This window comes from Thyridium curvatum (assembly GCF_004353045.1).
Source record: "Thyridium curvatum strain D216 chromosome Unknown NODE_71_length_214541_cov_85.463701, whole genome shotgun sequence".
Lineage (NCBI taxonomy): Eukaryota > Fungi > Ascomycota > Sordariomycetes > Thyridiales > Thyridiaceae > Thyridium > Thyridium curvatum.
This window is the reverse complement of record NW_022156826.1, coordinates 1-214,541: the sequence shown is the minus strand read 5'-3', so window position 1 is coordinate 214,541 and position 214,541 is coordinate 1. Positions and strand designations below refer to the sequence as shown.

The 214,541-nt window shown below is 56.2% G+C and overlaps 61 protein-coding genes across 61 annotated transcripts; 32 read left to right on the top strand and 29 right to left on the bottom strand.

Annotated features, from left to right (window-relative positions):
* Positions 1-1,140: 1,140 nt before the first annotated feature.
* On the bottom strand, positions 1,141-4,464 carry E0L32_009649 (uncharacterized protein; the record flags this gene model as incomplete). Its single annotated transcript, XM_031144637.1, has 1 exon — positions 1,141-4,464. The coding sequence occupies one exon, from the start codon at positions 4,462-4,464 to the stop codon at positions 1,141-1,143; it is 3,324 nt and encodes a 1,107-aa protein (XP_030990656.1).
* A 2,176-nt stretch (positions 4,465-6,640) lies between these two features.
* E0L32_009648 (uncharacterized protein) lies at positions 6,641-9,550 on the top strand (the record flags this gene model as incomplete). The annotated part of the gene is made up of 9 exons (XM_031144636.1): positions 6,641-6,710; positions 6,989-7,144; positions 7,661-7,756; positions 7,813-7,918; positions 7,978-8,088; positions 8,150-8,425; positions 8,480-8,729; positions 8,799-9,112; positions 9,175-9,550. 9 exons carry the CDS (start codon positions 6,641-6,643, stop codon positions 9,548-9,550), a joined length of 1,755 nt encoding a protein of 584 aa, XP_030990655.1.
* A 677-nt stretch (positions 9,551-10,227) lies between these two features.
* On the bottom strand, positions 10,228-10,966 carry E0L32_009647 (uncharacterized protein; the record flags this gene model as incomplete). Its single annotated transcript, XM_031144635.1, has 2 exons — positions 10,228-10,812; positions 10,922-10,966. 2 exons carry the CDS (start codon positions 10,964-10,966, stop codon positions 10,228-10,230), a joined length of 630 nt encoding a protein of 209 aa, XP_030990654.1.
* A 2,319-nt stretch (positions 10,967-13,285) lies between these two features.
* Positions 13,286-17,881, top strand: E0L32_009646 (uncharacterized protein; the record flags this gene model as incomplete). The annotated part of the gene is made up of 3 exons (XM_031144634.1): positions 13,286-13,477; positions 13,530-16,478; positions 16,538-17,881. The coding sequence occupies 3 exons, from the start codon at positions 13,286-13,288 to the stop codon at positions 17,879-17,881; spliced, it is 4,485 nt and encodes a 1,494-aa protein (XP_030990653.1).
* Positions 17,882-19,075: 1,194 nt separating this feature from the next.
* Positions 19,076-21,093, bottom strand: E0L32_009645 (uncharacterized protein; the record flags this gene model as incomplete). The annotated part of the gene is made up of 4 exons (XM_031144633.1): positions 19,076-19,708; positions 19,770-20,148; positions 20,207-20,233; positions 20,288-21,093. The coding sequence occupies 4 exons, from the start codon at positions 21,091-21,093 to the stop codon at positions 19,076-19,078; spliced, it is 1,845 nt and encodes a 614-aa protein (XP_030990652.1).
* Positions 21,094-22,872: 1,779 nt separating this feature from the next.
* Positions 22,873-24,175, top strand: E0L32_009644 (uncharacterized protein; the record flags this gene model as incomplete). The annotated part of the gene is made up of 2 exons (XM_031144631.1): positions 22,873-23,112; positions 23,186-24,175. The coding sequence occupies 2 exons, from the start codon at positions 22,873-22,875 to the stop codon at positions 24,173-24,175; spliced, it is 1,230 nt and encodes a 409-aa protein (XP_030990651.1).
* A 559-nt stretch (positions 24,176-24,734) lies between these two features.
* Positions 24,735-29,076, bottom strand: E0L32_009643 (uncharacterized protein; the record flags this gene model as incomplete). Its single annotated transcript, XM_031144630.1, has 5 exons — positions 24,735-24,761; positions 24,866-28,111; positions 28,176-28,511; positions 28,568-28,750; positions 28,801-29,076. 5 exons carry the CDS (start codon positions 29,074-29,076, stop codon positions 24,735-24,737), a joined length of 4,068 nt encoding a protein of 1,355 aa, XP_030990650.1.
* A 2,327-nt stretch (positions 29,077-31,403) lies between these two features.
* Positions 31,404-33,380, top strand: E0L32_009642 (uncharacterized protein; the record flags this gene model as incomplete). Its single annotated transcript, XM_031144629.1, has 4 exons — positions 31,404-32,417; positions 32,477-32,804; positions 32,862-32,932; positions 33,015-33,380. 4 exons carry the CDS (start codon positions 31,404-31,406, stop codon positions 33,378-33,380), a joined length of 1,779 nt encoding a protein of 592 aa, XP_030990649.1.
* A 3,252-nt stretch (positions 33,381-36,632) lies between these two features.
* E0L32_009641 (uncharacterized protein) lies at positions 36,633-37,727 on the top strand (the record flags this gene model as incomplete). Its single annotated transcript, XM_031144628.1, has 1 exon — positions 36,633-37,727. The coding sequence occupies one exon, from the start codon at positions 36,633-36,635 to the stop codon at positions 37,725-37,727; it is 1,095 nt and encodes a 364-aa protein (XP_030990648.1).
* A 975-nt stretch (positions 37,728-38,702) lies between these two features.
* E0L32_009640 (uncharacterized protein) lies at positions 38,703-40,128 on the bottom strand (the record flags this gene model as incomplete). Its single annotated transcript, XM_031144627.1, has 4 exons — positions 38,703-39,529; positions 39,599-39,755; positions 39,815-40,022; positions 40,085-40,128. The coding sequence occupies 4 exons, from the start codon at positions 40,126-40,128 to the stop codon at positions 38,703-38,705; spliced, it is 1,236 nt and encodes a 411-aa protein (XP_030990647.1).
* A 2,113-nt stretch (positions 40,129-42,241) lies between these two features.
* Positions 42,242-42,839, top strand: E0L32_009639 (uncharacterized protein; the record flags this gene model as incomplete). Its single annotated transcript, XM_031144626.1, has 3 exons — positions 42,242-42,283; positions 42,345-42,495; positions 42,571-42,839. The coding sequence occupies 3 exons, from the start codon at positions 42,242-42,244 to the stop codon at positions 42,837-42,839; spliced, it is 462 nt and encodes a 153-aa protein (XP_030990646.1).
* Positions 42,840-43,776: 937 nt separating this feature from the next.
* Positions 43,777-45,946, top strand: E0L32_009638 (uncharacterized protein; the record flags this gene model as incomplete). The annotated part of the gene is made up of 3 exons (XM_031144625.1): positions 43,777-43,854; positions 43,919-44,114; positions 44,337-45,946. 3 exons carry the CDS (start codon positions 43,777-43,779, stop codon positions 45,944-45,946), a joined length of 1,884 nt encoding a protein of 627 aa, XP_030990645.1.
* Positions 45,947-46,956: 1,010 nt separating this feature from the next.
* Positions 46,957-50,528, top strand: E0L32_009637 (uncharacterized protein; the record flags this gene model as incomplete). The annotated part of the gene is made up of 2 exons (XM_031144624.1): positions 46,957-47,273; positions 47,384-50,528. The coding sequence occupies 2 exons, from the start codon at positions 46,957-46,959 to the stop codon at positions 50,526-50,528; spliced, it is 3,462 nt and encodes a 1,153-aa protein (XP_030990644.1).
* A 614-nt stretch (positions 50,529-51,142) lies between these two features.
* On the bottom strand, positions 51,143-52,358 carry E0L32_009636 (uncharacterized protein; the record flags this gene model as incomplete). Its single annotated transcript, XM_031144623.1, has 4 exons — positions 51,143-51,271; positions 51,349-51,482; positions 51,560-52,149; positions 52,303-52,358. The coding sequence occupies 4 exons, from the start codon at positions 52,356-52,358 to the stop codon at positions 51,143-51,145; spliced, it is 909 nt and encodes a 302-aa protein (XP_030990643.1).
* Positions 52,359-53,629: 1,271 nt separating this feature from the next.
* E0L32_009635 (uncharacterized protein) lies at positions 53,630-56,652 on the top strand (the record flags this gene model as incomplete). Its single annotated transcript, XM_031144622.1, has 4 exons — positions 53,630-53,684; positions 53,866-54,092; positions 54,157-56,451; positions 56,512-56,652. 4 exons carry the CDS (start codon positions 53,630-53,632, stop codon positions 56,650-56,652), a joined length of 2,718 nt encoding a protein of 905 aa, XP_030990642.1.
* Positions 56,653-58,129: 1,477 nt separating this feature from the next.
* Positions 58,130-59,622, bottom strand: E0L32_009634 (uncharacterized protein; the record flags this gene model as incomplete). Its single annotated transcript, XM_031144620.1, has 2 exons — positions 58,130-58,519; positions 58,708-59,622. The coding sequence occupies 2 exons, from the start codon at positions 59,620-59,622 to the stop codon at positions 58,130-58,132; spliced, it is 1,305 nt and encodes a 434-aa protein (XP_030990641.1).
* Positions 59,623-61,549: 1,927 nt separating this feature from the next.
* Positions 61,550-63,481, top strand: E0L32_009633 (uncharacterized protein; the record flags this gene model as incomplete). The annotated part of the gene is made up of 2 exons (XM_031144619.1): positions 61,550-63,121; positions 63,227-63,481. 2 exons carry the CDS (start codon positions 61,550-61,552, stop codon positions 63,479-63,481), a joined length of 1,827 nt encoding a protein of 608 aa, XP_030990640.1.
* A 655-nt stretch (positions 63,482-64,136) lies between these two features.
* Positions 64,137-65,944, bottom strand: E0L32_009632 (uncharacterized protein; the record flags this gene model as incomplete). Its single annotated transcript, XM_031144618.1, has 3 exons — positions 64,137-65,061; positions 65,172-65,664; positions 65,779-65,944. 3 exons carry the CDS (start codon positions 65,942-65,944, stop codon positions 64,137-64,139), a joined length of 1,584 nt encoding a protein of 527 aa, XP_030990639.1.
* A 2,178-nt stretch (positions 65,945-68,122) lies between these two features.
* Positions 68,123-69,727, top strand: E0L32_009631 (uncharacterized protein; the record flags this gene model as incomplete). The annotated part of the gene is made up of 1 exon (XM_031144617.1): positions 68,123-69,727. One exon carries the CDS (start codon positions 68,123-68,125, stop codon positions 69,725-69,727), a length of 1,605 nt encoding a protein of 534 aa, XP_030990638.1.
* A 122-nt stretch (positions 69,728-69,849) lies between these two features.
* E0L32_009630 (uncharacterized protein) lies at positions 69,850-73,960 on the bottom strand (the record flags this gene model as incomplete). The annotated part of the gene is made up of 5 exons (XM_031144616.1): positions 69,850-69,875; positions 69,915-70,023; positions 70,768-70,999; positions 72,047-72,477; positions 72,566-73,960. 5 exons carry the CDS (start codon positions 73,958-73,960, stop codon positions 69,850-69,852), a joined length of 2,193 nt encoding a protein of 730 aa, XP_030990637.1.
* Positions 73,961-76,676: 2,716 nt separating this feature from the next.
* On the top strand, positions 76,677-78,242 carry E0L32_009629 (uncharacterized protein; the record flags this gene model as incomplete). Its single annotated transcript, XM_031144615.1, has 2 exons — positions 76,677-77,056; positions 77,114-78,242. 2 exons carry the CDS (start codon positions 76,677-76,679, stop codon positions 78,240-78,242), a joined length of 1,509 nt encoding a protein of 502 aa, XP_030990636.1.
* Positions 78,243-79,015: 773 nt separating this feature from the next.
* On the top strand, positions 79,016-81,251 carry E0L32_009628 (uncharacterized protein; the record flags this gene model as incomplete). The annotated part of the gene is made up of 3 exons (XM_031144614.1): positions 79,016-79,555; positions 79,649-80,335; positions 80,403-81,251. 3 exons carry the CDS (start codon positions 79,016-79,018, stop codon positions 81,249-81,251), a joined length of 2,076 nt encoding a protein of 691 aa, XP_030990635.1.
* A 915-nt stretch (positions 81,252-82,166) lies between these two features.
* On the bottom strand, positions 82,167-85,532 carry E0L32_009627 (uncharacterized protein; the record flags this gene model as incomplete). Its single annotated transcript, XM_031144613.1, has 2 exons — positions 82,167-83,559; positions 83,623-85,532. 2 exons carry the CDS (start codon positions 85,530-85,532, stop codon positions 82,167-82,169), a joined length of 3,303 nt encoding a protein of 1,100 aa, XP_030990634.1.
* Positions 85,533-86,783: 1,251 nt separating this feature from the next.
* On the bottom strand, positions 86,784-88,522 carry E0L32_009626 (uncharacterized protein; the record flags this gene model as incomplete). The annotated part of the gene is made up of 5 exons (XM_031144612.1): positions 86,784-86,899; positions 86,966-87,905; positions 87,967-88,311; positions 88,375-88,395; positions 88,454-88,522. 5 exons carry the CDS (start codon positions 88,520-88,522, stop codon positions 86,784-86,786), a joined length of 1,491 nt encoding a protein of 496 aa, XP_030990633.1.
* A 3,225-nt stretch (positions 88,523-91,747) lies between these two features.
* E0L32_009625 (uncharacterized protein) lies at positions 91,748-92,499 on the top strand (the record flags this gene model as incomplete). Its single annotated transcript, XM_031144611.1, has 5 exons — positions 91,748-91,772; positions 91,932-91,941; positions 92,090-92,185; positions 92,242-92,342; positions 92,402-92,499. 5 exons carry the CDS (start codon positions 91,748-91,750, stop codon positions 92,497-92,499), a joined length of 330 nt encoding a protein of 109 aa, XP_030990632.1.
* A 5,198-nt stretch (positions 92,500-97,697) lies between these two features.
* E0L32_009624 (uncharacterized protein) lies at positions 97,698-99,093 on the top strand (the record flags this gene model as incomplete). The annotated part of the gene is made up of 4 exons (XM_031144609.1): positions 97,698-98,016; positions 98,083-98,163; positions 98,234-98,401; positions 98,468-99,093. 4 exons carry the CDS (start codon positions 97,698-97,700, stop codon positions 99,091-99,093), a joined length of 1,194 nt encoding a protein of 397 aa, XP_030990631.1.
* A 792-nt stretch (positions 99,094-99,885) lies between these two features.
* On the bottom strand, positions 99,886-100,390 carry E0L32_009623 (uncharacterized protein; the record flags this gene model as incomplete). Its single annotated transcript, XM_031144608.1, has 3 exons — positions 99,886-100,025; positions 100,096-100,187; positions 100,278-100,390. The coding sequence occupies 3 exons, from the start codon at positions 100,388-100,390 to the stop codon at positions 99,886-99,888; spliced, it is 345 nt and encodes a 114-aa protein (XP_030990630.1).
* Positions 100,391-101,079: 689 nt separating this feature from the next.
* E0L32_009622 (uncharacterized protein) lies at positions 101,080-104,361 on the top strand (the record flags this gene model as incomplete). The annotated part of the gene is made up of 1 exon (XM_031144607.1): positions 101,080-104,361. The coding sequence occupies one exon, from the start codon at positions 101,080-101,082 to the stop codon at positions 104,359-104,361; it is 3,282 nt and encodes a 1,093-aa protein (XP_030990629.1).
* Positions 104,362-105,275: 914 nt separating this feature from the next.
* E0L32_009621 (uncharacterized protein) lies at positions 105,276-106,375 on the top strand (the record flags this gene model as incomplete). Its single annotated transcript, XM_031144606.1, has 3 exons — positions 105,276-105,304; positions 105,407-105,843; positions 105,963-106,375. The coding sequence occupies 3 exons, from the start codon at positions 105,276-105,278 to the stop codon at positions 106,373-106,375; spliced, it is 879 nt and encodes a 292-aa protein (XP_030990628.1).
* Positions 106,376-112,053: 5,678 nt separating this feature from the next.
* On the top strand, positions 112,054-113,381 carry E0L32_009620 (uncharacterized protein; the record flags this gene model as incomplete). Its single annotated transcript, XM_031144605.1, has 3 exons — positions 112,054-112,255; positions 112,384-112,684; positions 112,760-113,381. The coding sequence occupies 3 exons, from the start codon at positions 112,054-112,056 to the stop codon at positions 113,379-113,381; spliced, it is 1,125 nt and encodes a 374-aa protein (XP_030990627.1).
* Positions 113,382-115,171: 1,790 nt separating this feature from the next.
* On the top strand, positions 115,172-115,888 carry E0L32_009619 (uncharacterized protein; the record flags this gene model as incomplete). Its single annotated transcript, XM_031144604.1, has 2 exons — positions 115,172-115,225; positions 115,337-115,888. 2 exons carry the CDS (start codon positions 115,172-115,174, stop codon positions 115,886-115,888), a joined length of 606 nt encoding a protein of 201 aa, XP_030990626.1.
* A 565-nt stretch (positions 115,889-116,453) lies between these two features.
* On the bottom strand, positions 116,454-117,053 carry E0L32_009618 (uncharacterized protein; the record flags this gene model as incomplete). Its single annotated transcript, XM_031144603.1, has 2 exons — positions 116,454-116,873; positions 116,994-117,053. 2 exons carry the CDS (start codon positions 117,051-117,053, stop codon positions 116,454-116,456), a joined length of 480 nt encoding a protein of 159 aa, XP_030990625.1.
* A 1,400-nt stretch (positions 117,054-118,453) lies between these two features.
* On the top strand, positions 118,454-119,733 carry E0L32_009617 (uncharacterized protein; the record flags this gene model as incomplete). Its single annotated transcript, XM_031144602.1, has 3 exons — positions 118,454-118,732; positions 118,807-119,595; positions 119,668-119,733. 3 exons carry the CDS (start codon positions 118,454-118,456, stop codon positions 119,731-119,733), a joined length of 1,134 nt encoding a protein of 377 aa, XP_030990624.1.
* Positions 119,734-124,616: 4,883 nt separating this feature from the next.
* E0L32_009616 (uncharacterized protein) lies at positions 124,617-127,228 on the top strand (the record flags this gene model as incomplete). The annotated part of the gene is made up of 4 exons (XM_031144601.1): positions 124,617-124,652; positions 124,696-124,929; positions 125,019-125,032; positions 125,095-127,228. The coding sequence occupies 4 exons, from the start codon at positions 124,617-124,619 to the stop codon at positions 127,226-127,228; spliced, it is 2,418 nt and encodes an 805-aa protein (XP_030990623.1).
* Positions 127,229-129,258: 2,030 nt separating this feature from the next.
* Positions 129,259-131,363, top strand: E0L32_009615 (uncharacterized protein; the record flags this gene model as incomplete). Its single annotated transcript, XM_031144600.1, has 3 exons — positions 129,259-129,271; positions 129,384-129,845; positions 129,934-131,363. The coding sequence occupies 3 exons, from the start codon at positions 129,259-129,261 to the stop codon at positions 131,361-131,363; spliced, it is 1,905 nt and encodes a 634-aa protein (XP_030990622.1).
* Positions 131,364-132,785: 1,422 nt separating this feature from the next.
* Positions 132,786-134,309, bottom strand: E0L32_009614 (uncharacterized protein; the record flags this gene model as incomplete). Its single annotated transcript, XM_031144598.1, has 4 exons — positions 132,786-133,403; positions 133,490-133,599; positions 133,655-133,945; positions 134,024-134,309. 4 exons carry the CDS (start codon positions 134,307-134,309, stop codon positions 132,786-132,788), a joined length of 1,305 nt encoding a protein of 434 aa, XP_030990621.1.
* A 1,975-nt stretch (positions 134,310-136,284) lies between these two features.
* Positions 136,285-138,397, bottom strand: E0L32_009613 (uncharacterized protein; the record flags this gene model as incomplete). The annotated part of the gene is made up of 2 exons (XM_031144597.1): positions 136,285-138,005; positions 138,064-138,397. The coding sequence occupies 2 exons, from the start codon at positions 138,395-138,397 to the stop codon at positions 136,285-136,287; spliced, it is 2,055 nt and encodes a 684-aa protein (XP_030990620.1).
* A 1,716-nt stretch (positions 138,398-140,113) lies between these two features.
* E0L32_009612 (uncharacterized protein) lies at positions 140,114-140,919 on the bottom strand (the record flags this gene model as incomplete). The annotated part of the gene is made up of 2 exons (XM_031144596.1): positions 140,114-140,537; positions 140,660-140,919. 2 exons carry the CDS (start codon positions 140,917-140,919, stop codon positions 140,114-140,116), a joined length of 684 nt encoding a protein of 227 aa, XP_030990619.1.
* Positions 140,920-142,966: 2,047 nt separating this feature from the next.
* Positions 142,967-149,905, bottom strand: E0L32_009611 (uncharacterized protein; the record flags this gene model as incomplete). Its single annotated transcript, XM_031144595.1, has 3 exons — positions 142,967-148,600; positions 148,775-149,531; positions 149,682-149,905. The coding sequence occupies 3 exons, from the start codon at positions 149,903-149,905 to the stop codon at positions 142,967-142,969; spliced, it is 6,615 nt and encodes a 2,204-aa protein (XP_030990618.1).
* A 3,011-nt stretch (positions 149,906-152,916) lies between these two features.
* On the bottom strand, positions 152,917-154,554 carry E0L32_009610 (uncharacterized protein; the record flags this gene model as incomplete). Its single annotated transcript, XM_031144594.1, has 1 exon — positions 152,917-154,554. One exon carries the CDS (start codon positions 154,552-154,554, stop codon positions 152,917-152,919), a length of 1,638 nt encoding a protein of 545 aa, XP_030990617.1.
* Positions 154,555-156,020: 1,466 nt separating this feature from the next.
* On the top strand, positions 156,021-157,366 carry E0L32_009609 (uncharacterized protein; the record flags this gene model as incomplete). Its single annotated transcript, XM_031144593.1, has 2 exons — positions 156,021-156,986; positions 157,061-157,366. The coding sequence occupies 2 exons, from the start codon at positions 156,021-156,023 to the stop codon at positions 157,364-157,366; spliced, it is 1,272 nt and encodes a 423-aa protein (XP_030990616.1).
* A 636-nt stretch (positions 157,367-158,002) lies between these two features.
* E0L32_009608 (uncharacterized protein) lies at positions 158,003-159,352 on the bottom strand (the record flags this gene model as incomplete). Its single annotated transcript, XM_031144592.1, has 2 exons — positions 158,003-159,186; positions 159,262-159,352. 2 exons carry the CDS (start codon positions 159,350-159,352, stop codon positions 158,003-158,005), a joined length of 1,275 nt encoding a protein of 424 aa, XP_030990615.1.
* Positions 159,353-160,092: 740 nt separating this feature from the next.
* E0L32_009607 (uncharacterized protein) lies at positions 160,093-161,346 on the top strand (the record flags this gene model as incomplete). Its single annotated transcript, XM_031144591.1, has 1 exon — positions 160,093-161,346. One exon carries the CDS (start codon positions 160,093-160,095, stop codon positions 161,344-161,346), a length of 1,254 nt encoding a protein of 417 aa, XP_030990614.1.
* An 800-nt stretch (positions 161,347-162,146) lies between these two features.
* Positions 162,147-164,020, bottom strand: E0L32_009606 (uncharacterized protein; the record flags this gene model as incomplete). The annotated part of the gene is made up of 3 exons (XM_031144590.1): positions 162,147-163,253; positions 163,341-163,463; positions 164,000-164,020. The coding sequence occupies 3 exons, from the start codon at positions 164,018-164,020 to the stop codon at positions 162,147-162,149; spliced, it is 1,251 nt and encodes a 416-aa protein (XP_030990613.1).
* A 4,018-nt stretch (positions 164,021-168,038) lies between these two features.
* On the top strand, positions 168,039-168,985 carry E0L32_009605 (uncharacterized protein; the record flags this gene model as incomplete). The annotated part of the gene is made up of 2 exons (XM_031144589.1): positions 168,039-168,691; positions 168,811-168,985. The coding sequence occupies 2 exons, from the start codon at positions 168,039-168,041 to the stop codon at positions 168,983-168,985; spliced, it is 828 nt and encodes a 275-aa protein (XP_030990612.1).
* Positions 168,986-169,614: 629 nt separating this feature from the next.
* E0L32_009604 (uncharacterized protein) lies at positions 169,615-173,134 on the bottom strand (the record flags this gene model as incomplete). The annotated part of the gene is made up of 2 exons (XM_031144587.1): positions 169,615-171,271; positions 171,333-173,134. The coding sequence occupies 2 exons, from the start codon at positions 173,132-173,134 to the stop codon at positions 169,615-169,617; spliced, it is 3,459 nt and encodes a 1,152-aa protein (XP_030990611.1).
* A 1,390-nt stretch (positions 173,135-174,524) lies between these two features.
* Positions 174,525-176,672, top strand: E0L32_009603 (uncharacterized protein; the record flags this gene model as incomplete). Its single annotated transcript, XM_031144586.1, has 6 exons — positions 174,525-174,698; positions 174,765-175,075; positions 175,163-175,173; positions 175,233-175,317; positions 175,378-175,870; positions 175,932-176,672. 6 exons carry the CDS (start codon positions 174,525-174,527, stop codon positions 176,670-176,672), a joined length of 1,815 nt encoding a protein of 604 aa, XP_030990610.1.
* A 1,422-nt stretch (positions 176,673-178,094) lies between these two features.
* Positions 178,095-179,087, bottom strand: E0L32_009602 (uncharacterized protein; the record flags this gene model as incomplete). The annotated part of the gene is made up of 2 exons (XM_031144585.1): positions 178,095-178,982; positions 179,049-179,087. The coding sequence occupies 2 exons, from the start codon at positions 179,085-179,087 to the stop codon at positions 178,095-178,097; spliced, it is 927 nt and encodes a 308-aa protein (XP_030990609.1).
* Positions 179,088-179,678: 591 nt separating this feature from the next.
* Positions 179,679-181,739, bottom strand: E0L32_009601 (uncharacterized protein; the record flags this gene model as incomplete). The annotated part of the gene is made up of 1 exon (XM_031144584.1): positions 179,679-181,739. One exon carries the CDS (start codon positions 181,737-181,739, stop codon positions 179,679-179,681), a length of 2,061 nt encoding a protein of 686 aa, XP_030990608.1.
* A 1,235-nt stretch (positions 181,740-182,974) lies between these two features.
* Positions 182,975-184,009, bottom strand: E0L32_009600 (uncharacterized protein; the record flags this gene model as incomplete). The annotated part of the gene is made up of 3 exons (XM_031144583.1): positions 182,975-183,178; positions 183,263-183,579; positions 183,850-184,009. The coding sequence occupies 3 exons, from the start codon at positions 184,007-184,009 to the stop codon at positions 182,975-182,977; spliced, it is 681 nt and encodes a 226-aa protein (XP_030990607.1).
* Positions 184,010-186,855: 2,846 nt separating this feature from the next.
* On the bottom strand, positions 186,856-187,469 carry E0L32_009599 (uncharacterized protein; the record flags this gene model as incomplete). The annotated part of the gene is made up of 4 exons (XM_031144582.1): positions 186,856-186,888; positions 186,957-187,149; positions 187,281-187,371; positions 187,433-187,469. The coding sequence occupies 4 exons, from the start codon at positions 187,467-187,469 to the stop codon at positions 186,856-186,858; spliced, it is 354 nt and encodes a 117-aa protein (XP_030990606.1).
* Positions 187,470-187,865: 396 nt separating this feature from the next.
* E0L32_009598 (uncharacterized protein) lies at positions 187,866-188,168 on the top strand (the record flags this gene model as incomplete). The annotated part of the gene is made up of 2 exons (XM_031144581.1): positions 187,866-187,899; positions 187,960-188,168. The coding sequence occupies 2 exons, from the start codon at positions 187,866-187,868 to the stop codon at positions 188,166-188,168; spliced, it is 243 nt and encodes an 80-aa protein (XP_030990605.1).
* Positions 188,169-188,454: 286 nt separating this feature from the next.
* On the bottom strand, positions 188,455-188,877 carry E0L32_009597 (uncharacterized protein; the record flags this gene model as incomplete). The annotated part of the gene is made up of 2 exons (XM_031144580.1): positions 188,455-188,699; positions 188,748-188,877. The coding sequence occupies 2 exons, from the start codon at positions 188,875-188,877 to the stop codon at positions 188,455-188,457; spliced, it is 375 nt and encodes a 124-aa protein (XP_030990604.1).
* A 2,791-nt stretch (positions 188,878-191,668) lies between these two features.
* Positions 191,669-195,112, top strand: E0L32_009596 (uncharacterized protein; the record flags this gene model as incomplete). The annotated part of the gene is made up of 1 exon (XM_031144579.1): positions 191,669-195,112. The coding sequence occupies one exon, from the start codon at positions 191,669-191,671 to the stop codon at positions 195,110-195,112; it is 3,444 nt and encodes a 1,147-aa protein (XP_030990603.1).
* A 2,916-nt stretch (positions 195,113-198,028) lies between these two features.
* Positions 198,029-200,539, top strand: E0L32_009595 (uncharacterized protein; the record flags this gene model as incomplete). The annotated part of the gene is made up of 3 exons (XM_031144578.1): positions 198,029-198,341; positions 198,401-199,990; positions 200,091-200,539. 3 exons carry the CDS (start codon positions 198,029-198,031, stop codon positions 200,537-200,539), a joined length of 2,352 nt encoding a protein of 783 aa, XP_030990602.1.
* Positions 200,540-201,438: 899 nt separating this feature from the next.
* E0L32_009594 (uncharacterized protein) lies at positions 201,439-202,430 on the top strand (the record flags this gene model as incomplete). Its single annotated transcript, XM_031144576.1, has 2 exons — positions 201,439-202,146; positions 202,236-202,430. The coding sequence occupies 2 exons, from the start codon at positions 201,439-201,441 to the stop codon at positions 202,428-202,430; spliced, it is 903 nt and encodes a 300-aa protein (XP_030990601.1).
* Positions 202,431-202,704: 274 nt separating this feature from the next.
* Positions 202,705-203,295, bottom strand: E0L32_009593 (uncharacterized protein; the record flags this gene model as incomplete). The annotated part of the gene is made up of 1 exon (XM_031144575.1): positions 202,705-203,295. One exon carries the CDS (start codon positions 203,293-203,295, stop codon positions 202,705-202,707), a length of 591 nt encoding a protein of 196 aa, XP_030990600.1.
* A 2,759-nt stretch (positions 203,296-206,054) lies between these two features.
* On the top strand, positions 206,055-208,427 carry E0L32_009592 (uncharacterized protein; the record flags this gene model as incomplete). Its single annotated transcript, XM_031144574.1, has 4 exons — positions 206,055-206,177; positions 206,833-206,928; positions 206,991-207,067; positions 207,137-208,427. The coding sequence occupies 4 exons, from the start codon at positions 206,055-206,057 to the stop codon at positions 208,425-208,427; spliced, it is 1,587 nt and encodes a 528-aa protein (XP_030990599.1).
* A 978-nt stretch (positions 208,428-209,405) lies between these two features.
* E0L32_009591 (uncharacterized protein) lies at positions 209,406-210,785 on the bottom strand (the record flags this gene model as incomplete). The annotated part of the gene is made up of 1 exon (XM_031144573.1): positions 209,406-210,785. One exon carries the CDS (start codon positions 210,783-210,785, stop codon positions 209,406-209,408), a length of 1,380 nt encoding a protein of 459 aa, XP_030990598.1.
* Positions 210,786-212,080: 1,295 nt separating this feature from the next.
* E0L32_009590 (uncharacterized protein) lies at positions 212,081-213,580 on the top strand (the record flags this gene model as incomplete). Its single annotated transcript, XM_031144572.1, has 1 exon — positions 212,081-213,580. The coding sequence occupies one exon, from the start codon at positions 212,081-212,083 to the stop codon at positions 213,578-213,580; it is 1,500 nt and encodes a 499-aa protein (XP_030990597.1).
* A 306-nt stretch (positions 213,581-213,886) lies between these two features.
* Positions 213,887-214,471, bottom strand: E0L32_009589 (uncharacterized protein; the record flags this gene model as incomplete). Its single annotated transcript, XM_031144571.1, has 1 exon — positions 213,887-214,471. One exon carries the CDS (start codon positions 214,469-214,471, stop codon positions 213,887-213,889), a length of 585 nt encoding a protein of 194 aa, XP_030990596.1.
* Positions 214,472-214,541: the final 70 nt, after the last annotated feature.

The following is a 214,541-nucleotide window of genomic DNA, read 5'->3' as shown; positions in this document are numbered from 1 at the left end:
TGTTATTGTTGCTGCTTCTGGCTTCGTCTTCGCCGTCGAGGGCGTGGGCAGGCCGGTCTGTGGCGCCGGGCGCACGGGCGTGAAGCTGAGCATGTCGTTGCTGAGCGACTTGGGCTCCGTCGTGAGCTGCCGCGCGGCGCTGGCGGCGCGCGACGCCCGCATCGCGGCGCTGCAGGAGCGGGTGGCCATGCTCGAGAACGCGCGGCGGCTGGACCGGGAGCGCGTGCGCGAGGTGCGCAGCGGCCTGCGGGCGCTGGCGGACGGCGCTGGCGACGGTGGTGGCGGTGGTGATGCTGTAGCCGGAGGTGGCGGGTGAGAGTGGTGACGAGAGACAGGGAGAGGAGGAAGATGACCGGCGAGAGACCTGGGAAATGGGATATGGGAACTGAGAGAAAGTTATTGGGAGAGAACCTTGCGTGCATGTACGATGTATTTTCTGCTTTGTATTTCAGGGTTGCCTGGAAAGAGGCGGACCAAGATCAGATAGATACCCCGGGGGCTGCACAGACAAGCTCATTTGTTCTTATTAAACATCACGATGGACAACACGTTACATATCTCACATGAGGCCAGTCCTCAAAGGATAGAGATATGATATTTTATTCAATTCTCTAAGTCGCTACTCGGGTATTTCCTTCCTGGTTTCGTAGGGAGAGGAAGTCGTCGACATCGTCACGGCCGTCCCACTTCCCCCTTTTTTGTTTCCATCCCCCGTCCTCCTCCTCCCCCCTTTCCCAAGTTGCGTTGCATCTTCTTCTCGAGGATGCGCTGTTGCTGGATTCATGATAAAAAGATGGTCGACTGGGCGCGCAATTCGCAACCTTTCTGCACAGCGGGGGTATCTATGCTTTAACACACAATAATGAAGCAAGCCCTTCTCGTTTAGCCCCCTTTCGCTTCGGTTTTCAAACAACTGGCACTGATATACCTGCCTCCTCTACAGACACGCACCGTCGTCCTGCTGCTGCGGTGTTTCGTAGTTCGTCCACGGTTCACCCCCCTAGAACCTCTTTGAGAAGCGAGAACCTTTGACGGGAGCCGGCAGGCACGACGCAAATTGGTCTCGATCTGTGGAGAAAAGGACAGATCATGTCAGCTGGAAGTCCATATTCAACTAGAAATCCCGTCCTATTGTGCAAATCACTTACCCTTCTCACTTTCAAATATGATGGTGATGTCGTCGTGCTCTCCCGGCAGCTCCGGCATGTCGAGGCACACAAAGGCGGCATCGTTGTCTATGGGGCCGCCCTCCTCCGCCGCCTTCCTCGGCAGCGGGAACTTGGCGTCGTCGATCTTGAGGCCCGCCTTGCCGCTGCGCCCAAACGTCTCGAAGACGTCGGTGCCCTTGAGCACGAGGCCCATGCAGTGCCCGTGGTGAAAGTCCTCGAAGAAGGCGAGGAGCTGCACGACGTTGTCCTGCTCCACCAGCTGGAGGCGGGTCGCGCCCGCCTCCCACTTCTTGTAGATGGGGACCACCATGCGGCGGCGCGAGATGGCAAAGGTCGCGGCGATGCCGTCAAAGAGGACCTTGTGCCCAGTCAGGGCAGCTTCAAACGCGTGCAGGTCCTTCAAGGTGGCAAACTCGTACGTGCGGCACGTCTGGCTCTGCTGGATAAGGTTGAGGGCATCAGCGAGCTCGCCGGGTAGTTCCCGGGCCACTTGTGCCTCCGCAACTGCCATGGTCAGGTCCTTCTGTGGTTGGCGCAAGACGGTAAGTGACTGCGCATTGTTCACGTTCAGCCTGATCTTGAACTCGCCGGGGGCAACGTTGATTCTGTCGGTGATGGTGCCGTTCTTGAACTCCACGACCATACGAAGTCTGTCCGCCAGGACCACATTGGACTGCCCTGTGCCACTAGCTGCATTTACAACCCGGACTCGTTGTGTCGGGAGCTTCTGAAAGACGGGTATTCCGCTCTTCTCGTCAAAGTTCTTCGAGACGGTCATAGACACCAGGGGCACTTCTGTAACAACTTCTTCGCCGGGACGTAGCGCCGTACCTATCAGGAGGCTATGCAGTAGGACGCGTTCTTCGTCGTCGTGAAACGACAGGACCATGTTGCCATGAGCGCGCCCGTTATCGTAACCGAGCAGCAAGGCCGGGTCTCCCTTCTCACCCCTGAGAAATCCAAACTGGACCGGGGTTTGGGCAAGATAGGCATGATTTACGCCGCACATTGTTCTCGTTTTGGTGCCGGCGACAACAGCGACCCGGTATCCCCTATGAAACAACCGCGGGCCTGTTGCCGCTCCCTCCTTGTGTATTCTCTCGAAGATGCCAATCTGGCAGTCCGACACCGATTCCTTGGGAAATTGTCTCGAGCTTGGATCCGGGTCGAAATATTGAAAGGCTTTGAGAGTGGTGTTGAAAATTGGCTGTTCGTCGTTGCGCGGGTACAGTGTGGACTGGACCTTGTTGCCAAAGTCATACATGCTCCAGAGTAATTTGAAGTCGTGAGGAGTCAAGCGGATCGCGAGCATAAGGTTTCTCGGGAGCGCAATTTCGAGGCTAGACGCCTCTTTTCGCCACCGGACATCATCCCAGGTAGAGCCCTTGTTCTTCTTTGATTGTACTCGAAGCTGCACCGTGCCATCCTGACTGGAGAGGACGAGAACCAGGGTCGCCTGGTCTAGTGGACGGACCATGGACATCAAGCAGGGGAGATAGAAGTTTTGGGATTCAACGCCTTGTTCCATCAAGAAGACTTCGGCTGGCATGCGGCCAAAGTTGAATGCCTGCGGAGTGTCACCGAGCGGGAGAGCTTCCAAAATAGTCATCGGCGGGACGAGTGTCTGTGAGGAGGCCAGCGCGGAGACCCAGCTGCCCCAGAGCAAAGCAACGACATCCCTGCTGAGAGAAGGGTACTCGATCCAGATCGACTTTTCGATAGTCTGGGGTAAGAACGCCTCCTCGTCGGGCAGAAAGCCGTTTCTCTGCATGGACCCCGCCAGCTTCCGTAGATTCGAAGTGACTGCTCGGCGGACTTCTTGAACCTCACCATCGACAGGGGTCTGCTTGGTGTCCAGAGTCTCGGGGAGAATCTCTTCTGAAAGCCAGTAGCTCTTTGCAAGGTCTGCGTAAGCTTGTTGACGCGACATCTCAACAGCATTCTGCGCCTGCGGGCTGGCAGGCCGTTCCCTAATCACAGACTCGAGAGCCATTCGCCCTTTCAAAAACCACCACAATGCAGCTCGTGCCATCATTTCAGAGGTACAGGACGATAGGGGGACGCGAGTTTCGGAGTGTAGGCGGAAAAGCTCGAACAAGTGCCGGGTGCGCACCACAAAAGTATGGAAAGCGTCATCGTTAGGATCAGCCAGGGTCGCTTTCTGGGGTGAAGATGGCGATCCATTGCCCCTGTCCGAAATCTTGCTATTATTTCTGGACACACTGAAGGGGTGGCTGAAAGTGGATGCGGCGGATTGCACCGAAGCCGGACTGTGGTCCAGGGGGGAGATCCTCAGTCGGATATCCGGTTGGTTGGGTCGCGCAAGCTGGGCTGCGGGCATCATGGGAGAACGCTGAGGAGAGGGGAGAGGAGATATGTTCGCTGGTTGTACGACCTGCCTTTGAGGCGACGTTTGCAGATTTTGGGGTGGCTCTGCCGACAGGGAGCTGCGCGGCGCCGCATCCTCGACCATGATAGGAGGCGGTGATGCTCTCTGCGAAGGAGGCATGTCCTTCAAGGGCGAGACTGGCGGCTGTCTCGATTCGAGCTGCTCTTCCGCCCCAGTGCTCGCAGAACGCACCGCTTGCGCGAAAGCGAGACCCTCTGCCTCTCGCTGTTGCGCCTGGTGAACTTCGATAAAGGACCTTCGCTTTTCGTCCTTTGAGACGACAGGAGAGTCGAGAAAAGGCGCCGAGGCAGGCTGACCTGCCGGAACAGCCCTCTCCGGGGCATCTGAGATCGAGCTGTAGCCAGTCTGTGCTCGCCGTAGCATCCCAGGCCTGAAATCATCGTTGTCATCACCTTGTCTGACGTCTGAGTGGGCTCGGGATTGGAGGTCCGTTGGCCTATGTAGAGTCGCGATTGGGGCTGACTTTGCCCTCCTCCTGTTGCCTATCTCGACCACGGGGATCTCCGATTCATCGCCTCCTTCGCCGATGATCTCGGGGAATGTATCCACGAAGCGGACGACGAGGCCTTTGCGCCGTCTTGCGTGGGGGCTGTGTGTGCGAGGTCGCAGGGAGAGCCCTTGCTGGGCAGGATCCTGGACATTGAGGGCATTGGGATATCGGGTGGCACTGGTGATATCGAGCTTGGCTAGAGGCGGTGGAGCTGCATGGTTGACTTGTAGGACATCGCCAGGCCCGTGGAGGAAAGCGTCGAGCTCCCCTTGGCGCTGCTCGTTGGATACTTTTCGATCTCGGCTCCCCTTGAAGAGCTTCCCCATGGCCAGGCGGCCTTTCTTGAGTCGTCCTTCATCGTGGGTCGGCGCTGGAGCAAATGGGTCGTTTTCCATAATTTGGTGCAGGTCGAGACGTGCGTTTCAGTGTTGCATTCGGTGCGCTGCAAGTTGTCCTGCTGGAAGGTCAGCAAGCGCACACAGATATATGTAGGGCAGCTTTTAGGACCACGCCGACATGCCTATACACATGAATACGAGAAATGATCACGGCTATAGCCGTCTAGGCGGTCCTTCCACTTGACAGCCGGCCCACATGTGATGAAGGGGGCTTCGATCTCACGAGCTGGGAAATGGAGTTGGGCGTCTAACAAAGGTGGATAAGGAGCAGGATGCCTCCTTAGCAGGTAGGCGGGGTTAACTAGATACAGCGTCGCAGCTGCTGATGGCGTTGCTAGCAGGGAGATCTCGTGCGTCGACGATTGTCGCTCTGGCCGGTGCAGCAGGTCGGGTTCGGACAGGGGATTGTATCTGGCAGTAAAAATCGTCGAGGAGCCAGCTCAAGGATAATCAAACATGTGCTTTCGTCATCCTGCCAGGGCGGGCCTGAACCTGAATCCGAGTCGAAAGAGGGAGGAATAGCAACACGGTTCATCCATGTGTGGCTCCATAGAATTGGTTTCAGGGTCGCCCGCTCTCGGGAGGCCGTGTGGCACCTGTAAACAGCCTTAGCACCGGTGGCATTTGTGGGGAACCGCTAAGGAGCTGTGCTGTTGGAGCACCGAATGGGGATGGCCCCCTGGAAAGATAGGTACTCAGTAGATGATGTGAGAACAGGAACAAGAGACAACCACACACACCCTTGGACACCTCAACCGCTCTTTCTTCAGCCAAAGTCCACCCAATTCTAGGTTAGGCCACTGCTAGCCCGTCCATCCCCCTCCGCTTTGCCTGCACCAGTAGGGCTACAAGCAATCTCGTTAGCCAATCCGCTGGGCGTCAGAGAAGCACTTCCAAGACTTCCAAGACAGTGGTTTGCTACTACTAGGCATAAGGTAAAGTCCTTTAGGTAAGAGCGAGCATGCCAAAAGTTGCTTTTATTGAATACGCCTTTCCCTTCCCTGCCAGGGCATGGGATATCCCTACCTACCTACATACCCAACACCATGGATGAATGTAGTTATACTTTTCCAGCCCCTGTCGCGTGCTTAGAAGCCGGAACAGCACCTCCACCATTGGTAGATATCCAGTGAGGTAACAGAGGCAGAGGATGTTACAGGGATTGTCTGTCCCGGCTTTTGGAAGGGTTGTGAGCATCTTCAGAATTGACAGATTGAGTGGACATAACCAGAGAGAAACATCGGATTGGACGGCACCAAACCCTGCTCCAGGTCCTTTTGAAAAGATAGCTTTGTTACATTACAATACGACACTCACTAGGATGTCAACTCGTATTTGCTTCCCAACTTCTCAACCAACAACCCTGGACTGTCTGAATTTATGCTGGTTTATTCCGGAAGGATTTTTTGACAAGAAGCGCTAGCTACATTTGGCAGTCCAGATCACATACCGTTCTCAGTTGATGAATGTCGATCAGCCCCTGGTCTCATTTGCACAGAGCCGGTGTCACAAGAACATTCCAGCCCCTCAGGTCGGAGGAGGCGATTTAAATGGCAAGTGATGGTCAGATTAGTTGACGGACTGCTAACAGAAGTACTTGGCTATCCATCAAGCCCGTCGGATTTAGGTAGTGGGATAGCCCTTCCGAGTTCCAGGGCAAGGATGTGACAAGGATATTGATTGTTAAGATTGAGGTAGCTCCTGATGAACTTCCGCCAACTATTCAGACACCCACTTGAATGGTTAAGAGGTTACCTGCGTGCAAAATGTGCGCGGAAGTTCGTTGCAGGAAGAGCAAGCTTACGCCTCAACTATTTTGGAGATGAATGTCTTAGATATGGCCTTGGTGACCTCATGAATCGCCAAGAATGGACGCAACTATGCTCTGAGATTTGTGAATTGTGCATCCCACAGATGAACCCAGCATGCACAGTAACAATAGGTGTCTGACATGATGCTCATCTCGGAGTGTTAAGGTCAGCATTGATAACGAGATGGGTACTAAGAGAGTTATACATCTCATCTTGCCTAACGATAGCTCTCTGTTGGTATAAACAAAGATCATTCGACCACTCGCATCGCTCGCGTTCACAGTTTCCAGATGTTGCTTTGTCTGTGGATTGGCTGCATATGAATGACCTTTAAGCAAGGCTCTCTTTCCAGGCTCATCAATATGTTCAAGAGACGCCAAAGCCGAGGCATTGCAGCCGACCATTTGGGTGGAGGTACTAGCCTCTTTGAAAGTAATTCTGGAAACCTTGGTAGATGCTTCTTTCTTTTGTGCGGCTCTTTTCGGTGTGTATATCTGGACAAGGATTGATCTGTCTGCCGGGGCAAGGGTTAGGCTTTCGGGAAAACGAGGGCGTGACCACATCACGTCACCCCCGAACTGGCGGCGCATTGTGGTAGCTGAGCACGTCTGAGGTCCGAACGAGCCGTGCACCTTGTTCGTTCTGGGCTTGGCCTGGATTATCTCTCGGCCTGCAAGCGACGACAAGGTGCTTGAATGATTGGCCACCAGCGGCTGTACCTGCTGGGCCTGAAGGCGGCCTGGGCGGAAATCCCACTGGGCTGGGCGGACCCAACGTCATTACTTCCCGGGGTCTAACTAAAAAGCCCCTCTTCGCTCCCGAGCACCCCGCGCCCAAACACAGCTCGCGCAGCCCTTTGGCTACCTGTAAGCCTGTAGGCTCCCACCTGACAGCTTCATCGACGTAATCTCGAGGGCTCCAACCGACGATTAGCCTTTTATTTTTTCCCCCTACCACCACCCCTCAGCAAACCAGAGCTTTCCATGGGCGGCACGATCCTTAATAGCCCTGGTTGCAACCTCAACTCGCGCCCTCCCTTTCCCTTTTCCCCTTCCCTTACCTGCATTCTTATCTTTTGGGTCCCTCTAGTCTGGGGAAGGTACCGACGTTGAGGATATTCCCCACCTTTGCCGTGCATCATCTCATCTCAGGCGAGGCGCACCGACATGATATCGGGACTCGTGTCCGGCCGTCGCCGGACGATCTCCAATGCTAGTATGGCGACACAACTACCCTGGTTGTCTGCAAGGCACATGCTGTTTCCTCTTCTCTCTGGCGAGGCACTCTTTTGCCCGCTCGAGCTCGACGAGAAAATACAGATGTTGCTGTTGTTGAGACCTTGTACAGACCTGGCTGACCATGACTCTTACATTTTGCAATAGGCGCTCATTCCCACTCCCGTAAATCGTCCGTAGACGACAGCAAGGGCGAGATCGTCGACGATGACACGCTCGTAGTCGAGCCCGAGCAGGGCAATGGTAGGAGCACCTCCGATTCTCCCGGCGCATTTGTACAGACTGACCGATTTTCACAGTGCTCATGCATATCATCTCGCAGCTGCGGCCCGGAGCTGACCTCAGCCGTGTCGTCCTCCCAACGTTCATCCTCGAGCCCCGAAGCATGCTTGAGCGGATCACAAAGTAAGATGACCTCTGTCTGCTCGACCGTTGCAACCTTTACTAATGTAGCTTGCCCTCAGCTTCATGTGCCACCCCGAGATGCTCTTGCCCATCCCGCAAATAGAAGACCCTGTCGAGAGATTCGTCTCTGTTGTCAAATTCTACCTAAGTGGCTGGCATATCCGCCCACCGTAAGTACTCAACCTTTGAATCGGATGAAGTCCCGGGGGACGTGGGCTTACACTTGCGCAGAGGTGTCAAGAAACCCCTCAACCCCATTCTTGGCGAGATCTACACTTGCTACTGGGAGTTCGACGACAAGACAAAAGGTTACTACATCTCCGAACAGACCTCCCACCACCCTCCAAAGTCGAGCTACTTCTACATGGTCCCCGAACACAACATTCGCATCGATGGCACGCTGAAACCAAGAAGCAAGTTCCTCGGCAACTCTGCTGCGAGTATGATGGAGGGTACGGCCATCCTCAGCCTTCTGAACCGGGGAAAGCCTGGGCATCCTGAACGATAGTAAGATCAGTCACCCCCTTCCGGTCGGTACGGACTTACTAACACCACTCGTAGCATACTCACTCAGCCTAACATGTATGCGAGGGGAATCCTTTTCGGCAAGATGAAGTATGAGCTCGGAGACCACAGCTTCGTCCGATGCCCCGACCTGGGCCTAGCGGCCGACATCGAGTTCAAGACGAAGGGTTGGGTTAGCGGGACCTATAATGCCATTGGCGGCTTTATCAGGAACGAGCGGACCGGAGAGAACCTTTATGAATTCTCTGGCTTGTGGAGCAACGAGATGTATCTGAAGGATCTGAAGGTGAGTCTGCACCGTGCTGCGCCGTGGATCTGACACTGCGAGCTACGAATACTTATTCGGGAATCCTAGACTGGTCACAAGGAACTCTTCTTTGACGCTACCCATGCGAAACCCTCTTCTCCAATAGTCCGACCTATCGAGGAGCAGGAAGAGCGTGAGTCTGTCAGGCTGTGGCAGAAGACTGCCCAGGCGGTTAGGGACCGCAACCACGAGCTTGCGACCGACGAAAAGTCAAAAATTGAGGACATGCAGCGAGCAGAGGCGGCCAGGCGAGCGGAAGAGGGCGTTGAGTGGCACCCGCGACTCTTCCGGCGCGTCAAGGGCGGCCCAGGGGGTGTTGACGAGGGCGAGGAAGACCTGGAATGGATTATCAATGCTCAGATGTGAGTCGCCCCTCCTCGAAGGCTATCCCACCTCCATATATGTACTGACAAGACCAATGCAGAGACGGCACAACGCCAGAGAAACAAACCGAACAGATCCTGGCTATATACCCCATAGTGAAGGGACAAAAGGCCAGCCAGAAGAACTTCATCCCTCCCCACAGCTTCTCCCGCAAGTCCTCGCTCGTCGGAACCGAGGCCAAACCCCATGCCGCCGCCGACGATCTGATAGACTTTGGCCAGAATGATACCGCAGCGGCCCCGGCAGCCCCAAAACACGCAGGCGGTGAGATCGAGTCGCTCCTTGATGCGACCGCCACCTCCAAGCAGACGGGGCCGCTCGTGGACTTCCACGACGACCTCAAGAAGGACCTGCCGTCGGTGAAGCGCTCCGACACGGAGGAGTCGCACGACGAGTTCCATGATGCGCTGGAGTAGGGGTCTGCTCCTTGGCGCAGAGGCATTCTATCAGGAGGTCACGAGGCGCATTAGCATGAGACGCTTCTTTTGGCGGGACAGGTCCGGGGGGGTCGGGGGACGACAACTACTTTAGAAATGATACCTTGGCATATAATACGGCATGCTGCAGCTTGTTCCTTTCATTACCATGGCCGATAGGCTGTTCTCTTTCGTGTCTGAATGCTGCTACTCTATGTGGGTGACTACATGCAAGGAAATGCAATGTTTCGGCCAAACGGCTGTCTCAACAAGATGTCACGAAGAGTTTATTGATCATTTCATTTTGTGGACGCTCCAAGACTAAAATCCCATAAGCCAAGGCAACCCGAGCCCCCCAGAGACGGGCTATATATAATAATGACAATACAAAAGTTGGTGGTCATGGCTGGATGCCAGATACCATGGGTGCACAAGTATCCGGACTTTCGATCTCCGAATAATTCACCCAGGCAAACGATGTCGCCCGCTCTCTCTCTCACACGATGCATTCGGTTTCGTGACCGACGATGCTTTCGGTATCGTGATCGAGAGACTAGAGGTACAGAATGAAGCTGCTGAAGGGGCCCCTCTGTAGCCTCGTCTCCTTTACCCTCTTTAGTCGCTTGTTTCCGTGGCACAGTCTGGTTAGGTCCCATGCCTGCCTTGCCGTTGTCTCGCTAATACCGCCTCCTCGTCGGCTCGGGCGTGGGCGACCTGCTCGGGCTCCGCTCGTCCTTGCCGCGCATCTTGAGCCACTTCTTGGTGCTCAGCGTGAGCTCGCGGTCGAGCTCCTCGCTCGGGTTCTTGCGGTGGATGAAGTTGCAGAACCCGCCGCGGACGCAGCCCTCGCCGGAGTTGAGGCGGCAGCAGGCCTCGCGGAAGTCGGTGACGGGGCTGAGCTCGCAGTAGACGGGGCGGGCGGCGTACCAGCGCGAGTTGAGGTCGTCGCAGGCCTTCTGGGCCGAGTCCTCGTACTTGAAGCGCGCGTAGACGTTGCCGATGAGGTGGTCGTTGTTGTTGTCGCAGACGACGAGCTCCTCGAGCTCGCCGTACTTGCACATCTCGCACCAGACGTCCTCGTAGAAGGCGTCGAAGTGGTTCTGCAGCTGCGACGGGTTCATGCGGTTCTTGGCGTCGAAGGCCGGGTTCTGGTAGAGGTTGGGCATGAGGATCGTCTGCGAGTACGAGGGCTTGACGTGTTTCCGCGAGCAGCGGTCGCCGTGGCGGCAGGCGCCGATCTTGTAGTAGAATGAGCAGTTGACCTGTTTGGCAGATGAGGTCTGTTAGTATCTGGAGATCGCTTCTTGAGGGGCCTATAGTAGAAGGACTAGGAGGACGGGAGGGGTGGGTGGGATGAGGCTCGCTACATACCTTGTCTTGCTCCGTGCCGAAGATGGAGGCTAGGAAGTTCGCCATGGTGAAGGAGGAGTTGTTCGCCTGGTTCGGCGCAAAGCTGCTGGACCTTGTTTTCGATTCCTCGACAGGTATGAATACCGGATCTGCACCTGATTTGATTTTAAGAGCTGCGTGTACTGAGTTGGCGATCGCCTCGGGATGATATCCGTAGATTCGTGAAATGCTTGATGGGAGAGAACTATCGCGAAGAGGATGCGCGAAGGTGAGGCGAAATTTAGATATGGTCGATAAAGCGGGCGGGCAAGGCTGGCGAATCAAGGTCAGGATTGGGGATTGCTAGTGGGTAAGCGTGATTGGGTAGCATTGGATGGAAGCATCTGGAGGTGGAGCTTACAAAGAAGGAAAGACCAGGGTACTTACCTAGGTACCTCTAAGTGCTACTAATCAGAAGGTTTGGAGTCTTGTCTCGCTGAATTTCCACAAGCTGGCAAGTTGAAATAATCCTGTCTCTTGCGTACAGATTGACTCGCTGCTGATAGGTCTTCAGTATCGGATCGTTCTACCTGAAAGTTTAGTCTGTATGTCCTTGAGCGGCAAAGCTTCTGGCAATTTTGCTGGCCGAATAAAACGAAAGACTGGAGCTAATGGCAACTCCTTGCAAATGGATGCATTGCCGTCCCTTCAACGGATTGGAATAATGGGACTGACCCTGCCTGCCTGGCCATCAGTCACATCACTGCATTGAGGGATGGAGGTCCGCGGCCCGACCTTCAGGTACGGTTCCAGGGACCAAACCGGTACCTAGTTTCTGGTCAGCACGTTCCTCATTGAGATCCGCCTGCCGGGTGGGCTGAGGAATGGCTGTAGGTGACTGATCATCAGGCGGCCGTGCGCTAAAGGGCTGCTGATCCGGCCCCGTCAGTACCCAGCGCACCGGGCATTAGAGAAACGGCAATGACGATGCCGGTGAACTTAGGCGGGCGGGAAGACACTGCACTTTTGTATTCGGTGCTGGGCACTCACCAACAGAGCTGGCCGATGCGTTCAGTCCGATGTCATGAAGGTTTTTGGTCTGTACGGGGCACGGAACGTCTCCAGATCCACAACAGGGATTCATATCAAAGTGGGATGGGCAGAGGGACTGTACGGAGCACGACGTGTGAGTGGACGGACGGTGGCGCCTGCAAAGGTACGACCCGATCTTGGTAGTCCGATGTGATGCAACCTGGCTAGATTGCTTTGGTGCGTGCAATACCAGAAAAAACCAAGGCATGTGGCTGCCACTGATGATGAGAGCAAACAGGGACGTGTCCAACTGCATCTGGGAAATTTCCAAGATTCCGGCCTCGTGTCGGTTCCACCGTTTCAAGGTGTCCCCTCGACATAGGCTGAAGAACCAGAGTGACGCGTCGCAGGACTGCAACAGAGGGACGGACAACCACAGGCTCAGCTCTGCCCCCGTCGATGAGCACCAGCCAGTGGACCGCATTTCGTGCCTTTCTCTTGATACCTACCTATGGTTTTCTCTTGTCTCAACCAGCGCCGAGGAAATCTTGCCGGGAGGAGCACCCTTTAGCCTACTTGGGCACTAGCACAGATATGATGGGGCATTCTTAGCTGGTCGGACCCCTGTAGAGCTGGGTCTGCGAGGTGGGTGGAAGTCTCAACCCCACCCCAGCACCAGCTAACCAGCCATTAATAAATTGGACACGGGCGAGGGAACCTCCAAAGTACCGCCTGGCGGGGGATTGTGACCCTGATTTTGGTGGAGAGTGAAGTACAGAGCTGTGGCGTCGCAGGTACCTTTGCAAACGCCTTGCACCAGTGCTCCGATTTGGCGGCGTCGGTGCACCCGAGGCTGGGGGTGGCCCAGCGCCTGTTTGAAGCTGGAGTGGAGTGAAGCGATCTGACGTAGTGTTGCAAGGTACCTCCATACCATTGAGCACAGCGATCACCTCTTGGACAGAGCCACATTTTCCCTGCCATCCACCTCAACTTGGGTGCTAGAAGCTGCGTCACGCCCACCCTTTGGCCCTTAACCTTCTTTCTTGTCTGCTCTCCCTGCCCGGCACTTTATCCCGCGATCCTCTCATTGAATTTTCTTCCTCTTCCTTTTCGCCATTTTCTACACCCTTCGCGCATGCACTTGTGTTGACACAGTCGAGCTGCTGTTGGGTTCGGGCAGTTGGAGCTCTAGCTAGCTGTTTGCCGGCCATCAATCATCACCTCACAGCTCACTAGCGGCCCCGTCGAGCATATGCGAAGGCCTTATCTCGTCAACTTCGCTAACCCAAACACCACACTGGTCATATTTGCGCCAATTGGTTTCGTGGAGCTACCGCTGCCACCGCAGCAGCTACCATAGTGTTCCAAGACACCATGTCGACAGCGCAAGAAGCCCACGAGCTCAAGCAGCAGGGCGCCGAGGAGGCATCCCGGGACCCCAATAGCTCTGTCACCGCCGACGATGCCCAGCGCAAGATTATCGAGGAGAGCCGAAAGGTCGGCGTAGCAGCCTTCAACTTCGACCCGGACGCCACTCCCGAGGAGAAGAGGGCACAGGCCAAGGCTGTAGGTCACCCAAGTGATGCTGCACTCGCTCTCGAAACTAATCTCTGGTTAGGCTATCCCCGACAACTTTCACAACCCCAAGAGACAGAAGGGCTTCGCCATTGCTACCGACATCGATGACGGGGCCAAAGCTGCGTACGACCTGCCAGCTCCCTCAAAGGCCGGCGTTGTTGACGTTGCCAAAGACGAGGATGGGAAGCCGCTCAGTAAGGATGCGGCCGACGGAAAACCAGAGATGGGCGAGAAGACGGGTTGGGCGCCAAGGTTTGGTTGGCCCATGGAGTCGATCCAGGACGCCGAAAGCTTGCTAGATCATTCCACCTGGCTTGAGGGCCGCCTGCCGGACAAGTTCTACGGCGACTGGTACCACAACGCCGCCATCATCTTCTTCGCATGCATCACGTCTTGGCTGGTCGCAGTCTTCGGAGGTGGTATCGCCTGGGTGTTCATCATCATGGCAATCTGCTCTACTTACTACCGAACCTCCATTCGTCGCGTCCGTCGCAATTTCCGAGACGATCTGCGCCGGGAGATGTCCCTGAAGAAACTGGAGAGCGATAACGAATCTCTCGAGTGGATCAATTCGTTCATGTTCAAATTTTGGCCCATCTTCCAGCCGGTGCTTGCTCAGACCGTCATCAACTCGGTCGACCAGGTCTTGAGTTCGGCGACCCCTGCATTCCTGGACAGTCTCAAGTTGAAGACCTTCACCTTGGGCTCCAAGCCCCCGCGAATGGAGCATGTCAAGACTTACCCCAAGGCCGAAGACGACGTTGTGATCATGGACTGGAAATTCAGCTTCACCCCTAATGACACTGCCGATATGACCACGCGACAGATCAAGAACAAGATCAACCCCAAAGTGGTTCTCGAGATCCGGGTTGGCAAAGCAATGATCAGTAAAGGATTGGACGTCATCGTGGAGGACATGGCTTTTTCCGGCATTATGAGACTCAAGATTAAGCTTCAAATCCCCTTCCCTCACGTTGAGAAGGTGGAGATGTGCTTCCTGGAACGACCCACGATCGACTACGTCTGTAAACCTCTGGGCGGCGACACCTTTGGCTTCGATATCAACTTCATCCCCGGTTTGGAAAGCTTCATTCTTGAGCAGATCCACGGAAACCTCGCTCCTATGATGTACGCGCCCAACACGTTCCCCATCGAGGTGGCCAAGATGCTTGCTGGCACCCCTGTCGACCAGGCGATTGGCGTCGTCGCCATTACCCTGCATGGAGCAAATAGCCTCAAGAATCCAGACAACTTCTCCGGGACTACCGATCCCTACGCTATCGTCACTCTCAACAAGAGGCAGCCTCTGGCACAGACCAAGACTATCAAGGACACTCACAACCCGCGCTGGAACGAGACGCACTACATCATTGTTACCTCGTTCAGAGACTCGCTTGACACCATCATTTATGACTACAACGACTTCAGAAAGGACAAAGAATTGGGTGTTGCCTCTTTCCAGCTTGAGAACCTGGAGGAGCTCAACGAGTACGAGAATGAGACCCTCGAGGTCATTTCTGACGGCAAGGCTCGTGGATCTCTCTCCTGTGACATCCGCTTCTTCCCTGTCTTGCAGCCAGAGAAAGGCCCCGACGGCAAGGATGAGCCCCTGCCAGAGTCAAACACGGGTATCTTGCGATTCAATGTTGAGCAGGCCAAGGATCTCGACGGCACGAAGAGTCTCGTCGGTCTTCTCAACCCCTACGCCGTGCTATTGTTGAACGGCAAGGAGATTCACCAGACCAAGAAACTGAAGCGGACCAACAACCCTATCTGGGAGAACGGCTCCAAGGAAATCCTCATTACTGATCGGAAGCAGGCCAAGCTTGGTGTCGTCATCAAGGATGATCGTGATATCGCAGGCGATCAGGTTATTGGCACATACCAGATCAAGGTTGACGACATGCTAGAGCTCATGGAGAAGGGCAAAGATTGGTACAACCTTACCGGCGTCAAGACTGGGCGTGCCAAGATGCAGGCCCAGTGGAAGCCCGTCGCTATTCAGGGTGTCATCGGCGGCACTGGTGGTTACCAGACACCTATCGGCGTCATGCGGTTCCACTTCCAGAAGGCCAAGGATCTACGTAACTTTGAGACCATGGGCAAGTCGGACCCGTACACCCGAGTCCTTCTCTCGGGCGTGGAGAAGGCCCGTACGGTCACATTCAGGAACAACCTCAACCCCGAATGGGATGAGGTGCTGTATGTCCCTGTCCACTCTCCACGCGAACGCCTGCAACTCGAGGTTATGGATGCCGAGAAGATGGGTAGGGATCGCAGCCTCGGCTTGGTGGAGGTCTATGCTGGTGACTATATTGGCCAAGACGAGTCTGGGGAGTATCTTACCGACGATAAGAAGCATCTGCATGAGGATGGTCTCCGCATACACGGCAAGGGCATGGCCAAGGGCATTCTGACGTATACTGTGGCCTTCTACCCATGCCTCAACATCGCCGATCCGGAGGAAGAAGAGGAGGCCGAAGGCAAGGCGTCACTGGATGCTGCGCGAAACCCTGACGCGGGCAAGATCTCGTCGCTTGATAGAAAACCGCGCGAGAGCCTCGATGTTCAGGGGGCTGACAAAGTTCCACCAACGCCGACGAGCCCTACCATGCCCAAGTCACCGACCTCAACGGTTGCTCGGAAGTCTCGCGATGACCCCAAACCGCCAAAGGTGCATCTCACCCCTCAAGAGCTGCTCAAGTACGAGTCTGGCCTCATTGTCTTCAAGCTCATGGAAGCCGAGCTGCCCCGAAGCGACTGCTGTGTCGAGGTATACGTGGACGACATGGCATATCCTTCGTACATCTCAACTCGGGCCAGGAGCAGATCGCACAAGTATGATGAGATCGGAGACTGCTTCATTCGTGAGCTTGACTTTTCCAAACTCACCCTCAAGATCCGCGAAAAGGAGGAGAAACGCCACGAGGATCAGAGAGACTTGGCTCGACTGACCGGTAACACTCTGGATACCCTCAAGCAATGCTTGGTAAGTGATGACGCTTTACATTTCCGATTCGCAGCACAGATCCCACTAACTCAGCGTAGAACAACCCTACCACTCTTAAGATGAAGGACGAAGATGGAAGGGTCAGCACGGTCAAGATCTCGCTCAAGTACATCCCCGTCAAGATGCAGCTTGACCCAAGTGAGAGCATCAACAACATGGGTAATCTGCGTGTCGACGTCCTTGACGCCGCTGATCTGCCATCTGCCGATCGCAATGGCAAGAGTGATCCTTACTGCAAGTTTGAGCTCAACGGCCACGAAGTCTTCAAGACTAAGGTGCAAAAGAAGACTCTGCATCCGGCCTGGAACGAGTTCTTCGAGCTCCCTGTGCCATCTCGGACGGCGGCCAAGTTCAGGGTCCAAGTCCTCGACTGGGACTTTGCTGACAAACCCGACCTGCTGGGCTGTGCCGACATCAACCTGGAGCAGCTAGATCCGTTCAAGGCACAAGAGGTCCATCTCACCCTCGACGGCAAGTCTGGCGTCCTGCGGTTGAGACTATTATTCCGACCGGACTATGTTGTCAGAAGCAGACAGGGTAGTTCCACCTTCTCGGGCACCTTTGCAGCTCCAGGCAGGATTGTTACGGGCGTCGCCGGCGCTCCTATCAAGGGCGGTGTCGCAGTCGCGGGCGTCGTGGGTCACGGCGTCGGCAAGGGAGCTTCGTTCCTCAAGCGTGGCTTCAAGGGCAAGAAGGACGACGAGGGCAACGGTCTGGTCGTCCCCAGCGGTTCGAACACCGACCTGCCCACCATCACTACCACGGAGCCCGCGCCATCTGGCCTCCGGCGGTCGACCGGCTTGACCGACGGCGAGCCTACGTCCGAAGTCCCCCCCGGCCCTGCCAACGGCGCCACTTCCTCCCCGCACCAGCGGACCAAGAGCATCGGCGCCGCTTCCATCCACAGCCTCGCGCCGGGCGCTCCCGGCACCGGCGCCGCCAGCTTCACCGTCATCTCGGCGTCGGGCTACCCGCCCTCGTCGGACGTCTACGTCGTCGTCAACCAGCTGACGCCCAAGCCCAAGACGATCGGCAAGACCAAGGACCACAAGGCGCCGTCGGGCACCGTCAAGTTTGACGAGACGTTCCGGGCGGCGGCGTGCGCGCCCGACACGCAGTTCCAGATTCAGGTCAGGGAGCACCACACGTTCGGCAAGGACGGCGACCTCGGCGAGTCGGTCTTCTTCGTCGACGACAGCGGCTCCGGCGGCGAGAAGGAGATCAACGTCGGCTCGGGCACCGTCACGCTCAAGAGCAGCTTCGCGCCGGCGGCTGGCGAGGGCGGCAGCGTCATGGACAGCCCCAAGGCGTCGTCGCTGCGGAGGAGCTTCCTGAGCAAGAGGGAGAGCCGGCTGCCGAGCCGGGAGGGCACGCCTTCTTAGGGGAGAAGGGGCGGATGGGGACGCGCTGTGTGAGCCCGAAGTGAGGAAATCCGATGGTGGATGGGCAGAACAAAAGGGGTTGGTTGAGTTGCGCGCGCGCGTGCCTGCTTTGCTCTGATGCGGTGTCTTTTTTTCCCCCTCATTCTCCGAGATTACCTTTTCACTTGCCTGCGGGAAAGAGGCATGATACCCCTTCCACTTTCTTGCATGCATCCATCCCTTTTCCTGAATTTGTAATACTGGACTTATTCTCTTTTCTTCCTCTTCTGTCTTTTCTTTCTTTGTGGTTGGGGAAGCGGTTGGATATTGGGAGTCTGGAAGAGAATCAGCCGTCCGGGCTTCCCGTACATAGAGGTTTGGGAAGGAGTGGAGGGTTGAAACGGTGAATTCTGGGCAAAAAAGGAGGGGGGAGAGAGAAAGAGGGTGAGAGGATAGCGTTGTGATGGCACGACCTCGCCTTGGCAGATAGGATGTTAATTTTCTATTGTCTTTCAACACTTGCCTCTCTCACTCTCTCTGACTCTCTCTGAGTTGTATATCCTACAGTGCATTACACACAGTAGCTCTCCTAAGGGGCAGTTAAAATGCATATCTTAATATTGATTGGCCTTGTGATCGGTGACAAGATCCTTCAAAGAGAGATAGCTGGAGCCTCGCCAGAGGGCGCATCTATGCTGAAGGGTTACACTAGTGCATGAACAAAGACTCAAGGATCTGTAGCTTATATGTTGTATCTGGATTCAAATGCTATTCGCGATTCTAAGGATCGAATAATAAAAAGTCCGTATAAGAACGCCAAATGTTCAGATGTCGGCGAGTCGATGGAATTTCAAGCTGCTGGCTTCAAAGCGCTAGGTGATGGTGGAGAGATGGAACTGAGCAGAAAAACTTTCGAGGGGGTATATGTGCATGGGGACGGATTTGTTCCCGTTGTCGTGTGATCAGAGAATGGTTCAGATATCATGAGCTTTGAGAGCGAGGAAAGATCGGAAGAGAGGTCTTTTAAAAACCAATGATGCAAACAAGGAGGGAGCCGAGAGAAATCATCAGAGACTAGCTAGGGCGAGTCCATGGAAGAAAGGAAAGAAAGCAAGATCATCCGCTCCAATCCAAGTCTTTGAAAGTCGTAGAGAGAGAGAGAGAGAGAAGGTGAAAGAAAAGAAAAACCCGCAGACAGTTGTCCAGACGAGCCTTTCAATACCCGAAACTGTCATGCTGATGTACGGGGCATCTCCCGGGGTGGTTCACAAACCAAGCTCTGATGCACGCCCTGTGGAATCGGCAGAGGCACTCCAGCCTCGCCATCTGGACACCGACTTCGAACTCCTCGAGGCAGATAGTGCACTCGGCCGAGTCGACACAGTCCTTCTCCGTTGCCAGGTAGGGAAACATGCCAGTCCTCCTAGGCGGCGGAGGTGGCGAGTTAGATGTGTCCCGCTGGCCGGTGTTTGCGGCAGCGGTCGGCGTGGTACCGTAGGCGCTGTGCGAGGTGATACATATATTGATATGAGCTTCCCGCAGGGCCTCGAAATTTGGGAGGGTCCTAGACGGCAGCTCCCGATGGCAGACGGGGCATTCGTCCTCCTCGAGGATCTGGGGCGGGGGTGGCAGGCTGCGCTGCTGGAGAGCGGGAGTGGATGAGGAAGAGGACGAGCCGACATCAAGAAGGGAGCGATACCGCGAGTACATCGGGTTAGGCCCCTGAGACCCAGAGGCTGATGATGGATACGGCATGTAGGCGGGTGGCGTTCCCGCTAGAATTCGGGATTGTGTCGACAGATAGGGCATGTTGGGTGTCCTGCTAGAGGAAGCACCAGCGGCGGAATGCTGTATACTGTTGTCAGCGATCCTATCCAACGCCAGTCTTGACGTCGCACTTGACACTTACCATGGATACACTGCGACTCCTAGACAAGGCATCACTCCCACCGGGCCCCGGCCCGAAATACGCCCCATACCGTCGGCTTTCGTCACCAGGAAACACCCCACTAGCGTTGCTCTGGGACCTGGAATGCCCTCTTTGGGTCGCCGACTCCTGAGCCTGGTGTGGTGTGGTGTTGGGATCGGGGACGCAGGGATTGCAGAGCCTAACTCGCTCTCCGCCGCCGAGGGTCCTGAAGTCGGCGTAGCCGCCTTCGCTCCCCATGAAAGCGGTAGAGTATATCTGGGATAGAGGACGGACCGCGCCTGGAGGTTGCACGATGTACTGGTAAGGGATGGTGATGCGGTGAGGCGAGCAGCTGTTACAGACCACTCTTCCGCATTTTCTAGAATCATCGTTAGGAGCAGTTTGCATGAGCAAACCAGGACTTCGACTCGACTAACCTGCAATGATGCTTTCGCACGAATATACTAAATTGGGTGTGGCATATTGGGCAAAATGTGACCTCGGCATCTGGCTGCCACCTGGGTAATGACACCGACGAGGGCCTCCTCGGTTCCCTGGCCAACTGTTCAGTCGGAATGGGATTGCTAACGTCGCCCCGAGATCGTCTGTATGTGGGCGAGAGTGGCGGCGGCGTCGGGGGAGGCGGTGATCTTGGTAACTCTCTCGAGAGCCTCTCCGGAAGGTCTACGCTTCTTTGACTAGGCTGAGCGACTGGGTCCGGGGTTGATAGTGGTAGATCAGCCATGTCTCGCGGAGGAGCGGTGTCAAGACTCAAAGACTGTCGCCGACCCGAGCCAGCCTCGTCCGCCTCGGGACTTCCTTCCGTGTTCTCACCCACGGCCTCCTCTTCGTCTACAGCCTCGCCGGGAGACTGCTCTGCGCCATCTTGAGACATGTTATAGATATCTGATTCGGAATCATGACGGACGTCTTCTTCGGAGTCCCTGCCACTTTCGCCTGCGAGAGTGTCCAAGTCTTCCACCGGCCGCTGTGCACCACCACCATCACTGCTCAGCTCCCCAGTGGGAGGGCTATTTTGTGCCCCGTGATCCTCGCCATGCCCTTGATCGTGTGATTCGGCCGACTCTTCGGTCTCAGGATGATCGGCCTCAGGATGAGCCCTCTCGAGGTGGTGGGAAGGACAGTCGAAATATCGAGAGCATTCCTGGTCGTGATACTCGGAAGTCCGTAGAGGGCAGATGCTGGATCTCAAAACATCCACCGCAAAGGAGCCATGAGGGCTGTCTGCACGAGAGCTGCCTGGATCGGATTCGTCGTCATGGATCACGATCGCTCTTCCTGCACTCCCTTCAGGCTCTGCCATTGCGCTTCATGAGGCCTAAGCAGTCGTCGGTACGGTCCTCGTGTTGAGAGAGGGGTTGTCGTCGACTTGTGGCAAGATAGAGATTTGAAAGCCCGCGATAGGCTGGGCAGGCTTAAGTCGACAACGTATAGTCCTAAAGACCGTTTCTGAAAGGAATAGCCTGCAAAGTTATATCAAGCGGTTAGCTGCGCTCAACCATGATAACACCATCCACCCACCCGTTCTCCGCTCCCTACAAGGGGTTTGCTCGGCAGAGCCCGACCTAGGGCTGGCTCCCTTATGCTTGGGAGAGAAGGGAGACAACTGAACTCACACGGGAACTTTTCGTCAAGAGTTCCAGAACATGATCCTGGGTTACCCTGAAAGAGAGTGCAGCACCGCTTTCGAGTCGACCAGGATGGTCGGTTGTCGGGGCACGAGACACAACTGATATGACAACACCGCACGAGTCCAGAATCCTTATCACCGCTCACGGGCAACTCTTATCTGCCTGCTTACTCTCCCATTAATGGAGGCTCCTCGGCGGCGCCCGGAGGCGCTAAAACCAAGGTGAGGGACCGAGTTTGGCGCTATGCCGTCAGCCTAGCATGGGAGGCTCAGAGGGGACCACACAGGGGTTGTCGCGGCAAAAATGGTGGGGTTACAGTATGGAGGCTTGCATCATGCTTTCAGCCAGGAAGTGCAACCTAGGCATCTTTGGACTAGGCCCTAGGCATTCTCTTTGTCCCGCTTATATCAGTGTCTGGAGAGACCGAAAAGATTCGTGAGAGTCCTGTCATGTTAGTCTTGTATTAGTCTCTTGCATCAAGCATCAAAACTGCCCCGGCGCAAGCAGGCTCGAAGGCAGATGGGATGAGAGCTGCTGCAGGTACCCAAGACAGACCCGGGGTTTTGTTGTTAGGCATATCTACCTCCTTGAGTTGGGTACAAGTACCTACTTTACCTACCTAGGTACCGTAGGTACGTGTTGGGGCGACGAGTTTGATGAAACTCGTTCTGCCAGCAATCTACTAGGTATTGAGGATGTGGCACAACATGAGCAGCAGATAGGTACAGGTCAGCCACGGCATTGAATTTGCTCCCTCCCTTATGCCTTTCGGAGTCAAGTGGTGAGTAAATGAATGCCTGGCCACCTCTCCCAAGCAACAGCCCATCCATGCCGTACAGCCATCCATACCCGTACAGCCACCCTGCGCGCCACGTGTAAGACGCCCTGGCCCACCATTAGTTGGCCTTTGTTAGCTGACTTTGTGATCGCCCACACCCCAACACCAACACGCCTCGTCCCAACCCTTGCCCGTTTCGTGGGAAGCGCGATGGCATTCCCGAGGCTCCCACCACGGGAACTAGGCACAGCTGCTGCTAGGTAACAGACTGTTGGGTAGTGCAAGAACCCACCAGACCTCCTCTCAAAGAATGACGAACTGATAAGCACGCATCACCACCACCACCGCCCACACCTGCCTCTCCTCACCCTCTAGACTTGCCTTGCTTTGTGGCCTTGCTTTGTTTGATAGCCGCTACCTTGCTATGATAGGACCTGTCGTGAGACACATGCGATTCAAGGGATCACATGTGAGCCGTTCATGTTTCCTTCTTTCAAGATAAAGCCACAAAGCCATATCGCCAGCCCTTCCCTTCTTTCAAGATAAAAGCTATAAAGCCATATCGCCAGCCCTTTGCCTTCTTCATATCAACCCGTACCTTTTCTGGGCTAGAATCGCATCCTCACTCATTCGACTTGAGGGCACCATACCCAGATAATAGAGAGCCGTCGACATGGACTACCTCTCAGATGCCTGGGAGAGGCACAGTCACAGCACGGCCGTGATCGTAGCCACCACAGCGGTAGCTACCACAGCCATCATTACCATACTCCGACACGCCCTCTATCCAACCTGGCGGCAGAAGACCTTCCCGTCGCCCCTCCAAACCACCTTACCCAAGCTCGGCGATGAAGCCAGCAAGCTAGACTACAAGCCCGATGCCTTCCCAGGCGCCCGGGACGTGCCAACCCCGGTATGAGACAAGGCCTGCCCCTGCACTCCCTCAACTCAACTTGCTTCGCAGAATGACTAACATGCAACGCCAGTACGGCTCCATGCGCGTCTACGAGTTCGGCCCAGAGACGGGCCGCAAAGCCCTCTTCATCCACGGCATCTCCACGTCCTGCCAGACCCTGACCTACCTCGCCCGCGGCCTGGCCGAGTCGGGCCACCGCGTCATGCTCTTCGACCTCTGGGGCCGCGGCTTCTCGGACGGCGTCGGCGACCTCCCCCACGACGCGCGCCTGTACGCCTCGCAGGCCCTGCTGGCCCTGGCCTCGTCGCCGCTGCCCTGGACCGGCGCCGCCGGCTTCGACCTGGTCGGCTACTCGATGGGCGGCGGCGTCGCCGTGCACCTCGCCGCCGCCCTGCCGGCCACGGTCCGCTCGCTCGTCCTGCTGGCGCCCGCGGGCATGATCCGCGAGGTCAGCTTCGGCGCCGTCGCCCGCTTCGTCTTCCAGAGCGGCTACGTGCCCGACCGCCTGCTCTCGGCCGTCACGCGCCGCCGGCTGCGCAAGCCCATCGCCAGCAGCGTCAGGAAGAACCGCGGCATCGTCGAGGCCGAGGAGGACGCCCTGGCCGGCGCCGTGCTGGACGCCAAGACGGCCGAGGCCGTCGAGCTCGCCGCCGCGGAGCTCTCGCACCAGGACGGCGACGGCAACAACGGCGACGGCGCCGAAGCTGACCCGACGCCCCTCAACGCCCGCGTCATGCGCTACGTCCACTGGATGATCGACAACCACGCCGGCTTCGTGCCCGCCTTCCTGAGCTGCGTGCGGCACGCGCCGCTCTTCGGCCAGCAGGACGTCTACAGCGCGCTGGCGGAGCGGCCGGCGCGCAGCGTGTGCGTCGTGCTGGGCCGCAGGGACGAGGTCGTGCACCCGGAGGACTTTGAGGCCGACGCGCTGCCCCTCATGGGCGGCAGGGAGAAAGTGCCCGACGTCACCGTCGTGGGTGGCGGCCACGACTTCCCCATGACGCACAGCAAGGAGACGCTCAAGGCGATGCAGCAGTTCTGGGGTGAGGGTGGGGGATAGACGACAAACGCGGCTCGGGGCGGAGTTGTACCTTTGGCACGGGTGTAAAGTAACTTTTGTTTATAGACTTTGCAGCGATTTGAATAGGGACAAATATTGCTTTTGATATTGTTTCTGCAGCAAAGCTGTGTAATGACAATGAGGGAATTTCAACTCCCGGCGAGTAATTAGCCAGTCAAGCAACTCATGCTAACACTTGAGAGGAAATCTTCAACACGTTTGATACGGACAAGTTTTGTTCTTTCTATACTATCCCTATGGAGGAGGGGTGTTGCTTCAACTCCATCATAGCAAGAGATGGATGGGTATCTATCAAACCATATAAAATAGGAGAAGGGTGCGTCGTATGATGGTGTTGTACTGTAAATGAGTGGGTAAATGCTCGCCAAATGTCTATCCGAAGATGCCGGCCAGTAGAGGGAGGATGATTGCCGAAAAGCACGTATGGATCCAAGTAGTGATCCCGAAGAAACAAGAAAAGATTTGTATATATTATACAGGTCCTCGCGTGCCCGTTTGTGGCTCCTCCGTCTCTCTGTGCGCTGGGGGTGAAGTAGGTCTACCTGTCGAGGGCTTGGCTCTGGCACTGTTTTCAAGAATAGCAATTGTCAGCAAGATCCATCTCATCTTCATACACTTCCAAGGCTCAACAAGCCCAGGGCAAAGCAGAGGCAAGGAATAGAAACATACCATGTTCCAGTACACCCCCCTCTGCCGCAGCAGCTCGGCGTGGCTGCCCTTCTCCAGCACCCTGCCCTCGCCCAGCACGTAGATGACGTCGGCCCGCTGGATCGTGCTGAGCCGGTGCGCGACGGCGACCGTCGTGCGGCCCTTGGCCACGCGCTCGAACGTCGCCTGGATCAGCTTCTCCGTGTCCGAGTCGAGGCTCGACGTCGCCTCGTCGAGCAGCAGGACGCGCGGGTCGCGCACGAGGGCGCGCGCGATGGCGATGCGCTGCTTCTGCCCGCCCGACAGCGACACGCCCTTGCTGCCGATGTCCGTGTCGTAGCCCTCGGGCAGCGAGACGACAAAGTCGTGGATCGACGCGTCGCGGCACGCCTGGTGCAGCCGCGCCTCCGTCACGCTGCCCTCCTCGACGCCCAGCAGCACGTTGTCGCGGATCGAGCCCTGGAAGAGCGTCGCCTCCTGCGCGACGAGCGAGATGAGGCGGCGGTACTCGTGCAGGTCGATGCCCGCCACGTCGGTGCCGTTGAAGAGGATGCGGCCGCGCCGGGGCTCGTAGAAGCGCTCCAGCAGGGAGACGATCGACGTCTTGCCCGAGCCCGAGGCCCCGACCAGGGCCGCGTACTGGCCCTTCTCGATGGTGATGTTGAGGCCCTTGAAGATGGAGACGTTGCGCGTGGGGTACTTGAAGTGCACGTCCTCGAGATCGATCCGGATGCCGCCTTCGGTCTCCCTGATCGTCTCGCCCGACAGGACCTCCTTCTCGCCCGACTCGCGGATGCTAAGGATCCGGTTGGCAGCGCCGGTCGCCTGGGCGGCATTGGGCCCAAAGGAAAGGCCCTGGCCGGCGGCCTCAGCGCCTTGGATGACGGCCATGTAGCACACAAAAAAGTTGAAGATGTCGTACTCGCCCTTCGCCACAAGATGGCCGCCGTACCAGAAGATGAGGGCCTGGCAGGCCAGACTGATGGAGTCCGCGAGAGCGAAGACCAAAGTCTTGAATCGGGCACTGCGCAGCGCTGTCGACAGGTGGCCGGCGAGGAGGACATTGTAGCGGGTGCTGATGAAGTCCTCGAGCGTCAATGCAGTCACAGTCCGGAAGGCACCGATGCTCTCGGCTGCCCACTTTGAACTCTCGGCGAAGACAGCGGCGTTCATCTGGTCGAACTCGAGTTCGTACTTGACACGCCAGTAGCCCGAGCCGAGGCCCATGGGCACAGTCACGCAGAGCGCAACGAGGGCAAGCTTCCAGCCATAGATAAAGGAGATGATCAACGACCCGATGATCTGGAAGATGGCGGTCAGCACCATGGTCATGTTGATACCTAACAATTCTTCGAGTTGCTTAGGATCACCACCGACACGCGACGTGAGGGTTCCGGCTGAATGGTCTTCCTGATCAAAGAACAAAGTCCTCTGATTCAGGATGGAGACGAAGTATTGCTGGCGATAGGTGGCGCAGATAAAGTGCTGGAGGTAGTTGGCCACGAGACCCATGACGAAGTACGAGAATCCGACGCCAGCAGCCAACACTACCCACATCAGCGCCCAGAAACGGCTTTCATGCATGAGCTCCTCGCCCCTGAGTGTGAAGACTTTGATGAGCCTGGCAAACAAGTAAGCCTGGATGGGTGACGCAGTGGCGGCACCCATGGCGCCAACGACGGCGATCAGGTAGCTGGGGATCTTGGTCTTCTGCTCGAGAAGGAGCTTGCCGAAGCTGCCAAAGAGGCCTTTGTTTGTCCACCCCTCGATTATGGCCTGGTTTTCGCGCTCGGACACGGCTGCGCTCTTCTCCCGGGCAAGTATGTCGCCAATATTCTCCTCCTGGAGTTCGTCATCGCTCGAATCGTCACCCAGAGACAGCTGCTGCGCATGGACGAGGCCATAGTACACACCAGCTTCATTCTTCAGAAGCCCTTCGTGGGTGCCAGATTCGACGCAGCGACCTTTCTGCATGACTATGATCTTGTCGGCGGATTTGATAGTCGATAGACGATGCGCGATGGTGATGGTAGTCCGGTTCCTGGAAACTCTTTCGAGGGCGGCTTGCACGATGCGCTCGCCACGCACGTCAATAGCGGATGTGGCTTCATCGAGAATGAGTATCTTTGGTTGCTTCGCGATACTGCGCGCAATGGCGATGCGTTGGCGCTGGCCGCCGGAAAGCTTTGTGCCGGATTCGCCGACCATTGTCTGGTACCCATCGGGAAGACGGTCGATGAACTCGTCGGCAAACGCCTCTTTACAAGCTTCTTCGACCAGCTCCTTCTTGCGCTCGTCGCTCGCATTCTCGTTCTCGGAGCCAACTAGTCCGTACGCGACGTTGTTGAAAATCGTATCGTTGAAGAGGAAGGGCTCCTGCTGTACCAGACCGATCTGTGACCTCCACCACCTGATGTCTACCTCATCGATCGAGTGCCCAGACAAGGTGATGCTACCCTTGAGCTCGACGGGGGTCTCTTCATCTTCCACGATCAGTGGTCCAGCTGGATTGACGGTTTCCTCAGACTTGGTCTCGGAACTGTCCTGGCCCTTGCTATTCTTCTTTCCTTTCTTCTTCTTCTTCTCCTCCTTCTTCCTTTTCTTCTCTTCTGCCTCCTTCTCTTTGTCCTTCTCCACTGTCTTGGCAATGACATATTGGCCATTCTTGAGTGAGTACCATCTCTCAATCAGGCCGACTATGGTGCTTTTGCCGGAGCCGGAAGGTCCCACAATCGCTGTGACTTTGCCCGCCTCGATGTGTATGTCTAGACCGTCCAGGACCTTGACGTGCGGGCGGCTAGGATAGGCAAAGTCCACATCGGAAAAGACGATGTCGTCTGTAGCGGAAACGTCGGGTTCTTGGAGAGTGCCAGGGCTCGGAGGAGGAGCGTCGATGATGGCGAAGAACTCCGCAGCAGCGACCATCGCCTTGGAGGCCTGGATCAGCGGGCTCGATACCCGCTCGAGGGAAATGACCATGAGCATGACCGACATGAGGACAATCACAATTTCGCCCACGTTGTCGAGATAGCCCTCCACGAAGAGTTTGGTGCCGTACCAGAATGCCAGGGCGAAGGCGGCGTACATCCCAAAGAAGACCAGACCAAACTGGACCGCCATAAACGGAGCCATCGTCTGTCCATGCTTTTGGGCCTTTCGTACCCATTCCGCGTAACGTTTCGCCATTCTGGACTCGGCACCGCAAGCTGCGATCATTTTTATACTGCTGAATGCTTCATTAGCCACCGAGCCTGCCTTGGTCTCGGCCTGTCCTTGTGTGAGCATATAATTACTATTCTCGAGCTCGAAAGCACAACAATCTTGTCCATACCTTGGTAAGCAGCCCCTGGAGTTTGATGATAAAGGGGAGCAGGATACTGATGACTATCAAGATGAATATAATCATGGTTGAGGTAACGAGTGTCAGTCGCCAGTTCCGGGTAAAGGCGATGATGAGGGCCGAGATGATGGTGGCATTGAATTCGAAGTAGGTCCCCAGCTTCTCGCCAATGCCGCTCTGCAAAGTGTTGGCCGTTGTCGTGATGGTTCCCGCGGCCGCTCCAGATGGCATGGAGTCCAGCACATGGACTGTTTGACTGAACAGGCATTGCAAGTAGTGTGCCCGAATGGCAGCAGACATGCGTATACTGATCATGCGGAAGCAGAACTAGAACTTGTCAGCAAGCTTCGCCGCGCGAAACGGAGACAAGAGTGCGAAAGTACCTTGTTGAAGTAACCGAGGAAGAAGCGACCGATGAAGAGGGCGAAGATGTAGAGGGAAAGTTTGTCAAGACTTTTCTCGAAATCGCGGATCATGGCCGCCGCACCAGGACCTGCTTTGCTCGGGTCAAAGTCGGCGAAGTTGCCGACAAGTTGTCCAAAGACGACGTTCATCAAGGGTAGTGTCTGGTGGCTGTCAGTAGCTTCACAATACCAACCATACGGCCTCGACTTACAATGCCAGCGCCAATGGCTGATACAATTGCAATGGCCATCAACAAGAAGTCCCATTTTCTCGCATACGTAAATATCCGGATATAATCCTTGAAACTGGCTTGTCTCTCTGGGCGGGCCTTGCTTTGTTGTTGCGCTTTTGGCGTTCCTGTACTCTCGTCCACCTTTTCTTCACGTGTTGGTGGTTGATCCTCGTCCCTGGTGTGAAGAAGTGGCGGTTGAGGCTGTAACGGCGCTGGAGCAGCCGGCTCCATGGCCTGGACTTTCTCTGGATCCATGATTAACAGGCAATGACCGTGTTAGTCCGATGAATCTGCAGTCACGGCAGAGGAACGCAGATGTCCCCCGGCGAGTTGCCCGACGACAATATTCTGGACCGAGACGAAGCCGTTGGTGGTGCGGACGCACGATAGCTTCTGCCTACTTGGCGTGTTTACCACAGGACGTCATCCATTTGCTTGGTGAGCCGTCGACACAGAGAGAAGTAGTTAACGAAGGTCTACTGACAGCCGTCTAATATGGAGAACACGAGAGGATGGCTAACAAAGAAGCAAGCACTGAGTTTATCAATGGCCTGGTGACTGACAGGGTTTTATTAGTCTCTCCAGGAGTGCCAAGAGATCTAGGCATGAACCGGGGTCATTGCGCAGGACTGTTCTAGGTAAATGGTCAGGATGAGGCGCCACTGAGCTAGCATTCGACAACAGGTGTGCTGACCCCTTTGCGATGATCAAGATGGGGGGCGATTCGATGTAACTAATTACTTGCAATTCCTTAGTTAGACCGCATGTCTGAACAGAATTACGGCGGGGCATGGGGCACGGGAAGGCTAGGGCTTCCGGCCTGGAACTACAAGATACCTATCCTAGGGCGACTTAGGTAGGTAGTACCTGGTGCTGCATCATGTAACGAACGTTACTTCCTGAATGATGGATATCTCACGCCTCCGGGGAGTCGGGTTACGGAATCGCTTACTTCAGAGCAGACGCACTGGTAATTGAACCGAGCACCCCGACGAAGGCGGCCGGCTCCACCCCGGAACCCGTGGCCTAGCGGTGCGTCAAGCATTGATGTACTCCGTAGGGAAATCAATCGCATGCTGCGACAGCGGGTGCGAGTACAAAAACTAATCCAGGCGCCCTCATTGGAATATCGCACCAACGCCATACTTGCTTTGTAGACATAAGATTTCGTTGTGGGGCTGTCGGTCCCTAGCCGGCTTTCGAGGTCGGACGACGTAATCGTAATGCTTACCGCTTTGGGCATTTTACGACAATGCCAATGCGACGCAGCCGTAGTCAGCATCCCTTCAAACTTTAGTGCAAGCAAATGAAGCAATTGTACGAGAGATACGACGCCCTTTCCTTGGTGCAATCTATCTCGCCTGGGTAAGGTAAAGTGCAAAACCACGAGTCACCCGAGTCTACTTGACTTGGCAGAAAGACCACAAAGGAATCAAGGCCCCAGGAATTCGTGGTCGCGGTCGTCATCACGGCTGAACCATACGTCCGAGCTGACCAGGCAGCCAAATTTGTTGATGTTTCACCATGGTCCCTGAGCCTTTTCGGGCATCCACGAGCCACTTACAATCAGATGAGCTCGAGAATTAAGTTCAGGATAGTACCCAAGCTGAAGATCACGAAACTTGATGGGTGTACGTTCAGACGAGAGTCGACTCAACCCCATTCAATTCGTACCGAAACTAAATCCCCGCAATCTGGCCCCGTACAAGTGCCGATAGGTCGTCTGCAATGCCTGGCAATGGAATAGCCAAAGACTCGTGGATCTTCAAGTCACTTATCTACACAGTTTCAGTTGGAGTAAGTAAAGCTCAAGACCTGCCCAAATTTGGCACTTACAACAGCATTGCTACCTAGTGATTCGAGCACACATACAGTTCACAAGGTAACCAGTGTTCATCTCTAAATGGAACCATGAGACGTGGCGGCGACTGAAAGTAGCACTAAGGTGACTATGAAAAAGACAAGGTAATAGAAGGGACAGAGCTTGTGTGTCCAATTCCTCCAGACTTATGGGGAGAAGAAGAAGCTTGGGTTCTCACTTCTTGTCATCTACAGGTAGATTCATGTGAGTGGTGGAATTGCAAGGGGCACTCAAGAAAAAGGCTATTACGCTTTCATTATGTCCAACTGGGGTTTGGTTGTGCCATTTTCAACTATCGGATGATCAGTTCGACAGAGGAAGTAATAGAAACAAGACGCACCGGACTAGGAAAGAAGAGAAATCTTTGCCCTTGTGTTCTATTCTCAAAGCCTACTTGATGAAGTAAGTAGATGGATGACTGGAGGTGACCCTGTGCTGTCCAGTGTTGATTGCCCAAAACGGCAGGGTAAGGTAGTGGGGGTGGGGCCGTGCTTGGAGGGGCCGACCAACGGCGAGAGACATCTCGTCAGGCTGGCTGATTAGCCTTGCATTCTACACTTGTTTAGTGGCATGAAAAAAAATACCCTACCCAGAAAGCGTCAATTTACCCCGAAGAGTCACACAACCACACTTTCCTGGCCGAGGTGACTTGTTGCTGCTGCACCGAGTCCTTCCCCTCCGCTTGCCCTCCTCACCCACAAGTGACATCAGTCGCATCTGAATGCGGATACTAGTGTCAGCAGTTCTCAGGTCCGCCAGACCATCACCACGCCTACGACCCCTATCGAGTTTCTACATCAACCCCACCATCGTCGGACGAGACCTGTCGCGAAGCTTCACGTCCAGCACAGCCCGTCGCAGCCAGCTTGACGACGACGCAAGCATGGCTCCCAAATTCGAGCTCAAGACCCCCAAGGGCACGCGGGATTGGGCAGGGAAGGATCTGGTTGTCCGCGAGAAAATCTTTGCCAATATTGTCGACGTCTTCAAGCGTCACGGTGGTGTCTCTCTCGACACTCCCGTCTTCGAGCTCAAGGAGATCCTGTCGGGCAAGTACGGAGAGGACAGCAAGTTGATCTACGACTTGAAGGACCAAGGCGGCGAGCTGTGCTCTTTGCGATACGACCTGACGGTCCCCTTTGCGAGATGGCTCGCGTGCAACAAGGACGTCCAGAATATCAAGCGTTATCACCTCTCCAAGGTCTACAGACGTGATGCCCCCGCTGTCGCGAAAGGTCGCATGCGAGAGTTCTACCAGTGCGACTTCGATATCGCCGGCGCGTATGACGCCATGATCCCCGATGCTGAGATCATCCGGATCATTGTCGAGGTTTTTGACGGCCTTGGCTGGGGCGGAAACTACACAATCAAGCTGAACCACCGCAAGATCCTGGACGGTATCTTTCAAGTCTGCGGTGTCCCCGATGACAAGCTGAGGACGATATCCTCGGCCGTCGACAAGCTGGACAAGTCGCCGTGGGCTGAAGTGCGACGCGAGATGACCGAGGACAAGGGGCTGGCCGAGGACATCGCGGACAGGATAGGCGAATGGGTGGTGCTGAAGGGCAAGCGGGAGCTGCTGGAGAAGCTGCAGAAGGACGAGAAGCTCTCTGCCAACGAGTCGATGAAGCAGGGCATGGCTGATCTTGAGCTGTTGTTCACATACCTCGAGGACCTCGAGGCCCTCGGCCCGGTCTCGTTCGACCTGAGTCTTGCCCGTGGTCTTGACTACTACGTGGGTCATATCAGATCGACGGTACTCGATGTTGCGTTGATTGCTAACAATATTCGCAGACCGGCGTCATCTACGAGGTTGTTACCGAGGGCTCAGCACCCCCTGTTGCCTCTGCCACGGACGGCGAGAAGCCGGCAAAGAAGAAGAAGTCAAAGGCTAGCGAAGACGACGACCGTTCTGATGACCCCACCGTCGGTGTTGGCAGTGTTGCGGCGGGTGGCCGTTATGACAACCTCGTTGGCATGTTCTCCGGCAAGAACCAGGTCCCCTGTGTCGGTATCTCGTTCGGTGTGGATCGCATCTTCTCTATCACCAAGGCACGGATGGCAGCACAGAAGGCCGAGGTCCGGAATAACGAGACCGATGTCTACGTCATGGCATTTGGAGGTATGTGTAGCCGTTGCTTGGCCACCGCGGCGTTCTGGTAGCTAACAGCGAATACAGGCAAGGGCTTTAATGGCATGCTGAAGGAGCGCATGTCCGTGTGCTCCACTCTGTGGAAGGAGGGCATCAAGGTACGTTTTGGACGGCGATACATCCAATCATCTAGAGTTCTTGTCGTTTGTTCGATCCATGGCTGACTGATCATACTCGTAGGCCGAGTTTCTGTACAAGAACAAGCCCAAGCTGCAGAACCAGTTCAAGGCAGCGGAAACCAACAACGTTCCGTTCGCGGTCATCCTGGGCGAAGAGGAACTCGCGCAGGGCAAGGTCAAGATCAAGCAGATGGGCCTTTCGGATGGGCACCCCGAGAAGGACGGCGTGCTCGTCGACCTCAGCAACCTGGCAGCCGAGGTCAAGACCAGGCTGGAGAGGAGTCACGCGTTGGACGAGCTGGCCGTGCGGGCAGAGGGCCTCAAGGTTGTCCACGGCATCAAGGGCGATGACAGCAAGCCCGCCGACAGCAATGCCGAGGCGGCTGCTGTTGATGCCGCGCTCGCCGAGCCTGCGAAAACAGAGTGAAAAAGAAACAAAAAATATGAGAGCTGATAAAAATAGATAGCGGAACCCTCTATCTCAGGTAGGGTCGTGGGCTAACGCGGCCGATCGGGTTTCACAGTAGAAAAAAAAAAGGAAAAATGTATGTCATCCAAGACCAAAAAGCAAAGGCAGTGCTCTCACGGAATTACCGCCGCCGAAGCCCTTACACGAGTTTTCTACCGAGTCTCCGAGTGGCAGGTTTGCCAGTTGTCACTGGATCTCAAAAGCAACGGGCAGGAGGAGTGGCTTGTCCTATTGCACGTCTAGAAGGCCCATGTCAGCCACCTCGTGCGTTGCCGGATCCAACCGAGACCCAGATGCTGTGCTGGCAAAGGCACTAAAGTAAGAAGAGGCCCGTTGGTGGGCTATCGGCTCATGGGGATCCATCTCTGGGTCACAATCGAGAAATCCGATCCTTGCGAGCACGCAGCTCTGACGGGTGAGTACGACCATACGTTGTATGGGGCCCCGTTTTGGGGAGAGAGCACGCCAAAGTGCCTGAGCTCTATGCGAAGTAACATCGGTTGTATGCACTGGGGACTCGTTTCTTGCTGTGATAAGATCTAACTTGTGTATGATAACTAGTCCGTTTGTATAGCCATTACTTGGCAAGACGTTGCGAGGTCTGTGGGGTGGAAATGGTTCGGACGAGTTTTTGTGTGTTCTAGGTACGGAGCATCTGAAAGTGCCCCATCCATGGTGCTCATTGCTTCTTCACCGACAGTAGTTACTCCGTACTTGTAGTTCAATGGGGTCGACGCTGACTCCGGACACAGTCTTTCGAAGCTGACTACCTCCGGAGTATGGGTCTCTCGTGTCTCTGCTGGATACAAGATGCACCATGCTGATCAATAGCAGGCGTATCCAGGCTGACGGTCGATGCTAGGCCATGGGCCAGCGATGCCCGCGTTGCATTGGTAAATGTGACGGTTCGTGATCTGACGCAGGGGTGCGGAGAAAGGTGTGGAGCTGGCGGCATGCGGCGGCGCCCCGGCACGGACCAAGCCTGTTTGTCCGGCTCGTCTGCTACTGCAACCACTCAGAGGGCTAGCCGCCCCTTCTGACCCCGTCTCTCGGTCCTCGCGCACTCACCCAGGCCCAGACGAGCTTGGAACGGTGGTGAGGAGGCGGCTCTCAGACTCGAAGCACTGGCCGTGTGTCAGGTGCTGACGCAGGGTGTTCCTGCAGTGCGTTCTGTCAATTGTTTGTGTGTGTGCCTTGCAGGTTCTTTTCCAGAGCCTCTTCAGGAAGAGTGAGGGGGGGGGACTGGACCATGACCAGGTCTGCCGACGTTGAACCCACCATAGTACGCTGTATTAAGGGGGGTTTTGCTGTTGGACATACAAGTATTGTCAGGGAGGTTTTTTCTTTTGCAGAAGTGCGAGCCCCACACGCGCAAAGCAAACATCAAAGGTTGGACGAACCGATGGCTGGGACATTTCCCCCAATTTCGCTGCTCCCACCATACAGAGTGCCAGGCCAGCTCGTCGGTTTGCAGCCACCAAATGGCCGAATGGGTTTTCCTGTCTTCCCGCCTCATCTTTTGTTGCACCCCCGTTGGCATTGATCCCCTTTCCCCCCCTCCCATGCAGCATTTCATTACCAACGCGCCAGGAGCCAGCAGCTTGGGCCACCTGGTGTCATAGCAAGCCCTGGCCTTGACCAGCTCCCCCCCAGCTAGCCTCAACTCGGCTGCTCACCCGTGCCCCAATCTAACTCGTAATAGACCCAGGCATCCCAGCAAGCACATCCAATATTCCCCTGCCAGTCAGGGGATCATCCATGTTCCTTGCAGCTCAAGTGCTCTCGAGAGGATGCGGGCACCCAGCAGACCCAAAGGCAGGGCCGTCTGTGAATGGCTTTGCCCAAAATCGATCTGGATCCTTCATGCGAAAAGGAGGAGCCTCTACTGAACTCTGCTATCCACCTGTGCCCTCTCTCCCGGGACTGATGGTGCGTACTCCGTATGCATACATGGATGGATGGGCATTGTCGATGCTCGTCGGTATCTCGCGCTCTCTTTCTTTTTTTCCTGGCTCCTGTCGTGTGTCCCGTCATCTATCCATCCATCCATCCATCCTTTTCTCTCTTTCAAAGCAGTCGTCCTTTCGTCCACAGACACCTCTCGTCCTCCTCAACAGCAGGAAGCAGCAGACGTAGCTCTGCTCGGGAAATACATTCATTCTGCGGTGGCTTGCCATCACTCCGTTCTTTGCCGTGTTTGATTGCTTCTTCTCGTCCCATCTGCTTCTCTTTCTGCTTCGACAGAACCTTCCCTTCTAAAAGTGTGGTTACGGTACTCGACTTTCAGCCGTGCTCCCTCTCAGACAAACGTCCCGCTCCGTGTAAAAGTTGCCGAGCCGTGTTTGGTGGTTGTTTTTAACCCTCCTCGCTCTCCCTTCTTTCCTGGTTGCACTACTCGGTCGAGTGTGTTCCAGGTGTTTTGTCACTCGAAACTGTGAAGCACCACCAAGCCGCCGCCCTTGGAGGACGATCAGCCTAAAAACGGTCAAGACCATCTGGCACCTCCTGAACCAAGAATTGCGTTTCCCGCGGGACCGTCACATAGCTTACAAGTCGAAGCTCGTGCTGCTCAAAGGCGCCGGGCACTCTGCCGATCAGAAGGGGTGACAAACGTCACCTCCTTGCTTCATCCGAACACAGCCCTGGCTTGCTAGTGAGCTGTCACCACCAATCGAGCCTCCACTCCTCCCCCCAGATACCGACCACAAACACAGGTGCGACCCGTCAGACTATCTGGTCCTTGCTTTTTCAGTTCGATGCAGCTGTCGACTTAGACGGACCAATCGGTTGCTCCAAGAGGCCCTCCGTGCCTTGGGAACTCGGGTTGCCAGGTTATACATCATATTCGGAAGCCCGGGTGCCTGCATCTCATCCAGGCTACACCAGACTGCATAATTGGTGTGACGCCGCAGCGGACTGCTCATCCAACAAAAACCAATTGCTTCACCGATCTTGTTCAGCTGAACTTTCGCCACCTCTTTGCACACACACCGCACGTCCAAGTCGTCCAGCTCCTTCGTCATGCCTGGTCTAATACCCCTTATGCTGCAGCCCTCGGGGGCGGGCAGCCGGTCCAGCATCGCCTCCTTCCCTTCACCACCTCTTGGCCGGACGCACACTCGTCACCAAAGCGCAGGATCGATTCCGACAGCGATCCCGCTTAGGCCCAGGGTTCTGAGGTATTCTACGCAGCCAGCGCCGCCGCCGACCATGGTGAATCTTCCCTATACCCCTGCCGATTGGAGGCGGACGATGGCAGAGATCAAGAGGCAGCATCAGAGCAAGAGATATCGCGCTTGCTCCGCACGGTGCACCGAGATCCTGGACAACCTCAAGGATCTGACTCGGATCGAGCCTGCTCACCTCATCTATCTTCATTTCTATGCGGCTCACTCGATGGAGATGTGTGCTCGGGCGCTCTTCAACGCCTCGCCCTACAGAGCGCAGCTCCTGGATCAAGCACGCACGCACTACGACCGTGCTGCCGCATTGATTGAGAAGGCAGAAGACTCCGTGACGGCCAAGACGCGCTCAAGCTCTAGGGCGTCCAGCATCTCGAGCTGCCACTCTCCTTCCGGGTCTGTGAGCTCGCAGGCGTGGTCAGTAGACACTGGCATCTCTTCCCCTGCTCGGTCTGTCTGCTCCTTCGAGGACCTCGCTTCCAAGTCCCAGCCCCAGACGCCAGTCTCGCCCGTCCGCCCGATCAAGAAGAAGGTGTCCTTCTCGCTGCCCGAGCCAGAGAAGGAGGAGCCAGTGCCCGAGGCCCCCGTGGAGCCGTTCATCCGTCCCGATTCCCCTACGCTTGGAATCGAGGACGAGTACCTGATGTTTGCCTGCGGGCGCAAGGAGCTGCCCAAGCCACCAGAGCCGGCCGTCCAGGTCGTGCAGGAAGCCGAGGAGGAAGAAGAGGAGGAGACAACCCCGAGGGCGTCGGTCCTGCCGACGAACCCCTTCGACGACGCGCTCGACCAGTTCCACCAGTTCCGCGACTCGTTCGCCCTCCTGGGCTCGGTCAACCGCTACTGCGACCACCTGTCGACGCTCAAGTTCCAGCTGGCCTCGCACTCGTCCAACCTCAACACGCTCCTCGAGGACCCGCGCGCCGAGGACGAGCACCCGCCCCTCGCCGCCGCCGCCGGCACCAGCGCCAGCACCAGGGCCGCGACACCCGCCGGCGACGAGGCGCGCAGCCTCGACAAGCAGGCGCGCATCGAGCGCCTGCGCAGGAACGGCTGGCAGCGGAAGCGCTTCGACCCGCGCCGGTACGAGCAGCTGTGCAACTCCGTCATGGCCGAGATGTCCTGATCTGCCTCTTTCTTCTTCTTCTCTCTCTCCTTCTTTGGGCACCATGCAACGACAGCTGGCCCTTTGTTCATATTACAACTTTTGTCTTTTTTAGCGAACAAACTCACAAGGTACAAAAAAGCATAGCGTAGCATGGATCAAAAATTCCGGGTCCCTGGCCTAATGGCGTTGCATACACAGCACATTCGTATCACAATATTCTTACTGTTTTATAGTTATTTTTCATCTTTTCTTGATCGGATTGTTTAGCTCTTAGGTGGAAACGGAACCTGCTGGCGTTTTCATCTTGTACGGAAAAGTACCCTTCTTTTTGATATACATGTATCACCGGCGCTCTCTGTTTTGCAATCCTGCAAAAGCAAGAGACCTCCTCTTTTTTTCACTGTATGATAGTTGTCATGGTTGGACAGCTTTGAGATGGGGACATGGGCTTAATTTCAAGCTGGGCGTGTGAATCAAGACGATTGAAGAGTTTGACATGAGATCCAAGATGACAAGTGAGACAAGTGAGCATTATTTGTAGATTGTATATCACGATCCGATTTGCCCTTTCCTCGTCCCGAACCGTTCATAAAGTACGGGATGAAATGCCCAAGTCAGCAGAAGGACAATAACCCCTTCGTCCTACCAAGAAGTTACTTTCATTTCCAACATCAAGAACCCAGGAAAAAGGAATCTGAATAATCCGTAGATATATGAAGAGAGAAGCTCAGGCTAGATAGGAGTTCCCGACACACAAAGACGCACACATGAAACTGGTTTCTTTTTCTTCTGCCTTGACAGAACCCAAAAAACAAGCCCTTACAAGGCCACAAAACCGCATCTTCCCAACATGATGATGTAAAGAGATCCCCCCGGTATATCCTGCGCATTCCCCAAGCTTGTCGATGTGATAAAAGCATATGCCACTCAACTCACCTCCTCTCTCCTTGGGACGACATCACCACCCGTAAATGCACCCGACGAAAACCATCATCACCCGTGGAAGCTCCGCCGCTTGACCTCCTTCTCCACCTCCTCGGCGGCCTTGAGCGTCTGCTCCTGCTGCTTCATCTCGCGCACCTTGGCCAGCACGACCTCGCGGAAGATGGCGCCCTTGATCGCCTTGGACAGGTTGCGCTTGCCCGCGCCGCCGCCGCCCTCCTGGCCCGCCGCCGCCGCGTCCGCACCGGCCGATGACGACCCCGACCCCGCCGCCTTGCGCGACTGGTCGGCCGCCCACGTCGCGTCGCCGGGCAGGTCCGAGTGGTCGGCGTCCTCGTCCTCCTGCATCTTGAGCGCCTCGATGCGGTTCGTGAGCTTGACGAGCTCGATGCCGCGCTTGAGGCGCGCCTTGGCCATGAAGGCCTTGATCTCGGGCAGCAGGTTGTGGTCGGTGGCGCTCTCGCCGCGCAGCCAGGGGTGCGCGAGGGCCTGGCCCGACGACCAGCGGTCGTCCGGGTTGGGCTGCAGCAGGTGCATGATGAAGTCCTTGGCGTCCTGCGAGACGTCCTTCCAGTAGCGCTCGTGGAAGACGACCTGGGCCGAGGAGCACTCGTCGATGAGGTCCTGCAGGTTCTCGGAGCGGAAGGGCGAGTAGCCGCACAGCAGCGTGTAGGTGATGACGCCCATCGACCACATGTCGACGGGCTTGCCGTGGCCCTTCTTGAGCATCACCTCGGGCGCGGCGTAGCCGAAGGAGCCGGCCATGGTCGTCAGGACCTCGTCCTTGGAGTCGAGCATCTTTGCGATGCCAAAGTCGGCGAGGACGAGGTCCGAGTCCGGGTTCCGGTTGAGGTAGAGCAGGTTCTCTGGTTTCAGGTCTGGGGACCGGCGTTAGCTTTGTGGCACTTCCTGTGAAAGGGTATGTGTAGAACGTGTGAAGAGCATACCTCTGTGCACGACATTCTTGCTGTGTAGATAGTCGACAGCTTCGAGCACCTGTCTGATGGTTTGAGAAGCATCCTTCTCAGTAAATCGCCCCTGCTCGCAGATCCTGTCGAACAGCTCTCCGCCAGTCGCCAGCTCGGTGACGATGTAATATTTGTCCTACACGGCACAATCAGTCGCTGTGACCTTCGCGTATGCGTATGATCAGTTTCACTCACTCTCGACTCAAACCAGTCAACAAACTTGACAATGTGAGGGTGCTGGAGTCGCTGGAGCATATCCAGCTCGTCGTACACCATGCGCTCGTTGCCCTTGACATTTTTCTTGAGGATAATCTTAATAGCCACCTTGCTGTTAGGGCCGTCCGCCTCCCTGACGATACCGTATGTGCCTGCGCCTAGGGTTCTTCCGAATCGATATTTCGACCTGCGTTGTGTGCCTATGTCAGACTTGGGGATCAATGTGCGGCTGAAGAAGCACCAGCTTACTTCTTGTCGTAACTCTCGGGCTGCCCGTGGAGGCGGTTGAGCATATTGGCGACTAACAAGGCAGATAATGTTAGCCAATTTCCCGAACATTGGGCTATGGGAGCAAACAACGTCTGTAGAACAGCCTGTCTTTTGCAGAGCCTCGTGCGCCGGACTTAAGCCGAGTGCTGGTCGACTTACAACTCATATTGGGGACTCTGGTCGTCTCTCGGTAGGCCGCTAATGGGCTGAAGCTATCCGCCGATTGAAAGCGCGGCGCAACTCGAACTCGACTGAAAAGGCAGTCGGGTTGATAGGCGATGGATGTATGGAGAGACGAGGTAGTTGGTAAGATCGTCCGCGGAGGAGGGAGGTTGAAGAGCACAAAAGTAGTCGAGAAGGCTGCGGATCGGGTTCAGCTGTGCTTGGGCGTGGATGCGATGAGGGGTCGCTGTGCTGTAATACGCGGGGCCCGCTGGTTGGCGATAAGCCTGCCAGGAACGAAGCGACAAAGGGGGGGGGAGGGAGGGGGGAAGAATAAATGCCAATGATATCCGTGACAATGACCGCGATGCTGGCGGGCACAGGATAGAAATAGCAGCACGACCCAGGAAGTGAGGTAAGAAGAGGTAAGCTGGCGAATAAGCCTTATGAGTTTGACTCGGCCTGGTCCGTGAAGCTGTGCACTCCAATACTTGAACGGCATGCAGCAGCGCACCCGCCGACGTGATGATGGGAACCTTGGAAGGGGGGGAAGGTCAGGCCCTCCGCCCACCCAACTGTGACCCATGGGTGCCCCATTGTTCGTCATTCGCTCCCAGGCTAGGACCTAACCTGCCGGCGTCCAGTCCAGCTGGGTCCCGCTAGCATCTGGGCTCCGTCGGCTGGGAGGGCTCCTTTCCAGGGCTGAGGGGCCGGCTAAGAATTGCACAGCCTCGTGGCTGTATAAGGTACAATCTCTATCGTGTTCCTCTCCCCATCATAGGAGATGAACTGGCACAAACGGAGCCACTGGCATATTCTTACTTCATTGGGTAGTTACATGTGGCAGAATTCTCGGAGCTGCCCATGACATGTCAAACGGTGTGGCAAAGAGATGATGACTGCTCCCGACAAGGCGTAACTCTGGGCGGACGCTGGCTGGCAGTTTCATGCTATGGTGTCGGCACCTGTTATTCCTCTTTAAGCAGTGAGACCAACTAAGTAAACGGTACCTGGGCTTACCGATCTAGGTACCTCAAGGTCTCAGGGCATCTTGTTTGCTTGCCCAAGTAAGTACATGATTCGTCGCGCCATCTCTTTACGAGGACATACAGGCACGGAGCAGAGTAGTTCATCACTCACAGGCTCCTACGCCGTTCTTTTCAAGGGAAAGTATGATCACCACGTATGCACCCGCCACTTCGTCCACGACGAAGATGATACGATGCAGACAGACTCGACCTGTTATCGATACTCGCCAATGATGTTTGTGCTCCATACAAGTCCAGGTAGGTAGCTACCTAGGTATGTACTCGGAAACCGACTGAGCAAGCGTCTCTTCAGGCCAGTCACAATGGTTGTGGCGCTTCTCATACTCCTGTCTGCTGGTTGGGCGGACAGGCGAGGACCTTGTCGGGCACGGATCCTGTCGGAGCCTTACCCTGAAGAGGTGGGTTCAGCAGTGGCCCGTCCCAGTCATCCGTGATTGTCTCGACCAGTAAAACCTCTATGCACTCTAGGACCATTCCCAAACAGGCCCTAGCACTAGAGCACAGCGCCCCAACACCTGGGGATGTACTCGGTAGACGCTATCTGGCAGGTCACATCACCACACGGGACTGTGCCTAAAAGCTCCAGTACTTAGACCTGATAATCACAAGACATCTTCTTGTCCTGATTCTTAACCCAAGGCCCTTACCACCGGGAGCCGTGATCCCTGGCTGCATCGTCCTTTTATTTTATTTTCTGCATCTCTTCGCCTTTCCTTTGCACCTCAGTCTCCGTCGCTCAACCCACCTAGAGCCTTGAAAGATCAATCTTCTTCTTCTCGTCTGAGAGCTCCTTCTCGGCCAGCTAGCCCCGCCAACCCTCGATCTAGTTACCCCACAGTGTTCACGACATCCATCCTTCTCTTCTGCCTACTGCTGTTGATCCCTAAAGCACTTTCAGTGCGAACATCCTACCGGATATTGCGATATGGCCTTCGCTACCAAGAGGTTGCAGAAGGAACTTGTCAAGGTAGGAATCCCTTCTCTTGATGAGGACTGTGGATTTCTTCCGCTCACCCAAGTCGCGTTAGATTCACCATGGCCTCCCGCCAGGCATCGAGCTAGTTTCATCCGACAACCTCGAGGAGTGGCATCTTGATATTCGGGTTCTCGACCAGAACCCGTTGTATCTAAACCAGATATACAGACTGAAGTTCAAGTTCAGCTCGTCATACCCGATTGGTACGTCTCGAACCGGGGGCGTAGTCGATCTGTTGCGACGTTCGCCCGGGAAAAAGCTAACAACCGCCCCCCCAGAGCCGCCCGAAGTCGTGTTTGTGAAGCTGCCCGACCGTCCAATCCCTATGCACCCCCACATCTACTCCAACGGCATCATCTGCCTGGATCTTCTCGGCCAACAAGGATGGAGTCCAGTGCAGAACGTTGAGAGTGTCTGCATGAGCATCCAGAGCATGCTGACCGGCAATTCCAAGAACGAGCGGCCCCCCGGCGACGAAGAGTTCGTGCGCGGTAACCGGCAACGACCCAGAGACATCGACTTCTACTATCACGATAACACCGTCTGATACATGAGATGCTGGGGAGGCTCCCGCCTCTTTCACCAAATCCCTCGAGCTGGCGCTTAGCGAATTGGTTATTCTTGCACATAGAGGGTTGGTGTTTGTCAATGCATGTTTGGATTCAGACAAAAGGGTATTCACACAGGAGTTGCGGTCATTATGGGATCGGATATTACGACTTTTTTTTTTTTGCACCGCGGCGTCACCCGCGAACTACAACGGCAGCATCTTGGGAAAGCGAGTGGATTTCGGCATATTTCTTCTCCATTGAGCTGTTCGATTTGGTACTGATCGAAGAGCTATCACGACCCTGCCCAGGATTAGTCTCGAATGAATCGCCTCCTACTGAGCGGGAGAGACTTATCTGCTCCTGCATCTTCTGTGGCACCGTAATAAGTGGGATGTGGAATTGGAGTCATCTGCGGTTTTCTCTCTGGGCTAGGTTGTCTGACATATGTGGTGAATACAGGGACAAATGCGTGGTGTTTTACAAACTTGATGAAGTAGTCCAACGACAGAACTAGGATCGGGACGAGTTTACACAAACTCTGGTCTTTGACCATACGGTCGAGATGCAGCATGTCAGTAATTCATAAAGTCATACATCTAAGTTTCGACAGAACGGTCTATCCTGTAGTTATTAATCTTGATCTTTCGTATCCTTGCTTGATGGGTGCCTTGCTAGAGCACAGGGGCGCTTTGCGCGTACCTACATTACGCATTACGGAGTACCCTGAGGTGAGCGGGCGTGGAGATCGACACTAATTTAGTGCGACTTGCCAGGTAACTACCTAGGTACAATACTGAGCTGGTGACGTCCCCGCCTCGGAGCTCCAATTTCCAAATCCCCATTTCCAACTGCAACATCGACAAACACCTCAACAGCTAAGCGCTCCGTCCAGCTTTATTCGACGGCCCGCGCCATCCTCATGGAGAGCGCACAATGGCTCCTCATGTAGGGTTTGACAGTGGCCAGATCAGGGACAAGGCCCGAAAGGACCTCCTGTATCTCCTCGAGGGCGTAAGTACGGCTGCACTCACCGTTGCATGTTGCGCCCGCCACGGCTCTGACTAGGCTGCTGTAGGTGCGCGGAAAGAAGAACATAGTCCTTGAGAAGTGCCTTGCAGGCCCGGTAGGGACCTTTGTCAAGGTTTCGACTCTGCAAGACTACGGGGTCGACAAGTTCTTTTTCCTCGAGAACAAGAACGCCGACACCAGCCAGCGTAATGTAGTCTTCATCGCCCGCGGCGAATGCGGCCGCCATGCTCAGACAATTGCCGGTCAGTCATACAATAACCTGCCTCCGTCCATAATCATGCTATGTCTATGAGATATCATACCCCAGTTTCCCACACACACACAGATGGGCTTAAGGTTAAGCTCACTCATTGTCGTGGATCAACCCGTGCCTGACCTCACCAAAGCGATCCAACCTCCAGCACCATTCTAGTCGCTCAGTCATGCAACTGGTATGAGCATATCTCATGCTGACACTATCGTAGACCAGATTCGTCGACTCCAACGTGAGAGCCAAACTGGCCATGAGTTCCACATCTTCTGGGTGCCGAGACGGACGCTGGTGTCGGACAAGCTCTTAGAGGAGGCCGGCGTCCTCGGCGATGTCAATATTGCAGAGCTTCCACTATACTTTTTCCCCTTGGAGAACGATGTTCTCTCGCTCGAACTCGAGGATTCGTTCCAAGACCTATACCTGTCCAAGGATCCGACACCTACCTTTCTCCTTGCCAAAGCCCTGATGGAGGTCCAACAGAAGCACGGCCTGTTCCCACGCATGATCGGCAAAGGCGACAACGCGAAGCGTGTAGCTGAACTGCTTTCACGCATGAGGCAGGAACTCCTCGCTGGCGAGGATGCGCACGAAACCAACAGGGTCGGTCTGAGCCCAAGTACCACCATGGAGAGCGTCATCATAATCGACCGCGAGGTCGACCTCGTCACCCCGCTACTAACTCAATTAACATACGAAGGCTTGATAGATGAAGTATTCGGTATTCAGAACAACCAGACTGAGGTGGACTCAACTATCGTCAGCGCCTCATCTCAATCCGCTTCGCAGAGCACATCAAGCGCAGTCGACACCGATACGCAGTCAAGGAAGCGAAAAGTCCAGCTTTATTCTTCTGACAAGCTCTTTGAGCAGCTGCGAGATACAAATTTTGCCATTGTCGGAACCCTACTCAACAAGGTCGCTCGACGTCTGGCAAGCGATTACGAGAGCAGACACAACACAAAAACCACAGCCGAGCTGAAGGCTTTTGTACAAAAACTGCCCGGTTATCAAGCCGAGCAAGCGAGCCTACATATTCATACCGGATTGGCCGAAGCGATCATCAAGTACACGAGGACGGATGAGTTTAGCAGCCTCTTGGAGGTGCAACAGAATCTCGCTGCTGGTGCAGATCCGTCGACTCAATTTGAAGCGATTGAGGAGTTGATCGCTCGGGATACGCCCTTGCCAGAGGTTCTTCGCCTGCTTTGCGTTTACTCATGTATCTCTGGCGGGATTAAGACGAAGGAGTTTGACCACTTCCGGCGACTTGTCCTTGAAGGCTATGGCTACCAGCACCTCCTCACGCTTCAGAATCTGGAGAAGCTGCAGATGTTTCTTTCACGATCGTCGCCATTAGCATCGATGATTCCAATGGCGGGCTCTGCCGGCACTACGGGCACCAAGACCAACTACACCTACCTGCGGAAGCAACTGCGACTGATCGTGGACGAGGTGAACGAGCACGACCCGAACGACATTGCCTACGTATATAGCGGATACGCTCCCCTTTCTATACGTCTCGTCCAGTGCATCCTCCAGAAGCAATACCTCCTGACAATAACCAAAGGCAACGGTGTTACGGGGGGCACGCAGGGCTGGAGGGGGTTTGACGAAGCAGTCAAGCATGCCCGAGGCCAAACATTCGACGAGCTGCAGAAGGGTGAGGATAAGGCCGTCAAGGCGCGGGCACTTTTGTCTGGCAATGGCAACAAAAAGACCGTGTTTGTCGTTTTTGTTGGCGGCGTTACGTTCACGGAGATTGCGGCTCTTCGCTTCATTGCGAAGCAGGAGGAAGGTTGGTTCCCAAGCACGACTTTGTGAATCATATGAATTGCACAAGCTGACAGATTCCTAAACAGAAAAACGGAACATCGTCATCTGTACCACCTCGATCATTAGCGGAGGGAAGATTATCCAGGCAGCTATGGAGACTGGGTCATTTCAGAAAGAGAGGGGGAACCAAAGCTCATGACGAACCTTTACACCCTGGGAAGCTCGAGAAGAAAGGCGCAAGGATCATACGCCGGGACAATCTTTCCTGCTGTAGAGAATCTTCGTGGCAGCGGGCCCAAGCATATATATACCCACGGAGGAGGAAGAGGACTTGCTCATAGAGAATCATAGAGAATGGCGACGGGTTGTGTCCATTGCCAGGACTTACCGATTACTGAAGGCTTCCCGCCTTTCTCGCCGTTTGTCACGATAACTCAAGAGTAGTAATAGTAAACAGCCGCATGATATCGTAATATGAGCACAGATTCTTTTCGATTGCCATCATCAGTTCGGAGGCGGACGGGCTGTGGAGGGGGGTTCGGGTTGCTCGTCCGGGCACTCACGTGATACGCTCTTGAATCGTATCAGTTTTCTGGGCCGGGATGGCTCGACTTGAGTATCAACCTCAACAATTGAGTAAATATACCAAGGAAGGAACATTACTTTCCGGCCTCTATTTCACATTTTCGTCTGCTCGCTGCGACCTCTGCAATCGAACGATCCATAGGGGCCGGCACCCAGTCTTCATCTAGACTTCGTACAGGGCATATGTCCAGGTGAGTCTCATTCGCACTGTGCGGGTGATTGAAGCATGGCTCTCACAAGTCTTATATCCCGACTAAATGTAACAAAAGTGCCCAGGCTCTGAAGCTGACAGGCCGTATGCAGATCACCCCATATGGACTCATAAACATTGGACATGATACATCAATAATACGGGGTGGTGTGGGCTGTGATACTTTGCATGGAACCAGACAGTTGGCCGGCCTGTCGATGCCCGCCCCCTTCCTCTTATATCAACTGAACCGCTCCGATCCCACAAGCCGAAACTAGATACGATGAGATCCAGCTTGCGGGACCGACCCGGAAAAGACAGTGGACTTGGAAAGCGGCTTCTCAAACCCACGCATAGGACGAAATCTCACCCTTCAAAGATCCTGCCCTCCGCCATCAACGCTAGTCTCGCCAAACCTTTGTCCCCCGCAACTAGCATATCGGATATCTCGCCGACCCCCGAGTCCTTTCACAGTTCATGGGCCGATAACACGGAAGAAATAGTGCCCGAGATCATCGTTTGTACGGATGATATGGATATCATAGACATGGACAGCAGCCCGGAGCCTGAGCCCGCAGAGACCTTGCAGGAGCCTGCCCAGTAAGCCCTTCCAGTTGACTTACGCCATGTGTGATGTTGTCTTTATGAGACTTGAAATTTCTTGTGCCCCTTGATCATTTGGTTCTGAGTTGACACGGCTTAATGTGCAGTAACGCCACCGATGAGAAGCCGCCTGTGGTGGAGAAGCCGGCCGTCGAGGAACCGATGGTGGAAGAGTCTACTGTTGAGGAACCAGTGGTAGAAAAACCTGCTGTTAAAGAACCAGTGGTGGAAACGCTCCCTGCTGCGGAACCAATTCTGGAAACTCCTCAGCTGTCCGCCGTGGTTGGGGAGGCTGGGACATCACTTGACTCTTCCTTGTCGGTTTTGACAGAGCAATCCGAGCTGTCATCCATTCCGTCTACCAAGGCTACCACCCCTGTCGACGTCGACAGCTCGAAGGACAACGGAGCGCCTTCTACACCGCAGCCGATCCCCGCTCCTGTCCCCGTCTCCGTTGTCGAGAAGCGCCCTGTCGCCAGAAGACGCTTCAATGTGCGCCCCAGGGTATCCATCCCCGTGGACCTGACACCTCAGGACTATGCCATTCAATGCGTGGCTGCTGCTGAGTCGTCGAGGCTGAACCCATACGCTCTGCACAACGAGGAGTACACGCTCCTGCGCAATCATATCAGCCATGCACAAGTCACGACATACCTGAACATCAGAAACGGCATTTTGCGATTATGGATCTCGAATCCCCAAATGAGTGTCCGTCGAGAAGAGGCCGTCGGCTGTGCCCGTGACGTGAGGTGGTTTGACGTGGCAAGTGTCTGCTATGACTGGCTTGTCCGACGTGGATATATCAACTTTGGCTGTGTGGAGGTACGACAATCGCGCAAGAAGCCGTCCAAGGAAGGCCCACTGAAGAGAAGAAAGAGAATCGCTGTCATCGGTGCGGGTATGTCCGGCCTCGGTTGTGCCCGGCAGCTGGAAGGCCTCTTCAAGCAGTATTCCAGAAGACTTTCAGAGCTCGGGGAAGAGCCACCAGAGGTCATCGTCCTGGAAGGACGGAACCGAGTGGGTGGGAGGGTATACTCTCGAGCATTTCAGGCAAAGCCAGAGAAACCTGCCCCTGGATTCGAAGACAAGAGGTGTACTGCTGAGATGGGTGGAATGATTATAACAGGGTTCGATAGGGGTAACCCAATGGACATACTCGTGAGAGGCCAGCTTCACCTTGGATACCACGCCCTGCTTCCCGAGACTACCATTTACGACTCGAATGGCAAACCAGTGGATTCGGTCCGAGACCTCGCAGTGGAGAAGCTCTACAACGATTGCCTGGATCGTGTGAGTGAATACAAATTCAAGGCCGCACCTTCAAAAGTTATTGAGGGCAACAGGGATCTGATGGATGAGGGCAAGGACAGCTCTGCGGAAGTTGTGAAGAGCATCAGTTACGTTGAGGAGACCACGGCGGCGCAGCCATATGCCCCGTCAGTCGCTCAACAGAACGTTTCCTCTCCCGTGAGCCTCGTCCCAGTATCGTCAGACCGGGTTACGGGCCGGATGCACATGGAGCCTGGTACTCCGGGCAGCCTGAAAGCTGCCTACAAGGCGAAGCTGATGGGCTGGGCTCTGAAAGCTGGCGCAAGTGAGGATAAAGATCTGGACCTCGAATTTTCGACCAAGGCGCCCAATGCAACACTTGGGTCGGTAGTAGACGATGCTATCATGCAGTACAAAGACGTGGTGGATCTCAACTCCCAGGACTTTCGCCTCATGAACTGGCATATCGCAAATCTGGAGTACAGCAACGCCATTGATTACAGCCAATTAAGTCTCCAAGGATGGGATATCGATGCTGGCAATGAATGGGAAGGCAAGCACACCATGGTTGTCGGAGGCTACCAGACGGTACCTCGAGGCCTTGCGCTGTTGCCGTCCCCTCTTAAGATTCGGCAACGATCACCAGTCAAGAAGATCAAGTACAGCACAGACAGCTCGCATCAAGCTACTGTCGAGTGTGAGGACGGCTTCGCGGTAGAGGCCGATTATGTTGTGAACACAATACCGCTAGGCGTCCTCAAACACGGCAACGTCGAGTTCGATCCTCCGCTCCCCACATGGAAGTCGGATGTCGTTAACAGGCTTGGCTTCGGCGTGCTCAATAAGCTGGTACTCGTCTACAAGGAAGCGTTCTGGGACGAGGACAGAGACATTTTCGGAGTGCTGCGAAACCCGAAGAATCGTTCTAGTCTCAACCAGCGTGACTATGCATCTCAAAGGGGGCGTATGTTTCAATGGTTCAATGTCACGCACACCACGGGCATGCCCTGCCTCATTGCTTTGATGGCAGGCGAAGCTGGCTTCGACACTGAGCAGAGCTGCAACGATGACTTGCTCAATGAAGCCACGGACGTATTGCGCAGCGTCTTCGGGGCAAGAGTGCCAGCGCCGCTAGAGTTCGTTGTGACAAGATGGACTTCGGACAAGTTTGCTCGGGGCAGCTACTCTTCCGCCGGCCCCGATATGAAGGCCGACGACTACGATGTCATGGCGCGCCCGATCGGCAACCTGCACTTTGCCGGTGAGCACACCATCGGCACCCACCCGGCCACCGTGCACGGAGCCTACATGTCTGGCCTGCGAGCGGCCTCCGACGTCCTGGAAGCCATGCTGGGACCCATCGAGGTGCCCGAGCCCCTGATCCGGCCCCGGGAGTCCGCCTCGCTCTCCTCCCTCAAGCGCAAGGCCTCCGAGGACGCCGACCGCAAGGACCCGCGCCAGGCGCGCCTCGAGGCCTACGAGGCGGAGGTCTGGCAGCACATCCACGCCCGCCTCGGCGACCGGCCGCTCAAGCCGCCCAAGCTGGCCGGCAACGCGTACCTGCTCTTCAACAAGGCCAACTTTGACGCGGCGCGCCGGCGGTGCGAGGAGGGCCGCCGCCCGGGCAAGGGCAAGCCCGTGCCCAACGAGGTGCGCGTCATGACGTCCAAGATGTGGAGGGAGGCCGGGCCCGAGGAGCGCGCGCCGTACGAGCGCCAGGCCGAGGAGCAGAAGAGGAGCTACGCCGAGGCCGTGGCCGCGTTTGGCGCCGCGGCGGCCGAGTGGGACGCGCGGGCGCTCGAGGTCCGGGCCGAGTACGAGAGGGAGCGTCCTAGCGTGCCTGGCCCGGAGGAGGTCGCTGCTCTGGCTTCTGCCGCTGTTGCTGGTGCTGCGGATGCGGACAGGGGCGGCAGGAGGAGGACCAAGGCTGCGGTCGGGAGCTACGCGGAGAGCGATAGCGATGTCGAGATGGAGGAGGCGTAGAGCATGCCTCTACGTGTGTGTGTTTTCTTGTTCAGGTCTGACTTGTGTGTATGTGTGTACTTTTTTCTGTAATGATTGCTTTTTGAAGGTGGAAAAACAAAATGGCGTCTGTGTAGTGGTGGAGATGGCTTTGATACATGAGCTACTCTCTTCGTCGTGGGAGTCTCGAGGGATCGATTCTTGGTCAATGACTGGCATTGCCCACGCTTGGCGCACACAATGGACCAGGTTCATTGCATCAATACAGATGATGATAATTATTCTTAACCCGAATCACTGGACACATGCTCGAATGTATGTACCCGGGTGGGAAGTGTGCACACAAGAGGACGTTTTGAAATTCAAAAGTAAAAACGGCTTTATTCTACGGTTTCTTTGGTACAGATATGGACAAGATGGGAGAAAGCTATATGGATAGAACCTCTCTCATCTCCTGTCCAAAGAAGGGCCTTGAGGGATGTCTTTGATACAAAGGGAAGGTAGAACAAAGCTCTTCTTTTTTCCATCTTCGACCTCTCACCCACACTCGCTCGCATGCTCACGCCAGAAGCCTCCTTTTCTTCCACTGAGGCCCACCAACCAAACCACTGCGACTCAACCCGAAAAACTGTTTTTTACATGTCGGCCGAGGCGGTGGCACCAGTGATAATCTCCACCAGCTCGCCAGTAATGACGGCCTGGCGAGTACGGTTGAAGAGAATCTGGTACTTCTGGATCATGTCACCAGCGTTCTTGGAGGCGTTCTATATCGTACACATGTCAGTCTCCAGATACCAATACAACAGAACTCCTTAAGCACATCGTCGGTGTGAGCACTTACATCCATAGCGTTGCGGCGGGCAGACTGCTCGCAGGCGTGGCCCTCGGCCAGAGCCCAGTAGAGGGAGTTGGCAAGGGCGTACTCGCGCAGGTTGGAGAGGAGCTCCTCGTCGACCTCGAAGGCAGAGAAGTTGGCTATTGCGTAGAAAAATCGCGCATCAGTATCGCGTTCGAACATCATGTCCATTCACAGGGAAAGCGGTAGAACTCACGAGAAGCAGCGATGGCCTCCTCGGAAAATGCCTCAATGGTGGCAGCCTCGTAGGTCTGGGCGTTAATGAACTTGTTGTAGAGGATCTTGATGGAGGCGTACTCGGTGGGCAGCTGGACGACCTGGTCGGCGACGGCCTGGGCGTCGGCGAAGGTGGGGACGTCCTTGCCAACACCGGCGAAGTTGAGGACGATGTCGCGGGCGTTGGTGCGCTGGAGCTGGGATCGGCACTTCTCGCCGAGGATGACGAGGTCGGCGTTGGCGCCGTCGGCAAAGTGGCGGCGGATGTAGCGGGACAGACCGGAGTGAATACCGCCGCAGAGGCCCTTGTCGGAGGAGCAGACGATGTAGAGGGTCTTCTTCTCCTCGGCGGACTCGAGGGGCTTGGTCTCGGCGGACTCGAAGACCTCGTTGGAGGTCTGGCCGTACTTGCGGGAGTCGGTCATGGCGCGCTGGGCGCGGGTGAGCTTGGTCGAGGCGACGATCTTCATGGTGTTGGTGATCTTCTCGATGTTCTTGATGGACTTGAGGCGGCCCTCGATCTCACGGAGCGTGGCGTAGCCGGCGGCGGTGCTCGGGGCAGCCGCGACACTGTAGGACGGCACATCAGGTCAGTCACACACATTGCCCATCTCACGCATTGAATCTCCAGATATCCTGCAGTCCGTCTTTCTTCTTGTCTACCTCTGCAAGTTTCACGTTCCTCCTCTTCCCGATTGATCGCGGCGGCGGTGTTGGACGTACCGAGAAGGAACCGAAGCCCCAGCTCTCAGAGCTGGCCTGGCAGCTCGGGACAGCATCTTGGCGGTGGTGGAGGGTTAAGGGGGGGAGCGAGCGCGAGCCTCTGCCAACGGTGGCTCAATTGACCACGGTTATATCAGAATCAATTGAACTTGATCCTGACTGATGCGAAGGAGGGGGCCCGGTTGAGAGGGGATGCGTCGTTGGGGATTGAGGTCTATTGTCGCTTCTTGCTCCAGTCTCGCTATTTTCTTCAAATTGGCTCCTTGAGCCGCCGGCAAGAGTTCGGAACTGGGTTAGCGGATACCTCCGCGCCCCACGTGATCAGGCCGGATGGGATTCTAGAGGGGACAGCTGGCTGCCAGTTGTTCTTCCCAGCGCCTCCCCCCACCCGCTGTCGAAGCACTGTGCAGGGTGCACTCTCTGGCCTGGCCCGCTTCCTCGGAGCGATTTGATCAACGTACCACGGTGACAGGCTTTGCGTAGGTGTGCTCTCTAGCCTCTTCTTACATAGTAGATCCATGGAGCATCGGCCTTGGTTGTTTCCTCTGTGGCCATTGTCTGCCGCCCCCAGTCCCGATCGTCTTTGTCCTTTGCACCACTCTCTACTCTCTACTGTACGCACCACACGGCAATTGTCTCGCGTGCTGGGCTGGCCTTTGATTTGATAGCACCCAACCGTAACAATTAAGTGAAAAATAAGCCCGATAAGCCCTGCGTCGCTGCAGGTGGTTGACCACTTACCCGTTGGCGGTACTGGCTGTGCAGAGTATTGATGCCCTGCCCTGTAATACACCTACCTACCTGGCCAGCTCGGTGAATAGGCATTTGATGCAACAATAAGGAAGAAATAATACAAACAAAAAAAAACAGGCCGCCTTGTGATCTCCCGTCCAGTCGCCTCGTCACATCTGCACCCGCTCTCTCTTGGGTGTGTGTTGTTTCTATTATCATCCATCGATGCGGCTGTGGGGCACGTCGTCCTTCGCTAGCTCACTTGGAAGTTAGGCAAATCGAGCCATCGATTTTGACCAAGACACTTCGCCTTTCCTCTTCAAATCCCCCTTCTTCCTCGGTTTCTCACTCCCCAAATCTCTCAATCCTCTCATTTACCCGTGGAGTCTGGGAGGCAAGGCTTCGTCAACAACCCTGCATCGTGGTCTTCCCTTTTTTTCCCGCGTTCCGTGCGCGAAAGCCCTTTTCATTCTCACCAGCCCGCCACCTTAGGCAAATTCTTCCTCGTTCCATCGCCCATCACAACCACGGCTTCCACCACCACCACCACCCACCTTTCACTCGCCTATCACCGATCTCAACCCACGCCCTCACCATGAGCTCGAGCGGTTCTGACGACGATATGCCTCTGGCACGATCCAACGGCCACAGTATGTATTCAGACCCCCATGCATTTTCAGGCTCCTGCAACTTGACGCCACACTGAAGCGCACGCCTTGTTGACGTGGCGGCGGCGCTGGCTCGTGCTGCATTCCACCCTCGCATTCACATCGCACCTGGGCCTCTTCTGCTTGGGCTTTTTCTGAACACATCCTGACTTTTTGATCACAGAGTCAGCTACGAAGGTTTCCCCAGCCGACGACCGAGCCATGGCCAAGTCGCACTCGAAGAATGGCCCTCCTCCGGGTCTTTCTATCCGCAACGGTCCAGTCCATGGCGGCGAGCCTATGGATGTGGACTCGGCAGCCAACGGTACTGCCAAGCGCAAGTCGCGCGCTTCAATTGACAAACGCATTTCCTACAAGGATGAGTCAGACAGTGATGACGGTGCCCCTCTGGTACGCACCCCTTTCTCCCTCTTCCTGGACTCCTCGTTCCCGGTTTGCTGACATGCAGTTGCAGGCCAAGCGCCAGAAGCACAAAGTCGAGGACGATAGCGACGATGAGCCCATCTCGAGAAAGGCCTCGAAACTTCCTCCGTCCATCTACGAGACCGCTCTCCCCGACTCCTCAGATGACGATCAGCCCCTAGGTGCCAAGCTGGCCAAGAAGAAGGCCAGCATCGAGAAACAGGCGGCTCAGGAGGCCAAGGCCATCCGCGCCAACAAGCCTGCTCCCAAGGCGAGAAAGGTCGTCAAGGAAGAGTCTGACGATGACGAGCCGCTCGCAAAGCCCAAGGCCAAGCGGCAATCGAACGGCGTTGCCTCTGCAAAGAAGACCAACGGCGTCAAGAAGATCGAGTCAGACTCTGACGAGCCCATCTCGAAGAAGGCAAAGCCGGCTCCCAAAGGCAAAGCAACTCCTACGCCCAAGAAGGGTGCTAAGGCTGCTGCTAAGAAGGAGGAGAGCGCAGACCCCGGTGATGAGGAAGAGGAGGAAGAGGAGTACCGATGGTGGGATGCGCCCAAGAAAGAGGACGATTCAATCAAGTGGAACACTCTTGAGCACAGCGGTGTCCTCTTCCCCCCTCCTTATGAGCCGCTCCCGAAGCATGTCAGGCTTCACTACGACGGCAAGCCGGTTCATCTTCATCCTGAGGCTGAGGAGGTTGCCGTCTTCTTCGGTTCCATGCTTCACTCTACCCAGAACGTTGAAAACCCTGTCTTCCAGAAGAACTTCTTTGGCGACTTCCAAGAGTACCTGAAAACCACTGGCGGCGCCAAGGATCGTGATGGCAATAAGGTCACCATCAAAGCGTTTGAGAAACTCGACTTCAAGCACATCTTTGAGTACACCAAGGGCTTGAGCGAGGCCAAGAAGGCGCGTTCCAAAGAAGAGAAGAAAGCCGAGAAGGAGGCTAGAGAGAAGGCCGAGGCTCCCTACATGTACTGCAAGTGGGATGGCCGCAAAGAGAAGGTCGGCAACTTCCGCGTCGAGCCTCCAGGACTCTTCCGTGGTCGTGGAGATCATCCCAAGACCGGCAAGGTCAAGAAGCGCGTCATGCCCGAGCAGGTCACCATCAACATTGGCAAGGATGCCAAGGTCCCGACGCCTCCCGCTGGACACAAGTGGAAGACTGTGCAGCATGACAACAAGGCTACCTGGCTTGCCATGTGGCAAGAGAACATCAACGGCAACTACAAGTACGTCATGCTCGCGGCCAACAGCGCTGTTAAAGGTCAGGCCGATTTCAAGAAGTTCGAGAAGGCGCGCGCTCTCAAGAAGTACATCGATCGCATTCGAAAGGACTACACTCGGGAGCTCAAGAGCCAGCTGATGGCCGAGCGGCAAAGAGCGACGGCCATGTACCTCATCGACAGATTCGCGCTCAGAGCCGGCAACGAGAAGGATACCGACAACGAGGCCGACACTGCAGGCTGCTGCTCCCTCAAGTACGAGCACATCACGCTCAAGGAACCCGACATTGTCATCTTTGACTTCCTCGGTAAAGATAGCATTCGCTTCTACGACGAGGTCACTGTGGACAAGCAGGTCTTCAAGAACCTGAAGATGTTCAAGAAGGCTCCGAAGACGACGGGCGACGATATTTTCGACCGCCTGACTACTTCGCAGCTCAACAAGCACTTGTCGAGCTACATGCAGGGCCTGACTGCCAAGGTCTTCCGTACCTACAATGCTTCCTACACCATGTCCAAGCTTCTCCAGGAGCTGCCTCAACAGAACTTGACCATGGCCGAGAAGGTCAAGCTGTACAATGACTGCAACCGCAAGGTGGCCATTCTGTGCAACCACAAGCGTACAGTCGGTGCCTCTCACGAGGCTCAGATGGAGAAGCTCGGCGATCGCATCAAGGGCCTGAAGTACCAGAAATGGCGGACCAAGATGATGATGCTTGACGTCGACCCCAAGCAGAAGAAGCGCAAGGGTGCAGAGTACTTTGAGAAGGACGAAGACCTGACCGAGGAGTGGGTTCTCAAGCACCAAGCCTTCCTGGTCGAGGAGGAGCGCCTCAAGATCACCAAGAAGTTTGAGAAGGAGAACGAGAAGCGCCAGGCCGAAGGTGAGAAGCCCCATCCTGAGAAGGAGCTGAAGGAGCGCCTCAAGGCTGCCAATGAACTCGAGGCCAAGTTCAAGAAGGAGAACAAGTCCAAGAAGGTCGAGGCAGAGGGGAAGGGCCCTACCGTGGAGAAGTTCGAGGCCGCCGTCAAGAAGATCGAGGACCGCATCCACAACATGGAGCTTCAGGCGGCCGACAAGGATGGCAACAAGGAGGTTGCCCTGGGCACTTCGAAGATCGTAAGTTGCAAAAGTACTCTCCATCCGGAAAGAATGACGTCCGGCTAACATGGCTCGCAGAACTACATTGATCCTCGTCTGACTGTCGTCTTCTCCAAGAAGTTCGATGTCCCGATCGAGAAGTTCTTCTCGAAGACCCTGCGTGACAAATTCAACTGGGCCATCCACTCTGTTGGAGACGACTCCACCTGGGAGTTCTGATCCTTTCTCCTGCAATCGCTCGCCCATCAAACGTCTTCTGCACTCGAAACTGGAATCTTTGTGTCATAGTTTATATACTCTGTACAACATCTTACAAATTTCACCCGGGCGGACTCCATGGATATCTGATGCGCCTTGCAAAGGGACTGACCGCAGCGGATGTTGGCAGATCCTTGCAACAACAAATTTCCAGGTGCAGACGCGCGCGAACAACAGTTTTATCAGTTGAGCTATATCTTGCACCCATCATCATTATCACCAAACCCGGCGAACCCGATGCCGGCCGACGTGCGCAGCCTCATGGGCTTTCTTCGCCACATCGTGCTAGCTCCTGCTCGTGCGCAAGGTCAACGACTTTTGAGCTTCGCTGACCTGTACCGCCCGACGCACGATCGCCTCGTCAAGGTTGTTCAGTGACTTGATCAGACTTTGTGCGCTTCCGAGAGAGGGCCAGACGAGCTTGATCGACGGGGGCCGGTACAGGGCTTTTTTTTGGGCATATGGAGGACTAAGCGTTGCATTCAACAGGAGGGGGAGGACCGGCGGAAAAGAGAGGAGAAATTAGAAATTGGGAACCTCAAAAAACAACAGAAAGCATGCTAGATGGGAAGCGATGAGTTAGACCAGATCAATGAATTCGTTTTTCAAATATATCGGCCCTGCAACCTGTGAGGTAACATGTGTTTGTATCCCTTTTTTTCCCAGTTCAGAGGAGGTTCTTGTACACGACTGCGTAGCCGTGCTGTTCAGAGGGGGGGGTCTTGTACATGAGTGTGAAGTTGCATTCATTACTATCAGATGCTCTTATGCATACCTACCTGATATAGCTATCCTGCTGTAAAAGGCTCTTATCCATATATGTACAGACTTTCCTAGGTATAATTGTGGTATCCAGTATCACACTGACCCTACCCTCACTATCATCGTAAACGGCTTTCTTTTTCATCCTCGGGGCAATCTGAACTCGCCGGGACGGCCACATTTTACTCACTCGTGGCTGTGTGTGCTCTGGCCAAATCAGATTGACGATGTATGTTCTCTTGATTACTATTCATACTGCCTACGTACGTCCGTGCAGGAATCATGCTATCTACCACACCCTGTAATACCCAAATTCTATGTGTATGCGTTTGTGCCTCCGTCAGTCATGATCATCCGTCCTCCCGTCATCACAAGACGAAGTAAGGTCTCCGTCCCGATTAAAGAATAATCCCCTATCCATTCTTGCTGAAAAGAACAAGAAGAAGAAGAAGCAGCAAAAGAAACGCCAGCGATGCAAAACAATAAAAAAGTCGTTCATAACCCATCTTATCTCATGTTCTCCGTTGAAAAATAAAAAAAAGCCATTCCTTCTCCCTTCTTTGACGCTCTCTTTCCCCGCCAAGCCATCTTTTTTTTGGGGGGGAGGGGGGAATATGTAGCATGAGGCAAGCGCTTTCTTTCTTTATCGTATGAGGATGATGATGATGAATGGTAATCACACAAGAATATACAGACCCAGCACGCCAGCGGCCGCAGCCAGCGCCAGCCCAGAGACGCGAGCGGCGGCAGCAGCAGCAGCAGCGGAGCTACTCCCGCTCTTGGCGTCGGCCTTGACGGCCAGGCCGCCGACGCCGGCGTCGGGCATGGGCGGCGCGGCGGTGGCGGCCGGGGGCGCGACGAGGAAGCCCTTGCCGTCGTAGCTCTTGGGCAGGGTGGTCCAGCCCGCGGGCACGGTCATGGTGGTCGGGAAGCCCTTGCCGTCGAAGGCGGTGACGGTGACCTGGCCGCCTTGGCCGCCGCTACCGGCGCCGCTACCAGCGCCCGAGCCGGGCTGCGAGGAGGCAGAGGGCGATGGGCCCTGCGAGGAGGGCGGGGTGGGGAGGTCCTGTTCGGCGAGAGGAGAGATACCGGGTTAGTTTTATATTCTTCAATGCTGATTGATGGAGGAGCTTGAAAGCAAATGTGCAACGCACGCACGCAGACGCCATGTAAGTGGGGTGGGGAGGGGAGAGGGGAGGGGAAGAAAGACAGCAAGAAAAAAAAAGCCATTAATCGATTTTCAAACGTACTTACAACAGTCGAGCTGGCCGGCACGATCTTGCCGCTCGGGGTCATGACCCAGCCGCTGGGGATCGAGTTGGCGCCCGACGACGCCGTCGCCACCCACGGCCAGCCGGTCTGCGTCGTCGTGGTGGCGGAGCCGCCGCCCCTGCCGATGCCGCCGGCGGGCACCGAGGGCGACAGGGACGTGGCGGCGGCGGCGGTCGCGGTGACGGTCTGCTGCGCCGCCTTCCCCTTGTTGCCGTTGACCTGGCCGTCGACGGCCACGATGGACTGCCACGTGCCCGACTGGTCGCCGTACTTGTACTGCTTGCCCGTCGAGTAGTCCGACACGACGACCGACTTGACCGTCATGCTGAAGGGGCCCTTGCTGTAGTCGGTCGGGCCCCGGGCCCAGTCGATGGTGCCCGGCGGGTTGGACGGGTCGCCGCCGGACCAGGCGCCGAATTTCACCTGCATGGGCGTCTGCGGGTACTGGCCCTGGGCGTCGGCGAACTTGAGCTCGCGCACGACCGTCTCGCCGACGGACCAGACGATGCGGTCGGCCGTCCAGTCGATGGTGTACTTTGTGAACTGGGCCTGGTTGTTGGGCGCCGGGTTGAACTGGCCGCGGTTGTACGAGCCCGTCTGGCCCTTGCCGAAGTAGTTGGTCTGCATCTCGCCCGCGTCGGCGCCGAGCCACTCGATGTCGACCTCGTCGAGGTCGTCGGACTGCAGGACGAGGGAGCTGACGATCCCGGCCCCCGGGGCGCACTTCATGGTCATCTCGACGCGGCCGAACATGATGTAGAAGACGCTGGCGAGCTGGGGCGCGTCGCCGGGCCGGGCGACGGTGAAGGACACGCCGTCGGGCCCGTAGGTCGGGGCGCCGCCCGAGGGCACGAACGAGTTGACCTCGCCCTTGGTGAAGTCGACGTTGATGGTCATGCCGAGGGCCGTGTCGGCCGGGCAGGACGTTGCTGGGGAAGGGGAGAGATGAGTCAGCAGTTGTCATTCATTGTCTCTCTCTCTCTCTCTCTCTCTGTGTGTGTGTGTTTGATCGAGAGAGAGCTCAGTAAAGACTTACAGTGCAGCGGGTTACACGTCGTCCATGTCTGTGCGGCGACGGGGGCGGTGGTGAGCGCCAGGGCGGCCGCTGCGGCCGTCCGTATTTGCCTCGAGAAGATCATGTCTGTGTCTGCGGGATGGCCGCCAGGGAAAGGACAAGAAAAAAAGATATACAATCGCCCCCAAAAGACGAGAGAAAAAAATACTGTGGCCCTTTTTCTTCGAGGGCGACACAGACACACGCGGCCTCCTATGTATATATGCGGAGGACGGATGGACGGTTGGAGATGGTGGGAACAATGCCTTTGTCGTCGGGGATAGACAAGACTTGGACAGCCGGACCTTGGTCTCGAGGCGTCTAGTGTACCAGAAAGAACAATGGGGGAAAAAGTAACAATCAAGGTTGAGCGGGAAGTCGCATGGGAGAGCATTCCAGAGGAAAGGTTCTTTATGTGGTCTGGATAAATGCGCGGATGTGCTGCTGGGCGTCAGTCATCTCATCCCCAACCTTTCGATTTTACTGCAGACGGACAGCATGGATGCCAGCATGGATGCCAGCATGGATGCATCATCGTATTGTGTCGGGCATACACTCCACCCATTCCATCCGTGACGGGCGAATCCCTGCAGCCCAAGGGTTTGCCAAGATGGTGGGAAGGGGGCCATCTTGTTGCAGGCGTGGGATGATGAAGACATCAAGACTTGCTGGTTCTCCGTGGTGACGAAAGCGAGGAGGTTGGGCGGAGCGCGAAACGAGCCTTTTCCAGCGGGCATAGCAGGGCACGCAGGCCATTGGAGGCTCTGTAGTGGGCGGGCTTCCAGGGAGCGACCCCTGTTTCCCGGTGGGGCCGCTGTGGCTGGCAGAGGCGCCACGCTGGGGCCAAGGCCCTGCTGCAAGCGTAGCGCTGCTGGAGAAGGCGGGAGGCTGGTGCACCCTCTTCATCCATCCATCTTCAGGTGCTTTAGGAGCTCACTGGATGGAAAAAGCCCAAGAGATGCCGGTGCGAACAAACAGGGAGGCCATCATAGAGCGAGCAACCCGGCAGCCAGGAAGACCCAGTCTTGTGCCCACACCTCTCAGACCTCTCAGACATCTCGGTAGCCCTGCCGACCGGACACGCCCCGCGCCCCTCCCCCGATGCGCAGCCGAAAGAGCGGGTCTCAGCGCGGCCTAAGCCCGAGATTGACCTGCTCCTCCGGCACCGCGGAAGCGGGACAGCACAACCTGGTGATGGAAGGGGGCCGAGGGGGTGGCATGCTGGCCTAGATATGGCATGGCATTTCTAGAAGGGCTGCATCGCAACGAGCTAGGCGCAAAGCTTGTCGTGCCGAATTACGTACAGCAAACCAGACAAGCCCATACCGACACGCCTATTCCGGACAAGAGCCACGAATCCCGTGGTCAGCAGGTCCGGTGACGGGGTACGGTGTGAAACCAAGAATGGCCCCCATCGGCTACCCACGGCCAACCCCGCACACCGCTCCAGCGGGCAGCCCTGGAGCCCCCTTTTAAAAGCTGGAGGCATGCATGCTATCAGCTAACACTTATCTCATACCCAACCAGTCAACGATGCTCGCCTTCTAGCATCTCCACATATTACCTAGGTAGCTCCGGTACCTAGTCACTTACACGGCCTGCAGCCGCAGATAGCTGTGTCACATTGTCCTTCCCCCTTATCTCTCGACTCTCTCCCTTTCAACTCATCCCACAAACAATCGACTTGACATCATCTTCTCCTACTTCATAAACCTGACCCTCGAGATATTCCCATAAACACCCCCTACAAACATCACAAACCACCCAGGCATGGTTCGCTCGGCCGCATCCCGGACTCTCCGGGCATTCGCCGCAGCCCCGGAGCAAGGCCGGCTCCGCTGTCGGGCTGCGCCTTCCTCGCGCCGGTCCCTGCAGACCTCGGCCCACCGCCACGCCGTCGCCCTCGCCAGCAAGGCTCGGCACCCGGACGCCGACCCCGCGGAGGAGGAGGAGGAGCCCGCAAAACCCTCCTCCTCCTCTTCTTCTTCTTCTTCGCGCAGCGTCACCGTCCAGGACGTGCTCGAGCGCCGCGCCAGGGCAGGCCGCCTCGTCGCCGGCACGGCCGCCTACTCGGACAGCGACATGTTCAAGGCGCCGCCGCACCCGTCCAAGCCCCGCGCCGCCCGGTGGGACCACCACCTCAGCGCCGAGAGCGCCGCCCGCGAGCCCTGCGTGCTCAAGTCGGCCGCCGCCAAGCACCTCGGGCGGCCGGGGCTCATCTCCCTCGGCGGCGGCCTGCCCTGCCCGGAGTACTTCCCCTTCGAGTCCATCAGCATGCGCGTGCCCCGCGCGCCGCTCTTCTCCGAGCGGGAGACGGCCGAGTCCGGCGTCGACGTGACGATCGGCAAGTACGACGCCTCCGCCGCCGGGGGAGAGGACAAGGTGTACGACCTGTCGATCGGGCTCAACTACGGGCAGGCGACGGGGTCGGCGCAGATGCTGCGCTTCGTGACGGAGCACACCGAGATCGTGCACGACCCGCCCTACGCCGACTGGCGGTCCTGCATGACGGTCGGCAGCACGGGCGCGCTGGAGCAGGCCTTCCGGATGCTGTGCGACCGGGAGCGGGGCGACAGCATCCTGACGGAGGAGTTCAGCTTCTCGACGGCGCTCGAGACGGCGGCCCCGCTGGGCGCCAGGATCGTCGGCGTCCCCGTCGACGAGGAGGGCCTGGTCCCGGCGCGCATGGACGAGATCCTGACCGGCTGGAGGCCCGAGGAGCGGGGCGGGATGCGGAAGCCGCACGTGCTGTACACGGTGCCCAGCGGCCAGAACCCGACGGGCACGACGCAGGGCGAGCAGAGGCGCCGGGAGGTCTATGACGTGTGCTGCAAGCACGACGTGTACATCATCGAGGACGAGCCCTACTACTTCCTCCAGATGGACCCGTACGCCGGGCCGGAGGCCGCTGCCGGCGGCGGCAAGGAGCCGGCGACCACGACGGCGGCGCCCGTCGACCCGGCGCAGACGCCCGTCGACGAGTTCCTCGACCGGCTGATCCCCTCGCTGCTGAGCATGGACCGCGACGGCCGCGTCCTGCGCCTCGACTCCTTCTCGAAAGTGGTCGTGCCCGGGTCGCGCCTCGGCTGGGTCACGGCCTCGGAGCAGATGGTCGAGCGCTTCCTGCGGCACGCCGAGGTCGCCAACCAGGGGCCCGCGGGCTTCTCGCAGCTCGTCCTGCACCGCCTGCTCGACGAGGAGTGGGGCCACGAGGGCTACCTGCGCTGGCTGATGCGGATGCGCCGCGAGTACACGGCGCGCCGGGACGTCATGCTCGCCGCCTGCGACGAGGCCCTGCCGCGCGAGGTTGTGAGCTGGAACGCGCCCGCGGCGGGCATGTTTGTGAGTCTATGGCCCCCCCCCTTTTTTCTTCTTCTTGTTTCTCTTCTCTATCCCGGGGATAGAAAGTACAAATTCACACTGACTAATCTATTTTGGAAAATGTAGCATTGGCTCAAGGTCGACCACACGCAGCACCCGGACGCCGGGAGCAAGAGCATCGTCGAGATCGAGGAGGACATCTTCGACCGGTGCATCGACAAGGGCGTGCTGGTGGCCCGGGGCTCGTGGTTTGTCGCCGAGCACGGGCGCCCGCCGACGAACCTCTTCTTCCGGGCGACCTACGCCGCCGCCCAGCCGGACAAGATGACCGAGGCGATCCGCCGGTTCGGCAAGGCGGTGCGGGAGAGCTTCCGGCTGTGAAAAAATCCGAGACTCTTTTCTTGGCATTACCCAATAGAAATAGCATAGGTCTGCTAGAAAAAAGCAAAACACAGGAATGAGCAGAGGTCATCCCGGGGTTAGACTGAGGGTAACATCTCAGCGCGTATTGTGATGTATTGTTTGCCGAACGTATGCGTTGTAGCAGTCCATTCAACCGCCTTGAGCTACGAAGAATGATGCGGCTGTCTACCGATACAGGTCAGGCCTGAGTAACGGGGGTGATGTCCTTTGTCCCCTGGCCGCCTCTGTACGCTCGGTCTCTGAATGCTCGGTCTTTGAGGATCTGCGAGTACTCCGTAGGATCATGAAGCCAGATCGATGTCTGAAATGGAAATGGAAATGGAATAATACCACCGGGCACAATAAGCACTAATACGCAGCCAAACACACAATGATAACGTCGGGCCGCCTCGTAACGAGGTCCCGAATCCTCCAAAAGGCGGGTTTATTACCTAAGTCAATCCTATGGACTCATTGGAGCGTAGAACCGCAGTTACACAAAAAGCAAGCATGCCCTCTCACAGCCCCGTCATTCGTACGTCCACGATAAGCAGCCCTACTACCTCAGACATCATTTTCTTTCTCCTCTTCATCCCAAAAACCACACTTCACTACCTCAAAACTCCTTGCCTACTTACTCCCTCTTGGCCTCAAAGAACCTCACCCTCACGCCCGGCCCGCCAGGCGAGAGCGTCACGTCGGTCCGCAGCGTCGGCTCCCCGCGGTCCCGGACCGTCTCGACGCGCTCGAACCGCTGGAAGACCCGGACGAGCAGGTACGCCATGATGGTCTGCGCGAACTGCTGCCCGACGCAGATCCGCGGCCCGCCGTTGAACGGCACGTACTGCCACGGCCGCGGCTGCCAGCGCTGCCAGCGCTCGGGCTCGAAGACGCCCGCGGGCGGCAGGCCCTTGGCCGGGTCCGGCGCCGGGTAGAGGTCCGGCCGGCGCTGCATGACGAACGTCGAGTACGCGACGGCCGTGTCCTTGAGCACGGGCAAGGGGAGGGTGCCGTCGGGCCCGCCGCCGCGGGGCAGGGTCGTGTCGCGCGCGGCGAAGCGCACGTTGTACGGCACGGCCGGGTACAGGCGCATGGTCTCGCTCAGCACGCTCTGGAGGTACTTCATGCCCTTGAGGTCGGCGTACGTGGGCACGCGGTCCGGGCCCACGACGGACAGGACCTCGGCGCGCAGGCGGGCCACGACGTCGGGCCGCCCCCCGAGCTCGTAGAAGGCCCACGACAGGGTGCCGGCCGTGGTGTCGCGGCCCGCGAGCAGGACGGCGACGATCTGGTCGCGCAGCACGACCGGGTCGCGCGTGAAGGAGGCGAGCTCGTGCAGGAAGGTGTAGCTCGTGTCGGAGCGGGCCTTGGTGGCGAGCTCCTCGGGCGGCAGCAGCAGGGCGGCGTCGATGAAGTTGTTGACGAACCGGTTGATGACCTTGAGGCCGGCGTTGTACGTCTTGTGCGAGATGAAGGGCCCCAGGGGCCCGATGCGCGAGATGATGTTCTGCACGCGCTGGACCTCGTTGAAGGCCTCGGCGAATTCCTGCTTTGGGTGGCTGTGCGGTTGTTGTTGTTGTTTGGTCAGTTCGTTTGGTCTTCTTGTCAGGCTCGAGGGGGACCCATTCCTTCTCTGAGTGGCTTGGAAAGAGCAAAAAACTAAACTTACCACAAGGAGCTCACCGTGTGGCCGAGCAGGAAGTCCGTCGACGTATCGAGAGTGTAGCGGAAGAGAAGGTCGCTGATCTCAAAGACCTTGCCGTGCGAAGCGCTCAGGTCGACGTCCTGCTCCGCGCCGTTGAGCGGGCCGCCGTTGGCCATGGCGCGGAACAGCACCTGGATGTGCTTCTCGAAGCAGTGCAGGTCGCTGACGCGGTCCTTGACGAACTGGGGCCGGATGAGCTGGCGGCTGGCGTGCCACTTGTCGCCGTCGGTGGCGAAGATGCTGTCGCCGAGGAACGGCTTCCACTGCTCGTGGAAGATCTCGCCCTTGCCGTAGTCGGCGAACTGCGTCGCGAGCACGGCCTTGATGTTCTCGGGCTCCGAGGTGAAGACGACGCGGCGGCACAGCAGGCGCGCCTCGCTCGTGAAGATGCCCTTCTCCGGCGGCGAGACCTCGAGCCAGCGCTCGTACGACTTTTCGGCCTTGGCGGCCTTCATGTCTGCCAGGATCACGTCGAGGCCTACTTGCGGCGGGCTGCGTCAGTGCTGTCCAGTCGAGCCGGCGTCGGGTAGCGATGTTGTGCGGCCCCCGGTGGAGTAGGGAGGCAACTCACCGAATGGCACCCGTGTCTTGATCTGGTATCCGGGGATGCCGAGTCTCCTGACCCGGATCGTCTCGGACACATAGAGGACGACATGGTACACTGTCAGAAGGACAAGCGGTCCCAGAAGGACCGTCTTTATGGAGACATGCTCCACGATGGTTTCGACGAGACCCATGATATAAGACTCTTTATCTGAAAGGGGTGAAAATCGGCAGTCGCAACCTGGGTGAGCACTCTTTCAGCTATTCGGCCAAGGTCGGTGAGTGTGGTGATGCTCTCGTCGCTTCTCGTTTGTATCCGCGTTGAGATGATTCCCGTCTCTTGACAAGCTCTCCTTTCTCCACCGCGCTCGATCTTTGGTATACCTACCTCAGCTGAAGACGGCCAAGTCGAAAGGCTTGGATAAGACACGGCCCGGTGTGATTCAGGCCGATGAACACGGAAACCCCGAGCACAAGGCTATGTGTAACACCAATCTCTTGACCACAAGTGTGGGATTGAAAAAGAGTTGCGTATGAATGCTACCATTGACCATACACAAAGGGAACGCCCTACACTTATGGAGAAACGGAGCAGTGGGGGTGCCTCGCAGTACTTATTAACCTGAGAGCCCAGATTGGCCGTTAGGAGAGAGCTCTGCACCGCTGTAAGAGGTATGCAGCACGGGCTCCGAGGACAGCGAGTGGGATGAAACCCGCATCAATACGACTTTGACACATGCTTCTTGGCCCACCGTTAGGTATCCTTCTTCGCCGAAGCGGGGAACGGCTCTAGCTCGCCAATACCCAACAGTCCGGCAGAAGCAGGGGCGGGGGTGCCTCTCTCGCGGAGGGCCGTTGGCGACAACTTTTGAAAGCAGCCGGGAGTTGGTGTGTCTCTCCAGCGGTGCATCAGCCCACCCCATCCCATCCGGGGACTTGTTGGATGGGTTGGTCCGGTTTGGGCAAGATGGTGCGGACGCTGCGGAGAACTGGAACGTCATGTATGGTCAGGGTTGCTCTTTGTTGACAGGGGCAGCGTTTTCCCTTGCATGCTCTTCCTGCAGACGATATCACCGTCCCAGGCAGGTCATCGCACACAATGTTTTCACCCATTATTCCTTTATGTGCGTAGTCTCGACCAACAGACCCCTTCGGTCTCCCTTCTCAGGCCAGAAAAAAATGAGTCGAACTGGACAGTCAACAAGGGGCTGCAACGCACAGAGCGGAGCAGCATCAAACAACTAAAACTCTATGAATGGTTAGTGATTGGTGCCCCCGTAATAAGCGCGCCTCGTGGCCAGCCATCTGCATCTAGTCATCCAACTACCCAGCTAGAGAAAGGCGAAGACAGGGCGTTTTTCAGTGGCTGCGATTCGTCGATGGCATTCTGATCTCCAGGGTTGTGTTTAGAGAGGCTTACGGAGTAGAGCTTTTGCTCGCATACCAATCTTGTTCTGGCAGTACCGAGGCTAGCCAAAGTGCGGGGAAGGCATGCGTAACTTTGGAGATCTTGTACCTTTTCCGGATTGGGATGGATCGTCGAACTTGTGTGGTCTCTGCGATTACCAATGCTGGCGCGAGGGTTCACATGGGAAGGGGATGAAAAAGCTGTAAGCTTGTTGATCCTTCTCAATTGCTCCGGGCCCCGATAGATTTGCGTGTCCACCATTCCTTTGAGCAGAATCAACGTCCCCATTGCACTATTTGATCTAGGGTCCCAACATTCCCCCTAGGGCCCCGCGACGGTGACAGGCGCGGCTGCCCGGCGCGCCCGGACCGGAGATGCGCCGGCTTACACCAAGTTCGGGAGCGATGCGGCATTGAAAGGGCACGTATGTAGGGCCGAGATAGAAGGGTTGACTGTGCTTCAGCAAGAGATACCTTGATCTGGGTTATCCCACTGCCTAAAATCGACTGTACTCTAGATGCAAAACTAAATGTCCCTTCCATGTTAGGATGAACAAAAACTTGGTATACTAGAACTGCCAAGCAGAGAAAATGCCGTAAATCTTGGGGTTTTCTCACCCCTGAGAGACTGGAGCCTAGAGACGAATTGAGCTCTTTTATTTGCTCTATAATTCTCTGTTTCTAGCATCTTGACTCATCCGCTGGAGCACCTGAGCAGATAGATAATTTTTACGGCATGAGGTAGAATGCCTTCCACATTGATGAGCACCATGGTTGGTTGACAAGACGACGGCCATGAACCATGGTACGAACCGAGCAGAAAAGAAGCCTGACGACTCAGAAAGCCTTGATAAAAGGGAGCCTGCCTCCCATCAGGACTTGGATTGCTCCCAAGACAGAATCCATCCAACGAGTGCGCTGCCACCGGAGACCTGCTTCACATTCCCAGCGTCTCTCGAATCAATATGATCCCCCGAAGGCGCGTGGTATGTGCGACAAGGCGACCTGTCGTGGAGCTTCCAAAGAATGGAATATGGGACTATCAAGAGCAGGAGCGTACGGTGGTACCTTGGACACGCCTGCCTCCAGAGATCCGCCTGATGGTCCTTGAGCAAGTTCGAGAATCAGCAAAGGGCCAGCTAGCATCAAGGGGGAAACGAACCTACGAGATGTCGATCTATGCCACTGTCTGTCGAGAATGGCAGAGCTTCTTCGAGAAGGAGAACTTCAAACGCTTGATCCTACACCAGTCCGACATATTTCTGTTCGGCGCATTCACGCATGGCCAACAGCAGCGCAGAGCCTGGATAGAATGGATATGGTTGCGCATAGAACTTCCACAGTACGACTGCAAGAAGTGTCAAAAAGCAGAAACACTTGACGAGATCAGAAACAACAATATTGTGTTTACCAAGGCAGTTTGGGGTCTCTTCAACATATTGTCAACTTGGGAGAGAGATCTCAGCTCGGTTCATCCCTACAAAGGACTACGCCTTGAGCTTGGGGTATACTCTCCAAGCGATGCGACCCATTTCTGCAAGGAGCTGCAATGCCGTGTCAACGATACCTCGTGGAGTAATATTATCGGGATTCAAAATAGAGGCTTCCACGACAAGGCTCATGGTTGGAGAGAAGAGCGACAACTTCGTCCAACAGGCGATGCATTGAGAAGAGTTTTTGGGCCTTCATGTGGATTAGCATTCGACTTGCGCATATCAACTGCCCGCCAACTTGAGAAGGTCCTTCCAAAGGTCAATATCATCACAGTCTTGGTCATTCGACGCCAGTTCTACCGACACTACTCTATATCCAAAGCTTTGCAACCTATCATCCAAAGCCTACCACAACTCTTCGACATCAGATACGAACACTGGCGGGACCCGGAGGGAGAGGATGGTCTGGCAGTACGAGATGCAGAACATCACATCCTATTATCTATGCTCCGTGCCCAAACAAACTTACGGAGATTCCGGATCTTTGAGGATTTCAGACCACTCTATCACGGCAAGGAAGACAGGAAATTCTGCCCTTCTTTGGGACAGGCCCTTGCAGAATCAAGCCAGCACCTCGACGAGCTACTTGTTACCTTTAGCATTGATGCAAAGGACTTCTTTTCTCAAGTCTCTGGAGAGATGATGTGGCACAACCTGAGGCTTCTATCTTTAACCACACCTGCACTCAGTCCTCTGCGTCATGATCAGCTTATTCAAGAGGCAGCAAAAATAATCCCAAGAATGCCTCAGCTCAAGATAATGGAGCTCTGGCATATTGGGCATTATTTTGCCTGTGTCTTTGAATATTCCTTAGGCTATCCCAGTCTTCGGCCTTCGATACGGCTTCTCAGCACATGGGATGGGAAGCTTAGTGCAGAGGCAATCTCATGCTGGAAAGAAGTTACGAATGAACACCGCGGCGAGCTCCGTTCAGAGTCGGTGTGGCTAGATCCAAAGAAAGCTCGGTCTCATTTCGCCATCATGCGCCTTTTGCTTGTGCGGCGGCGGGTCGTACATAGCACCTCTTATGAGCAACTTCGATCATCACGCCATGAGAACCGGTTCTGTAGAGCATGAATTTTTCTATTTTTATTTTTTTTAAAAAAAAGAAGCAGAAGAGAAGAAGAAGAAAAGAAGAAGAAAAGAAGAAAAGAGAAAAAAGAGAAAAAAAGAGAGAGACTAATAACCATCACACCCCGTTATGCTGTTAGTGTTTCGCCTCGATCTATCAACGCAAGTGTTGGTAATCGATGAACAAACTTACAAAACTCTTCGTCCTTGTGCGGGTCCTCCACGTCGTCATCGTCCTCCTCGTCCTCGTCCTCCTCGTCCTCCTCGTCGTCATCATCATCTTCCTCCTCTTCCTCGCCCTCCTAGGGGGTTGGAGGAGGAGGAACGGCGGCAGGCCCTGTGATGCATGCCGTGCCAAATGCAAATACCTTCCGTCATAGTAGTTGGAGAAGAAATTTTCTCCAAGTGCATGGTCCTCTCTATACCAGCATTGAACCAAGCGTGCCGCTCAAGTAAAAGAGACATGAGACGCGTCACACAACCAAGCCTATTGAGTCTGCTTACTCATTATACCCAGGCAGGTTCTTGCCGCCACCAAACTTCAGCCTGTCCTTCTTCTTCTTCACAGTCTGGATGCCCTAGAGCCAGTTCATAAATGACACATCACGCTGTAGCTAGTGGTTAGCACTTACTGTGACTATATGGGAGGAGTGATATACTGTAAGGATCGTGACACGTCTGGCATGAATCGCCAACATATTCACCACTTCAAGCCACGATACAACATACACCTCTGCCGATTCCTGCAGTGCATTGATAGCAGATAGCTGGAATCATACTTCATCTTATCTAAGAAATGGCATCCCTTCAGAAAGGATATCGTATGTTATCTCACACACCTAGGGAATGTCAGGATGAAGTCGGTATATCAGTGGAAAACGGATATACCAGGCGAGAAAATGTAAGCTTCGGTAGGAGGAGATTGAATGACTTCTGGTAGCGGCGGATTTCTCTGATCGCTGCTACTCCAGGGCGCAATCTCTTCTTCTTCTTCTTGCCGTAGCCCTCGGCAGCTGGACCCTTTCCGCCAGTGGTCTTGCGAGGACCGGAGACAGAGCAGCGGGAGCGGGAGCGGGAGCGGGAGCGGGAAGCGGAACGGCAGACGCCGGAGGCTGAGGAAGGGCCGGACGCAGAGCCGGAGCGGCAGCACAGCGGCGTCGGCGACGCGCTAGGCGGTGGTCGCCGGCGGCGACCGTCGCGGCAACGTGAGGCGGATGGAGCGCATGGTGCTTGTAGCCCCAGTTGACTTGATCACCGTCAAGATCAAACAGTCCGGTTCTGCATTTTTACAACCATCGTTCCAATCCTATACTGCAGGGGCTTAGACGAGGACTGGTAGCGATGATGATGATGATGATGGTGGTGGGGATAGTAGAGATGATTGGAATGGTGGTAGATGGTAGATGGTAGTAGTCAAGCTGACCATGGGCATTTACTCGAGAGCATCAAGCGTCGTGCCTGCGCCCTAGCAATGTCGAGTTGGCCATATAAGAAAGATAGTACATGAAGTGGCTAAGAGATGGAGCATCTTGCTGTGGCTCAGCTATAGATAGTAGTTTCCTTCCTGGAAAACAGAATGCCTACTGCGTAGTTCTTCCCGCTCACTTCACCCATACCATCAACAATGTCTGGCGTATGTAGCGGAGGAACGTTGCGTGGTCTTTACTTATCTCCTATCTCCAAACCGCGAGGGGAGGAGCAAACCAAGGTTTGAGGCACTCTCTCGGCTTGACCGTCAAGTGCTAGAGCCTTTCTGAAGCCTCGCCATATCTACATAGCGAAGAGTACATCATGTAAGTTACGTGGGAGCGGGTTGAGGATGGGTCTGCTGCCATCCATCGTTGTGAATAATCAAGGAGAGCGGGCTGTTTCTGATCGACATGGTAGGAGCCTCTCGGTCATCTCATCTATGGACATTAAGGTACGTCCTGCTGAAGCACAAAACCCCCTTCCCTCGTAGAAATGCAAACCATTTCTGTTCCCGAAGCCTGTCAGTCACGGAAGTTGTAAGATGGGTACATTCAACGGGGAGACCCCTTCCCTTCTCGCACACAGCAACCTGGATGCAATTTTCAGGTCGAAACAACACCAGATGCCTCGATTGCCCGCTCATCATAGTCATTCAGAGCATGCTACTCTACTTAAATAAGTATATACGTGAAGTTCGCTAGTAGTAGTCCCTCGCCCTCCAACCTCTCCCAAGGGGTCTCTACCTAATCCTAGGTACCCAGCTCTGTACCGAAAAAAAAAAGACAAATTCCAGAGGTAGTACCTCTTCTACATCCCCCCCCTTCCTCCCCGCCCTCCATCATCAACCGCTCTCACACAGCAGCGACAGCGCACTCGCTCGAGTTGGCCGCCTGCATGCACCACGTCATCTGCACGACCGACGCGCCGACGCCCCGCGCCACCATGCGCTCCCGGAACTCGTTGAGCCGCGGCGCCGCGTCGAGCTGCGTCCGGTTCGCGCCCGTGGCCGGGTCGAGCCGGCCCGACCAGAGCACCTCGCCGGCGGCGCTGGCGCGCGGCCACACGACCTGGTCCAGGTTGACGGGGTCGATGGTCTCGCTCCAGACGGCGACCTCGCCGCCGAGCACGCGCGCCGCCTGCTCCGCGGCCAGGCCCGCGCGCGGGTCGTGCGAGTAGACCAGCTGCCAGGCCTTGGTCGGGCCGCACCAGTCGTTGAAGGGGTAGTACGTGTTGTACGAGGCGCCGTTGTCAAAGACCATCCACTGGCCCCGGCCGCAGTCGAGGTACTGTTTCGTTGTATTAGTGTGTCAGTCAATGCAAAACATCTCTCTTATTGTCAAACGGCGGAGAGAAGAAGAAGATGGGAAAGCCTACCCAGTAGTTGTAGTTGCTGTCGATGACCTGCAGGCCCTTGGCCGTCAGGTTCTTGACCGACGCGTCCCCGAGCCAGGCCTGCACGACGGTGTCGTTGCCGATGCTCACGTTCCAGTTGAGCGGGATCTCCTCCCAGGTCATGGGGGTCAGGCCGTGCTTGCGCACGCGCGCGTGCTGCGCGTCGACAAACTTCTGCAGCAGCGGCTGCAGCACCTCGGTCTTGTTGCTCCGGATGCCCGGGTCCAGCATCGAGTCGTTGGCGTTGAGCTCGTCGCCGCCGGTGTGGAAGTAGGCCGCGTAGGGCGCCACGCGCGGCAGCAGGTCGTCGAACATGGCCTCGAGGAACCTGTCGACGGCCGTCGAGTTGAGGCGGAAGGCGCCGCAGGGCGGCTCGGCGCACCACCACTGGTAGGGCTGGGCGTCGTAGGCGACGATGAGCTCCGGGTGCGACCAGTTGAGCGAGCCGATGTGGCCCGGCATGTCGATCTCGAGCACGACCTCGACGCCGCGGGCGACGCCGTACTCCTGCAGGCCCTTGAGGTCGCTCTCCGAGTAGATCTGGCTGCGGCTGTAGGCGCCCTCCCGGGCCACCTCGGGCATGCTGGGCAGGTCCAGGGGCCAGGACTGGGAGTCGGTGATGTGGACGTGCAGGCGGTTCATCTTGTTCCAGCTGAGCGCGTCGATCGTCCTCTGGATGTCCTTGACGGGGTAGAAGTTCCGGGCCACGTCGAGCAGCATGCCTCGGTGCGGGTACTCGGGCGAGTCCTGGATGGACACCGGCGCATAGGGGGTGTAGTAAAAGGTGCCGGTCGAGTGCGTGTAAAACAGCTGCGAGAAGGTCTCGAGACCGCGCAGCACACCGGTCGAGGTGACGGCGCTGAGCTTAGCGACACCGTCCTCGCTGAGAGTCAAGTTGTACGACTCGTCGACCTGGCCTGCGAGAGGCTTGAACGTCTCGGGCTTGTCCTCGCCGGTCTGGGTGATGGCGAGAGACTTGATCCACTTGGCCTGGTTGACATCGGGCTCAAAGGACGAAAGCTCATTCTTGCCGTGCAGCCTCCACGGTACAAAGTTGGTCTGGAAAATAGAGGCGAGGGCGCGGGAGACGCCGGCCTGGACGATTTCCTTGCTGTTGATGGAGGCTGGGGAGTAGCCATAAGTGTAGACTAGCTGCTCATTATATTCATATTTAGTACTGAACTCATCAAGGGGACAGGAATGCTCAGAGAAGGAATTCCAGCATACGTTTCCACCGTTATAAGAGAGTGCCAGGTTCTGATGAATGAACAGGGGCTTGTTGCCTTGCTGGTAGGATTTGGGGATAGGCCATATCGCAAAGGCAGGGCTGCTCAGGAGCGCCAACAGCAGAAACGAGAAGATGGATTTGGAGATCATGGTGTAAGTGGAGTGGGCTCTTTGGGAGAGCACTCAACCCACGAGAACCAAAAAAGAAATAAAATGAAGGAGAACAACCACGCGAATGAAGCCTTCCAGGTGTCTGGATCCTCGAGCTCGTAAACTGGGAACGACGGAAAGTTTATAGAAGCTGGCTCGATGCCGTACGTAGACGATGTGAGCGATTCGTGGGCTGCATAAGCCGACCTGTCCGCGGCGGTATGGTTCACTCCCACTCCGCCATGCGCGATTCGTGACCAGGGCAGAACCAGGGAACCAATTGCTACCTTGGCCGACCAACTTTAAAATTGGCTGGGAAGGGGAGTCACGGGCCCGGTTCACTGCCTGTCTGGATCCCGTTGTAGGATGAGATGAGAAAAAGAGCTGATCCAAATCTCAAGGGATGCTGGCCCTGGTCGCAACGTTACGTCAGAAAGGCTAGCCCTGGTGACTGACGGATGGCGCTGCTTCACGGGCGACGCAGGCGGTCGTGAGGTGGTGACAAAAGGCCCGTCCCGGCCGTTGGACTGGATCAGATGAGAGGGCAAATGCGGGGTCTGGCTTGGGCCAATGTTCCTTTTGAGAGCTCGAGGAGAGAGACAGGATCCCGGGATTGGGCTGGGCGAGGCGAGGGTGAGGCGTGAGGGAGGGGAGAGGAAAAAGCAAGAGACGGATGCGAGTCTCGGGCAATTCCAACAAGAAAAGGGAAGGGAAGGGGGGGTACAAGAGGCGAAGCAGAGGATATTTAATGCTGCTTCTAATAATGCTCTCTCTCTTCTCTGAGATGAGATGAGATGGGATGAGATGAACAAAGTGCGAGAGAAAGACCCCTTTGGTGCTGCCTTGTCCAAGCAAACACCCTTGACAGCTATTTGCGGGTGTATCCAGCAGGAGTTGTATGTAAATGAAGATCGCCAGGACAGGGCTGATCAAGGCCAGGCCCGACTTCCACGCCTTCCGATTGCTAAAGACGGGACTGTGGAGCGTCTCGAGTGAGGAGATGCTCTGTTCTCTGGCACCGGGATTGAAGAGAGTGGAGGCCGCGGAGGATGGCACATGGATCAGCTGCTGGCATGGCACTGGCCAACGTCCATTGATGCAAGATGCGATGCTATGCTATCAATGCTGTGCCGTTCCGAATGCCGCCAGCCGCATGTATGGCGAGATGATGACCCGGGCTGAGTTTGCTTGCTTGCTGGTGACTGAGAGCGAGACAACCCAGGTGGGACAGAACAGGGCAGGACAGGACAGGACAGGACAGGACAGACACAGGATTCACATTGAGCGACACAGGTAGTCAGCTAGGAGATGGCTGGCGAACTGCGGGTTTGTTTGCTGCAAGAGGCCTGAAAATGACGGAGGCTGACGTTGCACGACCTTGGGTCCCAGGATTGGCCCGGACAGATAACTGGCATCGGACTCTGCATGGAGGAAGCTTGCATCGAGCCAGCTGCACACACAACACAAGATCAAAAGACCAAGACCGGGCAGATGGACCACCCAAGGTCACGACGCTATGGAACGTGTCGTGGCACTCATGTGCGTGCGTGTAGCGCCTCATGAGATAAGTGTAACAAGCAAGAAATAGCTTAGCTGCACACAAGGATGTTGAGATGGCACAATCTTGTACATAAGGTAGGTATCTAGCTCGGTCCATCACCTCCTGCACCTGGTTAGAAGGGGAATATTATTAGGTGGTGAGGCGATGGCGCTATTAACGGAGGAGGAGCCTCTGCAGGGGAGAGGCGAAGGAATCCTGAATAGCATCAAGGAGCCGTCTATGTCTCCGCTGCTGTTTGACTACGGAGTAGGTGCAGAAAAGAAAGAACTGCTTTATATTCCGAGTTCTTGAGGAGAGATGATAATTGTGCAGGTGGCCCATTGCCCTTTGGTTGACTCGTTAGTTGGCGGCGGCATAGCATCCATTGAGAGATATAGGGGCCCTCAGTCTGAAATAGGTAGGTTAATGCAGGGCTGCTTCCGGTAACATCAATTTGCTCTGCGCCAAGTCTACCCTGTCGACCCCGTATTTAAGTGATTGGTCAGTCAAGGCGCACAGGAAATATATGGATGCTCTTGGCTTATTTACAATAGCAAAGCAAGGTGGAAGTCCATCTTCCGTGCAGTTGGGGGTGCCTTATTGCACCGTAGTGCAGTGCAAGTGCGGTGCAGTGTAAGTGACCTAGGAGCCTAGGTACCTAGGTAGGCCTGGAATGGTCCATGGATGGAACCCAGTGGACTTCCCTAGAGATCTTATCGTTGTTCTTATCGCCGACGCCACATTCATTCCCAGCCACAGACTGCCTCGGGATATGTAGCATCACGTGAGCGGTGACTGGCCAGGCCAATCACCAGCGGCTGCTTTCTCTGGCGCGCCCCGTCACGCTCTTGTCATGGCTAACTAATCGCCATCAAAAGTTTCCCCCAGTCTCCCAGTCCTCACAAAGACCCTGTCTTTGAACGACCTCTTCCTCCTCCCCCAGACTTCTGAAAATCAACAGGACCTTGACCGAGCGAGACCGCGCGCCTTTATATCTCATCGCTGATCGCCGTCGACTTCGCATCTGCCACTGTTTCTGAGTTTTCTTATCCCCTCCAACTTCGTCGCGTACCAACCAAACAAGTCTCACGTACCTCTTATTTCGAATTGCTCCTGCGACCACAGCGCGCCACTCTCTCTCACCTCTGCCTGCCTCATCCGAGGCCATCTCACACCATGCCTGTCGAGATCGCGCTCAACACTCCGCTCGCGGAGGCGCTGAATAATGAGATCCAGCCCAAGCTCGTCGAGGCCGGCTGGGCCAGTGCCGATTCCGACGACACAAACCTGTCCGAATACATCATTCTGATGCTGGTCAACGGCAAGACACAAGGCGAAATCGCTACCGAACTACCCGAGCTGCTCGGTCTGGGCTCTGACGATCCAGCTGCGCAACAGTTTGCGCGATGGCTGTTCGAGCAGATCGATGTCCAGAACGCCAAGCTCAACGGCAGTCAGGACAATGCCATGGCATCACAAGCTGACGCTTCTGGTGGCGCTGGAGATGAGGACATGGACATGCATGTCGAGCCGTCAGGTCCCGGCGATCTGAATGCGTATGTTGCACACCGTGCATCACCCTTCCAAACTTCCCAACTAACTTCTTACTCTAGCCCCACTGGCCCCAAGGCGATGCGGAACAACAACAACAACCCTCGCGGTAACCGCGACAGGCGGATGCTGGGCCAAATAAACCGAGCTCTAGATCGCACTCACGATTCGTCGCTTCATCGGGTCCGTGGCCAGGCGGGCATCAACTCCCACAAGGCCCCGCCTAGCGGTCCGAGGATGGGTGTCGGTCGACAGCCTCGCAACGCCAATGGCAGGGCAGCTAACATCGCCCACGGTATGGCGATGGGCATGGGCATGGGCTCCGGCGGTCCTGGCATGAATGGCATGAACCCTTCGTGGAACATGATGGGCGGAGCTCAGTCGCCGCAGGCCATGGACATGTACGCGATCCTCGAGCAGCAATCCCGGATGATGCAGCAGATGCAGCAGCAGATGCAGCAGCAGATGATGCAACAAGGTGGTGGCAACTTCCGGCAGAACGGAAGGCCTCTTCAAGATCGCATCCGCAACCCCAACAAGCACAACTTCCGGGGAGGTCACCATCAGAACGGGCACCATAACCAGAACAAGCCCGCCACCGAGGGCGAGGATGTCGACATGAGCGGGGAGAAGCGCGAGCCTCTCAACCCCGACGAGTCCGTCTGCAAGTTCAACCTGCGCTGCACGAACAAGGACTGCAAGTTTGCTCACCAGTCCCCTGCCGCACCCCCTGGAACCGCAGTCGATGTGAAGGACGTCTGCACCTTCGGTGCAGCTTGCAAGAACCGCAAGTGTGTCGGCCGACATCCTTCCCCTGCTGCCAGGGAGGCCCACCAGAGCGAGCAGGACTGCAAGTTCTTCCCTCACTGCACCAACCCGCGCTGTCCTTTCCGCCACCCCAGCATGCCCCTCTGCCGCAACGGCGCCGATTGCTCCGTGGAGGGCTGCAAGTTCACCCACGTCCAGACGATGTGCAAGTTCAACCCGTGTACGAACCGGTATTGCTCGTTCAAGCACGAGGAAGGACAGCGAGGCACGTTCCAGGATAAGGTCTGGACAGCCGATGGTGCCAAGAGCCACGTTAGCGAGCGCAAGTTTGTCGATGAGAATGCTGCCGAGGAGAACATCATTCCTGACCAGCCTGACAATGCCATGGGCGACCACGAGGTTGCTCAAGATGCCATTGCTTAGGGCGCATGAGTCTAAGGGATCACGCACACGAGATGACGAGTTGAGTGCCAGTGATGGTTGATATTCAAAAAAGCTCAACGACGGATTTTCGGGCAGTGCATGTGATTGGTTACGGCGGAGGTATTCTGAGTCCTGTATTATATCCATTTTTGTCACGATCAGACGGGTCATGTAGGCCCATGAGAGGAAGGAAACGCGGTGAGAATGCATGGCGTTGGGTTGTGTGGATGAGAAAAAGCGGTGGCTTGCTTCCCAAAGGAAAGGGGTGACGGTCTACTATAGAGGAAGTGAATTATCAGGGCATAAAATGCCCGACTTGACCCAAAAGAAGGTCCGTTAGTTGACGCCGACGACGTAATATACACTCAAGTCGTCGTCGCTCTTCTCCAAACATTCATCAGTTCACTACTTATGCAATGTGATGTTTTGAAGTCCAAGTGATCCATGGATGGATGATTGCTGCTCAACACCAGGCTTACCTACCTCTTATTATCCAGAGGTGAGGCACTGGTCTTTTACGGAGGTTAGCGCTGCCTGTGGGCTGCTACAGAGCTCCACGACTCTAGCACTTAGGTTTAGTCCCGCCCGCATCCAGCCATATCGTATGCCGAATGTGGCGCCATCGGAAGATTTCCCCACTGTACCTCTTGTATCTGCTCAGTTGCACTGTTATATATGGGCTGTCTTTCCGTCCTGCGCTGGGAGGAATGCTTTTTGCGGCTCAATTGAGGTCGTAAAAGCATCCACGGCTACCTTTTGATCGCCACTGTGACATGGCCATGCCTCCCAGACTCCAGGACCGAGCTGTCTTGGCTCTGCTGAGGATATACGGCACCAGCACGCGCTGCCTGCAAGCGCGCCATGCCAGCCCGCGGCTCCCCATGCGGCAGGTGAGCTCGCTCGTAGCTCGCAGCGCCGGGTTTACCAGGACCGCAGCCTTCCCGGCAGGCGTCGAAGAGGGCCAGTCCTCGCCTGCGAGCCACGGCGGATCCCGGCGGAGCTATGCGTCGTCGACGAGCCCGGCCAAGCAGCAGCAGCAGCAGCAGCAGCAACAGCCGCCGCGGGAGATCGCGGTCTTGGGCGGCGGCCTGACGGGCCTGACGACCGCTTACTACCTCAACAAGTTTGTGCCGTCGGCCAAGGTCACGGTCTACGAGGCGAGCGACCGGCTCGGCGGGTGGGTGGACTCGCAGCGCTTCGCTGCCGAGGGCCGGGGGGGGTCCGAGGTGAAGGGCATCTTTGAGAGGGGACCCCGGGCGGTGCCGGCGCTGGGGCAGACGAACCGGTATGACGACTTGGTGCTGTACGAGCTGGTATGTTCTTCTTGTCCTGTCTTGTGTGTCTTTGTAGTTGGGCACCGAGAGAAGCAATGCCGTCTCTAACTCGTCTTTGTCTCTTCTTTCCAGGTCCAGGATCTCGGATTACAGACCGAGATGTTCAACATCCCGCGCGGCGAAGAAGGGCTTCCCAACCAATACATTTACTACCCAGACCACCTAGAGAACGTGAAGCTCAAGATGCCAACCAAGAATGACAGCCTCGCAACCTGGGTCGGGGCAGCAGTGAATATCCTTCACGCCGCACTGACAAGGCCCATCTTCAAGGGCGCGCCGACGGCCTTCGTGAACTTCGTCCTCGGCTACGGCAAGCGGTCGCCGGCCGGCCAGGCGTCGGGCGCGGTGGCGGACGAGTCCATCGGCGACTGGCTGCTGCGGCGCACGGGCCGGCGCGAACCCGTCGACAACATGGTCGGGGCCATGATGCACGGCATCTACGGCGGCGACGTCTGGAAGCTGAGCGTCTTCCAGTCCCCGATGCAGTCCATGTGGCTCAAGGACAACCTGCGCGGGCGCGGCAAGCTCGTTTTCGAGAAGGACCTCGACCTGTTCCAGGACCTGTACTACAACGGCGACGCCGAGTACAAGAAGATGGTCCGGAACAGCATGAACTTTGGGCTCATTGGCTTCAACGACGGGTTCGGCACCCTCACCGACGCCATCACCAGGCGGCTCAAGACCGACTCCAAGGTCAAGTTCAAGCTCGGCGAGCCGGTGACGGACATCTCGTATAACGAGCCCACAGGCAGGATAAAGGTACAGCCGCCTCAAGAATTTTAGTAGTTGGTGGGGAAAAAACAAGTATTGACTCTGTATTCTGTAGATCAAGACGTCCAAATCCAAAACAGGCGTCGCCTACGACAAGGTCATATCCACCATCCTCGCCAAGGACCTCTACGCCATCACCAACAACAAGCTCCCCTCGCTCCGCAACGAGCAGGCCACCTCCATCATGCTCGTCAACCTCTTCTACCCGAAGCGCGACCTCATCCGCCCCCACCGCGGGTTCGGCTACCTCGTCCCCTCGTCGGTGGCCTACGACCTCAACCCGGAGGGCGCCCTGGGCGTCATCTTCGACTCGGACCACCAGGACTTCATGCGCGGCGCCAACAACGCCGACGAGGTCCGCGGCACCAAGCTGACCGTCATGCTCGGCGGCCACCACTGGGACTGGCTGCCGCGCGACCGCTGGCCCTCGCGCGACGAGGCCGTGCTCATGGGCCGCGCCGTCGTCGCGCGCCACCTCGGCATCCCCCCCGACGAGCCGCTCGCTGCCGCCGGCGCCAAGCTCTGCTGGCAGTGCATCCCGCAGCAGCACGTCGGCCACACGACGCGCATGCAGGGCGCGCGCGGCGAGCTCGAGCGGGCCTTCCGCGGCGGGCTCGCCGTCGCCGGGCCCAGCTACACGCCGCCCGGGGTCCTGCCGTCGCTGCGGGCCGGGCGCGACGCCGCGATGGCGGCGGCCGGCAAGGGGTACCGGACGCACAAGGGCACGAGCCGGATGACGCACGTGGGCGAGACGGGGCTGGGGCAGTTCCGGGCCGGCGGCGAGGGCGAAGGAGAAGGAGAGGAAGCAGACGACGGGAGCAGCGACGGGGAGAGGGTCCTGCGGTCCGAGGTGCTGCCTTTCCGGCATGGGTATGCGCGGGGGCTGTATCCTGAGGATGAGTAGAGGATGGCTAAGGGGGGTTTTTGTGTGAGATGGCTGGGGGTGAGATGGGATCGGAAGAGGATGGCATGGCTATGGTGACTGGGGATGATGGGTGTCCCTGTGTATGAGTATAGTGAAATGGGGCTGTTGCTGCATATAAATTAGATGAAGAGCGTGCTTGTGTGGTCTTTGGGAATCTCATATAAACAAACCAGGAGTAGGGCATGATGGAGTTGTATGGCAAGATTCAATGTATATGAAGTGAGCTGAAGACTTACTTCATGTAAGGTACCTATCTATCATAAGCAAGAAGGAGCTCCATCCAGATATAAATCATGTCACGAATTCATGATCAACAGCATTTGGGTAAATTTTACTTCTTTGTTTTTATTTTTTTCTCGCCCAATAGTGATTATGAGGAGCTTGTTTGGGCAGGGTTTTGTTACATAAACACTCGGTGGTATGGTATCATCATGATGAAAAAAAGGTCTTGTCTGACCAGCCCTCGACCCCGATTCGCGCCTTTTGTCTCCGATGCAACCCGCTTCGGCTTTATCTACAAGGAGAAACTGTAAAGTGATATAAAAAAAAGTGAATATGCAAGGCAAATGCGCTTGCTGCTGTGTGCCTTGTATTGTGACACTGCTCGCCGAACCAGCCACGACTTCTGGGCCGGTGTGCAATCCGGAGCGTGCCCCCCGATGGCTCGCTCCGTGCTGTGCGCCTCCCGAGTCTGCCTCTGCGTCGGCAGCTCATCTCGCCCTTTGCAGATCAAGAGAGGCGTCCACGCCCATGGTACCCCTCCCGTTGTCTCGCGAAGACACTGACTGCAGTGGGGTGTGTACGTGTCGAAATAAGATAATGTGTACGGTGTGTATATGACGGGGTTATGTCGAGGCTCCAGTACTTTCCATCAGTTGGAGTGTGTGTGTGCCCTCACGTCAGATCAACAACGTCCGGCTGGGGCTCAGGAGGGCGCGCATGTGCAGCCTTGCTCGGCCTCGACTGCTGCTTCTTGGGGGCCGGCCCTGCCTGCTGCTGCGGCTGTGCGGTAGCCGCCACCGGCGGAGGAGGAGGTGCCGTCCCCACCAGAGCCCGGACAGCCTCATCGACCGCGTCGAGCAACGGCCCGATGCCGTCCTCTGGCCGAGCAGCCGCGGCCGTATTGAGGCCCGTCCAGCGTGGACCGCTGCCACCCCAGACCTTCTTGAGAGCGTTGTCAAACTCGTCGCCCGCGCCGCTAGAGAGCTGGGCGGCGGTTCTGCGCCGCTCTACGGACCACCAGGTGGTTGATCTACGCATGCGGAGGCGCAGAGACAGGTCGAGCTGGCGCTTCTGAGTAATCTGCGGCGATGGAAGCCGGTAACGGAGACCCATCCAGTTCACCGAGCGAGGGAAGACGGCGAAGGAGCCATCTCCGTTGGCATCGATCGGTCTCCAGGCGTCGTCGATCTTGTCCAGCGCGGTGAGTAGGGGAAGAGTGGCGGATAGAACGGACGGGAGATAGCCAAAAGTCTGCGGGTCGTTGACGACTTGCACCAGGAAGTCGTATATGCGCAGGTGCGGGTTGCCCTTCTCCAATTCAATCCGGATGCCGTCCTCGGCAGCCAGGTCGAGTACAACACGCCATCGTTTGGCTGCCGCGGTTCCGGAATCATTTGCTTGCGCTGGCGCTCCATATGTGAAGACAACCTGGCGTAATGTGACGGACTCGCACTCGATGCCTTGGCTGCCCTTCTGAACATTGTCCAGGAAGTCTACCAATCGGACTATAGATTGCAACCGGACAATGAGCATGTCAATGACGGACTTGCCGATCTCTGATCGAAGTGTCAGACAAAACTCGCCAGTGCGGTGGTTGAAGGCGACATCGTGGTCCACCTTGCCCTGCAGGAGGCTGAACTTCTTGCGGTCAGTGACAACGAGCCTGGCCTCCGTGATGCCTGTATTGCGCTGCAAGCTCGACTTGCCGCTGCGAGCGGCAGACGCATCGGCACTGATGCCCTTGAAGAGTATCCGCACCGAATTCAACGCCCACGGATGCCGACCCAGAGGGTCTGAGGAACTTGTCCTGTAGGACAACAGCTCGGCCAAGCTAACATGTATCACCGGGAAGCGCGACTTGGTTGTCAAATAGGGGTTATTGGCCGCACTTTGGAAGTTCTTGATGCGCTTCGCTCTCAGATCGCGCATGTCGCTGATCTGAGATATGATCCCTGAGACGAAGGCGTTGAAGTTGCTGAAGAAGGGATCTTGAAGATTTGGCTGTGCCGGGTTCTGCGGCAGGGGCACATAGAACCCTACGGCTGGTCCTGATTGGCTGTTCACCCTAGACGTCACGGTCAGCATTCTTGTTTCTGAAATCAAGTAGATTCACGGGGATCACACTTACAACTCAATCAACCACCACCTGTCCCCGCTCAAACTCAGACTGACCATGATGTGCCACTTCGAGTCCCAATCCTGCCTCTTGTACCAGACAGCTTGGTAGTTCTCACGAGTGTTGACTATTGGTCGCAGTGCATCTGGCTTAACGGGGCTGCGGGTGGCGATCCAACCGAAGCTCTTGGCACGCCGATTGAGTTCCTCAGTAGCGAACAGACATCGGATACCATCGAGCGCATTGACTCCATCCTCGGCAGGATCCTTCCCGCTGAGATTCAGGCGGTGTTCGCCTTGGGCAACTATGCGAGAATGAGGCCCCAGGGCAAAGGAGCCTGTAATAGGGTCTATTCTCGCGATAGCCTGGTCCTGATAAGTCATCTGCACCTCCAAGAACGAGTCCATCGGCTCCGTCCGAGAGATGTGCAAACGCAAGGCTGCTTGTCGCTGCGCAAAACGAGGCTTGATTGACAGCCTGTCGTGTATCGTGGACAGAATGTGCTCGGTATGCCTGGCAATGACGGCCTTAAGCAGACTCTCCGCCGAGATCTTCTCGGTATCGAATGGTATGTCTGCATTTTTTACCTCCACATTGTCTCTGAACCACCTTATGCTTAGTCGGCTCGTTGTCCTCTCATCTGCGTCGCGGCCGGCGGTTTTCCCGCTGTGGACGCCAATTATGATCCAGCTCTTGAGGTTGTCGCGAGGCTTAGAGGCCCAGTACTGGATCGCAAGAGCACGATTCAGGGGCTCAACCTTGAGTGTGTCGATCCACCGTCCTTGCCGTAGCTCGAGAGCTTGCCGCTTGAGCTCGTTGATCTTGTGAGTTAGGACGTACTCGTGTAGAAATTTGTAGCAGCCCGGTAAGCCTTCTGAGCCAAGGACGTCGTTAACTTTCCCCTCTAAGAAGGACCGAAGGGCCTCGGAAGGCTCGGAAGGGGCCGGTGAGAAGCAGAATCGAAAATCGAGAAACCATAGTTGTTTCTCAAAGTCCTCGTCGGCGATGGTCAGATCCACCTCAAACTCGCCCTTCACTCTGAAAGTTACCCGGCCAGAAGCGATGCTGTAGTCTCTGAAGAAATAGGGTATGGTGTCGTGATCTTCCAGGTTCAGCCGCAAGGACAAGAGCGTGTTGATGTTGTCCATCCATTTCAGTTGCTCCTTCGGGTCGATCGGGGGCGGCGCTATGTAGTCTAGATCGGCTAACCACGGTACGTCGCCATCTGAAAGTACTTGAAGAGCAGTCTTTAGATCCGGGCTTGGCAGTCTCGCAAAAGTCAAGTTCCTCTTCAGGTCCATCATGTTCGACAAGGCGTTGTCGTGTGTCTGCATTTGGCCCATCAAATATCCCTTCAGGTCGATCAGCTTGCTGACCTGTTCTGCTTTCTTACTCCACTCGATTATAACCAACGCCTTGACCCAGTTACTATGTTCGTTTTGTACGAAGTTCAGGAACGCCCTCTTCTTCTCCAGGTTAGCCGCAGACTCGTCGTTATCGAGAGCATAGGTCTCGGTGGTGCCATTCAAGGCGGCGGCCGGCATAGGCTTTTGCGCCATCTCGATGATTTTCTCCTGCAGAGCATTATGTGACCTCTGCGCAAGCCGCGACAGCAGAAAACTGAGTGGTACAAAGTTATCGGTGATGTGCTGGATCTCGTCCGGAAGGTCGTTCATGCGAGCCCGTCTCTCTTCAGGAGCCTCGCCGTCGAGTGGATCCTTTTGCCGGTCCGCGGTGGGCGCGGCGCTGCCGCCGTCGCCGTTCATAGCCGCCGGCTTGGTCTGGTCCTTTTCTGCAGCTGGTTTCTTCTTCTCGGGGGAAGGATTTCGACTGAGAGGCGATGCGCCGTTAACGCCATTGAGCCTCGAGAAGTCTCTGTCGTGGTTGGTAGGAGCTATGCCATTTTGTGCGCCGTTCTCCATCGTGGCGGCTCCAGCCTCCCGCGCGAACAACCTCCTTTGTCCTCCTGTGTCCAATTCGGTGTGCCCACCCCAGACACCCCCAGGCAGGCAGGCAGGTGTTGTTGTCTTTGTTTGCAGGCACGGGACCGGGTGTGTGGCGTCTCTATCGTATAAATCGTTCCATGGAAGGCCTTTGTCGAAGCCGGGCTAGGATGCGCTGCCCGTCATTGACCTCAGCAAGGAGCAGGCTGATGTCGCAAAGGTGAGCGATACCCAAGGCCGGATCACAACGCGACGCGCGAAGCGGAAGGCGACAGACTGGAGGGAATCGAGAATGGTCCCAAATCGCAAGTACACACACGGTGAGATCCGGAATACTCTTTGTGCCGTATGCGCTCTCCTCTCATACGACCAGCGTCGATCTCTGGAGGCGGAACGCTTTGCGCAAAAGAAATGAACGTGATGACAAGGGTGAGACTATTGGGTGGTGGTCCTGGTACTTTTTCCTGGACGCAGCCAGGGCGGGCGGCGGCTGAGGGAACGAGCACCAAGACACATGCAGTCACGTGATTTCGGCCAACCGAGGATTGCCTCCTGCCTGGAAGCCACCTAAGTACCTGGAAGGTACAAACACCACTTCCATGTAGGTAAGGTAGGTACCTCATCATGGGAGAGCATGACTCTTGGCCCCAAGCTCAACAACCCCAATAGATACATACTTTAGGTAATGTAGATTGATTTCCTGCACCCCAGTATGAATAGAGCCTGCGTGCTCTCCCAGTAGATGCACTCGTCATATGCCTCGATGCTCCCGGCTCTTGGTCCAGTCAACATTCACAATGGACCAACCACCACAAGTCACCCAGCTGTACCGAGACCCAAGGTTAGGTATATATGAATTTCATTGCCATCCAGTCGTGACTGAAGGAATAATAACACTGCCGTAATAGAAACTAATGACGAAATAAAATGTACTCCGGACGTGTGTCGTGAAGCAAGCCCGAAATGCCTCCCATGAACCTGGAATCAGTAGCAGGAATTGTACCCCAATGTTGCCGAATAGGATCCCTTATTTTTTGCTTTTCAACGGTCTAAAACAGTCGCTCCCCCGTTGCACACATTAAATGCTGTGTGGGTATCTGAGGCCCAGCCCCCATCTCGTTGATCATTCGCAGGATGATCCGCTTAACTGTGTCGAGGCCGTCTATCAACAAAAAAGTCCGCTCAAGGCAGCACCGGGCCAAGGAACCCTGTCCACCGACATCCTACTACTTACAACTTGTTGGGCTGCAGAGCCGAGGTGGTCGGCCACTGGTAGCCAGCCGCATCGCTGAACCGGTAACCGTACGAGGCAGTGAAGTCGTCCAGAACAGCAGGACCGCGAGAGCCTAGTCAGCGTGCAAAGTCAGTATATTGAGTTTTCTGTAGTGTGAGACGTCTCCGCCATGGCTTACCGTAAGGATACTCCATAGGAATGATCTCCTTGTTGTCATCGAGATAGTGAAGCAGAGGGGTGAAGATCCTCCAGCTAGCATCGAGTTCGTCGTCACGGACAAAGTTGGAGTGATCGCCCTTGAGGCAGTCCAAGATGAGCGACTCGTAGGCCTCGGGGATCTTCAGATCCGAGAATCGTCGTCGGTAGGTCAGGTCGAGCTCCGTCACAACGGTCTGCATGCTTAGGCCGGGCAGCTTCGAGTTCATCTTGATGTACACACTCTCGTTGGGCTGAATCCGCATGACCAGCTCGTTTCGTGGAATATCCTTGAAGATTCCAGACGTCACGTCCTTGAATTGGATTCTGATCTCGGTCTTCTGCTCGTTGAGTGCCTTGCCAGCCTTCATGATGAAAGGCACGCCGTCCCATCGCTCATTCTTAATGTAAGCCACGAGCGCGCAGAAGGTAGGGCACCGCGAATCCTTAGGGACAGTGTCATCCTCCTTGTACGAAGGCTTGCTGCCGTCCAGAGATCGGCCGTACTGGCCGATAATGACGTTCTTGGGCTCGATCGCAGGGATGGCGCGGAGTACCCTGACCTTCTCGTCACGGATGTCCTCTGCCGAGAACGAGATGGGCCTCTCCATGGCGAGAAGAGTAAGAACTTGGAGCAGATGGTTCTGCATGACATCACGGATGATGCCGAACTCGTCGAAGTAGCCGCCACGCCCCTCGGTACCGAACGGCTCCTTGAAGGAGATCTGCACATTGTCGATGTTGTTCCTGTTCCAAGTTGCGCCGAGGAAAGAGTTACCAAAACGGAGGATGAGAATATTCTTGACCATTTCTTTGCCAAGGTAGTGGTCAATACGGTACAGCTCGTCCTCCTTCCAGTCAGGCTCCAGGGATTTCTGCAGCTCGCGGGAGCTGGCAAGATCCTTCCCGAACGGTTTCTCGACCTAGCAACGGGGTAAGCAACCACGGGCATGAGATGGAGGCAGGAGATATGTTGGGACTTACAATCACGCGCGCCACGCCGTTCTTGGGGTAGCAGATCTTCTTTAGGTGCTGAGAGACAATGGTGAAGACGCTGGGGGGGAGAGCCATGTAGAATAGCCGGTGTGACTCCTTTCGACCGCCCTCAAGCTCTTCCAGGTGCTTCGTCAGTTGCTGGAAAGAGTCGTCTCGGTCGTATTGACCGGAGACATATGTGCACAGGGAGCAGAACTCCTCCAGCTGCTGCTCCATATCCTTGGTGGGAGTCTTGATGTAGGAACGGATTCTTCGAATGTACTCGTCGTGGTCCATTTTCGTCCTGGCATAGCCCACAATCTTGATGTCTTTAGGAAGGAATTGATTGCGGAACTTGTGACGGGGTTAGGCTTGGCCCATGGCACATATCAGCGAGGCAGGCGGGGAGGGACCTACAAGACCGAATAGGGCGGGATACTATTGAGTCTCGGTTAGCCATAATGGAATTGCAGAAGGGATGGCATCCTCGACTTACCGTCTTCTTCTTGGCAAGATCACCAGAAGCGCCGAGAACGACGATGATGGTGTTCTCCTTCAGCTCCATTGGACTGGTTGGATGGATATGTCAGCTTGTGGACAAGTACTCGTAACGGGCACAGGGAAAGGCGGATCGAGAAAGGAGACAGGGCCCAAGCAAGGATCAGACAATGCCATAGTACGCTCTTGATCAATGCGAAAACAGAAGCCTGTTTGGCAGATAGGAGTCGGCAGCGAGGGCGGGCAGCTTGGTGGATAGAGTGACGACAGGCTGTGATGATTAATGGTGGGGTTGACAGAAACTCACGCTGAAGCGGGATGTAGGTCTGACGCCATCTCAGCTAGGTCGAGCTATGCGACTGTATCGATGGCTCTTGGAGATAGTACAAGGTCGAATGAGAGGAGCTTTTGAGGTGTGAAGCTGAGGGACACAAAAAAAATATCGCGAGATCTGAGCAGTGGAAAGTTGGAAGTCCGGGAATCGGTGTTAGAGGGTGCTCTTATCGTGACAGAGGTGCGGATTCTATGAGCTAAGCAAAGATGTTGAGCAATGAGGGCGGGCGGCTTGGCGGGGGAGCTCTTGACTAGCTCCTGCATACCTACCTAGGTAGGTAGGAGGGTCGTCACCTACCGCTACCTGTTACCCTTGCAGCCAGGACGGGACTCGGTGCAGCGAGGATCAATCCATGGCTGGCAAGCTGCCCAGGTGGCTGTAATCGTCCCGCTTTTGTGGTTCTTCCACGGGGTTAAGACGTAACTTTCTGCGAATAATGCAGAGCGACACACACGAGGTCCAAATGGATGGATGTAAGCCTCACCTTCACCCGCCTGAGTGTGCCTCCGCTGCCTCCGCTCGTCTCTGAAGCTCTTCTGATTGATAAAAGATGCCTACCAGGAAGCAATTGCTTACAGATCAACTGCATGCGACACTCGCAACCACCCTTCCGACTCCATCCCTGTCTATTGGGTCCATTGCAGCCTTCCCATTCCATTGCTGTTTCCGACGTAGACAGTCTAAGCAAGTACCGTATTGCGTCATTAAAAGACCCGGCGCGGATATCTGCCAGATGGCTTTCCCTTTTTTTTTTTTTCCTTCCCTGGCTGGCAAGGTTCACCCACGGCTCCTGCTGCAACCTGCAGCTAGCTCTACACAAACGTCCGGCCGGTGAAAACCTTCAGGCCTATGTTCCGGGTTCCGGTGTGCCTCACCCCCAGGACTCTCAATATTACTTCTCAGAATTGTTCAGCTTCAACCCCCCCACACGGGCCATCCCCCCCCCCTTTGCTCAGATTTACCGCTTCGTTGAGGCCATCTAGGAATCCATTTCAGCCGGTTCCGGCAGGCCGTCCACATCATACGCCTCAAACATCCCCCCTTCTCCTCCTCCTCCTCCTCTTCCCCCTCTTCGCATCCTCTATCACACCGTCTGGGCCCTGGTAGGTAGGCCCGAAGACGTGTCATGTCTCGGAGCTCCAGGCGAGATGGAGGTTGGGATAGGATGCAAGACCCCCATCAACCTTGGCGGGGCGCACCCCTGTACGAATAAGGTGCATCACCCTAATGGGAGGCTGCTTTTCCGGGTCCGCGCTTGGCTGCTGGTGGAAAAACGCAGCACAGCTTGACATTGCATCGATGCTCTTCGTGGCTAAATTAGTGGTTCCCACTGCCCAATCCAAAGGAATTGTTGCAGCACTTGTTACATGTGTGTGTGACAAACATCTCGTCACAGAAGACACGCTTCGGCATCCGAGAACCAAGAGCCAGACGCTCCCGTTTTCGAGATGTCTCTGGAGGAGAGGTCAAGGATTACTGGCTGCCTCACCACGAGGGAAGATGACACCACAGAATTTGGATTTCACAGTCACAACTACTTGTAATGCAACTAGCAAGGATGGCACTACTTGCGGCTGTTCCGCCGCCATCACTCCGAGATCCAGAATTCTCCATACGACCACAGTCAAGGTTGGTATGGGGTAGCCTCTACCCTGCTTAGTACAAAAGAAATACCGCATTTCAATATTTCAGTGACTGGATAGTTGCTTCTCTTTCCTTTATCGGAGCTCCCAAGCGCATCTCAGCGCCGCAAATGCAGACTGCCGATGTCGTTTGGATACCAGACCGCCGCCGGACAATGTTTAGGGCGGGCGGACCTCAGAACAGATTCGGACAGGCCTCGAAAATACTCCAGGCCGCCGCTGGGGCATGTCCGGACAATTGCGTTCGGAGTTGCCCTCCTTACAAGTCCATACGTAGGAGAATCTGAATTGCTACGCTCGAAGGACAGACAGCCGTCTTGCCATCAGAATTTCGAGGATCCAGATGGACTTGACGCAATTCTCTTGCACAGGAGCAAACCTGGGACTTGAGAAGCGCGAGTAAAGATTTGACGCAAATCGAGGTTCAACTCGGAGAAAAGCGGCCCAGTGAAAGTAACTGACAAATCTATTTCTACGGCATCCGACTAGAACATCTGGGACACTGGCCAGAATTGGAGGCAGGGTATAATTATCGTCCAGAGGGTCAGATTGGTAACTGTTTCTCGAACTGGGATTCTTCCCCTGTTTTCCTACTGCCTGGAACCCGTGAATCTCCTGTCCGTAGAACCGGGCCACCACAACTCCCGAACATGAGATGACACATTTACTTGTCACTCGCTCCCAAAGTCCTCCTCGCCTTAGCGTTTGACACTCTCCTCCACAGTAAAAGTGGCTTTACCGCTCCAATGGGGGATCACTTCATCAGACTTGCGGACTGGAGTCATCTTGTCACTCTGACGAACAATCATTTTCATCAATACGTGGCCAACCATTTACAATGAAGCAAGTAGATCGATGCGATATTCTGACTCTTACTTGTCGGCAAGAGGTCTGGAGAAGATGAGAACTCAATTTTTTGGTCCATTCGGGTGTTTCGAAGATCAAACCAGCGCAGCCAATCATCATCACCAGTGGCAATCGGTACGGTTGACTAAGAAGAGGCTCGAGCCACATTTCAGCCACCGGTTTCTCCAGCCACCCCAACTTCTTCCAATTTCCCAGACCACGTGACTCATTTTGAGCGCACAGACCAGAGGCTTTAGGGCTTTCCAAGCCCTTAGCCGAAATCCAAAAATTTGGTGAAGGCCTGATTCGCAACGTGCATCAAGAAATCCAACCCATCGCCAACACCGCCAAACGCGACGACCGACAACCCGCCAGCAGAAGAGTCTTTTCAGTAAGACATTTTCGCTGACACTCCTTCTCATCGTGGCACGGACAGACCGGTAGAGGGAATCACATCATCATCATCAAAATGTCGACGGAAGCAGGTCACCGACGTGAGTTTTCCCCAGCTCCCCCGGGTCACATCGCAACGGATTCGAGCATTCGACCTCGCATGGTTCTGTAATCATCAGGCTAGGCTGTGCTTGCACGGATTCGTCGCGACACCCCTCAAACACTCTTTCGTACTTGATTGCTGACTTGCTCTTCTCTAGTATACGTCAAGTAAGTAGCATCTCCATGCCTCTCCGTAATCGACTCGACGAAAGGGAAGCGACGACTTTTGGATAGCGCTCGGCCGTCTAGGGACGGAATAGGATACACAACTGCGACATGAGGGCTTTGGAACGATGACTGACAACTCTATCATTAGGGGTCGCCACCTGAGCTACCAGCGTAGCCGACATGTCACCCACTCCAAGACCAGCCTGATCAAGATCGAGGGTGTTGACGACACCAACGCCGCCAAGTATGTTTGCACTCCGGATGGATTGAAAGGAACATGTCGACTGACGGCCTGAATAGCTTCTACCTCGGCAAGAAGGTTGCGTATGTCTACAAGGCTCAGAAGGAGGTTCGCGGCACCAAGATCCGGGTGATCTGGGGCAAGGTCACCAGGCCCCATGGTATGCTCTCGCCGACTCGAAAATACGCGAAGGCTCGATACTAACGTATGGCGATCTAGGCAACTCTGGCGTTGTCCGCGCGAAGTTCGCCAACCCCCTTCCTTCGCGGTCCTTCGGTGCTTCTGTCCGTATCATGCTTTACCCTTCGTCGATATAAAGACCGGTTTGGGGCGGAGTTGCGTGGAAATGGTTCATGACTGGGTGCATTAGGGTTCCGGCAAGGATAAAGAGCTTAGGCCCTTGCCAATAGCATTCAAATCAATGGCAAAATAACAACCAAAAAAATCGTGCAGTGTGGGAGAGGAGTGTGCCTTGCGTGTGCTACGGCGGTTATGGGGTCTCGATGATTGCATCAGATGGTGTGGGAAAACTTATACCACAATCATGAGCTGCAAAAAGCTCAACCTAACAAATCAAAGACTTTACAATCCATGCATCACATCCCTGTGGGGGGTTCGCGCAGTCGCCGGGTTACGTGGATGATGTTAGGGAATCTTGAGGTCCCTCCTGAGTCCTGACGCCATGGTCGACCTCACATGGCCTTCATGTGTGATGCTATGAGACGTCTTATTGCCAGCCATCTGTCGGTACATACAGGTCCAACTGGTGATGTACTAACCATGGACTCATCGACTTTACCAGAATGCACTTTGTTGTAGCCCATTTGGGCGAAGCTTTGAATTGGCAGGATACCAGAGGTCCGGGCATCATGGCTCCGTTGAAGGTGGTGTGAATGTCTGTCAGCAGGTTGAACTTGAAGACCATTCAGGCACTTCGGTGGCACCTCCAGGCAGAGGTCTTCATGAAATACTTGTATTTCTTGGACGATCATCGTATTTCCCACTCTGCCCATGCACTCGACCTGACGGTGGTCCTCCACATGAAGGATATACTTGCATCTTCAATTCTGAACGACTTGCTATATCTGGGCGCATCTCATATATTCTGCTAAGATTGCAGTTTAAGACTTTGGCCCCCAGCTTTCTCGGCTCTCAAGTTAATCGTGAAGACCAGAGAGTATCGCGATGAGCATTTCCAAAGCATTGTTGCCCCTTTGGTATAATCCTGAACAGGTGTCAGTGTAATTGACGGAGGTCCAACAAGTGATATTGGCCTCCATGCTAATCATGCATATCATTACCGAACATCTTACGGGTTCTCCCGTCACCTCGAGACCACTTGAATCGAAAAGCTTTGTCGCGAAATGGAATAAGTATTGAGAGAGATGATCGTCAGGGTAAAACAAGCAGTGCATAATTCTAATTCGGACACATGGCTGCGATTTGAAAGCTCTTTGGCTCTGATATTTCTGTTCATATGATCAACAATGATTGTCAAGAACAAGCCGTTGCGAAACTGGATATCAGGTATGCGACGCAATGCTGAGCAGTTGGAACGGGCAAGTGATCGACGATAAGACCCAGCTCTCGGTTTGGGGCCAGGGACACAGCCTGGACAGAACGGGTGCACCTTACGCTAACGTGACGTTTTTCTGGGTCGTATTTTTAGGATCCTGCAGCCCTTCCACATGTGTGCGGAGAGAGTGGGCCGGAGAGGATCAGTTCTCTCGTTGTCCTGTCAAACATATCACACCGAGAGAGAAACGGGGAATTCCAAGACTCCGGCATCCCGCCAGTCTATTTGCCGGAACTATCTGGTGGCATCTCTCTAAGATAATCGGCTCCTGGGGCAACCAGAAGTATTGCATAGCTGTCTTTTTAACGTACCTTAAGAGATCCCCGGGCAACAGGACAACGAGGTATCGCATCGTCAACAATACGTACGACCTTTAGCCTACAAGCTGCTGTACGCCTGTTGGTGCTACCTGAACTCTGCCTGGCAATCTACTTGGGACACATCCAGACAGGTTTGTAAGACCACTGAAATGCACAAATCCCCGTGTCTAGACACTGGCGCTTGCTTGGCTGCTTCTGCTGCAGTGTGCTCTGGGTGTCAGGTAGATATCGCTCCCCAAGATAAGACATGTGTCCACAGATCGGTGCCCGCGGATGTTCTACGTGAGCTGGGACTGCGGGATCGTCGGAAGGGGCCTGCGTGCGTCTCGAGCCACGCATTCCGGATCGAAAGTCTGCCGGCATTGACAAGACTTTTCGTTTATCAATAGCGTGGAGCATCCTGCATTTCCCCTGGCAGGAGAAATATGATATTGTAAGTCCCAGGGAACGGGGAGATGATGTGCTTGATGTCAGCCGCCATTGCTCTACACTACCTAGAAAGTACTTGAGGGTGATCGCCCTGGTAGATGTAAAATAATGCCTAGCCTTGGCACTTTAACAACCACCGTTTTGCGTGGGCTTCCATCTGTCTGTTGTTCGCGGGCCCTCCACCGATAGGATCTACGACTAGGTCTTGGTTCTGTCTGAACCTAGACTACCTCACTACCAAGACCACCTGGTAGCCCTGGAGGTAGTTTACGACTCCACCAGGCGCAGTCGTCTATCTTTTGACGCTATCGGGGTTTCTGAGGGTGGTGCTGGGGCGATTGTCCACTTACAGACCTAGATTCGACAGCCTAGGCGTCATCTACTCCGTAGTTGCGGCGACGTGCTCGAAAAGCGTTGGTCTTGCTGCAAGATCTGCCGATGCGTCCTGGGAAAGAGGGATGCTAAACTCTGGTAGCGGGCTTGTAAAGGAGGTTGAAAAGCAAGAATCCGGTGCTGCAGGATGAGCTAGATCTGCGGCGATAGGTCCGGATGTTGGACCGCGTTGGCAAGATGGCGAGCCAACGAGCCTATCAGCCAATCCTTGGGCCTCGAGTTTGTCAAGGATGTGTGCACTTGGGCACGGAAGTGTACATGGACCCGGGACGCCTTCAGGAACAGACATGTGCGATTTCACGACAGTCTGCTCTACCCACATTTTCGTTGCGTTATATTCGTCGATCACCTGCTGCTTTGGTCTTTCTTGACTACGTGTGCACCCAAGCAAGGCTCGATACGAGGCAAAAGTCGCCATTATGTACTGTGTCGAGGCCATTCCCTAAAGAAAAATAAAGATATCAATGGAACCCCCTTCATCCATCAGGTCGTCCCAACTTGTGCTGCTCTTCCGTAGAAGCCGGACAGCTCGGGACAGGGGAAGACCCTGGAACATTGGGAGATCAATTGATGGGAGAGGCGGGGTAGGTACCGGAGCGGGCAGCGCTGGGCTGGTCCTTTATTATCGTGCCTGACCATACCTCAAACAGTTGGTGAGCCACGCTATTCCGAGGCACCCGCAACCTCGAGCTTGGTGTAAGTATGCTCGATGAAAGCCAAAATGTTGAACGCGCGCGAGCAAAGGGTGAGGCGTGGTGAGCAGGATGATGTGTTGCTGCCACTAGCTCCAGGACCCGGTGCCGACGGGGCTTGAGGCTATGCGAATGAGGATGGAGGATGAATGCGATTCCCGCTTGGCCGCCGATGATGCGATGCGATGTGATGCGATGCGCGTACAGTACATGGGCAGGTAGGTACAGCAAGTACATCCACCCGACGATTGTCAAAAAAAGAGAGGCGAATCACCAAACAAACTGCCACACAGTCGAGGTTTCTTGGTCTCCAGTGCTCCACCTTCTGGACCTCCAAGACATGTTACTTTTACGCGGCCCTTCCTCTGCATTGGATACGACACACCACCACGTTGATCAGGGACGTTCCTGTCATTCTTAAGAATTCCATCGCCCGACCTGCCCTTGACTGGAGGCCTTTCTCGTTCTTTTAAACTTTCTCCCTCGAGCTTTGTAGACACTCGTCCCCGCCTGCCGTATCTCTCTCCCTTTTGTGAGACAGGGCATTCTTCTTTACTTTCGTTTTCTGGCATCACTTTGATTTTCGGACACTTGCATTTGTCCGTCCTGTCGTTCTGACACTTCGCCACACACGTCTACGTGCAGACACCCGAAAAGCCACTCTACACACCCTCACTCACGCACGCACGCACGCCGGATTCACCACCCACTGCTGCGGCGCATCCCTCCCCCATACGCCTCGAGCTCGTATCTGACCTGCCAGGCCAGAGAAGCGTGGTGCAGAGACGCAATCCACTCCTGTCAGACGCTCCAGCTTCGAGAACACCCCACGACTTAGACCACGACCCACACAGAACCCTTTTTGAGTTATCGACCCACCGGCTCTTGATCGACTTAGTAGTGCAGCGTCGTCAGCTTTCGGTGCAAAAACTTTGTTGCCACGAATGGGCCGAGAATTGGAGCTGGTCTTATCCTAAGGAGTTTTGGCGAATCGGTCAGAAAGCTTTCCAAACGAAGTACCTCTTGCGCAAAGATATCAAAGATATCGCGCCCCGTCCTGAAACTGCATCAATCGATCCGGAGCTTTTTGTTTCACGACGAAAAAAAAAGCGACGTACGAATCCGGTTTCCGATCAGCCCTGTTGCGTTTCCTCTTTTACACTCTCCACTCGATCCATTAAATTGGGAGAAAGGCGATAACGTTACCTTTCTTTGACGTCAGCACAACGCGAAGGCCCCAGTCACTTTGCAGAACGAACCGTTTTTTGTGTTCTGAAACCCCCCGCGCCAAAGCCCCAAGCGACAATCCAGGCACCCTCTATTCTGGGCTTGGCGGTGCGAAAATCGCCTATCGCACAGCGCACCCAGTCCACTGAGGGTTTTCGTGCCTGCCGTCCGTTCCTGTTACACACTGGACATAGGTACTCCTCCACCCAAGGAGGTCAGCCACTCAATACCGACCGTGCGATCGTGCAAATTAATCAAGCCAAGGGGGACGCCGCTTCTTTTGACTTGGACGCGCCGCGAGACAAGGAGCGAGAAGAACAACAAAGGAAACCCAGCATCAGTAGCATTTTCACTGCCGACAGGAAACCAGCCTGCGCTTTGAACCTCCATCATCCTCCTGGCAGCCAACGACCAACACTCCATCTAATTGATCGATCCGTTCCTGGTTGCCCGGCCGTCTTGAGACGACCGCTGCCTTGATTTTTATCCAATTCTGCGACAGGACAGCGCCTGCCGGGTCCACTGATCCACCACGAACAGGGGAGGATCCCAACCACCCGCTCCACCACCTTGCAGCCGTTGCGAAGGAAAGCTTCCTCCTGGGGCCATTTATCAGTCCTTTCGCGTCGTCCGCGACCGCTTTTCCACGCTCTAAGAGACATCGCCCTGCGCTTAACCCCTGCCAGTCAGCCTGTCGTCAACTTTAGTCGTATCTAAACCGCCAGGTCAGAGCCGCCATATCCACGTTTCTCCATCACAGCCCGATCGAAATTGCGATCCGTCAGAAGGAGCCCGGCGTGGACACTATCCACATCCCCAGACATTTACCAGGATCAAGTCGCAGTAAAGCTCCGGTCACTCCTGGCTAGCTGGTAATCATGGCTTCCACATATAGCCAGCAGCAACCGCTGCCTTCGCCGCCCTCAGGCTCCCAGCAACAATATCCGTCGCAATACCCACCCCAGCAGCAGCAGCAACAGCAGTACTATCAGCAGCAGGAGCAGCAACAATCGCCGCAGCGTCCCAACTCAGGGAAGGACCGCCGCGGATCAAGATCTTTCAGTTTCCACTCGGACAAGTCTCACAAGAGCAACCCGCACCATAAAATCGACTTGCACGAAACCGCCGCCGAGAAAGAAGCCAAAAGACTTCACAGCAAAGCTGATCCCACTCTCGCTATGAACGAAGCTGAGCCAGGTGAGTTTCGTCCTAACCAGCAACACACCTCCAATCTGAGCGCCTTGGCTAACATCAGGGTTCTAGCTGCCGTCGCTGCCGGCGTCAAGTCGTCACTGGCCTCTCTACGTGAGATGCCACAGAAAGATGCCTTTGGCAACCCAATCTGTTCGTTCCCTATCACTTGCTTCGACACCAGGTCCTTTGCGCTTTTGCTAACCCACAACAATAACAACAGCTGATCCCGATCGGTCAAACCCTACTCGAAGTCGCTGGGAGCGACCTCTGGACACCATCCGGAGCTTCGAAGCTGCCATTGACGGCGGATACAACCGAAAATCTTATATCCGCTCTGATACCGACTCGGTAGCCAACTGGAACCGAAGAAGCAGTTATTACGGTGGCAGTGCGTAACTCTGATCCACTAGGCTTCAGATATTAGTGTATTGTACTGACATGCCATTCCTCGCAGACAACGGAGGCGCCCGTTTCCCCCAAGACAGCTACTACGGCGGCCGGGCTAGTTCAGTGGCCCCCAACGGCCAGTATGATTGGAGGCAACAGGGCCGGGACGGTGGCTACGACCAACAACAACAGTACGGACCATATGCAGGTGGACGGGGCCAGAGATTCTCGAGAATGAACTCAGAGTCGCAATTTACTCCTCGATACGCCGAGCAAAACGTCTATCCGACGGCCGCCAACCAGCGGTCATATGAAACGGTTGCATCTGGCTCTGGGAGCGGTGCCTCTGGAGGAGAACCAGCCGGCTATCAGACGGATCCTACCAGTAGCGACAACAGCTCCATTGAACGGATGCAGGCGCCGCCGAAGCGACAGGAGCCAGTCAATGACTATGGCATTGGCTTCAACCAGTCGCCCACCTATCAACCATCTGCCTTCACGGTCGGTGTTAACGACGCCACGGGCCCGCCTGTACCCCAGCACGGCTACAACGGGCCGCCTGTACCGCAGAAGGACGGTGGTCGCGGCCCCGGGTCCGTCCTTAGGAAGGAGGTCTCGCCGCCGAACGATGGCCGGCCGGGAATGGGCGAGAAGAGGAAGAGTTGGTTCTCGAAGCGATTCAGCAAGCAGTAGAGGGTAACTGACCCTTCAAACTGCGGTGTGATTTGTGTGACGAATTTATTATTATGATACCCCCCGATATTTTGACATCTTTCATGATTCACCTCCAGGTATTGGGGAGCATCATGCATCACACTCGAGAACCGTGGATCGGCCGGACGCCCAGGTGGGCAATGAGCGGGGGATTGTGTCCTCCAGGCTGCTATGATGACAACGAGTGAATTGGTCGAAGGCTTAGAGCAAGGCCTTGCAAGAGAGTTCTCTACGGAGGACATGGGATTATTCGAGAGCACAGACATACAAGGCGTACACGGCGCGAGCATTTCGAAGGCAGGTTTCACATGAACTCAGGATTTCCTGAGGCTACGGATTTTTCCTTCGCAAGAGAGAGTTCAACTCGACTGTACCCCGTTGCTATTTAATCAACTATCCTACGGTGTCTGGACAACGATGTCTGCAGTGAGGTGCAGGCAGGGTGCATGTATCAGTCGAGGGGAACAAGTTTGTTCCTTCGCGGAGACCACATAGAATATTCTACTACGTCAGAATCAACAGGGTATCCTGGAGATCATAATTGAAGTGGATAGGCAGACCTCTCATTCTACTTCCCTAATTTCGTCCCTTGCTGTGAGGTCTTGTGCGTTTTGGAACAGACTCAGGGGAGCTAGTACGTGACTTTTCAAATACGGCTGTGTCGTCGGTAAAAATGCCCAGTGACAATGTGCAGGTCGAAAAGGTGCCAGTTTGTTTCGGTAAATCAGACGTCATTACATACAGAGCTATAGTACAGTAATCTCGCCCCGTTCAGCGGTCTTTCTTGGTGTCCGTCTTCTTGCCTTGTGCCTCACGGTCCGACTGGTCTTCTCTCATGGCGACGATAACATAGCCGATGAGCACGGCGTTGGCCATGACGGCCGCAAGCGCACCCGCGAATGTTGAGTTGCCTACATGGTGATTAGCCAGGTTCGGATTCTCATATGATATATTTGTTTTGGAAAAAAAAAAGGATGTTACCTTTGAAAATTGTGTTGACAGAGGCAAAGTATGACCCGATGGGGATGATGATCATGGCAAAGGTGAAAGCCAATAGTTTAATGATGACATCCCTAGAGAGCGTGAAATTCATTAGAAATGGCACTTTTCATTTCTGGCAGCCCGTCGAGGACGAGAAGCATGGGGAGGTTTGGCAAGCATACGCGGGCACGGCCGGAGCTATGTTTGACTGCTGGCTTGCCGCCGGGCTGGCGCCAACAGCATCATCCTTCTCGAGAATGGTCTTCTCCGACGATATGATCCTTCGAGAGGACATCTTGCGAGGCAGTGGATGTGTATGATATTGACTTCGGGTTATATCTTGCCACCGTTTGTGTTGAATGGCAGGGCTAAGCAGAGAGCTCAGTGCCAAAGTCGATGAGAATTGCAATTGAGATTACGAGGCACCGAGGCTTATCCAGCTTATCCAAGTCTCGAGTCGGGCACTGGGGTAACTTGATAGTCACTCCTTGCAGTTAAAGAGGGTGCGTCAGTGGGCACGTGTGGGCGCGTTTAGGGCCCCACTGAAACGGCTTTAGCAGGCGTGATCTGGACGCGAAAAAAAAGGCAGGCTGCCCGCCTCGCCAGCGGTCCCACCGACTCTCGCCTCTCAAGTTGACATTGCGACCACACGGATGAGCATGAGAGTATAAGGGCAGATCTACGTCCAAGCCTGATCCAAGGCTCTCATTTTGTGCTCCATAACGACCATTCATCGGCTTTGTTGGCTTGTGGATGCTTCCTCCTCTCTCACTTGTCTCCTTGCGGTTGGCCGAGTCTGGAAAGGAAGCCGTATGAGTGGCGATGAGTGCTGGTGAAGTTGCTATTGTGAGGTGAATAGCGGAGGACGACACCAGGAGAACCTATTGATCCGATATTTACCCGACTATTGTTGGCTATTGGGGGGCTGGTCACGTCCATTGAGCACCCGAATCTGAACTGAACTTCACATTGAAGTCAGTCACAATGGATCTCAACTCCTCCCCACTCCCGCTCAGGCGAGCTCCTACTGTTGTTCCTGCAAGTCCATCTGCAAAGACAAATCTCAGAATCGACTTCAACTACGACAGTGACGAGCTGGACGAGCTTTCAGTGGACACCGTTCCTTGTTCTCCTTATTTTACTCAGCCGACTCAGATTGTCACTCAACCAACTCAGATTGTGAATCGCATCTCATTGCGTCCTCCTGAGTCACCTGTCACTATCACCTCATCTTCACCCAGGTCGGTGGTCGAAGTCCCTGCCTCTTCACCTTTTCGAACCCCGAAACCAAAATTCACCTCTGGTAGGCTGGCTTCTGCTCTGGCACCAGCTGGAACCGCCTACAGGGCCCCAATGGCGCCCCCAACTCGGAGCTCGCGCAAGCGAGCCTTCAATCAATGCTCCAGTGACACTGAGGCCGACAAGCCGCGTGCCCTCTCTGTCGAAGAAAGCTCTGACGATGGCCTCCCACCCCGTGGCGACATCAAGCCATCATCTTTCAACAAGCGAAGCAAGCCCAATTCCAACTCGATCACCTCGTACTTTAAGAGCTCCGAGGACTTGTCTGCCAAGCCGGCGGCTTCCACCACTAAGGGCAGCAATGTCAAGAAGGTCAGCAATGGCCTGGTCGAGATGCTCGGCCGCAGACTGCAGAAGAAGTTCGACTGGCCTCTGGAAAAGTGCAAGGCCGCTGTTGCAGAGACAGGCAGCATAGATGCTGCAGAGAAGGCACTGCTGAATGAAGGCAATCACAAGGTCACTGCTCCTGCTAAGAACGCAGCATACATCCAATCCTTTGCCTACAACCAGTCCAGCTCGCCTCCTTCCAACTCGTCGGAGGAACCAGAGGCATCGCTTACACCCTCTCCTCCACCCAAATCGAAGAAAGGCCGTCTCCAGAAAGGCCTCCGTCGGCGTGAGCCTTCGTCATCTCAGACTCAGTACACCGTCGAGTCTGCAAAGAAGTCCCAACCCGCTAAGCTAATCGACCTCACCGCTAGCGACGTTGAGGATGTCGACGATCAAGCCTATAGCGACCGGGATGCTACTCCTGAGACTCCAGACCGCGCCGAGTCCCAAGATGGCATGGACCCTATTGAGGAGCGGGTTTTGAACTACCTCAACACTTGCACCGCCGATGACATCGTGGCCATGTGCGGCCAGAAGAAAGACAAGGCCGAGGCCATGATCGCCAAGCGACCCTTCAAGAGCCGCCAAGCCGCCCGGGATGCCTACATCATGAAGAAGGCCAGAGGCAAGGCGAAGAAAGTCGAGATCGGTCTTGACATCTATGATGCTGTGGAGAGCTACGTCCAGGCTCTTGACCACATCGACAAGATTATTCAGAACTGTGAGACTGAGGGAGCCAACATCAAGTCGACCACTGAGCGATGGAACGTCGACTTCCGTGGCAAGAAGATCAACGACACAGTTGATGCCAACCGACTCATGACCCCTTCAAGCACCGACGGCTCCACTCAGCTGGTTGATCTGCCCATCCCTAAGGAGCCTCGCTATGTCAAGGGCCATTGCACCATGAAGACCTACCAAAAGTACGGCCTCAACTGGCTGGCTCTTCTCTACCAGCACAAGTTCGGATGCATCCTCGCCGACGACATGGGACTGGGCAAAACCTGCCAGGTCATCGCCCTCATGGCCCACCTGATCGGCACGTATCAGGAGAGCTCTGGCGAGGCTCGCCCTTGGCCCAACCTTATCGTTGTTCCTCCGTCAGTTCTGGCCAACTGGCGAACTGAGTTCGAGAAATTCGCTCCCAAACTGAGGATCACCATGTATTCTGGAAACCAGAGTGAGCGATTTGAGATTGCCACCAAGATCCAGAAGCATCCCGAGCGTCACCACGTCGTGTTGACCTCTTACTCGCAGCTGGGCCAAGAGGCGGATCGCGATGCCATGCGCTACCTGCAGCCCAATGTGGCCGTCTTTGACGAAGGCCACAAGATGAAGAACAGCACCAGCAAGATCTACAACCAGCTCTTGGGCATCCCTGCCAAGTGGCGCCTGCTGCTCACCGGCACTCCGGTGCAGAACAACATCATGGAGATGATCTCCCTGCTGAGGTTCATCCAACCCAAGATCTTCGACAACCACCTTGAGCACCTCGAGGCCCTCTTCAACCAGCGCGTCTCTATGCGTGATGTCAGCAACGGTGCGCTTCTCCTCAGCGAGCGCGTAGCTCGTGCCCGCAGCATTCTCGAGCCCTTCATCTTGCAGCGACGCAAGGAGCATGTTCTCTCTAGTCTCCCGCCCAAGACCAGCCGGGTTGTCTACTGCGATCTCGACGAGACGCAGAAGCGAATCTACAAGGCATACGAGGATCGCTTCAAGCGCGGCCCCGAGGACAAGGCTGCCGGTCGCACTGCAGCAGTGGTGGCTGATGATGGCCGCTCAAACGACAACAACAACGTGTGGATGCAGTTGCGAAAGGCAGCGATTCATGCGCAGCTGTTCCGGAAGTTCTTCCTTGACAAGACCGTCGAGAAGATGGCCCAGGTTGCGATGGACAACATCTCCCAGAAGGAGCTCCGTCAACCCAACCTCAAGCACCTCACCAACGAACTCAAGGCCTGCTCCGACTTTGAGCTGCACTTGTGGTGCCGCGATTACGAGTGCCTCAACGAGTTCGACGTCCCTGAGGAGTCTTGGATGCACAGCGGCAAGATCCAGGCTCTCCTGAAGCTGATCGAGGATTACCGTGCGAATGGCGATCGGGTTCTTGTCTTCACCCGATTCTCGACAGTCATCAAGATCTTCCACGAGTGCTTCGCCACGGCGGGCATCAGCTACCTCGCGCTCGAGGGCGAGACCAGCGTCGGCGAACGCCAGGGCCTGATCGACGAGTTCAACAGCAACGAGGACATCTCGGTCTTTGCGCTGACCACGGGCGCCGGCGGCACGGGCATCAACCTGACGGCGGCCAACAAGGTCATCATCTTCGACCAGAGCATCAACCCGCAGGATGACGTGCAGGCCGAGAACCGCGCGCACCGGCTCGGGCAGGAGCGCGAGGTCGAGATCGTGCGCCTGGTCACGCGCGACTCAATCGAGGAGCTCATCTACAAGGCGTGCCAGAAGAAGCTGGAGCTGGCGAACCGCGTGGTCGGCTGGGAGCAGAAGGACGCCTCGACTAGCGAGGAGGTGGCCGCCCGGACGGAGAAGGAGATCGAGAAGGAGGTGCGGGAGATGCTGATGGGCGGCGGTGGCGGCGACGGCGACAAGCCTATCACGACGCCTGATACGGACTGAGGTCCTCGTGTGTGCCATACGAAACGTCTACATATGGATGGACGGGTTCAGTAGGAACTGCAGTTTCTGGATGGTTTTATGACTTATTTTATTTTGCGGACAAGACTTGGCGGACAAATCGATGTCGTTGTGTATCGACAGCGGACAGGACTGTGCCTGCGGTGGTGCTGAGGTACGGTGTTTCGGACGGGGGCATGACGGAAAGCCTCTGAAGAGTAGGATTTAGTGGTTTATCATGATATAGTCTGGGCCGGGAGATTGAGTCTCTGTCACGAGCAGCGGATCATCATCACGGCTGCCTTTTTCTTTTTGCCTATGAGGGCATTGCATGGTATGGTGTTTTCCATCATAGATAGGATGCGCTTTTGTCTCCTCGACCTCCCATAGATGCTGCATGTTAGAAACGAAGAAGATTCGGGCATGCAGATGCTCTCTGATCACTTATGACATATTTCGTTGGCGGTGACGACGATGATTTCCACTGTTCTTGATTGGGTCTTGAAGCTCAACGATGTCTTTTGGTGCTTTCTTTACGCGACTGTGTTGCATGGTAGTGTTTTACGGCAATATACTTTGGTATTTTTCTTACGAATGTCATTGAAGATGTGAATATTAGAGGACTGCTGCTGGCGACTTACACCAAATGCATATTGTCGGGACTCCGCCCTTGGAGCGGATGGGCGAGCAAGGGCGGTTGCCAGCACGCACGAGCCACCGCCAATGCTCCTCCTACGTCAACCCCGCCGCCAGGAAGCACAGGTCCCCAGCTAGACCATATCCCCACGTACGATAAAGCTCCCGCCCCGTTTCAGGAGCCTCGACCTCACCTCCTACCTGCGGACGACCTTTGACCCTCTCGGACCCAAGTTGACCTCTCTTCTTTCCCTTCTCCAATACCCTCCAATTTCGAAACCATGGCAGCCGACCCTTTCGACTCGGCGCTGTACGTAAACAAAAACACATCCCCGCCCGCCTCCTCCAGAGCCGGCATAGCCTTCTCTCTCCTCCCCAAAAGCTAACAAGGACATACCGTACCGAACCACAGGGACCTCCTCCGGCGCCTGAACCCGAAGCAGACGACGGACCACCTCAACGACATCATCTCGCTCTGCCCGGACCTGACCGAGGACCTCCTCTCGTCGGTCGACCAGCCGCTCGGCGTGCGGCGCTGCAAGCAGACGGGGCGCGACTACCTCCTCTGCGACTACAACCGCGACGGCGACTCGCACCGCAGCCCCTGGTCCAACCAGTTCGACCCGCCCCTCGACGGCGGCGAGCCGGGCGTCGGCGGCGCCAGCGCCGAGGGCGGCAGCGAAGGCGCCGGCGAGGCGGGCCTGCCGGGGGACCGCGTCCGGCGGATGGAGGTGCGCGCCAACGAGGCCTTTGACGTCTACCGCGACCTGTACTACGAGGGCGGCGTGTCGTCGGTCTACTTCTGGAACCTCGACGACGGGTTCGCGGGCGTGGTGCTGCTCAAGAAGTGTAAGGACGGATGGCCCCCCCCTGCACCCAACCCACCCCCCACCCCCGTTTTTTCTGCATCCCCCTTTTTGTGTGTATAGACGGAGTAGTAGCGTACCAGGGGCTGACACGCACAACAGCCTCGCCGCAGGGCAACACCGCCGCCGAGGGCGTCTGGGACTCGATCCACGTCTTCGAGGCCTCGGAGCGCGGCCGCACGACAAACTACAAGCTCACGTCGACCGTCATCCTCAACCTCTCCCAGGGCGGCGCCCGCGCGTCGGGCGGCGGCGGCGGCGGCTCGCTCGACCTGAGCGGCAACATGACGCGGCAGGTCGAGCAGGACCTGCCCGTCGAGAGCGACGAGTCGCACATTGTCAACATCGGCCGCCTCGTCGAGGACATGGAGCTCAAGATGCGCAACCTGCTGCAGGAGGTCTACTTTGGCAAGCTCAAGGGCGTCGTCGGCGACCTGCGCAGCGTCGGCAGCCTGAGCGAGGGCCAGCGCGACCGCGACGCCCAGCGCGAGCTCATCGGCAGCATGAGGAGGTGATTCTGACGGACGGCGGCCACGCCCACTCAGCACCCCTCCTCCCCCACCCGCCAGGAGTTATATAAGGGTGATGTGAGGAGGCTCAATTTTCTTCCAAAAGAGTCACAGGGGGAAAGATCTTTCTCTTTTGCGACATGAATGAAGAGCAATGAAAAACGGTCTATCTAGATTCCAGCGTTCTGGTAAATGTCTACACTGCGCATGTATGGCACCGGCACAAGGCAGAAGCGAGAAGAGACGTGATGTATCGATGCAAAGAGCCGTATCTTCAGAGAGCGCCTATGCTCTAGGAGCGAGGGAAGTGCTTGCTAGAGATGGAGTGTGAGATATATGAGTACCTCGAGTCGATACATGGATATTACGAATAAATGACACCTGAGCCAAACGGCAATCTCCGCAGATAATACGGGGCTATTTGAGTCTTGGGGCTGTCCCACGTGTCATCACGACATCCTCTGTTGCTTTTCGAGACAAAGGCCTAGAATCTCTGATGTAGTACAGACTTGTATAAGGCCTCCTTCCCTTGCCCCTTAATCTGGCGTGCGCAAGGATAAACCACCTGCGGGAAGCCGCCAGTGACTTGTCCGGCACAATAGCCTCTGGACCCAGATGCTGACCGACGGGACTGGAGAATGTGAAGGAAACAAATGTCGTGTTTCGGAGAATGGTCCTGAAGCAATCTACGGTCCCACGGGGACACGGGACGCAAAGCGGAATGACTTGCATATGCAGGTGCGACATGGTGTACGTACTTGGACAAGGAGATCAAAGTGCACCTGCTTAGGAAGATCAGCGGCTTGCCTTGGCCGCGGCAGTGTACTCGATTTCCCCGAGCCGTTTCGAGATTTCAGGGCTGTCGATCCTGGCTGGCATCTGCTCAGTCTGGACCAGACTCTCCGTGGCTTCGAGGACAACCTTCGATCGGCCACTTTCTTCCCGGCTAGTTAATTATGTTCGCCTCGGTATTGGAAGTAACACACCACTGGCCCGTGATCAGAAGAGGCGAGGATAACCTAGCCGTGCTATATCGACCCGCCCAAGTGTCTTGGCCCCGGCCGCAAGCACGGCCACACTGATCCAGGTCTCCCGATAAAGAGGTGCTCTACCCAGATGTGTGGTGCCATTAGCCTTGAAAGCGAGACAAGATTCTCGGTCGGGGCCCCTTTCATCACACCTGCATATTAGTTTATGTGCGTTTGGACATATTGGGCATGGACGGACAAGTTCACACGCTTTCTCCTCTTGGTCTTCTCTTGGTCGACATGCTTCGAAGGATCAACGGGTTTCTCTTGGCTCCCCTCTGCACGTGTTTGAATCTGATACAGGCTGAAGGGTGCTTGCGGCCGTTGAAACCCCTTTCCATGAGAAGCAGAGGCCGGTGGCTGTGACAAAGCGAGCCTAGACAGCATGACAGCCCACTGGTTGCAAGAGACATGCTTCAGAAGCGATTTGAACTCGCTTGGAAAAGCACGGAGAGCCAGACCGAGGAAGGAAAATGAACAGAGTCGTACCAGGCTGTGGGATAAGGGCATTTGGGCTGGTAACTCGGAGTGCTCCTGTTATCGAGACGGAGTACGCATGCTCTTATCAGCAAGCCAATCTGCACATCTGACCTCGAGAGCAATATCCCTTCCCGTAGCATATCAACAGCCCTCGTTTTGAGACTGCGAGATACGCAAAGGAAGCACAGCTTCAGATGCAACGAGGCGATCTCCAGTAAGCCGAAGAGCCAAGAACAGGCAGGAAAGCACTGCATTTGTTCGAGAGCCTCTCGGAGGCTCTGCCCAATTTTGACAACACTCATTGCCTGGAAAGGACGGATTTGCTCGGGGAGAAGATCACCTCGGGCATGATGGAGAGTGTCATTCATCACGCCCACTCGTCCGCCCTGGCGACAACAATGACGGGTAAAGGGGCGTAGCTGAAAGATGTCGCGATCAGGAAACTTCCTGCAGACTAGTGTACTTCGTAGGCAAGTAAAAGGGGTTGGGTCGCTGATGACGGCCGCTCGGGACCGACCTGCATCGCAGAGTTGTCTGCATTGTATGGTAGCATTGCTGAGACGCCAGTGACGCACGTTAAATGAAGAATTGGAAAAGGAAAAAGAAAATATCCAGCAATAGGGGCTGGCGAGCGTACAAGACAACTGAAGGATGCGTTCATGTTTCTGCAGAGCAGGGCGATCAGATGGAGATAGATGGTTGTTGAACATGTATTGATTAATACCACGGGCGTGTGCCGACTTGAATCAATGGTGCAGCCCAGTCACATTCGCTCCATTTCTTCCGTCAGGGGCAGAGGGGCAGGGAGGCAGGAAGGCAGGCACTAATTACAAGTAGTTACCCCTTAGTTACAGCATCCAGCAAAATACGCGATTCGTTGCTTGCTTTTTGGGGCCATGGTCATGGCTTCCTTCTAGAAGTGTTCTGTGCCTGCCGTGCCTGCCCGCGCCTGAAGGATCATCCATGTACTCCGTACTTGCCTCCAGGGCTAGCATTTGGACCCGCGTCTCGCACCAGACGCCATGTAAGAAATAGAAAGCGAGGAAGAAGCAATTCTTCTTCTCATCGACTGCGTTGGCTTCAATAACTCCATCCTCTCCACCTCAAGTACCCAACGGGCGCATCAGTGGACGATGACTAGGCTTCTACCTAGCGCAATCACCTGTCAACCGCTGTATGCATGTTTTGACGGAGAACGGCCAACACAGAAGCAAATATGTGCTACTTACACCTCTTCGGCCACAATGAGCCGCGACGCACGCATACACACACCAAATCCCCAAGAGTTTCCCACGCTGCACGCCGCACGCCGTTCCAACTCTTGTCCTTGCCCTTGTACACCTTGGCTTGTGCGTCACGCTACGCACATCCTCCCGACCAAGGTACTTGTATTAGTTAGTGTCGCGCCGGTACCTTAGCCCATCCACCAACCCCGCCTCAGCGGACCCAACCGCATCTCAAGAGTGAGCGGGCGACGGGCACTGGCGGGACGGTCAGGCGGTGTGTGTGCATGGATAGCACCTGATGTCGGCGTGGGACGGCCCCTTGTTGGGCGCCAGCTCGCCCTACTAGCGGGCTTTTGGTGCCTGAAGAACCGCTGAACCGCTGGAGCTAAAACTGCCCGTAACGGCTAGTGACGCCCTGGCCCGTCTTGGGACCTGACTCTCCGACTTCTTCCCAAGTCTCCATCTCCTCTGTGGAGATGGCCTCAAATTGCGATAAATCTCATCTCGGGTGCCGGATGTACGTACCTACTTTGCATGTACAAGTAGCTGCTTCTACTCCGTACCTACTTGTAGATCTGAGAGGCCTCAATGCTCGTACTCTTGCTGACTTCCCATGATGCAGCGACGCCACCGGACCCATAATCCTCTTCCCATTGCAGGATCTGGATAAATCCGGCCCAGATGTGCACATCAATATGTCGTCCTCCCCACTGCTCACACGCCGCCCTCTTTGTGCGCCCACGAGAAATACTTCTGCCCCCAGATGAGATGACTGGGAGGCACCTGTCATGTTAATCAGAAACAGCCCGCTCTCCTTGATTTTCCTCACTGGGTTGCACGGCAGCAGACCCATCCTATCCTCATCAGCACTCTTCAGGGGTGGACACTTGAGTTACACCAACCAAGTCTCAGACTGTCCATCCTCGAGAGAAGGCAGCATCATCCAGGGAAGTGTCAGACTCCGGATACCCTGCTCTTCTGGCGGGTGCTGGTACAAGTAGAACATCGGGATGCCCAAAAGGATGGAGTGGAGAGGAAGGGAAAGAGGAAGAGGCAGTACTTGTAGACCGACCCTTGCAACTGACAAGGCCGTAAGGCTTCAAGGAACGGCTCCATCATGCTCGCTTGCACGGCTTGTCGTCAAACCCTGCTCGAGACGACTTGGGATCAGGCACGCGCCCCCAGACCTGCTTCTATCAGACCCATGCATCAACTCGAGCACACAGGCCAGCAGCACGATGTTGGTTTACCTGTCTGTGCAGAAAAGGCTTCCCTACATGCAAAGGATTGCTTGGTACATATGCATGTAAGTATGTACCTGCATTGCATTGCACATACTTGTACTTGTACTTGACCAACCCGCTCAGCTGTCACTACTCGATGGAGACAGAGTCAGACAGAGTCTCTGAGGCAGAACAAGCAAAAGACGACTCCTCTCCCTGGCCGCTATTCCTGACAGCTATTTTAGAAGCAGACTGGGGTGTAAAATGGCGTGTGGTTTGGGGGGTGGGCCCTGGACAAGGTGTTGGAGTCCTCTTCAAACAAAAGTTCATACACCTGCGCTGAAGATCAGCAAAGGCCCATGCTCCCCATGCTCCCCTAAATATCAACACCCTCCCCTCCCCTTCCCCCTCCCCCCTCTCCATGAGGTAGTCATGCACCAGGCCGACAAAGGAGATGCTCTGGACCAAAGGGAAGAATTCCAGCGTAGGACTGCATCTCTGCTCGTCCCTCTCTTCAGGTCGCTTTGCCCCTTGATGGCATGCCTCCTCGCCTGAGCGCAGTAGCCTCGACCTGCCACCAACCTTAATAAAACCTACCTGCTTTAGTTTGTTCGCCTACTCGAGGTGGTGATCTTGGCCCTGTTTGTGCCTTGGATCCGGGAGAGTCCGTCCGGACTTGCACGATGCATCTTGGGATACATCCCGAGCTGATCCCATATGCGCGAGGCCATTTCTCTGTGTTTGTGTGTGTGTCTCTATCTCTCGCGGCGCAGGCTCTCTCACACCTGGGCCAAAGCAGGACATCCATCCACCTGTAATGACTATGCCCTTGATATGCCTGCCCCTATGATATACCTGACTTAGCTACGTAACTACGCTACCCACCCGCGCGCTCCAGCTCTCCCCCCTCCGATCTTCCCAACTAAGAGTTCGGGCCAGGGTTCAGGGGGGGGGGCGTGGGTGGAGGGGTCGCTCGCTCGCTCGCTCGTTGATGAATGAACAAGCGGCGGCAGGCCTGGGCGGTGGAGGATTCGCATAAAGGTCCGCCCCGCCAGCCCGCCCGCACCTTTCCCTTGACGTCCACACCTACCTTGACCTCATTACCTTTCCTAGCACCTCTATCGAAACGTCGTGGGCAGAGGCAGAAGCCCCCAAAAGAGGCCAGCCAAAGGGGGGAAAGCCGTTCCGGTTCTGCCATACTAACTACCTAGTAGTCTTCTTGACTTGGATCTCTTTCTCTACTTGTACTCTCGCGCTCTCTGTTCCTCCCCTGGTCAGGTCTCATAACCCCAAGGAGACCCTGTCTTCCCTTTCTTTCTTCCTCAGTGATTCATTCTGCTGCTGTCAGGGGTGTTTCGTTCTCCTTATCCCCGGGTTTCGAAATCTTACCAAAGGTCGGCGGCCGGCATTCTGAACGTTTCCATTCTTCCAGTCTCTCGAGCCTCGCCCGGAAGATCCTCTCTTTCTCTCCAACCACACGCACTGCCCTCTTGCCGTGTTGACATACCAAGCGACTGCCTTTTCCGTCTCCAGCTTCCAAAGGGCTTTTGTGTGTCTTGCACGTCGCAAATCGCGCATACCCGCAACACACAGATCATCCGGTATCCTATGCGCACCGATTAGAACCCCCCCACCGCACACCGGACGACCATACACCCCTCCGACTCGTCCCTGACGACGCAAAGTGCCACTGGCAAGCTCAGCCCAAACACCAACAGTTCGCAGCCATGGCCGAGAAGCCATCGGTCCTGATCATCGGTGGCCTGGGCTACATAGGCCGCTTTCTTGCGCTGCACATCCACAAGAACAGCCTTGCCTCCGAGGTTCGGTTAGTCGATAAAGTGCTCCCGCAGCTAGCATGGCTAGCGCCCGAATTCGAGGAGGCCTGCGCTGCAGACAAGTTTATGCAGGCCGACGCGAGTAGAGAACGTATGTGCCTAGACCCTCCTTCCTCTTGACGGTCCCTGCCATTTCCCCGTGGTCTTGCCCACAGCACCAGCCTCTATGCGACAATGTCTTCTCTCTCCCGTGCCCCTCTTGCTGACGAGCTTCCACAGAGGCGCTATCCCGGATATTCGATCGTGCGGACGGGAAACAGTGGGACTATGTGTTCAACTGCGGCGGAGAGACCCGTTACTCGCAGGAGGACGAGGTGTATAAGCTGCGGTCGCTTGCCCTGTCGCTCGCCGTCGGCAGAGAGGCGGCGAAGCGCAAGGTCAAGTGCTTCGTGGAGCTGAGTACGGGCATGGTGTACAAGGCTGATTCGAAAGCAAGCGAGGAGGGCGACAAGCTCAAGCCTTGGAGTAAGATTGCCGTGTTCAAGCTGCAGGCCGAGGAGGAGCTTGCCAAGATTGAAGGGTAAGTCGCCAACTTCTAGGCAGCCCATTGCTGCTCTCGCCAGACATTGGGTAGATGAGCTGATCGTGCGACCAGTCTGAACCTCGTGATTGTTCGTCTCGCGCACGTCTATGGACCCTACGCGTCCCAGTGGGTCGCCACGATGCTCTGCATGGCGCGGACCTACAAGGCCCTCGACGAGGAGATGAAGTGGCTATGGACCAAGGACCTGAGGACCAACACGGTTCACATTGAGGACGTGACGCGCGCTCTCTGGGCTATCGCGGCCTGGTACGACGCCGGCAAGGCCAACTGGGAACCCGGCATGGGCAAGACCCCCATCTTCAACGTCGTCGACGACGGCGCCACGTCGCAGGGGACGATGGCCGACCTGATCGCCGAGGAATTCGGCATACAGACGGGCTTCCAGGGCCAGCTGATCAGCACGTTTGCCAGGCTCAACATGGACAGCGTGGTGGACGACGTCAACGACGAGATCCTGCGGCCCTGGGCCGAGCTGCTCGCCGATGCCGGCATCACGAGACCGGGACCCCTGACGCCGTTCATGGAGAAGGAGCTGCTCAAAGATACCGACTTGAGCATGGACGGGAAGAGGCTGAAGAAGGTGGTCGGGTTCGAGTACTCCAAGCCCAAGATCACGAAAGAGCTGATCGACGAGATCATCGAGAGCTACCAGAGGATGAAGTGGTGGCCTTAAAGAAGCCGCTGGGCGCACGAGCATCGGGACGAACGGACAGACGGACGGACGGACGTGCACGGTTCCACCAAGAGCTGCCCGTCGTTGCGGCGCACAGAAAAAACCGGGGGTGAGGCTTGCAGGGGGATTGATGCTGGTTGCAGATGCAGAGACGCAACCTTAATGCGAGTAATGGCTGGGATGAAGGAGTGGATGTGATGCATTGCATATGCCCTACAGGTTGTCTATGATAACGGCCGTTAGCGTCTCATGGCTTATGTCTTATTTTGGTTCTGCTGGTTTTTCTCTCTCGTTGCTTTTTTTTTTCCTTTATTCCAACCTCTACCGGGATTCTCTTTTCCAGCTTCGATCTGGTTTCAGCGGAGGCGAGCTCAGGCGGCTCGAAAAGCTAGAGCTTTGTACCATTAGGATATCCGTCATAATTTCTCTCTCTCTCTTTTTTTTTATCTCTCGGTTGATTGATTGAAAGGTTATAAACCCTTGTAATATAGTTAGTATAAAAGCTTGCAGACTCTAAACACGAATACACAGTCAAGTTGGTTTCAAACGTCAAGTTGATGGCTACTAGCAACTCAGAGAGAGCACACATAACTTCTTTAAATGGTGTGAGAGAACACCACTCATACGCATTGGTCTTATGCTGAGCCTTGGAAGCTCTTGGCCAAGGAGGAGTAGGGGTCTTCAGAACAAGGATCTGCAACCGTCAGACATACCTACTGTTTCTCACGAGCTCAATCATCTTTCACGTGAACCTCGGGCTACTCGGACTGCATTGCACATCGCAAGCTTGGCTTCTTTTGTCTCCCACAGCTACTACTAACTAACTACAGGTATTTCCCAAGACCCCACCGCCTATCTTCCCGTTCCTGAGAAGCGCTAAATATGCCCCTGAAGCTGTCTCTGGTCAGGATCCCGTCCTTGGTCCCCGTCACTAGGAACGCTTTCTCGGCGGGTGGTCCCAGTGGTGCACGCACCAGTGAGGCACGTTGCATATGACGATGGCCTGCAGCTGTGCCTAGGACCGAAAGGGCTCACCAACGGTCCCGCACGGAGGTGAAGAGCGCCAATGCACCAGGCCACTTATCTGTGAATGGTGCAGGACACAATTTCAGCTGTGCTTGAATTGTGTCCCCCCGCAAAGACGAGATGCGAGCTGCGAGTCTTGGTACCTACTTGTAGAAGTTATGCCCCTTTTGGCCTTTTGGGAGGGATGCCATCTGGGCGGTCTTCCTACCGCTTTTGGCGGGGGAGGGCCCGGAGGGGGCCCTGGCCAAGTGGGGGCGAAGCAGCTCTCTGATGACGGAGTTGCCCTTGTGCATCTGTTTGTTGGTTGCTTGTGCTTTTTGGAGATGCCTCGGCCGAAACAGAGACGACGCGCATGCCTTTCTGTAACGGTTGGAGGGAGGGGGGAAAGCCCTAGCACTGGTCTTTTCTTTACTTGTGACAGACAGACAGACAGACAGACAGACAGACACACAGACAACAATAAGATTGCATCGAATTATAAAAACAGGCACAGTCGATAGCTCATTGGGTATCTTTATATTTTGTTCTTCTCAAGATCGGCCCCCATCTCCACATTCCCCTCGCTGTGCAGAGGTGCCCCCCAAAGGACTACATAACTGTTGATTGCCTCCCAGCTTTCCTGTGAGCTACCTCTGCCATTTCCCCTTTATTAGAGCCTTTCCCTCTTGCACATCCTACGGACTGTTATTCCTGTCATACCCCCCGGAGCCTCGTACCTGACTGAACCAGCTATCTACGGGCATATAAGACTTTCCTCTCTCAACATGGCTGCGCCCGACTCCAAGTCCATCGCCGACCTCAACGGCAAATGGGTCATGGTAAGCTCTCCCCCCCCCGCCCCTCCCCATTCATACACAACACACACTCTCTCTCAAACCCCCCTCGCCCAAAAACCCTAGCTGACTCTCACCTCACACAAAACAAAACAGAACAAGACCCTCTCCTCGAGCACCGACCCGGCCCTCGCCCTCCAGGGCGTCGGCTGGGTGACGCGCAAGGTCGTCGGCCTCGCCACCATCACCCTGCACGTGAAGCAGTTCGCCGCGGAGCCCTCCCCCGTGGGGCCCAACGCCGACCAGCCGGCGCCGACGTCGGACCCGGTCACGCACGTCGACATCGAGCAGACGGGCACGGGCGGGATGAAGGGCACGACGGAGCGGCGGTGCCTCGACGACGCGCTGCGCGAGCACACCGACTACCTCTTCGGGCACGTGCGGGGCCGCACGCGCTGGGTCGACCTCGCCGAGGTCGAGGACGAGTTCCTGAAGGCGGGCTGGAACGAGGAGGGCGAGACGGCGGGGGGCCAGGACGGCAAGCTGCACATGCTCAGCTGGGTCGAGAGCCTGGACCGCGGGTGGGTCGCGACGCAGGTCTGGGGGTTCAAGAAGGTCGACGGGGAGAGGATGTACGCGCGCAACATTGTCATCACCAAGGGCAAGGAGAGGGTCGAGCTGAACCTTTACTATGACTATGTTGCGTAGAGAGGTTGTGTGGTGGGAGGCAGGGGGGGAGAAGAGTCTGTATAGAAGAAGACACACCCATGTTGGATTTGTTTTTCTCGGCAGGGAAAGAGAAGCTGGAAGAGGACGAGACTTCTTTCAAGTGGATGCTCAGCCAGAATTTGACTCTTGATGAGAGGAGACTTTGGTCTGCTGGACTTGCTCTCCCCGTCTGATGGCAAATCGTCGAGGTTCTACACTTTTAACAATGCAAGCAAGCACGTTTGGCTCACAGTTGGAAACTCCGTTTGATATTCCGTCTACCAAAAATCATCTATGTCCCAAGCCGGCCTGCTCCATGTTGAATATGCATCCTTTGCGTCGTCTGCGCAGTCGGACGCCCGAAGTTAACGCCAGCCGATAGTTGATATGCCATGCAATGCTCTTGATCCTCGCCTCGCCTCGCCCCGCGGTATCTCATATGTACCTTTCCCGCCCCGCCCCAATCTGAGAAGCGACTAGCTTCCAATCATGAATGAAATCTCTCTCCATCGCCACCACTGTCCGGCTTCTTCCCTCTCGTCTGCTCCTTTGAAAAAGCAATGTTTCACGCCGGTCTCCTCTTGACAAACTCCTCGAGGTCCTGCACCGTGGCGACGCCAATGACGAACCTCCTGCGCTCGTCGGTGATGACGGCGAACTCCTGCTTCTGGCCCGTGACGCCGCCCTCGAAGAAGCACTCGAGGTCCTCGAGCGGGGTCTGCAGCGTGATGAGGTGGAACTTCTTGCCCTTGCGCTGGAAGCGCGTCACGGCGCTGCGGACCTCGTCCTCGGGCCGCACCCGCCCGGAGTCGAGCATGGCCTGCAGCTGCGGGATCGAGACGTAGCCGAGGAGGGCGCGCGTCGAGGCGTCGACGACGGTGAGGTGCGTGTAGTCGCGCTCGAACGCCGACAGGAGGGCGAGGGAGACGGTGTCGGACGGGTTGAGGGAGAGGGCGGCGGGCGGGTCGAGGTCCTCTACTGTGGCCTGTAAGAGAAATCTTGTCAGTTTGGTCGGTTCTTGTTTTGCCATATGTGCCGTTCGAAGCAATTCGAAGCATCGTTATCCGCCAAGTGACGTGATGAGGAAAGGGGAAATGACTCTTACCCCGCGATACCTCGACGCCCATTTTGAGACAAAGGGCTGTGAGAGGGGGCTGTGGCCCATGATGCTGCTATTCGCCTGAGTTGCTACGCCGGCCATGGCTTCTTGTCTGTGGGGGCTCTCTGTGCTCGTTGAATGGTGATAACGGTTGATCAATGGCTGGTGGTGATCCGAAGAAGAGAATCCCGAGCCTCCCCAAGCTTTTGCGGTGTGGGCCAATCAATCACATGCTTGTGGGACAAGTGGGTGGGTTCTAGCCTGCAGTTGAGCCCCCACCGCTGTATCCACAGAGGCCGGAGGCCGGATGGCGACGAGAAATACTCGGTTTGAGGCGTGCAGGTGAGCAATTTCGAGATGGAATTTGCCAGATCCGATCGCTTGCACAGCAGACTGTTACTCAAGATACAAGTAGATGACGGAATTTCCTCAAGAGAGATCATCATACGGGCTATCCCACTACCTATATCCGAGGGGCTTTGATAGAGGGGAAGTACTCTTACCATGCCTTTTAACTACCTAGGTAGGTAAGTCTGGCCACAACTCGACCCTCTATTGCAGAGCGTTTCTCTTTGACCAGAATACCTAGACTAATGTCCAGTTCACTCACTATCAAGATCGCTTGCTGGACATGCGACGGGATTAATGCCAAGTGGCCCTGCACTCCTGCACTAACGAGGGAGAGAAATCTGGGGTTCTGAGCACCATCAGCCTGCGATAAGGCAGTAAACTCGCTGATATGGCGCTGGAGAGCGATCCACAGACCCCACCGACGTCACTCCTGACACCTCTTTGTCTGAGAGAGGTGAGCGGGAGCTTGCCTGAGTGGTCGGTGATGGATGGATGATGGTCGCATACCACCCACCATCTGCTAATTGCGCAGCTGTAATCAGTAATGGTGAACATGGATGGCGCGCTTTTTGGAGCAGTGCAGTGCATTCTGCGACAGGCTGGCTGGCTTGGACACTCTGCCGCTGCCGCGCTCTCCCTCCCAAGTCTCCCTCCTCGAATCATGCAACTGGACGAAAGGTGAAACCTTGTTTTGCTCCCGCAGCTCCCCTCCCATTTTTTCTCTCCCTCTCCTCAATCCAGAGCTCACCACCTCTACCGACCCCAGCTATCCTATCAAAACTTCTCTTTCCGGGACTTCATCCATCCCTTTGAGGTATCATCAAGAGATTCTGCTTCTCGGTCTGGTGGGTCTTTTGTGAATCGCGATTGACTGGTGAGTTCCATTTATATACACGGTCTTTATCTTAACTCCGGAAGTGTCGGCAACAGCGACCGGCACGTCACTTCCAACTCGCCTCGAGTCGAGAATTGACTCGCTCTAGTTGATTGTCATTCGCTTTCCTGCTAGAAGCTTTCAATCTGGAGAGCCGATTGCATGGTCAATTCGACAGCCTGGACAAGACTGACTTGAGTACCAGCTAGAGTGCCGCTGCTGCCAACAGCTTACAGTCAAGATGTCGTACCTCTACCCCAGACAGGACGCGCTGCTGTCGACCTTTGGCCACCCTCTGGCCCCAAAGCAGCCCAAGAAGGTATCCTACCGGGGACGCCCGGAGCTCTACTCGGCCTACTCGGTCATCGACGATGCAAAGGACAAGGCCAACAAGCTGAGCGCCGAGGCCACCAAGGAGTTTGAGAAGGCCAGCGCGAAAGCCCAGGCCAAGACTGGCAAGATCGAGCTGTTCTCGGGCCAGTACTATGCCGCCTGCACCCTGGGAGGTCTGCTGGCTTGTGTAAGTCGCCTTCACCACTGCTTCCCATATTGCCCAGCATCTCAATCAATTGACACGTCGGACTTGACCAACAGGGCCTCACTCACACTGCTGTCACCCCCCTTGACTTGGTCAAATGTCGCCGCCAGGTCGATGCCAAGCTCTACAAGAGCAACATGCAGGGATGGGGTCTGATTTACCGGGCTGAGGGCCTTCGTGGCATCTTCACTGGCTGGGGCCCGACCCTGCTGGGTTACTCGGCCCAGGGTGCCTTCAAGTACGGATGGTACGAGTACTTCAAGAAGACCTACTCGGATATGGCCGGCCCCGAGGCGGCTGCCAAGTACAAGACTGTGCTCTACCTGACCGCCTCTGCCTCGGCCGAGTTCCTGGCTGACATCGCCCTCTGCCCCTTCGAGGCCGTCAAGGTCCGCATGCAGACCACCATCCCTGCGGCCTATAGCGGCACCTTTGACGGCATCAGCAAGATCACCGCCGCCGAGGGCTGGGCCGGCCTGTACAAGGGCATCTACCCCCTCTGGGGCCGCCAGATCCCCTACACCATGATGAAGTTTGCCTCGTTTGAGACCATTGTCGAGATGATCTACGACCGCCTCCCCGGACAGAAGAGCGACTACAGCAAGGGTGCCCAGATTGGCGTCTCCTTCACTGGTGGTTACCTGGCCGGTATTCTCTGCGCCATCGTCTCCCATCCCGCCGATGTCATGGTCAGCAAGCTCAACGCGTACCGCGAGCCCGGCGAGGCCTTCGGTGCCGTCGTCTCCCGGATCTACAAGGACATTGGCTTCGGCGGTCTCTGGAACGGTCTCGGCGTTCGTATTGTCATGATCGGAACCCTCACCGGTCTGCAGTGGACGATCTATGTAAGTGCTGTTTGGGGAGGGGGGGTCTTGCCTGCCTCTTGAGAGCGTCGCTAATCCAAGGTGTGTCAACAGGACTACTTCAAGGTCTTCATGGGTTTCCCGACGACTGGTGGTGCCGCGCCGCCCGCCAAGCAGTGATTGGCAGCAGAAAAGAGTGTGTGAGGGAGATCACGAGTAATGAAACGATGGGCAGTGATGTCGTGGAGGACGTGCTGAACTGCACGGTATAGCTTTGATGGTATATGTGATGCTGCGACGGATCCAAGACGAACGAGAGAAGTTGGCACTTTCATTATCAGTCTAGAGTCGGTTCTGTCTATACGGTGTAATATCAAATCGGAACGATTTTTTCTTTCGTGCTCTCGATACAGATCGATCTTAGAACCAACGGCTTTTCCACCGCCCAGAGCCAACGTGGCCCGGGTTATGAACTTGATTCGTCCTGGACGTGTCGTCTGGAGCCTTGTGCCTTGGGTATCGATGATTATTCATGATGAGCCTGTTCTCCAAGAGTCTGGTCATCGGCCTCTTCGTTATCGCGAGCTATTTGAGTTCGAAACACGAGTTGCGGATAGGTCAGTCTGAGACATAAAGTCCAGCGAAGCAAGGAACCACCACATGGGAACTGGCGACAGTGGAGAAACCAGGGGAGCTATCAGTCTTGCCGGCTGCGAAGGTATTCGTCATTATGATTTACGCAAGCCCGCCCCGAAGGTCCCGTCAAAGCTCTTCCCGGGTAGAACTAATGGAGGATGGGGGCATACGATGATTCAGCAAAGCTCCCGAGGCCTCGTTAGTGCGGGGGCTCTACGAGGAGCCTTGGTAGGCATTCGGTCAGATGGGAGGTGTGAAGAGAACGTCGCTGTTTCTTACGCCCTTACATTGTAAAAGTCTGGGGGTGGAAGCGCGTGGTGGCTTGGATGTACGAAGCGAATGGGTGTGCTGTATCCGTCCATGGTACTGGATCCTCTGGCAGACATGCCATCCCAACCCTCCCTCCATCACGAACCGTGTCCTATTTTTTTTTTTTGTTGAGGGGATATAGCCCTCTGCACCATGTGCCGATTAAGCCCTTCTTTGCCTAGTTGCCTGCCCTACGCTTGTTCGAACGATTCTTGTTCGTTTGTTCGAGCTAAAGGACGACCAACAGCTTTCAAGTAGTTTAAGAGAATGCGGGGGTGGCGGGAAACGGGGACCCAGCTTTGCTATTCTACAAGTATGCTGAGCCCTCGATTCCATTTACTGAGAAGGGCTTAGTTAGTTGGGTGCAAAGTACTTGTACAGCTGTTGGGCCTTGTTTGGATCCATGACCTGATCTGATCTGCACGTCATATTGCAGAAAGCGGATATGGACAACAGGAAGAGAGAGAGAGAGGGCCTGCGGCTTACAAGCCTCGGGACTGTACGTACAAGTATTTGCACTGAAGATCTATTACTCAAACCACAAACCGAACACAGTCAGGGATGGATGGGCTCTCCATAGGCGAATGGGGGGCCCCGGGTCTACCTGTCCCGGATTTGCAGGTTGTCATTGTCAGAAGACGGGACCAGGAATGCTAAGCAACAGCCACACCTAGAAATGGGCTTGCCAAGTCATGCACGAGGGGGAGGGGGTTATGGGATGCATCGACCGGCTCTTTCTCGGTGCCTTGTTGCTGTGTCCCGTCGAATCGGGAGCGGGGGTAGAGAGAGAAAGAGGGCAAAGTTGGTATGTGATGTTGGGATATGCGGGGTGTGTACAATGCATGTAAGTAGGCACGCACGCCGCCTGCATATGCCCAGAGAAGGAGGTTCGAATGTTTGATGCCCCGGCTCGCTGGCGTGCAGCAGACAGGACAGGCTTGCATTAGCTTTGGACAAACGAAAGTTTTTGTTTCTCATGCGCATGTTTTTGACATTTTTGCAAGGAAGAGTATGGGTGAAACCTTGAGCTTATTAAGGTGATACGGGACCGGGACCGGGACCGGGGGAGGGGGAGAGGGAGAGGGAAATGGGCATGCTCGAACGCACGCACGGGCAGCTCCCGCTCTGACGGGACGCGGGTTCGTGCTCTATTTGACGTGCTGCTGGGACCGGGACAGAGTTTGGTAGTTGCAGATATTGATGTATGATGGCTTGGGGGCCCTTCTTGGATAGAATGAGTGGGAAAGCCCGGCGGAGGACCTCGCTTACAGTCAAGGCACATGCCTACACTTTCTTTCTTGCCTACCTCGGGGACATTCTTCGGGGGTCCCTTTGCTCCTTTCGACGGCCTTGACGGGATCGATAGATCGGGAAGAGGTGTCAGACGGTCAAGCGCCCGCCCGTGCCGTCGAAAAAAAAACAAATGACAGAACGGATCTATCTGGGTAAGGTAAGATACCGCGGCCTGGGCAACACGATACATACGAAGTCCCACGAACGAGGGGGAGCAGCTGACCTCTTTCGGAGCTGCTCGGTGGAGAGATCACCGACGCGAGTCGGCGACGATGACCAGCTCAGGGCTGACATTAATCAGCTGTTGTCGCTGAGTGTGTGGGAGGTGATGGAGACATCATGCCAAGGTAGGACCTGCCTGGTGGTCGGTCCATCAGAAAAATCAGGAAAGTCGGCTAATCTGGCAAATACCACGAGGTTGGAAACGGGGGGTCCTGCTGTTTTTTTTTGGTGTCTTTGAAGAAAGGTGAAGGAAGGAATTCCTAACCGGGGTGCGTTATTTACATAGGTAATGTATTAAGTATCCTGTACGGCCTACTGTAGGTACCTCTTTTTCCTATGCAGGTCGCGGCGGCTCCATAGATAAAGTAAGGTAGTCGAGAAGATATCATCCAGAGACCGTGAGATAGACTACGTTGGTGGACAGGTGATAATGCACAACGGACAAATGTCTGATGGGGTTTGATGGGTCTGGCTGTCTTGCCTGTTTCTGTCTTGCCTGTCTCAAGGTCGTACTGGCTTTCGTGTGCAACATGATGTCAGGTCGCCTCTCTGTGAGAATAGAAGGGAGGATATTGGTGGATGATTTTCATACTACTTGACTAGGTACGTATGTGCTCATGGTCTTCTCAGCCGTCGATCTCAGTACACACTAAGTAGCTTGTAACTACCTAGCCATCAATCACCTTGCTCCAGCTACTCGCCGGCTCTGGGCGTCCCAGACCAGACGAGAAGCAGGATGGACATCCTTGGGATTGCGGAGAATCCATGCGTACGGAGTACACCCAAGCCCATGCGATGATCCCATCACCTCGCGCTACCTACCCGTAACACTCTCACTCACTGACTCCCTGTCTTCCTCATCCTCGCTCTCTCCATCTTCCATCTCTCTCTTGCGCAAAAGCCCACTCACTAGTTAGTGAATGGCTGTTGGGAGCGAATGGACCAGTGAGAGAGCACCCAGTACTTGTAGTACTCGTAGTGTCGGATCCCTGTCCACATCGCATGCATGCTACCCAAAGACAGAATAGCACCACCCGCCGCGTGGTGGAAGCGCCTCCAGCCTAACGGAGCTACCTTGCGTCCCAGCCGTCGAGACGATCGGGAAGGTCCCCGTCTTTTCTTTGGCGCTGGGGGTATTACAAGTAACTACTTGTACTCAGAAAGACGGCCTGGCTCAGACGACGGTGGACTGAGCTGCCCCCGGCTAGCGGCGACCCGGCCTTTGCTAACCTTCCCTCCTAGTCAATCAGCTCCAAGTTGCTCTCCTCTTTTCCCTCGTGGCGTTACTGTGCGCATGTCTTTTTTCCCCAGTAAATGCAACGCTCCAGAACAACGCCCAGTTCGTTATCTGGCCTGGCCCTCCAGGCGGCGGAGGCGGACTTAACGGGGCCAGCCAGCGGCCTGGGAAAAAAGTACCTCTGATCCTTCTGATACGTAGTAGATACCGCATGTACCGCATGTACATGGCGAGGGGCCTGCCCACCATTATCTTTGCTCCGCCGACGCTTCGGCTTCGACGACACATCTAGGACCGACATCTTCAACAATTGCGCCCTTTTTACTCTCGCTCCCTCAGGCGAATATCAAACAAATCCTTCCCCCTTTCTAAGACACACACACATACATACAGAGACGACACGCCGCTTTCACGCACTGATGCCCTGTGTGGTCCTGCAGCCTGTGCTCGCTCTGACCCCCCTGGTCTCGCTAAAACATTCTTCTTTTTTTCCCCCATCTTTTTGCCCCCCTCCCTCGGGGACAGCGCTGGGAAATCCAATTGGAGCCCCCAAAAACCCAGGACCGGGTGACCTCGTTGGGGAAAGTTGCCCCGGACCCGCTCTGAACCAGCACCAGCCCTGATCACCACATGCACCACCGGAAAAGTCCACCACCAACAGCAGCCGAGTACCAGTAGAGGAGCAAACTAGAGTCGAACAGAAAGGGAAGCGGGCGGGCGCTGTCTTTGCTCTAAGTTAGTGTCTCTCCTCTTGTTCGTTACCTGCCTGGATCTACGGAGTACCTAGCTACATTAGTTCGTTCTTCTCAAGAGGCGGCGGTGGTTGATCTTGAAGTAGTACCTCTTTCTCCTCCTCCTCCTCCTCCTCCTCCTCCTCCTCATCCCACACACATACGCACACCACACACCACACACACACACATACACCACACATTGCGCACTCCGTCCACGCATACATACTCCGTACACACACCTGCAGCAGTTACATCCTCCTCCCGCTGCCACGCAGATATTACACTACTTTGCAACCCCATTTCCAGACCCTGTGCGCCACCAGTCGCGCTTCGGCCGTCCAACCACTTCTTCTCCTCCAGCGCTTGACGCTTCTCTTTTTCCTTGCCATTGTACATAGCAATCCTGTCCCGCCTCTTGACTGGAAATTGCTCTTGAGTTTCTGGACCTCTTTTTTTCCCTCTCCGTGCCGTAAATGCTCCTCGACATTGGGCCCCCGACTGCGCTGCTAAGGCTGCCTCTCCGATTGCGCTCCCTCCCCGCGACAAGCAGCTCCCGGGCTGATAGTGCCGATTCCCCGACCTGGCAACTCCGACCACCAGCAATCGCTCCCAGAGGCAGCATCTGATTCACCATGTCGATGTTCTTGAATAAATTGAAAACAAGCAATGTAAGTCGAGAGAGCACCAATTGCTTCCTGTTCTCCGAGGCAGAAGCGTGCCCCTTTGCGCCTCGAGAGCACGCGGGTCCCGCCGCTTTCGCGGACACCGTCGGCTAACACAAAGTCGCTCACCTTTCAGGGCACTGCTGGCGGCACCACTGGCACGGCCGTCGCCCACAAGAAGAAGGATGAACCGCCGGTAGAGGTCACGCCTCTCGAGAAGATGCTGGCGAACGCAGGCCCGGTACGAGAAGATGGGACAGACAAGTTCTTTGGCATGGAAAACGTAGGTGGCTGGTCCTCTCCTCTCCTCCTCCCCCGAAAAGTCGCCGACCAACCAAGAGTCTCGCTAATGATCGTTCCAACAACCTACAGTTCGGAAACACCTGGTAAAGACGCGCAATATGCTCAAATGTCTGTTGTTTTAACTCGAGACTGACCATGGGTATAGCTACTGCAATTCGATCGTCCAAGCATTGTACTTCTCCGAACCTTTCAGGGACAATGTCGTCAACTACCCCCCGCTCTCGCCCTCAGACACCCCCAACGGCACGGCGCCAAGGGTCAACGTCTCGATCAGACCGCCGGCCGTCAAGGAGCCTCCGCCGCCTGCGCCCCCAAAGAAGGGATTGTCGACGTCGCAGACATTGAAGCAGCGACAGCTCATCAACTCGGGGCAGCCCATACCAGGCCAGCCGCTGAAGCCAGAAGACCGCCCCGACTCCCCCGAGTACAAGAAGAAGCAGGCCATGATCAAGGGTCCCGTCTTGGAGCTGACGCAGGAGTCGGCAACGGTTTACGGCATGGATGAGTGTACCTTCACCGGACTCAAGGATATCTTCATGGCCCTTCGCCAGAGCGAAACGAGGACAGGCGTCATTAGCCCGCAGCGCTTTCTCGAGATATTCCGGCGGGACAACGAGATGTTCCGGACATCGATGCACCAGGACGCGCACGAGTTCTACGGCATGGTGCTGAACGACGTCATCACGAACGTCGAGTCGAACGCAAGGCAACGCCAGGTGAAGGAGAAGGAGGAGACGGAGACGGGGCTGTCGCAGTCGGTTCAGAATGCGCTTGGTGCTGGCTTGGTGGCGAATGGCCGATCTGGGACGAGGTCGCCCGGGACCGGCTGGGTACACGACATCTTTGAGGGCGTCCTCACCTCGGAGACCAAATGCCTCACGTGCGAGACGGCGTCGCAGCGAGACGAAACCTTCCTCGATCTGTCTATCGACCTGGAGGAGCACTCGTCAGTCACGTCATGTCTGAGGAAGTTCTCGGCCGAGGAGATGCTGTGCGAGAGGAACAAGTTCCACTGCGACCATTGCGGTGGTCTGCAAGAGGCCGAGAAGCGCATGAAGATCAAGAAGCTTCCCAAGATTCTCACCCTGCACCTCAAGCGCTTCAAGTACACAGAGGACTTCACCAGGTTAGAGAAGCTGTTCCACCGGATCGTCTATCCCTACCACCTGCGCATGTTCAACACGACGGACGATGCGGAGGATCCGGACAGACTCTACGAGCTGTACGCAGTTGTCGTCCACATTGGCGGGCATGCTTACCACGGCCACTACGTCTCCATCATCAAGACGCAAGACCGGGGCTGGCTCCTGTTTGACGACGAGATGGTCGAGCCGGTGGACAAGCATTTCGTGCGCAACTTCTTTGGCGACAAGCCCGGGACGGCCTGTGCGTACGTTCTCTTCTACCGGGAGACGACCTTTGAGAATGTCGTGGCGGAGCAGGAAGCCGAGGGCCTGGAGGAGGTCAAGCTGGCGAGCCAGAAGGCCGAGGTCGCACTCGGCGTCGAGCCCAACGGCACGGCAGGCGGCCTGTCCAGAAACATGACAGTGCAGCCCGGGTCGCCGCTGGACGACCGCGAGGAGTTTGTGTCGCTGGACCACGCACAGACGGCGCCGGACCTCCTCAGGAGCCCACAAGCCGCCGCTCCCACGCCGACACGGCCCCTCGCGCCCGCGCCCCCGACGCCCGACAAGAAGCAGAGCAAGGAGGAGCGGGAGCGGGAGAAGAAGGAGGCCAAGGCGGCGGAGAAGGCGCGCAAGGCGGCGGAGAAGGAGCAGGCCAAGCTGGACGAGCGGGCGCGCAGGGACAAGGCGGCGGCGGACGAGCGGGCGCGCAAGGAGCGGCTCGACACCCTGCGCGAGCGGCGCCGGGCCGAGGAGGACGAGCTCAAGCGCGCGCTCGAGGAGAGCAAGCAGACGGCGGCCAGCGAGGCGGAGCTGCGCAAGAAGGAGAGCAACACCACCAACACCAACAGCAGCGCCGACACGACGACGCCGCTCAAGAGCGTGACCTCGGGCAGTGGCGGCGGCGGGGGGTTCCTCAACCGGTCGAACCGGGGCAGCAAGTCCATGTCACGCAAGAGCTTCGGCAGCATCCTGGGCCGGGACAAGGACAAGGGCGGCGAGGTGACGACGGTGGAGCACCACCACGGCAACGGCAACAGCGGCAGCAACGGGAACGTGGCGCCGTCGTCGCCGGCGACGGGGGACAACAAGCCGCTCAAGGAGCGGTTTAGCTTCAGCCTCGGGAGGAAGAAGAGCAATTCTGTGTTTCAGTAGAGACGACAACAACAAAACGGACCATTTGAAACAATGCGTCTCGTTTTGAATGTGCTTCCTCTTTTTTTTTCCCCCACCAAAAAGAAAAGTCTGCTTGGTTGACTACGGCTCTAGGAGGTTGTTTTGCGATGCATGCGTGGCAACGGACCCTGTTTGGAGCCCGTGCCCTACCCCCCTTCCCAACTTAATAATGTCTCTTGGTTTGGGGATGTTTGTATTTGGGGTGGTTGGTTGGTTGGTTGGTCATGTCATGTGTGAGAGGGAGGTGTGTATATATGTGTGTGTGTGTGCGTGTGTGCAGCATTTTGTATGGCGTCTGGAAACGAAATGTCTTGTTTCGTTCGTTGGCCATTTGAGTTTGGTGATGTTTGTTTTTTTTTGTTCTTCTATATAGCTGGTGTTGATTGTGTTGCTGCATCCAGACAGACAGACACTTTGACTTTTGGTCACATAGTGCTAATCAAAACTGATTGTGTGTGTGAGAGAGATGACTCTTTTCGGGTCTATAGTTTTACAGTGATGGCAACCCTTTTGAATGCCTGTCGTCATTGCAGGAAAGGCCCTCTATGTGAAGTTGCTTGGTTGTAAGAGATCTGCCTGCCATGACATCTGGAAAACAGCCGTCCAGGTTCTCCTACTTGGAACTTGGACTATCATGTGGGAAACGATTATTGTCATGTATGTATCATTACACCTTTGCTGGTCATTATAGTACAGTCCCCATGCGGCATATTGGCTCTTCTCTCTTAACGTCTTCACTCCAGAAACGCCAGTTGTCCCCTGCTCTATTCGAACTCAACCCCCCCTAAGCAGCCCTGACGTCCCGCCCACTGGGCCTTGCTGGGTGCTTCTCGTTCTACTCCGGGCTTGGAACCAGGGAGGACTATCCCACTCGACGCCTTGGGATGCGCGTGTCCATCTAACCGAGCACGAGCTCGTAGGCTATGATGAGGGTGTTGATGACGATCAAGGGTACTGCAGGAGGAGACAAAGAACATGGTCAGTTACATGGAAAACAACATTAGGTAGTTTGTATTCTCCTGGGCCGCCGGGGGGTGGCAGGGAGGGGGAGATGACGTACTTCTCATGAGTGTCCGCACGCTGGCGATGAGGTTGATGATCTTGGCCTTGACGCTGGCGTCGGCCGACTGCCCAAAGGCAGGGTCGTAGGATGCGGGGGAGAGGTTGACTTGTGTTTTCGCCCGCCAGACTTTTGTCAGCATCTTCTCTCCCGTGTTCAGGTCGCATGGGAGGAGAGGGGGAACATACTGCGCGCGAGGAATCGGTCTTCGGAGAGGATGGCGACGGCGTTGATGAGGAGCACCGAGACTGCAGGAATGATACGGTCAGCTTTTGTGTTTTTCGATGAGATGCCATATGGGTCGAGAGAGAGAGCGCCAGAGCAAGGAGGGCACTGAGCTGAGGCGTGGAAACATACTGTACAACAGGCTCCCGAGGATCACCATCTTGACGGCGGTGGCACTTTGGCGACAAGGGTGCTCGCAGGCCACTGAGGTGATTATGGGAGGTCTACGCAGGGCCGGTTGGTCGTCGCAGCTGCGCGTACTGGTGGGAAGTTGCAGTGCCGTGTTGTCGTCAGGCTGGTTGACAATGGCCACGGTCGCATTTGGTGTCGTCTCTATCTCTCTCTCTCTCTCTCTCTCGTCGACTCTTTTTTAGGGCGAGGTTGAGGAGAGCTCTAGCCCAGGTGCACTGCTGTTCTCAAAGCTGGAAGATTATTGGACCGAGTGCAGATGTGCCCCTCTTAGCGTGCCTTTCCTAGGTAGTTGGGGTGTTGGCTCAGCAGGGATCAACCGCTAAGACAGGGGGTCCTTACAGCGCGTTGATCACTGTTTGAGTTGTGAGAAGCGGGCAAGGCAGACAGATGAAATGAGATGAGATAAATCGGAAACCTGCCTCTCTACCTGATTGAGATTGAAACCAGCAAAAGAGATCCCGCATCTTCACGTCAGGAGTGGATGATACAGCCAAGGACCTCCAGAGATTCCGAGCAGACCCAAACTCCCAACATGGCAGGCATAGGTACGGATGGACCAGCAGAGCGCTACCTAGGTAGCTCATCATAGAGCTTCACTCTCACAGCTCCCTCAATCACCATGCACATCCAGTCCCAAAAGCTAACAAATACACATAGACCTACGCCTGTCACTCTTACTTCTGGCCATACCGGCCCTGGTCCTCCTCCATCTTGCTGTGGCACCGTACACAAAGGTGGAGGAGTCCTTCAACATCCAAGCGGCCCACGATCTTCTCGTCTACGGCACGCCCATATCTAGCAACGCTGGAAAGAGGCTGGCTGCCAGCTACGACCACTTCACCTTTCCCGGTGCCGTGCCGAGGACCTTTGTAGGAGCCGTCCTGCTCGCCGGTCTGGGCCAGCCCATCGTTGCCATCGCCGGGTTCCAGTATGCCCAGTTCATAGTCAGGGCCATCCTCGGTCTCTTCAATGCCGGTGCCCTCGTCTTCTTTGCTCTGAGCGTCAAGAAGGCCTTTGGCAGCTCGGCAGCGGCATGGTACGTTGCGCTGCAGGCCAGCCAGTTCCACGTCATATTCTACGCGTCGCGGACGCTGCCCAACATGTTTGCCTTTGGCATGAGTGAGTACCCTCTCTTCCTCCCCGGAACTCACCATGATGCCAAGCCTTTCCCCCGACCGGACGACTTACACCACGCCTCAACATATAGCCACCATCGCAACGGCGCTGCTCCTGCCCACCACGACGCCGAGGTCCATCACCGCGCGCCACCGCCTCGCCATCTCCCTCCTCGTCTTCGCGGCCGTCATCTTCCGCTCCGAGGTCGCCATCCTGCTCGGCAGCCACGTGCTCTACCTGCTCGCCGTGCCCCTGACCTCGCTCGACAAGGTCGCCTACCCCTTCGCCCTCGCCTCGGCCGTCGCCCTGCTCATCACGGTGCCCGTCGACTCGTACTTCTGGCAGCGCGCCCTCTGGCCCGAGCTCTGGGGCTTCTACTACAACGCCGTGCAGGGCTCCGCGTCCGCCTGGGGCGTCAGCCCCTGGCACTACTACTTCACCTCGGCCCTGCCGCGCCTCCTGCTCAACCCGCTGGCCTACCTCGCGCTCCTCCCCTGGGCGCTCCGCCAGCCCGCCACCGCCCGCGCCGCCTGCCAGCTCGTCGTGCCCAACCTGCTCTTCGTCGCCATCTACTCCCTCCAGCCGCACAAGGAGGCCCGCTTCGTCTTCTACGCCGTGCCGGCCCTCACCGCCGCCGCCGCCCTCGGCGCCGCGCACGTCTCGGCCCGCGCGGCCAAGTCCCCGGCCTACCGCCTCGGCGCGCTCCTCGTCGCCGCCTCGGTGCTGGCCTGCCTCGCCGCCAGCACGGGCATGCTCCTCCTCTCCTCGCTCAACTACCCGGGCGGCGAGGCCCTCGCCTTCCTCCGCGAGGTCGTCGAGTCCTCCTCGTCCTCGTCCTCCTCCTCCGCACCGCCCTCCGCCGCAGCGGCAACGGCCGGCAACGCGGTGGTGCTGGCCCCCGTCGTCCCCGTCCACGCAGACGTGCTCTCGTGCATGACGGGCGTCACGCTCTTCGGCGCCGGCACGGGCGGCGCCCTGCCGACGCACTTCCAGCCGCACCTGCCCGACGCGGACTCGGCCTCCGCAGGCAGCGTCCTCAGCAAGAAGACCGACGGCAACAAGAACAACGCCGACGCTGACGCCCATACCGCCGCCGCCGCCGCCGCCGCCGCCGCCGCCCCGCCTCCTCCGGTCCTCGTGCTCGACAAGACGGAGGGCGAGGCCGCGCTGCGCGACCCCACCTTCTGGACGCGGTTCGACTACCTGCTCGTCGGCGACAGGGCCGCCGTGCGCGGCGGCGAGTGGGAGCCCGTCGGCGTCGTGGAGGCCTACGCGGGCGTGCAGGTCCTCCGGCCGGGCGACGTGCCCGCCGACGCCGAGAAGGCGGAGGAAGGACGGGCGGCGCCGGGGGTGGGGACCCCCGTCGTGGGCCGGGGCGCGCTCGTCGCCGCCGTGAGGGACAGGGTCCGCGGGCTCACGGGCGGATGGTGGGCTGGGCCGAGGATGGAGCCGCGCGTGTGGGTGCTGCGCAGGGTCAAGGGGGGCGAGAGGAGGGGCGCCAGCAAGGAGGTTACTTCCTAAGGGCGGACGGAGGGAGATGGAGATGGAGATGGAGAACGCAGGGGGTCCGTCCTCCTAATCGGGTTTTGTGTATGGGGACTGACTATTTGTAGAGTTTTCGGAAAGCGTTGGGGACCAGGGATGGGATGCCGCCTTGTACGATAGATAGCATTGTGCTCGAAACGGTCCAAAATGAATGACTTGCGTGGAGGTGATACGGGATGTGACTTGCATGAGAGAATAGTGTGTATCGTATTGTATCTCCCGAGTTCATCATGTACGTACGAGTTTCCTCCGCCACGAGATTATAATAGACATCGTTCACGTCCATCGTCCCAACAACGGCGTGAAGGAGTCACCCCTCTCCCGTGCATCACCAATCTCAGGAGATAACCCTCGCTCAAACACACAGCCAGAGAATATCAAATGCTCTCTTGTAGGTAGTGATCCGATTGTTCGAAATAAAAGCAGTGCAGCGGATGTTAGTTACATCTCGGATAGTAATAACGAAAAAAGGGCCCCTGATCAACGCCGCTCCGTGATGGAGTGAGAAACGACTTCCCCTATTTGCCTTTCTTCCCGAGAAAAAAAACCTTCCCCCTTTTGAATATTTCCACTCGACAGAAGGAGACCACAGGGAGGGGGGAAAAAAGGAGCTGAAAAAGAAAAATCATGAGATTGACTGTCAGGAGTTAAAGTATGATAAAAATGACAACCCGGCCTCCCCTCCCTTCCCGTCACTTCCAAGCAAACAATTTGTAATGTAAAAAGTAGATTATGTACAGTTGGTAGTTTGGAGTTCGTTCTTGCTCGTGTCAGACCTTTCAAGGACCTTTCCGTGCATGGAGAGGGGGATTGAACGATTTGGTAGCCGACATATATTTTTGTTTTCTCGGTATGGAAACAAATCCCTATCAAGACGCTCTCCCCGACTCCAGTCGTGGACACTTGCTCCCAGGCTGCAGCATACAGTATGCCACTGCCTCGAGAGTGTACAAATTGAATCAATGTTGGCTCCCATAAAAGCCATAGCCAAACAACCAAAAATGTTGCGAAGAGTCCTCAAACAACGCCTCGGCCATCCTGCACCTTCTCTCGAGACACGTACAACGACCGTGCTGCAGCCAGCTCTGCCGCACCGACGCTTCCTACTTCTTGCTCCTCTAGCCGTAAACATAAATGGTAAACGTAGAATATGCGGCGGGCTCGACCTCCCGTAACCGTGTACAGAACCAGAGTCCTGAAGCGAGGGGACACAGCTGTCGAGCGTCCACACCATCTGCAAGTCTGGATAAGAGACACATGCAGATACGAAGACGGTTCTGTGGTCCCGGATCGAGTGTCGGAAGAGTGGACCTCTGGGAGTACTCTTTATTTCCGACGTGGGCGGCCGTTGCGGCCTTTGGACTATGACCTCTGAGGTGGTCGGGCCGTTTGTCCTTGCTAGTGAACTTGCGCACCGCAGACGAGGCAGTGGATCGGCTCAAGCCACGACTTCTCTCCGCCCTCGATCCCGTCGCGCAGATCCGTGATCTCCATCTGGGGAGGCGTGAGGTCCATTCTCGGGGCGGCCTCGAAGAGTCCCTCGTATGGCTTGTTCTTGGCATCGGGACCCAGCGACTCGTTCTTCTTTCTCGGACGGCCGGGCTTGCGTGCCGAGCTTGGCGCCGCCGGTGCGCTCTCGCTCTTGCGCTCAGACTCTCCTCGGTTGCTCTCGGCAGCTTCATCCTCCAATCGCTTCACCTCGACGTTGTCGTTTACCTTGACACCCTCGCCATCCACATCGGCCTTGACGTCAATGGACTGCTCTGCCGACATGGCAGCGCCGCTCTCCGTGGGGCTCAGGGGCCGCTTAGGCTCGTCTCCGTTCTTCTCCTCTTTGACGAGATCAGCAGCCTTCTTGTGCGGCTTGTCTCTGCCCAACCGCTCAAAAGTCTTCATCAAATGCTCATGTCTGAGACACTCGTCGTGTAGCCACTTGGTGCATCCCTCGGCAGTGCATCCGATCAGAGTCTTGTCGGGGTTGGCGGGTTGCCCGCACTTGCAAACAGCCTCAACGGTCTGTCGACAACAAACAAATGTTAGCCACAAGAGTCGAGCACAAGGGGGGATGCATGTTGACCAACCGAAAGCTCCATCGTCCGTACGTCTAATGCTTGCCTCCAGTACAGGGCATTCTGAATGTCGTCGTCGTTATCTTCGATCATCTGATTGACCTGCGCCTGCGAGGTTACGCTGACAACATTGATGATATCCACTAGAGAAACATTGTCAGCGCATCTTTCTGATAGCCCAAGTAAGGTTATACCCACTGTGATTCGAAGCGATCAGCTCGGCATTGCCGTGGTACGACTGGCGACCCTGGACCGCCTTCTTGCCGTCGTAAGTACCTGGGGGAAGCTCGTCCGGCCAGTACATCCAGTAAACTCGGGCATAGACGTGGTGCTCGTCACTAGCTCGGATCTCGAGAATGCGCGCAACCCATTCATCATCAGACTTCTTCCTTGGTTGCATGGGATCTCTGGTTGCGTCCTTCTGCCGCTCTATCGTGGACTCATTCGCAATATAAATAAAGCCTTCACTGTGGTACTTGACGCCATTGACTATATGACACGTCAGCGCGAATGCGCTTAGGGGAAAACGAGCTCGGCGGGGGATGGGGAGGAGCTTTCACAACTTACGGACAAAGCTATTGTATCGAGTCATCTCCGACCATCTCTTGGGAGGGTCGACAGCATAGTGCACGTCCAGTGTATCATAGGTGCGAAAGCGACCACTGGGCGCGAACGGCGAGAGCTGGTTCAGGATCTTCTTGGCTCCATCGCCCTCGTCGGTCGACTCGCGCTTTCTGCGCTTCTTGCCCTTGGCGTCCTTCTCTTTCGGGTCGACGAGCCGGACAGTGAAGGGGCATTCGGCACGAGACGACTCGTCGATCTCCGGTCTCGGGCGTTTGCGCGCAGAAGCCATTATTCGGTATTAGGACGGTAGTAAGGTTTGTTGTCGACGGAGGCACGGGATAGTCCGCTTATGGGTTGGCGCGCGCCAGACGATCGCAAATGATCGAGCGCCTGATAAATCTGTCCAAGGAAATTCGATGGTATCCCGACGCGACAGCTGCGTAGTGACGAGATGGGAAGCTGCAGGAGACAGGTAGCGACTCCGGTCAGAAGAGGATCCGGCAGGAGCGGGCACTCTCTCTCTCTATCTCTGAAGGCAAGAGTGGAGCGCGACAAAATCTCTTGAAGAAAAAGCACGACCCAAGAAAAGAAACCCGGGATCAATGCGAGATGCGACCGTGTCCGAACAGTCAAGGCCGGATGGCGATGTGGTTGCGTCGCGAAGGGGAGATGGCGTCAGCCCAAGAGTGGACGATGTGCGATGTGACGGATTCGCGGGTGGCTGGGGAATTTGCCTGCTGGCGCTCAGGGATTGATTGGGTTTTTTTTTCCTTCGAGAGGGAGTCGGGCCCCGACGGCCGCGTTCCTGGAGCTCTCCCCTTTCAAAAAAAAAAAAAATGACACAAACGGCGGCGGCGGAGAGGAAAGGAGTGCCTTGAGAATGACTGAGCGTTGGACGAGGCAATCGCGCGATGCGCGGAAGCACAATGGGCAGCTCTTTGGGGCGGTGGTGGAGGGGGGCGAGGATGGCGACGGCGGGCTGCAATGATTATGTCGCAAAAAAGAGGTTTTGTTGTTCCGTTCAGGTTCGAGTGGGAAATTTCGCGTCTTCTCCTCTTTCGCCCTTTCCCAGTCCTGTCCCAGTCAGTCCAGTCCAGATCCCGCCACACTAGCAGACGAGACGAGGGTGCCCAGGTGCCCACCCAGCCAGGGAAGGTGGGAGAGGTACCTACTGAGCCTACCTGCTCACACTGCTCTCGAGCTCCTGCCATGCTACGTACTAGCCACTAGCCACACAGAAGAGGGAAACGACGACCCACCCAACCAGGCCAAGCGCAGAGTCCCCCCCCCCATTTTCCGGCAGGGATGACGGGAGGCAGGAGACCAGAGCGAGTGACAGACAGAAGTACCTCTGCGCTGCGTGGCAGGTACCTCTCCTCTCGCGCCTCTCCCCCTACCCTTCCTCAGCTGTTAGCTCATCGGTGGGCTAGCTGCACGTGACCGGTAGCTACAGGAGCTGCGACAACGCGCTACCGAGATGAGCAGGAGGGATGGGTGTGAATAAGGCGAGGAAGCTTCTGGATTCAGCTCACCCAATGTCGCCAGGTGGGCGCCTCAGACCTCGAATCGAGTAAGACAGACAGGCCGATGGAGCTTCTTCATTTCTCATTTCTCCATCAGAGCCACCCAGCAGTGGTGCAATACAGCTTTCTGAACTTCCGTGCTGTATCTACCTAGGTACAGTCCTTTTTTTGACTTTGAATTCCCGGAAACGACAAACGCAAGTACATTTTTGCTTGGTTGATGAAGCCAATACCGGCTCAATCGGCACTGCACAGTGCCGCTCTGCCAACCAACCATATCCGCTGACCAACACCGCAATCTGACCAAGTTTCATTCGCGAAAAGTCAAGGTCGCCGTCCAATCACATTACATCGAGGAACAGTAGGAGGAGCACACACGCGCCGGAGATGAGTATCTACACTGTATCTTGTGCGCATAGCTCTCACCTTGGACAATAGCCGACTCCATTTAATCCGTCAAGCTGTGAGCAAGGAGAAGTAGAGTAAGATGATGGTCGTGTCGAGCTTACGGAGTAACCCCTCGTAATCTTAAACACCTAGGTTGGCGCGCGCCTCTTGCAGCCAAACACGGAGCGATAATGCAAATGCAGTAGCCATGCAAAAAAAGAAGTGTCCAATAGCTCTGTTGAAAAACACTCCCAGTGAAGGTACATGTAACAAGCACCCCCAAACTCCTCGCTATGCAAGCAACCGAAGCAAACACACACGCACACACGCACATACAAACATCCCACGCCTCCCTCAACGGCGCAAACCCGCGTTCTCCCTCTCCGTCTCCTCCCCATCGTCGTCATCGTCCTCACCATCCACCCCAGCGAGCAACGCCCTCCTATTCCCCTCTCCTTCACTGCTCCCGTTCCCGTTCTCGCTCCTGCCACTGCCACCACCACCACCACCACCCCCGACCTTGAACCCCTCGATCGCCTCGGCCATCCTCTCGCCCTCCCTCTTGCCCCTGGCCACGTCGACAAAGTAGATGAGCGGCGCCGGGAACCCGACCAGGCACGCCAGGAACCAGAACGCCGGGCGGATCTCCCCCGAGGCGTCGATGATGGCGCCCACGATGGCCGGGCCGAACACGCTCGACCCCTTGTCGGTGATGGCGTAGAGCGCGTAGAAGGCGGCCTCGGACCCGGGCGGGATCAGCTCGCCGTACAGCGACCGGCAGTACCCGCTGAGCCCGCCCAGGACGAACCCGTAGACGGCGGCCAGCGGGTACATCTCCCACGGCTGCTGCAGGCCGCCGACGCCCCACCCCCGGACGAACGGCAGGTAGCCCAGCAGGCCGTAGAGCGGGATGAGCTCAAAGATGGCGATGCACGCGAGGATGGTGTGGTGCGGCTTGAGCCCGAGGCGCCGCGAGATGAAGGCCCACGAGAAGGCGCCGGCGATGCCCGCCGACGTCGAGATGACGCTGATCATGGCCAGCGCCCACGGCTCCATGCGCAGCTGCGTCTTGGCAAAGAGGATGGCCGTCGACGACGTGGTCGCGATGGCGTCGGACAGCAGGAACCAGGCGCCGAGGAACAGGACAATATCAAGTAGCCTCCGCGCCAGCGATATGGTCCGGAACAGCGACTTCCACGCGTAGAGGGTGTAGGAGACCCAGGCACGGATGCCCGTCTGGTTGGACGTGGAGGGCAAAGGCGGCCCCGGTCTGGGTCGTAGCCACATAGCGGCCGGGACCGTGAAGACGGTCCACCACACTCCAATGCCAAAGAGCACAAGTCTCTGTGCCCATGTAGAGTTCTTCATCTTGATGAGCACCAAGATAGCCAAGCACTGCACCAACAGGCCCGCGCAGTACCCAATTCCGATTCCCTTTGCCGAGATCTGCGTCGAGAGCTGCAGCTCCAGCGACGTCATCTCCTCGTGCGTCTTGGCCGACCTGAGGCTCGCCCTGTCCGCGCCCGTCCCCTGCCGAGGGAGCAGCGCCGCCGTCGACCCGCTCATGCCCTCCTCTGCTTCCGGGTCGTTCTCAGGTACCGCCGCGAACTGGCTCGCGTCCAGGTCCTCCTGCAGGCGCCTCGGGTGATGCCTCACGAGCAGCGGGAGGAACGAGTTCAGCAGCACAAAGGACGCACCAAACGACGTGTTGGACACAATGGCCAGCAGCGCGCCGAGCAGGTAGGTGGACTTGCTGACAAAGATGTAGAGCATGACGGAGCAGCTGCCGATCCAGGCGAATCCCAAGAGCATCTTCTTGCGGTAGTTGCCGTGGTCGGCGGCGCAGCTGATGCTCACGACGATCAGCGCCTGCAGCAGCACGCTGACGCTGAACGTATACATGGCGAAGCTGGCGGTGTTGATCTCGATGCCCAGAACGTAGACGACGCACTGCCCGCTGTCTTCGCTGGGCGTCTTGTCGTAGGACTGCCGGCATGGCGTCGTATGGTCGGAGAGCAGCACACCGTTCTCGCGGGCCAAGGATTCGAGGAGGATGGGGATAAAGGAGGCGATGGCTGTCTTGCTATGTCAGCGGTCTTGATGCCATGGTTAGTTGGTCCGGCAGCAACATACCGCAGATCACATAGGTCTCCGCCGCGAAGGCATACATGTACCAGCCCCGGAGCTCCTTTGGGCTCGTCGGGCGGGTGTCCTCGCCGGGATAGGACGGCGGCGGGTAGTCGTCGCGGCCGGCCTCGTCGCCATAGGGGCCAGCAACGTCATTGGTGCTGTTATTCATGGTCCAATCAAATAAGCCCGAGGCGGCTGAAGGACTGGTTGATCGTTCGTCGTCGGCCTCGAAGGAGGACGAATGCGAACGAAAGGAGCGCTTGGAGAGGGCCGATGTCGAGAAGAGACGCTGGACGAGCGGTCGCTGTTCCGGATGCTCCTCGTTGCGCGGCGCCATGACGGCGAGAGTCAGCACACGGTGAGACCAGACGATGTGATAGGGCCAGTGCACGATCTAATTAGCTGGAGGTGTCACCTGGCGGTGCCAACCCGCTATATGTCCAACTACGCTGGCGCGGTGGGGTTCGAATTCTAAGCCAAGCCGGCCTTTAATCTACCTAGCGCGCTTCTTAGGCTTTTGAGAAGAAATCCATGTGAACAAGTGGTTGATTAAGCTGTATAGAGAGAAAGCCAAACCAATAAATACAAGGAATCAAGGAATCAAGGAATAAAAGGATTGAAGAAAAAAAAAGAAGAACCAAAAAAAAAGTGCAAAAAAAATTGGTAGCTTCTCTTTGATTAAGCGTGTCATCCTTAGTGCAGGGGCCATGCTACTAAATTGGAAGTCAGCATGCGAGACTCGAACTCGAGCCCTGCAGTGGAGAACTTACATCTTCTCTGTATCGTTTCAAACTGTGGCTAGGTTAGTGCTTGGGTTTCTCTAAAATAAACGAGCGGTGGATCTTACTTGACCAAATTGCCCGAAGGCAAATATTCTACGGTTATAAAAATATTTATACGCACTAGACCATCAGCTGATGACTCCTCCAACACGCGTACCATTCCTGTCATTGACCGATCACATATGCGCGTTCCTGTCTACTCTCACAAACCCAATCTGCCCTACTTTTTGATCACCAAGAAGAGTATGTCATCGACTCAGCTGTCCCGGCCAGTCTGACAACTCCTCTCAAGCACTGACGCTTTGGTACAACAATCCGGCTGTTCTCCAACACACTCCAACACAAGCCAATAAGTGGTTCAGCTACCGACGACAGAAAGCGAAAGAACGAACTTTTGCGCGCCTTCGACAGCCCTCGGAGTTTCATTTCTCGACATGGACATGGGTGATACCCTGAAATACCGTCCACCAGCACCTCCAGATCCAACGTGAGCTCAAATGCCCGTATCGTGGCAAGCCTTCTCGTTCTAAAGGCTCCCTTAGAACGCATTTTTTAGAGCATACCGGGCCGTCCTTCCTTTGTGAGGCGCCTGACTGTCGAGCACATATGTATGCCCCTTTACGTAGCCCGCAGTCAGATGGGAAGACATCAGCGGCTTTGCTCGTCCCAGATCTGGGTGTCCGTTTGCGGGTTTGCGGGGATGGCCACTGGTCGTGGAGTCGGCGGAGAAACAGCAGTACTCTGGTGACATCAACCTTGTTTTCTCTTGGTCCTTATTTTACCACAGAAGGCTCGTCAACGCACGGAACCGGGTTGCAATTATTTACAACACGGCTAAATCGTGCCGAATCAGATGGCTGTCAAGGCCGTGTCTCGGCGCGGGTCAGGGGCGGCATGTCCGTGTGTTCAGACATTCTTTCCCGTAGACTCCCTGAAGCCGCACGGCAGATGACTTCGTTCGCATCGCATCCATTCAAGCACGAATAAAGCACAGGCTGGTCCGACTGAAGGCACCAGAGAGAGGGTTTGCAGAAAACCACAAAACGGTGAGGATATCATTAGTCCCCCAAGGGAGCGCAGAACTCGAGTGCCAAACGCAACTCGCAACTCGCAACGAAAAATAGTAACGAATGGGCGCCTGCAAGGAGTATTGCCGGCACACAGGTATAAGAGGAGGTTCGTCGAGCAAGCCGTAGCGTAGCAGCCCAGCCTATCCCGTCGCAAACGCAATCCCACCACTCAACCAACCCAAAACCCTCCCCTCCGCTCGTTCACTTCTTGCCGAAGCCGCCAAAGATCTTGCGCTTCAGCTTATCGGCCAGGCTCATGGGGGCATCGACGATGGCGTGCTCGCCGTTGGCCTTCTTGACCTCGGCGGTCTTGCTCAGATGCTCGTTGCCAGCGCCGCCGCGGCCGACGTGATAGTCCGAGTTGTCGGTCGAGGGCCGGATTGCGGCCTCGGGGACGACGTCCTTGTCCAGGCGGGTCGCGGAGCGGGTGCCGACGTCGCCAATGTTGGCAGCGCCTGTAATTTCCCATCTCGTCAGTTCAAGCTTCTTTTTTTTTTTTTTTTGGCTCCCCTCTCTCTCTCTCTCAAACCGGCAAGCATCAGTTTGGTTGGACAGGGGGTGTTCGCTAAAAATGCCTTCCCGGGGGCCGTCGACGCTGCAGTTTGTGGCGCTCTCGTAGCTGAAGCTAGGCCTGACTAGCCTTATCTGTGGAGCTCGCGACTAGCAAAGGCGAGGGATTGGAGGCTTGGCGCGGGTGAAGGTTGCTGATAAGATGACCGGGACGAGTCTCGTTGCGCTTGCTCTCACGATCTTTTTCCCCGTTGCCGAGCAGATGTTGTGATGATGATGAAAGGAGCATGTGAAATGGCAAGGGGAACCATGATGTGCGATTTGCGCTTCATAGAGAAGGGGATCGCAAACTCACCACCTCGGCCGGTGCTATAGGCACCATCATGGTGGCTGCCCTCGACGCCAGATCGAACGACCTCGCCGTCGACGTACTTGGTGTCGTCCTTGTTGATGTTTCCGGCGCCGCCACGGCCGTGCGAGACCTCGGGAGTGGTCATGATGAAGATAGTTTGGTTGGTGTCGAAACGTGCTCAAACGGGGTTGTGCTGTGAGTAGATCACTGTCGACTTGTGAGTCTGGCGCTCAGGGAGATTCTGCGGTCTCGTGTTGCGAGTAGGATAAAACATACCGAGGGTGTCAACTTCTTGGGGTTTCGTGGTGATATTTGAATGAACCAGCTTCTTTTTGGGGGAGGCTGGTCGGAAGATGAGCGCGAGTTAAGAGGTCGGTCGAGTCAGGCAGACAAGACTGTTTTAAGAAGGCTCGGAGGGCTGATTATGAGATAACAAACAGCAAGCAGTGCATGTGAAGCGCGAGGTGACAGCTAACGGCACTAAACCAGATCTAGGCAGCCACTGGGCAGTTCAGATGGAAAAAAAAAAGTAGGCAGAGAGTCAGAGAAGGCAGTTCCGGTCCGTTATCGCATCGAGCTGGCCTTGCTGTAGAGGAGAATGGAAGGGTGAAAATATCAGCCAGACATCTTTATTCTCCAAGTATGTACATCATCACCGACAGAAATCATGTCATACCATCAGCAAGGTACCACACCACCACAAACGCGCACACTAGAGCAAGCTCCCGCAGTGGCCTTGCATCCCACCGCCGCCCGCAAACCGATTACATGAGGTGTTGCAGTGGCCCCGTAAAACCCATTACGTACCTGAATTTGATGAATGGAAGCCCTCTGTTGCATCCCCCGCTGCCGAATCTGGATTGGCCGAGGACCCCCAGTACTTGTACGCACCTGCAAACAGGGTTGCTGATAACCGTTCCGGCGCTCTGGAACCCTTCTGTAGAAGCTATGCGGAAGCTAATTGCCGCCAGTGGGCGTTTCTTCCTTTCTTTTTTTGACATCTGATTGCCTTTCTCTTCCCAAAAGCAATGCGATTCCTCACGAGTCTCACAACGTCTGGGTGTGGTCAATCTACCATGACAGACGCCAGCCTTAGCTTGCTCACCCTCCGGCCAGGCACCAGGACAGCGAGCCCGACGTCCGCTGGATGCAATTCCCTTCCTAATACTCCCAGATCCCATCTGTCATCCAAACTCCAGTCGTTCAGCTCCGGAGAGATAAGATAGCGCTCGGCGCATGATTGGCCTATCCCCAGGTCTTGGCAATACGCCCTCGCGTGGGTAGTGGAAACACCCGGGATACCCCCTTTTCCCCAGCCGGTCATAGTCTCTACCTACTTGTACTTCCATAGACCACTCACTCCGTAGTCCTTTCTGGGTCCTGACATCACTCTGGCGAAGCCACCTTGATGACATCCTCGGTTTCGTACTGATCCATGCATGCATGATGTTGATTCTGTCTGTCCGGGGTTATCCATCCATCTGGATAGGACTGGCTTGCTTGATAGTGACTTAGCCTGCATACTTGGAACTAGACTAAACCAACCCCTTGATGATCGATCCCAATGCAAATAAAGTCAGAAAAGTCCATCTAGCACAAGCCAGTTCTTCTTTTCTTCCCCGTTGTATAGAGAACATAATAGAGTATATAGAGCAAGTCCCTCCCTGCCCTCCCCCGGGGAACCCCCCCTCGTACCCGACGATAAGCAGCAGACAACTCCCACACTCCTCCACTCCCATCTGATGTGTTTTGTTTTTTTTTTGCTTCGGCAATGCTAGACAAGACACGAATGAACATCAGAGAAACAGAAAAAGAATAGCAGCTCCCATGCCATGTATCCTGCTCTTTCCAACCATTCCCATGGAGCGCGTTATCTTGAAGCCCCCTCCCTCCCCTTTCCCAGGGAGAACTATTCCAGCCACTGACCTCCCAGTTTTTCCTCCCGAATTTCCAATGCCAGCGGTGCGCAACAAGAAAGATAGGATCAACTCTTCCACCCCAATGCAACCCATGATATAACAAGAGACCCCTCAAAAAAAGCAACCATCCGCCTCCATCTAGGAAGGGTAGAACTGAAAAACGACCCAAACAGAGATAGCATTTCCCATGCTCCAAACAGTACAAAAACCCCCCCTCCAATCCCTCATCGGAATATCAAAACGGTTGTCGTTACATCATAAAGGAGGAAGCGCTCACTCCGTCTCGCTCCCGCCCTCGGAGTCGTCTTCCCCCTCATCAAACCCTTCATCCCCATCATCGTCAACAACAACCACCCCCTGGACCTGGGCCGGCCCGATCTCGCCAAACAGCGCCTTGTACCGCTGCAGCTCGGCCAGCTGCTCCGCGACGCTCTGCATGACGTCCGACATGGGCGCCCTCAGGTCCCCGAGCTGCGCGAGGTGGCCCCCGCCCGCGGCCATGTGCCGCAGCGAGAGCGTCGTGATGCACGTCTCGATCCGGCTGACCTGGTGCTCCATAAAGTTGACCAGGAACCGCTCCGTCATCTCGCTGCTGCGCTGCTTCATGCGCTCCAGCAGCTCCGTCTCGGGCGGCTGCAGCCCCCGCCCGCTGACCTCCTCCAGCGACGAGCACAGCATCTCGAGCCGCAGGCTGACCCGCCACAGCGCAAAGATGGCCTCGGGCTCGACGGCGATCTCGACGCCCGGCTCCCGCGTCGCGATCTTGTTGGCCGGGGCCCCCACCGCCAGCTCGTTGACCTGCCGGTCGTGCGCCTGGTGCGCGTCGACGCGGCCGGCCAGCGCGTGCGGGTAGAGCGAGTACACGACCTCGGGGTTCTCGAGGCCCTTGAGCTTCTTCTCGCCCATCTCCTTGACCTCGAAACCCTGCGACGACAACGACCGGAGCTCTTTGCGGATAGCCTGGGCAAAGGTGTCGTCCTCGAACAAGTCGTCAGCACCGGGGGCACTCTCCTGGTACGTCTCGAGGCAGCGCTGGATCTCCGAGATGAAGTCTGACGAGACCGTGATCTGCCCGCCGTCGGCGACCGCCGAGATGCGCGACGCCTTGTTGACCATGGGGCCGTAGTAGTCCATGCGGCGGGTGATGGGATCAGGCTCGCAGAGCGGCTCGCCCCAGTGGGTGCCCATGCGCACCGACAGGCCCTTGAAGATAACATTATTGTCCTTGTCGACCATGGGCTGGCACGATACCGAGTTGAGCATCTCTGATGGCCAGGGGACCTCGAGGAGCGACATCTGCACGGCGAAGCACCACAGCAGTGCCGAAGTGGCTGTAGGGAAGGAGACCATAAAAGCATCGCCTTCAGTCTTGACCTCGAAACCACCAATGCGACGCAGTTGCCGCCGCATCACCTCGTTGTGCAGCTTGATAGCCGAGCGCATGGCTGCCGGGTAAGTCTCCCACAGATTGGTCGAATTCTTGATGTCGGTGAAGACGATGGCGATCATGCCTGTGGGCGCGGGCACCTCGGCCTCGAGACGTTGGAGTGTCGAGTCGAGCACTTCGCACTTCTTCTTGAGGCGCCTGGCAGGCTGGAACTGGGCTTCGTCAGGAACACCAGATGGGTACAGTGACATACTCTGGCCACGGTGGAGTCGTGAACGCTCATTCCGCCTCTTCAGATCGGCGACGCTGATCATCATGACCATAAGCTTGTTAGTCGCACCATACGCCATGGCAAGGTCACGAAGCTTTTGCGCAGCCCGCATGAGGTCGCCCCTCTCCTGCCGTGCAATGTCGACGACCAGACCGGGGCTGAGGTACTCCCAAAGTTCTCGGGTAGCAATCAGGACAGTCTCATCCTGCTCGCGGACGGTGACGTGATGGATGTTGGGAGCCGCCATGACGGCAGGCATGAGATCGGAATACCCAAACGCCCTCGATACCTCGAGCAGATCGTTGAGGCGGCCGTTGCGCGAGACCCAGCCTCCCGCATCTCGAATCCTCGACCGCTCGCTGGGCTCCGCGGGATCGTGCTTCTTGGTCAAGAACTTGTGGCTGCCATCGTTGGAGATGAGCATCGCCTGAGCATCGCCCACATTGGCGACGTAGAGCTCTTGGCTCTGAAGGTAAGCCACCGTAGCGACACCGCCGGAGTTGAGATCCTCTTTGCTCAGCACCATTGGTGCGGCAGCCGAGCCGCGATGTGACATCAGAGGTCGCTCCTCGTTGGTTTGCAGCCCGATAGTGATCAGATCCTTGTTCAAGGATAGGAACGCACGCCTGAGGGCGTCCTTGGGCCCCTCATCCTTGCGAGTCTTGAGCGCCTTGAGCTCCATGGTGAAGATGTGGCCAAAGTTCTCGTGTAGGTACTTGGCGATCTTCGAACCCCCACTCGAGAGCGCCTGGCCGTCGAACAGACCCAGCAGCGTCTCGGTGTCGGAGGAGTTGAAGCGCGGCACTACGAGATCGATCGTGGACAGATGCTCATTCTTGCCGAGAGTGTCAGCCATGCCGTACGGTAAATAGCCGGCGAGCGAGCCTGACGTCCGGACACGGCGATCTTCGCTCTGATCAGGAATACTAGGTTGCGTCAAGGTGACATCCATCAGGCCCAAGACACGCAAGTTCATCAGCCGGTTGAAGTCGGTGTACTGCTCGCGATTCGCGGCGCCGGCCCCAAACACCGTCTGCTTGATCTCAAGCCGGCGGTTGCCCGATAGATTGAGGAACCTCAGATTGGGGTTGAGATTCCAGTTCCAGTCGTAAGGCACGTTGGAGATGTTGTACTTGAGGAAGTTGCTACCACAGTCAAGTACTGCTAGTTTCTTGGCGCGCGAGATGTCGGCGGGCAGGTTAGTGAACTTGTTGCTATTGATGTGCAGAACCTGGAGCAGGCTGTATTCCTCCAGATCGTCGGCAGGCAGGCTGGCAAGTTCATTGCCGGAAAGGTAGAGTTCAACGAGCTGCGGCCAGTTCTTGATTGATCGCTGGGGCATGTCGCTCAGGTCATTGTACGACAGATTCAGGACGCGGAGCTCCGCAAGGAGGGTTATCTGGTCAAAGATGTCGTCGTCCAGCTGGTTGTCTGCGAGGTAGAGGTTGCGCAGGGAGCCAGCGAAGGTATTAATCAGGCGGGCGGACAACCCCGAGTCTTTCCTCAAGTTGGCCGAGGGTGTCATGGAGCCGCTCTGGTTAGTCGTCGTCGCCCTGGACACAACCGACGTCTTGCGTCCGCCCTTACCGTACACAGAGACCACGGAGCCCTTCCTATCGGGACCGGGCGGCACGGGAGAGGGGCCCACACTCAGCAGTGTGCTTGACGCCTGACTCGGTCTCCTCAGGGCATCGAGATGAATCTCCTCCTCACTAGGGGTTGCAGAGAGCGTTCCAACTGTGTTTGACCTGCTATTAAGACCGATCCGTGGTGAGTCACCATTGGGCGCTTGCGGCGGTCTTGATGCCGGCTTGGGGAAATTCTCCAAGACGTTCGAGGATGCGTTAAGTGTCTCCAGCTTGTTAGCCCACCATATTTCCATGGGCAGCTTCCGGATGTTGTTTCCTCGCACATCCAGGACCCGCAATTCAGTCAAGCATCCGATCTCCTGGGGAAGCTCGCCCACTGAATTGTGCGCTATGCTAAAGTGCTCTAACCTTCGCAAGTTGCCGATCTGATTTGGTAAGGAGACGAAGTAGTTCTTGTCAAGTACTAGCCTCTCTAGGCTCGTCATGTTGTTAAAGGACTCGTCTATGCTGGCCAGTTGGCAGTTGGAGAGATTCAGATTCTTCAGCGTCAGAATAGGCATGTTCAGGATGAAGTTTGTGATCGGGTTGGCATTCAGCTTGAGGCTTCGTATCCTCTCAAAGGAGCCGGTGAACTGGGAGATGGCATTGTGGTCTGCCGTGAGGATCTCGAGCTTGGGCAGGTGCGAGATCACGTCTATGGCGGTGATAGCGTTGAACTTGATATCCAGCTCGCGCAGGCTCGAGAGCTTATCAAAATGCTGCGGTAGGGTGCCACTGAGCCTGTTGTTGGTGATGACAAACTTTTCTAGGTTCTGAAGCCTGCCAATGTCCTCGGGTATATGGGCGATGAGGTTGAAACTCATGTCGAGGTCCACAAGACTCTCCAGCTCGCAGAGGAAACTAGGAAACTTCTCCAGGAAATTCGAGGAGAGATTGAGTGTCCTCAAGGAGTGGTAGGCTCCAAAGTAAGGCGGTAGGTATTTCAAGCGGTTGTTCGACAAGTTCAGCTTCAGAAGACCAGCCAGTCCGTTCAGCTCAGCATGTTCCAACTGCTCCAGGCGGTTGTTGGAAACGTCGAGATAGGTGAGCTTGCTTGCGCGACCCAGACTTGGGGGTAGTTTCCTGGCCTCGTTGTTGTTGAACTTGACATCGCGTAGGTTCTGGCAACTCGAGATGAAGTCCCTGGGTACATCTAGCGACAAGTTCCTAGACAGGTTGAGCGAGATGATTTCGCCAGCTTTGGAGTACAAAGTGATAGGGATGGTGACGAGATTCCGGCCAGAAAGATCAACGTGATTGAACTTCTGCAACCTGCCAAGGCCAAGGTCGTGTGTCTTGGCATGGAAGTCACTTTCGCGTGCCGACAGGAACAGGAAACGGCAGAGATAGCTGTTGTCCTCGCGACCGAGATCTTCTATCCGGTCGTTATCTTCGTAGCCCGCCTGCTGGAGGAGCCGCTTTTGTATCAGGAGCGGCCGCTCGCCTGAGCCGAGGATGCGGAGGAGATCGTGCCTCTTGAAGACGATGTGATAATTCAGGTTCTCCGTGAACGCCTTTCTGGCCAGATTCGAAATCATGTCGGAGACGGCAGCATCGAGAGGCAGTTGCAGTGTTGCAAATGTGCCGTCCGACTTGAAGACACGAATACAGTACTGCGTCATCTTCTCCCCAGGGCGAGGCGGACTGCCAAACTCCTCGATCTCGGGGATCTGTTGGGCCGCGATCTCATCGGCAGTACGCCGGACTGCCCAACTGTCGGGGGCATTCCACGCGCCATTGGGGCCTCCGGGTATATTGGCAGCCGGCGGTGGCAATGTTATCTGCGACGACTCTGACGGCTTCCGCTGTTTCTCGGCTTCGGCATTCGTCTTGAGTATCTCCGCATCCATGGGCGTGAGGGGCAATGGCCGGCTCAAGATGCCTTCCATGTTCTCCAGGTCGGTATCTAAGAAGAATGCCTTCCCATCCTTCTTGCCCTCCGTAGGGCCGACGGCTTCTTCGGTCTCGTCATTGTACCGGTGTCCCTTACCCTTCTTGTGGAAGGGGAACTTATTATTAAAGGTAGGCTGTCGCGAGCCCCCGGCAGGCCGCAACGAAGGAGAATCGGTGGGCTCAATTATGCGTCCAGGTAGAGCCGGTGCCGACTGCCCAAAGCTTTCTGTTCGGGGGAATTCTGTTCGGGATGGTCGCGCGGACAGCGTATGCGATGCCACTGAGCCGACTTTCTTTAGGTGATGGTGTTCCTCCTTCTCCTTGTGGTTCCTCCGCAGGCGGCCCAGCAGGCCCTTCTTGTGGTGACCCGGCGACACGTCGTCTACCGGCATTGACTTGGAGGCGACTGGTGTGGGTATGGTGCCGTGGCCGCTCGGTGTCGGGCTCGGCGCTCGCGACATCTTACTATATAGGGGGGTGCCAGTGCGAGACTGCGGCACGCTGACGGTCGAGTCTTCGCGGCTAGTCGTTGGCCTCAGCGCCCGGGGATCATCATTACTCTTATTATATCGGTGATGATGACCTGGTAGGTGCACGATAGAGTGGCCCGAGCGTGACGAGGAGGATGTCTTGGGTGGTATTTGCGTGGAGTTGTCGGGCATGTAGCGTTCTCGGTCTGGCCCACTAAGGATATCTCGGACGGGCGCTTCACCGTACCGTGCTATGTCCTATATATACACTATGATTAGACCAAAAGACGTGAAGAGAAGGAGACTGATCCATAAATGAAGCTGTCTGGGACGACGACGGACTGCCCCAAGTCAATACGGGACCCTGTCAGCGCACTAGCGCTTTTGATCCACCGGATGGAGTTGGGGACTAAAGGCGCGAGACGAGCCTACCTCTGAGTCTTGGTAGAGGAAAGGGAGGACCTCCGGATTTGGTGCCGGCGTTCGAGGTCGCGAGGAGGAAGGAGACGCATCCCTGGTGTGGTCGGTAGCATTAGAGTAGTTGCGATCCCGCTGCGGCCTGCCCTGGCTATAGGAGAGCGACCGTGAGTCCTTTCCCGGGACAGCAGGCGGCGTGCTTGCATCAGAGGATTCTCGGCCGGGAAACTCCTCGCCGAAGAAACCTTGAAGCTTTCTCATTCCACCCCTTGTGCCACTCGCCTTCGAGCCCTGACTGCTCGCTGTGGTCGTGATGCTTGCGAGGGACGGCCTCCGCTGGTCGTCAAAGTAAGGTGCATCGGGAGAATCGAAGCTGACAGAGGTCTGGCTCGGCCGAGGTCCTGTGTTGAAGCTAGGCGAGAGCTGAGAGGCGATAGAGATATTGTCGCTCGAGTCGTTATAGAAGCTCGTCGGCAACGCGCCCCCGCTACTGCTCGCAGGCGTCGAGCCACTACCGCCGTTCGACGACATCCACGGAGCGATGTTTCTCAAGCTGGATGAAGGGCCGGTGGCGGGTGTGCCGTGCTGGGTACTGGGGCCACGGTTGCCAGAGGAGTCAAGGACCGCGAGGTCGCGGCGGTAATTGGTCAAGTCGCTCATTCTGCGCTGGTCACGGGCAGAGGTATTGCTATAAGAGTTTGAAGTCGGCGACCGGGGCATGCGCGGCCCCGAGGTCGGGGAGAGCTGGCCTTCGTCCAGCGGAGCTGGGTCACTAGAGATTGGCGAACGCAAGGACCCGTTAGTTCCCACGCTTTGCTTTACTCGAGAAAGTGAACGCAGCAGCTAAAGAAGCCTGCAGCATCCACGGCAACCCATCCACGGGCGGCTTGACGTGCAAGTCGGGCTGCGGCAAAGGACTCACCTGGCGAGCTTCCCGTTCTCGTCCCGCTTCAGCTGTGAAGGCGCCCCAGGCCTTCGGGAAGCGAGCGAGTCGTCCTTGTTGATTTTGGTCTTGCTTTTGGTGTCGAGGCTGTTGCTGGAAGATGGCGTGGCCGGCAAGGGCTTCACGGTCGCAGCGGACCGCGCACTGTCTGTCGAAGAGCTCGCAACGGAGCCGATTCGAGAGGCAGCATCATTCCTGGCCATTATCACCACCAGGCATGGGCAGATATGTGCACGGCCATATCACTGCCAAAAGGTCGGGGAGGAGGAAGCTTCGGCTTATTTCATGCTGGCCATGCCAGTCGCGACGGAGGGTTGGCGTGTTTGCTGGCGTCGATGGCCTTGTCGCTCGGCTGAGGCGATGCGACGTCGGTTCAGAGAGCTAGCCGGTCAAGCACAGCCTGGCTTGCCTCAAATCTATGATGAAGACGTCGAGCAATTCGATCTGTCGTCGAAATGGAGCCAGTGGGCAGGCGGGCGAGTTGTTATGTGGGTAGGACGTATATCGAATTGCGGGCAGTGGATGCTGGTACGTGCATCAAGAACAGAGACAGGTAAGGTCTGGTCTGGGTCAATGCTGTTGTAAGTACAAGTAAGGTAGTGAGTGGGTGGAGGTGGTGGACTGGATGGGGGGTGGAGGATGTCTGGTCGGATGTGGTGTGGTGTGTTTTGCTGTGGTGCGGGTTGCTTGGTGCTAATGCCGCTGCCGCTGCTGGCGGGCTGGTTGGTTGGTAGGGCGGTTGAGAGTGGGTTCATTAGAGCACACATACGGAGTACAAGTACACATATACACACACACACACACGCTCGAGCTCACACGGAACCAGTGTTGCGGTCTGAGTGCACGCCCCAAGACTAGGCTCGCTGTGAATCTGGCCTTCTGGTGGGTGTGGTCGGGCCCGCAGAGCTGGACATGGTTCCTCAATGGCCCTGTGGCCCTCGCTAGCACAGATCCGGTACCGACTGCCTGAAGGCATGGCATCTCATTCCTGCCGGCTAGCCTTTTCTACCGCAATATCGATCGATTCACTGGACATGGAGTCAAGGCCGCCATGGTAATGGTCGTCTTGGGCGGATGCCAAGCGGAGATTACGTCGATACTCGTCCCTCGTCTCCTGTCGAGATTGTGTGCTTGTGAGATGGGCGGCACGGTGACGGGGTCAAGCAGGGGTCAGGAAAGAGATGACGGGAGTTCATCAGAGATCTCACGACACGGGTTTTCCCACTATCTGAAATTAGATGGCGTCGATGAATGAAGTAGTCAAAGTACCCTGCCACCAGCCCGGCAGCTACCTAGGTAGGTTCCTAGGTAGGTTCCTAGGTAGTCAATGGCCTCAGATCACCACTTGAGAGTCTACCTCCGCAAGAGTCAGGGTCTGCTCCACGAGTCGCATATCAAAGGTGTCAGTCAGGACCCGGAAGAGAGGAATTCCACCTACATCAACTCAACAATAAAGACGGTGATAGTGGCATGATCAAGTGCTCTCGTCTCGGCAGTCATTCTCCAAAAGCGACTATATGGTAGATATTCCACGCCAATGTGTGTCAAGAGTACTAAAGCTTAGTAGAGAGCACCTCGTCTTACCTTAATCAACTTAGTGTGGGCAAGACGTAGATCGCGGACCCATGCGGGATGTAAGTCGTCACGACAAAGTCTAAACCTCGACTTGCTCGACACCCACCACCACCACCCATCATGCTACGAGCCCACAACCAGCGTTGCCTCAGTCAACCCCGTATTGCCACACGCTGCGAGGTCAATGTCCTTCTCGAATGAGAGTTTTCAGCCCTACTGACATGGGGTTGGTATCCTCCGTCCATGCCATTTCTTGATATAGACAGGCATATCACCATATCATGGCTTCTAGATCCGCTCCCGGTGCCTCATGCTTGATGTGCCCGGGTGTGCTTGAGCGTCGGGAACCGCTGGGTAGTCTGTATGATCGCTTCGGCCATTATTGAGATCTTCAATGCGGACCTTGAGCCACTCTAGGACTTGCACCTGATATTGGAATTCTAGGCTAGCGTCTACTACCACCCATTGCGGCTGTCTTGCTACATCAAAGTCTTCGCCCCTAGGGCTCAATTCTCATACCTCGTGTGAAGGGCTCTAGAAGCCGGGCGTCGTCAAGAAAACCGCCACGGAATCGACCATGTCATTGACGCAAGGTCGGCAGAAGGGAAGATGACGGGATCGACCAACGCCAGTCCACCCCCGCGATCAGTGCGTCAGCAAGGCATCCCTGCGTGAATGCAACATGGAAAGTTTTGTGGCTGGCCATGCGTCCCCAGATTGTGCTGCTTGTTGGGGAAAGCCTCTTTACGCTCAGCAGCAAGCACGCACCACAAAGCTGGTGGACGGACCAGGACGCAGGGTGAATGATCTGACAGATCCGCGCCCTTCAAACCCACAAAAGACACGAGTCTGTCTCCCGCCGTCGTTGGATCTGCCTTGATTCAAGACCCTTCAATTTTGGATGTCGGAAGAGGAATAGGTCACGGTAACGAGGCAAGTGATGGTCAGATTAGTTGACGGACTGCTAACAGAAGTACTTGACTATCCATCAAGCCCATCGGATTTAGGTAGTGGGATAGCCCTTCTGAGTTCTAGGGCAAGGATGTGACAAGGATATTGATTGTTAAGATCGAGGTAGCTCCTGATGAACTTCCGTCAACTATTCAGACACCCACTTGCGAGGCTTTCCGCATTCCACATGTCTTCTGGTACGTTTCCAGGGATTAGGGAATGCGCAAATGCTTAAGATCGATCGATACGCATTCCACACCGCCAGATCTCGATTAAGAAGCATAGTATTCTTTGGATGCTGGGCATCTCTGGAATCCACTCGCACATGGCATATCCTGAGCAATTGCATGTCTCATACACTCCCCGCAATCCAACTACCGCTCGTCCGCCGATACCATGATCGTGCCCATCGGCCTAGGTGAACGACCTGGTGGAAAGCGCATGCCCCACGAGTTCCATGAACCCATGATGTAGCTTCTGTGGAATGGTTGCCTTCGCTCTGACGTGCATTGTTGTGTAACCCGTATTCTCCGAAGTCAAGTCCAATTCTGAATGCAGACATCAAAACGGGATTAATTACAGAAAGAAGGCTAGGACCAACATCGCAGGGAAAACAATCTAGGTACCTAGACTTGGGTATACCGCGACTCCTAGACGCCGAACCACAATAAATTACCTACCGCTAGTATCAGAGCCAGTGTCTAGTCTCCATGCCATGTGTGCCATCTGCCGCGAATGCCCCTGGCAACGATGCATCTGCCTCCGATATCACACGAATCTTGCTTCTCAGTTCATCCCGCCGCCGTTCCGCCTTGCTCTTGACCTGCACCTTCTTCATCGCCTGGCTCATCAGTCCCTTGGCCTGCTCCCCTGTTCTCTGTAGCAGATCTACAGCTGCCTTTGGGGTAGACGGACTCGTCGGCTTGGGGACTGTGGTTACCCGTTCGCTCACCCTCCAGGGTTGATCGCTAAGGACGTAGTCACGCTGTGCAGCGGAGGGATGGAGCGTCGGTCCAGCCAGGCCAGAGCCATGCCGAAGCAATCGACCAACAAGCGCCGAAGACGAAGAAGACTTCCGCTTTGGCGAGTCCTCTGCTATCAGGGCTGCGTCATCCTCGCCGTCGCTATCATCATCCTCAAAGACGCTTCGAGGGGGGTATGGCGTTCTGAGTGGGTGGCCAACTGCCCCAAATCTCCCACCAGTCCGATGTGCCGGGAGGTTCGCCGGGGGAGCCATGCGGACTTTTGATCTATTGACGCGATCCGCAAAGCCGTTCCTAAGACTGGAAAATACTGACAAGCCAGGCGAGCCTGGACTCTTCGGGCTCCTGTCTGTCCTCACAATGATCGGTGGCTTCCTCGGCTCAGTAAAAAGCCCTGGAGCTTCATACTCTGGCACCAGACGGTTCTGTGCATTGGGAGTCGTAGCTGTCCCGTAGAGATTTAGGCCGGACACAGCTTGTCTGTCTGCTTGCACCGGTGAGTGTTGACAGTAGACGCAATCATGCCGGCAGAACGAGGGCAATACAGAGCCCCCGCTGGGCACTTTGCCGTCGAGGTTTAATGGCACCACTCCAGGGTTCGGCTTATTAGGAGTAAAAGACCTAATGATCGGTGACTCTGAAGCTAGACACTGCGCCACATGTATGGCCGGTTTGGTTGCCACATTTGAACCTTGAGCCATGGGTGGCGGCATCTCGAGGCTATAAACACTGCTGCTCGAGCTGGTACCAACGACAGGAGAGTCTGGTTGTTCTGCCGGTAGCGTCTGTGGCGAGTGCATCTCCAACCCAGTCAACTGGCGCATTTTCTGAGATGGGTTGTGACCACTTGGAGACGATGATTGTATGGAGCTTGAGACTGAGCTTGTCGCAGTAGCGGCCACGCCTCTACCATGCCAGACTTTGCGAATAGGTTGCACAGGCTGCGGAGAGATGATTTCTCCAGGCATGGGGCAGAATGCGCTATCCACTCCGCGTCTCGATGCTTGCTTTTGGTGCTGCGAGATTCGGCCTTCGAGCATGACGGATATGTCGGCTTCTTGCCTGTACCAATTTGGGGTGGCGCTCGGCCTTCGATCTACCACATCGCCCGTTCTGCCCTGGGATGTCTCGTGCATCTCGTGGCTAAAGGAGGAAGAAATCGAGCGCCGCAGAGGGATAGGGGGCAAAGGCTTAGAGGCAACCTGTGTCCTGGTTGAAGGTGGTGGATGAGGTCGGAGTGGTCGTTCCTGACCGGGTGGAATGGCGATCTCCATGCCCTTTAAAGATGTATTCGACGAGTTGCTGTGCATCCATGGTTTGCTAAGAGGTATGCCGGAAGCCATGATAACGCGACTTACTCACATGGAGCAAATTCGTAGCGGTTTGCTTTGCAGAACTGCTGCAAAAAGCCAGAAATGAGTGCTTCATCGAGCCCGGGCTGCCCTGGTAAAGAAAGAGGAACATCACAAAGGAAATAGACTTCGACAAGTCCAAGTGGTGGCGACATGGCCGCACTCGTCAACTCGCCGGCCATCTTTGTTATCCGGACACAAAGAACTTCTTTGGTCGGTGATTCAACGTGAGTACATAAGGGGATGGACGTATGTGTGTCACGAGGCTGCTTCGTACTACGAAACAACAGACAGAAACCCTCTGATTGTCGGCCACCATGGATCTTAATGGGCATGACGAAGCGAGACAAGCCATTTGCTGTGAACACAGAATGATACCGTGGCTGAATCGGGAAAGTTTGAGTCCCTACTTGGAAGGATGTGGTCGGTTGGACAGTGCTGCTCATATGCATCGAGTGAACACCAACTCAAGTTTCCCATGGGATCGAAATGGAGAGAGACAAACAATGCTCGATGACACAATCAGGGAAGCTAGAAGAAGAATCAGAGAGGGACGGGAGCCTTCTTCTCATTTTGACTCTTGATGACCTGATGTTTGGTCCCGCACCAGCAGCCAAGCGCCTTGGTCCTATCATGATAGAGGGCCACGCGTCACACGAGGTCTTGCGGTATTCGTATTAAGGGGGGGTAGGATCCAGGTCAGTAAGTGTCCCGCATTGGCAAGATTCCTCACGTCTTCTTGTCCGGAGTCGTCGGAATAAGGCAGTGCTATGCCATCAGATCCGGTATGGTGGAGCGAAAGACAAAAGTGCCAGAGTTGGCGAATGAGAGGCGCGCCTTAAACCGCTGCCTGGAACAAGGTTGCGAGTGAGACCAGCACCGGCGTAAAATTAGCCCCCGGTGTTGGTGCTATGCCTCCCCCCTGCAGAAAACGTCCACGGGTGGGCTGAGGCGCGGCTCTTCGCCTGTTGTGCAGGCGGTCCGCTAGAATTACCTTCTGTCAAAGGAGGCTAACGCAGTAAGAGATCGGCGCGGCAGCCCCACGACCCTATTTGACTCGCTGTAAAACGCCGCCCGGCCTGCTAGCATCAAATCCAACCCCCGGCTGTCCAACCGCGAGGAAGTACTTTAAAAGTAAGCTGGCTTGCTTGGCTGCTCCAGCGACGGGACCGGGCATTCTCCCAAGATGGATCTTGCTTCTTGAATGTCATTCAAGACCTCGTTCGCTCATCCTTTCTTTCTAATTCTCAAATTTGAGCGTGTTTATGTGTTGCGCACGTTTTACTTTGTGCGATTGAACGAAGGCATAACCCACATGCAGCGACAGTGGTGAGAAGACCATCAAGGGGGAAACCCGCCAGACCCGAATTCCCTCCTCCTCCTCCTCCTCCTCCCTCCCTTGCGACGACGACGACGACGACGACCGACAGACGGCGACAAGACGCACGCACGCAATCATGGCGCTCCGACGCCTCTCCCGCGCCGTCAGGCGGCGCGCCTTCCCCATATTCGTCGTGCTGACGCTGCTCTTCCCCTTCGTCGTCGAGATGCTCATCCACCGCACAAAGTGGACGGTGCCGCTGCCGGACCCCAAGGACGTCGACGGACCCTTCGAGACGGGCTGCCGCGAGCCCGACACGTCGCAGCCGCGCGAGAAGGCCGCGCTCGTCATGCTCACGCGCAACAAGGAGCTCGAGCAGGCCAAGCACTCGGTCGAGTCGATCGAGCGCCACTTCAACCGCTGGTACCACTACCCCATCGTCTTCTTCAACGACGAGGAGTGGGACCAGCGCTTCATCGACGAGCTCAACGCCACCGTGAGCGGCGAGGCGCGCTTCGAGGTCATCCCCCAGGACGTGTGGAGCTTCCCGCCCTGGATCGACGTCGACAAGGCCAAGGCCTCCATCAAGGACCAAGGGGAGAGGGGCATCGCGTACGGCGGCCTCGAGGGGTACCACCACATGTGCCGCTTCTACTCGGGCCACTTCTACACGCTGCCGGCACTGAAGGAGTTCGAGTGGTACTGGCGCCTCGAGCCCGACGTCGACTTCATGTGCGCCATCACCTACGACCCCTTTGTCGAGATGCGCAAGCGCGGCAAGATCTACGGCTACGCCCAGGCCCTCTGGGAGGTCACCGAGTCGTGCCCGAGCCTGTTCATGGAGATGAACGACTGGAAGGAGAGCCACCGCATCCCGACCAACAACCTGTGGCGCGCCATGATGCGGCCCTCGTGGGTGCCCTTCCCGCTCCGCCGGCTCTTCGCCGCGCCGAACCGCGACCACGACCGCTTTGGCGACACGTGGAGCCGGTGCCATTACTGGAGCAACTTTGAGATCGCCAAGATGGAGTTCTTCCGCAGCAAGGAGTACCAGGACCTGTTTGAGTACCTGGACAAGAAGGGCGGCTTCTACTACGAGCGGGTATGTCTCTTTCTAGCATCTACCCATCCTCAAGCTAGCAATGTATCATTTGGCTGACAACCTGTGGAAAACAGTGGGGAGACGCCCCCATCCACTCCCTGGCCGTGGCCATGCTCGTCGACCCGACCAAGGTGCACCACTTCGAGGACGTGGGCTACCGCCACGACAAGTTCTTCCAGTGCCCCGCCAACGCGCCCGGCCGCCAGCTGCCGGACTCGAAGCTGCTGGGCAGCGACTCGTACTTCGAGGAGATCGAGGGCGGCAGCGGCTGCCGCTGCGAGTGCGACGGCCGCTGGACGCGCAACCACCAGGCCTACTGCCTCAACAAGCTCAAGCAGCCCGTCAGCACGTACCGGCCCTCCTTCGCCTGGCTGAGGTAGCTCGAGGAAGAGCTTGGAAAGCTCCCTCCTATCTTGACGACCCCATCTTCACATACATACAGGCGCGTTTAATGTTAGACTCCTCCGTCTTACTACTCTCCTATACACACACACGCCTCGCGCTCACGCGTGTGGTACTTACTGCATTAGCGAAAAGCATGAGCATCGATGCATAACGCTTGCACACTAGAAAGAGTTGCTTTTTACCCACTGCTGGGTTTTTTTGTCAGAGGTATCTATCTATACAATCGTAATTCGGCGCGTGGCTAGAGAGCAACGTTCCAAAGGACTTGGGGGTTTGAGACAACAAGGGACTGGTTTGATACACAAAAGTTGATGGAATTGTATATTAGATTTGTGGGTTTTTTTTTTTTAAAAAAAAGCATGAAGTCATGACCTCTCTATATGATATAATTTCGTTGCCGTGGGCAGCCCCAAACCCAACACCGTCTCGCCGCCGTAGTTCGCCGTTTTATATGTGTACCCCCCATGTTCGAAAGACCTCTCTGCGTCCCCCCCGCCCGCCGTGGTGGTATCTTACAGATATCGTCTTTACCAAATTACAAATGACCTAGCATGATAGGCTTCCGTCCGACGGTTGGAGTCCTGCACTACAATGAAGACAAAAAAAGCAGATTAGTCCTCGGCATCCTCATACTTGGGCGAGTAGTCCCCCATGAGGATGTCCTCGACGCCAAGCCCGGTGTTGGTGTTCCTAACCCATTCAGTCTCGACGCGGAAGAAGATCCAGATCCAGCGCCGGACGACCTCGAGCGCCTGCAGGAGGAAGATGGAGCTCTCGAACCCGGAGACGTGGTCGAGCCGGGGGCTGAGCTTGATGACCCACGTGCACCGCAGCACGAGGTCGAGCGCGATGACGGCGTAGTAGACGAGCGGCGCGGGCTGGATGTACAGCGGCGAGCGCAGGCCGAAGGGGTGCTCGGACGAGTTGCGCTCGCGGGCCGAGAACAGCGTCAGGTCCCAGTCCTTGGCCACGTCCCAGTAGAAGCTGTACAGCGAGTTGACGGCGACGGCCAGCAGCCACGCGCGGTACAGGCCCGGGCTGTGTGCGGCCGTGGCGGGGCTCTTGTCGGCGCCGGCGCCGGCGGACGACGACGACGAGCTCTCGGCGGCGCGCAGCAGGGCGCTGAACAGCAGCACGGGGAAGGAGCTGGCGTACTTGGCGGCGTTGGCGAGGTGCTGCCCTCCCCAGCCGGCGCTCTCCTTGAAGGGGGCGCGGCGGACGCGCACGTACTCGATGCAGCACTGGCGGAAGCGGATGAGGAAAGGCACGGCCATGATGAGGGGCACGACGACGCTGCCGCCGCAGTCGCGGTCGGGCCGCTCCGTGGCCGAGCCGCCGCGGGAGAAGAACATGCAGGCGCAGACGAAGAGGTCGGCCAGGATCTTGGAGTAGCTGGTCAGCACATCGGCGAGCAGGATGTCGCCAAACTTGCCGTTGTGGGCCTCGGCGAGCCCGCCGACGCTCACGCGGCGGAGGGTGGCGAGGAGGCGCCCGCGGCCCGAGTGGGAGAGGGAGAGGCTGCGGAAGGGGATGACGAAGAGGGCGGCGAGGACGACGAGGTAGCTCATGGGCAGCCAGTCATAGTAGATGACTAGCTCGGGATCGCGGTGGGAGAGGATCCAGAAGGCGGTGATGGAGAGGGCGAAGCTGATGGAGAGGACGGTGGCCAGCCGGTAGGTTGAGAGGTGGTGGGGTGCGTGGGTGGGCGAGGAGCGCCCCGGGTATCGGATGAGGGAGGGGACGTCGATGTTGAGAAGATAGAGGTAGTGGAGGTTGACTCCCCATCCCCAGACAGCTAGAGGATGGCATCTGTTAGTTCCGGGGTTCCTTCTTCAAGGCCCAAGCCAACATAGAAGCGTATCAGGCATACCGAGGATTATGATAAAGGCGACCCTGTACGGCAGGGGAAAGGTCAAGCTGAAAGAGTCGAGCTGCGACTCGACCGCCGGATCGCCGTCCATGATGGAGAAGGGAGTAAGTGTTATGCAACTACGCGAGCAGCCAAAGACTCGTGGCGTCGAGCCATCGAGGAGAATAAAGAGGAGAGAAGAGAAAGGGAGTAGGGAACGAGCGACTGTAGTTGGTCCTGCTGTGTTGTGTGGTGGTAGTGGTATCGGTTGAGGTCGTGGAGGTTTCAAAGGCAAGATGCGTTGTGAACTCGTGTTCCCTTTTTCGTAAAAAAGGTGCCTCCCTTGTCTTCTTCTTGTCTTGGACGCGCCTCCAGTTCAATTAAACTGCCACTAGAATTTTAGGGGCACCACTCGACGTCAGCAATTCCAAGGCCCACACCACCCCCCTTTCCGTACGGAGTATCTCTTTTACAGTGCAGTATGTACCCGTAACGGTACATCCCAGATCGATGGGTCCCCTGGGCCGTCTAAAAATATGGGTACATCAGGCTCGCTCTTTGGGCGAGATGCCGTAAGGCTGGACCATCAATTCCATCCGTGCTGCTGCCGTCACATTCTCAGCCGAGGCAATTCGCTAGTGCTGCACTCCCACCACCACATCCACTGCCGACCAGGCTGTACCTAAACCACAACTCTTCAACATTTCACATCTGCGACTCACGAATTCCTGCGACTCAACACCAGCGCCACACTTGCACTGCCTCTAGACTGCTCTCAGCGAACCTCAACACCAACACATTCATCTGCGACATGGAAACACACCCTCCGACACAACCACAATCGCCGTCATCATGACATCCCAAGCCTCACCATCCTCCTCATCCTCCTCCTCCGCTCCCTCCTCCTCTTCAGTCCCCCACCCCGAGCAGTCCTCATCATCGCCCTACCCCTTCGCCGCGGCGCCCGACATCATCCGCGCCCACCAAAAGGACGCCTACTTCACGGGCGTGCTGACCAACACCCTCGCCGATCTCCACCGGCGCCTCCTCGGCGCCCGCTCCGCGCACGCCTGGGCCCCCGAGACCCGCACCGCCGCCGACGCCCTCTACCTCTGCCTGACGACGCTGCTCGGCAACCGCACCCTCGGCGAGGAGTACTGCGACCTAGTCCAGGTCCACGACGCCCGCTCCTCCTCCTCCCCCTCAGCAAACAGCGGGCCCGTCCTGCCCTCCCTCGCCCGCCGCGCCTCCTACATCGCCTCCGCCGTCCTCCTCCCCCACCTCGCAGGCCGGCTCCTCCCGTCCCTCCGCGCCCGCCTCCGCGCCGCCCTCGAGGGCCGGCTCGCCGACCTCGCCCGGAGGGGGAAATCCGCGAGCCCGACGTACCGCGCGGCGCGCTACCTCGCCGCCCACCTCTCGACCCTGACCTCGGGCGCGCCCTTCCACGCCGTCGCCCTCGCCGTCTTCTACTTCTCGGGCGCCTACTACTCCCTCGCCAAGCGCGCCACGGGCCTGCGCTACGTCTTCACCCGCCGCGTCGACCCCGAGGCCGGCGGCCGCGCCGGCTACGAGGTCCTCGGCGTGCTGCTCGTCTTCCAGCTCGCCGTGCAGGCCTACATGCACGTCCGCGCCGTCGCCGCCTCCTCCTCCGACCCGTCCTCGTCCTCGTCGTCAGAGCGCGTCGCCGAGGTCGAGGCCGCCGTGCGCGAGCGCCTCTCCCGCGACAGGCGGCCCGTCGAGGTCTCCCTCGACCACGAGCACTCGTACCTCTCCAACAACGACCTGCTGCTCGACAACGCCACCGCACAACAGTCGGGCAGCACGAGCAGGCTCGACGTCGCGGCCGTCACGCACACGCCCGTGCCGCCCGGCGGCCGCGCGCGCTACGACCTCGCCTCCGCCGCCGTGATGCGCTGGGTCAAGGGCTCGTCGCAGCGCAAGTGCACGCTGTGCCTCGAGCCCCTGCGCGACCCGGCCGCCACGCAGTGCGGCCACGTCTTCTGCTGGGTCTGCATCGGCGACTGGGTGCGCGAGAAGCCCGAGTGCCCGCTGTGCCGGCGCGAGGCGCTGGTGCAGCACATACTGCCGCTGAGGGCGGCCGGGTGAAACGAAAAGAAAGGAAAGGAAAGGAAAGGAACCGTTGTGATTATGGGCTTATCCTGTAGCTTTGCCATTGATTGATGGTTTGTGTGTTGGTTATTATTGGAAATGGATTTTTTTCCTTTAGAGGGAGGTAAAACCCATGTCCATGATGTTGTATGATTTATCGTGGGGTTTGGCATAGCGGGCGCGGGAATGTCAATGAAAGGAGGTAGGAGCAGGAGCAGCTCTCGAACGAGCCGAGACGTCAAATTAGTTATATGGCATGCAGACCAGACCTGGTCAAGAAACACAGTCCGCCTCAATTTTCCATACGTCTAGAGATAGATCGAGTTACATACGCCAAGACTGACATGGCATTGTATTATGATATATCAGCGCGCGCGCAAACCGAAATCAAGGTTACCGACGTGCACAACCAGTATCAAGTCCCGTGGCCATAGGCCCCGTCTGCTCCGCAGCGCCGAGACCAGCCAGCCGGGAGCAGAGTGCCAACACGCCGCCACAAATGAACAAAGCTCCTGTCCAGGAGCTGAAGAAGAGTTTGAAATGTCCCCCGGCGGGCCGTATGCAAGAACAGTGGCCCGTATGATGATGATATATGTCCGATCCTTCCGATTGTGTGATGTCCTCCCATTTGTAGGAGATGCAAATTTGTATGCATTCCCCATCGTCTTTTCCCTTCGAGGTATCATAGTTTCCCACCCATGCCGTGAACAATATCACACGCAAGCAATCAAGAACTCCGTGAATATCGACGCCGAATTATAAAAAAAACAGAAACCCCAATGCAACAAATGGTATGCTCAGATGGAGAAGAGGACAATCTCGCCGCGGTCGTTCTTGCGCAGGCGTAATGACCTCCACAGCTCCTTCTCCTCCATCGGCTTGCCGAGGCTGTTGCCCGACGCGCTCCTCTCGCGGTGGAACCGCTTGAGCGCCTTGTTCATGCTGCAGCCTCGCTCGCTGTCGGGGCCCTTGTTGACCAGGCTGAGCAGCAGATCCGCGCGCGGCTTGTAGACGACCATCTGGCTGGCGTCTCCGCTCTTGCTGTCCTTGGAGCCGGGCCGGTACTCGATCAGCTTGGGGCCCTTCTCGCCGTCCGACTTGTGGCGGTGTTCTCGGTGCTCGCGGTGCTTCTTTGACGAAGACGACTTCTTCTTCTTGGGCTTGGATGTGAGCATGGACATGAGGTTGTTGCCAATGCCTTCTCCGCGATGCTTCGAGTGCTTCGATTTGGACTTCTTGAGCGGGCTGGCCGGCGTCTCGGCAGCGTCGGCCGAGTATTCGGGCGACGGGGGGAAGACAGAGGGTCGGCTCATGAGGCGGTTCAGGCCGCCAGTGAGGCCCGAGTGCAGGACTGGAGGCTCGTCCATGGGCACGTCGACGTGCAGGCGCTTGCGCTTCTTGTCCTTGTTGGCATCCTTGGCTCCTTCCTTTGCTTTCCTTCGCTCGCTCTTGTTTGCGGGAGTGTGAACAGGCACCGGGCCGGTGCCGTACTGAACCATGGACTTTTTGTCGTCGGCCTCGTAGCCAGTAGGGTCGACGTAGGTGTTGGCCTCGTAGTCGTACCGGACGAGTGACGTGCTGTCGCCCTCCTTGAGAGCATCGTCCTGAGGGAGCTTCAGGTTGGAGGCATTCGGCGTTGCTCCTGCGACGAGAAAGTCAAAGACGTCGACCTTGGCATCGTCGGCAGGCGGAGGCGTGGGCGCATGCGGTAATGCGGATGCTACCGTCTTGCCGTCATCATCGATCTGGTAGTCCATGTAGTCTTCCGGGGCGTCTTCAACGTATGCTAAATGGGTCATGGTCGCCATTGTGGCTTTTGGCGCTTCTGGGGTCGTCGGGTTGGGCTTGACTTTCTTGTTCTTGTATAGAGCACCGTGGTACTTTTGTTCTTCGGTCATACAGCTCTGTGACGGCAGTGTTAGCAGGCTCGCTGGCGCAGCAGGGCACACAAGCACAAGGCCCGTGTAATCAATGCGGTCAGTCACACATACCGTATGCGAGCGATACTGCGTGCCAGGAAAGTGTACCATGCAATCGATGCACGTATAAGTGGCACCCCGGCAGCGGTTTCTGTGCGGGTCGAGCTTCTTCTTGGTCAAGACGTCGCCGCACGCCTGTAAGTGGTGGTGGAGTGGTCAGTATGAGGCAGCTCGCGAGGCGCAACACGGATGGATTGACCAAAGAAAGGAAGCAAAAGGATTCAGAGAGCGAGCGTGTAAGAAGCAGTATGGTTGGAACAAGATAGATAAGCTGTGGAAGGAAGAGGAGGACACGGGACAGAGGGTATGAAGTAGGTAGGGGACTGGTCAGAAGGGGCGAGGGGGGTCTAAGAAAAGGGTGTTGGAGGATGATCGTGGTGGTGTGTATCAGGACATGGTGTGTGATGTCAGGTCTTAAATTGGGAGCATCCCGGGGGTCAGGAGGGGTGGGTGTAGAGAGGGGGAGAGAGGAACAGAATATGGGACGCAAGGTTCGAAACATGAACAGGGGCCGAAGAGTGCCAAAAAGAGACGAGCACCCAGGGAGGAAGAGTAAGAGAGAGACAGGGGGGGTGCTCTTGGGGGGCAGATGGATCTATGGAATGAGGGGGCCAATATTATGACTGTGCAAAGTACACAGACAGGAAAGTAGAAGTGTTCAGGATACGTACCTCGCACGAGAAAGACACCATGGCTGAGGCGGGTATGTGTGTGTGTGTGTACACAGGCTGGGAAATGGTGTGTTGTCGCGAGAGAAGCACGATGCAAGTGCTGTTTTGTTGATTTTCAACTGGCTGGCCGTGATGCTTCGCGAATGTTCGCCTCTTAAAATTCTTTGCCTGCAGCCAGTCGGCAGCGGGAAAGTGGGTGCTGACTGGACGGAGTGGACGGGATTGGCGTCTGATCTTGCAGGAACAAGCAGCTGGAATGCGAGATGGCGACCTGAAGGGATGAGGGCAGATGGCGCAAAGAGCGTTCGTGGTGGACGAAGAGCGCGATGAAAAATTTCAAGAGAGAAACGAGAAACAGGAGGACGGGAGCTAGTCTCAGACAGTCGCGGAGGGCGTGTCGATAGACTGGGCAGAAGCGCATAAAGCCGTAAAGAGGTCGTCAATAACTACTTGTACTTGTCGGGTCCGTTCCTGACTATCGGTCTCTGGTGTGCAAAATGTGGGTAGAGGCGAAGAATCCAAGGGCTCCGAGGGCTCACAGAGGGGCGCTCAGCTCGTCGAATGGTGCGTGATAGTTAGAGGGAGAAGAAGGCAATGCCATTCGAGAGAGAGAGCGCGCGAGAGGGCGGCGGCAGAGGGGCTGTGTGTGCACTGTGCACGTTGGTGCTGTTGTGCTCTGCGGTGCGTGCCGGTAAGGGAAGCCAACCCCTGGACGGGTTTCTTTTCCTAGTGGGTGGCTTGGGATGATCCTTGTCGGGTTGGGCGCGAGGGAGAGGACGACGATGAGGCCAGGCGAGGAAGAGATGGAAATGGAAATGGAGACAGCTTGTGGGGAAGGCAGAAGATCGATCTTGTCTGCTTCAGGATTGTGTGAGAGACCGGAGTGGCGCGTACGTGCGAGGGAGAGTGTCGTTCCGGCACAGGGCAGAAGTATTGTAAAACTTGTAAAAATTCCTCTTCTTCCTTCTCTCCTGTCTCCCCTTGCTCTGGTCGTCGTTCGCTGCTGTGCATGAGGATGGAGAGCCGAGTGGACCGAGTGGAGAGAGCGTCAGTCAAAATAAGCCAAGTAAACATGCACGACGAGAAAAAACACCGGCAGCCAAACAGACGAGGCGAACCAGAGATGCATGACAGACTGCCAGACGGACAAGTTGGGCCTCAAACGCTGCACCTGAGTGGACACTGCCGGACTGCAGGCACTTCTGGACGGGTCAACAGCTTCGACAACTGTTGCCCGGTGGGAACGGTGGCCATCGCACTACTGCACCATCCTTGACCAGCCCCCGAGCAGAGAGATCCATGATTCTCAGGTACGCGAATGAATGGTCGGCCGCCTGTTGGAAGAAGCAGAGGAGATGGTCCCTACCTCCCACGAACCCACGAATTTGGGTTGACGGATGGAATGGCAGCATTGCTTCTTCCCGTTCACTTCCCTTCCTGCCCTCCCCCCTCCGGCTCGACACGCTTTGCGCGGGAGGGGGGGGAGACATCTCAAACCCGCCTGATACGCGTCCATGATTGGTTTGGGAGGGTGTTTGGATTAATTTAAAGAAAGAACAGAAGCCAATGCCATGAATCTATCTGGACTACAGGGAGTGGGTTTAGCCACCACTTACACAGCATCAATGATGCACCACGTAACGATCCTGTTCGCGCCATTCTCCGGCGATCCGGGAACCCACCAGCTACACTGGCCATTCACACAACACGGACAGTCTGGGGAAGCGGCCTCAAAAGGCCCAGCGGTGAGTGGACGATGCCATTCTCATGGTGGATGGCCAAGAGCCAGGATATATACTTAGAAAACGGCGCCACTGGCCTCGACTCGATCTATTCTCATGAGATCGGATCAGCGCAAAGGACACACTCCAACAGGCAAGCAAAGTCCGACCGGCGCAGAACCGGCAGGTCTCAAGTTCATGCTATGGGCCACGGGGCCTCTTCGTATTTCATGGAAGACAGTCCAGCCTACCAACCTAGTCCAAGTCGATATCGGCGCATTCCTGGAACCCCTCTGGGTAATCAACATGCGATAGCTCTTGATAACACCTTTACATATCGGTCATGGGTTCGCCAACGTCTCGAAAGCGACTAGAAGACCGTCGGGGATGCCCACACACCCTCGTCCCAGTCTGGGAGGTCGGGGTGGTCACTTGTTTCAGACTGTCGGTCTCCTGAACATATCACACGAAGAGGAGCTTGTGGCAACCATGTTGGCTACTTACTCCGTACCTACACCCAGGGTTTTCATGTCCGCCATGGAATGTGGTAATATCTCGACTACCTACTCCGTACAAAGCAGGTACGGAAAGATGAAGAGCTGCAAGGTACGAACTCACACAGTCCCAGGCCGGCACCTATGAAGCGGCCATTTGAGGTGGCGCGCGTCTAGATGCATAATATGGACGAGTGTGGCCCGTGATGGTGTGTACACATTGCCCAAAGAAGACACATTAGCTCGTCGCCGGGAGATTGCCATCACCCATGAAGCACCAATGATCTTCCCGCTCCCCTCCAGCCTGTAATGAGCCAGCTCTTCTTCCACGCGTTTGGGGCCGGCGCGTCAGTCAATACGCAGCATGTATGTCATTAGGCTGTGGGTAGAGAAGATAGCGACGCAGGCAGCTCACACCCGCTTCTGCAAAAGAGGATGAGCGAGAGAGGCCGGACCATGGCATGGGCTCCCCTGCTGAACCTGTCTGACGGGTCTCAAAAGGTCGAACCCGTGGCCCGCCTCTCGGAAGCCGGCCGGCTGACCTGGGAGCTTTCCAAGCTCGCTCACTAGCAGGGTCATGATAAGCGAGGTAGTCCGGGCTTCCTGCAAGATCAGAAGACATGATGTCCCAGCACACCACTTTGGGGTCAAGCAGGTCATCTGAGGGATTGGCGAACTGTGAACTCGTGGCGACTTGCGGGATTACCTGTACATCATCTAGGTCCGCCTGAAAAGGCGCTCGATGGCTCGACCTTCTACTAGTCGCCACTGTCTGATCTCTGATATTGGATGCCTTTAGGCTGTCGGAGCCAGTCGTGTTTGCACAATTGTAAGAGACGCGATACGAAGGAAAGTACTTGTAGGTAGTAAAGAATTCAGCACCAGCCGACACTTGGCCTTGAGTCGGTCCAGATAAAGAGTCCAAGCCCATGAGCTCAATCATGATGACCTAACTCTCGGCACGGGAATGGTCGAGTGCACGGGTGTAGCCGCTTGGAGACAGCCCTCAACTCTCTCGGGCTCTACCTATCAGTTAGCACAGTTAGCACGCACACCGACCGATTAGGTGGCCCGCTGTCTCGAGTTCTCCACTGTGCGAGGCGGTCTGTCCCCTGAAGCCCCCCAATTTTATTCCATCCTTGGGTCCACGGCGTGCACGGGTCGGGTGAGCGGTCGGTCGGTGTGCAGAGACCCATCACAGAAAGTGCTCCGCAGTCAACCCCAACATCCCGAATCTCGAAACAGCCCACCAACCCGCACAGAGCTTTTTGCAGAAACACAAGCAGCACAAACAAGTCAGCTTGCAGCCAGCCAGCTTGCCTTGTCCTTCCCCGGACGCGGAAACAGCTGTCTCTTGTCCTCCGACCCCCGTGACACGCTATAGCTGCCAGTTAACTCCCGGGTTGTCCTCCCCTTCCTTCGCCCGCCATGACTCCCTCCTCGGCATCATCCACCAACAGCAGCAGCTATCTGGAGCAGAGTGTCTCGCTCCTCAGCAGCATCGCCAGCTACATGCGGCTGCCTGCCATAGTCTCGACGGTATGTTCTGCTATTTGGTCCGCCCTGGACCTTGTGCTGCCTCGACACCTGATCGCAAGCCACCGCCTTGCGCGGACAGCTTCGCGCATAGCTCGAGATTACCCAACCCGGGCCGGGCCACCGATGATCATGCTTGCAGTCCTTCAAGACAGACCCTCCGCTGACCGCTCCTCTGCAATAGAGCCTCGCCGCAGTCCTCACATCATTACTCTACTTCAAACAAAAGTACGCAGCGCCCCCCCTCGCCCATGGATCACATGCCACATACGGCCAAGTTCCACTAACATGCCCCCCTCAAGAGCCCTCATCTACCCGTCCCACGTCCCCGCCAACGCCCGGACAGACGTGCCCCGGCCCTCGCAGTTCGGCATCACCGACTTCGAGGAGCTCGTGATCCCGACCAACGACGGCGAGAAGCTCTCGGCCTTTTACATCCGCGGGCCGCGCGGCGGCCGCAACGCCAACATCACGGTGCTCATGTTCCACGGCAACGCGGGCAACATCGGCCACCGCCTGCCCATCGCGCGCATGCTCGTCAACACCATCGGCTGCAACGTCTTCATGCTCGAGTACCGCGGCTACGGCCTGTCGACGGGCACCCCGGACGAGTCGGGCCTGGTGCTCGACGCCCAGACCGCGCTCGACTACCTGCGCGACCGCGCCGAGACGCGCGCCCACCGCCTCGTCGTCTACGGCCAGAGCCTCGGCGGCGCCGTCAGCGTCCGCCTCGTCGCGCGCAACCAGGAGGCCGGGGACATCATGGGCCTCGTCCTCGAGAACACCTTCCTCAGCATGCGCAAGCTCATCCCCAGCGTCATCCCGCCCGCGAGGTACCTGACGCTGCTGTGCCACCAGGTCTGGCCCAGCGAGTCCGTGCTGCCCAACATCAACAAGGTCCCCGTCCTGTTCCTGAGCGGGCTGCAGGATGAGATCGTCCCGTGAGTAAACTTTCACTCCCGCTCCACACGCCGAAAGCATGTCCCGTCTTGCGCTGCAGCCATTGTTCGGCCTTGGCTTTTGAGTCGTTCGACGCTGACATAGGCACCTTTTGTGACAGCCCACACCACATGCGCCAGCTCTACGAGATCTGCGCCGCCCCGTCCAAGATCTGGAAGCCGCTGCCGGGCGGCGACCACAACTCGAGCGTCCTCGAGGAGGGCTATTTTGAGGCGATATCAGACTTTGTGGCCGACTGCGCGTACAACAACCCCGCCGCCAAGGAGAAGAGGTGAATAGATGGTGAAGAGATAGAGAGAGACCGAGGAGATCGATCTTTTTGTTTGATAGAGCTGGGAACCTCCAACAATGGAGAGTCGGCGTTTTATGTGTGGCCCTTTTTTTATTTTCTCCCGTATATCCTGCATGATTTACGACGCCCCGTTATGCTTATACAACAACAAACACACTTGCACATACGTTTTTATCTATTCGTCTGATTATGAAGCTGTATTTCATAGATACCCTGTCATATCACTTCTTCCCTTCGGCCTTGAAAAAAAGTCCGGCTGCGATCAATAGACTTTACATCTATTCATGCACAGTTCTCATGAGAATCCACAGTATCTGAAAAAAGTGATCATTTCACACTATCACCAACGATCTCAAGTTCCTCCCGTGTTTGCCTTTTTCATTCCTTGAGACTAAAGGGGCTACTAGCAGCTAGGTAGCCCATGTTGGTGATCATCAATAAGTTCTCCTCGACCGTTGTCCCTCAAGGTTCTCTCATCCCACTCATACACGACCAAATCACGACGACGTTTCCGCAGAACCGCCAGATCAAACTCCTCTCCTCTCCTCCCTCGCCCTTACAATAACCATACCTGCGCCACGTCCGTCCGTCCCACGAACCCTCTTCTCTTCTCTAATCTTCCAGCTTCTCCGCCGCATCCTCCCAGTCCTCCTCGACCTCCTCCTCCTGCTCCCGCGCCGCCTTGGCCTTGGCCTCCTCACGCTCCCGCTCGCGCTCCCGCTCGCTCTCGCGCGGCATCTCGGCCTTCTTCCGCAGCGCCACAAACGAGCTCTTGAGCTTGCCGCCGCTGTTGATAGCCCATCCCGTCGCCGGCGCCGCGCGGGGCCTGGCCGCCGCCCGCCCGGCCACGGCGCTCCATCCCGACCCCGCCCCGCCCGCGCTCCCGTCCCCCTCGTGCCGGACGACGTGGCCCGCGTCGTCGACGGCGCACAGCGTCACGCTGCCCGCAAGCTTGTCGGCCGCGACCGCGCGCGCGACGGCCGGCTTCAGCGCCGTGAGGCTCGTCTCGATGCCCGCGGGCGTCGGGGCCGGGCCGGACCGCGCGACGCTGGCGGCCGTGGCGCCGGGCGCCGAGGCCTTGACGACGAATTTGTCGTCCGACGGCAGGAAAGTGGTGTGGAAGGACAGTCCCGACGGAGCGCCGCCGGGGCCAGCCAGGTGCGGCGCGAGGGCCGCGCCGACCTCGTCGATAGTGAGGGCGAAGCGCGGCGCCGACAGCAAGAAGGCGTTGTACGGCTGGACGGCCGAGGCCTTGGCCGCGGGGGTCGCCGGCGGCGGGGCCTGCGCCTTGAGGATGCTGACGCACTGGGCGAGCGTCTTGCGGGGCGCCGAGACGAAGCGCGGCGTCTTGAAGACGGCGACGTGGCGGTGCGGCTCCGGGTCCTGGCTCTCGCTGTCGAGCCCAAAGTCCTCGGCCAGGGCGTGCAGGAAGGCGCGCTGGTGGGCGGGCATGGGCCTGAAGCGCAGGCGCCTCTCGCCGCGGTCCTCGGCGAAGACGCGGAACTCGCGCTCCTGCGCCTGCGCCCACGCGGTGCTCTCGCGGAACAGCTTGAGCGTGGCGTCCGAGTAGGGCACGTGGTCGTCCGTGTGCGTGGCCGGGTCGATGTTGAGCGCCTGCGCGAGGCGCGCGTTGCGCTGCAGGCGCAGGCACTCGTCGTCGCACTTGAGCGGCTCGCGCGCCGGGAAGGGGTTCGTCCGGCTCGCGAGGCAGCGCACCTCCTGCTTGCGGTTCTGGCAGTCGCAGGTGACGAACGTCTTGGACTGGCAGGGGCGGTCCTCCTTGCAGGCGTAGGGGGCGTGGCACTCGTCGGTGCAGACGTGCTCGCAGGAGCGGCGCGTCTTGCCGCAGGGCTGGGTGCAGTGGCTGCCCGTGATGCCGGCGTCCTCGCACTCGCCCGGCTTGTGGCAGAGCTTCATGCACTTGTGCGTGCCGCACTTGAGGGTCTTACCACAGGGCAGGCCGCAGCGAACCTCATCGAACCAGCAGGGCTGGTTCTTGAGGTTCTGTTTGCCACAGATGCATGTCTTCTCTACCAAGAAGGGGCATTTTGGGCACGGGACATCGTCTGGGTGGCAGTTATGCTGCACCGTGGGATGTCCACAAGCTCGAGGCTTGGTGCAGTCGAATCGACACTCCGGTGGCCGTGTTCCGCAAGGCTGAGGAGGGTAAAGGACGGTTCTACCGCAGGAGCAAGCGATCTCGTCAAAGATGGCTTCTCTGCAGCTACCACAGGGGCCTTTGTGGCACAGCTCTTGGCATCGGTGAGTTCTAGAAATCATGTTAGCTGATGATTGCTCTGGGTCGCGAAGAAGCTCGCGTAGAAACATACCCGCACTTCAGCAGCCGGCCGCAAGTTCGTAGACAGATGTGTTCTGCCTCGAACTCCTCGTTTACTGCTGTATTTGCATTGCGTTTGCGCTTTGCAGCCTGTCGTTCAGTGGCCCGTCTCTCACCAGAGCAACAGGGCTTACCACACTCGTGTCGCCCACAGTTGAGTTGTGCTCGGCAAATTCTCTCGCACTGAGGGGGCGAAGCTAGACCCTTGTGGCAGATGGCCTCTGTCGTCGTCCGGCCACAGCGGCAAGGAATATCGACTGTCTGCATGCAGGGCTCGCAAGCGCCATCGTGACAAGCGTTTTGACATCTATGGCCGCAGGGCAGAACCTTCTCACAGGTCTTGCTGCAATGCGGAATAGGGTCTCTGCAGGACTGTCTCGGTGTCTCGAGGATTTCTGTCAAAGCAGTCTTACCGCATGGACAGTGAGAGACAATATCCGGAGAGAAAGTGCAATGAGCTGCCTTCTCGTCTTGGGGGTGGCATTTCTTCTGGCACTCATGAACACCGCAGTCGAACTTTCTTCCACAGACTGACCCACAGTGGAAGGAACCGTCGAACCACTCGTCGTCGATCGCTTGACTCTCTCCCTCCTCCTCACCCTTCTTCACCTGCCCGTAGTTGAAAGACTCGAGCAGTTCGTCGCGCTGCTCGCAAGGAAGCTCCTTCTGCTCCTTGCCACAGTAACACCTGGAAGGCATTGGAAGAGCGCAGGTCCCACACAGTCCGGGGTGGCACTCTTGGACACAAGTGTGTTCGCCGCAGGGAAGTAGATCGCCACAGAGCTCGTGGCAGCTCCAGCCATTGATGTAATCGGTCTCACTGCACCGTTTCCTCGAAGCGTTCTTACCACAGAAACATGCCTGCTCCGGACCCATGAGCTTACAAGGCTCACAAGGCCCAGCATGGCACTCTTGAGGGCATGGGTGGGGACAGGTCGATCGAGGCTTGGAGCAGGTTTGTCCACATGAATGTGGAGGTAAGCCCACGATGGATTTCGCGTTGATCTCCTTGCCACACCAGCAATGGTGCACTCGCGGTTCTTCGTTCTCGCCCATAGCAGAGTTGCATCCGGGGCACCTCCATGTCTTAGGCTGATCTGGGTTCTGTGGCTGATCGTCCTTTTTCATCTGATTCTTGTACCATTTTTTGACGCAGTGTAGATGAGCAACTGTCCAGCATAGTGAGCAGGACCAAATTTGGGAGGTCCGCAGAACCTCGCCAGTGCAGATGACGCATTCGTATTGACCATTGTCAATGTCCTCATGGATCCGAGTTGGTAGGTCCAGTGCTGAAGATTTCGAGGCCCGTCTAGTATGAGGGACCTTGGGTGGTGCTTGCTGAGTGGTGGGCCTTGATACCACCGGCTGTCCGGGGACGAAGACGGGCGCATCTCCGCTCAATGCCGGTCCTTCAACGGCATCAGGTTGCGCGTCTGCAGTCAAGTGGCCTCCAAAAGCTCTTCTGGGGCCGAGAGTGGCAACCTCGACTGATGGTGCTCCTCGCCCACCCCTTGGCCGCGGTCCACCTCTTCTTCCACGTCCACCCCTTGAGCGATCTGTAGTCTGACTACCCCGGTGAGAGTCAGCCGACTGCACTGAAGCATTGTCAGTGTGAACATGAGTATGTTCCAGTGGGGCTGGCGCAGCTCGACCGGCCTCTTCTGCCGTGCGAGCAGCACCTCCTCGACCTCTGCCTCGGCCACGCCTTGATCGGCCCCCTCTCTGCGGTCCCCGGTGCCCGCCTCGACTTGAGGGTGCTGGAGGCCGTGACTCTGCCGCCATGGCCTCGGGCATGTTGGGAAATGGTGATGGGGCGGGGCTGGGTTGCGTTGCCACTGTGGTCATGAAAGGATGATATCAAGGTGAGTGCGCTTTGAAATACAGCGTCTTCGGATGAGTAAGGAAACAAAAACAACGCCAGGCAGGAACGTCGCCTGCAAATTTAGGCACTTTCGTTCCCACTGAAAGCAAGCCGGCGAATAGACAGAAGGGAAGTGCGAGATCCTATTGTAGGATCGTGGATGAACGCGGACAGGTGAAGGAGTCGATTAGCTGGAGTTGATATCAGCTTCGTGGTGGCAATCACTGGCTAAACATATAATTTTTCGGGCTGTTCTGACAGGTGGAGCCAGCCCTGCTAGAAGCACCTAGGCTCGCACCGTCAGTAACTGGAGGTTCTGTGCACGCCACTCCGTGATCCATAATGACTCATTCACCCTAGAACGGATAGGGCCTTTCCCTCTTCTCTCACCTGCTGCTTTCTGTGATACTGAAAGAACCATTAAAGAGTCTCTAAGCAAGTGCTCTTCATTGTTTCCTGTGTCTGCCACACCACATGTGTCTGGGTGTCGATACCGGGCCGGCCCTGCATATACTGGCGATAGATGCTATGTGATGGACTCCCTACATTATTGCCAGAGCCACCCATGCAGAGCCATGCAGAATGTACCTTACCAAGGCATGTCATTATTTGATTCCTCAGAGTCGTACATTATACCCATGGCTCTAAGACTGATTCTCACGATGCACGTCATATGTCTGTTGGAAGACAACACAGTCTAAATGGCGGGTGTCTAGTTTTGCACATGTCAATATCATTTGCCCTCAATTTGGCTGTCATACAGGCCGATGATATGTTGCTCATTGAACTGACATTGATTGTTCGAGGTCCGCAGGTGGATCACATTCAGCTGCCTGCCACTTGCCTCACCTCGTCGTGACTGCATCGGTAGTGGTGACAGTGAATATATCTGTGTGGATGGCTTGGGAGCTTCCTGAGTCGAGGAGCCCTTTCCTAGGTCTGCAAGTGAGTGGAAGCAGGTTGTGTCTTTCCTTCTCAACCACACTCTAGACTTCCGGCTGCGTCATTGTTGAATGGTCTTTCCATATTCACGGTGTTGCCAGCAGTCCCATAACATGCCTGTGATGCCCATATCCCACTTCTCCTTTGTTTTTCTTTCTTCCCTTCTTCTTTGTCTCGGTTTCTTGGCTTCTTCTCTTCTCCCATCATCTCTTGTGCTGCAGACCTGGTTGGTTGGGTGCGCTCTCTTCCAGCCCATATCAGTCCAGATCTGTGGGCAGCAACTTTGTATCAGCATCGTTTTTGAATATTGCTATCTCGCCTTCTCGTCTCTCGATCCGGCCGTGGGCTCCCTTCTGGCCTCGTACAGATCCATCACTCGCCATGAAGCTGTTTTCGCTGCCCAAAACAGCTCTGGCTGTTCTGGCTGCTGTCACAGCCACCGCATCTGCGACCAGAGGCCCAAGCATACCGCCGACGCAGGTTGACCAATCCATCGTGATCAACCTGGGTTATGCCCAGTATAATCCCCGTCTGACCATACTTGCCGATTCCAGTGTAAGCCATGGCGGTTCCTCCAGCCTCCTTGCTCCAGCTTACACAACACAGGGAAAAGTAGCCTAGTATCTGTTCTCCAATGTCCGATACGGCAGCCTCCCAGTCAAGCCAGACGGCCAGATCATGAGCTTCTCGAGAGCACAGATCCCGAAAGGAAATGGCGAGTTGTTTGACGGCACTGACGATGTCATCTGCCCTCAGGCCTGGTCCGAGGAGGAGACATATGAACCTCTGACGCCCAATGATCAGCCATTTCGTGAGAGCGAGGACTGTCTTTTCCTGGATATATGGGTTCCCGGGCCTGCAATGGATGCGCTTCGCCAGGAACCCCCTTTAAGCATCAGACCTGTTACTGTCTGGTTCCACGAAGCTCCTTGGTGAGTGGTCGATACCGCAGAGATCCTCGGTGCTCCTGGAATCTGCCAGCACATTGCTAACCAGCTGCTTTCTGCTTCGTGCTACAGGTATCGTCATGGTGAGTTTGAATCTGTTATATCAGGACGGCGATTAAGTGACGTGCTAATGCTCTTGCAGGTTCGAAATATGACAAGCCACTGCGAATTGTCACCAACCACCTGCCGCGTGACGATGCGCCAATCCTCGTGTCTGTCAATTACCGGTGAGTTTCTGACATCTCCCTCCAGCAAATGAACATTTCTGACCGAACAACATCCCGCAGGCTCGGCATGTTCGGTTTCTCCAACGCTCCAAATGTGACCAGAAACCTGGGTCTCTGGGATCAGCACCGTGCCCTCGAATGGGTCCAGCAGTACATACACTTGTTTGGAGGCGACAAGAGTCTGGTCACCCTCATGGGCCAGTTCTCTGGGGCAGGCAGTGTCTTGCACCATCTGACTGCCTGGGCTGGCGAGAAACAGGACCAGCATTTCTCATCAGCCGTAATGATCAGCCCAACGCTCTACTACCCTCCATCCCGCCTGACTTCGAAAATGCTGGAGAAACACATTCTTCACAAGGCCACCTTCTACACCGGCGAACCAATCAAGAGTTTCGAGGATCTTCGGCAGTCCAATACTGACGAGACGAGAGCGATCAACCTCCGTGTCGTTGAAGAATACCCCAAATATTTCGTGCCGGCGGTTGATGGCTCCCTTGTCCCAGCGAACCCACTTGTCATGCTGAGAAAGGGCCTCTTCGACCACAATGTCAAGGTATGTGAATCTGGAAGTTTTCCGAACTGGCAGAATTGTCTCTGATCATCCTTTCATCTAGGTCATGGTCGGAAATGATGACAGGAACAGCGCATGGGAGGTTGGAGATGTGAACTCTTACAACATCACCAAGAGGCTCAGGGAATGGTTTCCACGCATGTCTTACGCATCCGCCCACCACGTCATGCACAAGCTATACCCTGGCGACACCGTGCTGTTTGATGAGTCTTACGGTACACCACAGGAGCGGCTGCAAAGGATCCTGCACGATGCTTTCACGGCCTGTAACGGTGTCGTGCTGGCCCAAAACAACCCAGACAACGTCTGGAAGTGGTCTTCCAAGAAGGAGCGTATCTTCGAGCCCGGCAGACCATTCCGCCTCGCGCACGAAGGGGAGTCGCTCTTCGACGTGGCAACTCCCGCAGGCACTCGAAATGGTACGGTTATCGACGGGCCTACTGCTGAACTGTACATCGCCCACTTTCTGTCAACGGGCGATCCGAACTGGGCCATACGATCTGACAGGCCGGTCTGGGAAAAGTACGGTGTTGGCAAGAGAGAAATGCGCTTTGGTCTCACAAAGGTCTACTCTCAGCAGGCTATCTCTGAGACACAGCTTGAACGCTGTAAATGGTGGGCTGAGGAACAGTATCAGCCTCTGCAGCACCGCACGAGCACTCTAAAGATGCCTGGTGCTGGTCCGGGCCACGTCCCCCGTTCCAAGGCGACGACACTGGGTCGGAAGTTGGAGGGCTGCCTTGCATTACCAGTCTTCGTTGCTATTCTTATGGCGTTGTACTGAACCTAAAGAAGCGTGCCCAGGGGCCTAAGTTGAATTGAGCTGACTTGAGTTGCCGACATGGTCTTTTCCACTTTGTAATATCGTGACATGGTTGAAGTCGAACGAACCAACATTGAATTCGGTTTTAGCTGAATGAACTTTTCTACGAACCTTTCTACGAACCTTTCTACCATGTTAGGTGATTCATTTCTTTCTGGATGTGTAGAAGGAAGCCGCCCCATGGTTTTGGGGCTGTGTTGGGTTCCAACCGAGAGGCTCAAGCTCGAAGGATCGCCACTAACCTCGATATCGTCGAGGCCAAGCAACGCTCCCTGGTATGTAACAAGTTGGTCGATTCTATGGTTACTTTGCTGCCCACTCTTATCATCTCATGGTCCCCCATCACCATGGGTCTGTGGTACTCTGGCAGTCTAAAATTGGCAACGGATTGTCGGGACCTGGGCACATTAGCGCAGAACAGCAGAGATCGAGCTTCCCATCACAGCCTTACGCCCAAAAGTGACCAACATGCTTTCTGCTTGGAGCGGTCCATATACCTATTCCGACCGCGGGGAATTAGGGAAGTGGCTTTGCGCTTAAACGCTGTTGGTGCTAGGCATAACTAACCAAGCAGAGGATCGCGACATGGGTAATGTGCCAATACCCTATGAATGCCTTTTGGGTCCGGGGAGGCTGGGAGATATATTGGCTTGAGCTTCCCGATCGGTTGTGCGTGGTTATGGTGTCCTTGTCATGGCTCTCCATCAACTTTAGAGCAGAAATCCGAGTTGTAGTGAAAAAGAGTACATCGATATCTCGTCGAGGTCCGGTTGATCTTGGCTTCGTACTCGTCGATCTGGTCACTTGCAATTGGGGTTGACAGGGCCTTATATGTTGCCTCATATTCGAAGCAGATTGCATGGCCCCAAGAGCAAACATGAATTGTCTGTCAGGTTCGGTACGCTGTCCTCGTGCCGAGGATGATTCGTCCTCGTCACAATCACCACCCAACATCGCCATCAACTCCATCTTCCTCGCCATAGCCGCCCTCAGCCTGGTATTCCTGATAGGAGTATCGACATACACACGCTGCGTGCGGAGGATACCGCCCGAGTCACGCCGCCTCGGCTTCTCCGTCCTCCTCGGCCTCACGGCGCTCCTGCAGATCGCGGCATACTCGTCGCAGCTTACACGACACGCAAGCTCCAGCGCCGGCCTGGTCCTGAGCACCATTTCCCCGGCCTTTCTAGCCATTGCGTGAGTGATTCTAACCCTCAACTCCTCCCCGAGGGCCACAGTCACAATGCCGTACTGACACCGTCCACACCAAAAAGCATCCCCTTCGCCATCCGCCCAACAATCACCCTGCTAGGCGCAGAGCACTCACCGCTCAAGAAGCACCTCTTCATGGCGACAACCACGTCGCTGACCCTAACCTCCCTCCTACCCCAGGGCTTCGGCCTCGTCTTCTCCCTCTCCTCCTCCTCCTCCTCCTCCTCCCGAGACGCCGGGACGTCCTTCTTCAGCCTCGGGTCCCACGGGACTAACGACCTCGTCGCGGCGGGCCACTACCTCGCGGCCTCGGGGCTCGCCCTCCAGGCCCTGTCGCTCGGCCTGTGCCTCGCCGTGCTGGGCGCCACGGGCTGGCGCGCGAGGGCCGCCTACCGCGCGTTCGGGTACACGACGTTCCACCGGCTCAGGGGCTACGTCGGCCTCGCCCGCGGCGACCGGTGCTGGCTCGCCGCGCTGCCCTCGTCCGCGGCGTGCCTGGCGGCGTGGTCCGCCCTGCGGGCGGCGCGGTTTGCGCGGGCCCCGGGGTCTGCGGCGGCGGGGTACTTTGACCCGTGGAGGGGGGGCGCGAAGATGCTCGCGGCGGAGGGCGTGCTGCTCGCGGCGGCCGTGGGCGCGATGGCCGTCTTCCACCCGGAGGTGTGCCTGAGCGCGGTGGGCGGGTCGGGATGCAGGGGCGGCAGAGGAGAGAGAGCGGCTGCTGCAGGAGATAGCGATGATGGAGACGTGGAGGCAGGGCTGGTGCGGTATGCGGTCGTGGCCAAGGCCGACCAGCGGAGGAGTACGGGCTCCCACAGCCGCAACTGCAGCAACAGCAGCGCAAGCAGCGCGGACAGGGAGGCGAGGGCGATTATGATGCCAGATGGAGCGGAGCTGTATGGCCAGCCCGCCTTGGCGTCGAGGGAGAGCCGGCACTTCCTGGAGGAGCTCGATCTTGGGCAAGACATCTCTTCGTGGTATCAGGAGGAGGAGGAGAGGAGGGTGTTGGTCTTGGAGCAGCGGCTGACGTGGCACTAGGTTGGCATCAAGTCCAACGAGAGGCTGTGGAGAGACAGCTCATAAAGGTCATGGTTGATTGTCTTTCCAATCTTCTTCCGATTTTGATACCCAAGCATCAAGCATTTGTATATCGTGTAGGGAAAACATGTTCTGTTGAGAACGGGGAGAGTGCTCGAAGGAGCTTCGTAGTCCATTGTATATCAAATGTTGCTCCTCCAAGTCGTTTTCGAACCTCGAGCTTGTTCGTCCCTTCGAGGACTGATGCACCCTTTGGCACCCAGGATAATCAAAAAGTCCTTGATAATTTGTGCCATTAACCCTATGAGCTAACTCCGTTGGATATCAAAAGGTAAAGGTAACGATAAAACACCTTTCTTTTTCAACGCCAAAGAGAAAAACAGGCATGCTGCAACTTCGCTATGCATATGCACATTCATATCATGGCAGCGTAGGTGGGAGAGATCTCCGAGATGCTCTCGCCCCAGATCTCGTGATGAGCCCCCGAGTATGATGTCCCTGCCTGGAAACGCTCACTGCTAAAATCCCGAATATTTGTCGAAAGAAACCCCTTCTCCGTGTACCGACCGTCCATCAACCTTGCAATGGCTGCCTCATAAATGAAAACCCCCTTTAAATCCTTTGGAAACTTTTGCCTGGGTAGCCCCAAATCCTGTACGCCTGGGTGTGATAACGCCGTTTATACCGTCTCTTATTTAGTGCGGATCGGGCCTTGGATCTCTAATCGTCTTCGTGTCCGTCATCCGTAGCGGTGTCCTCCTCCTCAAATTCTCCTTCTTGCTCATAATCGCCCTCGTCACTCTCTTCGTCGCTATCCGAGTCCTCGTCCCTGTCCAGCCCGGGTATCGGCTTCCACGAGATGTAATCGCCCTCGAGCCACCGCTTGCTCACCGGCAGCTGGTACGGGTCGAATGGGAAATGCGACTCCAGCTGAAGGAAATTGTCGTCATGCGGGTCATAGCCCGAATCACGCAGGGCGCCACCATTTTCGTAGGCGTTCCTGACGTATTGCGAGAGGTGCACCCGCTTGTTGGTCTCAAGGAGCGGGTAGATATAGTGGAGGTGGAGGTGATGAGCAAGCTTGGCGAACTGATAGACGATCGAAGGCGTGCAGACCTTCATAGGGTTGAATGGACTGTAGATGATACGATTCAAAGACTCTCTCAGCCCAGGTATCCATTCGAGGTCGTGGCCAAGGTACGACGACGGATCCTCAGGGTCCACCAGCTCAGGCACTGAGTCAACGAGATCCCTCCACCGGAAGCAGAAGATGTAGATGAGAGCCTGGACCCAAGCATAGAGCTGCTGGTAGCGGCGGAGGTCTGGTCCGCGGCAGCTTTCCTGGTTGGTGGTTCGAAACATCTCAATGCGGTGGCACAGGACGTTTGCGATGCTGCGTACAATATCTCGGGAAACATGGGCGCCACGAGCCACAAAACTCCCAAGATATGCTGCCGCAGCCTGCCGTATGGCAGTCGGCCGGTTCGACTCGAAGGCAATATTGAATAGTGTGCCGACAAAAGTGTCTGTGAGTGCAGGCGATCGCTGGCTGAAGTGGAAGATGAGAAATTGGGTATGTCGTGACTTGTAGGTAGGGAGCACAAAGTTGGTGAATTCGGATAACATGTCCTCAAGACAGCTTCGTGCCTCGGGGGAGTCGGGATTGTTGAAGATGGGTGTATAAAGTGTGAAGAGGGAGTCTAGGATCGAATCTAGTTTCTGAACCTGGTGTGTGGCCTTCTCTATCCTATTGGCCTCGGCGTCGAAGTCAGGATCATCGCTAAGCAACGACTCCAGATCGCTATCGTCTTCGTCTTCGTCGTAGATATCGGATTGGGAATTCAACTGCACCACAACGCGGGTGACAAGATCATCGTCCATGTCATCCAGATCCAGCTGCATGTCGACATCGAGCTTGACCAGTCTGTTGGTGATGATTTCCATGATCTCCGGGCCCAGGTCGGGGGCGTATTGCCGAACCTGAAGCATGTTATCGACATATGACATGTGAATCTGCTTCGACTCCTCTGAGTATGGGAAGCGTTGGGAGATGAGCTTGCAGAGGAGCGGTCGTGCGGACGGGAAGAGTTGCAGGAGATAGCGAAGCCCGGCATGCAATCTCTCCCGCATCGTCTCGCGGTCGACTTCGGGGAAATCGGGCACGGTCCATGTCGAGGGGCGGAACTCCTTGAACTTGTCGACGATCATGGTAAGCACAGGCTCCATGCAGGAGCCTTGGGCACTGACGAGTGCTGCCAGAAACTGCACGTATGCCTTCAGAAACAGCTCGTCTCGACCCACCCACGAGCACTGCAGGATGGTCTTGATCAGTGCCGAGCAGGACTTGTTCAGGAGCGGAGCACAGGTAGTGAGTGCGACGACATAGACGACGAGCTCCTCGGGCCGTAGAGTGTCCTCCTCGTCCCCTGCGATGGGAGCGAGATAACGTTGGCGGTCATTCGCAAAGACGTCCTTGAGGTCGTTGTAATCTTCGTTCTGGCCCCGCGCGTGCCCCTCCAGGGCTTTTCGAACTTCCGTCTTGGTGGCATCCAGAGAGCGCTTGCCGATCTCGGCTGTCATGTTCAGGCTCATGTCAAAGTGCACCGTCTTCTTTCGCTTCGAGGGGCTCTCCATCTCGTCAACCTCGTCATGGCCCCTCTTACGGGTGCCTAGGAGTGGTGTCGGGTTCGGTCGAAGAATCGACTTGATCGTAGCGGGGCTCGAGGGAATGGTTGGCGACGTGAAGCGGGGCCGCGGTCTCGTCAGGGGTGTTGAAGTCATGGTTGAGATCGCGGCAATCGGTTTACCGCCAGGGCTGTTGCAACGAGGAGGCGGAGATTTGAATTATTTGTGCGGAGAGGGATGATGGGATGGCGGAACACTGCTTGGGATGAAAGTTCACATGGGGAGCAAACTTATCGAGAAACATAGCAGTCGGCACATCCATTAGTTTATCCAGCGTAAAACCCAGGCAGAGAACGGGATGAGGTTGAAGTGAGAGCGCTGGGGATGCTGGTTGCCTTGACCACCGCCTTCACACAAAAGAATGAAAGTGAAAGCTCACGAGGCAAAGATTGGCCCAAATACTCCCAGCAGGCCCAAACCCACAGGAAAATTTTGGGTGGGTATTGGGTGGTGAGGGGCCGCTCATTGGTCTCCGCATTTTCCAGGCCGGCGGCACGTGCCCCAGCATCATTCTGATTCAACCCAAGAGTTCAAGGGCGGATTAGGTAAGACCAGCCATCTCAGGGTCCTCTCATCCACCAGAGAGTTCCTGTGCCGGGCACCAGCCTTGATGGTTTCCGAGCAATTCGACCCTGAACTTGACATAAGGTAGGTACAAGTAGGCAGTCAGAAGAGCCTTCCTACACTAGGGTACAATAGAGCATTGCCATGTCGGCAACTAGCATAGTCTGGGGGGTTCTTATACACGAATGCATAACCACGTTGGCAACTTCAGGCACTCTCACGATATAACCAGAGAAAAAGTAACGTCAAGCTTTGCGAGCTGTTAGATTGAACGAACCCAGATATAACCTTGCCCTATACCCTAAACGAGAATAGCAATGAAAAAGTAGAAACTAAACCCCAATGTCCCTTCTCCTGATGCTCGTCTCTGACTTCCCAGTACCTGCCCATAGCGGTTGAGAGATGGTTCCTTGTCAGTACAACGAAAGCCCCGAAGACAGGCATGGAGATGCCCTGATTTGCCCGGGATCTAGGGTGAAGAGAAAGCAAACACACACAAGACTCGCACCAAACGGAAAACAAAGCAGTCCCTGACGCTTTTGTGGGATCGCCCCCGACCGACCCTCTGATGATTGCTCCATCCATCTTTCCTCCAGCTAATTACACAACACAGCCGTACTTGCGCCCCGTTTCTTGTATGTCAAAGCGTTCCGACCTCCTATACTCATACACAGCCAGGAAGTACATCGCCGACTAAGAAGCCAACCTCGTAACAAGAAAGATGAGATGCCGGACTGCATGGGCAAACATCCCGAGTGAGAAGACGACTAGTAGCCCTCACCAGCCCCGGCCCCGTTGTGAGCGCCCTGAGTTGCATACATGTAGTCGTCGCTGGCGCCTGGTTGCTGGCCGGTCAGATCGCCACCAGGGAACGCCGAGGCACCCGGGTTTGCTCCCCCTGCAGACCCTCCGGCCCCGTAGCCCTGGCTATTCGGTCGGTTCGGCTGGTTCTCGCCGCGGTTTGATTGCGACTAGACGTTGTGGTCAATCAGTTGGACTTGGCTATGAGCCCAGCAGACCAGCCTGCTGCTTGCGGATCAACGCTTGGGACCTACCTCTCTGTACTTGGACAAGTAGATCTTGAGAGCCTCCGCATAATTCTCAAAACCCAGAGACGTCATGGCAAAGAGAATATCCTCGCCGTTCACTGTTTTTCGTTTCTCCTGGTGGCACTTCTCGGAGGCTGAGAAGTAACGGTCTGTCAGTTCCAACTTGGCCCCTGAGGTCTCACCAATGTCTCTGGAAGATGGGCGGCACTCACCCTCACTCGTGATGAACGAGATAAACTCGCTGACACATTCTTGCATGCACTCCTTGGCCTCCTTTGCAATCTTGGCGTTCTCGGGGAGAGCATTCTTCATGATGCGGGCCACTGGGGCAAAGTTGCGTATGTTAGCATCGTAGACATCGTACTTGTCGGCGGTGGAGGAGGCGTCCTGGGTCGCCTCGGGCGACCTGGCGGACGGCGAATCGTGAGACATCGAGCGGCTCTTATACATGCACTGGCTGAGACCAAGCAGAAGCGATGCCAGTCGATGGCTGTGGAAACGGCCGCCATGCAGCGCAGAACGACACCAGAATGGACGATACAGACGCGTGCGAACACGAATCAAGAGGGAGAACGATGTGGGATATCACGTACCATTGGCTATAGGGAGCCATCGGTCCTGCTCCTTAACCTCGAACTCATAGGTGAGCCCGCTCGCGTGTGGGTCCTGAGGATCGTTCATTTGTGCGTCCTCTTCGGGTGACTGTCCACCTTGTTCGACATCCTTTGGATTGGATTGGGGGGAGTCGGACATATTTGGCTACCTGCAGCGGGAACAAGCTTCTTGTAAATTCCTTGGATTCCAAGCTCGCACAGGTGCTTGGTGAGATGATGTGTCCCTTGACACGTTGCAGGATAACAGGGCTTGCGGGCTTGTCGGGTGCTCTAAGCTGCAGGTCTTGCGTCAATCGTTCCGTATTCCTCGTTGACGCCTTGCCCGTTCCAGATTTAGGTAGCTTTATTCCTGTTCCCGGTCGTGCTCTGCCCGATTCCTTGGGGCTGTATTGTGACTTCTCTGGGGCCCTTGGATGAGATGGGCGGGACAAGGAAGTGTGTGAATGAATGAGGGGTGGGTGCGTTACTGCGGGTCCCGCAACGGACGGACCTGTCTTGCTCTTCTAACTAGGAGCGGTGCGCGCGCAGGCGGTAGATGATTATGCAGGGCTTGATCGCCTCGCTGCAGCAGCACCTAAGGGCCTCCCTTTCTCTCTGAGCCCGTCTCGTAGAGATTGGATCTGCTGTGACAGGAGGAGTAGGATGCCTCCCCGGTTCGCAGTACACTTAAGAGCTAGCTGGAGCGCCTGCTACTGCTCGAATGGTTGGCAGTGGTTGGCACCGGGCTAAAGGACCGTGAAAGCTCCAAGTCGGCGGCCAGACCAGGGCAAGACAAGAAGAGTAGGACGGGTGAGACGCGCTGCCCGTGCGTACAAGTGCTCAGGTTTGCTCGAGGCGCGAGGATATCTGCAGCACTGTGTCAGAAATTGTTTGTCCACCCAAGTCCGTCGAGGCGTAGGAGAGATGCAAGCTTGCGCATCGCCCAGGGCCGGCCCCGGTTGCGCGTGCTGTAGGTTACCAGGACCCGGTAGCACGTTGCGCTGCCACCCGGGTCGAGGCGGCGGCCTGCGCCAGACTGCAGCGGCCTAAATGGCCCTCGTAAAGGCTGCATCTGCGTTGTCCATTCAATCGACGTACCTAGCTAGTAGTTCCAGATTGGCACCTTGGGAGGCAGGCGACGGTGCATAGATGGGCTGCAAGGACGTGGGGTTGTTGCAGAAAGGAAGAAATCGCGGGTTTGCGAAGCTTGGAGATGCGATGCGAAATGGCGGGTCAACCTTGGGAGATCAACAGAAAACAGCGCCCATGACTGGTACCTCGACCCAGGCGCCCTGGAAGCTAGTTACGTCACAGATACTTGCGGATTCACTAGCCAGCCCTGGTGGGTACTCACGCACCCCGCTAAACTCGGGCCAATGCACCTCTTGCAGATGTACCTTCACCCGCCGACTCAGGCACATCAAGTCTCCGTCAGGTACATTTGGACTGATCAAGCCAACCCGTGAGCTGAATTCTCTCCCGAGTAAGAGAGACGAGACATAGCCGGTAAGCTTCCAAGTGAGCTTTCCCAGCTACCTACCTACATCTTCTTCATTTCTACCTTATTTGCACCCAAATGACCTTTCAGGTCCGTTAAAACACCTTCAACTGCTTTAAAACGATCGAGAGGATCTGCACAGACGGGATACATGCATCCAAGAAGACCCAGGGCCTAGGCAGTACGGCACAGAGCGGTGTAGGTTGTGGGGAGAGACCAAGGTTGAAGCGGTCAGTGAGCATCAGACATTTCGTCCATGATTTCATAAGGATAAGACGCAAGTCACCATCACCCATGCACCGGACATGTCCGTTTGTTCTCGTTCCCGTCCTCATCCATGCTTGCCACCGTCTGCTGTCGTTGTGCTGTGAGGTTGTACAAAGGACAAGGCAGCCCGGTGGTGTGGTGTGCTCTCCGCAGCGACGGGTAGCATGTTGGAGGGCCACCATGGAGATTGATTTGATCATGCCCGTCTCGCATAGACAAGAGTGCAGGAACAGGAAGGCTGGTGGGAGCCTAACAGTCTCACTGGATACCCGACTCGCACTCACTCCCACCTTTCCAGCCCAAGACTGCTGGCCCATCTGGGCCAATGTCTTCACGATCCTGGATGCGGCTTCAAAGTATGGATAAGTATTACCTCATTTGCAGTGTGCTCGTAGTTATGGCTTCAAGCCTACTCCGTAGGACTGCCTTTCGTTGCCTTGGCAGAGATCAATCAACTGCACCAACCATCCAATGACGAGAAGTGCAGAGCGCCTCTGGTGTTGATTGGGCTGTAATGGACGAGACCCTCCACTCTGGCCACCAAGAAACGTGGAGTAATGAGACGTCGATTGGACTGGATGCCAATGAATCAAGATTGTTTTGAACTCGTGGTGGTATGCCCGCAGGTCATTCTGGTCAGCCCTCTCGGTATATCCAGGCGAGCCCTCATGATAGGCCGGCAAAGTTATCTGATGGCCGAGGGAGACATGATAGCGGCAGCATTGAAACGCAAAGCACGCATTTGGATGACTGAACTGTCGTGTGTTTGCAATTGCCGGTTCTATTTGCGAGAGAGAACTTTTTGGTATCCTATCAAAGCCCGACAGCCTCAGTCTGCATCCATCCTGCATCGGTTGGGCATCGAGGCGCCGCTGCCGCCGTGGAAGCCGAACCATCCCCCACACCCCCAAAACAGTGGACAACGCATCAAGGCAACGACAGAAATATCTGCTGAGCCATCCTGGCCAGCACCCAGCGGGGATCAGTCCTCACGGTACGGCTTAGCATGACGCCTTGATACACAGAATTGTGATGCTGCTTCCAAGACATAGCCGGACCCCTTTTGGGGCAGCCGACTGCACACTAGACATCGCCCAGATGTCAATGTGACAACACGTTGATCGCCTCGACAGACGAGACGGTAGTTCCAAACCCAACGCTCGAGAATACGAAGCGTCTTTCTGCGGAATCGAGATCCGTCGGGCCATCATGACGATGCCAATGCGACGGAGCGATGGAAATCAGGACTGGACAACTTGAACGTTGTTCTTCTTCTGTTGAACGGAAAAGGGTTAGTAAGTGGCTCATCCAAGGAGACCCGATACTGTAGGGATGACTTTACCTTCCACTTTTCCAGCTCCTCCTCCCGAGACTTGTACTGCTTGACCAGATCCTCCAGAACTTTCTTCAGCCCATCGGCGTTGGTCTTCAGGGCAGGCACAACCTCCTTCACCGTCCTCTCCACCAGAACGCCGTTGATGAGACGAAAACACTTGCGATCCTCCGGCAGAGGTCCCAGGGTCTCTAGAACAAGCCTAAATAGATGTTTAGTACACAAGCGACCAAACCCTCGAGGTGAAGAAGTCGGTAGTGAAGGGACGAATATGGCATATAGAGAGAGAGGCAGCAGAAGATGCTTGGAAGGGCGGAGTTTGCGACGACGTACTTATGCTCTTCTGCTTCTTGCTCCACATCGCCAATTTTCTGAGCGATTTGCTGCAATGTGTTCTTGTAGTTGCTGTATTGCACTTGAAGATCTGGTAGGTGTGAGCAAAGTGCTGCCTCATGGGGATCACGCGAAATATGAAGACTCCGTACCTTGCTGGCGCTTGGCCGATGGCGCAGATGTCGACATTGTGCACACACGCGAGGAACGAGACACCCCCTGTAGATGGCGGCCGTCAGATGGGAAGAACTATGACTGAAGCTCCGAGATCCTTGCAGTAGCTCTGTGAGATTGAGATGGCGATAAGTTCAATCAAGGCTTGTGGCCTAAACTGCGCTCGGTGCAAATGCCCCACCACCGTGGGGTGAAATCGAAGTCTCCTGAGTGGTTGTCTCCGGGCTCTTACGGCCATTAGATTTTGTTCGCGTCAAAACAGCCAGTATAGTAGGTAGTATCTAGGTAGTTCGAGCCCTGCCGAATTTCTTCACGCCACATCCTCAACAGCGCTTCCTTTTGCGACAACATCACATTCTCCCTCCGCGGAACAAATTTCACTCCGGACGCAGCGAATTCACCCTCGTCACCATGCATCCTCTTCTTCACACGGCGGACAATATCGGTAGGTCCTGACAACCTCCTAGTTCTAAGACAAACCCATGGTCTGATCTACTCCCGACAGCTTGCGAGGACCTCATGGTCGCATTGGACGAGTGCCATGCAAAGGGCTTTCTCTGGAAGTCAATGGGCATGTGCAACGACGCGAAGGAAGCCCTGAACCAATGCTTGAGGGCAGAGAGAGCCAAGCGAGTGGGCGCGAACCGGACTGGCGCTGAGAACAAGAACGCAAAGATCCGGGCTATGTGGAAGGAGATCGACGAGAACTCCTGAAGCCTCGCCCACGACATCGACACTGCACCGCGAAACGATCGGTTGTACGAATATGAACAAAGAGAAGAATACCCCCACTCGTCAGCATGGATATATGGGCGCAAGGAGTTGTTATGGCACTGCCTCGAACAAACATTGTGTTTGACGGAGCACAATGGAGCGACTAACGGTTGCTCACGTTTTCAATTGAAGATTATGGGCATTTATTTGTACGATACACTGGAGTACGGTGAATAAACACGGACCCATCAATATACTTGCAACAGCCCCTCCATCACTGCACCCCTCACAGGGAGCGTCTGAAAGCATTTCCAAAGGTGAGGATGCCGAAGGTGGATAGGATGGCGAGGAAGATCGGGACTGGCTTCCGGAGACGGATGGCACGTGGGATAGAGGAACCGCCGAGAATGACTGAGGCCAGGAGGCTCAGCTCAACGCCGTAGGGCTGCCGGTTCTGGATGCGATAGCCACCAAGACCGTCTGATGGGGGAGTGTATCGATTAGCCTTGGCTGTGCCAACACTTGCGCAGCCTGGAGCAATCGGAATAATTGCCCAATGCCCATCCATTGATGACTTACAGAGGAGACCGACAGTGCATCCAGCGACGATCGAGGGGACAGATCCGGTGCGCGCGTAGCCTGCAATACCCCCCGATGCCGTCAGAGCGGCCAGAACGTATGAACTAGTGTCGAGGCTCTGCGACGCCATTCACGGTGTGAGCAGGTATTATATCTTGTGAAGGGTTGGTTGTCCGGAGCGGATTTACCATTGTCTCTTGAGTCGTGCTTCTGCGAACGACTGGGTATATCTTGCAGCTGGTGGTATGGTAGTTCAGATGACGGGATGAAGTTTCGGCAACGATCAAGCTGTGTTGCTCAGTCCAAGTCTGGTGCTGCATCCATGTACGACATCACCGGAGCTCCGAGGCCATTCGGGCTCCGATGACTAATAATTCTGGACAAGCTTAGGGAGTTACCCCACTCATTACCCCAAAGAGGTCATCCTGATCAGAGCAAGCACCAATGCAAAGAAGCAAAACATCGCTGAATAGTAGTGAGGTTGACTGAGGAGGAGATTGGATGCTATGCTATCCTCTACTCTGGTGACTCATTCTGTTCTGTTCCAGATCCGTTCCCATAGCTTTAGCTGTTGATGATCAAGACTCAAAAGTGACTATTGCATGTTACCATTACCAACTTTATTTGCAGCACTGGCTGGAGCTTTGGTCTTCCTGGATCATTAGCGTCCGGGGTTCTTGGATGGAGGCAAGTACCTACCTCGTGGTGTAGGTCGGTCTTTCCTCCACCATCACCGAATTCACGACTTGATCGATCACCAAACCCAAAAGCTTGTAACCAAACCTGATTGCGACTTAAGATCGATCATTCTCACGTTCTGCCTGCAGCCGAGTCCTTTTGGCACCGCATGGGAGCTTAGCATCGCGTCACAGATGCCAAATGCACAAGCCCTCCACCCAGCCTGGTGGCTGTGCATGCGCCAAACCCATCCCAGCAGCCATGCATTCCCCTTCCTCGACTTCAGCAGACCCGTTTCAAGACGGGACTCGGCACTCGGGAGGCAAGTGGGTTCAAGTGAATCACAGTCCCGACGAGGCACGACTCCGTTGATGCTTGGCAACTGGCACAAAACACTGTTGTTTCTCAAGCGCTTCTGACGGTGGGCGCTCCGGAGGTGGAGATAGCGGCAGTTTCTATTCTAGGCTGCGCTGCACGTTGACCTAAATGGGCCCGACGGTCAATTTGATCATCGAGAAACTCACCTTGTCGCAGCCGAGGACGGTCCACTGCTGTCTATGAGAGACGGAATACCTTGTTCTACGATAGGGCAATGACTACTTGAAGTATCATGATGGTGAGAGACTCAGCAACATCCAATCGCATCCAGGCGGATCGACCGGGCTGGCGCTCGAATCTAGGGCCGCGAGGCAGCGCTTCTCGGTCAAGAGGGCAGTCAAGCTTCCTATCCTCACTCATCCAGAGGGGGGACATACATACCTATGAACAAATGCGTCATTCCCTAGATCGATCTGCTGGAGACACAGTGGGATAATCCACGACAAACAGCAACACGGGATGAGAATGCCTTACCCTTTCTTCCACCGAGGGCGGCCCTCTGGATCGAGGTCCATAATGTCGAGTTCAGGTCCCCCAAACTAACGATTTAGACCCATGGGGCTGAGGCATGGTGTGCCTCGCAGCCACAAAAACGCCTTGCACAAATTGATCGGGTGGGGTCCGCGTTGTCAAGCTGCCGCGGTCAAGACATTGGTGCGAGCAGGGATCCCCTCAATTTAGCCCTCTGATCTGCCTCTGTACCTACAGAGGCGCATGAGGTCTCTGGGAGGTCTGGCGATGGCTCGGTCGTAGCCAGTGGGCCGTTCTGCTCCTCAGTACGTGCCCTATCTGCCGCCCCAGGTGGCAGACTCTTTCAGAAACGCGGTGTTGTCAAGCCTCTTCCTTTCTTCTCGAACTGAACCCGTACCACACCACACGGGTCACCTAGCTAGGCTGTCTTTGGGCTCCCACCACAGATGCGGGCAGATCTTACAGGTCATCCCCGTTGTCTTGATATCAGATCGGATGCGTTAACCCCTCCATCTCGTCTCACTGCAGGCCTCTCCAGTCATCTCGTGCCATCCTCACCATCATCATATCGCGCGGGCTAGGCTGCCTGTTTCGAGGCAGCCCGCCGGCCTGCTTGTTCTGTGTTTCCACCCTGGATCTGCTTCTGCTCTGACGTTGAGGAGCATAGATGATCAAAGCTCTTACTTGTTTCCTCCGTCGAAACTAGAAGACTTGGTCTGAAACTTGTTTAGTTCCCGGCGCCCTCCCTCGGTCTCCCTTTGGTACAACAAAAGGCACCATATCGCTCAGCATCCAAGGCCGACCGTTGACATCCAGACAGTTGCTGATGAAAAAGCACCCCAAAGCTGTCTGAAAAAGGACCCTTGCAAGCTGTCCGGAGGACTCCACAACTTTAGGCTCGTCTCCGCCCTGCTGCTCTGCCCACACATCCCTGCCACTGCCCAGGTCCGACCATTCAGTGTCACCCAAATCTCTAAGCGCTGTCGCTTGGTGACTACTTTGTAGCGCGAGGCAGCGCCTTCTTCCCAATCCCTCCCACCTTCTTCAACTTTCTATATCCTACAATTCTCGCAACAGTCCTGGGAGAAACCAACCTGGACCTTCCCTCAGGTTGCCATTCTATCACGTCTATTCTGTTGGAGCGCAAGAGGCGACAACCCCGTCTCCATTGTGTCTCCCTCCGGGCCATCTGGTGTGCGATCGCAAAGGAAACGCCGCAGCCTGTTCCCCCGCGCTGAGTTGATCTCGCACCGTACCGATTCCAGGAACATGAGCCCAGTCTAGTCAACCAGCTTGGACAGCTGAGTCTACACCGATCGTTCCGGTGCCTCAACTTGCGTGTCGAATAAGTACCATTGATCGCCCCAGCCCACACCTCACCTGCCCTGTCCGCCATGTCCTCTCTTTACACACAATACCACCCCTCCCAGTTGCTGGACGAGTCTCTGAAGGGCCGGATGCATGACCCCCGCAACAACTCTGCCAGCAATCTTCAACAGCAATTCCATCCCAACACACCTGCTGAGTCTCACCATCTCTCACCCTTCTCGTCAACCACTCAGACCCAAAGCAGCTCGGCTTCGCCTGCCTTCAACGGGGCAACTCCAGACGAGTCGGACTCAACACTTAGTCTCCACTATCAGTCCAGTGACATCGGCGACGACGATCCCTTTTTCGGCGTAGACTTCAGCAACGCCGACGTCGGTACGCCCTCATTCCTGAGCAACGAACACTCGCCAGCAGACTATGCTGGCGATCCATTCTCTCAATCAGATGTCCCGCAGAACCCCGCCAATGTTGATGCCCAGACTTATCCTCTGAGCCCCAGCCAGACTGCTTCCATCCATACTTCGTCGCCGCCAACTGAAGGCAAAGATTCGAGGGGCACGTTTCCGAACGTTCTTCCTCAGTCTATCTCCCCTCAAGAATTGACAAAGGCCCCAAAGCAAGACTGCATACCGCTCAAGCTACAGACTACCTCTATCACACCCGATACGTCTGGAAGCAATCCATCAAGTGACGAGGGTCTCGTGCCGCCGGCCTCGGCCGCAGCTATGCGGAGCCCTCGCCTTACAGTGTCGATGTGGGGGGATGCTGCTGGGCCTATCGAGGAAATCGCTCCCGCCTTTCACTCGGATGGTGGCAGCCCGACCACTGTTCGAGCTGGTTATAGCCTCGACAACAGTACAGTCCCTTCAGATGTTCAGGGCTATGCACAGGGCCACGCTGCCCGAGATGCAGACGGCCAGTGGAAGCGGCATGCAGCCAGTGGCCCTCGAGGGCTTGATCCGGCCAGTCGTCCCACAAGAGAGGTGGCCAGCGCCAATGAACTAGATGCAAATCGCAAATCTCAAGAGCGAAACCAGGACGTCACCGATTGGCTATCCCGCTCTGAGGAAGCAGAAATGCCCCAAGATGAAAGCTTTGTGCAAAGTGAAGGGCAGCCTAAGGCCGAAGGCGTCCCTGACCGGGAAATTGCAACGGGCGACCAGACTGAAAATGTGCCTCAGCCAGGACGGACTTACTATCTTGAGCAAGGCGGTCAACTGACTGAGGAGGATATGGAGATCATGCGTGGAGCCTGCAGTTGGACTGATTCACCGACTCTGTTCCACATCCAACGCCCGGACACGGCTCGTCGCCAGCCGCAGACTGCTGCCGAGGCAATGAGAAGATTTGAGAAGATGTGCCGTGATAACGACTCTATCTTGTCAAGAGCTGCAACATGGGGCACTCGGCGTCGCAGCCTTCCAAGTATCCCTGATTATGAAGGGATCACGAGCGGTAACTTTCTCAAGAAGCTGTCCATCAGTCGTAATGACGCACCGCGGCGACCAAGCGTCTTGCAGGGGATACGTTCTCTTATGCGCAAGCCAAGCGTCAGTCAGTTGCGCAAGCGTCGAGCAGGTGTCGAGGAGGATGAGAGCTCCAGCGGTCCCGACTCGGCTGGCGAGCGTCGTGAAAGCAAAGACAGCCTCGCCCCTCCAGGTCACACCACGAGCTGGAGCAAGAAGCAACAACCGCCGAGTATCAATACGGCATTGTTGTCCATGAGCCAGCAAGTGGCATCCATTGGCACGACACACGCACGCAATGGGTCGATCAGTACTACTCCGCCGGTGACTTCTCCTCCAGTCACATCTCCAAAGAGCCCGTTCTTGAGAGTTGCAAACATCCGGCGCCCGCGAAGCAAGTCGGATCTACCCACCAGTCATTCCAACCTGGTTGACATGTGGAAGAAATCAGGCGGGCCTCCAGTTGCTCAATTGGCAAAGACAAGCACTATGCCTGAGGTAGACGATGACGATGATGAGGATGAGGATGGCTTTGATGATTCAGAGATGAAGTCTGAGTCTATCGAGCTGATTGACGATATCACCCCAAACCTGGAAGGGTTCCGCCAACACATTCTTAAGTGCAACCCAAGGCTCAAGGACATGAACAAATTTCTCGTGGAGCGAATCATGTACCAACAGCAGCAGCGGTATAAGCTCTTGTGCGGGGCCCGTGTCAAGCATCTTGGGCATGTTCAGAACAAGACCTGCCCCTGTGGTCCCTCCTTGTGCATCGACCTGGGAGGCTCTGCTAATCGGCTTGTCAATAAGAACGAGACTCGCGGCATCGATCCATTGGATGGCTCTGATGACGACAACTCTCCGCTGGATGGCGCTATTGCTCAAGAGAGCTTCCCAGCAAACATCCCCATGCCGCCGACCGCGGCGCTGCCTGCTGAATTCGAGTGCCAACTGTGCTTCCAAGCAAAGAAGTTCCAGAAGCCGTCGGACTGGACCAAGCACGTCCACGAAGACGTGCAGCCTTTCACTTGCACCTGGGAGAAGTGCCGAGAAAATAAGATCTTCAAGCGCAAGGCCGACTGGGTGCGCCACGAGAACGAAGGGCATCGGCATCTCGAATGGTGGACTTGTGACGTTGAGGACTGTCGGCATGTCTGCTACCGACGCGACAATTTCCTCCAGCACCTCGTCCGTGAGCACAAGTTCCCGGAGCCCAAGGTCAAGACGAAGGCAGCGATCAAGCGTGCTGGCGGGAATGACCCAACCTGGATCAAGGTTGAGAGTTGCCACCAGGAGACCAGGACGTTGCCCCAGGAAGAGGCCTGCCGCTTCTGTGGCAGTACCTTTACTACCTGGAAGAAGTTGACTGTGCATCTGGCCAAGCACATGGAACAGCTCAGCCTGCCAATACTCCGGCTTGTCTCCCGTAAGGAGCTTGATGCAGACACCCTCATCAGCCCAGTCCAGGAACCGCCACCACGCAACTTCATGGTGACTCCCGTCAAGACGGAGCCGCCTCCTTTCCCAAGCACCAGTCCTTCGGCGTTCGCCCAACCAATCAACAATGCCATGCACCAACCCTACCACGGCGCGCCCAACGCCAATTACATGTTTCCTGTGCAACAGCCGATCGCCTATACCCAGCCCTTCTACCCTAACCAATTCGATGGTCTCCCGCATACTATGCCGAACATCGACACATCTATGGGCGCTGGCCACCCTGTGAACCCGGGCTTCCCCGATCAGCAAGCCTTCGCTGGCATGACGGGTATCCCAGTTACCACTGGTTCCTACATGGGCGGTGATGCCTCGCGCTATATGCCCATGGCACCCAATGTTGAACCATTCCCGGAGATGCCCATGAACAACGCCCTTGGGCTCCAGAATCCGTCTCACCAGATGCAATACAACAACATGATGGATCCGGGCGGTGCTGGTTTGGACCAGCACTATATGGCTCAGACCGGCTCAACCTCCCCTTTCTCTCATCATTCTCACTCTCCCCATCAAGGTCAAGGCGGTTCGCAATTCTACTCACAATAAGCGCGCAATGCTGTCAATGAACCTCTCATACCGATTCAACATTTCTGCTTCCTAGCAGCTGAACATTCTACGCTGCGACCTTCATGTATATATTTCTGGTCTCAGGATACCCTTGGCTTATTTTCTTTGGTTTCCTTGCTCCTGGTGTGATGGCTCCAGTCCGCACATTTTCTTTTTTTCTTCTCTCAACCGAGACTTACAACACACCATGACGTCTTTCAGGATTGTGGAGCTCTTCCACTGTTCCTAGGCACATTTATGAGTATATGAACGGAGAAATGTACATGAACCGCTTTCACCCCCAAAGAATGGGTCGGTGAAGGACGATGAAAAGGCGGAGCGAGCTTTTCTATTCTATTCGGTGATCTAGCCAGTTCCTCAATATAGACCTCATCATGATTCGTGCGAGCCTTCCATTGAAAAGCCTTCCTCACCGTTGAACTAGATTGGCCTCTGTCGGGACACGTCCCAAATCCATCCCATGAATATGCTAGCACTGGCAATCTTAACTTACGGGTCTGCAACTATGCTGTCGGCTCATGCCTAGGCTTTTATGGGCCGCTACTTGCGTTGGATTGTTGCGATGCATTGATGCACTGGCAAGGATGGGCAGGGGCTCTTGCAAGGGTCTACGTACGAGAGGTCGCAGTGAGCACGGCATGGATCCTGGGCGATGATCAGGTCAAGGTCGATATTGAAGGAGATCAGTCATGGGCAGAGATGGGAAGGAAACGGCTCATTTCTGTTCTCGGCTTGGACGGATCATAGCCTTTTGCTTCTCGAGGACAGCTGAGATGGGACAAGAGAGCTGGTCACGGACGATAAGCTGAACTCGATCAAGAGGTGCTTGAGTAAGATTTACGATGTTGATAGGCGACCCGCTGGACACTCCAACCGCCGGGCTTGCTCCTAGCCTCCTGCTGAGCAAAGCCTCCTCATCCATCCCGGTGCGGATGACGATGGCATGTGGTCGTTGCTCGTTAGGTGGTAGCAACAAGAGGCGCACATCGCTCAGATCTTTTACGGACCTAACAAAGCCTATTTCTGGCTTGTATGCCAAGCACGGATCACAGTCAGTCCTAGCAGTCGTTGCCTCCGGCCAGAATGAAGCCAAATAGTCGGGTCAATTATGCCCTATAGCCTGGAGATCATCTCCCTTCGGCATCTCCCTGGATAACCATCATAAACCTCGGATGTTATTGCGGTCAGACCCTGAACGAAAGCGTCGCGGAACCTAGTCGCAAAGAATGAGAGTTGCCGTCCGTTGCAAATATATCAAGCTTCTTGACTGTCTTCTCTGGCTTCGACGATGTCTAATAAGCGCTACCGAGAAACATGTCTCTTTTGCTTCGGCGCCAAAAAAGCGTCCTTTCTAAAGTATTGTATTGCTCTTGATGGCTTCTTTTACGAATTTTGGCTTCCGCGCTTGCAACGGCAACGATGGTGGTTTCAAAAATAGCTAGGGGAGGTCGATCACCCCTGGTCCGGTCCACGCCCGTTCTGGCAACCCTGGTCTTCAGCCGCTGACTTGCAGAGGTGTTCCCGTAGCCAATGGTTCCTTGGCCACCCAGCCTGAACGACTGGAATGCGGTCCTGATGGTGGGGGGGACCCAGAGGCCTGGGGGGTGGTTGTCGAGGGAGGGTGTGGGACGCCATAGGCTCAGCCTCCATCTTCTGGCAGCGAAGGCGTTTCAGATGCGCCAGTAGCTGCGTCGGAGCGACACACCCATGGATCGTTTCGATAAGCTCTCTGCCGTTGACAACCACATGTCCATTCCACACTCCCCAGGCCTCCTGCGTGATGGCCACCACTACCTCGTATGTGCAGCGGCCGGTCGCCGCCGATGCGCACATGTAGCCTTTCTCCAGGCCACATGATAAGACCGGACTATGGAGTAGTGAGGTTTGTCAAAGCATGTCAGACCAGGGGCTGGCTGGAGATAGACCCCGGCATGCGCCAATCAAGGGGCCGATGCTCTCGCAAAGGGAGAACCTCCTCCACGGTAGGTGCATCTGCTCTGGGAACCCCGGCTTGGCTCGTGTCGCATCTTGTCGACCTCCCTGGGCCCCGGCTCGCCCATCTCTCTGGGTGGAGAGGCGCAGAGGGGAGGAAGAAGAAAGTTCTTTGGATCTGGCGTTGCGGTGGTGCGGGCTGGTTGCTCTTGATCGACCGCTACGTTCTTCAACGGGGCCACACCATCGGGGAGGGAGGCGTATCATCACATTCCAGTCCTCTACTCTGTTTCATCTATGCGCTGGTCGTCTCTTCTCTTCTTATGATCCTGGCCTATTTTCGTTCAGAGCCAAGTTCTCTTGCTACCTACCATTTACAGGCCTACCCCCTGGTCGCCTTTTCACTTCTCTCTTTCCCCTTCTCTTTCCCCCCCCCCATCTCCCGTGATCGTGAGATCTCTCTTCAACTCCAACACATCTCTAAGAGGACGAGAGTGAGAGCACCGCAGAAGCAGCATCGTCTCTTCCCACCAAGGGCAACTTGTTGCCTCTTTTCCATTCGTTCCAGGTTGATCCTCGGCCATTTTACTTTCTTTACGAACCAGCACAGCCCTGTTTACTTCCCTTCTTTTTCGCTAGTTTTGTTTGCCTTCTCTGTTGTATGTCGACCGGTCTCGAGAATTTCTTTGTTCTTCCCCGCCCCAAAACGCCACCACGACACCACCAGGTCTCAGCCGCAGGCCTCCAGAACAGGTTGCGGCTTGCATACGCAGAGCTCGAGGGGAATATTAGACGAGAGTCAGCCGTGGAACAGGCTTTCCAGTGAAATAGGTTCAGAAGGTGCCGTTTGTCTATCACCGAATATCACCAGGATCGACACTCCGACATAGACGGTGACCGATTTATTTCGACTCTTTTCTTACTCGCAAAACGCTGTACCAAGAAGTTTCAAGATTGGAGGAAATGACCCGGCAGTCTGGGTTCCTGAGAAGGGCTTTGCTGGTGGCAGTAGCCTGTGCAGGTGTGGTTAGGGCGGTTGATATCCTCCAGACGACGGGCTTCAGCAGCTGTGGAAAGAATGCCGAGATCCAGGTCAAGAAGGTCGATATCAAGTACAACAATGACAACAAGACGGTGAGCTTCGACGTTGCTGGGTTCAGCACCAAGGTCCAGAATGTCACGGCCATCCTGAACGTCACGGCGTACGGCAACCAGGTCTACTCCAACACCTTTGACCCCTGCAAGTCCGACACATTTGTCCAGCAACTTTGCCCAGGTATGATCACTTCAAAAGAGGTGCTGTCGTTCAACAGAGCTTGGCTAACAGGAGGATAGTTCCTGCGAGCAACTTCAGCGCTCGAGGCACGCAAGCAATCCCTGCCAAGTTTGCTGACCTCGTCCCCGCAATTGCCTTCCAGATTCCTGATATTGCGGCCATGGCAACCTTGCAGCTCATCTCCAAGGACTCCGGTGATAACGTAGCCTGCATTCAGTCCACGGTCTCGAACGGCAAGACCATCAGCGTCCCCGCCGTCTCGTATATCGCGGCCGGTGTTGCAGGCGCTGCCCTGGTTATGAGCGGTGTCACAGCAGTCGGCGCTGCCGTTGCCGGTGGTACTGGTGCGCTGGGCGGTAGCTCCGCAGCCGGCGGACTGGGTACGGTCAGCCCCAGCTTCATCGAGGTCTTCACATGGTTCCAGGGCATGGCCATGAACGGCATGCTGTCGGTCAACTACCCGTCGGTGTATCGGAGCTTCACCAAGAACTTCGCCTTCTCGACCGGTCTCATCCCCTGGACCCAGCTCCAGGTCGCGATCGACGACTTCCGCGCTTCCACTGGAGGTAACCTGACGAACGACAATGTTCAGTTTCTCCGCAATGCCACCCTTGTCTTCCCTGACGGCTCCTCGAGCACACCCGACAGCAGCATCATCAAGGCCAAGCGTGCGTTTCACATGTTTGAGATGCTGGCCAAGCGGCAAATCGTGACCAGCACCGACGGCTCAGACTCGTCCAACTCGACCAACCCCGAGAGCACAGTCGACAGCATCCGCACTGCCGTCAGCGGCATCCAGGCCTACGTCAACGAGCTCAGCATCCCGTCCAGCAACACCTTCATGACCGTGCTGCTCGTTGTCGCCATCGTGATTGCCGCCATTGCCGTCGGCATCCTGCTGCTCAAGGTCATCCTCGAGGCGTGGGCGCTGTTCGGCAACTTCCCCAAGTCGCTGGCCGGTTTCCGCAAGCACTACTGGGGCTCCATCGCCCGGGCCATCACGTCGCTGATCCTGCTGCTGTACGGCATCTGGGTGCTCTACTGCATCTTCCAGTTCACCCACGGCGACAGCTGGGCGGCCAAGACGCTCGCGGGCATCACGCTGGGTATCTTCACCGCCATCCTCGTCTTCTTCTCCTTCAAGATCTGGTACACGGCGCGCAAGCTGAAGCTGAGGGAGGGCGACGCGAGCGGCCTGTACGAGGACAAGAGCATCTGGGTCAAGTACAGCCTCTTCTACGAGTCGTACCGCAAGAACTACTGGTGGATCTTCGTGCCGACCATCGTCTACATGTTCGCCAAGGGCGTGGCGCTCGCCGTCGGCGACGGCCACGGCATGGTGCAGACGATCGCGCTGCTCATCATCGAGGGCCTCATGTTCGTCATGCTGCTGTGGAGCAGGCCCTACGAGCGCAAGTCGGGCAACGTCATCAACATCGTCATCCAGGTCGTGCGCGTGCTGTCGGTCGTCTGCATCCTCGTCTTCGTCGAGGAGTTTGGCATCAAGCAGACGACGCAGACGGTCACGGGCGTCGTGCTCATCGCCGTCCAGTCGACGCTGACGGGCGTGCTGGCCATCCTCATCGCGTGGAACGCCATCAACGCCTGCTGCAAGGAGAACCCGCACCGCAAGCGCAGGAAGGAGATGGGTAAGTTCTTTTCTGTTTTTGGTTCTCTCGATATCATCCCAAGTATACACACTACCCCTTGCATCACACAAACTAACCACATTTTTATCACGCAAAACAGAGAAGCGCCGCGAGACGGACAACCTCACGCCCCTGGACGCGCGCAACTCGCTCCTCCTCGACCGGCCCTCGGAGAAGACGACGCTGTTCTCCATCGCCAACACGCCCGACGAGAAGGCCAGCCTCGTGCGCGAGGCCTCGCCGGACCGGTACCTCGGCGCCGCCGAGCCCGCCAACCCCTACAGCAGGCCCGCCACCGCCAGCACGGCCTACCGGCCGCTGACGCCCGTCGGCGGCGACAGGCCCGGCGACGCGCTGATCGCCAACGCCGCGGCCCCCGGCCGGCAGCCCACGCTGCCCAACGTCGGCGGCGGCATGCCCGGTGCTGGCGGGTATGGCCACCAGCGGTCCGGCAGCGGGTACTCGCAGCGCAGCTACCAGAGCTACCACATGCCTGGCGCGTACAACAATGGCGGATACCGGGCGCCGCCGTCGAGAGGAGGGTATTAATTATGGCCTATGATGATTACCGACCGGGGTTGTACTTGTACTCTCTTTTTGTTTTCCATTGCGTGCGAGTGCCTTTTCTCAAATTTGAACTGCATCAGCGTCAAAGAGTGGCGGAAGGGCTGGGTTGCCTTGCCGGTAAATAGTACCGTGGTACCGTGGATGACGGAGAGTCCCATGAGGACCAAAGAAAGCCTCTCCTAGGGCTGCTTATTTTCTCTTTTATAATTAGCTAAATACCCTCCTTATGTTGGATCATAGTGATGTCTCATATTCTGATCATGATTTTATGAAGGTGGATCAAATAGTCCTGTCAGGGATGGAAGGATGGAGGAATATAGTGATATCTATAAGAAAGCGAGGAAGGAAAGTGTCCTTATTAGGTAGTACTTGATGTGTAAGACTATTCCTCACTTTCATATCTATCTATCTAGGTGGTTGATTCTTGGTCTACCTGTTGGCTTGTACCTATAAAAGTGAGGAATAGTCTTATGCAATTCTACAGATTCTTTTCAACTCGAAGTGCTTGGTGTAAAGATGATTAGGACGAAGTTTTGTCTCTGCATATACCCACAAAGAGGGGTCTAAGACAGAAGAAGAATATTCATAGAGAGAGAGTATAAACCTTGATTATTCTGTATTTTATTCATGGAGTGAAAGAATTCACAAGTCTTACTTGACAGTGATCTCTCGTGTGAGCCAGCCTGACAGCTGTCACTAGGTATTTGGAGCTAGTGTGGAGTCTGCAAGGTCTTTTCCTTCCCACGCACCATTCTACTGCACCTGCCAGCGTACAACATCTCAACTCTGCACACATGTGGTGTCGATTGCTCGCAAACACCAAACATAGAAGAGGGATACATCTGTAACTCGTCGAGTCCGCCAGACTGCGCTACCCCCAAATGGCTTCATATATGGGCTCGGGTACGGCGCGCCTGGTCACATCCGCTGAGGCACGCGCTGCCGCCGGCGAAGCTCCAGCTACGATCCGCATCCGCAACCTCCAGTCCGTCGTCTGCGTCGGCACCGATGCGTGGGGCCGGCATGGCCGTACGCAGCCCATCCTGGTCTCGGCCGAGGTCGGCCTCAAGCAGACGTTCGGTGCGGCTGCAAATTCCGACAGCGTCTCGGCTGACACGGTCCACTACGGCACCCTCACCAAGGCGATCCTGGGCTTCCTCGAAGAGAAGTGCGGACCAAATGTGCCACCCAACCCGACAGCTGTGTGGACACTGAAGTGTGCCTTGGAGGGTCTCTGGGCCCGTCTCACGGGTCTGTGTATCTTCGAAATCCTTCTAGGCGGTTACCCCAACCGTTCCCAGCCGCCCGTTCTCAATGCGACCCAGTTGAGGTCGCTGGCCATTACTTTCCACCTGCCAAAGGCATCGCTAGCCGGTGATGGCGTGAGCCTCACAGCAATGTGTGTGTATGGGAATCGTGCCGGGGTTTACAGTATGAGCCTGTGTTTGCACAACCTACGACAGCGGACGCTCATTGGCGTCAACCCCAACGAGAGACTGGCGAAGCAGGTTGTTGGCACGACGGTCGAGATTGACAAGTATACCTTGTTTGAAGACGAATACACAACCCTGGAAAACTTGGTCGTTGAGGTGTGTGAATCTACTTCTATTCTGTCGGATGGCCTGCATTCCCTTCCCTACTATCTGTCTGCGTCAAATACTGAGTCATTATTCTATAGACGATAGAGCCAACCGCCTTTGAGACCCTGGAGGCACTGGCCACGCATACGGCCAAGGCTGTCCTCGCGGGCTTCAAGGGCCCTACAGGTGCCGATGCTTGGCGAGTCAAGATCCAGATGGAGAAGCCGACTGCCATTACCTTCGCGGACTGCCCTGTCATTGAGGTCGTTGCTGGTCCGGAAGATCTTGCATAAACAGGCACGGTATGCAGTGGATAGAGAGCCGCAAAGCCGCCTTTCCGAGGTTTGCGGCAGTGTAGTACTGCGTTTGGTGGTAACCTCCTGGTGGGATATCATACGTCCCCTAGCCCCTGTCGCTTGACCCTTTCACTCAACGGGATATCACCATGTGTCAACGTATTGACGAGCTCTGGGTCTGGGTCATAGAGCATGACGTGGAAATGTTCTACCGCCTGTATCGACTTGAGGGAAGCCCAATTCTTGAACCAAAGATACTGCCATATCACCGTCAGCAACCAGACTCGAGCATCAAAAACTGACAAAGCAAGCACTGGCCTACCCGATCTCGAGGCATATTCTGCCCAAACGTCTTGACCACAAACTCTTCAATCTCCGCCCTCGCCGCGTCCGTCAGGTCCCCTGTGATCGGGTCCTCCTCGAACGGAAACTTGGTCCACACGACCAGGTGCACGACCCTGTCGTCCACGCCGTACGGCCAGTCGTTCCACAGGATCTTGACGTCGTCCTCGGGGAACTCGAACGGCCGGCCCCGAGCCACGATGGGCGGCTCCCACCGCAGGCGCTGCGACAGGACGAAGGCCATGACGCTGCCGTGCTGCCGCGCGATCTTGCGGTTGTAGGCCAGGTAGAGGCGCAGCACGGAGGGCACGCGCCGCAGCAGGTCGAGCCGGTTGGTCTCGATCTTGCGCCGCAGGACGGCCCACGAGTCCGGGCGGAAGTCGGCGTCCCGGGTGCCGACGATGCCGCGGTCCTTGTCGCTGAGGTCGCGGAGGAAGTCCGGGCACTCGGCCTCGCGCTCCGAGGGCGGCACGTTGACCTGCCAGTAGGGCAGGTCGCCGTCGGGGGACGTGCTGCCCATTTGTGTGTGTGCCTGCCGGTTCAGCTTTGTTCACGCCCGGAGGTTTGTGATGTGTGCTTTGTCCCGCAGCTGGCTTGCTACTTATCCAGGGCGCATGGAGATATAATACGAGGTGGTTTGCCTTTGGTGGTGGGGTTGGCGGCGGAGTTGTACAACTACTTGTAGATGAGATAGAAAGGGTCCCGACACTAGGCGATATCGAGAAACTCCGCCCAGAACGTAGGAAGGGAAGCTCTTCGCGAAATGATCACAGGCATGAAAAAAGGTCACACAATTGAGTCCAACACCCCCGTCTAGAGGCATTGTCGGGAGACGTGATTATCCCATTACTGGATTAGAAGATCGAAAGGCTGACTCGCCCTCGTAAGTTGTGAACGTGGGTTTAGCACGTTAGCAACGTCTTAGTGCAACTGCATGTCTGACACACTGTCGAGTAGTGTCAACGCAACTGACAGTGTAAGGAGGACTGGCGAGTCGGCATGACTGCCCAATTGTATAATATCGAGCTGGCAGACTGTCTCGTATTGGAGATAATTGGCGCTTTTATTGCCAACATTCACCACTCATATTGCCTCCAGCGGGCTGGCTGGTACCCACACCTTTCAAGGTTGACGGTGATGGACCTTATCGTGAGCCTCCAAAGCCCCACGTGGACTGCCGAGTCTCCAGTTGCGTTCAGGGGCTTGTTCCCGGCCGATGGGACATTCATTTCACGTTGCCGAATCTTACTTGGAAAAGCGATATGAGAATGGAGATGAGGCATGGGAAATACCGGGCTGGACTGTGGCGTGCGTCCTGCAGCCAGCACCTCGGCGACAGGTTACGCAACGCCCACTGACAGGGTTTGATATCGGGTTGGGAATAAGGAAGGGACTCTGTCCAGGTCGGTCTGCCCGAGCAAGGCACAAGGCACAGAGCCTGTCTGTTGCGCGCACTGGCACCTCGAGACGATGTTCAGGTACCTAAATAGTTTTGAGTCGGCCAATACTACAGAGACCGAATCTGCAACAAAATGCATCAACTGCTGTGTCTAGCTCCCGCCGGGGCTGACGGCTAGTGCGGTATGGGTCACCTTAGGGACGCCAGGACAACCGCTTCCTTGACCCAGCATCGTGCCCGGGGAGGAGTGATAGCGGGCCAGGTACCGGGCCTGTTTCATTCCAGTGAAGTGAATGCCTGGCGGTGGCTGGAGCGGAGGACGAAGAACAGCCGTCCCTGCCGAACGACATGCGATTGTACAAAGTGTATTGGTTCTTCTGCCAATTGTGCATGAGACAGAAAATGATCCAGGGTGTGGGATGGCAGAGAAAAGAGACTGTCTTGTCGGCGTATTTCTCGGTGTTTGCGCCCGCGCATGGCTGCAGCCAGCTGTGATCGTCGAAAACTGTTTATCCTGGGGGGGAAATGTGTCAACAGGAAGACTTTTTTTTCCGTTGGGCTGATGGCAAAGCATTGGCAAACAAGCAGTTGGGAAAGGCGAGCCGCCTAGCCAGTGCGCCTCACACACCTCCCACACCCAGCTGAAGCAACCACCGGCCATTCAGGTGTTTCCATGACATCTGTCACCCTCACGCCCTCACGGGGGCGGTGGCGATCTGCATCGACCCCGCGGTCTTGTCTCTGCCTGTCCAGGCAAAGAGTAGTGCTGCACATCACTAGGCGGCGACTGGCAGGTCCAGGAGCACTAGCACCGGGCGTGCGAGTAAGGCCAAAGACAAGACGCTCGACACATAGTCTACCTAGTGCATGATGATGAGCGGTGATGCCACGACGGTGACGAGACATGGCCGCTCCGCTGCTGCACATGGTGGTGTGGTGGGGATGTCTACCTAGGTAATTCAACCACTGGCCGGAGCGTTACTGGCGGCGGGCAATTGGGCGGACATCACAGCTGGAGCAGTGGAGCTCGCTGGTCTGTCAAGTCTGTGAACCGCAAACACCTGCAAGACAGTCAGTCATCTATTATTACCGCAGCCAACTTTTCGATTCGATGTTCCCAACAATGCGACACCCGCCACAGCCAACGCCCCGCCAGAGTGCACCAAGCAATGAAGAAGTGACCAGCGTGTACCTTTGCCGCTAACAATTTATCCCGCAGCACGAGAATGAAGCTCAAGATCACCCCGGTACTGTCTCTCCACAGCAATCTCGACTGTATTGTTGGTAGAATACCAGTTTGATGTCTTCCACCCTTCGAGCCTGAGCTGCCCGACTGACTTTTGTATTATCCTGCAACTGAAGCTGCAACAGAGTTGGAGCAGGAGAGATTCGCCATGTGAGTGACAGCATTCTCGTAGAGTTTGACTCGGGGGGACCGCCGCCTTGGATCGACGCCAAAAGGCCTGGGCTCGCCGCCATGTGATTGCTAGCGGCCAGGTAGCGACAAGTGTCCCTGGTGTGGGATCCATCCATGGGTAGGACCATCACTGATGCTTGCTGGTTGCCAGCTTGGCTCCATTACGTCAACCCGCTGATTCGAGACCGCCAAACAGAAAGCTTGCAAATTTCCTCCTTTGAGAGCGAGCACTGAGCTTCAAAAGAGCTTCCCCGCCATCCCCCATAATAACACCACTACTACTGCCTACTACTTGTACTATCCTTCCTCCTCCCATCCTCCAGTCTTCTGACTTTTGCCCCTGACATACAAACATCTCCAGTGCGACGAACAGAATCTCGCTTTCGTTCTTTCGCTTTCTTATCTTCTCTGCAGAGGGATCCTTTTCCACCAGGTCGAATAGAGAGATTGCACAGCACACATCATGGCCCAGGCAATCAAGAGCGCCGTGCCTTCGCACCTCAAGGCCGCTCTCGGCGGTGGCAGCGACAAGCAGGACGACACCGAGTTCTCCCAGAGGCACCACGGCAAGACCCGATCCCACATGGTGAGTTTCATGAATTGATACCCAGACGTTCTTGTTTTATTGCAATTGCGCCTATCCGACGAGAGCCAGGCTGGCTGCCTCCTGTTGCTGTTCCACGTTCTCGCCGTGGACCTCCTTTCCCCATATCACATGAACCAAGACACCTACCTACCTGGATGGCAACGCGACGATGGTTATGGCCAGACGCTGCAGGCATTGGGCAGCCTCGGCCCTCTCTGTCTCTCTCTCGGCAATCCTACCATGCGCTCAACAGGGGAAAAGGGGCTCCGTGGTTTCTGGCATCAACTCTTCTGCGGCTGGCTACCCTCCTTGCTCCAACCCTTCAATTGGATCCTTTGGGCAGCATCGACCTGGTGAAGCTTTGTCGCCATGCACGAAGAAGAATAAGCCCTTTGGGACCACAGAGGAACAGTCTTTTTCCTTTTTGCGCAATCCAAGAGCGACCATGGTTTAAAGTCGGCTTTCTCTCTTGAGAGTCGCCGGCGCGGCCTGGGCTGGCTAGCAGATTGAGGAAAGAGCGAGAATTGCACCGGCACGGAGCCTCGCAACCATGGCGGCCGGCCCCGCTCGTCACAGCATATCACCACCGTTTTGGCATAGCAGTGCTACGTATGGAGTTATGAAGTACGTGTGTGTGCTAATAGGAAGATACCAGGCCTTCGAGAACACCTCCACAAACATTGCTGCCGCCCAGATGCGCAATGCGCTGACCCAGCTCGCCGAGACCGTCGAGGACGGCAAGCAGAAGAAGGTATGCTGGTGTTGTCACTTGTCCGCCTCTCGAGATGACGATCGTACTAACGCTCTAAACAGCTCTTCGAGACCGAGATGGACAACTTCTTTGCCCTCTTCCGCCGGTATCTGAACGACAAGGCTAAGGGCAATGCTGTGTATGAGACCACGCCCGTTCCCAGCATACTCGCCACAGTATAGATGTAGCTGACAATTGCCTCCGACAGTGATTGGGACCGTATTGCGCCGCCCGCCCAGGGCCAGGTTGTCGACTACGAAGACCTTGCCAACTCAGAGTCCGTCAACTTCCTCAACAAGCTTGCCGTCCTCAAGCTCAACGGCGGTCTTGGTACCTCCATGGGCTGCGTCGGTCCCAAGTCCGTTATCGAGGTCCGTGACGGCATGTCCTTCCTGGATCTGTCTGTCCGGCAGGTCGAGTACCTCAACCGCACCTACGGCACCAACGTCCCCTTCCTCCTCATGAACTCCTTCAACACCGATGACGATACCGCGTCCATCATCAAGAAGTACGAGGGCCACAACGTCGACATTCTCAGCTTCAAGCAGTCCCGTTACCCCAGGATCTTCAAGGACAGCTTGCTGCCCGTCCCCAAGTCCTTCGGCCACTCACAAGAGGCCTGGTATCCTCCCGGTCACGGTGACGTTTTCGAGTCTCTCTACAACTCGGGTATTCTCGACAAGCTGATCGAGCGCGGCATCGAGATCATCTTCCTCTCCAACGTCGACAACCTGGGCGCCGTTGTGGACCTGCGCATCCTCCAGCACATGGTTGAGACCAACGCCGAGTACATCATGGAGTTGACCAACAAGACCAAGGCCGATGTCAAGGGCGGTACCATCATCGACTACGAGGGCTCGGTCCGCCTGCTCGAGATTGCGCAGGTGCCCAAGGAGCACGTCAACGAGTTCAAGTCGATCAAGAAGTTCAAGTACTTCAACACCAACAACATCTGGATGAACGTCAACGCCATTAAGCGTGTCGTCGAGAATAACGAGCTCGAGATGGAGATCATCCCCAACGGCAAGACCATCCCCGGCGACAAGAAGGGCGAGTCGGACATCTCCATCATCCAGCTCGAGACGGCCGTCGGCGCCGCCATCCGCCACTTCCGCAACGCGCACGGCGTCAACGTGCCCCGCCGGCGCTTCCTGCCCGTCAAGACGTGCTCGGACCTGATGCTCGTCAAGTCGGACCTGTACACGGTCAAGCACGGCCAGCTGCAGATGAGCGCCAACCGCTTCGGCGACGCGCCCCTCATCAAGCTGGGCACCGACTTCAAGAAGGTCTCGGACTTCCAGAAGCGCATCCCCTCCATCCCCAAGATCATCGAGCTCGACCACCTGACCATCACGGGCGCCGTCAACCTGGGCCGCGGCGTCACCCTCAAGGGCACCGTCATCATCGTCGCCACCGAGGGCAGCACGATCGACGTCCCGCCCGGATCCATCCTCGAGAACGTGGTTGTCCAGGGTAGTCTGCGTCTGCTCGAGCATTAAGAGACTTGTCTGTTTTCTACTACGCGGGGACAAATGTCATGAGAGGTTGGGGTTGAAGAAAACAACAACAACAAAGGAATAATGTTTGGTGAGAGTGGCAGGGGGGAGAGAGACAGCTAGATGTACGAGAAACTGTGGGAGTGAAAGCGTGGGGGATATGGATTCGTCGGCCTCTTTAAATATGTACATGGGCGCGAGAGACAGAAAGAGAGAGAGAGAGAGAGACGATGTTGAGATTATCTTTTCAATGTCGGGGATGATGATGCATCCGCCACTACTCGAGCAAACGAGCAAAATTTTAATCCACGTCGTCAAGATTTTGATGGCTTCCTTCTTCAAATGCTGCATAAATGTATATCTTTTTTTTTTTTATTCTTTGTTACGCGAAGGTTGGGTATTGTATTACACAAGCTAGACTACCTGCATGGATGTGACCTTGTTGTGCCTGCTGGTAATGTTGACACGGCCACTGACTGTAGACTGTAGACTGTAGGTGCTGGCCCTTTTGTATGGGGGGGGGGGGGGATACATATATCTCTATTGATGCCATGGGCTCCCAAGGAGTCCTGGCGCCGCGGGGGGACGCCGCGTAGAGGCTGGCCGTCATGCTGCTTGTAACTAGCCAGAAGTGGAAGGCGGGACTGTCGGCGTTCGTGCGCCGTCGTCGCTTCCGCCTTTCTTCTGACCCTGCCGCCCCTTGCCTGCGGGAAGCTGCTGCGGCGCCCGGCGCGGAGGCGGCCTACCCCCGGCGCGCACGTGGATCGTCTTACCGCACCTGCCACCGAGGACGGCCGCGGTGGTACCATCGTGGCCACCGCCGTTGTTGTTGTTGCTGTCATTGTAATGATCCATAGTGCTGCTGCTACCGCTGCCGGCGCTGATGGTGCTGCTGCTGCTGTTGTTGTTGCTGCCACTGCCTGCGTCGCCATCGCCGACGTGGGTGCCAGACGACGAGCCGCCGATGAGCGGGGGCGCGCTCTACTTGCCCTTCTTCATCTTCTCGGTGCACACGGGGCAGAACCAGGTGCCGTTGGGCTCGCTCTTGAGCCCGACGCAGGACCAGTGGAACCACTCGTACGGGCAGTCGTCGTTGTCGCAGGCCACCATGTCGCCAAAGCTGACGTTCTGGCAGATGCAGTACTTCTTGTCGTCGCCCGCCTCGTCCTCGTCCACCTCCATCGCGTCGTCGTCGGCGTTGTCGCCGTCCTTGTGGTGCGCGGCCGCGCGGGCCTTCTTGCGCTCGGCCGCCGTGGGCGGGTGGTGCGGGGGTGCCTCCTTTTGCTGCGACGAGCGGGCTGCGGGGGTGCCGCGGCGGGACGACACCTCGGAGCCGCTGCCGGTGTCGGCGTCCGAGAGCTCCGAGTCGGCTGTCGACGAGGGGCTGTTCTTGCTCGGCCGCTTCACGCGCGACAGGTTCGACTTGTTGCCGGGCCCGGCGCCGGGCGTGCCCTTCTTGCGGATGCCGGCGGTGGGCGTCCCGGCCTTGCGACCTGGTCCTGCCGCCGTGGTCTTGACGCTGGCGCGTGGGCCTGCGCTACCTGCCCGCTGAACTCCTGCCGCCGTGCTCGCCTTGGGTGTTCCGGGACCCAGGGAGGAGTGCCTCGCCAGCCCGCTCGACGTCGTGGGCGCGTTGCCCAAGCCGCTGTTGACGCGGGGACCTCGCTTGGGGTTTCCCGAGGGACCAGCGGAGCCCTCCCTTGCTTGCCTGTTCAGGATCATGCTGGCAGCCGGCGTGGCGGGCGCCGATGCTGCGTGTGTCTGTTGCGCTTGCGTACTTCGTACTTGAGGATTGGCTGCTCGGACGGCGGACGGGGTTGCCGAGTTGAGGATCGGGTTGAGCGGCGTCGGAAGGGGATGGGCGGCGGGATTGATGGAGCGCGCCGAAGGGGCGGTGTTGTTCGCAGCGCTGGGACGGAGGAGAGAGGGTACTTCGTCTGGGTCTGTGAAACCAGGCTCGCCCCTGTCGTACAGCATCTTGATCTGCATGTCGAGCTGGCGCAGGTGCTTGTCGTAGATGGCCGACATCTTCTGGGTCAGGACGATCTTCTCGTTGGAGAGCTGCTCGGCCATGGTGTAGTTGGTGGAGATGGCGGCGCGCAGGCTGTCCTCGCGCGGGTTCTTCTCGTGGCTGCCGTTGGCCTTGATCCATTTCTGGATGCGCGCGTCGCGTTCCTCGATCGTCTTGATGCAGTCATTGTACTGGCGGTCCTTCTCGGCGATCTCGTCCTGGATGAAGCGGATCTCCTCGGGCAGGTTGGCAACGCGATGCGTCCAGTCGTCCAGGATCATGGACGGGTCCAGGTTCTCGACCGGCGGCATGTTTTTGACGAAGTCGATGGACAAGTCGTCTCTAGGCATCGTGTCAACAGCAAGCTCATAATAGGAGCTGGTGGCTGATGCAGGTTATGTATGGGGTAGAGTTGAAGATGGTGAAGAGAGTCAACAGACACATGCCTAACCCGCACGTGGGAGAAGGAAGCTATCTATGTGTAATAGTAGTAGTGGGTTGACGTGACGTGCCCGTGGCTCGATTTCCTCCAATTTTTTTCGCGGCTCGCAGCGGCAAGAGACGATGGAAAAGAACACAGGGGTCTTGCATATAAAATTGGAGTGGCTCACCAGCGATGCTGACGCTATGTGCTAGGCGCAGTGTGGACAAGGCACGGCCCAGAAAAAAACCAGGCGCACCGGCTGGGCAGTGACCAAGCCGCGAGCAGAGAATACCCGGGGTCCCGGCTCCGCAGGAATGACACAGGACAGGATTTGATGTGCGGGGAGAGAGTCCAGTCGGCTGAAACAGAAGGTCGTACGTAGTGAGAGCCCAGCTCTAGGGACACGAGGAAGGAGATGACCGAGGGGCCGGCTCTGACGGGCAACGAAGACTTGATGGCTAGAGGGAGTCGTCGGTTGCGTCAGCCGATGAACCTCTGGCCCAGGTCGCAGAAAAAAAAAGGTGGAGAGGGAAGGCGGAGAGAATGATAAGACCAGCCCGGCAGACACGAGTCGAGATGATGGAATGTCCAGTCGTGAAGGATAACCTTAGAACAGGAGCGAAGAAGGACTTGCCCTGGAGGATTGTCCCGCTCCCCGTGATCAAGTCGGCAGGAGTCCCTTACTGCGCTTGTGGCGTTGTGACAAATCACACGAGGCAGAAGAGGCAGCGGGTTGTTGGCCGAAGTTGATAAGACGCTTCGACCAGACAGAAAGAAGACTCTAGACGGAAGTTTGGCTTCAGCCTTGACCACACACACACACACACACCCACAGCGTTGACAGCCGCCCACTGACCAATCGAGCGCGAGGCTGGAGCAGGGAGTCCCCACAGGAACCTGCGCACTGCTGCTAATGCCAATTCGGCCTAGTGTGGCAACCAACCGCTTAGTCGATTCCATGTCACTCGAGCTTTCAAGATGTTCGTTCCCTTTTCTGGAATCTCATTTTCATCTCAACTGTCTTCTGCATCTAATCTCGGAATCAAACCAATTATCTTGGAGCACAGACGCGTTACACTACTTGCATCGTGTTAAGGGCCCAGAATACCGATACTGCATCCTTATTAAGAGGTACTCCCGGCCTGAACCGTCTTAAATTCTTAGACCACCATCATCACAAGGGCTGGACGCGTGCCCTGACGCCGCTCGCCGGCAAGCATCATGGAGCCAGACCCCAGCAATCCTTACCGCTACCGGGTGCCTCGGCCGAACTACCTGCCTCACAACTTCGAGGCCGACTACCCTGTCGTCAAGGAGCACCATGTGTCCCTGGGTGTGGCCCCCGAGGCGGAAAACGCTGCTTTCTTCAAGAAGATGAAGCGTCAAGCCGAGATCAGCAACATCACCAGGCCAAAGGGCTACAACGTCTCCTTCCACTACCAGCCCGAGATGGAGAAGCACCACTTCGGCCAGACGCATCCTATGAAGCCCTGGCGCCTGACCCTGACCAAGAGCTTGGTCATGTCCTACGGCATGAACTTTGCCATGGACAACTACACGCCGCGCGCCGCCACATACGAGGAGCTACGGGACTTCCACACCCAGGACTACCTAGACTTCCTTGCCACCGTCGCGCCGGAGCCCGTCCCGAGGGACCTTGACAACCATAACCCGGATCTCAAGTTCAACTTGGGAGGCTCCGACTGCCCGCTGTTCGAGGGCCTGTTTGACTACTGCTCCATGTCCGGCGGCGTATCCCTCGACGCCGCGCGCAAGATCTGCAACAAGGAGTCGGACATCGCCATCGCCTGGGGAGGCGGCCTGCACCACGCAAAAAAGTCGGAGGCCTCGGGCTTCTGCTACATCAACGACATCGTCCTCGCCATCCTGCAGCTGCTGAGGCACCACCCCCGCGTCCTCTACATCGACATCGACGTCCACCACGGCGACGGCGTCGAGGAGGCCTTCTTCTCTACCGACCGCGTCATGACCTGCTCCTTCCACAAGTACGACCCGCTCAACTTCTTCCCGGGGACGGGCGGCCTGGACGACAACGGCCCCAAGAACGAGCACAACCCGGGCGCCCACCACGCCATCAACGTGCCGCTCAACGACGGCATCACCGACGAGCAGTACGCCTGGCTCTTCCAGAGCGTCATCGGCAAGATCGTCGAGAAGTTCCGCCCCACGGCCATCTGCCTGCAGTGCGGCGCCGACTCGCTCGCCGGCGACCGCATCGGCCGCTTCAACCTGCAGGTGCAGGGCCACGGCGCCTGCGTCGAGTACGTCAAGGGCCTGGGCCTGCCCATGATCATCTTCGGCGGCGGCGGGTACACGCCGCGCAACGTGGCGCGCGCCTGGGCGTACGAGACGGCCGTCGCCATCGGCTGCCAGGGCCGGATCGACCCCGTCATCCCGCAGCACACCGTCTGGCGCGAGCACTTCCGGCAGGAGTCGCTGCTGCCGTCGCTGGAGCAGATCGTTGGGGAGCCGCGCCAGAACCGCAACACCCAGAAGCGTCTGCAGGACGTCATCCAGCACGTGCACGAGCAGCTGCGCTTCGTCAACCAGGCCCCCAGCACGCAGTACCAGGTCATCCCGCCCGACCTGGGCGGCGTCCGGCGCGACGTCGAGCAGGCCATCCAGGAGGAGAGGCGGGAGAAGAACGACGCGGCGAGGAGGATACAGGAGGAGGGCGTCGGCGTGGCTATGGAGTATTAAAAAGGGGTGGGGGGGGGAAACCGGTAACGGGAGGCCATCATCCCATCATGAAATACGGAATCTGATTATACGACGTCACGATGAATCTGTGGGGGGCTTGCGATGAAAGAATCGATACGGGGACGGATACGAAAAGAACTACTGGAAAATATCGCAAGCACTTTCCGCTATGGCCTTTTGCTAATGCAGAGAAATGCAAGAGAAGAAAGCAACTCTGAACGCTCATCAGACGCAATACATGCTTGATGCTATCCCCTCCGCCCAAAACAAAACAAGAAATAGCTTCCCGAGCATCGCGAGCTTTCATCATTCTCCACCCCGGATGGCAAAAGCGTGCTCCGCCTCGCGCTCCAGCAGCGCCCGCCGGATGGCCCTGCTCCGGATGCCCACGTACATGACCAGCACGACGCCCACCGCGAGCCCGACGGCCATGAGGCCGACGTTGACCGGCCTCGGGTCGCCGCGGAAGGTCTCGTGGAACAAAAAGTCGAGGCCCGACTGCGAGAAGTTGAGCAGGCCCGACAGGCAGATGATGGTGCCGTAGACGGTGCCGAAGGTGCGGAAGCCGAAGACCTTGGCGGTGTAGTCGGACACGGCGGTGTAGTAGAAGGGGCGGTAGAGCACGAAGAGCGCGACGTTGGCGTAGGCGGCCCACATGTAGGGCAGGACGCCGAGGACGCCGATGGCGGTGGCGACGGTGACGAGCGTGCAGAGGACGGCCAGGGTGGAGAAGCGGTCGAGGACGGTGCCGATGAAGGGGATGGAGAGGATGCCGCCCAGCGGCAGGGCGAGGTCGAAGAAGTTGTTGATCCGGATGGCCTTGGCGCGGGAGTGGAAGATGGCCTCGTACTGCGGGCGGATGGTGGCGACGAAGTAGTTGATGCGGGTCATTTGCACGACTTTATAGGGAAAAGGGAAAAAAAGTTAGCAAGGGGGGGGGGGGGGGGGGGGGGGGGGGGAA